This window comes from Chlorocebus sabaeus, chromosome 16 (genome assembly GCF_047675955.1).
Source record: "Chlorocebus sabaeus isolate Y175 chromosome 16, mChlSab1.0.hap1, whole genome shotgun sequence".
In the NCBI taxonomy this organism is placed as follows: domain Eukaryota; kingdom Metazoa; phylum Chordata; class Mammalia; order Primates; family Cercopithecidae; genus Chlorocebus; species Chlorocebus sabaeus.
Genome location: NC_132919.1, coordinates 51,943,423 through 52,223,389, shown reverse-complemented (window position 1 = coordinate 52,223,389; position 279,967 = coordinate 51,943,423). Strand labels below are relative to the sequence as shown.

Sequence of the window (279,967 nt, the reverse complement as noted above, 5' to 3'; positions counted from 1 at the left end):
GGTTTCCAAAATGAGAGGGCATTCAGTGGTCACTAGTATGGTGCATGAACAGGCCACTGTGTTGGGCAGTTGGAGCCCTCAGGAGAACTTTGTCAGAGGGGTGACAACAAATGAAATACTGCCGGGGAATTAAGGAACAAATGGATATGAGAATTTGACAATTTAGGGGCCGAGGATAAAAGCTCTTGGTCGGTCCCCAGGGAGGTGCTGGAAGCCCTTGGTGGTGCCCAGGGAGGGACGATCTGGACGTTGCATTCTGTCTTCCAGGGTGTTTCTTGATCTATGGTCCTGAAGCTGTGTGGGGCACAGAATGGGACTCACTGACAGTGCAGTGTGATTATGACCAATGCTGGGAAACCTACAGCAAGTGGTGCCGCGGAAACAAAATCCTCGTTACAATCACAGGATCAGAGCAAACAGCAGGGAGAGACCGAGGGTCCATCAGGGACAATCGGAAACACCGTGTGTTCACCATAATCATGAAGATGCTCCGGAGATCCAACACTGACACCTACTGGTGTGGGATCGAGAGGATGGGCACTGACCTTGGGGTCCAAGTTGCAATGACCGTTTACCCAGGTAGGAGCGCCTCCCTCCTGTACTGAGCTCTGGTGCTGACCCAGGAGGATTCGGTGATGCTGTCTTGACATCGCCCTGGGACACCCGTGTGCATGTGCCTATGCGTGCCTGTGTGTGCCTGTGTATGCGTGCCTAGGCTTGCCTGTGTCTATGTGTGTGCTGTGCATAGATGCATGTGTACAAATGGGCCAGTGTGTGTCCGTGTGTACATGTCTGTGTTTGCTTGTGTGCCTGTGTGCCTGTGCCTGTGTGTGTGCATGTGCACGTGTGTGTGTTGGGGGAGGGGTTACACCAAGATTCTGGAGAGACTGGAAGACAGAGCAAGCCTCAGCGTCTCTGTACGTCTCCATCTGCTATGATCAGAGGGAGCCAAGCAGAACCGTCTCAGCTTGGGCAGGCTCAGTGCAGGGTGAGAAAGAAGGCGGGTTCTCTTCTGCAAGTCACTTGGGGGCAACCCCTGCCCCCTCAGAGCAGCCCCAGCCTGATGGGAGGACTTGTCAGGTGTACAGGGAGGGGAATGCAAGAAAATCGCAACCCCAGAGGTCTCAGCTGCAGGACAAGCATGTAGTGACCAAGAGCCCATTGGTGACCCTCTCCTTGGAGCCACCTCTCTCTCTTCCTCTCCCTCCTCTGGTGACATATGGACAAACGAGGGCATGGGAGACTCTGATCCATTCCTGAAAGAGGGAAAAACAGAGCCCAGCATAGTGCAGAGCCTTCCCACGGGCCTCCTCTGGCTGCCCTGAGTCTTTGAGGAGCCTGAGAACTTAGAACGGGGGGCTCCCAGAAAGAGAGTCAGGCTGTCACCCTCACTCCACAGCCCAGCCCCCAGAGACATCAGTGTCATCTCCACCACAGGCACCAGGGAAACTGTCAGCTCCCCGTGCACACACACAGATGCTATAGCTCAATCATATATCTGTTACTTGTGGGCCCATTTACAAAGCAGGGAAAAGTCATTTTCAGCTTAGTATATGCAGATGTGGTGTGCCTGTGTGCGTGTGCAGTGGGGAAGTGTGCTGGTTTTAGAATGTTTCAGAAATTGACTTAAAAAGAGAACAAAGGCATGAGTGGAAGGAAAGGAAGAGCTGGGGGAGAGTCCCTCCAAGCCTAGTGAAATAAGGAAGCTTTTGGGAGGCAGGAAAACCTCAGCTGGAAACAGATGCTCTGCCCAGCTGCAGGGGGAAGGAGTCCTGAGTTCCCATGCAGGGCCCAGGGCGGGGCAGCTGGCTCTTAGGGTCACTTCGCTACACAGCAGGCAACAAAGAGCCTGCTTGAACCCAGGATGAGACTCAAGAGAAGATCTGTTTGGCTCTGATGTAGAACTTCAAGAAAACAGAGTGTGATTCTCAATGCTCAGCTGTGCAACGCAGGACTCTGGGACTAAGCTGAGTATTTGTCAATTGCCTAAGCTGAGTATTTGTCAATTGCCTACCTAGCCTCTCACCACAAGTCCTTCATGGGTGGTACAGTGGTGTGTGTTTGTAAATGAAATAATGTTACATTTTAGATAAGATACCAAAAAGATACAAAACAAAACAACTGTGTCTGACCTGTAGTGCTAAGACTAAATGCTTCACAGTCCTTGGAGGGGTAAGGGGTGACGTGAGCCATGGGGAAGCCGCCTAGGTTACCCTCAAAACTATCCTTCGTGTGTCCAGCAGCAAATCCAAGAAAATCATCTGAACCTACGACAACAGACGCAGCTGCACCTGGGACAGAAGACACAGCTGGGTCTGGGACAATGGACACAGCGTTACCTAGAAAAGCAGAAACAGCTGTGCCTGGGAAAAGGAACACAGCTGTGCCTGGGACAGCAGACACAGCTTCACCTGGGACAGCAGACACAGCAGAACCTCTGAGAACAACCATTCCAACAGTTCTGGCCTCCTGGCCTTCTCTCACCCAGAGCACCAACAGCACCCAGCCCACGGCTCTTACCAGCCCCTCACCAGGTGAGCAGAGCTGGGCTCCCACAGACTTTTCCCTAGGCTACCCCACGACCACTCCTTCAGGGGCTCTCGCCAGAGACCCTCATGTGGCGCTGGTCAGGCGAGAGACAGTGAAGTGTGTAGTGGGCCTTCCCCTCCCGTCTACACCTGAGCACTGCAGGAGATTCTCCTCAAGGAGCTGCAACAGGCTGAGCTCCAGAGAGCAGGCTCTGGGCTCCATGCTCCGCCAAGTCCCTCAAGCCCCAGGAGGCAAAAGCAAGTTGAAGCTTTGGGTGTTCTGGAAGGGCAGCTCTCTGTGTGGTTTTCCTGTGGCTGCTGTAACTGATCGTTACAAACTTGGTGGCTTAAAACAACACAATCTCGTGATCATACAGCTGTGGAGACCGGAAGTCTGAAATGGGTCTCACCGGGCTGAAATCAAGGTGTTAAGAGGGCTCATTCCTTCTAGAGGCTCCAGGGGAGGACCTGTTCCCTTGCCTTTTCCAGCTTCTAGAGGCCACCTACATTCCTTGGCTCATGGCCCCTTCCTACTGAAAGCCAACAAAGGTCAGTGGAGCCTCCCACAGTGCATCGCTCCACTGACTCTCCTGCCTCCTACTTTCATTTATAAGGACGCTGGTGATTCCACTGGGCTCAGCCAGATGATCTAGGATAATCCACCCTGGGTCAGCTGATGAGCAGTATCAAATTGACCCACTGCCTTAACTCCCCCTTGCATGTAATCAAATATATTAACAGGCTCTGGGGTTAGGAAATCGTTGGTGGTGTTCACTATTCTGCCTACCACAGTCACAGGCAGGGGTGTGCCCATCGCTGCAACTCCCCAGCCAAGGCTAGGGAAGGGCAGGGCGAGAGAGCAGGAAGCTGGGCCCCTTGCTTTTCTTTCACATTCCCAGCATGGTAGAGGGACATGGACATCAACCCGAAGCCCACCTCCCTTTGACAGATCAATAGGATGTCTCGTCACAGCGCAAACGCAGCTGCCCCTGTTTAACCCCAACACAGCCCTGGTGCTTCAAGATCCCTCAAAGTCCAGGGTCAAAGCCCATTCTCTCCCTGGATCCTGCCTTCCGTGCTCCACTGGCTCCCTTCCCTTCTCCAGTCCAACTCCCTTCCTTTCAAAGGGTCTCATTCCCTGGAGCCTGCCAGCACCGAGCCTGTGTTCCCTAGGAGTCCGGAAGAGGCGAGGCGCTGGGGATGCTTCCTGACCTGGCTTTCGTCCCGCTCCACTGTTTGCAGAGTGGTTGTTCTGCTGAGCGGAGATGGCAGTGCCAGGACTTCTAGCGAGACAGGAGAGGCACAAGGGGAAACTTGGCAGGGAGAGACCAAGGGTGCAGTGGAACTTGCAAGACCACGGGGAGTGGAACTTACAAGAAGAGCACAGTGGTTTAAAGGGTATTTTTAGGATGTGCAATATGGCAGGCCTGCTCTCGCTCAAGAAAACCCTGAGCGAAATTCATATGACTCATCACTGCTTCTTTGCCTGGGCTGGAGGCCAGCTTCAGGGAGAGAACAGGGGTGGCCTGCGGGGAGGGGCCCTGGCACCGGGTGTTGGGGAGTGGATGAGGAATAAGATTGGGAAATCAGACTCTTAAACACTGATGGGGACTCCCCAGAACCCACTAATTTAACTAGACCAAGTATTAAACATGTGGGCGATATGAGGCAGCAGGTCTCAGATCTGCGGTCATAAAGTGGGTCCCCAAGCAGGAAGAAACGCCTCACGGGAGAACCAAGTAGATAAATAGCCAGGTTGATGGAAGTGGGGGAATATCTTCCTCTGCTTCAAAGGGGTAATAATAACTAGATTTGAGCTTGAAAGATGGGCAGAAGTTACAAAGGGAGACACAGGCAGAGAGAGGAACAGAAGCAGGAAGACAGGACACAGCAGACCCTCGAGCTTGGCGGGACACAGGTGAGCAGCAAGGACTGTGGGACAGAAGACCAAAGGCAGGCCTGGCTGGGCGCAGTGGTTCACGCCTGTCATCTCGGCACTTTGGGAGGCCAAAGCAGGAGGATGACTTGAGCTCAGCAGTTCAAAACCAGCCTGGGGGATATAGTGAGACACCATCTCTGCAAATAAATTTAAAGGCAGGGCAGTCACAGCCAAGGGCAGCGAAGGGGCCGGGCCTCAAACTGAGCCTATGGGGAAGCCCCTGGAGGCTCAGTCTCCGGGTGGCATGACTTTGTCCCTTGCAGGGGGCTTCCCTGTTTGGGGACCAGGCAGCTGAGCAGGGTGGCAGGTGTTGGTTGGGGAAGAGGCGGCTCACTCTTGGTATCTTGACCGCTTTGTCCAGGATCCTGCTCTGCAACATCCACTTCCTGCTCCCGATCTCCCTGAAGGGGCTGCTGCTCCTGGACCTGCTCTGCACTGCGCTACGAGTGAGCAATGCTAAGGGGGCCTCTGGGGGGAAACAAAGTCACAGCCTGAGCCAGGGAACCGCAGCTCCCACACCATCGACACCCTTGGAGGAAACAAGTAGAACCTGTGGCCTCCTATCGGGTAATAAGCAGCAATTATAGTTCCCCAGGAGACAAGGATCCCTGCAGAGAGGAAGCATCCCTCATCCTGGCCTCAGGAATGCGATCCCACTCCCGGCCAGCGCTACACAACACAGGGATGCCAAGGGGGCCTCTCTGCCTTCCGCCACCTCTGCCTCGGGAGCAGATAAAAGAAAGGACAACCCCTCTTACACACTGATTCCTTGGAGGCATCTGCCTCTCACCTTCATGGATCCTCCCTCAGTCCTCCTTTCCTTGTGGCTCCAGGATGACCCTGTCAGAGATAATGGACTATAGTTCAGTTGCAGAGGCCCCAGGGCCCGTCTGGACTTTTCCATCCCAAAAGGGGCTTGGCTCTAACCCCTTTGTGCCTATGACACTCTCCATCCTCCACCTGGCTCAGAACTGGCACAGCCACCACCACCCACTCCTGATTCAACCCAAGCTTGGCCCCTTCCACCTCTCGAGCTGTGCGACAGCAAATGCAGGATGCTCAACCCTCATGTTTCAGTCCCCCCAATTCACTCGTAATTAAATAACAACACACCTCTTTTTCTAACTTTCAAACGTGTATATATTTCCTCTCAATAAAGTTGTTGGGATTATTATTCTCTTCCACTTACATTCTTCCTGAGCTCTGTCTGCTCATTTTTTCCTCCATATTTTACTTTAAATACTTTTTTTAAAATTACTATATTTCTTTTCTTAGCTCCTTTTTTTGGAGAGATCTTGTTGTCTGTAATTTCTCTAAGGAGGGGAATTTTCCATCTGAACTCTTCCTCTATTGCCTTGAGCACTTCCTTTCCTGAGATGGATTCTTCAACTGCCATTTGCTAGTGTTCATTTCTTCTCCTTGACCTCATCAGCTGTAAACAGCTGCTGGTTTGCTTTATAACTTTTCTTTGAATGAGGTTGAAGATTTGCCAAGAGTAGTGTCAGGAGCCATGGAGGGCAGAGCGTGGAGGGCAGACCGTGGAGGGCAAAGCGTGGAGGGCAGAGCATGGAGGGCACAGCATGGAGGGAAAAGTGTGGAGGGCAGAGCATGGAGGGCAGAGCATGGAGGGCAGAGCCATGGAGGGCAGAGCACGGAAGGCAGAGCATGGAGGGTAGAGCATGGAGGGTAGAGCATGGAGGGCAGAGCACGGAAGGCAGAGCATGGAGGGTAGAGCATGGAGGGCAGAGCATGGAGGGCAGAGCATGGAGGGTAGAGCATGGAAGGCAGAGCATGGAGGGTAGAGCATGGAGGGTAGAGCATGGAAGGCAGAGCATGGAGGGCAGAGAGTGGAGGGCAGAGCGTGGAGAGCAGAGCATGGAGGGCTATTGACACAGTGGAAAGTTTGTTTTTGGGAACACTCACCACTTGCCACATCTTGACTGACTGTGTCCATATGGTTCATGTGTGAGAAAGGGCAAGACCTCAGGCTCCAGCAGCCTGCGCGCTGCTAAGCATGGGAGAACAGCCTGAGTTGTAGCAATGTGTGAACCCTGGCCACACAGGCTGGTTGCTATTGTCATCTGGAGGCTTCTTCACCCATGAGTCTGGAGCATGGGCTGGGGTGATCCAAGACAGCTCTGCTGGGACTGTTGCCCAGAGGCCCTACATGTGGCCTTTCTGTGACAGCTGGGTTCTAAAAGGGAATATCCACAGACCATCCAGAGGGCAAGTGTTTCAAGAGACTAAGGAGGGAGCTGCAGGGTTTCTTCTGACCTAGCCTTGGAAGCCATACAGAGGCCCTCTTGCATGCATTCCCCATAGGGGCAAATATTGGTTCTTGCAGGGTGAAAAAATATTTTTACTCTTTTTGATATAAAACGCAGATATAGATGGATGGATGGATGGATGGATGGATAGATGGATGGATGGATGGATGGATGGATGGATGGATGGATGGGTGGGTGGATGGGTGGATGGATGGATGGATGGGTGGATGGGTGGATGGGTGGATGGGTGGATGGATGGATGGATGGATGGATAGATGTACAATACGTCTTTGGTATTAATGTTTCATGAGGGGAGATATTTAGGGATATTCCTTTTTAGGGATTTTTTTTTTAGGGATATTGTTTTCCTAGGATAACAATGAAAAAACCGTTGAGAAACACTGTTCTAGTCCACTGGTTGAAACAGTCACAACTCACCCAGACCCAAGGGGAAGTGACATAAGCCCCAACTCTTAATGGAAGTAGTGTCAAGAAATTTGCAGCCGTGTTTTTAAACTGCCTCATGGAAGAATCATCATTTAGTACCTTCATGTCACATATAAGAATAGCAGCACCTGAAGGGGTGAAGCCACCTGGTCCCCAGTCACAAGGCCAGAGAGCAGAGTTGGTTCTGCCTCTGAATGGCAGCCTGGAGCTGGCCCACACAGCATCCCTGCAGGCCCATCTGTGCGCTTTAGAAGGTCACTTCCCAAGCCTGCTGGGGGCACCATATGGTCCCAAGCATAAAAATGAGGCTCTGAAACACGTATCCTTTACTCAAAGGTCACAGTCCAGCAGCCATTACTTGCATAGACATGTCTTGCTTGGGTTCAGTGGGTGAATGGTTAAACAAATTATTGTACACTCACGCAGTGGAATCCGGCTGAGCAATAGGAAGGAATCAACTATTGGTTGTGGTAAGTGCAACAACTTGTATGAATCTCAAGGTTCAGTGAATAAAAAAGTCAATCTCAAAATATTACATACTGCATAATTTCATTTGTCCTCAAAAGTACAACACTGTAGACATGGAGAACAGATTAGTGGTTTCCAGGGGACAGGAATGGGATAGGTGTGCAAATACAAGGGACAGCATGAGGGAGATCCTTGTGATGATGAATTGTTTCTGTATTTTGACTGGGGTGGTAGTTACCTGGATCTATAAAATTGCATGCAGCTCTACACAAACACATCCATAAACCAATGCATGCTAAAAATGGTGAAAACTGAAAAAAGTCTGCAGTCCAGTTAACAGTATTGTAACAATGCCAGTTTCCTGGTTTGGGTATTGTCCTACAGTTATATAATATGTCGCCATTGAAGGACACTGGATGAAGGATTCACAGGTCTCTATGTTATATTAGCAATGTTAAGTCTATAATTTTTTCAAAATAAAAGTTTCAAAAATTAAAACCTCCAGGGGCTCTCTGTGGTCTCTAGAACTCAATCCAAACCCCTTGGTCTGCCATGCAGCCCTTTCATAACGAGGCTCCAGCCCCATATCTCATTTCTCCCTCACGTGCACTCTGCACACATGGTAACGGTAATGTGGTTCCTGAAGGTCCTGGTTTCCAGCATGCTCTATGACTCTCCCCTACCATTGTCTGGGAAAATCATCCCCCAGTCTTCTGCCTTATTTTTATAAATCAAGCCCTCAATTTTCCTTCTCCGCCTCACTTCTGTGTCCGCGCAGAGCACTGTGCAGACCCCTGACACAAATTCTAACACGCTGCATCGCTATTGTTAGTCTACATCTTAATCTTCCCTTCTAAAGGAGTAGGGACTCTGCATAGTTTAAGTCCTTATCTGTAACGCCCAGAACAGTGCACCATAGACACACAATAAAAGTTTATTGAATGAATGAGTAAATAAAGGGAAAAAAGAATGGAAAAATAGAGGGAAAAAAGGGAGTAAGGGAGAATGGAAAATTCAAAGCATGGAGAAGCCACTGTTTCTTTCTCCTGCACCTGCTGTCTGCCATCTGTCTACTCTTTCTTAACTCTTCCCTTCTGGCTTCTGCTCACATTGCTCTGTTGATACGCTCTTCTGAACTTCGTTAGTGACCTTATGAATGATAAGTTCAATAGCCGCCTCTCAATCGCGGTCCTCCTCCACCTCTCCAGCTCTGCTTTCCTCCTTGAAACATTCATGGCCCTTGACTTCTCATCTTCCACCTGTTTGTTTCTGCTCCAGCTCCTTGTTCAATGTCTCTTCCTCCTACCCTTTGTCTTTAAATGTAGGTGCCCCAGGGGCTCTGTCCTTGGTTCTGACCTCTTCTCCCCATGCTTTCACTTTTTCCTGGCCTCCAATTAATCTTTCTACACACATTCCTCTCCAGCGCTCCACACTCTGCTAACCCAGATCTCTAGCTATCTGCTAGACCTCTCTGCCAGATAATTCCAAACACCCAGAAAACTAAGCTCTGCATCAACCAAACCTGCTCTTGACTTTCCTACTTCTGTCAATGACGCCCCATTTCTCTGGTTTTCCAGGCTTGAGACTCTGGACTCCCAGATTCTTCCTTTCAGACTTTGCTACATCTGCTAGGCAAGTCATCCTACAACACATCTGCAATCCCATCTTGTTCTGCTCAAATCCATCCCACCATAGCTAATCAAAGTTTAAGTAAGAGTTGAGTCCTAAGCCTCCTGAACCTACCACCACCTGAGTTCTTCTAGGTTAGTTCCATGTGGCTTGCCACAGAAAAACTTCACTCCATTGGAATCTTAGACACATCCTCCCATGAGCATCTGTATGTGAACAGTACAGTCCATTTGCTGATAGGTCTTCTATGAGTGATTCTTGTTACGAAGATTATTTCCTGCCTCTCTGCTTTCACTTATGCAGTTTCTCTGTCCTCTCTCTCTCTCTGTTGCTCCATCCCTGCCCCACTGAAACCCTATACCTCCTTCAACATCACACACGAATGTCACCTTCTTTCTCTGACCTGGCCAATTTGACATGATATTCTCCTCACCAACCTCCTGACATCAGGAAGCATCTTCTGTGCCTCTAGAGTTCTTCCTATGCTGTAATGACTTGGGAGCTTATCCTTCTCATAAAATGAATCATAAGCTCCTTTCTTGCTCATCGTCATATTTCCTGGGTTAATATAATTATTATGGGCCTTATTAGATTGAATTTCTCTTTCAGCACGAGTCCTGGGCCAGCCCCATCTTTCCCAGAGTCACCATGCATGACAGAGCTGGGAGCCCCACCAGAGCTCAAGTTCAGAGTACGGCAGCTCTGCCTGAGCACTCAGCACTCATAGGGGTGCTCCATATGCTCTGGACACTGGCATCACTAGCTGAGGATGAGGTCGGGCCTGGGGGCAGAGGGAGAGCACTGGTCCAGATGCAGGTAGCAAGTGGAGATGGTGATGCTTGCTTGTGGCAGATTGTGGGAGTCCTCCCCACAAACTTTAGGGAGACGGAGTAATTGACAAACATTCAAAAAACCAACCGAGCTTGTTCCTGAGCCAGGGGTCCCCAGTAGTGATGATGACACTATGCACTTCAAGTGTGAACAAGTATCCTTCACCTCTGTGTCCTCCATCCTGTCTTTGAAAAACGATGTCTGCTCTGCCTGTGGAAAAGGTTAATTGCTAACAGGTGGTCTCAGCCAGACTTCTAAAGTGGACAGAGCTGACTCTGTTGACCCTGTGCACAGGACACCCCCAGGTGGGGGAATTCCAGGAGTGATATCAGGGGCACCCACCAGTTTTTTCTCCCATTACTGTTTCAACTCGCCCCAGAACTTTAACCTGGAGCTGCTCATCCATGGCTCACCCAGGCAGAGATGTTCTGAGCCCAGCCACACACTGCCTGGTTACAGGGAGAGAAGGAGCCTTAAAGCCAGGGAGACCCAAGGGGCGACAGAAGAAGAGGGGAGCCCTGAGCATGTGGAACACTGGGAACTGCATGAGCAAGCTCTGCCGGGACCAAGCTCCCTGGGGGTTGTCCCAGAGAAAGAATGGAGCCCTGTGAGCCCAAAGGCTGGGACTGTGAGGGACGTGTCCTCAGGGAGCCTCCTGTCTGCAGGAAGGAGGTAGTTATTGCCCTGGGGGAAACTGGCCTGGGAAGCATTTATGCCAAGGAGAAGAATCAAGGGCCAGACTCCTCCAGAAAAATTTTTCCCTCCCTTCCTCCCTCCTTTACTCTCTCTCTCTCTCTCTCTCTCTCTCTCTCTCTCTCTTTGAGACAGGGTCTCTCTATGTTGCCCAGGCTGGCCTGGAACTCTTGGGTTCAAGTGATCCCCCTGCCTCAGCCTCCTGAGCTGGGATTACAGGCACTCACTATGGTGCCCGGCCAACTTCCAGGGAATTCTTGCCCTTGGGAAGTGGGCATGAGGGCAGGGAGGCAGGGGACTGGGGAGGAGAAAGGAGGACCCTCAAGCTCCACACTGAGGCCTCCAAAGGAATGTCCTCTAAGAGACAGGACCCTCCTTTGAGGCACAGGAACAATAAATCCCTCCAGAGTCCACAGATCTCTTGCATCCAGTCTGAAAGGCTGACTCCCTGCACAGGGCACTCCTGGGGACAGGGCTCTGCAGGGCTTCAGGTCAGCCTGGCTCTATCTCCCAGCAGGAGCCCGCTGAGGCCTGTTCACCCAGAAGACAGCACCCAGCATGCTCAGGAGCAGGGGCAGCTTCAGAAGGACCACGAGCAGGAAGTGAGGGCTGCTGAGCCGGAACCTGTGGGGGACACGGTGAAAATGAGTCACTTCTCTGGGAGAACCCCCAGGACCCTTCTCTCCCCACCTCTCCCCGTGCTCTGACTCTGGAGGCCAAATAACCCAGGAGCAGCCGAGGAAAGGACCTACACCAGGGCAGCCCCTTCTGTGGCCCCCATCCCTCCTTGTCCCTCCATCAAGGACTGCCTGGGGGGTCTCATCAAGGAGAGGTGATGGAGTGAAGAGAGAAGAAGGACCCACTTCCAGGAGCACACGCCACAGCACCCTCTCTATCCCTGTCCCACTCGCAGCCTCCACTTTATCAACTGACTTCTTAAAACCAGTCCCATCTCTCACTTTTTTTATTTTCTGAGACAGCGTCTCACTCTGTCACCCAGGCTGAAGTGCAGTGGCGCAATCATGGCTCACTGCAGCCTTGACTTCCTGGGCTCCACTGATTCTCCCACCTCAGCCTCCTGAGTAGCTGGGACTACAGGCGCGCCACCACGCCTGGCTAATTTTGTGTGTTTTAGTAGAGACGGGGTTTCATCATGTTGCCCACGCTGGTCTCAATCTCCTGGACTCAAGTGATCCACCCTTCTCGGCTTCCCAAAGTGTTGGGATTGCAGGCGTGAGCCACCGCGCCTGGCCGCCACTCTCCCTGTTTCGCTGCAGCTCCTTGTTCCCTCCCCTCAGGGTCTGGCAGCAATATCACAGCCCTTCCTTGGTATCTTTGGGAGAGGAAGGAGAACAGACTCAAACCACAGCCTGGAGCAGGCCCATCACCCCACAGATCCCACAGACAGCTCCTGGTGGCAAAATTCCCAGCTGAGCAAATACCTTTAAAAGGGGCCACAGAACCGGGACCCCAAGTCCAGAGCTGGATGGGGAAGGAGACAGAAAGGGGTGGGGAGGGGACGAGGGCTGCACATGCACCTGAACTCAACCTTCGACCTGAGTCCCAGTAGTTGCCCCGTAGGGAAAGGTGTTCACAGCACAAGTGATATTTCTCACTCAGCATCCACATGCAGACTCAGAGTATGAGAATCAGGACCAGAGATGGAGAGAAACAGCAGCCAGTGATGATCTCAGGTCACGGTGCGCCACCACCACCAGCTTCCACCCCAGGGTTGCTCCCTCCACGGCCTCCAGGCCCTGGGCGCTTACCCTGAATTTTTGGTCAACACCTCCCCGGTGCTGAGGTTTCGCCCAGAGTTCACCATCAGGAAGATGGGAGTTGTGGCTGGACGTGTGGTCCTCCTTGGGGTTTTGGTTGCTGTTAGAGATGAAAATGATGCATCAGGCCGTGCCTGGGCTCCCAGCCATGCAAGGAACACCAGTAAGCAAGTCACACAGAATCACCCACTCACAGAAGAGGCTGGAGAGACCTCTGAAGCCAGATCCAGGGCACCTCCTGGGTGAAACCCCCCAGGGACAAAAGGAGCCTTTACCAGAACCAGCCATGAGAGTTCCCTCCAATAAGTGCCAGGTCTTTCTCTGCATCTCAGAGAAAGACTCTTACCACTCTGCCCGCTCTGCCTTCATCCCGCTCTGCCTGGGGTGAGGGCAGGGGTCTCTCTGGGTTTCTGCAGCCTGATGTGGAGTTCCAGGAGGAGGAGGGGCAGGAGGAGTCTAAAGGAAGATGGCTCAGCCTGTGGCCCAAGAAGCCTTGTAGAGACCATGAGAGGGGGGCTCCAAGCACCCTTCAGGTGGATGCTCTTTTTTTTTTTTTTTTTTTTTTTTTGAGATGGAGTTTCATTCTTGTCATCCAGGCTGGAATGTAATGGCGCGATCTCAGCTCACTGCAACCTCTACCTCCAGGGTTCAAGTGATTCTCCTGCCTCAGCCTCCCAAGTAGCTGGGATTACAGTCATATGCCACCACGCTTGGCTAATTTTGTGTTTTTAGTAGAGACGGGGTTTCTCCATGTTGATCAGGCTAGTCTCGAACTCCTGACCTCAGGTGATCTGCCTGCCTTGGCCTCCCAAATTGCTGGGATTACAGGCGTGATGTGGAAAGGCCCTTTCCATGTGGAAAGGCCACTGTAGGCCACCCCTAGAGAGGGGATAGGTTGTCACTCGGCTCCTCCTGGGGACTTCAGGTGACCACCAGACTATTGACATAGTCTATTCCCTCATTGCCACTGGACCCCCAGCTCATGATCTCCCTAAAGCAGTTGTCCTGGAGGTTCGGCCCTTCACCGAGGGCCCGCCACAGGCTTGGTGTGATCCGATCAGCAGCCTTCGACCGCTCTGTTGCTGGAGATTTGCTGAGGGATGTGACCTGAGCCCCACCCCGTTGGAGGGGCAGAGACACATAAACAGAGGGACTCACTTCAGCCGGAAGCAGCCTTGGGAAGGAGCCCCAGCAGGTGCAACAGGAGCACAGGGGAGGAGCCTGATCCACCCTCAGGCCAGCAGGAAGGAGGGAAACATGGGCAGCACCTAGCAGAGGCAAATGCCAGACCATGGGATGATTTTGGAAAGTGAGAGACGTGAGCGTGGTGATAGAGTCTGAGTCTGAGGACAGGAGATGGCGTGGATGGCTAAGGGGCAGGGGGCAGGGAAATTTGGTTCAAGAGGGATGGGGAGGCAGAGAACCACAGGACAAGGAGCCAGCCCCAGGAGGATCACCCTTGGACAGGATGGGGAAGCCTGTCCTCAACCTGAAAGGGAAGGGGGAAGAATGAGCGTAGATTGCATGGAAATTTGCAAGTGGGGAAGGAAATAAACTGATGTCCTGTGTGTTCTCAGGAAGGTAGATGTACAGGAGGTAACGTTGGAAACTCTGAACTTCTACTGGCAGCCACAGGCACCATTTTCTTACTTTTTTTTTCCCCCAGCAGTGCTAGAGCAGGTGGATTTTAGACAGGGTGACCAACTTTCCCAGGACTTTTCTAGCCTTAGCACTGAAAATCCCACATTCAGGAAACTCCTTAGTCCTGGGCAAACTGGGATGATTAGTGGCCTTCATTTTAGGATTGATCCAGGGATGAGGGTTTTGTCAGGTAGATAAGGAAATTGAATATGGGAGTTATGGGTGCTGCTAAGAGAAGAAAATGTCAGGCTGGGCGTAGTATCTCACACCTATAGTCCCAGCACTTTGGGAGGCCGAGGCAGGTGGATGGCTTGAGGTCAGGAGTTTGAGACCTGTCTAGGCAATGTGGCAAGACTCTGTCTCTACTAAAAATCACAAAATTAGCCACGCATGGTAGAGCACACCTGTAGTCCCAACAACTCAGGTGGCTGAGGTGGGAGGATCACTTGAGCCCAGGAGGCAGAGGTTGCAGTGAGCTGAGATCCCTCCACGGCATTCCAGCCTGGGCAACAGAGTGAGACCATATCTCAAAAAAGAGAGAAAAAAGAAAATGTGATATATTTCAGGGGCTCAAAGTGGCCTAGGAAGGAAGTGAGGTCAGAACAGGAGTGACGGGGACAATAAATTGGGGGAAATGGAGGGAAAAGTCGGAAGACAGAAGGTCACTACAAGGTTGAGAATAGGGACAGTGGCATTAGGATGGGGGAGAGCTGATGGATGAAAAGTTGTCAAAAAATAGAATGTATGAGTGTAAGACTCTGGGCAGCGACCAGGTTGGGTGAAGACAAGCTCTGAGATGTTTCCTTGGGGTGCGATTCTGAAGAGAGTGGAAAATAAAGGACACCAAGGTTGAGAATGTCAAGGAACCCAAGGCAGGATTGCCAAGTTATTCATTAAAACCTGCCAAGATAATGGCAGAGGTTGAGGTGGAGGCACTGGCAGGTCCCCGCTGAATGAGGGGGAGCAACCTGGAAGCTGATGGACAGTCTTGTCGAGCACAGGTAGAAGGTGTGTGTGACCATCTGGCACAACATCTAAAGGAAGCAGGTGGAAAGTCACAGGGCGGAAGTTCTGATGGAGGCAGGAAGAATTGAGGCACGGCTCCACGGCCCTCTAGCATATGGGGAGTAAGAGAAAGAGTAGCTTCCACTCAAGAAGCTACTAAACAGGAAGGACTTCCCAAGCAAGACATATTTCAAAACAGCATGGTAGGGGGATGTTCTGTGAGGAGGCTGCAAATGTACAGGAGTGTTTCTTCTTTGGTACAGGCTTCCCAAAGGGCACGGTGGAAACAGCTTCGGCTTAGCATGAAGGGGCTTCCTCCATGCTGGGTAATGGGGTGAGGCCCGGGCCCCATGGGAGTGACGGCACCTGAGCTGTGCACTCCCCAGCCCACCTAAGGCTGAAGGATCAGCCGCCTCTCTCCGTGCCCATGCCATGGGCTCCTCCCAACACCACTGTGACTGAGGACAAGACAAGACTTGGAGGCACACTTCAGTATGCCACCCACCCTTGTTCCCTTATCCAGTCACACCCCAAAGCCCTGCTGCCAAAGTGAGGGGAGCTCTTACCTGGGGAAACATACACCCTAACCAGGTCCGAGGGATCGCGTGACCACGAATCCAGGATCCACACTGTCTGAATTTTGCACCAGTAAGACCCAGCATCATCTTCATTGAGGTTCTGCATGGTCACAGTGAAGGCGAGAGCCTCTGGATGGTCTCTGATGGACACGCGGCCATTCCTCTCTACCTTCTCTTCTCCCTTGGTCTCCACAACGCTCTCACATGACGTGTCATACTGTCCTCGGCACCAGTATTTGTTATATCCCTTGTACGTGCTCTCATACTGACACCACACTGTCAGAGAGCCCCCCACGGTGCCAGTCACAGAGCCAGGGCCCATCAGAGACAAACAGCCTGAAAAACACAAGCCCGAGTCCCAGGTTTCCATCCAGATGGCCCTATCAGCAGCCGTCTGTCTGAAGCTTGAGGGGAAGGTTGCCAGGGAGACCTGGGTGCTTCCTGGGATGGGGACCTGGAGGAATACCTGAGCTTAGGACTAAGCCAAAGAATCCCTGTGAGAGAAGAAACCTGTCCCCTGTGAGAGCAGAGACACCAAGTCACAGCGCAGGGGCCCCAGCACGTGGAGACCAAAGCTGGAGGTAGGAGCAGAGAGTAGCTGTCCCGACTTGTCCCGGGCCCTGCAGCCTCTGCCAGGCATGAGATTTGGTCATATACAAGATCACTTCCCTTTAGAGTGAGACCCATGTATTCTGGGGTCTTCCTCAACTCAGGCTTATTCTTTAAAAGCACAACGTGTGGTTTCCTCCACTCTCAGAGAGTTCTTGTGGGAGGGAAAATAACTCTCCCACTCTGATCTTAACCACTCTCCGGGAAGAATCAACATGGCCCTGGGAAGAGGGGTTGTGTCCAAAGGAAGCCCTGATAAGCTTCTTTACATGAATTTGGGACACAAGATCACCTTCCCCCATAATAGTCCCCAGGTCTTGGGTATCAGAGGTCACCACGCAGAGGAAAGAGGGAAGCTGCTCTCTGTAACCGAGTGAGGTGCTTTGGGTCCTGGGGGGAAAGTGGGGCTTAGAATCTGGGAGGCAAAGTGCGAGAAGTTGATACGGAAGGAAAGAGAAGGGAAAAGAAAGGCTGTAGGTAGGCAGAAGTTCAGGCATTATGGGATGTGATGCTCAGCAGAGGCCCCAATATCTTGAGCAAGTGCTGACAAACTTACAAGAGGCTTTGACTGAACTTGAGTGCATGTGCACGTGCACGTGTGTGTGGGTGTGAGAGAGGGGGAGAGAAAGACAGTCACGAGGCTGAGCTTTGCATCCCCCAAAGTAACCTGAGTTAGCAATAAGAGGATGAACACACACAGGGGCCACGGAAGCTTAAGCTGTTGGAATGAGCAGAAAGTGTGAAACGGCCTCTGGTATCTGTGAGTCCTACGACTATCTGGGCTCCCGAGCTAATTACATCTAGATCCGAGGTGACTGAGAATGGAGGAGTCCCTGACTTCTGGCTTCATTCATTTCTCTCCCCTCCTCCCACCACCTGCCTTTCCTCCCCACTCTGTCCCCAGCTGGCTCTGTCTGTCATATGCCTTGGCAGATGTGTGAGCCGCCACCATGCACACCTTCCTCACCCCACCAGCCATGCTTGGTCTGAGACAATCTCACTGTCACTATCTCTTCCCACCCTCCTGGCCCCTCCCACACTCAGTAGCACCTGTCACCCCCACCCTGACCCCTTCCCAGTCCCTACCCCAAACCCTGCTCCAAACCTGTGTTCTCCCATTCTGTGCTCCCTTGACTGCAGCAAAGTGGCTCCTGACCCCGCAACTTCTGAGCGCTCCCCATTTCTCTGTTGTCCTAATTCTCATAAGAACCTTCCTTGCCCCGGATGCTGTACCTTCAGGAATCTTCCCATTCCCAAATCCCTGCTCCCCACCTACGTTCTCCCCTAAGAACCTGTTGCCCACAGCTGCACACCCCTCCTGAGATTGCAGAGCCGGTCCTCACCTCCTCCCTTCCACCTGCCCCCAGCCTCCTCCTAGAGGTGGCACATCCCAGCAGCACCTCCTTCCAGGTTCTGGACAGAGCTCAGGACTGCATTTCTCACAGTGGGAGTTTGACAGGGTACAAAGGGCTCATCACAGCCAAGAGTCTGGTGGTGGAACCAAGGCCTGCTTGTGCTGCTTCCGAAAGGGATCATTCCTGGAGAGCTTGGGGTTCTTCTTCTGCCAGGATCAGAGCCAGCCCCTTCAGAGCTGAATGTGTCCTAGAATTCCTGCCACTTCAATCAATAAGATGCTAGCTTCAGACGGGAAGTCAGACTCAAGAGAGCTTTCCAGGTTCCTTCCAGCCCAAAAAGTCTTTAATTCCTCAATTGCATAAAAACTGCCCTGGCCTTCTGCCCCTGGCCTCTGGAAAGAGGCTTTCTCCTCTGGAATCTGTCCTCCACATTCCTGATTACAACCTGGACTCTTTCAGCCCTGCTAGGAAGCAAATGTTTCACCTTCCTGTCAGTCACACACATACACACACACACACACACACACACACACACACAGGGGAGAGCACAGCTGAGAGAGGAAACCATGGGACCATTTCGTCCCTTCCAGCGCCCAGAACCACTTACTTTTAGCTCCTCTGGACTGAACTGTTTCCTTTCCCAGGTCTCTGTTAGGTAAACCTCCAGGTTTAGGGGTCTTTCTGGCTCACAAACTTTACAACTTTTCAAGCCATTCTAAGTCAAGCAAATAGCAGTCCCTTTGCAGAGTCAGAATCTCATCCTGAAAAGCCTAAAAGTGCTATGGGGAACCCCAAACCTAGCAAATCTGGAAGGTCACCCTAGAAAAGAAAGGGCCTTCTGCATTCATGATGGCTATTTCCTCCAGTTGGCAACCTTCTCATTGAAATGAAACCAATGCAAATGAATCTTCTGAAAAGACAAAAGATGGTTCTTAAAATGTGGAAGTCATGGCTGGGCGCTGTGGCTCACACCTGTAATCCCAGCACTTTAGGAGGCGGAGGCGGGCAGATCACAAGGTCAAGAGATCGAGACCATCCTGGCCAACGTGGTGAAATCTCGTCTCTACTAAAAACACAAAAATTGGCCGGGCGCAGTGGCTCAAGCCTGTAATCCCAGCACTTTGGGAGGCCAAGGCGGGCGGATCACCAGAGGTAAGGAGTTTGAAACCAGCCTGGCTAACATGGTAAAATGCTGTCTCTATTAAAAATACAAAAATTAGCCAGGCATACTGGCAGGCGCCTGTAATCCCAGCTACTTGGGAGGCTGAAGGGGAGAATCACTTGAACCTGGGAGGCGGAGGTTGCAGTGAGCCTAGATCATGCCATGCACTCTAGGCTGGGCGACAGAGTGAGGCTCCATTTAAAATAATAATAATAATACAAAAATTAGCCAGGCATGGTGGTATGCACCTGTAGTCCCAGCTACTCAGGAGTCTGAGGCAGGAGAATCGCTTGAACCTGGGAGGCGGAGGTTTCAGTGAGCCAAGATTGTGCCATTGCACTCCAGCCTGGCAACAAAGCAAGACTCCAGCTCAAAAAAAAAAAAAAAAAAAAAAAAAAAGTGGAAGTCACTCGTAAAGACTTATATTTCAGAGGCACGACAGGAGTGTGGATAAGGGTACTATCTAAAGCCCAGTAAGCAAAGCCACCTCCAAAATGGAGGTAAAGCAAGGCAACTTGCAGAGGGGAGAGCCTGGATAGGTGAGCTTAAAGAAAAAGATAAAGTCCAAGGCAGGCGGATGACTGGAGGTGAGACCAGCCTGGCCAACATGGTGAAACCTTGTCTCTACCAAAAATACAAAACTGAGCCAAGTGTGGTGCCACATGCCTGTAATCCCAGCTACTCAGGAGACCGAGGCACGAGAATTGCTTGAACCTGATCAGCAGAGGTTGCAGTGAGCCAAGATCACCCCGCTGCACTCCAGCCTGGGTGACAGAGCCAGACTCCTTCTCCAAAAAAAAAAAAAAAAGAAGAAGAAGAAGAGGAAAAAAAAGATGAGATGAAGGCTGTGGCTGATTAAATCACAGACCCTCAGATGTAGATCGTGGCTTCTAGTTGCTTAGCCCAATTTTCTACTTAATATAAAAATATAACAAAAGCAACTTTTCATGCAAAGTATTGGCAAATGACACCAAATTACTGTTGTTTGAACGAAGAACCAGGATTGGATTGGGAAGGAGTGGGGAGATCTTTGTTGTTGATAACATTCTAGTTCACGGATTGGCCAGTGAGTTCACAGACGTTTAAGTTACATATAATTAAAATAAAAGAGGGTCTTGAATGGACCAGTGATAAGAGAGTGTTCCATGACCCATGATATAATCCTGGGCACCTGAAGTTAAGGAAAAAGAAGGTTATGCTAATTCCAAGATACTTTCCTCTGTCCTGCTAGAGTGTTACCTGAATGTAAGATTAGCAGGTGTCAAGGAAATCCAGCATGTTCCTGGAAATGATTGATGGAATTATAAAAAAGCGTCTGTGCCTTTTTTGAAATATGTGCTTGCTGGTTGCTTGAGGTTAATGGGAGCTAGTAAATATTGGACAGCAATCAGTTCAGAATGGAAATACCAGATGACGTTGCAGAGAGATCAGCTATTTCGTGACTATTACTCGGTTAGCCTTATTCTTGACACCTCTATGGCCAATGGAAAGAGCTCTGTGGAGGACACAGATCTGGACTTCATTTCCAGCTTGTCTATTTAGTTCTTATGTCATCAGATATCCCATCATCAACTTACTTATAAAGTGGAGTCAATGCTATTTGCCCTGCCTAGGTCACAAAATTGCTCAGAGGGTTAAATTCTATCATCTGTTTGGAAGTGTTTGTAGGCTATAAAAATGCATAATAAATAGAATTCTAGTTTTGCTCTTTCTTTATTTTTTACTATTTTGTAGAGACGGGGCCTTGCTATGTTGCCCAGGCTGATCTCAGACTCCTGGGCTCAAGCATTCCTCCTACCTTGACCTCCCAAAGCACTGGGATTACAGGTGTTAGCCGCTACACTCAACCAACGTTTGCTTATTTTGTATTTGAATTTGCTTCCTTCCTCTTTGTCATTTATCCTCCATGCTAGAATTGCCCCTTTCCATCTCTCTTTCCCAGTTAAGGTTTTCAGAGGGACCTGTGAAGGTCACATTGTGAGCCTGAGGATGGGGAATGAGATAGGAATGGAAAGAGAGATGCAAAGGGCAAAGAAAAAGGAAGCAAATTCAAATACAAAATGAGCAAACATTGGTTGAGTGTAGTGTCCCATGCCTGTAATCCCATCACTTTGGGAGGTCAAGGGAGGAGGATTGCTTGAGCCCAGGAGTTTGAGTCAGTGTCATCTACCTGGTCTTCTTCCCTTAAATCTCTGTCATTTTCACTCACCCTTCTAGAAAGAACCTTGTCATTACATTGAGAGGTTTCTATGTTTTATGAGGGAAATCAACCATAAAATTCATTCTGCAAACATGAAGAATGTCCTCTAATTTTTAGCCTAAACTTATTTCCCCACAGACAAATGTGTTTTCCTGCATTTTGCATTTTGAATGTCTATTAATAAAAGTTTCTCTTCTGAAAGTCCAACCTTTGCAGGACAGTTTCATTTACTTGTTTACACCACACCTTGTTCCAGGAAGAATTTAAGGTAGATGTTGAGGATGGCATTTTAGACCCTTGGTTAATTCTTTTTTTTTTTTTTTTTTTTTTTTTGAGAGAGGGTCTCACTGTGTCACCCAGGCTGGAGTGCAGTTGTGCAATCTCAGCTCACTTCAACCTCCACCTCCCAGGTTCAAGCGACCCTCCTGCCTCAGCCTCCCAAGTAGCTGGGACTACATGCGTACATCACCACGCCCAGCTAATTTTTGTATTTTTAGTAGAGACAGGGTTTCACCTTATTGGCCAGGCTGTTCTCGAACTCCTGACCTCAGGTGATCCACCTGCCTTGGCCTCCCAAAGTGTTGGGCTTACAAGTGTGAGCCACTGCATCTGGCCCATTAATTCTTTCTCACAAACCATTCCAACCCCTTTACACTAAGCTTTGTCAAAACAGAACTATTGTTAATTCTTGAACTCTCCATAGTCTTTAATATCCTCACACTTGTCCATAAGATATTCCTTTCCCACTCAGCCAACTCATTCATCCTTCAGGATGAACTTCCAGTGAAGCCTCAGTGACATCTCCCACCCTTCAAAGAACAAAGTGAGGGGTCCCTGTTGCATACTCTCATCACCACATGAATGAGTCTCTACAACAGTAACTTCCACATTGTATTGTAGTTAGTTGATTCCCTCAATTCAGAAATTACTCTTAATTACAGCACCCAGAACAGTCCTGGCACATGTCTAGTGCTTAGTAAGTGTTTATAGGATCCATGGATGAATGATTGAATGTACAGAAGGATGCACAGGTGAATGAATGGATGTATCTTTCCCTTTTCTGTGGACACTTTACCTCTGGCTTGAACCCAGGATAGCTCTTCTACCTACTGTCCTGCCCTCTGCAAAACCAAGTCCCCAAAGCCACAGCCCCACTCACCTGAGAAGCAGAGAAGGAGTAGAGCTGGGAGCAGCCACATGGTCCTGTCTCCCTGGCTGCCGTCCTCAGCAAATCTAGGTCCCAGTTGGAATCCAAGTATGTGTAACAGAGCCTGGGTCATCCACTTTCTACTTGTCCAAGTCTCCTTTGTGTTCTCTCTCATCTGTTTCCTTTTTTGCCTTTTAAAGGATGCTTCCTAATTTTAAGCCTTACTTAGCAGAAGGGGAAGGGTGGCAAGAGACGCTTCTGAGAATGGACTAAGCACAAAGAAGAAAATCTGTTGACCTTCCTTTAATGTGAATATAATGGTTGGGTCACCCCCTGAGATTTCATGACTCGGGACTTCATGAAAGTCAATCCCAGTTTTCGAAACCTCTCCAGCAGAGGAGACTCTGTTCCCTGCCTCTTTCACTCTTCTTCCAATCTGATTACTTTATCGATCTAAGTAGCTTCCCTTCTCTATGGCTGCCTACTTTTGAATCATAAAACACCCTCTGCTTAAGGAGCTGTAGTGAGCACTCCCCATGTCTTTCTCAACCGTTATCTCCATGCGGATGACTTCATCTCTACTAAACCCTATCTCTACTGAAAACACAAAATTAGCAGGGCATGGTGGTGGGTGCCTGTAATCCCAGCTACTCAGGAGGCTGAGGCACAAGAGTCACTAGAACCCGGGAGGTGGAGGTTGCAGTGAGCCAAGAACATGCTACCATACTCCAGCCTGGGTGACAGTGAGACACTGACTTAAAAAAAAAAAAAAAAATTCATGACATCAGTTATGTGTGAGCATTTTACTTCAATCGGGAATAAAGAACAAGGAAACTCTCCCACCACCCTCCGTCTCTTGGTGCCCAGAATCTCCATCAAGCACGTTCTGGTCCAGAAAAAAGAGGGGGCCCTGCAGTAGCCCACCCTATGTCTTGGTCCATTCAGCCTGCTGTAACTAAAATACTACAAACGGCAGCTTAAGCAGTCATTTATTTATCACAGTTATAGACGCTGGACATCGAAGATCAGGGTGTCAGCCTGGTCAGGCTCTGGCGAAGTCCTCTTCTGGGTTGCAGACGACTGCCTTCTCTTTCCATCTTCACATGGCAGAGAGAGAGGTCTACAAAGCTCTCTGGGGTCTCTTTTATAAGGGCACTCATCCCCTTTATGAGGGGTCCAGTTTCAAGACCTAATCACTTCCCAAACCCCCAATACCATCAGCTTCATGGTCAGGATTTCAACAGATGAATCTTTGGTGGGGGAAGAAGGGGGACACAAACTTTCAGTCCATCACCCCTGGAGCAGGCAGATAATATCAGCATTTTCATCAGTGTAATGGACTTGGCATTATGCAAAAGCAGTGTCTATCAGGAACGTGAAACAAGAAGGTTTTTGTGGTTATGACCGAAACAATCTGCTCACATCAGCCCATTTGTGGTTTTTATTTCTTTTTTTAATTCTCAATGTGAGCAGAGAGCAGGCTGAGAAAGGAGTGCTGGCATCAGGAACTGGCAGCGTTGGAAGCACCTGTGCAGAGGGACAAAAGCCCCAAAGTGAGCGACCACTGGGCTTCAAGCCCCAGTGCCGCCCACCTCACCATGCCCGTGACTCCTGCATCTTCCCCCGCGACCCACCCTGGGCAGCTGACTCGCTTGCCTTTGTCCATGCAAATAACTTCCCCATGGGTCTCCTTTTTTATTTGCTTCTCTCCCCTTTATTTCAGGCTACTAAGGGATACAATGCTGACGGTGCTAAGCAAAGCCTAGAACAGGAGAGAGGGCTCTCCAGAAAAGACCTGGAATGTTAGAGATGAGCAATGCCACTGTTAGGAGCCCATAGGTCCCGCCCCAAGCCTCTGGGGCCTATCCTTCACCTTCATATCCACACCAGACAGGACTGGTGAACGAATTCTGGGGGATTCAAGGCGAGAGAGAGGCCCCTGTGTTCTCAGCTTTGGGCGGTTGAGGTCACAGATACCCTTGAGATTGTAACAAAAGCTATAGACCCATGCGGCAGGAAAACATACACACTCTGAGTTTCACATCTACATTAAAGGAAGCTCCAGAGTCCTTCTATGTATTCCTGGTGAAGAACCCCCACCCTGGCCGGGCGCGGTGACTCACCCCTGTAATCCCAGCACTGAGAGACCGAGGCGGGTAGATCACATGAGGCCAAGAGTTGGAGACCAGCCTAGTCAACATGGTGAAACCCTGTCTCTAGTAAAAATACAAAAATTAGCTGAGTATGGTGATGGGCACCTGTAATCCCAGCTACTCGGGAGGCTGAGGCAGGAGAATCGCTTGAACCCGGGAGGAGGAGGTTGCAGTGAGCCGAGATTGTGCCATTGCACTCCAGCCTGGGCGACAAGAGCAAAACTCCACCTCAAAAAAAAGAAAAAAAAAAAGAAACAGATGAGAGAGATATGACTCTGATACTAGAACAGAGGAGGAGCCTGCAGAATGTGTGCAAGCACACATGTGTGCTTGTGCACACACACACCAGCCCTCAGACACAATCTGTGCTCTTTGGGAAGGCGGGTGGGGGTTACAGGACACTCCCACATGACAAAACAGCAATCATCTCATGTCCCATGGGTGCATGAAAACGTCTCTCTTTGCACACCAGCACACAGCCACATCTTCCTTGCTGGGGTTCTCTGTGGTCAGTGTGAAAAAGCATGTGCCAGGGCTGTCTTGATGGTGCATGGCGCTCCTCTCCTGACCTCAGGTGATCCACCCGCCTCAGCCTCCCAAAGCGCTGGGATTATAGGCGTGAGCCACCGCACCTGACCCAGCCCCTGCTTTCCTTTCCACACTTGGCTTCTCTAATGTTCAGAGCAACTCGAATCCATTTGTGTAGTCTGCTGCCACATACGGAGGCCCTGTTAAGTGTGAGACCTACTTTGTGTTTCCAGCTGCAGACCTCATGCTGAGCAAGACTTTGCCTGGCCCTGGAGGGGTTCCCCACTACACCCTGGGTTGCCTCTGTGCCTTCTGGACTACCAGGCCTGGCTTGGTGGCTTTCCTTGGGCCGCTGGTTGTTATCAGCAGAGACTACCCATCTGAGGCTGGACCCTGAAACTCTAGTCATCCCTCTGATTCCCTCATCCTCTCCCCAGTGCCCCCCAGCCCCACCCACCTCCCCTTCCGCAGCCACCAGGCCTGCTGCTCGTCATGCTGCCACCAGCCACCCCCTGCCCCCTTCCCCGGACCCAGGATGTCAGGAGGGGCAGAAGTGTCACTGTGTCTCTTTGCTCTCTCTGCCTCATCTGCCAACATTTGGGGAGCTTCTGTCAGCTGGACTGAAACCAGCTTTCATGTTTCTTACTACTCCCTTGCGTCTCTCTTTTCTATACCTCAGTTTTGTTTGTTTTCCCATTGCATCAACGTTTAAATATAGAGCTGTTCAGAAAAAGCAGAAACTGGAGACAGGAAAATTGCTAATAACAACAGAAACTTTGTGGCTTTAATTCTCATAATAATTAGCGTCACAGGGCACCCAGTTTCTCAAGAGCCTACAACTTCCAAAAACAGACAAGTCACATTTTTATGTATCATTGTGTCTTCAAATATACTGATCCAGCAGATTTATCTGACATCAGAACCGGAAGTTGGATGTTCGGAGGGCAAATCTTACCCAAAAATTGCTGACACAGCCCCTAACATGTTACATTATTACTAATTGGGCAGTCATTTACTGGGCGTCTACTAAGTAAAGGCGGCCGTGTATACAGAGGAGAGATCATGATTCCGTCAGGATCCTGGGAGTGGACCAATGGCAGGCTCAGTTGGTATAACAGGATAATCCAATGCAGGGGAAATTTACAAAGAGAAGGAAAGAGTTAAGTGAAATCAACAAGAGATAGAGAAAAAACACAGGACTAGCAACAGCAGCGGGGCCACTATACCTCTAAGTCTAAGGCAGGGAGAGGTGTCAAGAATAACCAGAACCCACAGGAACTGTAGGACAGGACCATGCCACAGGGCCTGTGGCCCTCAAAGGAGGAAAACAGACACTCCAGCCCAGCAGGGTGGCACCTGGGCAGGAGAAACGCTCACCTTCCTTTCTTCCTGCCTTCCTTTCTCCTGTTGGTGCTGCCCATTGCCATTCCTTGAAAGGAAAATAAATCCTGGGACCCCAAACTCACTAAGCCAAAGGAAAAAAATCAAGCGGGGAACTGAGTCATGCAAACCTACCCCCCATGTTGGTTCCTAAATGAGATGGTGACAAGGATGACAGGCTACCAACCTCCCTCACATTGTGATCTTTACCCTAAAGCGTTACTGTTAACTTTCACCATGTCAATGTAAACTGAGAGCTTATCTTCGCAGATGCGAGACACAGGACAGAACTCAAAGTCATCCCTCTGCCCATCTGAGACAAACGCGTATCTGACTGTTTCCTCTGCCCTGTTGTTTACGTGATCTTAGGTAAAAACGCAGATTCACTGAGCCAGACAAAGGCATGAATGGCTATTTTCCCCAATTCCCCTCTCACAAGAAAATTGTGTGTTTCTCAATATCCCGCCCTTTCCCCTTTAAATATTGAAGCCCCCAAAATCGTCTTCAGAGAAAGATATAGACCTGTCTCCCAAGCACGTTTCCTTAACTTTGGCAAATAAACCTCCTAAAATGATTGAGACTTGCCTCAGTCATTTTCCTCCATTGACAACCTGAGCCCAACCAGAAGCCAGAGTGAGGTTATCTATGTTCCCCTCTCCAATAAGAACAGAAACCCCACTCCAGAGCAGGCGCAGTGTCTGACTCATCTTCATATCCCAGCAGTGAGTACAGTGACCAGCTCAGAGCAGGTGCTCAGTAAATGCGGGCTATGTGAAGAGACAAATGAGCGAATGTCCGTCCACTGGGCAACCAGAAGCAGGGATCAGCATTCAGCTGATAATGGCCTTCCAAAAGCTTGTGAGATGGTGTAGCAGCCCCCAGGCATGCCTATGGAACTAGGTCGAGACACTAGTTGTGCTACAGTAATAGGTGGTTCTGACATTCGTCCCTGGACCACTACTTAATACAAAAGTACCAGAGATCCCAGCTCAGACTGTCCAGGGCTGGGGTTCATACATATCCGGTCATGTCTGATGAACCAGGAAGCAGGCCAACTCCAAGTGTCCATTTACACGGGGAAAAGGAGCCTGGAGACCGCCAGAGGTCGAAGTTCCTGCTCCCGGGATAGGGCCTGAGCCAGAGGAAAGATGGCTACAGGCAGCAGCTGATAGAGCCTGTTTCACAGTGGGCAGGTCTGTGCAAATCTATCCCAAAGTCTGAGGAAGCTGAAAGGCCAAAGAAAGCCAACATATCCTGTTCCTTAGAAAGAAACATTTAATAGTGAAACTGTCAGAGGTGTTGAAACCAGAACAACTCCACGTTGGGTGAGGGCTAGCAAAATGAGGCCAGGACTTGCTACGCTGCATTCCTGGAAAGAAAGGCATTCCTAGCCTCCAGATGTTTACGGTTAAGAGAACAGATTGATAACGTTTGCTGAAGTGACCCAGACTTGGAGTCAAGTCCTTGAGAACAGAAGCATTCCTAATTGTGCTTAGAGTCTTCGAGCCTCACTCTCTTACCCAGGCTGGAGTGCAGTGGTGCCATCTCGGCTCACTGCAACCTCCGTCTCCCAGGTTCAAGCAATTCTTGTGCCTCAGCCTCCCGAGTAGCTGGAAGTACAGGCGCGCCACCACGCCCAGCTAATTTTTGTATTGTTAGTAGAGACAGGGTTTTACCACGTTGGCTAGGCTGGCTGGTCTCAAACTCCCAACCTCAGGTGATCCACCTGCCTCAGTCTTCCAAAGTGCTGTGATAACAGGCGTGAGTCACTGCACCTGGCCTATGCGTCTACTTTCTTAATAAACTTTCTTTCACTTTACTCTATAGACTCACTCTGAAGTCTTTCTTGCACAGGATCCAATAACCCTCTCTTGGGGTCTGGATCGGGATCCCTTTCCAGTAACAAAACTGCCATTGCGAAATCATAACTGGAACAGTGAAAGAGAGCTGACCTAACCAGCTCCAAGCTGTCCTTGTTCATTCCTGGGCATAGGCTGAACTAACTTTGGGAGGAACTTAGTTTATAGCTTAGAACAAAGATGATAATAGGCCTTTCCCAAAACAAACCCCCTTCTTGCCTGAGGGCTGGGCTGCCTTCACAGGACTAACAAATTAGCCAAAAGATTAGAAATTACCGTTTAGGAGATTCCGGTTTACAAGAGATTCATGGTTTACAAGTTTCTGATCCTCCCGGAATTGATGCTGGAGATAACATCACTATTGTAAACCAAAGATCAGTGCTGGAGACATTTTGCAGACCCTGCACTCAGTGGATCAGCTGGCATCACTCAAATCCATAAACTGGTTCATCTGAGCTTGTGGCCCCCACCTAGGAACTGACTCAATGCAAGACAGCTTCAACTACCTATGATTTCATCCCTGACCCAACCAGCCAACACTCCCGACTCACTGGCTGTTCCTCACCCACCAAATGATTCTTAAAAACTCTGATCCCCAAATGGGAAACTGATTGAGTAACAATAAAACTCCGGTCTCCCACACAGCCGGCTCTTTGTAAATTACTCTTTCTCCATTGCAATTCTCTTGTCTAGATACGTGGGCTCCATCTAGGCAGCGGGCAAGGTGAACCCGTTGGATGGTTACAATAGGGACTTACAAACAGAAGCCATGTCTGTGTCTTTGGTGGTGGTGAGACAAGACAGTGGATTCTTGCACCATTACTCTTCAGACTCCTGCTTCAGAGGGAATGGATAGGAATTTGCCGTAAGGGCAGGACTCTTACTCAAGAAACAATAGACAAACTGGAAATCTCAGAGGCATCCCGGAAGTGGAGTTGATCAGAAGCGACCATGCTGGATTAGCAACTAAGGTAGAGTTTCTTCAGCCTAGACAGAGCCATCCTCACCAGCTCTCCCTCTCTCTCGTTCTAGAGGCACAAGCAACTCAGCCTCAGGGCCCAGGGACAAAACATAATTCCAGAGGGGAGGAAGGACACAGTGTTGCCCCTCTGGACCTCAGGGACCCGGGCTCGCTTGGAGATCACACCCCTGGCACAGACAGATGTTTGGGCATCCCAGCAACCATGGCCATGGGGTTCACTCAGGCAACTTCGAGGACAGTGGGCACTGGCAAGCAGGCCTGAGCGGGAGCAGAACTCAGCCAAGGCTGTGCTCACCATCCCAAGAGGACTGAGTGAGCCTTAACGGGGATGGAAGCCTAGTGCCAAAAATGAAATATGGAGGAGCCTCACTGCTCCTGCCAGGCTAATTTTTGTATTTTTAGCAGAGACAGGGTTTCACCATGTTGGCCAGGCTGGTCTCGACCTCCTGACCTCAGGTGATCCACCTGCCTCTGCCTCCCAAAGTGCTGGGATTAGGCATGAGCCACTGTGCTCAGCCGAAAGGCACAATTATTATCCCAGTTTTGCAGATGAGGAAACTGAGGCTTAGAGAAGACAAGTAACTTATCTGAGACCAAAAATCAGCAAGTGGCAAAATCAGAGTTCAAGCTCCAATCATTCTGCTCCCAAACACCCTGCTTTTTTTTTTTTTTTTTTTTTTGAGGCGGAGTTTCGCTCTGTCGCCCAGGCTGGAGTGCAGTGGCCGGATCTCAGCTCACTGCAAGCTCCGCCTCCCGGGTTCACGCCATTCTCCTGCCTCAGCCTCCCGAGTAGCTGGGACTACAGGCGCCCGCCACCTCGCCCGGCTAGATTTTTGTATTTTTTAGTAGAGACGGGGTTTCACCAGGTTAGCCAGGATGGGCTTGATCTCCTGACCTCGTGATCCGCCCGTCTCGGCCTCCCAAAGTGCTGGGATTACAGGCTTGAGCCACCGCGCCCGGCCCACCCTGCTTTTAAGCAGTTTACTCTCTGATTCTATTGGTTGAATGAGGCCCACAAAGATAAAAGAACAGACTTTCTCCCTCCCCATGCTTTCTTTCTGTGCTCTGAATCCAAGGTTCTTTCAACAAGTCCCCTGTGCATTCTTCTCCTTTCTGGAAATTCCAGAACGCATCGGAGATGAGACTCAGAAGATCACAAAGGGGTTCTGCATATCTCCCGGCAAGTGTGCAAGACCTACCTGCAGATGCCAATTTCCTAGTTGGTGAACCCTATAGACGAGCATATACAAATGCTCACCATCAAACGCAAAGACCTTCTGCACATTCGTTCACACACACATACTCAGCTGGTCCACAACAGAACAACAGAAAACAAGCTTCTAATTTAGGAACCACAAAGAACTGTACTGCAGTCACTCATAGGAACGGCCCAAACTTGCACAGTTCCTCCTAAATCCAGCCTGCAGTTTCGATCCCACAGACGTTTCAGTGTGAGCTCATGTATGCTCGGGATGGGGAAGGGGTGGGTCATGGGATGGAAGTTCATGCTCAGATGCAGCCACCAGGGCAGCCCCAGGCTTTCTGTGGCCTCTGGTTAGGAGGTTTTGAGATGGAAGTTCATGCTCAGATGCAGCCCCCAGGGCAGCCCCAGACTTTCTGTGGCCTCTGGTTAGGAAGTTTTGAGTTGAAGAGCTCGTTGTTCCCCTAAATCGTCTTCCCCTAAATCTATGGGTAAAATTAAACAAAGACCAATGGAATTGTACAGAGAGTCCAGAAATAGATTCACATAAATGTGGTCGATTAATTAATGTGTCAGTTAACCAGGACAGTCCTTGTTTGAGCATATTGCCCCAGAGTCATGCTTTTAAGTTCCCTTTTCACTTTTAAGAAAATGTGTGTGTGTTCTACTATAGAACTCACCGACTGGACTATGCAGTAAACTATACAGTCATCCTAGCCCCAGGGGGTTCTTATGCACCCAACAGTTTGAGAACCATGCACCTAGATAACGAGGTTCCAGGTTCACAAGCCAGTTCCTGTCTCTCCTTGCATTCCACCATGTATCAGTGTAAACCTTCTCAACCACGCTAAACCACCTACAGCTTCTAAAAGGGCAACCTCTGTGCCTTTGCCCATGCATTTTCCACTGCCTTGTGCACACTCCTTCCCAAGCCCTTTCTTCTCAAGCTGCAAGATCATCTCAAGTGTCACCTCCTCAATGGAGTTCCCTTGACCCCTTGGGTGAATTAGGGGTGTGGTTGCTGGGCCTTAATAGCACCCAGTACACACTTTCTTGACCTCCATTGTAACACTTGGAGGCATTTTGTACTTGTTGAGTTTTCTATTCTGTCTCCCCAGTAGACTCAAACCTTTGGAGGGCCCTGATTACGTTTTACTCACCTCTATATCTCCAGCACCCAGTGGGGTGCCTCACAGTAGCAAGTACTCCAAGAATGTTTAATACATGACCAAGGCCATGATCTTCCACGGACCAGCTTCCCAATTCAGCCAAGTTATTTACCCATATAGGCCTCCATGGCCTTGTCTGAAAAATTGGGGGATTCTTACCTCATTACTGTAAGAATCTTGTCCTGTGACCTCCTACTTTGTAAAACTAATGACTAAAGGAATCCCCACCCAAGAAATGGAGCCCACAGCTCATGATCCCAGGCCATGATTTGTTCACGGTTTATGAAGTTCAGTTGGCTTCTGAAATACGATCAGGAAGTAACTAGCATAAAGCAGATATAACTTGGAGAAAGACGAAGAAAGAAGGAATGGCTGTAATGTTGACTGAACCCCTGCACGAGGACTGTCCTGGGTTTTTTTGTTTGTTTGTTTGTTTGTTTGTTTGTTTGTAATCTCAGCCCTATGATGTTATCCTCCTTTTACTTAATCTTCTTACACTGGACTTCAGATGCATAGAATTGAATTAATCATAAACCTCAGCTTGTGACTTTTAGCACCACACATAAATCCTCTTTTGCTTTTTTATTTTTACTTTGTTTGTTTATCTTCTGTTCTCCTAACCCCAATCCCGTTCTTTTCCCCTTAGAAATACCCACTCTCGCATATTTATTTTACGTAAAATTCAAATCAATCAGCATCCCATCCAGGTTCTTGGTTCAACTGAACAGCAAAGTTCTGAGATCCTCCCAAGAAGCTGAAAGTCCTTCCTCTGATTGCTATGGACTTTTTCACCATTTCCAGACCCCACATTTTATCAGTCCTTTCCCCATTCATACAATTTCTGATGGGTTTCCAACCCAATCCATGTTGGGGTGATCCACGTACTCATCGCCCTGTGTAGCCGTAGGCAAGCCCACTCCACGAATTTCCTTGGGAATAGCCTCAGTCCCAGTTATAGAAGAAGAATTGTAAGTTACATGGTTTTGCATGTGTTACAAGGAGTGGCAGGGTCAAGACTCACATGCTGGACCACCAGATTCCAGAACCTTTATGAGTCCCACCCCCAGGCACTGTATCTGAGCCATGAGGCTGAAGATGGCAGGACGGGCACGTCTAACTACCAGGAAAGACTCAAGAAATAACTGGGAGTAACGAGTGTTCATGTTTCTCAAGCAGAAAGTGACAGCCTGTTATTGAGGCACACGTAACACACAATGAAATACACAGAAGACTGAATTAGCTCAATCCAGGCAACCCTGGACAGGATCTATTCCTGGCGACTAGTTCTTTTTTTTTTTTTTTTCCCAAGTGATGTTCAGAATGAGCATTTAGTCTCCTGAACAGATCTTCCACCTGGTAGGTGAAAATAACTAATTATCATGCCAGGAATATCTCTTATTGCAAACCAACAAGTTGGAAATCTGGTTTATAAATTTGTCTTGGAGAATTTGGATGAGGTGACAATGAACTCCTCTGGTTGTGAAAGTAAATTTTACGGGCCAGGCAAGGTGGCTCATGCCTATAATCCTAGCACTTTGGGAGGCTGAGGTTCAGGAGTTTGAGATCAGTTTGGGCAACGTGGTGAAACCCTATCTCTACTAAAAAATACAAAAAATTAGCCAGGAGTGGCAGCGTGCGCCTATAGTCCCACCTATTTGGGAGGCTGAGGCAGGAGAATCGCTTGAACCTAGGAGGCGGAAGTTGTGATGAGCCAAGATTACGCCATTGCACTCCAGCCTAGGCGACAGAGCAAGACTCTGTCTCAAAAAAACAAAAAGTAAAATTTTCTCCCTTTTCTCTAGTACAGGACCTGAGACTTGGGGAGGTAAATGTTTGCTGAAATGGAAAACACAGTTGAGTTCTCAACCCTCAAAGCCAACTTCCACTCTGAGGTATAGCAACGCCCACTGAACTGAAACCACCCACCAAGCCCAGCCCCAAAGAGGTGACCATTCTTGGCCATGATCTGCTACCACTGAGCACCCTTCTCTGTGCATGCCCCCTTGGAGATGCTTCCTCACCACCCACTAACCTCCACCCTGGTCCCTTGGCTTCCCTCAATTGCCCCTGGCCTCAGACAGTTGGGAAGAACAGTGAACTGGAAGTCAGGGCCCCTGAACTCTAGTCTCAGCTCTGCTGATCACTTTTTAGATGACCTTGAGCAGGTCAGATAACCACTGAACCTCAGTTTTCTCATCTACAGAAATAGGCCCAAAAAATGTCTACTTTGCCTTACCTCCACAGAGTTGCTGTGCAAGTTAAATAAGCTGATGAATAGAAAGTTCCTTACAGGCCAGGAGAGGTGGCTCATGCCTGTAATCCCAGCACTTTGGGAGGCCGAGGCAGGCAGAAACCCCATCTCTACTAAAAACACAAAAATTAGCCAGGCGTGGTGGTGCATGCCTGTAGTACCAGCTACTCGGGAGGCTGAGGCAGAAGAATCGCTTGAACCTGGGAGGCAGAGGTTGCAGTGAGCCGAGGTCGTGCCACTGCACTCTAGCCTGGGCAACAGAGCAAGTCTCCATCTCAGAAAAATAAAAAAATAAATAAAAATAATAAGAAGAAAGAAAGTTCCTTGCAGCCAGGTGCGGTGGCTCACGTCTGTAATCCTAACACTTTGGGAGGCCAAGGCGTGTGGATCACTTGAGACCAGGAGTTTGAGACCAGCCTGGCCAATATGGTGAAACCCTTCTCTACTAAAAATACAAAAATTAGCCAGGTGTGGTCGTGCATGCCTGTAATCCCAGCTACTTGAGAGGCTTGAACCCAGGAGACAGAGGTTGCAGTAAGCCAAGATTGTGCCACTGCACTCCAACCTGGGTGACAGAGCAAGACTCTGTCTCAAAAAAAAAGAGAGAAAGAAAGAAAGAAAAGAAGTTTCTTGCAAACTATAAGATACTAAATTATCTAAAATTATTTCAAAATATAAAAGGAGTTTTTGATGCTATATGCAGGTAAGAAGGATTGGAATTAACAATCTCTGGAATAACGCACATGATTTTCTCAACTCCTGTACTAAGCACATATACATGGCTCCAGAAATAAGCAGAAAGTCTTTGCCATTTCAACTGTCCCCCCCAATACTTACTATGTTAACCCACTTCTCCATCAACACTTCTGCCTCAGGCAACTAGAAGAGATAGAAGGAGGGTGGTGAAAAGCAGCTTCATGGTTCTACCTACTGAACTCCTTTCTCCCCTCCATACAGCCCAGTCCTCCTAGATTCTGGGCTGACCATGCTGCAGAGAGCAAGGGCTGCATGCTCTGCCTTCTGCTTTGGTGTCTCCCCATTTCTCCTTATGGTGGTCTCCATTCACACCTGCAATCATTGTTTATTCTACTGCTTTTTTTTTTCTTTTAAGGAAGAAACAGAGATGATAAGCAGCAACTACTTGACAAGCAAGTGTTGGAACACAGTGCTATGGCAATCTCCTTAACATGCTTGAAATAAATGAAAAGATAGAAAAATCTCAGCAAAGAAATAGACACAAAGAAGCAGCAAGTGGACATTTTACAAATGAAAAATATGATAACTAAATTTTTAAAATTCAGCTGATGGGGTCAACATCAGGAGGGAGAGGACAGAGGAAAGAATCAGTGAACTTGAACACAGAACAATAGAAATTGTCCAATCTGAACAAAAGAGAGAAAATAGACTTTAAAAGATGAACAGAGCCTTAGGGAGCTGTGGGACTGTAATAAAACAGCAAACATTCATGTCACTGAAGTTCCAGAAGGAGAAAAAAAAGTGGAGTTGAAAAAAGGTATCTGAAAACATAATGGCTAAAATTTTCCCAGTTTCAGCAAGACATAAACCTACAGATCCCAAAGATAACTATCCTCAAAGTCAGTCAGAGCCTGGGTCTAAAAACAATTTTGAGCAGATTCCTGGAAAACTCAATCTCCAGTCCAAGCATCCTTCTAACCTCAGAACTCTTTGCCATTCGTCTCCTTGATATCTGCACTTGGGCCATCTCAAAGATGCGTCCAACTCAACAAGTCCAAAGTAAATTCACAATTATGCCCTCTAGAAAGGAGTCCCATCACCTTACACTGTTTCCTAGTCTTCATTCCTGACCCCTCTGTCTCTTCATTCCCACACTCTGTCCTGTCTGGAGCCCATTCAATGTTGCCTCCTGTTAAAGCTTTCAGATTTGTCCATCTCTCTATCTCCTTCTCTGCCAACCTAGCCCAAGCTACCATCATCTGTCAACAGCCTCCCAGTTGGTCTGCCCATGTTAACTGTTAGTTTTTCGCCACCATGCAGCCAGAATGGTCTTTTTGCAAACAAATCTGATCTTGTCACTCCCCTGTAAGAAACATTCAACAGCCTCCCAGGGCTCTTACAACTCCTCTACTGGACCTCAGTTTGGCCCCTGCTGACCTCCAAAGCCTCAGCCCATAATAAGCTCCCACTTAATCCCCAAGCGGCCACCACAAAGATTTGGTTCCTCAGACAGAACACATTCCCTTGATTATAGTGACTTTTCACACACTGTTTCCTGGGCCTAAAATGCTCCCTCTCTTCCTCTCTTTGCTTGGTTAACTCATACTCTTCCTCCAAATCTCAAATAAATTATCATTCATTCAACTCAACAAATATTTACTCAACACCTACTACATGCCAAATACTGTGCTAGGTGCTGGAATGTAGCAACAAATAAATCAAGCTCCTATCCTCAAGAAGCTTACATTCTCCTAGGGGGAGGGGGAGAGGAGAAAATAAACAAATATAAAATGTACCAAGTGGTCATAAGTGCCCCAAAGACAAAAAGGGTAGAGGGAGTGAGGAGAGGCAAATGCTATTATATTAATATCTTTAGGGAAGGTATCTATGATAAGATGTTATTTTAACAAAGACCAGAAAGAAGGGAGGGAGCCACACTACCAACTGTGGGTAAAAAGTGCAAGGTAGAGGGGGCTGCTGTTCAAAAGTCCTGGGGTGGGAGCAGAGAGGCCAGCATGGCTCAGGGAGAGGGAATGAGGGCAAGAGTGGAATGAGATGAGATCAGAGAGGAAACAGAGTCATCATTTAAGGGCCCATAGGCCTTAACAGGGAGTTGGATTTTACTCTCAATGATGCAGGGAGCCATTGGAGAATGACATGATCTGGCTTACTTTAAAAGGATCACACTGGCTGCTGTGAGGAAAAAACAATAGACAGAGGTAAGGCAGGAAACTGGGAGACTATGAAGAAGCAATTGCAGCCTTCCAAGTGTGAGACAACGGTGGGCTAGGCCAGATGGGGGACGTGGGTGGGGTGAGACATAGCTGGAGCCCAGATGAGTTAATACCCCTGATGGAAGTTCCCAGAGCACCTCCTTCTTCTACGGTGGTTGTAATGGGACATTTATTGGTGCACATTTGATTAATGTCTGTCTCCCCCTACTGGGCTATAAGCCTCAAGAAGGCAAGAAATGGATTTTCTTTGCTCACCATTGCATTTCCAACTTCCAGTCCCCATAATATATGCTCTATATAGTTTTCTTGAATGAATGAATCAATGAATGAATGAATGAATGAATGAATGAATGAACAAATACCCAAAAAACAAAAGCACGAACACACACAATCTGTTAAGTCTGCCTGGGAAGCCCAGCCTTCCCTGCTCTCTTGAGGCTCTGCAAGAAGCAGTTATGCAACGTTCACTCCGTGCCCAGCACCTTCCAGGCACAAATATAGTGAAATAGGAAAGTATTGTCACCAGAATATTCACAATAAGATAATGAAGTTGTGGCGATACTTGTTTTCTCTCTTCCAGATCTTGCAAAATTTCTATGGTCAATGTATGTTACATTTAAATCAGGAAACAAAAAAATAAATTAATTAATTAAAGTTATTCTCTTTCTTAAGCTGGGTGGGGGCACATAGGTGCACATTTTATTATTCTTTATAACTTATTTATAGGTCGTATATACTCTTTGTAGAAAATATTTAGTACTCTAGTTTTTTGGTTGCAGAACCTCTTGTTGAAATAAAATGTAATCTGGAGGCCTGGCACAGTGGCTCATGCCTATAATCCCAGCACTTTGGGAGGCCGAGGCGTGTGTTTCACTTGAGGCCAGGAGTTCAAAACTAGCCTGGTCAACGTGGCGAAGCCCCATCTCTGCTAAAAATAAAATAATCTGGAAGTTGCATTAAGTGATGTGGGGGAGGTCCTGGGGGCCAGCTCCCTGGTTCGCCCCCTCCAACGCCCAGAGACAACCCTATGCACAGCCAGGACCTCAGGTGAGAACAGTAATGTCTGGCATGACCTTCTGCAGGTGGGAACACTCAGGTCCCAGGTGAGTGGTGAGCTGGGACTAGAATCCGGTCCTTCTAACATCTTGCCCAGCTTCTCCCCCATTCATTGTCTCTCTTCACTCACATTTCCTTCTTGATTTTTCCCTCTTTAAACTCATCAATGCTCAAAGCCTAAGGGATAAAACTAATGCTATATTTCTCTTCCCCGAGGTTCTGTATTCGCTCATTTTCTAGGATTTGTGCTTAAAATTTGAGTTTTTGTTTTGGTAGATGGCGAATGGCAGGAAAGGAGGAGGAAGGGGGTGATGGAGAAGTGAGGAGAGAGGGCTGGGGGCTGCCTGCAGCTTCAGCCTGGTGGCTTGGTTGCCTGGTGGCTGCAAGGGTGGGTTATTGGATCAAGCGTGGTGACGTTTTCTGGCTGCGGCTGGGTCAGATGGGAGCCAACTGTTCCCAGAGGCTAAAACCACAAACAGGACAGTCCGTGGAGGCTCCGTGCCCCTTAGGGACCTGGAACCCTGCCGGGTCTAGTTGAGGGCTCTTGGCATGGCTGGCCAGGAAGAGGGAACTTGTTTCTGATTCTCAGCAGGCAAAGTCCTGTGGAGGAAGTTATTCTGTTTCTATCGAGACAAGCTCTGGAGCAGCTCAGTTCTGGAGCAGCGAAAGCCTGATGCACGTACCCCAACCCTCACTTCCCTCTCTCATCAGCCGTGACTCTTCACTCAGTACTCAGTGGCTGTGATAGCCCAGGAAGCCCAGGCTCAGACCCCACCCTTCTCAACTCACTTTTCCAGGCGCACCTCCAACTGATTGGAGGGGAAAAAAGTAGATTTTTCCATCCCTAGGAAATGCAACGTGCCAGGTGATATCACCCACTGGATGCTGGGTTTCGGCTTCAGCGAAGCAGTGGAAGCCCTCCTCAACTGCTACCCTCCCCTACCCCCCCTCCCCCTCCTTCCCCGTGGGATCTGCAGGGTCCGCAGCTCTCAGACACACCAGCCTCAGGGTGCGGCTGCTGTGCACTGGGTGACTGTATGCTGCCTCTCCTGTCACTGAGAGTCCTGGCATCTTAGTTCTCAAACATGCAGTTGAGTCAAGAAGAATGATGGCCATTGCTTCATCTCCTGACTTTTAGGATCTGGGCTAACCCAGGACACAAAGCAGGCTCAGAAATGAGGCTTTGGCTCCTGGCACCCACAGCTCTGGATTTGATAAGACACGGATAAGACACGGATAAGGACAGATAAGACACGGATCCTGCCCCGGAACTCTTTCAGCCAGCTTCCCCACAGACAGTAGTTTGAGCTGCTGGGCCAGGCTTTGCTGAGTCCGTTTAGCCTGGGGCATCTGAGAGGGAACGGTGGTGTCCTTTATCTCCAGGACTCACACAGAGCCAGTGGACTCTGTAGCTGGACTCTGGGTACCTTGTGGCTGTCCTTGGGAGGCTGCCACTTGGCCAAGGGAAGGAGATGGAGAGATAGCCTGAGATTTGGGATGTGTAGAAGCTTCTCCCACTGATTGCCCTGAATTTAGGTGAGATTTCAGTGGCATTGGAAATCTAAACTTAGGTTTGGAAATGAGTTCCAGGCCAGGTGCAGTGGCTCATGTGTGTAATCCTAGCAGTTTGGGAGTCCAAGGCAGGCTAATCACTTGAGATCAAGAGTTCGAGACCAGCCTGGCCAACATGGCGAAACTACCTCTCTACTAAAAATACTAAAAAAAAAAAAAAAAAATCAACTGGGCATGGTTGTGGGCACCTGTAATCCCAGCTACTTGGGAGGCTGAGGCAGGAGAATCGCTTGAACCTGGGAGGTGGAGATCGCAGTAAGCTGAGATTGCACCACTACACTCCAGCCTGGGTGACAGAGTGAGACTCTATCTCTGAAAAATAGAAAAGAAAGGAGTTTCAGAGTGTGGTGGCCCTCCTAGGAGGTACCAGAAATGTGTGATTGTGCCATATAGTTTATGCATCTGGATAATAATAATACATACTTTATTTGACTTGCATGGGATTTAAGCAAAGTAATAACAGAAAGCAACTAAAGTGGTCTCTGAAACAAAGTAAACTTAGTAATTGTTAGCAATTATTATGTCTCTGGCCATGGCTGGCAGACCCTGGACCTGAACCTGGGTGGCAAATGTCACACTGCCCTGCTCTTCTTCTTCTTTTTTTGACGGAGTCTCTCTCTGTCACCCAGGCTGGAGTGCAGTGGTGTGATCTCGGCTCACTGCAACTGCCACCTCCCGGGTTCATGCAATTCTCCTGCCTTAGCCTTCTAAGTAGCTGGGACTACAGGTGTCCTCCACCATGCCCAGCTAATTTTTGTATTTTTAGTAGAGACAGGGTTTCACCATATTGGCCAGGCTGGTCTCAAACTCCTGACCTTGTGATCCACCCAACTCGGCCTCCCAAAGTGCTGGGATTACAGGTATGAGCCACCATGCCTGGCCCCTGCACTTCTTTAATATTGTGCCTAGAAGGTGCTGGGTACGGAGTGGACATTGCATAACTGCTTCTTGCAGAGCCTCAAGAGAGCAGGGAAGGCTGGGCTTCCCAGGCAGACTTAACAGATTGTGTGTGTTCGTGCTTTTGTTTTTTTGGGTATTTGTTCATTCATTCATTCATTCATTCATTCATTCAAGAAAACTATTTATCCTGGGTATGTATCTTGTTTCTGAAATTGAGATCCTATTATACAAATTGTCCCCTTTTTTCCATCATGGTCATCTTCCTTGAATCAGCTAATTTCTTGGCACCCTTTCACCTCCAAGATTTCAAGTTAAAAACCCCCGGATTTTTTGTGGGGGTGGGATTCAGAGTTGATTTTCCAAAAAGAAGCAGTAGCAGAAATTGATAGATTGGGGAAAATTTGTCCTGTCTGGCTTCTACCTAAAATATACACTAAATTAAGAGGTTGATAAAATGCATCCTGTCGTATCTGGCCCAGGGCGGTATCTCAGGATTAATGTTGATTGATGTTTGTATCTCATGAGGCTTAAAGCATGAGGCATCTCTGGAGATAAGAAGGAAAACGAAAGCCAGTGCTTTCGGGATTTTTTAAAAAATGCCTTAGAAGGCTTCTTTGCAGCTTCAGGCCAAGCACCGGGGCCTATGGCAGATTCTCAGCACACTCTGAGTGCTTGTGTCTCGTCACTGTGCCTGTTCAGTCACCATTTATCCAGAGGACAAGGCACGGATCTATGAACCTACCTAGAACACACTTAGGCAAAAGGGAACATACATTAGAGGAATACAAGGCTATCGCCCATCATTCAAAGAAAATCCCTGGGAAAGGCAAGGATCCTGTTGGGTGTCGGGGTCAACTGGAACCAGGCAATCAAACAGCCCCTAGATTCTCTCTTCCTTGTCCTCTCTGGGCTCTATTCTCTCACCCTGGAGACAGCTTTCTCCAAGAGGAGGGAAATATGGCCGCTGACATCTCTCACGTTTTCCATCTTAGGAGTTTTATTCCCAGAGAAAGCCTTACTCCCTTCCTTAGCCTCAGTTAAAAGAAAAAAGAAACCCTGCCTGGGAAGAACTGAGACTGGCCTGACTTTCATCAAGTGCCTGGACCATTCCATTGTGTCCAGGGTCAGTGAAAGTGGCAGCACGCCCCCTGCATTGCAGCCATGCCGTTGGGGGATATCTGAGCCTAGGAGCAGTCACTGATCCTAAGCAGGAGTTGAAATCATGAAAGTGGCTGCAACCACCCGGTGAGTGTATAGAAGGAAAAGAAGAAAGCAGGGCAGAACGCTGGGCGTAAACACAATTTAAAGAATGAAAAGAAGAGAAGAAATCCAGGAAGAAAAGAGGAAATGGCTAAAAATCATATAGGTGGAAAATCCAAAAAGCGCAGAGCCACAGGAGCCAAGAAGGCTGGAGTTTGAAGGAGGAGGGAGTACCCACCAGCATCGAAGTCCAGGAAAACATGCGAAGGAGAATGGCCCTGGGGTCTGGAAGCAGGAGGGGCAATGGTGGTCTCTGCAAATGCCATTTCCGTGGAGGGTAGGAGTGGAAGCCAGGTGAAGACTAGCAAATGCAACCTGAGGGTAGGTGAAGAAACTTCAAGAAGTTTCTTTCTTGAAGAAAGTAGTTAGGGAGGGTGGGAAAGTGGTGGAAGAGGAAACAGGAGAGGCAAAGGGGACAGTCCCTTCCACCTTAACCACATGGGTTTATAGATCAGACCTCCCTTGACACTAAACCCTTTGCATGCAGTCCCCTGTTACTCAATCCAATGTCACATTAAATGTCCATGCTATACACTATAAGAAACTATTTCTAATAATAATAGCTAATACTTATAATATATCACACAGGCCTGACTCAAGCTCACGTTCTCACCCATTCTTTCTGCTCCTTCCCCACTGGTCCACTAAAGTAAAGAAGTACACTTTTTTTTTTTTTTTTTTTTTTTTTTGAGTCGGAGTCTCGCTCTGTCGCCCAGGCTAGAGTGTGATGGCATGATCTTCAGCTCACTGCAACTTCTGCCTTCCGAGTTCAAGCAATTCTCCTGTCTCACCCTCCCAAGTAGCTAGGATTACAGGCACCTGCCACCATGCCCAGCTAACTTTTGTATTTTTAGTAGATATGGAGTTTCACCATATTGGTCAGGCTTGTCTCTTGGCCAAGCTGGTCTCGAGCTCCTGATGTTGTGATCTGCCGGCCTCAACCTCCCAAAGGGCTGGGATTACAAGCATGAGCCACCGCACCTGGCCAGTAATGGAGTAATTTATCCAGAGGGAGATGATAGAGCAACAGAGGTCAGCTCCTCCCAGACTTACAGCCTTCCCTGAAGAAAAATGAGTGCTCTCTCCTTCTATTTCTACCAATCACCTACCTCCATTCTACCAACACTCTCTCCCAGCTCTCTGAAGGAAATAAAGCCCCATCTCAGTTATGTTTACAGGCATAACCACTAGTTTTGGATCAAACAGCAATTCTAGATAATTGCAACGTTCAGGGTGTCTGCTCCCTACCCGATGGCCCCTCTCTGGAGTCCAAATCTCCCTTTCTCTGCTTCACGTTGTAGCAAACTGCAGGACTGACAATGAGGTTATGAAATGCCTGGGTGTGTAAAAGACAGACAGTGCTAGACTCCGGGAGACTAGTTGAGGCTGACTGTATTTAGTGTGTCTCACAGCCACTAATTACCAGGCAGATCCTGATGCCATAGCTGATAGAGCAGCACAGGGCAGCTAGGACACCGCGATGTGGCCTTCTGGAAATGGGACCAAAAGCCCATTCTCGTAACTTGTCTTAAAAGTAGGTTCCCCTCTGGTTCAGCCACATCCATTGCTGGTGACCTCACTTCAAACCCGGCTGTGCTGCACTGGGGCTGCTGAGACACACCTGACTATCACAAGGCACTGTCCTTTGTCACATTCTTCCTGTTGAGTGCAATATTTTTCTCCCTGCCTATGGCCTAATTTTTAGGGCAGGAAGATGAAAATAAGATCTTCCATCTGTTCCCACCTCTAAAATATTAGGTGTAAAGAAATATTCTCTCTGAATTAAAAACTTACCACATTGAACCACTAACTTGAAGGTTACTTTTTACTTTTTTCTTTCCCCTTTCCCCTCTTCCTTTCTTCTCCTTTGATTCCTCTTTGCTGAAATCCATCCCCATCCTCTCCTCTCTCTTCACATAACCCTATCCCTCTTCTTCAGTTCCTGTCCCTCTACTGCTCATCTTCTCTCCTTTCCATGGTCCAGACCACAGCAAGGCAAGAGAGGCACCTAGGGCACAAAATCTAAGGAGGCTTCCCTAGGTGCAGGCATGACCCTGAGAGTGACTGTCCGTAGACACCTCTGTCACCTCACCCTAGATCAGCCCTGTTCCCTCCTTCCCTATGTCTCTTACTTTACATCATTCAAATAAGGATTTGTCTTCCATCTCTCCCTATTCCTTTGCTCTTTTGGCCACCCGGTAGAACATTTATTCCTTATACATGTAACAACTCTATTATCTAGAATACTCATTCATCTACTGTATTGAAAGCCTACTTATGTAGGGCATACACAAGATAGGAATCTATTTATTTTCCCTCCAACATTCGGGGGTAAGCAGTCTAAGGCTGATATGGCAGTTCCACAGCCTCAGGGTTCTTCCAACCCATGGCTCTACCATCCAGCACCAGACTTCCATCTCAGTGTCGGATGGCTGCTCCAGCACCCACCACCACTCCTACATCCCACCCAGAGGAAGGGAAGAGAGGAAGAGGAGCCTGTGCTCCAATATCTCTCTGGGCTTGACTTCTGCTCTCACATCCCATTGGCCAGAATTCAGTTATGTCACCACACTTCCCTGCAAAAGAGGCTGAGAAATGTTTTTAAATTTTGTGCCCAGCCAAAACTTCCATTACTGAACAGGGGAGAGTTGGAGGATAACCAGCAATATTTTCCATGTTTTTACTGTACTGAGAAATTGCATCTTTTCTTACTCGAAATATTAGGGAGAGGAAAACAATAGCTATCCCTCTCCTATTCTTTTACTTAATAGTGCTGCTTGCATTTTAGATGAAGCGCATTTAGATGCACTTCTATAATAAGTGGAATTTATGGCAGAATAGTGACGATGATGATGATGAAGACAAAGACAAAGATGAAGGCAATAGTCAACACCTATATATCACTGTCTAAGTGTAGACGCTATTCTAAGCCTTTTTATGAAGCCCTCCATATTAACCCACTTTACCCTTAAAACAACCTGAGATATACATTATTATTTTCCCTATTTTACAGATGAGTTAATTGACACAAAGAGAAGTTGTAGTGACAGAGTCAGAAAGGGATGAATCTAGATTCAAACCTAAGCAGTCTGGCTCTAGAAGGAAACACTGTAAACAATATAAATAGATGTTTTCCTGGTGTTAACACTGGAATATGTTGCACAGTTTTAGGAGACCCCATGGCAGATGGCACCATGCTGTGCTCTGCAGGTGACGCTGGGGTCATTAACACCGTCTTCTACATGAACGTGCAATGTGGTGGTCTAGGTCATGTCCTTCCTCCTCCCCTAATAAGTCTAGGTTCTCTTCTTAATTCTGTCCACTGCTCTTCTCCCGCTCAACTAAAGTTCTTCTTCATCTCTCTTGGGAAACTAAAGCCCTTTCTGAATGGTTTTGGGGCACATTGGTTGATGCCATCAGTTCAGGAGTTCCTGAACTTGTCTTCATGTCAGAGTCACTCTTAGAACCTTAAAACAATGCAAACCCCCAAGCCTCACCCCAGGATATTCTGAATAAGAAAGTCTGGGCCAGGCGCGGTGGCTCACACCTGTAATTCCAGCACTTTGGGAGGCCAAGGCAGGCGGATCACTTGAGGTCAAGAGATCGAGACCATCCTGGACTACACAGTGAAACCCCATCTCTACTAAAAATACAAAAACTTAGTTGGGTGTGGTGGTGGGCACCTATAGTCCCAGCTACTCGGGAGGCTGAGACAGGAGGATGGCGTGAACCTGGGAGGTGGAGGTTGCAGTGAGCCAAGATCGCGCCACTGCACTCCAGCCTGGTGACAGAGCAAGACTCTGTCTCAAAGAAAAAAAGAAAGTCTGTGGAAATCTGTATTTTTTATACCTGATATTTGAAGTCTGTAAAGGGAAATAGTAGTATGTTCCTTATTATGTTAAATAATACTAATATGCTGAATCTGATATTGAATCTCCTCTGCAGTGTCCCACCCTGGTGACACTCAGTCTGTGTACAGAGTGCATGCTAGTCCCAGGTCTGCAACAGCCGCTCACATTGACTAAGTATCCCAGGCACCAGGACAAGGATGGATGGATGATCTCATCAAAGCCACCCAAAAGCCCTCAGAGCTCAGTGCAATTACCACCGACCAGAGGGAAACAGACTCCAAACGTTAAGTGTGTGCCTCAGGTCATAAGCTAGTAAGTGAAGTGCTCTGGTGCATGTGAGCCTGGTGTGCTGACTTTAAAGTAGGCATGCTTACCTGCTGTGCAGGCCTGCTCCTGGGCTGCAGTGCCTCCTCCCAGCTGTGCTTTGACTTCTCCTCGTTTCATGTACCTTATTCTTTTTTATTTTTCCGACAAAGTCTCACTCTGTCTACCAGGCTGGGGTGCAGTTTTGCAATCTCAGCTCACTACAACCTCCACCTCCCGAGCTCAAGCGATTCTCCTGCCTCAGCCTCCCCAGTAGCTGGGACTCCAGGTGCGTGCCACCACGCCTGGCTAATTTTTGTATTTTTAGTAGAGACAGGGTTTTACCATAGTGGCCAGGCTAGTCTCGAACTCCTGACCTCAGGTGAGCTGCCTGTCTCGGCCTCCCAAAGCGTTGAGATTACAGGCATGAGCCACCATGCCCAGACTCCATTTTTAAAATATGAAAACTGCAACTCAAAGGAGTCAAGAAAGTGGTCCAAGTCAAATAACTTAAAAGTAGCTCAGGTAGACCTTGAAACACATTCGTCTAAGCCAAAATCCCAGGTTCCTCTCCGTATGTCACATGGTTTTCCTGCAGAGCCCCACAGCCCCACCACCCAGGCATGTGTGACCTGAGCATAGGCAACACATGCAGCCGACCTGAAGTAGATGCTTCTGGCTGGACGCGGTGGCTCACACCTGTATCCTAGCACTATGGGAGGCAGAGGCAAGCGGACTGCCTGAGCTCAGGAGGTTGAGACCAGCCTGGGCAATGGAAAAAACCCCGACTCTACTAAAAATACAAAAAATTGGCTGGGCATGGTGGTGCACACCTGTAGTTCTAGCTACTTGGGAGGCTGAGGTGGGAAGATTGCTTGAACCTAGGAGGTGGTGGTGGTTGCAGTGAGCTGAGATCACACCACTGCACTCCAGCCTGGGCAACAGAGCGAGACTCTGTCTCTAAATAAATAAATTAACTAATGCTTCTCACATGGGAAAATGGAGAGAAAATCTTGCACACAGATGACGAGACATGTATGTGAAAGTTCCCTGCAGTGCTGGTCACAGCAGATAAAAACCCGGCACAGCCCACATGCCCTTCAGTGGAAGAACAGATTAAAGAAATGTGGGCTATTCACTCCACAGAACATTATGCAGCAGTCAAAACAACAAACATGCCACACAATACAGAAGAATCTAAGCAATGTAATCTTAAATCAAAAAAGCAACCAGCCAGGCACACTGGCTCACACCTGTAATCCCAGCATTTAGGGAGGCAGAGGCAGGAGGATGGCTTGAGCCCAGGAGTTCAAGACCATCCTGGGCAACATAGTAAGATCCCATCTCTACAAAAAGAAAGAAAAAGCCTGGTGCAGTGGCTCACACTCGTAATCCTAACACTTTGGGAGGCCAAGGCAGGTGGATTACCTGAGGTCAGGAGTTCAAGACCAGCCTGGCCAACATGGTGAAACCTCATCTCTACTAAAAATATAAAAATTAGCCAGGCATGGTGGCACATGCCTGCAGTCCCAGCTTCTCAGGAGGCTGAGGCAGAAGCATCGCTTGAACCCGGGTGGCAGAGGTTGCAGTGAGCTAAGATCGCACCACTGTACTCCAGCCTGGGCAACACAGCGAGACTCCATCTGAAAAAAAAAAAAAAGAAAGAAAAAACTAAAATTTTTAAAATGCATCTTTAGGAATGCATATAGATGCAATAAAACTACCTAAAAATGAAAACAAAGGATTGATGGACAGAGGAATCAGAATGATTCCCAATTTGGGGAGTGGAGTGGGAGGAGGATATGGTTAAACGTAGGTTATTGCCAAGGCCCTAGCTTTTGCTTTGGGTTTACAGGGCCTTATTACATTGGAATAAACGAATGAATGAAAGTGGACTGTCCGTGGGTGAATGATGAGTGTGTCAGAATTCCATTATGATGATTAACCCAATTCTGTGCATCCTGAGGTCCAATTTAAAGAAAAGCTAGGTTAACAGATGAAGAAATGACGTGGCATGATGTATTATCAGCTCTTGGAAGGAGGGATTGAATTCTTTTCCCAGTTTTGATCCTCAGCTGCGTGCCTTGAAGAAAACAATCCCAAACAACAGCACAAAGTAGCCCAGAGAGAATACATGAACTTGAACCCACTGATCACTGCAAGCAGGGCAGGTTAGTTAAGAGGGGATTCCTTGGCCAAGTGAAGTGTGACTTCAGCAAAGGCTCTCAAAACTATGATGCCTCCCACACAGAGAGCACACACGCATGCATGCATACACATCTGCTACTGCTATGGGAAAAAAAACAAAAAACAAAAAACAAAAAAAAACACCTGTAACACCCACAGTCCAGGAGAAAACCTGAAATGCAAATGCTTCCCCAAAGGTGACATGTGCATTTAAAATCACAGTACAATGTCAATGACGTATCTTCTCTCCTAGAAGTATATTTCTCACATGGAAAGAGGGCTATACCACATGAGAGAGAAGGAACAGAGCAGCAAGAGTGGCTGAGAGAAGTCCAGATAAATTTTCCTGGCTTTTTTAAATTTCTACTGGCTCCCTCTGAAGACTGGGCAGTAGAAGTTCCTCCTCCCTGGGGATGTTGAGTTTATCAATTCTCCCATGACACAGTCACCAAGTTCTGAGACCCTGCTGGAGACAAATGTCCACAAGGAGGAGGCAGCGAGCTGCAAAGAGCCTGGCACTCAGTGAAGGAGCCTGCCTGGATGCGCAGCTTCCCCCACAGCCTGTAGCTGCTGTGCTCTGTGCTACAGGAGAGCACTACCACGCTGATGACCACTGGAAGGACCACAGGCTGAAATCCCAGCTACTTGGAAGGCTAAGGTGGGAGGATCGCTTGAGTCTAAGATGTCGAGGCTGCAGTGAGCTGTGATCACTCCACTGCACACCAGCCTGAGCAACAGAGACAGACTCAATCTCAAAAACACGAAAACAAAAACCAAGAAGGACCACAAGCTCCTGGAATCTAGTCCATGGGGACAGTCTCTCTCTCTTTTTCTTTCTTTTTTTTTTTTTTTTTTTTTTTGAGATTGAGTCTTGCTCTGTCACTCAGGCTGGAGTGCAGTGACTGGATCTCAGCTCACTGCAACCTCCACCTCCCAGGTTCAAGCGATTCTCCTGCCTCAGCCTCCAGAGTAGCTGGAATTAAAGGTACCCACCACCATGCCCCGTTAATTTTTTGTATTTTTAGTAGAGGTGAGGTTTAACCATGATGGCCAGGCTGGTCTCAAACTCCTGACCTCAGGTGATCCACCCACCTCAGCCTCCCGAAGTGCTGGGATTACAGGCATGAGTCACCTCGACCAGCCCCATGGGGGTGGTCTTAATGCCACAGGTTCCAGGTAAGAGTGGCTATTGTATGTCCCAGGAATTAGGGTGTTGGGGCAGATATGGCAATGTCACCGAGCACTTTCTGTACACTTCTGGAGAGACAGACCCCCTTGGCGTCTCCTCCTCTTGATCCTGACTGAGTGGCAGGATAGGCTGGAACTTAGTGTCAACAAAGTTCTGTGTGCCAGAGAGTTTTTCCAACTATGGAGCTAAAAGCACCAAACAAACCTCCACAGTCCCCTCCTGAGCCACAGCTCTTGGCTGATGATTCTCCAAGCAGAAGGCAGCTGCAGAATGGCGGAAAGTGTATCAACATGGGGCCAGACCACTAGGGACTGAATCTTGGCTCTGTCTGCCATCTGCAGGATCCTGGTGATTAACTTACTGTCCCAGAGGCTCACTTTCATAATCTATAAAATGGGAAGAATTATAGCCTCCTCCAGGGGAGAACTGGATAAGATTAAGTAGATAATGCTTGCAAGAATCTATGACATCATGTGACACATTGATGTCACAATAAAGGTTCACTTGTTCGTCATGCATCCTTGTATCTCCCAGAAAGCACCCAATGGTGCAAACGACATGGCAGCAGAAAACTGGCATCATGGGCAGGGCCTGGGCAGCCTTATAGAGGCTCTCTCATTAGAGGCTGCTTTTCAATGGTCAAAAATGTGGCTCCTTGGGGTGCTGGGACAGGAGAAGGTATCACTGGGGGACTTTTCTAGGGAAGGAAATGTTGGTGCCTAGCGGCCACTTCCTGGGTGAAGCCCTCCCCAAGTCCCACCTTCCTCCTCACCTCCAGGCAAAGCAAGCGGTCATCCTCTCCTCCAGACTTCTGGCACGCTCAGCCCATATTATTCACAATGACAGCTCCTATTTTGAGCACTCAGTATATACTAGGCACTTACTGTGCCCTCTTTTTTTTTTTTTTTTTTTCTTTTTTTAGAGACAGGTCTCGCTCTGTCTCCCAGGCTGGAGTGCAGTGGCACGATCTCGGCTCACTACAACCTCCACCTCCCAGGTTCAAGCGATTTTCCTGCCCCAGCCTCCCAAGTAGTTACAATTAGAGGCACACTCCACCACACTTGGTTAATTTTTGTATTTTTAGTAGAGACAGGGTTTCACCATGTTGGCCAGGCTGGTCTGGAACTCCTGACCTCAAGTGATCTGCCCGCCTCAGCCTCCCAAAGTGCTGGGATTAGGCATGAGCCACCGCACCTGGGCAACAAAAATATAATTCTTGGAAACTGAAAAGAATTTTGCTAAAAAGTAATGCATTGTAAGGATTTTAAAGATGAGAGTAACAAAATATCCTCGTACATAGCGCAAAAAAAGACAAAGAGATGGAAAATGATAATATCTGACTACTTGGGAACTTCAGAAAATAGTAGTAACAACTAAGGGGAGAAAAAAATTAAAGGAAGAGAATTTCCCAGAGAGGAAAGGAGACACATATCTTCAAATTGAAAGGGTAGACTGAGTACCCAGCACAATAGATGTAAATAGGCATATGGTTATATAAATTCATGCAGAATATCAGAAAACCATAGATTAAGAAAAGATTTTAGAGGCCAGGAGCAGTGGCTCATGCCTGTAATACGAGAACTTTGGGAGGCTGAGGCGAGTGGATCACCTGAGGTCAGGAGTTCAAGACCATCCTGGCTAACATGGTGAAACCCCATCTCTACTAAAAATACAAAAATTAGCCAGGCATAGTGGCATGCGTCTGTAATCCCAGCTACTTGGGAGGCTGAGGCAGGAGAATCATTTGAACCTGGGAGGCGGAGGTTGCAGTGAGCCGAGGTCATACCACTGCACTCCGGCAAAGAGAGAGAAGAAGGAAAGAAAGAAAAAGAGAGAAAGAGAGAGAGAGAGAGGGAGGGAGGGAGGGAGGGACTGAGGGAGGAAAGAAGGAAAGAAGGAAGGAAGGAAGGAAGGAAGGAAGGAAGGAAGGAAGGAAGGAAGGAAGGAAAGAAAGAAAAGAAAAGAAAAGAGAAAAGAATAGAAAAGCAAAGCTTCCAAAACAAAAAAATAAATACTAAAATAGACTATCCCCAAAAGCAGAGGAATTAATCTGGCAAAAGACTTTCTGTGAGCAGCGCTTCAATCAGCAATGTTAGCTCCTAAGAGTACCCAGGAAGACAATGCAGCGATGTCTTCAAACCCTCAAGAAGGAGCCTTCAACCTGGAATTCCAAATCCAGCCAAAATTGAGTAGGAGCAGAGCAAACACATTTTCAGATATGTAAAGAGTCAGGAAGTTCACCTCCCATGCTCCCTTTCTTAAGCAATTATTTACGTAAATTCTTAAGTCACTTCTTTGAATACTTATTCATGAGGAATAAAGCAAGAAAAGTAAACCAAGTTCATGAGAGAGTAGACCAATAAAGCAGAATAAATGAGCCACAGAAATACTGAATCTGTGTAAGAATAGCACTAAAGGAAAATGTCAGAGCTATAGCTACGCAGCAGGCCCGGAAAACAACCAGTTCTCAGAATAAACAGATAGAACACTGTGTCAGAGAGGTCTGTGAGATGATGTAGATGAGAGCTTAGAAAATGAGCCTTGAGCATCTGTTGAAGTCCCTGAATTCAATGTTTAAAAACAAATTAGAGCCAGGAACAGTGGCTCATGCCTGTAATCTCAGCACTTTGGGAGGCCAAAGCAAGGTGATTGCTTGAGCTCAAGTGTTCAAGACCAGCCTGGGCAACATGGTGAAACTCCATTTCTACAAAAAAATTAGCTGGGCGTGGTGGCTCATGTCTGTGGTCCCAGGTATTCAGGAGGCTGAGGTCGGAGAATCTCTTGAGCCTGGGAGGTCAAGGGTGCAGTAAGCCATGTTCGCGCCATTGTACTCCAGCCTTGATGACAAGGTGAGACCCTATCTCAAAAAATAAAAACAAAAATAAAAAATTTGAAAAGTAAATTAGAAACTCAGGGGGAAGAAGTAAAACAAAGTCATTATCTAAATACAAAGAAGCCAATCCATATCAGAACATGAAGTCACTGAGATTCAAGAAAATAATGGAATGCATACCAAAGAGTGGAAAGCTGGAAGATATGAGGAACATAATAAAGAAGACATGCATTTTCTTTCTCAACAAGCAAAAAGAGAGGCAATCATAAACTTAAGAGAAAACAGTAAGTATATATAAAAAAAGTGCAGATTAAAACAATGCCATGATTTTGAGCAATGGGTATATTATTAAAAAAGAGTGAGTGTAATGTGATACCTTAAATTAGATCCTGGATCAGAATTAGGACATTGGGTAAAAACTAAGGAAAGGCAAGGGAAAAATAGACTTCCGTAATAGCGTATCAGTATTGGTTCATAGCTGTGACAAAGACACCATAATAATGTAAGATGTTCCTAGCAGGAGAAACTGGGTGTGGGATACACAGGAGCTCTCTGTACTAACTTTGCAACTCTTCTACAAACAAAATAATTCTAAACTTTAAAAAAAATATGAAAAAGCCAGGCACGATGGCTCATGCCTGTAATCCCAGCACTTTGGCAAGCCGAGATGGGCAGATACCTGAGTTCAGGAGTTCAAGACTGGCCAACATAGTGAAACCCTGTCTCTACTCAAAATACAAAAATTAGCCAGGTGTGGTAGTGGGTGCCTATAATCCCAGCTACTCGGGAGGCTGAGGCAGGAGAATCGTTTGAACCCGGGAGGTGGAGGTGGCAGTGAGCTGAGATCGTGCCACTGTACTCCAGCCTGGGCGACAAGAGTGAGACATTGTCTCAAAAATAAATTAATTAATTAATTAATTTAATTAAATCTTGGGTTTTAAAAAAAGTGTATCTGAAAGAGGTTGGGAAATGACAGGGGAAAGAAGTGAAAAGAAGGATAGGAATGCTAATGCTTCATCTTAGACCTTGGCAACTCCAAAAATATAATCTACGGTTCACAAAGCAAGGAATGGAGGTTGGAGTCTGTTGTATGAAATTGCAGAGTCGACTGGTGGAAGAACAGAAAACGATGGCATAACTATATTGAAAAGAATGTGCAGAGGAAATATAAGGGTACTAGTCAACAGATGTTTGTAACTGGTAGACAAAAAAAATGGTGTTATAGGAACTAAAAACAGACAGAGCTTAAAAAAAAAAAAAAAAGGAGGGGGGGCAGGGGGAAGTTTCCTTGGAGGAGAAGGACTGGGAGTAGGGATAAGAGAGATGTCTAAGACCTTCCACACCATTTAAATTTTTGACAATATGCATTTGTTACTTTGATTAAAATTTTCGAAATGAAACAAACAAAAAATTTTACCTATCTAGTTTACATCATGACAGATATGGAAACAGAATCCATCATAGTGATGATAATTCTCAAAGGGCTGAAAGCTTCTGTATTAACATGTAAAGGAGCACTCTTGGCAGGCACAGTAGCACATGCCCGTAATCCCAGCACCTTGGATCACCTGAGGTCAGGAGTTCAAGACTAGCCTGGCCAACATGGTGAAACCCCTGTCTCAACTAAAAGTACAAAAACTAGCTGAGCATAGTGGCATATGCCTATAGTCCCAGCTACTCAGGAGGCTGAGGCAGGAGAATTACTTGAACCGGGAGGCAGAGGTTGCTGAGTCGAGATTGCACCATTGCACTGCAACCTGGGCAAAAATAATGAAACTCCATGTCAAAAAAAAAAAAAAAAAAAAAGAAAGAAAGAAAAAGAAAAAGAAAGAAAGGAAAAGAAAAGAAAAGAAAAAAGGAGCACTATTGAGAATCTCACATATCAGGGAGATACTGATAGAGACTAATTTATCAGGGAGGGCAAAAACTACTATTAAAATAGAAATGTGGACTATAAACCACAAATGTAAGAAGGAAACTGTCAACTGAACCATGTAACTCCAAACTGCTGATCCCTGGGCTGCAGTTATGCAGGAATGGAGCATACAAATAAAGAAGGGGAGGCCAGGTGTGGTGATTCACACCTGTAATCCCAGCATTTTGGGAGGCCAAGGCGGGCGAATCACGAGGTCAGGAGTTTGAGACCAGCCTGGCCAACATGGTGAAACCCCGTCTCTACTAAAAATACAAAAAATTAGCTGGGCATGGTGGTGGGCACCTGTAATACCAGCTACTCTGGAGGCTGAGGCAAGAGAATGGCTTAAACCCGGGAGGCAGAGGTTGCAGTGAGCCAAGATCATGCCACTGCACTCCAGCCCAGGCGACAGTGTGAGACTCTGTCTCAAAAAACAAACAAACAAAGAAGAGGAACTGAACACAGGAAAGTCAATATTCACACCCTGATAACTAGGACTGGAAGAGGAAACTTAGAGACACACCTTAGGACTCCATATGCAGAAACATCTCCCAGGCAGAGGGAGCTGAGGCAAGAGGCAGCTACAGGAGAGGGGAGTTAACAGCTGGCAAGAAAGCTGCCCCTCCCTGTTTGGGGAAACATGCATGAGACAGTCCTTATCCGTACAAATGACCTCCCTAGCACATGGAGACAGGATTAGAAAATGTCACTTCTAAAGCTTTTAGATCAGAAGCCCTGCAGAATGAGCCACGCATCCTGAGAGATGGTCTGCATATGTACTTACCAGTGACACTTGAACGGCCCCAAATCTCAGAAAGATATCAATCCAAAATGTAATTACTATGAGAATAACTTGAATTTTAAAATTATTGTGTTAATTTAGAATGTCGCAAAAAAAAGGTCCAAAGGACATGAAGCAAAAAAAAAAAAAAAAAAAAAAAAAATGATTAGAGCTTGAAAAAATTTTGGTATTTTTTCCCAGGAAAGATAATACTCTAATCCGAATGAAGGACTTTTAGTTTTAGCTTTGACAGATGAAGAGCTAGAGGTCATCACCCTCACTCCTTACAATAGGAAAAAGCTGAACAAGCTCAAAATCAATGACTTTTCTTGGACCATCAGAGAACTGAGTTTGCAGGGAAACTTGCTCCTCTGAAATCTGGAGAGACAGGTGAATCCAGAAAGTCACAGCTGAGATCTACTTACCTGGAGCAGAAGCCACTGGAACCATGAGCTGGTAGGAACACTTATACAGTAATTTTGAGGAACTGTTGGAGGCTGAGTGTGGACTAATTTGAAAGTGAGAAATTCCTGGGGGTCGGTCTTAGGTGGGTACCCACATTTTCGTGGACTTTATCTCCAGGAACCCCACCAGGTTCTCATGGTGATGACTAGGAAAATCAAAGACAGAGAAAAATCTTGAAAGAACCCTAAGGAGGAAAAAGCAGTCTTCCTGTAGAGGGGCTAGAATGAAAATTATAGTAAACTGCCGGGCACGGTGGCTCACGCCTGTAATCCCAGCACTTTGAGAAGCCGAGGCGGGCGGATCACCTGAGGTTGGGAGTTCGAGACCAGCCTGACCAACATGGAGAAATCCCATCCCTACTGAAAATACAAAGTTAGCCAGGTGTGGTGGCACATGCCTGTAATCCCAGCTACTCAGGAGGCTGAGGAGGAGAATCGCTTGAACCTGGGAGACAAGGTTGCAGTGGGCCGAGATTGCACCATTGCACTCCATCCTGGGAAACAAGAACGAAACTCCATATCAAATTAAAAAGAAAATTATAGTAAACTTCTCCTCCAAAAGTATGCAAGCATTGGTAGCAAAACAGGATGACTATAGTTAACAATAATTGAATTTATATTTCAAAATAACTACAGGAGTGAAATTGGAATGTTCCTAACACAAAGAAATCATAAATGTTTAAGGTGACGGATAGCCCAGCTACCCTGATTTGCTCATTCACACTGTACACTTACATAAAAATATAGCATGTACCCCATGAATACGTGCAACTAGTATGTATCCATAAAAATTTTAAATTAGAAAAAAATAATTTAAAAAAGAAAGTATGCAAGTAAAAACACAGTAGTATAAAATATTTAAAGTGTTAGTGGGAAAAACCATCAACCTAGGATTCTATATCCAGGGAAATTATCCTTCAAAAATGAAGAAGCACTGGGCATGGTAGTGTGTGCCTGTAGTGTTAGCCCTTTGGGAAGCTGAGGCAGGAGGATCCTTTGAAGCCAGAAGTTCGAGATGAGCTTAGGCAACATAGCAAGAGTTCATGTCTAGGAAAAAATTAAAACATTATCCAGGTATGGTACTATGCACTGGTAGTCCCAGCTACTTGAGAAGCTGAGGCAGAAGGATCACGTGAGCTCAGGAATTTGGGGTTGCAGTGTACTATAATTCTACCTGTGAATAGCCACTTCACTCCAGCCTGGACAACATAGCAAGATCCCATCTCTTTAAAAAAAATGAAGAACAAAATATAGCCGGGCGAAGTGGCGGGCGCCTGTAGTCCCTGCGACTCAGGAGGCTGAGGCAGGAGAATGGCGCAAACCCGGGAGGCGGAGCTTGCAGTGAGCTGAGATCCGGCCACTGCACTCCAGCCTGGGCGACAGCGTGAGACTCCATCTCAAAAAAAAAAAAAAAAAAGAGGAAGAAATAGATACTATAAGACAAACAACTGAGGAATTTGTCATCTGCTGACTTCCCTTGCAAGAAATGTTAAAAAAAATTTTTTCAAGCAGGATAGTAACACATATCAGAAACTTGGATCTATATGAAGCAAAGAAGGGTGTCAGAGAAGGTGTGAATGAAGGTCAAATAAAAATCTTATTTTTCCTATTCTTAATTGATCTGAAAGATAACTGCTTAAAGTAACAATAGTAGTCAGTATTTAATGATTATAGCATGTGGATAAATGACATAAATGATAGCAATGTCAGAAGGCTGGAAGGGAGGACTCAGGAATACTGTTTTTAAGGCACCTGCACTACACATGAAGCAGAAATAGTGTTATTTGAAGGTAGATTTAGTTTAGTTTTGAGAATATCCCGTAAACTCTAAAGAGAACTGCTTAAATTTTTTTTCAGATGAAGTTTCACTCTTGTTGCCCAGGCTGGAGTACAATGAAGCAATCTTGGCTCACTGCAACCTCTGCCTCCCAGGTTCAAGTGATTCTCCTGCCTCAGCCTCCTGAGTAGCTGGGATTATAGGCACGCACCACCACACCCAGCTAATTTTTTTTTTTTTTTTTTTTTTTTTAGTAGAGACAGGGTTTCACTATGTTGGCCAGGCTGGTCTCAAACTCCTGACCTCAGGTGATCTACCCACCTTGGCCTCCCAAAGTGCTAGGATTACAGGTGTGAGCTACTGTGCCTAGCCTAAAATTTTTTAAGAAGAATTTTTTACTGATATTCTGAGAGAAGATAGAATTTTTAAAAATCATATAAACTGCTCAGAGTGCAGAAGCAGTAGCATCTGTAAATGAATAAAAAGCAGTTACAAACATGGTCAATATTAATCCAAATATAGTAACAATCACTTTAAATATGAATAGCTTAATACACTAATTAAAGGACAGAGATTGTCAGAGGGTATAAAAGAAGAAGATCCAATTATATGCTGCCTACCAGAAATATACTTTAAATATAAAGACTCCAAAGTTTAAAAATAAAGGGATGGAAGAAGTTATACAATGCACTGAGCAAAAGAAAACTGGAGTGGCGATGTTAATTTCAGACAAAGAAGACTTAGAACAGGGAAAATTGTTAGGAATAAACAGGAACCCTACCTAACAACAAAGGGAATTAGTTCTCCAAGCAATGTACATGCACCTGATAACAGAGTGTCAAAATACATGAGGCAAAAACAAATAGAAATAAAAAGAGAAAAAGACAAATCCACTGTAGAGATGGAGAATTCAAAACCCTCTGTCAGTAACTGATAGATCTAGCAGGAACAAAATACATAAAGGATATAGTTGACTTGAAGAACACTATCAATCAACTCAATCTGATTGGTATTTATAGAATACTCTACCCCATAATAACAAATACACATTCTTCTCAGCCTCACCTAGAATGCTCACCAAGATAAGACCTCAAAACACATCTTAACAAATTTAAAAGAATAGGAACACACAACATATGTAATTCTAAATTAATAGTATTGTTATATAACAGACACATTCTCTAAAGAATACCTACTTTCCTTCACTTTTATTGTTTGCTCATGTGAAAGGAAAAATGAATCTTGGGACCCCAAAACCACTAAGCTAAAGGGAAAAGTCAAGCTGGGAACTGCTTAGGGCAAACCTGCTTCCCATTCTATTCAAAGTCATCCCTCTGCTCACTGAGATAGACACATGTCTGATTGCTTCATTTGGAAAGACTAATCAGAAACTCAAAAGAATGCAAACATTTTTCTCTTATCTACCTTTGACCAAAAAGCCCCCTCCCCACTTTGAGTTGCCCTACCTTTCTGGACCAGTGTACATCTTACATATATTGATTGATGTCTCATGTCTCCCTAAAATATTTAAAACCAAGCTGCCCCCAAACCACTTTGAGCATGCCATCAGGACCTCCTGAGGCTGTGTCATGGTGTGTGTTCCTAACTTTGGCAAAATAAACTTCCTAAATTGACTGAGAGCTGTCTCAGATATTTGGGGTTCACACACAACAATATGCCTTCTTCTGATCTCTTCTGCCTAACTAATGCCTGCTCATACTCAGCCCAAACTTAAAGATTAACAACTTTAATACAGTATAATAAAAGCATAAACAAAGTTAATCATTGAAAAGTAATCTACAGCCGGGTGCAGTGGCTCACGCCTGTAATCCCACCAATTTGGGAGGCTGAAGCAGGCAGATTGTTTAAGCCCAGGAGTTCAAGCCTGGGCAATGTGGCAAAACCCTGTCTCTAAAAAAGATAGAAAAATTAGCCAGGCATGGTGGCACACACCTGTTGTCCCAGCTGGTGAGAGGGTTTAGGCAAGAGGATTGCCTGAGCCTGGGAGGTCGAGACTGCAGTGAGCTTTAATTGAGCCACTGCACTCTAGCCTGGGTGATAGAGTGAGACCATGTCTCAAAAAAAAACAAGAAAGAAAAGAAAAGAAATCTATGGAAAATAATGCAATATTTATGACATAAATGATTAATGCCCATAATATAAAAATCGATTTTATAAATCAATAAAAGAGCACATTCATTCTTGACTTAACTCATTCTCTATACAGTAGCCAAAGTAGTGTCTTTAAAACCCAAATCTAGCCATGCCATTTCCCTACTTGAAGTCCTTCAATGGTTTCACATTGATCTTAGAATGAAGTTCAAAAGCCTTAACAAGATCCATATGATCTGGTCCTTATCTATCTCCAGACTGGTCTCCCATTACCCTTCTCCTGTCTTTCTCAGGACTCTAGCCACACTGGTCTTTTCTCAGCTCTTCACACATTAAAACCTTTGCATATACTGATTGCTTTGCCTGGCAGCACCTCACCACCACCACCCTCTTCGACTAATGCCCACTTTTCCTTCAGATCTCAGCTTAAACATCATTTCTCATGAAAGTCTTCCGTCATCAATTCTGGATTGGTTCAGATCCTCTGCTATTTGCTCTATAAACCTGAACAAACAGAATAATGTTTCTGAACCTTCAGAACTCCAAACAAGACCCTGAGAAGTGAACCTTCCAAGGAATGTGAGGTTCCAGACAAAGCCTCTAGAATCTTCTTATCTATAGTAGTCAGGGTTGTTGAGGAAGCTCAGGAGAAAGTTAAGATGAGCAAGTCTAAGCTATTCATTCTGTACTTTTTTTTTTAGTGTAAACAACGTTGAGAACTTAATAAAATCTATGGGATTCATTTCTTCTTCTGGAGATTTCTCCTCCCCCAGAAAAAGGCACAGAAGCAAAACTTTGTGTAACGTTATCAATGTTGCAAAGTTCCCCTAACATACATTCATCCATTTATTCACCTCACATTAAGAACTCCAACCATCGGATGGTATGTATTTGTCACAGGCTGAAAAAAAAATCAGCCCAGTGAGAATCTCATAAAACAAGCACATTGTTTCCCTAGCTTTGTTCATTTAATCAATATTCATTGAGTATCTACAGTATAGTGATTCCAGCAATAATAAAGCTTTATAAATGAAATTTGCTTTACAATTTAAAAGAAAATAAAGACTTTTCATATGCATTGTCTCACTCTTCCCCCAAACCCAATAAAGTGGGCATAGATTACTTTACCTATTTTGCAAATGAGAAAACATAAGTAATCCCAGGGAACACGAGTGATCTGGCTCACGCAACTCAGCCAAAAAGGAGTGAAACCCAGGAGTAAAATGTACTCTTTTAACCCTAAGCCTGGCTCTTTCCTTTCATGTTGATACTGACTCCAAGGGCCGGTGGGTGGTACTAGGACTTGTCCTTAGTAATCTGATAATAATCCCAGGGGCCACAGTCTCAGCCTCCAGTTCCCATGGTGGTCAGCCTCACGCTCTCATATTACAGGTGATGATGCAATTTTGCCAATCAATGGTCACAGCAGCAGGACTCCCCTAATGTTTAGGGGAAGTAGCCAGAGCTCTTCCTTCCCTTTCCGGAGAGCGTAGTAGCTCACATTTATTGAGTTCTTAGTACGTGCCGGGCACTGTTCTAGGCTTTTTACATGAATTAACTCATTAAATCCTCAGAACAAAACCATGAGGCAGGTACTATTATAATATTATCTCCATTTTGTGGACACTTAGGAGAGATTAATTTGCCCGAGGTTACACAACTAATAATTTTCAGAGTCAAGATTTGAATCCTGGAGCCTGTGCTCCTAACCAAACCACCATCTGCCTCTCCTGGGCCCATTGTTCTTAACTTCTCGGGGTCAAGTATACTGGAGAGAATGTGATTAAAGCCCTGGACCTTCTCCCTAGGAAAATGCAGGTAAGCAGAATTTAGCATATTTCAGGGACTTTGGGGACACCTAAGACCCATCGTCTGTCGACCTCAGGCTTAGAATCTCTATTTATCTCATACATCCTGGAGAGAATCGTCCAGGGACAAAAACAGAAGCGCCGCCAGCGCCGCAGGACTTCGCCCCTGCAAACGTGTGAGGAGAGCTGCGCTGCGCTAAGCTGCGTGGTGACGGAGATGCCTGTTCGCTCGGAATCAGGACCGGTGAGCTCCCGGGACTGCAATGCCCTGAGAACGCAGCCGGGTCGCTGAGCCTCCGGAGTCCGGTAGCTGAATGAAATACGCAGGGATCACCAGCCGGACCCAAATCTTGCGTCCCTGCCAGCATCCTGGAGTCCTAAGAGGCAGGGATTGGAGCTGACAGGATCTCAGAACTCTGGTCCCAGGCGCACAACGGCGGAGTCGCTGTTCCTGGTGCTGAAACACTCCGTCCTGGAAGAGCGTGGCCGCCTGCCCGCCTGGTACCGCGCCGCGGCGCTGCGGGGAACTGTCCAGTGCTGAAAACGGATGCGGCCCGGCCCGCAGGGCTCAGACCCGAGCCTGCCGCACCCAGCGGAACTCGGACCAAGCTCCTGGAAGCACTGACGCAGAGCGCAGGGAGAGTCGGAGTGGCGAGCTCCAAGTCGGGCATGGACCTGCAGAGACCCGATTCCTACCAGGGAGGAGCCGGCCCTGACTTCAACGAGCACGTCCTACATAAGGTAAATATCTCCCGTATTTCCCAACCTAACCGTTGGAACAGGCGCCAGCACCAGGAGTTTTCTCCACTCCCCTGACTTTGCTTTGGGACTTAATGAGAAACTAGCTTGTATCTATGAGTCTGGGGAGCCCTTTCTGTCTGATCCTGTTTCCTGCTCAAAATAGAGATGGGTGAGCTTTTGGGGAAGGGCTGCCTCCAGAGGCTCAGATGGTCAGAAGCTTCATTCATTCACTTAAATCATCTGTGTTCCTTTTTCACCCCTCCTTCTCCTTGCCTATTTATGCCCCTGTATGCCCCCTGGCACCTTTGCTATCCTAACCCTTGTAGGAGACTGCATTTGTCCCTGTTACGTCTGCTAGCAGTGGCCAAACACCTGAATTTCTGGCCAATTTGTCTGAAATTAGAGAAATGGTCTGTAGCAGAGATGAACTGCTGTTTTCAAACCAGACTCCCTCATGGCTCCAGAAAGCTTCCCTCCAGCCATGACTCACTCACAGCCCCTGTAAGCATTTGCTTATTTCAAAGCACTAACACATCCATTGCTTCCTTCATTCAAGTTTCTTATGCAACTCAGTTTTCAGTAAAGCAGGTCTCCCCCTAAGACAGTTGGAGGGGAAAATAGTAGCCTCTCTCAGGATAACAATTTTAATTCAAAATCCATCACTCTGAAAGAATCAAAGCCTTATATTTGCCATGATAAGTTATGGCTCACCTTCCCTTTCTCTGACTTTCCCATGCCCTCCTACTCCAGCCCTTATAATTTCTGCTTTGATAACGCCAGTTCACCTGTTAGTCCCTTGGAAGGCTGTATGTGATCCTGTAGGTGGAGTTTTTTAATCAAAACATCACTTTGAAGAGACTATGAATGCAAGCTTTGAAATAACCTAACCCAACCTCCTCCTCTATCACACAGCTTTTATTTGAGGAAACTAAAACCCAGAGAGGCAAAATGACTTGTCCAAGAAAGCAAGCTGGTAAATGGCAGGGCTGATACTAAAAGCCAGAAATTACTACTCCATATGTAGTATTCTTTCCTCTATATCCTTACTAAACTTCTCATCAAAGTGTTCAGTCCATGGACCAGCAGCATTGGCATTACCTGGGAACTTATTACAGTAGAAAGCAGAATCTCAACCCTGACCCTAGAGTGGCTGAATCTGAATCTGCATTTTAACAAGATCTCTAGGAATAAATATGCACAATAAAGTTTTAGGTGCATGGCTCTGTGCCATGCTGCCTGTTTCTGACACAAATGAAAGAAAATCAGCTACTGAAGGAAGCAGGTCTGTAGATCTGACAGTCTATGTATATTCTCCCTCCAGGTCTCTGAATTACTAGGACACAGGGAAGGATAAAAAATGTATAACCACTACCCCAGTCTAGAAATTTTAAAGCCATCACAGTTTGAAGTAAACTAGAAGTTCTGTGCTATTTGATGTTGTAAAGTTAGCCCAGTAAAAAGTGCATGTGAGGCCAGGCATGGTGGCTCACACCTGTAATCTCAGCACTTTGGGAGGTTGAGGCTCACTTTGGATCACTTGAGGTCAAGGGTTCGAGACCAGCCTGGCCAACATGGTGAAACCCATCTCTCCTAAAAATACAAAAATTAGCTGGGCATGGTGGTATGCACATCTGATCCCAGCTACTCAGGAGGCTAAGGCAGGAGAATTGCTTGAGCCTGGGAGGCAGAGGCTGCAGTGAGCCAAAATCATGCCCCTGCACTCCACTCTAGCCTGGGCAACAAAGCAAGACTTTGTCTCAAAAAAAAAAAAAAAAAGTTTATGCAAGCAGAGGAACATAATTACAAATCAATTACAAAATTGTCTTGGCAACTAGATAAGTGAGTCTCTCCAAGTTTATACCATCCTATAAACATATAAATATTCATTTTGAAAGCTTTAAGATTGGGAGCTCAGATTATTCAAAATATTGATCAGATGTGGTATTTTCCATTTCAATTACCCACACATGAGATGTAGGATGTAGTCCATGAAAACTTTTACTTCCTTTGAGTTTATTGATCACCAAATTGAGAGTGGGAACCCATTCCAACAAGTTCCAATATATTTAGAGGCAAGTGTCTATTTACTACTAGTAAAGGCTCAGTGTCATCAGCTTGGCTGTGTGAGCACCCTGAGAGTGGAAGCCAGCCTTAAGCCTTCTGTGATGCCCAGCAGAGTGACATATGTATGTAAGGAAAGTTTTCCTTCCTATATAGTGCTGACAACCTCCTCCTAATACCACTTTATGATTGTGCATGATGTTTTATTGTGATCCACTTAAAACGCTTTTTGTAAAGGGGCAGGGCATCAACTTATTTGTATTATTTTAAAAATTACTATGTAGTAGAGTCCAAGGAGTTCCCACTGATTAATTAGTGTCTATTGTCCATGAGAAGCAGGGCTCCCCTCCAACATTAATTGCTAGGATAAATTTTTTTTTGAAGTGGGGTCTCACTCTGTCTCCCAGGCTGGAATGCAGCGGTGTGATCTCAGCTCACTGCAACCTCTGCCTCCCAGGCTCAAGTGATCCTCCCACCTCAGCCTCCTCAGTAGCTGGAACTACAGGCATGTGCCACCATGCCTGGCTAATTTTTTGGTTGTTATTGTTTCGTAGAGACAGAGTTTCATGATGTTGGTCAGGCTGGTCTTGAACTCCTGGCCTCAAGAGATCCACTCACTCAGCCTCCCAAAGTGCTGGCATTATGGGTATGAGCCACCATGCCCAGTATGGAGAAATGATTTTTTAAATAGACTTGTTATTGACACATAACAAACACCACTTTGGGAAGCTGAGTCAGGCAGATCACCTGAGGTCAGGAGTTCAAGACCAGCCTGGCCAACATGGTGAAACTTTGTCTCTACTATAAATACAAAAATCAACCAGGTGTGGTAACACACTCCTGTAATCTCAGCAACTAGGGAGGCTGAGACAGGAGAATCACTTGAACCCAGGAGGTGGAGACTGCAGTGAGCCAAGATCATGCCACTGCACTCCAGCTTCAGCAACAGAGCAAGACTCCATCTCAAAAAACAAAAACAAAAACAAAAAAAAGAAAAGAAAAATGACAAACACCAAGCAATCCTGAATCTTATGTGTCTACCTTGGTGAATCATCACAAAGTGAACATACCTGTGTAACCACTATCAAGAGAAACAAACAGAGCCTTGTCAGCTTCCCAAGAGCCCCCCTCCCACATTCTGCTTGCCACACACCCTCCCCCGGAGATTATCATTATAGAGGAAGAAGTATCATCTTGCACTGTGACAGCGCAGCAGATGTTATGTAGGGTAGTCCTAGAAACTTGCCAGAGAGGAGACATTGTTGTATGATGAAACGAAACTCCAGGCTTGGAATAAGCCAAACCTTGATGTGACTTTGAGCAACATCTGTGAGTCTTACTTTTCTTAGCTATAAAATAGGAATGATAATACCTGCCTTATTATTTTTGAGCAAGGATGTTAGATAATATAATGTAAAGCATATATATAAAATATCTGGAATATAGGAAGCATTCAGTAAAAGTGGTTGTACTAGCTGGGCACGGTGGCTCCCAGCACTTTGGGAGGCCGAGGAGGGAGAATCATGAGGTCAGGAAATCGAGACCATCCTGGCCAACATGGTGAAACCCCGTTTCTACTAAAAATACAAAAATTAGTGGGTGTGGTGGCACGCACCTATAGTCCCAGCTACAGCTACTCGGGAGGCTAAGGCAGGAGAATCACTTGAACCCGGGAAGCAGAGGTTGCAGTGAACCAAGATCACACCACCACACTCCAGCCTGGTGACAGAGTGAGACTCTGTCTTAAATTTAAAAAGAAAAAAAAGAAAAAAAAGTATTAGGGCATGCATCTTGGGCTCCAAAGCGGCTTCAATGGGTGTCACATTCAGTCTCACCTAAAATGATGAGCTTTGTGAGAAGAGCAGCAGCTTCATACACAGAGAACCTCAGAAACACACACACCGCATATTTCACAGGCAGAAGTCCGAAGTCCATGGAAACAAACTCACACAACCCGCCTATACAAAAAGCGTGACTTCTATGCAAACATCCCAGTTCTGACTTCCTAAGTTGAATATCTTTTTTCTCTTGAAGGCAATGTATGGGACATGATGAAATTCATTTATATGAAAAATGTACGCCAAATATCATCACAGGCATTGTGTAGCTCTTGCACTTTAGCTGGTCCCGGTAGTTGGCGGCTAACCCAGGCAAGCCCAGGTAACTCTTAGAAGATTCCCGGAGGATGGGCTGGAAACTGGGAACTGACTGAAAACACTGAGCTCATCCATCATGTGCCCGGAGTTTTTAAATAGAGTTGTTGCCACAAATCTGAATATTTGATGCGACTAAATAATTTAAAACAAATGAGCAACCTGGTTGCTCTTTTCCTCAGAGAACTCTCAGTTCTCTCTTGCCACCAGCTTCGAGAGCCATCCAGGGCAATGGTACGGGGTAGGGGCCCTACTGTGCCACGGTCTGACCTTGAGTTCTGGGAAAATGAAAAGATTTTCATTTCATTTTCACAGAGAGGGCAAGCTTTTGCCCCAGATACCAGTGAATTTGGACAAAAGGGCTTCAGTTCAAGCACTTACTTCCTAATTCCCCATCACCAGGGCTCTAAGGAACACCCACATACCAGTCTAACTTCCAGAGGGACAAAGAGTTCCTAGGACAAAGTCAGCCTCAGAAAGACCGGGGGCAGGGGGCAGAAAAATGCAAGCTGCTCATCCATTCATCCAGGGCTTGGTTCTCGTTGGGTACAAGGGATTACCAGGTCTCTGTCTTCCAAAGTATTTCCATTTCCTCCGACCGCTCTAATACCTCTTCTGGGTGAAAGGAAAAGGCAAGCAGGTAATATCTGCCACTCTCCCCCATCTCTTGCACTTGTTCTTCACTTCCTTCTACTACCCATCTCATCATTTCTGTGTCCCTCAAAAGTCCACATGCCTCATCGATTCATTTAGCAAACATGCATTGGACATTTCCAAAGCGTAAAGAACTAGGCTGGTCATTATCGAGAACATAGATGCATATGATTCCCATCTTCACTAAGCTTATGGCCTAGAAGGCATGCACACAAATGGCTATACTTCTATATAATCCCAGAAGTGTCCTAAGATAGATACGGGTACCTGCAGGAGAATGACCCAGGAAGCAAAGGTCATGTCTGACTCAGTTTGAAATGTCCTCTCTTATTTATGGCTTCTGATTAAAGTTAGCATCCAGGCTTGGTATGGTGGCTCGCACCTGTAATCCCAGCACTTTGGGATGCTGAGGTGGGTGGATCATGTGGTCAGGAATTCGAGACCAGCTTGGCCAACATGGTGAAACCCTGTCTCTACTAAAAATACAAAAATTAGTCAGGCATGGTGATGCACACCTGCAATCCCAGTCACTCAGGAGGCTGAGGCAGGAGAATTGCTTGAACCCAGGAAGCAGAGGTTGCAGTGAGCCGAGATCACACCATTGCACTCCAGCCTGGGCAACAGAGCGAGACTCTGTCCCCTCCCACACACACACACAAAAATTAAAATTAAAAAATGAAAAATAAAGTTAACATCCAGGAGATACAGAGTTCCACAAACGAACTAGCTCCCTCCCCATGGGACTGTCACCCATTAATCCTAGGGAAAGGTCTGGATACAACAGCATTGTCCTTCCCTGCCAGAAAATTGTACAAGGGAAAGACAAATAAAACAACAAAAGACCATACTCGCCATTCTGTGTTCCTCTCCCATTCTCTATCCCACAGGTGCTTCTTTTTTTTTTTTCAATGAAACAATGATAATGGTATGCAAATTTGTCCTCAAAGAATCCAAATCCACAGAAAAATCCATGCCCTGTAAGTGAAGACATTTTGTTTTCAAAGTGCACTAGCTCCTGTTCTCGAAAGATTTCTATTGTCAGCTCAGGAACAAACAAGAAAGGCAAGAAAAGCTAGCTGCTCCCTGTATAATATTTCCACTGGCATGTTTTCCTCTCTTGCTTGCTCTGAAGGCTTACAGATAAACAAATGAAGTGTATATTACATCACTGGCAATCTGGGACCGTCTGGGACTCCTTTGGCTAATAGGTCGGTCCCGCCCAGATCCCAGAGCAGGCAGCTGGTGTGGGGAGTGGTGCCTGCTAGTTCTCTTAGGATAACCTCAGCAGGAAATGATGGTGACTCAGTTCAATGCCTCAAAGTCGTTTTCCAAACTCTTCAGGCTTTCCTCTCCTAAGCATCCTTCCCTTTAATTTGTGGTCCCTGGGGCCTTTTGTGAGAAAATGTCTAAGACTCACTCGTGTTGCTGCCCTAATGTTTCCTCTTATAAGCTGTTCTGGGGAGGGACTTCCTTCAGTTTCAGGGCAGGAAACTCCACCTGGCTGGGTAGAAGTAAACAGCCAGAGGTGAGCACCAGGCTGGAGAATTGTTGAACTGGGCATTTGAAGTGGATCTAAACTTATCCCAATACGCTTCTTGCTTCCTTCCTCCTCTTCTCAGGCAAGAGAAACAGTCCCTAGAGACTGCGAGTGGGAATGGAGATCACAGCTCCTTGTTAACTCACTCAGGCAATGCAGTTCCCAGCTGGGAGTGGCCCTGGACATCCTCCCATCCCTTAACCAGAGGAGGTTTTTCCGGGGCCAAGACAGTTCCAAGCAAACAGATCTGGAAAATCTTAACCCCTAACTGATGACACCAGCCCTCACCCTGCTCCTAAAGGGAGCAAGGCCTTGAGTGGTACAGTGAAAATAACTTGAGACATGCAGGGTTCAAGAATTCCCCTAGCACATGGTTCCTGACCTTGATGCCAAAGTCAACTCCCTCCCTTCTCATTTGCTTATTAGCAGACAGTTTCTACCCATCAACATGAGGATGTTCTTTAATCATTTGTGCTTCTGCAAACGCACATGCTTTTAGGTATCTTAAACCAAGCTGTGTTTAAGTTCAAATTTTCTCTTGCTTGCTAGCCTTCTGCCCCTGGCCGCCGCCACCACACACACACACACACACACACACACACACACGCACACACACACATGCATACATACGCACCCTTCCTCTCATGAGCTGCGGGCAGGGCCAGTGATCATCTGTTTTTGTTCTCTGTCTCCTCTTATCTTTTGTTATGAACCTTTTAAAAGCAAAGCAGGGCCGGGCGCGGTGGCTCAAGCCTGTAATCCCAGCACTTTGGGAGGCCGAGGCGGGCGGATCACGAGGTCAGGAGATCGAGACCATCCTGGCTAACAGGGTGAAACCCCGTCTCTACTAAAAAATACAAAAAACTAGCCGGGCGAGGTGGCGGGCGCCTGTAGTCCCAGCTACTCGGGAGGCTGAGGCAGGAGAATGACCGGAACCCGGGAGGCGGAGCTTGCAGTGAGCTGAGATCCGACCACTGCGCTCCAGCCTGGGCGACAGAGCGAGACTCCGTCTCAAAAAAAAAAAAAAAAAAAAAAAGCAAAGCAGGCTGGGTGCGGTGGCTCAGGCCTGTAATCCCGGAACTTTGGGAGGCCAAGGCGGGCAGATCACCTGAGGTCAGGAGTTCGAGATCAGCCTGGCCAGCATGGGGAAGCTCTGTCTCTAGTAAAAATACAAAAATTACCTGGGCATGGTGGCAGGAGCCTGTAACCCCAGCTACTTGGAAGGCTGAGGCAGGAGAATCTCTTGAACCCAGGAGGCTGAGGTTGCAGTGAGGTTGCAGTGAGCCGAGGTTGCATGACTGCACTCCAGCCTGGGCAACAAAGCAAGACTCTGTCTCAAAAAAAAGACAAGACAAAGCAAACATTTATCCTCCTCTTCTTCCTCCCTCTCCTGTTTGATTTTTGCATTCATACCATCTCCCAGCAACTCTGTTTATTAAAAATCGGAACTGTCGTTTATTAGAACAATAGCCATAGGAGAGAGTCGGGAACTGGTAACACCTTCCCCAAGTTCACGTTAAGAAGCCGTGTAAGCTTCGGAAGGGAATAAAGTCTGGTACCCAGTCCACATGAGGCAGACACTCGCTTTCAGCCCCTGGAATCTCCCTCCTCACCTCCCCCCTTGCCTTTACCCAGATTCTTCCTCCTTCTCTGGGTCTCACCTCAGGTTTCATTCAGTCATCAGGTGAGAAATGTTAAAAATCATCTCTGCACTATAATCTACAGGGACCCAGTAAGACTAATAATTGTTCCCAATACATTATCCAAATAAGCATATGGTTTATTTGTGCAGCATTTACCATTTACAAAACACTTTAATATATGCCAAAATATTTTATACTTAACATATGCTTTTTCCAGATGTTACTGTTAATTCCATATTAATAGGACGGGGAAACAAAGGCCAGATGGCCAGGCATGGTGGCTCACACCTGCAATCCCAGCACTTTGGGAGGCTGAGACGGGCAGACCACGAGGTCAGTAGTTTGAGACCAGTCTGGCCAATGTGTTGAAACCCTGTCTCTACTGAAAATACAAAAATTAGCCAGGTGTGGTGGCACATGCCTATAATCCCAGCTACTCAGGAGGCTGAGGCAGGAGAATTGCTTGAACCCAGGAGGCAGAGGTTGCAGTGAGCTGAGATTTCGACCCTGCACTCCAGCCTGGGTGACACAGCAAGACTCTGTCTCAAAAAAAAAAAAACAAAAGAAAGAAAGAAAAAAAAGACTTGCTCAAGGTCACAGCTGGCATTGTGGAAGCCGGAATCATCACAGCAGATCCTTAGACAGCACTTGCATGCCAAGTAATATTCTAAGCACTTAGCATCTCTTAACTCACTTAATCCTACAACAATCCTATTTTAATCTCATTTTACAGATGAGTAAACTGAGGCGCGGAAACATTAATAAATTTGTCTATAGTCGAATCCAAGCAAGGTAGACAGGCAGAGGGATAGAGTCAGGAGAGGACAAGGGGCTTCACCAAGAGGGTCACAGACGGTCACTACTTTAGGGCATTGACCGCAGTCCATTGTGTGGCCTTCACTATGTAGAGCCGGTTTTGCTCACTCACCCAAGAGTGGCTCCATCTCTCCAGTCAGGCTGATGTTAATCAGACTCACAAGACATGTATTGCCCTAGATGCCAAGCCACATTATAATCAGGAGATTGTTTGCTAAGCATGAAATCCAGGGGGAAAAATGGAACTTGGAGGATTCAAATGTTTAATTCTATCAGGCTGACATGATTTGGTAACTGGCTACACTATAGGGACAGCCTCAATCTACGACCCCACCGGCCCCTTCTACCCTTAGGTCCTCTCCCCGACCCCTTGCCCCATCTCTGCCTCCCTCAGCTGTATATATTTAACTGCCTTGGGCTGGGCAGTCATTCTGTTCTCTCCAGGTCTGTATTTCCTGCAATCCTTTAAGAACCCGTTGCCTTTGAGCTTGAGAATTCCCTGGACTTGACCTGGTTATGATAAGGGAAAAGGAAGGGATGTTCCATCTTCGGAAACCTCTGTCAGTCATCGCCAGAAGTTGTCATTTCATACTTCTTCTTGCATCTCACTCAAGGTCTGTGTCAGAGTCTTATGGACTTGGGTTTCAGGGGCAAGAACCATGAAAGAGTAGAAAGGTGATTGGGGTCATTTCCTTGTATCCCACCACCACCCATGTCCACGTGCTCCCCTTGAAATCTGATATTTTTGCCTGAGAATCCTGAGGATCAATTCACCAAACATTTACTGGGCACCACATGCCAGTCCCCAGGAACAAAACCCACTCTTCATTCCCCAAGGAGCTGAGTCCAGCAGGCTGGGTGGATCAGAGGGATGGCATAGAGAGAGATGGCTAAGGCCACATCTGACTGCAGCCCAATGTGCCACATGGACTTTGGTGCCCATGAAGGTCAAAGACCTCTAGTCTCATATGATGGGAAGCTGGGCCCTTGGGGACCAGGTCAAATGCTTGCTGATCTAGCCAAGACCAACTTCTGGTTCCTGGCTGATTGACTGATCTGAAGGGCTATAAAGCCCAAAGTCACAGGATGGGATCTCACCTCTGAAGGTCAGAGGGCTCTGAGCCCCCAACACATGGATCCCTTCAAGCCCATGTCCAAGAAAGGAAGAGACTCCTGGTGCACTTCTGAGAAGTGCCCAGTGCAAAGACCCCTGTCCAAGCATGGCAGAGTCCAACACATAGAAACAAAGCTGGATCCCTTCCATGAACATCTCCAAAGACAGAAGCTGAAAAGCACTCAACCACACCCAAAACACCAGGATCCTAGCCCTTGGGATGGCAGCGTGGCACACAAAGAGAGGCTTGGGAAAGACAGAGGGAGAGGCCAGGTGAGCTCTGCAGGCATGTCCTCCAGGACCCACACTCTCCTTTCCCTGAAACCAGGTATCCTCCAGACAGCAGACACATGAGAACCAGGATAGCATAGGCCCTGGCCATCATCTGTCCTGACCACCACCTGTGCTGTCTACCACCTGTCCTGTTCACCACTGGTTCCATCCACCACCTGACCTGCCCCATCCATCACTTGTTCTGTCCACCACCTGTCCTGTGTACTGCCTTCCCTCTTCACCCTCATCCTGTTCACCACCTGCCCTGTCCACCACCTGTCCTGACCACCTTCTGCCCTGCTCACTGATTTTCTTAGAGTAGGAGGCAGCTCATTAGCAGAGAAAGAGAACTGGGCTTTCAGTACCAAAGAACCAAGCTTGAGCCCTGTCCCTGCTGTTAGCTAACTCTGCATCCTAGGTCATTCCATTCCAACAGCACTTTCCAACTTGCAGAAAACTTGCACATAAATCATCCCAGTTGATTTCCCCAGCACTGTGTGTAAAGAGAACAGGCATTATTCTTGACTGCAAAAGGGGAAATCTTATGATCAGGACACTTGATTTCCAGTGACAAAACCCAACTCAAATCAGCTTAAGCCGAAAAGAGAATTCACTGGTTCCTGTACCAGAGAAACCTGGAAAGTGCAGCTGGCATCGAGCTCAGCTGGACCCAGGGACTCTCAGTGACTTCAGCCTCACTCTCTGTCTCTCTCTCTCATTTTTCTCTCTGACTTGGCTCCATTCACAGGCAGGCTTCTCCTCATGGGGCCCCATCATTGACAGCAGCCCCAGGATCACATCCTCACAGCTCCCAGTTCCAACCAAAGTCCTAGATCCAACACTCGCTGGAGACTGAAATTGCCACATGCCCACCCCCGAACCAATAGAATAGCCAGAGGGTAGAACACAATGGACAGCTTAAGCCCAGGTCACATGCCCACCCCTGAACCAATACTATAGCCAGAGGGTAGAACACGATGGACAGCTTAAGCCTGGGTCACATGTCCACCCCGAAGGTGGAGTCAATCCCACCCAATCTTGTGGATCAAGAGTGGAATAAAGTGGGCCAGGTGTGGTGGATCATGCCTATAATCCCAGCACTTTGGGAGGTCAAGGTGGGTTGATCACCTGAGGTCAGGAGTTCGAGACCAGCCTGACCAACATGGGGAAACCCTTTCTCTACTAAAAATACAGAATTAGCCAGGTGTGGTGGCACATGCCTATAATCCCAGCTACTCGGGAAGCTGAGGCAGGAGAATCACTTGAAGCCGGGAGGCGGAGGTTGCGGTGAGCCTAGGTCACGCCATTGCACTCCAGCCTGGGCAACAAGAGCGAAACTCCGTCTCGGAAAAAAAAAAAAAAAACGGTGGAAGAAAATAGTTTCCAGGGAAAATGGGATGGTGTCATCTGGAGGCTAGCCATGCAAAAACAACAGATGTCCCATGGTAATCCCGGGCAAGGCTGGGTCCCAGCATTTTTAAATCTTTAATGAGAAGTGACTGAAAAGAAATGAACTGGACTTGTCACAGTCCCACCTGAACTGGGCTCTCGCTGCCTCCCACGTAGTGTCATTTAAGACTGAATAACTGGATTTGGATTATTAATGACTGGACTTGGGAAATAAATTGCTGTCACCCTATGAAGCGATCGACTTATTGGGGCTGCAAAGCCAGACCTCCCTCTATGGGTGGGAGTAGAATTTTCTCTGAAGGAAATAGATGATCCAGCAGTGGACCATCCTGGGAAGAGGCTGATTGGAGAAGGGAATGAGGATTCAGGAAGCGGAGCTCAGACAGGAATGAGGGGAAGTTCTTCCACCTCTCTTAAGGACCATGGTTAGCTGCTATGGAGACGCCTGAATTTTTCCATTGCTGGGTAGGGCGTGTCAGCCCAAGGCTACATGAACACAGATGAGAAGTGAGGCAGAAAAGCACCAAACAAGGCCAGCTTTATGGGTATGCCACCTACAAAGTCACATAAGGCCCTGCACTTAGAAGGACCCTGCATTTGGCTTAACACTTTGCATTCGCCATCTTTAAAGTCTTAATAATATTTGTACAACGATCCCTGTATTTTTATTTTATGTAGCCATTCTTGCTGTCAAACAAAAACCCCTGCTGCAACGTCTGAGCCTGGCTCTGTGCCGTAGTTTTGAGCTATTCCCTGGGGCATCTCTGCCTTCTGATGGCCTCACACCACGCCTGGTTTTGGATGTGCCCCAAGTCACCAGGGAAGAGTCATCTTATGCTCTGGGTCAGATGGCAAAGGAATAGGCAGCACCACAGTGGCATTCACTGTCGAGGGGTGGCTGCATCCCCAGGACAGCATCTGCGAGGGTCACGGGCAGCAGGAAGTGTGGCCTGGAAGGCAGATCAGACAGTCGGAGGGTGGATGGGCGGGCAAGTCCTCAGGGGTAAGTGGCTGTGATAGAGGCAGGGGAAGAAGCAGACAGGGGTCATGTTTGTGATCTGAGCATTGTGCTGAACAAACAATAAGGTTGTATTGGTGGCTGTTAGTGAATAATGAGAGTCATTATTTTACTTATTTATTTATTTATTTATTGAGACGAGTCCCTGTCACCCTGGAGCGCAGTGGCATGCACTCTGCCTCCTCACTGCAACCTCTTCCTCCCAGGTTCAAGGGATCCTCCCACTTCAGCCTCCCGAGTAGCTAGGATCACAGGTGTGTGCCATGAAGCCCTGCTAAATTTTTTCTTTTTCTTTTTCTTTTTCTTTTTTTTTTGTATTTTTAGTAGAGATGGTATTGACCAGGCTGGTCATGAACTCCTGACCTCAAGTGATCCACCTGCCTCAGCCTCCCAAACTGCTAGGATTATAGGCGTGAGCCACCACACCCAGTCAAGAGAGTCATTATTATTAATATATTTAATTGCAAAATTAAAAACATGAAAAACAAAGAAAAAATTTCCTGAGAATGCCACTGTTTCAAAATACATATCTTAAAAATAAAGATGGGCTGGGCATGGTGGCTCACACCTATAATCCCAGCACTTTCAGAGGCCGAGGTGGGTGGATCACTTGAGGTCAGGAGTTTGAGAACAGCCTGACCAACATGATGAAACCCCATCTCTGCTAAAAATACTAAAAAGTTAGTCGGGCATGGTGGTGGGTGCCTGCAACCCCAACTACTCAGGAGGCTGAGGAAGGAGAATCACTTGAACCTGGGAGGCAGAGGTTGCAGTGAGCCAAGATTTTGCCACTGCACTCGGGCCTGGGTGACAGAGCAAGATTCTGTCTCAGAAAAAAAGAAAATGAAATTGCTGTGTAAAAAAATATATATGTGTTTATTTATACATACCTGTGAGATAGATAGATAGATAGATAGATAGATAGATAGATAGATAGATAGACAGACAGATAGATCCATCATAGGAATTTTGTTACACACATTCTTACCTTCATTCTTTTTCATCACTACATAGCATTCCATTGTATAGATAAATGAAAATTCATGGTTTGTTGTGAAATTTTGAAACTTCATAGAAAGGTACAAAGACTAGAAGAACAAAAAGAAAATGACACATGTACCTACCATCTACATTTACTAAATGCTAACATTTTGCCTCAAAAACAATAAAAAACAAAGGAGCCTCCTACAGGTAGCTGAGATCCACTTTGCGAGATAGCCATGGGACAGAAGGTTAATTTGGTTACTTTGTTTTTGTTTTGATATGGAGTCTTGCTCTGTCGCCCAGGCTAGAGTGCAGTGGCACGATCTCAGCTCACAGCAACCTCCGCCTCCCAGGTTCAAGCGATTCTCCCACCTCAGCATCCTAAGTAGCTGGGATTACAAGTGTACACCACCACAACCAGCTAATTTTTTTGTGTTTTTAGTAGAGACTGGGTTTCACCATGTTGACCAGGCTGGTCTCGATCTCCTGACCTCAAGTGATCAGCCTGCCTCAGCCTCCCACAGTTATGAGATTACAGGCTGGAGCCACTGCGCCCTGCCCTAGTTTGGCTACTTTGAAATCACAGCCTGGTGGGTCTGTGGCACTTTTTTAGTTATACTTCATTTTGTAGAAGAGAAAAGAGATCTGAGAGATATTCAGTGGTTGTTCAAGGGCACTCGGCAGGGAATAAAAGAGAAACCCCAACCCAAGCTTCAACTTCTGCTTATCCCTTCCTAGATTCCCAGGGTCCTTAGGCAAGGGAAGGCTTGGACTGGGAGCTCCCCCAAACACCTTTATCACTGACCTCCAGAAATGCTAGTGAAGCCCAGGTGACAATCTCAGCCTGGCCCAGGATAAACACCAAAGCAAAATCAATGCCAATGGCAGACATTCATTCACAAAGTGGATTCAAGACCCTGCAGGCAGAGGTGCTCAGATGAAGCAGGCCCAAATGCAGTTAGTCACTGTTAATTGGGTCTTAGGTGTGGAAGAGCCAAATAACAGCATCCCCTGGGGATTTGCCTCCATCAACCCAACTGCAGGGTAAGAAGCCCAGGAAGGCAAGCCAAGCCTTGCAAGCACCAGCACTGCTCCTGGATGGACTCTCCTTCACTCTACCTCCACGTCTTCCACGTACTCTCCCATCTACCCTCATATCTTATTATTATTATTATTTTTTCTTGAGACAAAGTCTCACTCTGTCACCCAGGCTGGAGTGCATTAGCACCATTTCGGCTCACCGCAACCTCTGCTTCCAGGTTCAAGCAATTCTCCTACCTCAGCATTTTGGGTAGCTGGGATTACAGGCACATGCCACCATGCCTAGCTAATTTTTTGTATTTTTAGTAGAGATGGGTTTCACCATGTTGGCCAGGCTGGTCTTGAACTCCTGAGCTCAGGCAACCCACACTCCTCAGCCTCCTAAAGTGCTGGGATTACAGGTGTGGGACACCACGTCCAGCCTATTATTATTATTTTTGAGACAGAGTCTCGCTCTGTTGCCCAGGTTGGAGTACGGTGGCAACATCTCAGCTCACTGCAACCTCCACCTCCCGGGTTCAAGTGATTCTCCTGCCTCAGCCTCCCGAGTAGCTGGAACTATAGGCACACACCACTACACCTAGCTAACTTTTGCATTTTTTTTTTTTTTAGTAGAGATGAGGTTTTGCCATGTTAGCCAGGCTGGTCTCTAACTCCTGACCTCAAATGACCCACCCGCCTAGGCCTCCCAAAGTGCTGGGATTACAGGCATGAGCCACACAACCAGCCTCTTATTATATTTTAAACTGACATACTGTACCTACTTCTCCACTGGTTCTTTCCCTTGCCACCTGCCAGACAGCTGGATGTTACAGTGCAAGGATGCAAGATCTCTGGGGAACAGTCCTTCTTTGCTTATCATTAATTTCGCACAGGCTGTGTGAGGTTTTGAAATGAGTGCACCGTCTGAATTTCGCAACTCTTTCCACTGAACCGAGGGCAGGCACTGGGAAGTATAGCTGAGATCAGGGTCTGTGACCTGTTGCTTCTCTGTCGTGGAAACCCTCCATGTCATTGATAGAGGGCAGCATTCTGCATGTAAACGCCAACAAGTGCCAGTGCTCTGCTCTGCTCATAGCAGATTTCTACTATGCAAGGGTGCAGAATGTCGCTTCTGTATTTCTGACCTTGGGGGACAGTCTTCCCCCTCCCTTAATTCTGAGCCCCTCCTCAGAGGTATCTCCAGGAAAACAAATGAGTTTATTTTATTTATTTGTTTATTTTATTTATTTATTTATTTATTTATTTATTTTGAGATGGACTTTTGCTCTGTCTCCCAGGTTGGAGTGCAGTAGTGCAATCTTGGCTCACTGCAACTTTCATCCCCCAGGTTCAAGTGATTCTCCTGCCTCAGCCTCCCAAGTAGTTGGGATTACAGGCATGTGCCACCACACCTGGCTAATTTTTGTATTTTTAGTAGAGATGGGGTTTCGCCATGTTGGCCAGGCTGGTCTCGAACTCCTGACCTCAGGCGATCCGCCTGCCTCGGCCTCCCGAAGTGCTGGAATTACAGGCGTGAGCCACCACACCCAGCCAACACACCCTTTCTTGATGCAAGAGTTGCAGACCCTCAGGACAGGACCATGTGAGGATGTGGTCACAGTGGACTACTTTGGGGAAGGGGCTTGTGCTGGGGCAGGAGGAATCTGATTGCTTCAAGGGGCCCTTTCACAACTAATGAAGAGCTCTACAGCCCTCATGAGTGATAACTTTCATCAGCCTCCAAACAAAGAGGGTCACTAGAGGCCCTCAGGGGAAGACTCACTACACCAGCGGACAGAGACATGGTGGAGAGGATCCATGCCTGGAGAACAGTGTGAACCAGATCCATGGCTGCCAATTCTGAGTCCATACCTAAGTACCAACCCCTGACCAAGTACCAGTTGATGGGTAGGAAATGATACACACACACCAGTAGATGTTACCAACTGTCCTTTCTTAGGAAATATGATCATCCCGAGACTTAGGGTGCTCAAAGGTCCTTTCTTTTATGAAGTTATGGTGACAATGGATTGTTGAGTAGAAACTTTAAGCAACCCCTCGCTTAACCAACTTATTAGGTCAACCGATACCTTCAATCTCTTACTGGAGCACACTGATTAAGCCTGAGACTGAGTGCTCACAGCTGGCGGGCTCTTCTCTGCTCTGATGGTTGCGGTACCTGGTTAACAAGAATGCGTTTGGGCCCATACTTGCTTATGTTGGTCGTACGTGTTAACTAGAATGATGTACTTGAATCAATTCACCCATAAACAAAGGAATTGGCCGGGCGTGGTGGCTCATGCCTATAATCCCAGCACTTTGGGAGGCCAAAGCAGGGGGATTACCTGAGGTCAGGAGTTCGAGACCAGCCTGGCCAACATGGTGAAATCCCATCTCTACTAAAAATACAAAAAAATTAGCCGAACATGGTGGCAGGTGCCTGTAATCGCAGTTACTTGGGAGGCTAAGGCAGGAGAATTGCTTGAACCTGGGAGGCTGAGGTTGCAGTGAGCTAAGATCGCGCCATTGTACTCCAGCCTGGGTGACAGAGTGAGACTATGCTTCAAAAAATAAATAAATAAATAAATAAAATAAAAAATAAAAGGAAAAGAAAAAACAAAGGAATTTAAACAGAAAGACTATTGACCAATAAAATAAGAGTAAAAAAAAGAGAACTGTTATCTCTACAAAAACTAAACTGAGTGCTTTGGAAAGACTGTAAAAGCCTGTCACTTTTTAAAATACTATCAAATTAGGAATGAATGAGAGAACTGTAAAATATTGGAAAGAAATGCACAAAAATGAAGAAAGATTTTGCAATCAGGTGGCTTCCTAAGTTTCTAGAATTTATTGCTTCATTTTAAAGAAACTGGAACTGAAACCCCAGGACCATGAGTGTGTGGTTTGTGCAAGAAAGGCAATGGGCCCCACTTTTCAGCAGACTTGTAAGCAAAGCAAAGGCTTTAGGTCTACATCAAAATACTTGCTAATAACTACACATTTAGATATTTTAAGTCAAAATAAAACATGTAGAGGAAAAATAGGCTGGGCACAGTGGCTCACACCTGTAATCCCGGCACTTTAGGAGGCTGGGGCAGGTGGATCACTTGAGGTCAGTTCAAGGCCAGCCTGGTCAACATGGTGAAATCCTGTCTCTACTAAAAATACAAAATTAGCCAGGTGTGGGCCGAGCATGGTGGCTGACTCACATCTGTAATCCTAGCACTTTGGGAGGCCGAGGCGGGCAGATCACCTGAGGTCAGAAGTCCAAGACCAGCCTGACCAACATAGTGAAACCCCATCTCTACTAAAAATACACAAATTAGCCAGGCATGGTAGCACATGCCTGTAATTCCAGCTACTTGGGAGGCTGAGGCAAGAGAAACGCTTGAAGCCGGGAAGCAGAGGTTGTGGTGAGCCAAGATTGTGCCACTGCACTCTAGCTGGGATGACAGAGCAAGACTGTGTCTGAAAAAAAAAAAGAAAAGAAAACATACAGTATATCTCTTTTATGAGTTCCGGGTTTGACAAACTTTTTCAATGAACTGGTCAATTACCAATTCCAGTGAAGTAAAATTGAATAAGAATTTACCTACTTGGTTCAGACATATTTGACTTTGGCAAAGAAAACTAAAAAGCAAAAAATAAAAAATAAAAATGTGCCTACTTGGTAGAATAAAAGGCTGATCACTGTATCTGTCCTTGCCAATCTAAAAATTTATTGGTACATGAAATCAATCAATTCCAGCAGTCTGCGCTTTCCAAGGCTAAGCAGTTGTGAGCTCTATTTTTTTAAGATGTCAAGCAAAGGTAGCCTTTCACTTCACTTCAGTGCAAATTTATCTTACCCATGGATTTTGGAGGTTGCCAACTCAGTGTTTTTTTTTCTCCCTCGATTGACTCTCAAACAGTGCTGTCTTCTGAAAGCCAATGATATGCACATAGTTCTCAAAAGGAGGCTGTCCAAACCTTACAGGCTTATCAAGAGGAATACTTTTTGAGACAAGGCCTCACTCTGTCCCCGAGGCTGGCGTGCAGCGGTATGATATCCGCTCACTTGCAGCCTCACCTTCCTATGTTCAAGCGATCCTACCCCTCAGCCTCTGGAGTAGCTGGAACCACAGTCGTGCACAACCACGCCCAGCTGATTTTTTTATTTTTGGTGGAGATATCCTTTCTGCAGGCCTCCCTATGCTGCTCAGGCTGGTCTCAAACTCCTGGGCTCAATCTATCACCCACCTTGGCCTCCCAAAGTGCTGAGATTAGAGGCGTGAGCCACAATGCCTGGCCTGGAATCTTTAAATATTAATAATTCAAAAACCAGGAAGGGAAGCCCCAGCAACTTTAGATGGCTATAAATAATTAGGCACTCAATCAGGATTGAGTGCTTAGAAATCTTGGAGTTTGTTTTAACAGAATGTGCTTTCCTGGAAATCATACAGCAAGATAGTAAATGCTACCCTCACTCAGACCTGAGGAACCATATTTAAGTTCTCTCTTTTGCAATAAACGTGCTAGCCAGCCACCCGAACTCTGCCTTAGCAAAGTCATGACGGGGCGCAGGAATACGACGGAGACTACACCCAGATACAAATCTGTAGACATTATGAAACAATTTCCTTTCCTGACTCTTGTGTATATCTGCCTCCCTCCTCTCGCCCCAGCTACTTCTCTAGCGCGCTAAACTCTAGCTCAGGCTTGAGCAAACCGGGCTGGATTAGCAGCTGACTCCTACAGTCATAGCACTGCACAGAGAGAACCCAGACACTTCCTGTCAGGACCACAAGGCAGAGATCTGCTCTGTCCAACTCTGGAATTGACTGGACTGGCTCATGACTATCAACCCATTTCTGAGAATATGAAAAGGTCCCTTTCAGACTGCCACCCATTCAGAGGGCTAAAACTTTAGATAAAAACAGTATATCCAGGGCCGGGCGCAGTGGCTCAAGCCTGTAATCCCAGCACTTTGGGAGGCCGAGATGGGTGGATCACGAGGTCAGGAGCTCGAGACCATCCTGGCTAACACGGTGAAACCCTGTCTCTACTAAAAACTACAAAAAACTAGCCGGGCGAGGTGGCGGGCGCCTGTAGTCCTAGCTACTCGGGAGGCTGAGGCAGGAGAATGGCATGAACCCGGGAGGCGGAGCTTGCAGTGAGTTGAGATCCGGCCACTGCACTCCAGCCTCGGCGACAGAGTGAGACTCCGTCTCAAAAAAAAAAAAAACAAAAAAACAGTATATCCAGTAATCTATTCTCTCTTGTAGACACTTCCTTGTTTTCTTGAGAGAGGGTCTTGTTCTGTCACCCAAGCTGAAGTACAGTGGCATGATCACAGCTCACTGTCGCCTAGAACTCCTGGGCTCAACTGATCCACCTGCCTCAGCCTCCCAAGTAACTGGTACCACAGGCGCCTGGCTAATTTTTGTTTTGTTTTGTTTTTTTGTAGAGATAGAAATCCTCAAGCAATCCTCCCACCTCAGCCTCTCGAGTAGCTGGGACTACAGGCATGCACCACCACACCCAGCTAATTAATTAATTATTGTATGTCTCCCTATGTTGCCCAGGCTGCTCTCGAACTCCTGGGCTCAATCAATCACCTGCCTTGGCCTCCCAAAGCACTGGGATTATAGATGTGAGCCACCATGCCCAACCTGTAGACACCTTTTTCCAAAGTTTGACTAAGGCAACTAAAATGGATCAGAATGGATCAGTCTTCCCATGCTGTTTCAAAACTCTTCAGCTCAGCCAGGTCACAACCTTCCTCCCAGCCCATGTCCACCATCCAGATGAAGGTAGAAGCAGCCCAATTCCTCCAACCAAGCCAAATTGAGCTAAATTCTAGTCTTCCCTGTGTGTCTAGCTTAATGTCAGAAGTTTCATGGCAATAATCTTTGCTGGGATCTATGATTGTATATTACCAGAAAAGATGAATTCCTTTCTATCCAACATAAGCATGTACTTATACATTCTGGGTAGTGCTGGCTGCTTGAAATAAACTCTGAAATAAATCCACTTTATGCACAATCGTTGAAATGGCACAGTGATGCTCTGGCCCAAGGTCTTATATTATTACTTTTATTCTTATACCTTGACTTACTCTAATTCGGCTCTGTTTTGAGCTTTTCCATTTTAAGATCTCTCTGTGGGCGCTTCTTGCTCTGTAAATTTAAAACAGTCTATGTCAAAAACAGTCTCACTCTGACCTGACCAGCTTAGATGACTAGCTCAAGAATAGTTAAGCTTGCTTGGGCTCTGTGAAGTCCCCCAGGACAGAAAAGCCCTGGAGATTCCAGGGAATCATTTTTGAGGTCATGGGAGCAGGATCTCTCCACCAAGGTCACCAATGCCAGATGTGTCCATAGCTATGAGGTGTCCATAGCTATGAGAAGTCAGGCAAACCCCAGGACACATTGATATGGACTGCTAAACATGCCCACAGCCTCCTACCCACTGGGTCACCAGCCTGTGGCGCTCAGGCACAGCTCGTCATCTCTTCCCAAGCCATGATGCCTTTCCCTGACACTTTATCCCCAACCCCTCCCTACAATCCACCCGTCCAACAAAATCAACCGAGGTGAAGTGATAGACCTCTGTCCTCCAGCCAGGGAACATCATAGTCCCTTATGTCTCCCCAGTTCTCAGGAGGGGAAAAAGGAGTCTTTCCGCTTCCCACTTCTGGGCAGTCAATCCTGAAATTCCTTAGGCTGTTTGGCCCAGGACTTCCCTCCCAGAATGGTGAACACCGCTGCCTTTGCTCTGAGAGCTTGCCTTCTGCTCCAAATGCACTGCTTATTCATTGAGTCAATCAACAAACATTTGAGAACCCACCATGTGCCAGACAGTAACTAGGCACGGGAGATACGGGAGTGAATGAGACAAAGTCCCCACTTAAGGCAGCACACTGCCTAGTGGAGATGGGGAAAATGATAAACATAGACCCCACTAAGTAAGTCACTTCACCCAAGGAAATAAAGCAGAGCAACAAGACAGACAGAAACTGGAGGTGGGCTGCAGGGACCACTGCCCCTTAAGTGGCCAAGGAAGGCCTCTTCTAAGAGGTAACATTTAAGCTGAGATGTGATGATAAAAAGGAGCTAACTATTCGCCAATCTGCGGGAAGAGCATTCTGGAAAGGAGGAATAGCAAGTGCCAAGGCCCTAAGAAGGGAGCAAGCCTTATCTTGTTAGAAGGACAGAATAAAAGCTGGTGTGCATGGAGCAGAGCCTGTGAGAGGCAGGGTGGATGGAGATGGGGGTGAAGGGGCAGCCAGCAGCCCATGGATCCCCTGAGAACTTGCAGGCTGGGAGAGAAACCATCAGAAGGCTATAAGCAGGGAGTAATCACATCTGTGTTTGGAAAAGATCACTCTGGTTGCTGGGAGGAGAATGGACTCCACTGCAGAGAGTGAAAGAGGAAGACCAGGCAGGGAATGGTTGCTTGGGCTAGGCTGGTAACCACAGAAATGATGAGACATAGTGGGGTTCAGGGTACTTTCTGGAAGGAAGACTGTCAGGTTGCTAGAATAAAGATAGTAAGTCCAGCCAGGTGTGGTGGCTCACACCTGTAATCCCAGCACTTTGGGAGGTCGAGATAGGCAGATCACTTGAGGCCAGGAGTTCGAGACCAGCCTGGCCAACATGGTGAAACCTCATCTCTACTAAAAACACGAAAATTAGCCAGGCATAATGGCAGGTGCCTGTAGTTTCAGCTACCTGAGAGACTGAAGCAGGAGAATTGCTTGAACCTAGGAAGTGAAGGTTGCAGTGAGCTGAGATCTCACCACTGCACTCCAGCCTGGGGGACAGAATGAGACTCCATCTCAAAAAAAAAAAAAAAAAGAAGATAGTAAGTCCAGCATCTGTAAATGCTCATGATCCCATGTACATACACACACACACACACACACATACACACAAGTGCACATATACACTATCCTTCTTATACAAACAGTGCAGACTCCAGGCTCTGGTGTCAAATGTGCTCAAATTCCAACTCACCTGCTTATTTGCCATTAAACTTGGTTCAAGTCACTGAACCTCTCCATCCCTAGGGTTCCTCGTCTGTAAAAAGGGGACAATAATAGAAGTGCCTCATGGTTGTCGTGAGGATTAAATTAGTTACTACATGGGAAGCATCTAGGGAAGGGCACCTGCCATGTGCCGTATGAGTTTCCTGTTGCTGCTGTAACAAATTAGCACCAATTTCATGGCTTATTAAAAACAACACAAATTTATTCTCCTGCAATTCTGGAGGCCAGAAGCTCAAGATTGGTTTCACTGGGCTCAAGTCAAGGCATGGGCAGGGCTGGTTTCTTTTGGAGGCTCCAGGCAGGGGAATCCGTTCCTTGCCTTTTCTGAAGGCTGCAGCATTCGTAGCCCCTGCTCACATCACATCCATATCCACTTCCATCATCACATTGTCTCTTCCTCTTTGACCTTCTGGCCTCCTTCTTATGCGGACCCTTGTGGTGATATTTTGGGCCCACCCAAATCAGCAAGAATAACCTTCCTATCTCAAAGTCTTTAACTTACATACATTTGCACAGTCCCTTTCTGCCACAGAAGGTAACAGTCACAGGTTCTAAGGATTAGGACACAGATATCTTTGGGGGCCATTATTCAGCCCATGACACGTGGTAGGCAATAAATAAAGGTTCATTGCATTATGATAATGATACTTTATGATAATAATGATAAAATAATGATCACATTTTTAATCATTATCATCTTTATCATTTCCATGAAAGCCCCAGAGAATATCCCTAGTCCCCTCCTCAGTTATGTAGGAGAGGAGGGGATGTTTAGAGAACCCCAACTCCTAGAAGCCCCCTGAGACTTGGCCCCAAGCCCAAGCCAGAGCTGGGGGCAATGCTGGCTGATCAGGCAGAGGCACCAGTCCCCGGGGTTGGTCCTGATAAGGGGAGCAGGGCACAGATGGTCGATGAGGCAGGAGTGTGCTCACAGCCTGGGATCCAAGAAGGAGCCTGGAGTGCAGGCTAAGGCCTCCTAATGATGCTGTATTCCGTGGGATCCTCAGGGCCTCCACTGGGGATGTGGCTACTGAGGGGGCCCATGTTGCAGTAGGTTGGCTCCTGATCCTCAGCAGCCAAGGTCAGAGATGCATAGGAAATGTCCTCCTTTGGGAAGGGAGCCTGCAGCAAAGGCGGGCGCCAGGTCAGAGAGGACAGCAGGAAGTGACAGTCACGGGGCAGAGGAGGCTAGTTGGGGTGGACCTTTCAGGGCTTCTGATCCCTCTCAAGCCCTCCAGCTTCCCCCCGACTCTGCCAAGCACCCTGAGCTTCAACCACAACAGAACAGATTGTCCCCTAACGCTGCACCAGGGCAGCACATTTCCTGTGGAATCCCAAGTCATTCGGCCTGTCTGGGACTCTGCTGCCCAGCATGGGGACCATGTTTAGCCAGTCCCTGGGTCCCTGGGGCCAAGACTTGCCTGGGGGAGCTTCTAGGCGAGTCCTGCAGTGACTGACTTTGCCCCACACCCACCTCCTCTATGCCCACGTGAGCGGGAGAAAGCCCACCCTCCAATGGGGCACAATAGCAGGCCTGTGCCCCCCTGCCCCAGCCTCACAGCAGCCCCCACGGAGGACGCACCATGGCGACATATTCCACTTCCACCTGGTCAGCCTGGGCAGAGAAGGAGAGCTTCGTGGTAGCCTTTTGTGGGGAGGTTCTGGTCAGCTGCACGGTTAGGTCTGCATAGCAGAGGTCGCCCTCCAGGGGCTGTAGTACCTGGGACAGGGAACACAGGCTGGGGAGTCACAAGATCTGTCTGTGGACACAGGTTCCTTTTCCGTGGTGGGACAAGAGCCTCTCTACTTCCCTGGGTGCCCCTCTCCCAGTTCCTTCTGTGTCCCCACTTCTCAGGCTCCCGTACCCCTCAGCCCTCGTCCCCCTGACTGCTTCCAGGCCCTCAGCCCCCAGACCCTGCAGGGGGCCATGAGGACGGGATACTTTGGCACAGGACTTATCTGATATTTTGGACCTTCTGGGAGATGGAAAATGAGGAAGGGGAAAGAAGCTGCCTGGTCTCTCTGGTCCAACCTTGGGGAGTATCTTACCTGCTCTGGGGACATCCCAACCGCTAAAAGACAAACAACAATGAACAATTAGAAAGCCCATTCCCCAGACTCACAAGAACCCCCAGGTCTAGCCAAGAGAAATATGGAAGAAAAGAGGTGAATTAGGTCCAGGCTCAAAGACAGGGACCTGGTTCTAATTCTGACTCTTCAGGTGACACACTCTGTGACATTGGTCACGTCACCTCTCTGACCTTTCCCTTCTCCACCTGAAAAAGAAGGACATCCCAGCCCCCTGCTCCCCACATCATAGAACTGTGCACTCAGCTGATCAGGTGGCCCTGCCAGTCATCGGTCCCCAGGGAGTGAGTTTGCTTCTGCAGAATCCCGACTTGGCCTGGAATTCCACCGTGTCTCTCTACCCGATTCATCCTTCAGGGGTCAATTCAAAGCCATGCCTGCCTTCCGCAGCTACCCAGCCTGTCTAATCCCCCTCCCGGGCCCCCAAGTGGGCATGTGCTTTATGTCTGTCTCATCATCTTTATCCCACTGAATTCTAGTTAGTCCTCAGGTGGGCTGTGAGCTGCAGGATGGCCGGGCCTGTCCCTTCCTTACAACCTGGGTGCTTGGCTGTGCTGGGCAGGTGGTGTTCCATCAGTAAAAGTTGTCTGCAGAGACAGGCTTGCACCAAGCTGCCCCCCAACCCCAAGTAGACTGTACGAGCTGGGTCGGCACAATAGGGACGGATTTTGTTTGGTTTGGTTTGGTTTGGTTTGGTTTTGAGATGGAGTTTCTCTCTTGTCACCCATGCTGGAGTGCAATGGCACGATGTTGGCTCACTGCAACCTCCACCTTCTGGGTTCAAGCGATTCTCCTGCCTGAGCCTCACGAGTAGCTGGAACTACAGGCACATGCCACCACATCTGGCCAATTTTTTGTATTTTTAGTACAGAAGGAGTTTCACCACGTTGGCCAGGCTGGTCTCTAACTCCTGATCTCAAGTGATCCACCCGCCTCGGCCTCCCTAAGTTCTGGGATTATAGGCATGAGCCACTGCATCCAGCAATTGGATTGGATTGTTTTTCCACTGGGATCGATTTTCAGGTGGTTGCTGGTCACTATCTTCTTTCTCCCCTCCCGGGCCACCGCCCCCACATCCCTGCTCTAGGGACAACAAAGAAGTAGGGGGTTTTCCCCTGGTTTCAAAAGTCTAGATGCTGAAGAACACAGAAAGCACTTAGACCTTAGGTCATGGGAGAAAAAGTGATGAATAAGAGTCAGGCTCTAATTTTTAAAAAGTGTCACAGAAAACAAACTAACTAACAGAGAGTCAGGCTCCCCTCTTCCCAGGCCAAAGATTTCCCAGGCTGTGGGGAGGGAGAAGTGTTGGAGAGAACCCCATGAGAGCCAAGACCCAGCTGTTCTAGAAGGGAAAGAGGTACAATTGTGTGAGAATGTGGAAGTGAAGCCAGACACAAAAGGGTTTAGTTGAGGCCAGGCCTCATGATCTGTGAGTGCAGGCTCCTGCGCCAAGAGGTTCCTCCCTAAAGGGCAAGTTCACACAGGGCAAGTTCACACTGGGAAAGTCCAGTGGGCAGGGGAGGGACAGGAGGAAAGGCCATTCCAATTTCCTGATCAGACTTGGAGGGCTCTGTGTGTGTGCGCATGCGTGTAATGTGAGGAGTGCACATGCACTGTGGGATCCATGCAGTGTGCGTGCCTGTGATCGGGCATGTGTGTGTGCATGCACTGGTGTGTTTGTGTCTGTTTCTCCCTCCCCATTCCATGTCAGCTCAGTACCTCCTTGACAACCACACAGACCCGACTCTAGCATCTAGTCTAGACACTCCAGACTGGACCACCCACCTAAGACCATCGACACTTCTGCCACCAAGAGCCAATCCAGGAAAGAGAGAGGGAGGTGGATCAGAGAGAAGAGAAGGGGAAGGACAGAGGTGCAGGGCAGGCGGCAAATGCCAAAACCTCCTGGGGCTCCCCTACAAGCTCCAGAGTGCCCCCCGGTCGCCTCGCACTGCCAGCTGCTGAGGGCCTTTGGGATAGCACCCTTTCCAGATTGTGCGGGTAATTCGCTTGGACCAGATAGCTCCCAGAGCACACCCCCAGCCACCTGGCCCAGTCTCAGCCCAGCCTCACCCAGGTCCTCTCACCTTTCTGCTGGCACTTCATTATCCTCCAAGCCAAGAGCGAGGCGGCCACCAAAAGCAGCAGCAATATGGTGAAGATGAGGGGCAGGAGGACGCTGAGCTTCAGGAGGTTGTGCCTAGAAACAATGGCAAGTGTCCCCTGCACCCCAGGCTCACTGTCTGCCTCTCAGCCCAATCCCTCCCACCCAGCAGCAGGGGAGGGCCACACACCTGATGAGCTGCAGGCCTGTGGTTTGCAGCCCAGGAACCCTCACTCCTGGGGACCCTCAAAGATGGGTTTACAATGAGTACACACAGACACAAAGAAGGGAACGGAACAAGAGACACCAGGGCCTACTTGAAGATGGAAGATGAGAGGAAGGAGAGAATCAAAAAACTACAAACTACCTGTTGGATACTATACCTATTACCTGGGTGACAAAATAATCTGTACACAAAATCCCAGTGTCATGCAGTTTACCTATATAACAAACCTGTACATGTACCCCTAAAGCTAAAACAAAAGTTTAAAAATTTAAGAATTTTAGCAAAAGATAGTTGTTTTTGTTTTTTGTTTGTTTTTGAGACAGAGTCTCACTCTGTCACCCAGGCTGAAGTGCAGTGGCACGATCTCAGCTCACTGCAACTTCCACCTCCCAGGTTCAAGAGATTCTCCTGCCTCAGCCTCCCAAGAAGCTGGGATTACAGGTGCCCACCACCATGCCTGGCTAATTTTTGTATTGTTAGTAGAGACAGGATTTCACCATGTAGACCAGGCTGGTCTCGAACTCCTGACCTCAAGTGATCCACCCGCCTCAGCCTCCCAAAGTGCTGGAATTACAGCCGTGAGCGTCCGGCCTTAACAAAAGATAGTTTTTAAAAAGAGAAACGGGTTCCATGAGTGGTTTTAATGTGTCTAGAAGCCTAACAGAAAGTGTAGGGCAGCAGACTCCTGAAACACCTCCTGCTTCTACACCTGCCCTCTCTACTGGGTTGAATAGCGTCCTCTTCCCCTCCAAATTCACATCCACTCAGACCCGTGAATGTGACCTATTTGTGGATGTAATCAAGTTAAGATGAGGTCATACTTGATTAGCATGGGCCCTGAGCCAGCGACTGGTGTCCTTACAAGAGGGAAATTTGGACACATAAACACACAGGAAGAAGACCATGAGACGACAGAGACAGGGATCAGAGTGATGCCACCACAAGCCCGGAGGATCGCAGGCGCCCACCAGCAGCTGGAACAGAGGCATGAGACAGACGCTCCCTTTGAGCCCCAGGGTGGAAATGACCCTGGCGACACCTTGATTTCCAATTCCTGCCTCCTTAGCTGTGAGAGAACGTATTTATTTTGCTTTGAGCCACTCGTAACGGCAGCCACAGGACACTGACAGGCCCTACTGTAGTGGATCATCGCCACAGCATCTCGGGGGGGGGAGGCCTGTGAACCCAATGTCAGCACACGCCCTTCCCTTGCTCAAAATTCTGCAACAGGCCAGGCACGGTGGCTCATACCTGTAATCCCAGCACCTTAGAAGGCTGAAGTAGGCAGATCACTTGAGGTCAGGAGTTCGAGACCAGCCTGACCAACATGGTGAAACTCCATCTCTACCAAAAAATACAAAAATTATCCGGGTGGGGTGGCATGCGTCTGTAGTCCCAGCTACTTGGGAGGCTGAGGTGGGAGAATTGCTTGAACCCAGGAGGCGGAGGTTGCAGTGAGCTGAGATCACGCCACTGCACTCCAGGCTGGTCGACAGAGCAAGACCGTGTCTCAAAAAACAAATAAACAAATAAATTAAATTAAATTAAATTAAATTATTAAATCCCATAACAGCCCCATTTCAGCCCATGAAAATGGCCAGGGCTGACAATGGCCTCCACTCCTGCCTACGTCTCACCCCTGTCTGCTTCACTCCAGCCTCACTTCCTGCTGCTCCTCAAATACTCCAGGCACACACCCACCTTAAGGACCTTATTCCAGTTGCATTTTTCTCCAGGAACATGCTCCCTCCAGAGCTCTGCTTGGCTCATTCTCTCACCTCTTCCAGTCTTTGCTCAAGAATCACTCTCTCGACCACACGCAGTGGCTCACACCTGTATTTCCAGCAATTTGGGAGGCCGAGGCGGGCAGATCACATGAGGCTGGGAGTTCGAGACCAGCCTGGCCAACATGGCAAAACCCCGTCTCTACTAAAAATACAAAATATTAGCCGGGCATGGTGGTGCGCATCTATAATCCCAGCTACTCCCAGCTGCTTGGGAGGCTGAGGCAGGAGAATCGCTTGAACCCAGGAGGCAGAGGGTGCAGTGAGCCGAGATCCTGACACTGCACTCCAGCATGGGTGACAAAGTGAGACTCCATCTCAAAACAAACAAACAACGACAAAAAAAAACTGTTGTGGGCTGGGCTGGATTGTACACCACCACCCCCAACCCCAATCCATATGTTGAAGTCCCACCCTCTAGTATCTCAGAATGTGATTGTATTTGAAAACAGGATCTTTAAAGAGGTGATTGAGGTTAAATGAGGTCACTGAGGTGGGCCCTAATCCATTATGACTGGTGTCATTAGAAGAGATCAGGACACAGATACACGCAGAGGGACGACCACGTGAAGACATCGGAAGAAGACAGCCATCTACAAGCTGAGAGGGCTCAGAAGAAACCAACCTCGTGGACACCTTGATCTCAGACTTTTAGCCTCCAGAATTGTGAGAAAATAAATGTTTGTGATTTAAGCCCCCATTCTGTGGTATTTTGTTAGGGGCAACCCAAGCAAACTAATACAAGGACTGTCTCCTTCATCACTGGATGTGTAGAAATTTGAAGAAGAGGCCGGGCACGGTGGCTTAAGCCTGTAATCCCAGCACTTTGGGAGGCCGAGACGGGCAGATCACGAGGTCAGGAGATCGAGACTATCCTGGCGAACACGGTGAAACCCCGTCTCTACTAAAAAATACAAAAAAACTAGCCGGGCGAGGTGACGGGCGCCTGTAGTCCCAGCTACTCGGGAGGCTGAGGCAGGAGAATGGCGTGAACCCGGAAGGTGGAGCTTGCAGTGAGCTGAGATCCGGCCACTGCACTCCAGCCTGGGCGACAGAGGGAGACTCCGTCTCAAAAAAAACAAAAAAAAGAAATTTGAAGAAGAAACTCATCAATCAATTAATTGTGTCAACCCTATGTGGTTACACTAATTAGCTCTAGATTGTAAGTACCTCGAGGGCAGGCATTTTGATTATTTGGTCCATTCTTGTACCGTTTTTAATTCCCTTAAACAGTGACAGGCTAGAGTGAGTGCTCAAGAGTTATGTGTTCAATAAATGAGTGAACAAACCATGTCATGCTAATCAAAGGCCCTCATTGGGTACTTACATATGACTTCAATTCATAAAATAATTTTTTTTAAAACCTTATCTATTACTTATTCGAAGCAGTTTGGTAGAAAATAAACTTTCAAATCAGAGAGCATCCTGTATTGATTTGCTTAGGAAAAAGAAAAATAGGGACAAAGCGAGGTGGCTCATGCTTGTAATCTCAGCACTTTGGGAGGCTGAGGTGGGCATATCACTTGAGGACAGGAGTTAGAGACCAGCTTGGCCAACATAGCAAAACCCTATCGCTACTAAAAATTGGCTGGGCATGGTGGCTCACACCTGTAGTCCCAGCTACTCGGGAAGCTGAGGCACGAGAATCACATGAACCCGGGAGGCAGAGGTTGCAGTGAGCTGAGATCATACTACTGCATTCCAGCCTCGGCAACAGAGTGAAAATCAGTCTTAAAAAAAACCAATTAGGTGGACGAGGTGGCAGGCGACTGTAGTCTCCCAGCTACTCAGGAGACTGAGGCATGAGAATCGCTTGAATATGAGAGGCAGAGGTTGCAGTGAGCCAAGATGGCACCATGCACTCATCTGAGCTACAAAGCAAGACTCTGTCTAAAAAGAAAAAAGAAAAAGAAAACCTTAAAAAGTTTAATTAAAATAAAAAAAGAAAAAAACAGAAGGCAATGGGAGAGGGGGAGTAGAAGGGTCTCGGGTGGTCAGAATAGCAGGGACCTCCCACAGGGATTTTGTGGCAAGGTCCCAGCAATAGGAGACCTTGACACTTGGTGGGCCTAAAAACAAAGTCAAGAGGGCGAGGGAAAGTGAAAGGAGGAAATGAAAGGGGACGTTCCACTTCTAGAAAGCCCAGCTGACTGCAAGTGGTTGGCCAGGGCACTAAGAGGCGTGACCCGAGCTATGGTGTAGAGCCCAGAGACTTCCATCCAAGTGCCAGTGCCACCCTTCACTGAGGAAAGGACTGAGGCTCAGTTCCTTCTTCTGTAGAATGGGAACATTTATATCTGCCCCTTCTTCCACATGAGGTGGGTAGGAAAGGTCAAAGAAAACAAAATAATGCACAAGAAAGCCTTTTGTGAACTGCCAGGTGCTCCAGAGATGTGAGAAACTATCAGCATCACCGTTCTTGCCATAACAGTTATCAGAGGAAAATTAAGGGAAACAGGACTTCCCCAAGCCCTGCTTTCCTTGTCCTCCCAGAAGTTGGACCCAAGAGCCATCCCTGCAGCTCCATGACCCCATGGCCCACTCACATGAGCCACACCGTCCTCACTGACTGCCAACTCATCCGTCCCCCACACTAAGCTCTGCGCTCCACGGGGACAGTCCATGTCTGGGTCCCCTGAGCTCAGCACGGTGCAGCCAGGTCGAAGTTATTATAACACAGTAAAAGTGGGGTGAATGAATGAATGAACCTACAAACAGCACTGAGCTGCAGAATGAAGGATGTGTGGAGACTGAAAGGACACCATGTGGCCTGACAGCAAGTGGGAAGGGCTCCCAGCTTCCTCATCCTCACCAAGGAGCATGCAGGTCCCAGACAAACTCAGGCTGGAAACTGGGACTTCGAAGAGTTCTCCATTGGAGGAGTTTGGGCCAAGTAGTCCACAGGGGAACCAGAGTTGGTTTACCTCTTGTCCAAGTGGTGGCCAGTCAGAGTTGGGGAGTTGCTGGTTTCTTCCGGGGTGACTGGTGCTGTGAATGTAGTGGAGGTAGACGTGGTGGGGGCAGCAGTTGACGCTGTAGTTGATGCTTGGTGTATAGACCAGATCACAGAAGACCCTGCCCATGAGCCCACCCACAGCCCTGCATGCGGCTCTGAGCCTGGGCGGGGGTCTGGACTGCTACTATGGGAAGGGGCTGCAGCCTGGACTGCTCATGTCTCCCTGGCTTCTAGGAGACTCCAGAGGCTCCTGGGGCTGGGCAGGGTCCAGGGAGGATGCTGAGCAGGCCCTGGGAGGGTTAGAGGGGGTTGGGAAGAGCCTAAGGGCAGCTGAAGATCAGCTGAACTTGAGCAACCCTGCTGCTTAGGACAGCGCCTTGGCCAATCTCCACCCCAGCCCTGTTTATCCATCAACAACAGGAGCAGAGTGGGAACTTGCACAGTGACCCTAAGTTTGTGACATCAAAGATCAGGACTAGCCCTGAAAGAAATCATAATATTCAGGAAGAACTTTGACTTTGGGCAAGTTACAAAGCTTCAGTGATGGCGATGCCCCCTTCTGAGGGGTATTGTTAGGACTCATTGAGACAATGCACGTTCAGCACTTTGCAAACTAAAACATGCCCCAGAGGCTCCAGGTGCAGCATGGGGCCCTGAGGACTGTGGTGCTCCCTCCATGCCACAAGGGCCCTCGAGCAGGTGCTGCTCATCTTCTGAGGGACAGCAGAATAAGCCCAACAAGTAAACGCATGCAAACCAAGGCACTGGGAACCCTGAGCCGACCCTCCCGGGAGTGTCTGCATTCTAGAAGGAAATAGGAAGAGAACATCATTAAGTCTACATGCACAAATGGCTCATGGTGAGATGTCAGGGACCAGAAATGCAGCTGTTTGACTGTGAAGACCTTTCTGGACTTGGGAATTAGACGCCAGCACCCCAACTATGCTGAGCCTCTTTTTCCCCCAAGTTAAATGTGGAATGGGAGGTGGCAACAGTATCTGTGAAGCCCCAGCCCAGAACTCCACCAAAAGCAGGACACACCTGGGCACCAGGGGTCTCCAAAAAGCAGTGGCAAGGATTGGGGTCACTGGGTACCATGGGAAGGCATCCCTTTGGCCCATGGGCTGAAACTGGGACCATCACCTTGTCCTCAGGCACTGAGCTGGGCAGAGGTAAAAAATTGTGCCTAGAAAGTCTTAATTCCCATCGTGGAGGGAGCCCTGGGAGCCATGGGGGCATTGAAAAGAGGCCCTGCTCCCCCAATCCCAGGTGGTCAGTTAGGGTTCTATGAGAATCAGGACTCAAGTGATAGATCACTCAGTGACAATTAAGTCACTTGAGTAGGACCTCAGAGACCAGGACAGAGCAGGCCCTGAGAGACACACACAGATATACACTCCCTCTTACCTGGGTCAATGATCACTTGAACTTTGACCCCAAGGTCAGTTCCAGTTCTCTCAATTCCACACCAGTAAGTGTCAGCATCAGTTTGCATGAGATCCTCCATGGTCACAGTGAATGTGTGGTTTTTCTGATTGTCCTTGATGGACACCCGGTCCCTCTTCACCTCCTGCTCCGATCTTGTGGTTTTAACAAGGATCTTGCAGTCATGCCAAATAGCTCCACGACACCACCACTTCAAGTAGGTCTCCCAGCCTGAGTTGTAAATACACTGCACCATCAACGAGCCCCGCTCCGGGCCATTCACTGTCATTGGACCGCTGATGTCAGTGGCAATGGAGTAGCCTGGAAAACACAAATTCATGTGCTGTCACCTCCACCCCAAGGGCAGGGCCACAGCTTTCTGTTTAGGGAATAGTTCCCAAATCCAAAGTTTCACAGGTTAAATAACAGTCAAGGAAGAAATACACCTTCCACAGACAAAACTTTTGTCCTTCAGTTTTCCACTGGGTCAAAGTCACCAGGAAAATCACTGAATAGCACAACAACAGATCCCAAAAAAAATAAAAATATTGGCACTAAGCAATAATAGCTTCCTGCAGTTCACCCTCTCTCCACCCTATGGCCAAGGTAATCTGTATATTTCAAGGAATATCCTTTTGCAGCCATCTTTGTGTTAGACCGGTCTGGTGGAGGGGAAATACCAAAAGACCCATTTCCACAGGGTCTTACCTTGACTCTTAGCACTGATGACCCTCATGAGGTCGAGCTGAGGCAGCCACATCAAATGGCTGTGGAGAGGCTGTCCCGGTGGTCCTAATGATTTCTAGTGGTTTTGGAATAAACCAACCTGGATGAATGCCTTTGAAGTTGACCAGAACAGCAATGGCAACTGGTCTCCATGTGCTATGGGAGCCATACAACACAGATCCCACTTTCTTCAATGAATTGCTTTGACCCCTTTGTCAAATTGCAAATGTATGGATTTCCCATTCTGTTCCATTGATCTATTTGCCTACCTTTCTGTCAATCCTACACTCTCCTGATTACTATCACCTTGTAGAAAGGCAAGTATTATAGACAGTAAAGCAGTGTTTGCTTTCTTTTTTTTTTTTTTTTTTTTTTTTTTTTGAGACAGGCTCTCACTGTATCGCCCAGGCTGGAGTGTAGTGGCACAGTCATGGCTCAATTATGGCTCACTGAAGCCTTCACCTCCCAGGCTTAATTGATCCTCCCACTTCAGCCTCCCGAGTAGCTGGGACTACAGACACATGGCTCCACGCCTGGCTAATTTTTGTAGTTTTAGTAGAAACAGGATTTTGCCATGTTGTCTAGGCTGGTCTCGAACTCCTGGGCTCAAGCGATCCACCCACCTCAGCCTCACAAAGTGCTGGGATTACAGGCAGGAGCCACAATACCTGGCCTGCATTTTCTTAAAATATATGTTTTCCTTCAAAATCATGTCCTTTGCAGCAACATGGATGCGGCTGGAGGCCATTATCCTAAGTGAATTAACGCAGAAACAGAAAACCAAATACCACATGTCCTCACTTAGAAGTGGGAGCAAAACATTGGTTACACATGGACATAAAGATGGGAACAACAGACAGAGGAGGGAAGCAGGCAAGAACAAAACAGAGGAGGGAAGGGAGCAAGCACTGGAAAAAACTATCGATTGGGTACTGTGTTCACTATCTGGGTGACAGGTTTGATTGAGGCTTAAACCTCAGCATCATGCAATAAATCCAAACCTGCACAGATACCCCCTGAACCTAAAATTTAAAAATTTTTTAAAGAAAAAAAAAAAAAAAAAAAAAAATATATATATATATATATATATATATATATATGTTCTTTTTGTTCTTTCTCTCATATTCTCACCTTTGAAAGATTCCAGATACAGGGAAATATTTCTTTACTTTAAAAAAAAAAAAAAAAAAAGACCCAGCTGGGTGGCTCACACCTGTAATCCCTGCACTTTGGAAAGCAGGCAGATTACCTGAGGTTGGGAGTTCGAGACCAGCCTGACCAACATGGAGAAACGCCGTCTCTACTAAACATACAAAAATTAGCCAAGCGTGGGTGGTGCATGCCTGTAATCCCAGCTACTCGGGAGGCTGAGGCAAGAGAATTGCTTGAACCCAGGAGGTGGAGGTTGTAGTGAGCCAAGATGGCGCCATTGCACTCCAGCCTGGGCAACAAGAGCAAAACTCTGTCTCAAAAAAATAATAAATAAATAAAACTAAACAAAACTAAACTAAACAAAAACCCAGCACTTCAAGCACAACAACAAATGGCGCAGACATAGGGCCTCAGTGTCAGAGAGACCCTGGGAAGGGGTGAGGACCACGGCAGCCTGGACTGGAGAGCAGGGGATCCATGTGAAGGCACAGCCCTCCTTCCACTCCAGCCTGGGTCCTGGGGAAAGAAGTGGGCTCTGTGACAAGAACACACAATGGGGAAAGGACAGTCTCTTCAATAAATGGTGCTGGGAAAACTGGAGATCCACGTGCAGAAGAATGAAGCCAGACCTTTATCTCACAACATATACAAAAACCAACTCACAATAGAGAAGACGTAAATGTAAGACCTGAAACTTAAAGCTCTCAGAAGACCTAAGGGAAAAGCTCCACAACACTGGTCTGGGCAATGATGTCTTGGAGAGGACGCCAAAAGAACGGGCAACAAAAGCAAAACTAGACAAATGGGATTCACAAAACCAAAGAGCTTCTGCACAGCAAAGGAAACAATCAAGAGAATGAAGTAACAGCCTACAGACTGAGAGAAAAGATTTGCAAAACATACATCTGATGAAGAGCTAATATCCAAAATACATAAGGAACTCAAACAAATCAATAACAAGAAAACAAATAATCTAATTAAAAACTGGGCGAGGAATCTGACAAGATATTTCTCAAAAGAAGAGCTATAAATGGGCAACAGATCTATTTTTAAATACTCATCTCTAATCACCAGAAAAATGCAAATTAAAACCAAAAGAGGGTCAGGCACAGTACTCACACCTGTAATTCCAGCACTTTGGGAGGCCAAGGTGGGTGGATCATCTGAAGTCAGGAGTTTGAGACCAGCCTAGGCAACATGGTGAAATGCTGTCTCTACTAAAAATACAAAAATTAACCAGGCGTGGTGGCGTCCACCTGTAATCCCAGCTACTCGGGAGGCTGAGGCGGGAGAATCACCTGAGAATCACCTGAACCTGGGAGGCAGAGGTTGCAGTGAGCCAAGATCGTGCCACTGCACTCCAGCCTGGGCAACAGAGCGACACTCCATCTCAGAAAAAGAAAAACAAAAAAAGAATTAAAAGGGGTATGTGACTGTATATCCTGCACATATTAAAAAGTTAATAAACCATGAATAAGATAAAAGGATATAATAATAAAAGGATAGTTAAACAATGTTATGCCAATAACTTTACAATTTTAGATGGAATAAACAAATTCCTAGAAAAAAATTATACAAGCCAGGCACTGTGAGAGGCCGAGGCAGGTGGATCAACTGAAGTCAGGAGTTCAAGACCAGCCTGGCCAACATGGTGAAACTCTGTCTCTACTAAAAATACAAAAATTAGCCTGGCGTGGTGGCACACACCTGTAGCCCCAGATACTTGGGAGGCTGAGGCAGGAGAATTGCTTGAACCCAGGAGGTGGAGGTTGCAGTGAGTCAAGATCGCACCACTGCACTCCAGCCTGAGCAACAGAACAAGACTCCATCTCAAAAAAAAGAAAAGAGAAAGAAAGAAAAAAAATACAATATGCTAAAATCAGCACAAAAGAAATAGAAAACCTGAATAATTCCACAGCTATTATATTTAAATAAATCAAATCCCTTGTTTAAAACTTCTGCCAAAATAAAACTCCAGACCTATACAGCTTCAATGGAAATATTTACCAAACACGTAAGGAAGAAGTGATGTCTATTTTATAGATAATTTTGCAGAGCACAGAAAAAGAAGATGAAATCCTAAATCCATTTCAAGAGACTAACATAATCTTGATGCCAAAACCTGACAAGGGCAGAGCAAGAAAGTATCGTAGGTAAATATCACTCATTAACATAAATGCAAAAGCCTGAAACAAAAAAAACAGCATACGGAATCTGGTGATACATAAACAGGATAAAACATTATCACCAAGTTGGGTTTATGCCAAACACCCAAAATGGTTTTTAACATTAGAAAATCAATAAGGAGGCAAGCGCGGTGGCTCATGCCTGTAATCCCAGCACTTCGGGAAGCCGAGGTGGGCAGATCATAGGTCAGGAGATCAAGACCATCCTGGCTAACACGGTGAAACGCCGTCTCTACTAAAAATACAAAAAAAATTAGCTAGGCGTGGTGGCAGGTGCCTGTAGTCCCAGCTACTCGGGAGGCTGAGGCAGGAGAATGGCGTGAACCCAGGAGGCAGAGCTTGCAGTGAGCTGAGATCGTGCCACTGCACTCCAGCCTGGGCAACAGAGAGAGACTCCATCTCAAAAAAAAAAAAAAAGAAAAGAAAAAAGAAAATCAATACGGAGGCTGGGCACAGTGGCTCACACCTGCAATCCCAGCACTTTGGGAGTCTGAGGAGGGCAGATCACGAGGCCAAGAGATCGAGACCATCCTGGCTAATGTGGTGAAACCCCGTCTCTACTAAAAGTACATAAAATTAGCTGGGCGTAGTGTCATGCCCCTGTAGTCCTAGCTACTCGGGAGGCTGAGGCAAGAGAATCGCTTGAACCCAGGAGGTAGAGGTTGCAGTGAACCAAGATCACACCACTGCACTCCAGCCTGGAGACAGAGCAAGACTCCGTCTCAAATAAAAAAAAAAAAAGAAAAAAGAAAAAAATCAATAAGGATAATATGCCGTATTAACAGAGTCAAGGAGAAAAATCGTGTGATCATCTTAGTAGATGCAGAGAGAAGTACCTGATAGGAATCGACACTCATTCAGGATTTTTAAAAAACTCTTAGCAAACTGAGAGAACTGCCTTTATCTGATAAAAATTGTCTATCAAAAACCTCAGCAAGCACCACACTTAGTGCGAGACATTCATATGTACTTTATCATAATTTGTTAACATGGATATTGATGTTTTATGCACTTTTTTGTACATTTGATTTTCCACAATTAAAAAGACTTTTAGGTCACCATAAGCCAAGAGCCAAATTATTCTTTTTTTTTTTTTTTTTTTTTGAGATGGAGTCTTGCTTTGTCACCCATCACCCAGGCTGGAGTACAGTGGTACGAACATGGGTCACTGCAGCCTCAACCTCCTGGGCTCAAGTGATCCTCTTGCTATAACCTCTTCTGTAGCTGGGACGACAGGACCACAGGCATGTACCACCATACCAGGTTATTTATTTTTTTTTTTGGAGAGACAAGGTCTCACTTTGTTGTCCAGGCTGGTTTCAAACTCCTGGACTCAACCGTTCTGCCTGCCTCAGACTCACAAAGTGCTGGGATTACAGGCGTGAACCATCATGCACCACCAGCCAAATTATTCTTAACAGTGAAATACTACAGGCATTCCTATTGAAATCATAAACAAAACACGAATTCCCAATATATATAATAACATGATTCCAGAAGTTCTTTTTTGTTTGTTTGTTTTTTTGAGATGGAGTCTCGCTCTGTCGCCCAGGCTGGAGTGCAGTAGTGCAATCTCAGCTCACTGCAAGCTCCGCCTCCTGGGTTCACACCATTCTCCTGCCTCAGCCTCCTGAGTAGCTGGGGCTACAGGCACCTACCACTACGCCCGGCTAATTTTTTGTACTTTTGGTAGAGACGGGGTTTCACCATAGCCAGGATGGTTCGATCTCCTGACCTTGTGATCCACCTGCCTCAGCCTCCCAAAGTGCTGGGATTACAGGCGTAAGCCACCACGCCCTGCCTGAAAGTTATAATCAATATAGGAAGATAAAGAAAAACATAACATTTATAATTATCAAAAGGGAAATGAAAAGTTAGAGAAAATTTTTAAATTTTAAATGAAAAAGTATTTTAATTCATAATTGAATTTAATGCAGTGGCTAAATAAACTATAAACATGTAAAAATCAATGGCTTTCCTGTAAACCAGTAAGAAATAATTGGAAAGTAGAAAAGTTCTCATTTACATTAGCAATAAAAGTGTATTAAATTCCTAGGAATAACTTTAACAGAAACAATAAAGACTTGTAGGAAAAAAGCACAATGAGGCCAGGTGCAGTGGCTCATGTCTGTAATCCCAACACTTTGGGAGGCCTAGGCGGGTGGATCACTTGAGGTCATGAGTTCGAGGCCAGCCTGATCAACATGGTAAAACCCCATCTCTACTAAAAATACAAAAAAAAAAAAAAAAATTAGCCAGGCATGGTGGTACACCTGTAATCTCAGCTACCTGGGAGACTGAGGCAGAAGAATCACTTGAATCCAGGAGGCAGAGGTTGCAGTGAGCCGAGATCACGCCACTGCACTCCAGCCTGGGTGACAGAGTGAGAGTCTGTCTCAAAAAAAAAAAAAAAAAAAAAAATCTCTTCCTTGCCAGGCACGGTGGCCCATGCCTTTAATCCCAGCAACTCAGGAGGCCGAGGCAGGAGGATCACTTGAGCCCAGGAGTTGAGGCTGCAGTGAGCTATGATCATGCCACCATACTCCAGCATAGGCAACAGACTGAGACCGCAACTCAAAAAAACAAAAACAACAAAAACGAAAACAAACCTTCTTTTCTCACAGAAAACGAACTTCCTGATGGGTATTTTTTTTTCTTGGGTGTTTTAAAACAATGAATTATTTAGAAGAGGTAAGCAGGGTAAGCGCACTTGCTAATTGTAGGTGGAAGTTCTGCGGGAGAGGCTGGCAAGAGCTGATGCACGAAGGCTCACAGCGGTATCTGGGCTCCGTGTTGGCGCCCACAGCTCAGTCTGCTGGCTTTTCTGCCCACTTCAGACAGGTCCCAAACCACTCCTGCCCCCAACACGACTCTCACATCTGCTCGCTACCAAATTCTCCCATTTCCAGATGTCAGAAAAAAAGCAGCCACACCTGTCCTGGTCACTGTGCCAATGCATTTCATAACATCTCACCCAAAGTCTGCCTTCTCCACTTACATGCTGAGACTTGGGGTCAAGTGTCGATGAGCCACTCCCTGCTCTGCCTTTACCAGTCTAGCTGTCCTGGACAAGTCACTTTCTTCCCCAAGACCTTTTCTCCAGTCTGCCCCACCAGGCTCTTCCGAAGCATGTGGCCAAGCCATGCTGACCTCCCTCTTCCTCAGACATGCCCAGGCCAAGCTCATTCCCACACAAGAGCCCTCGTATCTGCTGTTCCCTGTGCCTGGAAAACTGGTCCCGATCCTGTGTCTGATCCTTCTCCTCCTTCTTTTTCCAAGGTCTCGGCTCGGACAGACATCTGGGACCCTCTTCAGGGGGGTTGTTTCAACCTACCTGACTTAAAGATCCCCCCACCTGGGTCCCACTGTAACAAATCATCTTGTTCTGTTTTCCTCACAGTACTTATCACTTCTCACTTCTTGAAATTATTTTTTTGTTTTCTTCCTTTCTTTTTTTTTTTTTTTTTTTGAGACAGAGTCTCGCTTTGTCACCCAGGCTGGAAGGCAGTGGCGTGATTACAGCTCACTGCAACCTCCAACTCCTGGGTTCAAGTGATCCTCATGCCCCAGCCTCCGGCCTCCCAAGTAGCTGGGACCACAGGCATATGCCACCATGCCCGACTAACTTTTGTACTTTTTGTAGAGACAGGGTTTCGCCGTGTTACCCAAGCAGGTCTAGCATCCCTGAGCTCAAGCAATCAGCCTCCCAAAGTGCTGGGATTACAGGTATGAGCCTCCTTGCCTGGCCTCCTTTCATTTTTAATCAAAATTCTACGCACCAACTTCAGGTGTCTCCCACCCTCTGGCTCTGCCCACATCTCTGTCCCTCCTCTCCTCTACTTCCCTGCCTGGCTTATCTCCTCTCAACCTTTCCCGTCCCTCAGCAACTTCTACTATTTCCTTCTGCCCCAAATGCCTAGAACCACCACTCCCTCTCTGCCCGACAAACTCCCTCTTCCCTCCTTTCAGAGCCCTCCAGCCTCACCTCTTCCCTGACGCCTGCCCTTGCTCAGAACACCGCCATGCAGGTGACCGACCACCCAGTCCAGGATCAGGTACTTGCCTGCTCTCCTGAGCAGCCTGTGTTCCTCCTCTGCTTTTCCCTGGCCAGCAGGGCCTACGGTCTGTCCATTTCACACAATCAGCCCCTGGGGGTCAGGAATTCTGCCTTACACAGGCTTCATTATGAAGGACATGCCCTGTATTCCTGCCTTGGCAACAGAAACGCTGGCTGAGTGGGTACGTGGATGAGACGCACAAGGCTCATGCCATTAAGAACACCTTCTGGTCGGGTCCCTTCTTCCCTCTATCAGCCACCTCCTCCTGCTGGCTAAGCTTCTCCCAAGAGGACAGACCCAGGCCCACTCACCTGAGAGCCAGAAAAGGAGGGGGTAAAGCATCAGCAGGGGCATCTTCTCTTCAGACGGGTCCCCCTTCCCCTCAGTGGAGCCTGGCAGCAGGAACAAGCTACAGACTGTGCTCCATCTCCCAGCCTTCTGCTGGCGTTCACTCTCGCCCTTGAACTTCCTCCTTCAGTCACTTCCCATGGGTAAATGAGACTAAAAGAGGAAGGAGGTGGTTGGTCGGGCACGGCGGCTCAGGCCTGTAATCCCAGCACTTTGGGAGGCCAAGGCGGGCGGATCACAAGGTAAGGAATTCAAGATCAGCCTGGTCACCATAGTGAAATCCCATCTCTACTAAAACTACAAAAATTAGCCAGGTGTGGTGGCACACACCTGTAGTCCCAGCTACTCGGGAGGCTGAGGCAGAAGAATCGCTTGAATCTGGGAGATGGAGGTTGCAGTGAGCCAAGATCATGCCACTGCACTCCAGCCTGGGCGACAGAGCAAGACTCTGTCTCAAAAAAAAAAAAAAAAAAAAAAGAGGAAGGAGGTGGAAACTGAAATTTCGAGACAGTTGGCAATGCAAGGTGTCATAGCGATCATAAGCTTCTGAGAAATACCTCTCTGTCCACAGCCCCATGGGTTCTCTAAGAAGAGAATTTGGTGGCTCCTCTGTCACGTGGAAACCTGCAGACATAGACCACTGGGTCTGGCCAGCCCTTATCTAATCCTCCAAACCTGGTGGGTTGGCTGGGGGCAGGGGCACGCGGCTCTACCAGAGAGCCACGGCTGATAGATACAATGTCCTAAACCTGGAGCTTCAAGTGTAGCCAGATGCTTGGGAGCCCAGAAGGCCAGAAGTTCAAGAGGATTGAGGGGCACTTGGGGCCAAAGTCAGAAAGCCAGAGGAGAGATTCCAGACCAAAGGTTGGAAGGCAGGTATGAGGAGACTGATTGGGTGTCCAACCTTAGACTACAAGGCCAGGTGTGGTGGCTCACACCTGTAATCTCAGCACTTTAGGAGGCTGAGACTGGAAGATCACTTGAGGCTGGGAGTTCAAGACCAGCCTGGCCAACGTGGCAAGGCTTCATCTACACACACACACACACACATACACACACACAAATGGCCAGGTGTGGTGGCTCATGCCTGTAATCCCAACACTTTGAGAGGCCAAGGTAGGCAGATCACTCCAAGTCAGGAATTAGAGACCAGCCTGGCTAACATGGTGAAACCCTATCTCTACTAAAAAATACAAAAATTAGCTGGGCATGGTGGGACACACCCGTAATCCCAGTGACTCGGGAAGCTGAGGCAGGAGAATCACTAGAATCCAGGAGGCAGAGATTGCAGTGAACCAAGATCACACCACTGCACTCCAGCCTAGGCAACAGAACAAGACTCTGTCTCAGTAATAATAATAATAATTAGTTCTGCATAGTAACATAAGCCTGTAGTCCAAGCAGTCTGGGAGGCTAAGGCCTGAGGATCACTTGAGCCCAAGAGGTCGAAGCTGCAGTGAGCTATGATTGAGCCACTGTCCACTGTACTCCAGCCTGGGCCAGGGATACCTACATCTGCTGGAATCTTCCAGAAACCTGTCCATTGTACCAGGGGTTCTACCTGAGGAAACCAGTTCATTGCTCAGGACTATTACCCACTCGCTCTACCCCCCACCTTATAACTATTTGTTGAAGGAAGGAAGGAAGGAAGGAAGGAAGGAAGGAAGGAAGGAAGGAAGGAAGGAAGGAAGGACCAGTTCTGTCCCTCACTCTCCTCCTTCTGACAATCATGCCCATCCGCCATCTCTCCTTTCCCAACAAGATCCCAGCAGGTCACTAGGGTGGGGACTGGGGATATAAAAGGATTAGGAAGGGCCAGGCTCAGTGGCTCACACTTGTAATCTCAGCACTTTAGGAGGCCGAGGCAGGTGGATCACCTGAGGTTAGGAGTTCGAGATCAGCCAACATGGCGAAACCCCGCCTCTACTAAAAATACAAAAATTAGCCGGTCGTGGTGGTGGGTACCTGTAATCCCAGCTACTCAGGAGGCTGAAGCAGGAGAATCACTGAACACAGGAGGTAGAAGTTGCAATGAGCTGGGATCGTGCCACTGCACTACAGCCTGGGCAACAAGAGTGAAACTCCGTCTCAAAATAAAGAAATAAATAAAAATTAAAAAAAGGATTAGACCTTTCTCACCTTCTGCACCTGAAGCCACTTTTGCCGTGTGTCACATACACCCTGTGACATCTTGACAAGGGAGTGAGTCTCAAAGAGGGACGCAACCCCCTCACACCCTAATCAGGAATGAGTGGGTGTACAGGAGGGTTATTTGCACAGAAAACCACAACAGCTGATAAACCATGACTTTTCCAGGACGTGGCCAGAGATGGCCTCTCGCTTTACATATCTGCAGACTATAAAGTAGGTCAAGAATTCGGGGTGAGGGCTCGGCCAGCACTTTGGTCCCTGCTGCATGTCAATAGGTCCTCTGCCTGGGGCACCATGCAGATATACAGAGAGCAATCAGCCCTCCGCAGTAGGGAAGCCATTGGCTTCCAGGAAAAAAGACCAGGAATTAAGCAGAATGGGGGAAGCCCTGAAAAACAAGGAGCAGATGTATCGAGGGTTGTGGGGTAAGCTTTCCTCTCTTGGGCATGGGCAACAAGGAGGGAACAGCACTGTCTGTTAGAACTGCCTGTGGCCAGACCCTCTGATCCTGGCCTCTCCCAGACCTGGCCTCCCCAAGGAGGATTCCCCTTTGAATCAAAAACAGAGAATTCAGGCCAGGCACAGTGGCTGACGCCTGTAATCCCAATCCCAACTCTTTGGGAGGCAGGAGGATCACCTGAGGTCAGGAGTTCAGGACCAGCCTGGCCAACATGTCAAAACCCCATCTCTACTAAAAAATACGAAAAATTAGACAGGCATAGTGGTGGATGCCTGTAATTCCAGCTACTGAGGAGGCTGAGGCAAGAGAATTGCTTGAACCCGAGAGGCGGAGGTTGCAGTGAGCTGAGATCACAGCACTGCACTCCTCCAGCCTGGGTGACTGAGCAAGACTCTGTTTCAAAAAGAAAAAGCAGAGAATTCGCCAAGTGGTTCTGAGTAGCTGTTCCTCTAACCAAGTGCCTATGGAGAATACAGGAGAATCGGCTCTTTCGGAGGCCTTGTGTCCTCAAAAACTCATTTGAGCCCGTAATCCTGGTTTGGTCATTGACCTATACACAAGCCGTCATCTCCCTGGGCTTCCCTGTCCCCATATGTGAAAGAAGGGATTAGACAGGTCATCTGAGATTCTCCCTGTAAAGCACCTAGGTATGTATGTGTGTGTGTGTGCATGTATGTACGTGAATGCTTGTGTATGTACATGCATGTATGCACACGTGTGTTATGGATGCTCATGTTTGTGAGGGGGAGTTGTGTGTATACATGTGTTCATTGCACATGTGTGTGCTACTGGGGTGTGTGTGAACGTGTGTTGTGTGGGCATGTGTATATTTGCATGCTGCAGTCCATGTGTGAACGTGTGTGCGTCTTGATGCCTTCATTGGGTTCTCCCAGTTACAAAGACAGAAATGTGCTGATGCAACTTCTCTTGGTCACTTTGGACTTGAAAACTGTAGACAATCTTTTCGGAACCCACCCTGTCCAGGTGGAAGAGCTTCTGGGTTGCAAGGGTCAGTTCCGCTGGGTCTCTCCCACTCTGCAACAGAAGTTCACAAGAAGTTTGTTGCAAGGCCCACTTGAGAATTAGAAAAACCAAATGTCTGAACCAGGTAGAACTAAAAAAGTCCAGAGAACTAAGCCTCTCAGTAGAGGAAGTAACTGGAGGCTCACGCCTGTAATCCCAGCACTTTGGGAGGCTGAGGCTGGTGGATCACCTGAGGTCAGGAGTTCAAGACCAACCTGGCCAACATGGTGAAACCCTGTCTCTACCAAAAATACAAAAATTAGCCAGGCATAGTGGTGGGTACCTGTAATCCCAGTTACTTGGGAGGCTGAGGCAGGAGAATCACTTGAACCTGGGAGGCAGAAATTACAGTGAACTGAGATCACGCCATTGCACTCCAGCGTGGGCAACAAGAGCGAAACTCCATCTCAAAAAAAAAAAAAAAAAGAAAGAGAAAGAAAAGCAACAGGAAACAGCATTTAGCCAGACTTCATAGGAACCCAAGCAGAAAGTGGCTCAGACCGCAGGGCCAGAGGGGCATGACTGAGGGGCTCTGCCACTGGAATGATTGTGGCTGGGCTGTGCTCCTCTTCTCAGCTCCACTCAGAGGGGCTTGTAGGGATTGCCAGGAAGCCAATGGAGGCTAACCGTCTGAATCCCCAACTTCATCAGGCTCCTTTCAAGATCTTATACCCATTTTGTACTTCTAATTTAGACATCCTTTTTCTTCATAAGGACCTCTAGGATTGCATAAGCTTTGGGCTATGGTGGCTGGATGCAGGGTGCCTCCTTGCATATACACCGCTTGACCTCAGAGTTCTTTTTTTTTTTTTCCTCTTGAAACGGAGTCTCGCTCTGTAGCCCAGTGGAGTGCAGTGGTGTGATCTCGGTTCACTGCAACCTCCGCCTCCTGGGTTCCAGCGATTCTCCTGCCTCAGCCTCCCGGGTTGCTGGGAATACAAGCATGCACCACCACACCCAGCTAATTTTGTATTTTTAGTAGAGACGGGATTTCACCATGTTGGCCAGGCTAGTCTCGAACTCCTGACCTCAGGTGATCCGCCCACCTCGGCCTCCCAAAGTGCTAGGATTACAGGCTTGAGCCACTATGCCCAACTGACCTCACAGTTCTTCTTGCTACAGAGACGAGTCTATTACCCAATCCCCTTGAGTCTGGGCCTGACCGATGACCTGGTTTGCTCAATAAAATACAGCAGAAGTGATGATGTGCCAGTCCAAACCCCAGCTGCAGGGTCTCCTGCGTTTCCTCTCTCTCTCATACCTCCACTTCTGCCACCCAGGCTGGCCTGCTGGAGAGAAGCCAGAGACATGGGACACAGTCAAGCTGCCCAGCCCATGGCCAGCGGATCCCAGATGCAAAAGGGGGCCCAGCTGAGACCAGAATGGCCACCCAGACTAAACTGCTGACCCACAATGTTGTGTGCCACCGGGCTTTGGGTAGCATTATTATGGTGATAGAAAATGAAAAGAAAAACCCGCAAAACCTAGACCCAACCCAGGGCAGCTGCTTCACCCTCCACTCTGCACAGTGGTGACTGCCAGGTGGCTTCCACTCCCTTCCGTCTGTCCCTCGAAGCTCTTCACGATGGCCTGTCCTGCCTATCCTGCTCCAACCCCCATCCTCACAGGTGGCTCCCTCTGATGCTGTCAGATCATAGCAGGCCTTGGACCTAGAGAGTCATTTGCAGCTTGTGATTGAAAATAACAAGTATGGGCCAGTGCGGTGGCTCACACCTGTGATCTCAGCACTGTAGGAGGCAGATCCCTTGAGGTCGGGAGTTCGAGACCAGCCTGGCCAACACGGTAAAACCCCATCTCTACTATAAATACAAAATTTAGCTGGGCATGGTGGTGCATGCCTGTAATCCCAGCTACTTGGGAGGCTGAGGCAGAAGAATTGCTTGAGCCTGGAAGGCAGAGGTTGCAGCGAGACGAGATCGCGCCACACACTCTAGCCTGTGTGATGCAGAGAGTCTCTGTCTCAAAAACAATAATAATAATGTTTGTCTGACTTACAAAAGTGACATGTGTTCATTTTAGGAAAATAAATTGTGACATACAGACAAGGTTGTTTTTGGGGGATTCTTTGGTGGTGGTTGTTTGTTTTGAGACAGGGTCTTACTCATGTGTGAGTTTACCAATTGGACTACTACCTTTATTAGGGCATTTTAATACAGGAAAAATATAAAAACAAAGCATGGCAGTGGAGGGTGTTGATAATGGGGAAGGTTATATATGCATGGGGGAAAAGGGTCTGTGGGAAATCCCTGTATCTTCTGCCCAATGTTAATGTGAACTTAGAAATTCTCTAAAAATTAAATCCTACTTTTTAAAAAAGAGAGACATGGCCAATAATGCCAGCTCCGAAATACCTCCAGTTAACACTTTCTTTAAAAAGGTAAAATGCAGGCCAAGTGTGGTGGCTCACACCTGTAATCTCAGCACTTTGAGAGGCCAAGGTGGGTAGATTACTTGAGCCCAAGAGTTCGAGACCAGCCTGGGAAACATGGTGAAACCCCATATCTACAAAAAATACAAAAAATTAACTGGGTACAGTGGCATGTGCCTGTAGTTCCAGTTACTTGGGAGGCTGAGGTGGAAGAATTACCCGAGCCCAGAGAGGTCGAGGCTGCGGTGAGCCATCATCGTGAGCCACAGCACTCCAGACTGGACAACACAGCACAAATTCATCTTAAAATAAAATAAAATAAAATAAAATAATTTGCTCACAGTTGCTTTTCTTTTTCTTTTTCTTTTGAGATAGGTTCTCACTGTGTTACCAATGCTAGAGTGCAGTGGTGCAATTACAGTTCACTGCAGCTGTAATTCTGGAAAAACTCCTGGGCTCAAGTGATCCACCTGCCTCAGCCTCCCTAATAGCTGGGAATACAGGCATGCACCACCATGCCCAGCTTATTGTTTTATTTATTGTAGAGATAGGGGCTTCCTATGTTTTCAGGCTGGTTTTGAACTCCTGGGCTCAAGTGATCCTCCTGCCTTTGGCCTCCCCAAGCACTGGGATTACAAGCGTGAGCCACTGGACCTGGCCAAGCAAAGTATTTAAATAATTTTTTTAAAACATAGAAAAATATTAAATGAAAAGTAAAAGTCTTATCTCCATTTCCCACTTACCAGCCCCTGAACCTCAAAGGCAATCCTGTTGGCCTCTATTGCCTCCCTGAGAAAAGTTAATCATACTCCAGCAGATAAACCTAAGTAACATACACACACTCATCATACTATATACATCACTCTGCCCCTTGCTTTTGCTTAATAATGAACTTTCTCCCAAACAGTGAGACAGGAGAGTTCCCTTGACCCTTTTGCAGGTAGGAACTGGAGGGCACCAGCTCTGGGTCCAGTCGGCCACTTAGGCACCAGCAGGGATGAACTTTACTTGCTGGAACCCACTGGGTTCAGCCCATCATGAGAGGGAGCACACAGGCAAGTGGGTGCTGGGGCTGGGACGAGTACTTTTGGGCTCTGGCCCCACAGCAGCATGGAAGGGTGTGTTACAATTAAGGTTCTTTTAGGCCAGGCATGGTGGCTCACGCCTGTAATCCCAGGACTTTGGGAGGCCGAAGTGGGTGGATCACCTGAGGCCAAGAGTTCAAGACCAACCTGGCCAACATGGTGAAACCCTATCTCTACTAAAAAAAAATACCAAAAGTTAGCAGGGTGTGGTGGCAGGTGCCTGTAATCCCAGCTACTTGGGAGGCTGAAGCAGGAGAATTGCTTGAACCCAGGAGGCGGAGGTTGCAGTGAGCCAAGATCCCGCCATTACACTCCAGCCTGTGTGACAGAGTGAGCCTCTATCAAGAAGAAAGAAAGAAAGAAAGAAAGAGAGAGAGAGAGGGAGGGAGGGAGGGAGGGAGGGAGGGAAGGAAGGAAGGAAGGAAGGAAGGAAGGAAGGAAGGAAGGAAGGAAGGAAGGAAGGAGAAGAGAAGAGAAGAGAAGAGAAAAGAAAAGAAAAACGCAATTAATGTTCTTTTAGCAGTTGCCATCCACAGACAGCTAAGTTTTAACCAGCTCAGCGGAGAGTCAAGGTGACAGTCTTTTCACACCCTGCCCTCTTGGTACAGAGTTAAGTGTTAACCAGCTCAGTGGACAGTCAGGGTGACAGCCATTTACACCCTGCTCTCTTGGCACCCGGGTTCTTGTTGGGTGTCCGGGAAGAATCAGGTCACATAGACTTGAAGGATGGTGAATGCAGAGATTTTATTAAGCAGAGGAAGTGGCTCTCAATGGTAGAGGAGCTGGGAAGGGGATGGTGTGGGAAGAAGGTGATCTTTCCCTGAAGCCTGGCCAGAGATAACCGAGTTCCTCTCTGAAGTTGTGCAATCTGAAATTAAGCCGTGTCTATCCATATGCTGAATGCTCAGTTGCTTCTTCTCTCGACGTTCAGCTGCTTGTCTCTTCTCTCCTTCTCAGCCACACCTCTCTGGTCCTCTGCCAGTGGAGCTTGGGCTTTTTATGGGTACAGGGCTGGGGACATGGTGGGCTAGGGTGGTTTTGGAAAAGGCAACATTCAGGCAGGAAAACAGGAATGCATGTTCTCATTTAGGGCCACAGGTCCAGGCTTGAAGGTGGAGCCATCGCCAAGACCTCGCCCTCTTTTACCCAGTATCTCCCTGCCGCCTGTCTGTATCAACAGTACATACATATCTTCCTCATCCTTTTACTGTTTTCACAGTACTGCACTGTATGTATATTCTAGAGTTTACTTCACCAGTCTCTACTGCTGAATTATTTGTTCTTGCAAACACTACAATGAGCATCCTTACACACACATATCTTGGTTTACTTTTTTTTTGGATGGAGTCTTGTTCTGTCACCCAGGCTGTAGTGCAATGGTGTGATCTTGGCTCACTGTAACCTCTACCTCCCGGGTTCAAGTGATTCTCCTGCCTCAGCTTCCTGAGTAGCTGGTATTACAGGTGCACATCACCATGCCCTGCTATTTTTGTATTTTCAGTAGAGACAGGATTTCCCTATGTTGGCCAGGCTGGTCTCAGACTCCCAACCTCAGGTGATCTGCCTCAGCCTCCCAAAGTGCTGGGATTACAGGCGTGAGCCACCAAGCCTGGCCTTCTTGGTTTACTTTTGCAAGGAAAGCCATAGAGTTGCTGAGTCAAAGGAGTTTGTACTTGAAACCTTGATAGATATTGTCAATTGCTCTCCAAAATGGTTGCTCAATGTATACTCCCACTAATAGTGTATGTATGAGTGCCTGTTTACCCAAATCTAAACCAGTACTGACCATTACCAAACTTTTATCAAGCCACTATACATTATATTGTCATTGTATCAGTTAGGGTTCTCCAGAGAAACAGAAACAGCAGGCTATATATATGCAGAGAAAGAGAGATTTGTCCAAGAAATTGGCTTACATGACTGTGGTGGCTGGCAAGTCCAAAATCTGTAGGGCTGGCTCAAAGCCTGCAAATTTTCAGGCAAGAGTTGCGGCTACAAACACGAAGCAGAATTTCTGCTTCCTCAGGGAAACCTCAGTGTTGCTCTTAAAGTCTTTCAATTAATCAGGGGACACTCACCCAAATTACTGAAAACTTAAAAATCAGCTGCTTAGAGATGTTGACCACATCAACAAAGTACCTTCACAGCCACCTCTAGATTCATGTTTAATTGAATAAGTAGGACTATAGCGCAGCCAAGCTGACACATAAAACTAACCATATGTACACACAAAAAATATATCAACCTATTCACATCCTTTGTTCACTTTTCTATTGAAGTTGTCTTCTGAGAACTCTCCTTATATGAGGGATATTACCATTTGTCATATGTCTTGAAAATATCTTCCCTGTACCATTTCTCATTCGACTTTGTTTCTGGAATCTTCTGTCAACCAAAACATTTTTATTGAAGCAAATCTATTGATCTTTTCTTTATGGCATCTGAATTTCCTGTCTTGTTAAGAAGGTCACTCAGAGCCACTTTAGGAGCCATGGTAACCACCCCATTTATTAGGTTTTCTAAAAGCTGTCTCTGAATAATAAAGTCACAAAAAAGCAGCAATAGTGTACTTAGACAGCATTAGCCTGGCTCCCATCGAGAGGCCTGAATAAAGTATGATTTAACGTTATGCCCTGGGTTTATCAACAGTCGATACGGTGGCTTTAGAAAAAGCTTTGCATCTTCCGCAAAATTGCAATTGCCCATTTTGTTATTCAGGACCCCTTGCAGAAGGATCCACTTAACAGATTCCTTATAGCAGTGTATACCAGGAGAAAATACTCAATGGAAAGGACTCAGGCATACAATGTCAGACAAGTACCATACACCCCACCTGGTTTTCCACTTTGCCTTGACTGTTGGGAAACCTATAACCAAACACAATGCTCAAACGCAGTAACAACCCAACCTCACTCTGGGGTGGAAGATTAGACCCAACCCACCCCACCCCTATACACACACCCCTATTCTTTGTATATTTTTTGAGACACTTTCTTGAACTGCCTTCTCATACTTGTGGGTTTGTTTGAAACCACCTATCCCCATTGGAAGTGAATGAGGTGCAAATACAGATATAAACAAAATGACTCAAGAAGAGAGAACAAAGACACATGTCTGAATGGTGGCAAACTTGACCCAGAGGTTTCTATCTGAACCACAATTAATTAACTTTTTTTTTTGAGAGGGAGTCTCGCTCTGTCGCCCAGGCTGGAGTGCAGTGGTGTGGCCTCAGCTCACCACAACCTCCGCCTCCCGGATTCAAGTGATTCTCCTGCCTCAGCCCTCCCGAGTAACTGGGACTACAGGCACGCGCCACAATGCCTGGCTAATTTTTGTATTTTTAGTAGAGTCAGGGTTTCACTATGTTGGCCCGGCTGGTCTCGAACTCCTGACCTTATGATCCACTTGCCTTTGTCTCCCAAAGTGCTGGGATTACAGGCATCAGCCACCGCACCCAGCCATAACATTTTCATAAATGCTAAGAGAAGCACAAAGAGGGAAGGCATGGTGAAAAATCTGAACCCAAAGTTGACATTCAGCTTCTCCAAGCAGTGAAACTGGGAACCAACCTGGAGAAATGTAAGGAATTTTCAGCAACTGTTGATTGGCGAGAGAAGCTCTGCTGTGTTATCTGTGAAATCAGAAAATCTGAGACAGGTCTCAGTTAATTTAGAAAGTTTATTTTGCCGAGGTTGAGGACATGCCCATGACACAGCCTTAGGAAGTCCTGATGATATGTGCCCAAGGTGGTCAGGGCACAGCTAGGCTTTATACATTTTAGGGAGACATGAGACATCAATCAAAATATGTAAGAAGTGCATTGGTTTGTTCTGGAAAGGTGGGACAACTCAGAAGCAAAGGCAGAAGACTAGAAACACAGAGAGAGCTTCCAGGTCACAGATAGTTGCATTCTTTTGAGTTTCTAATGAGCCTTTCCAAAGGAGGCAATCAGATATGCATCTATCTCAGTGAGCAGATGGGTGATTTTGAATAGATGGGAGGTAGGTTTGCCCTAAGCAGTTTCCAGCTTGAGCTTTCCTTAGTGATTTTGGGGGCCTAAGATATTTTCCTTTCACATATCTGTCTCACGTGTCCATGTGAAGAGACCACCAAACAGGCTTTGTGTGAGCAACAAGGCTGTTTATTTCACCTGAGTGCAGGCGGGCTGAGTCCAAAAAGACAGTCAGCAAAGGGAGGTGGGATTATCATTAGTTCTTACAGGTTTTGGGATAGGCGATGGAGTTAGGAGCAATGTTTTGCGGGCAGGGGGTGGATCTCACAAAGGACATTCTCAAGGGTGGGGAGAATCACAAAGAACCTTCTTAAGGGTGGGGGAGATTACAAGGTACCTTGATCAGTTAGGGTGGGGCAGAAACAAATCACAATGGTGGAATGTCATCAGTTATGGTTATTTTCACTGCTTTTGTGGATCTTCAGTTGCTTCAGGCCATCTGGATGTATACATGCAGGTCACAAGGGATATGATGGCTTAGCTTGGGCTCAGAGGCCTGACAATATCTAACGTAATGGATTTAGGCAGCTCCACTCCTAATATTTGGGGGCCAGAGCTAGAATACAAATGGAGGCCCACAGACTGTGTGTCTCAGTATCTTAACATTCTAAAGCAAGCTCAAAAAGCCAACAGATCAAGTGTGTCTAATCTTCCCTCCTGAACAAAATACCTTCTTACCAACCTGGAAGCCAGGTTAGCATGTAAGATTCTCAGAAGTTCCACACTAAAATATGGCAGCCTAGGGACAATTAACCTCCTGTCCCCAGCCCCCACCCACGAGCTCCTCTCCCTGTCCTCCCACCCTTGCACACCCAACCCCAAAGTCTCTCAGAAGAATGCACGAGGCTCCACGTCCAAGCTCTGTCCGCAGCCCCTGCAAACAGTCACCCCTTGACCATGCCACAGACCTAGGGGTGCCACAGTAACAGTGACCTTGGGGCAAGGTGCAGTTAGTCTACAGGAGGAACAGGAGCCTTTGGCCATGTGGACACCTCACTTCATGGGGAGGAGCACAGAGGAGGAGCAGGCCTAAGCAGGCCCAGCCATTGTCAATAGATTTCTGAAGCTGATAAAAAGACCTGGCAGGGCACGGTGGCTCACACCTGTAATCCCAGCACTTTGGGAGGCCGAGACTGGTGGATCACAAGGTTAGGAGATCGAGACCATCCTGGCTAACACGGTGAAACCCCATCTCTACTAAAAATACAAAAATTAGCCAGGTGTGGTGGCGGGCGCCTGTAGTCCCAGCTACTTGGGAGGCTGAGGCAGAAGAATCGCTTGAACCCGGGAGGCAGAGGTTGTTTTGAGCCGAGATTGTGCCACTGCATTCCAGCCTGGGCGACAGAGCAAGACTCTGTCTCAAAAAAACAAAACAAAACAAAACAAAGACCGTGATTTTTGTTTTATGAGAGGATCATCCTGCCCCGCCCCGAGGCAAGGTTCAGCTGAATCTGACCTCGGTGAGCCGGAAAAGGTCCCGAGAAGACAGGACTGCTTCCTATGATGAACCTGTATGCACCCCTAGACCTCGATGAGCCAGAAAAGGTCCTGAGAAGACAGGACTATTTCCTGTGATGAAAATTGATGGAAACTCCTTACACTGGAAAGGAAAAGGATAAAAGCGAAAATAATTAGAATCTGTCATGTTCTTTAGGACGCGAATGAAGGGAACATAGATGGACTACCCCTCACATTCTGGAATATGCTCTCTAGGAAGCACTTCTTAAAGCCTGAGGAAGTTAGATTCTAGATGTAAATTGTTAAAACCACTGCATATAACAAGCAAATGAGTTCTCTAACCCAGGAGGAAATAAAAGCTGGAGAGGTTCAGGAGGTGGGTGGGGGCACAGTCAGGGGACATCTAAAGTCAATGCCATGGACAACCTCATTTTCAGCAGACACTGATATGCATTCCCTTCCTTGCCATTGCCAGAGTTGAACAGTCACTGGGCCCGACTCAAGGAGGCCCAGCCAATCTCTATGCTTTTATGGTTTTGTTGTTTTAATGTCTTTATGCTTTTACAAGTCCAGCTAAAGTTTGCACCTCCTAGTCCTTTCAAACAGCCTTGATTCTTGTCATTGGAAGGAGGCCACTGTCCACATCCACTCACCAATTCATTCATCCATTCATTGAGGGTACCAGCCTCTGGGTGCATGTAGAGTTCTTCTCTTTTGTTTATGATTTTCTTTCAAACATTTCATCTGAACTTCCAAGCTAATTATCACCCCTACTCCCTCCCAGTTCAGACCTCCCAGAGGAAGGCGGTCTTCTCCCTCGTTTCCCAGAATCTGCTTCTCTTTGAAATGTTGTCTGCTCCTTGTTCTAAGGCCAAGTGTGCAAAGCACATTCCAGCCATCTGATTTTGTTTTATTCTGTAGACTGGTTTTTTGGGGCTCTCCCACACAGGAGATCTATGGACATCGTGTTAGTCCTGGTCTTCCAAAGAAGAGATGTGAAAAGGGAATTAAATGTGCAAGGGTTTTACTGGGGGAAATGCCTATGAAAGAAATAGAGTAGGTGCCAGCAAGGCCAGGGGAGCCTTCAGACCATGATGCAGGCTGGATCCCCGTGAAGGAAAGAGGGCAGAAAGGTTGTGTGGAAGCATCCCAGACCACCTTGCAGTATCTGGAGGGTTGTGCAAGGCCATGAGGGAGTCCTTGAGCTAACTCAACTGTTAGAGGGTCCTGTGTCTCCCAGGAACAGGCTTGCCGTGCTCCACCTTTGGCTGGTAATTGCCCATAGGAAGCATGACCTCAATGAAAACACGACGACGGCTTTCAAAGCATGGCAGTGGGGACCCTCGGTCATTGATGCGCCTGTGGTTGGAAGTCTGAGAGACATATTCACATGGTCACTTCAGATGCTTATTAACTTGGGTTGGAGGGAGATCTCCTCTGTGCCTTCACACCCCTTCCAGTGACTTCAATAGAAAATCAAGACTTTAGTGTGTTTGTGTGTCTAAGTGTATGTGTGGGTGTCTGTGTGCGTGTGTATGTGTTTGTATGTATGTGCGTGTCTGTGTCTGTGTTTGTTTATGTTTGTGTGTATATTTGTGCATGTGTGCATATTTGCGTGTATGCTACATGTCTGTGAATGTGTGTGTCTGTGTGTTGGTGCCTGTGCATACGTGTCTGTGTGTATGTGTGTAAGTGCATATGTATGTGTATATATGTGTTTGTGTTATACATGTTTCTGTGTGTGCATGTCTGTGTATGCATGTCTGTGTGTTTCTGAGTTCATGTGTGCATGTGTGTCTGTGTCTCTGTGTATGTCTGTGTATATGTTTCTGTGTGTATGTGTGTGTGCACATGTGTCTATGTCTGTGTATATGCATGTCTGTGTGAATGTGTGTTTCTGTGTTACTGTGTGTTTGCATGTGTGCTTGTGTCTGTATATGAGTGCACATGTTGGTGTACATGTGTTTCCGCATGTGTCTGTGTGCACGTGTGCGTTCTCTGTGTATGTACATGTGTGTTTATGTGTATTGTGTGTATGTGTGTTTCCGTGTGTAGATGTGTTTTTGTGTGTCTGTGTATGTGTATCTGTGTGCATGTGTGAGTTCTATGTGTGTGCATGTATGTTCTGTATGTATGTGTTGTACAAGTGTGTCTGTGCCTGTGGATGTGGATGTGTGCGTGTATTTCTGTGTGTACACATGTTTTTCTGCCTGTGTGTGTGCATGTGCGTTTCTCTATGTGTGCATGTATTTGTGTGTGTGCATGTATGTTTCTGTGTCATGTGTGTTCTGTGTGTGTGTTGTACATGTATGCATGTGTATGTGTGTGTGCTTCTGTATGCATGTTTGTGTGTGCTCTGCCAGTGCAAATGTTTGTGTGTGCATGTGTGTTCTGTGTGTGTACATGTGTTTTCTGTATGTACGTGTCTTGTGCATGTGTTTCTGTGTGTCTGCATGTGTGCGCATATGTTTGTGTGTGCATGTGTGTTCTGTGTATGTGCGTACATGTGTTTTTCTGTATCTGCATCTGTATGTGTCTTGTGCTTCTGTGTTTCATATGCATGTGCATGTGTGTGCATATGTTTGTGTGCATGTGTGTTCTGTATGTGTGTCCATGTTTTTCTGTATCTGTGTCTTTGCATGTATGTTTCTGTGTCATGTGTGTTCTGTGTGTATGTGTTGTACTTGTATATGTTTGTGCTTCTGTATGCATGTGTTTCTGTGTGCATGTGTGTACTTGTGTGTGCATATATGTGTGTGCATGTGTGTTCTGTGTATGTGTGTACATGTGTTTTTCTGTGTCTGCATCTGTATGTGGGTCTTGTGCTTCTGTGTTTCTGTGTATGCATGTGCATGTGTGTGCATATGTTTGTGTGCTTGTGTGTTCTGTATGTATGTCCATGTTTTTCTGTATCTGTATGTGTCTTTGCATGTATATTTCTGTGTCATGTGTGTTCTGTGTGTATGTGTTGTACTTGTATATGTTTGTGCTTCTGTATGCATGTGTTTCTGTATGCATGCATGTACTTGTGTGTGCATATATGTGTGTGCATGTGTGTACTTGTGTGTGCATATATGTTTGTGTGTGCGTATGTGTTCTGTGTACGTGTGTACATGCTTTTCTGTGTCTGTATGTGTGTGTCAGTGTCTTGTGCATGTGTGTTTGTGTGTGTATGCATGTTGTGCACATTCGTGCTTAGAAAGAACCCACTCCCACAGCCACAAGGACACCTCTGAGGCCAACTCACGTCACAGGCCCTCACCCCTCTCTCTGTTGCTCCCTTCTAGACCATCCTGGTGGGCGACAGTGGTGTGGGAAAGACGTCTCTGCTGGTTCAGTTCGATCAAGGCAAGTTCATCCCCGGCTCCTTCTCGGCCACTGTGGGCATCGGATTCACGGTAAGCACTGGCCGACACTGCCAGCTCTGGGCCTGGGCTCAGGACTCCAGCGTGTTTTTGTTGAGTGCCAGCAGGAAACAGGTGGACACTCGCATTGGATCATTCAAGGAGGATTAAGGAGAAGACTGTTCCCCAAGGTGTAGGAGGGTGTTGGGTGACCAGGAGGGAGGGTGCACTGCCCCTGGGTAGTCCAGGAACTCCACCCACCTCTAACCTCAAGCGGGAAGGGAAGGCACCCTCACCAGAACCCAGGGACAAAGCGGGCTGCTGGGTGAGCTGCCTGGCAGGAGCTGTGTGGGACCTACAGTGGAGGGACACAGCGGCCCATGGGAGCCCCCCAGGGAGGCAGCCAGGAGAACAATCCCCTGTCCCACCTTGCTCTCCTCCTGCTCCCCATCTCCTTCTGGGGCTCCACACTGGATGAACGCAAGTGGAAGCCAGAAAGCAAAAAATATTTTAATATGGGATAGCTCAGGTCAGCCCTCCAAGGCAAGAAGAATCTGGAGGGACAGAGGGACGACAAAGTTTTCAGCACAGTCCAAACTTAGCATTGTCACACGAGTCTCAGGGAGCTGGCAGGCCAAGGTTACAGTTCCGTGTTTACCCCTCAGTAAAATGGTAAAAGGGCAGTTTGGGTTAAGGAATCCCAGCACCCTTGGCTTTTTCTGCCCACAGCCCCTCTGCGGGACAAGAGATCCCTCCTCTCTACCATACATCCCATCTCCCCGCATTGTCCCGTGCCTGCGGCTGCAGCTGCCCTTGAATTCCTGGGAAGACCTTGGGAGAGGGTTCCACTCCTCTCTTGGACTGTGGCAGGAGGAGCAGGGCCCTCCCTTGGGACCCCAGAATCGTAGCATCTTGAGATGGGGAAGAGCAAACATCTCTTCTTGGACAACGCGGATGTTTGGGAGCCTCTGGGACCAGAGCACAGGGCCTGCGAGGTCACATTCAGGGTCAGTACGCAGCAGTGCCACGCTGATGGGAAGAGACAGAGGAAAACCCAGAAAAATGGGCTTTCCCACTGGGTCACAGCCAGGAAGGCAGGGGTTCAGAACGGACATGGCTTCTGGGTGACCTTCCAGGAGGCAAAGCGGAAGTGAGTGCCTGGCTCGGGTGTGTTCTCCGGCCTAGAATCGACCCTGAAACACCAGTGCCCGGGGCTCTCCCCTGCGATGGGACCAGCTGGGCTCTGGTAGTGCTAAATAGAGCAGGGCTGAGACCCAGGAGGTCAAGGCTGCCTGGCAATCCCTGAGGTCTTGGACCAGGCTGCCATGAAGCAAACCAGGATGACCTGGTGCCAGGCGTCACCCACCTCAGCCCAGGCCCAGTCTGCCCTCAGCAGCCAGGGCACACCCTGCCCTCAGGGTCACACCTGCGTCTCTTCACCCACCCTTCTGCCTGTCTGGTGAGGAAGGAAAGAGAGTGGGGTGGATGTGGCTGTGGACATGCAACGTCTGATTCACATTCCACAGACCACGGAGGTGAGATCTCCGAATTTTGCTGCTAGCTTGGCAAGAAAATTGGGGCCAATTTCCTGTGAAGGAAAAAGAAAGTGCGTGGTCAAACTGTGTGCTCAAAGCTGCCTGAGATGGGACAAGCTGGGCTTTCCCACTGACCTCAGGCTAGGGTGGGCCTCCTAGAGCCTGGGCTGCCTGCTTGGCACCACCAGCACCCAGTGTCCTGGTGCATCTCAGGACAAACCTGTTGGTTGCTTACGCTGAGTGAGGGTCTGAGCCCCTGGCCAGAAACTCAGCCTGGGGACACCTGAGCAAAGAACTGGAGGACATCGGGGTCTCCTCCAGATATCAGCGGTCTGGGGGTCCCCGGAGAGCCAGGTTACCAGACACTTGTTCACCCATCTGTCCTTCGCACTGAGGTTTGAGATATGACATGGATAAGGGCCCTGCCGCTGGCCAGGCTGTAGCCTGGAACTCCTGTGTGATGGGAAGGGAGGCAGAAGCTCCCACTGGCTCCGCTCAGGAGGCTGAGTGCCGCCCAGGTGGCAGGGGAGGGATGGAGCCCGTGGTCTCCCACTTTGGAGGAGCCAGAGGTGAGCAGGGTGACTACTCCAGGCGTGCCTTCACCCATAAACTACCAGGCCCATTGCCTTCTGGAAGTGGGACCTGCCCAGGTCCTGTGTAGATGCCTCTCAGTCAAGACCTTCCCTAAATTCTCCACCACCAGCTTCATCCAGCTGGCTGCGGGGGTCCTGCTGATGGGGTTATGGGGTACTGACGTCGATGGGGTTCACACAGGGGTCTTTCCAGTCAGCCCCTCCCACCACAGTTCAGGTCCTCCTTGTTACCTCTCTCCTCAGTTTCCCCCAAATTCCCTAGTCTTGCCTAAATACTGATGCAAAATTCCTCTTTCAAAACCCTTACTCAGGCCAGCCGTGGTGGCTCACACCTGTAATCCCAGCACTTTGGGAGGCTGAGGCAGGCGGATCACTGGAGGCCAGGAGTTCAAGACCGGCCTGGCCAACAGGGCAAAACCCTATCTCTACTAAAAATACAAAAAAAATTGCCAGGCGTGGTGGCACACGTCTGTAATCCCAGCTACTTGGGAGGCTGAGGCAAGAGGATCACTTGAACCTGGGAGGCAGAGGTTGCAGTGAGCCGAGATCACGCCATTGCACTCCAGTCTGGGCAACAGAGTGAGACTCCATCTCAAAACAACAACAACTGCAACAAAACCTCACTCTGCTCATCCCCCACCTGAACATTCATGGTTCACTATTGCCTTCCAAATAAAGTCTGAATCTCTCATCTGCTGGTCAAACTGTTGCACAGTTTAGACCAGTGGTTTTCAAACACTCCTTCAGCATGCAAAAAAGCCTCCAGGGAGAAGTTCATCTGAAACGCAAAGTCTAAGCTCCCTCATAGACATGCTGCTTCAGTAAAACCACGTGGGGGCCCCAGAATCTGGGAGCTCTGACTCAGGGGGTCCACGCGCCATGTTTTGCAAAACATGAGCTGAGGCCTTGTCCCTCCAGTCTCTGCCCGGGTCTCCTTCCCACATCCCGACCCTGTGCTCTTTGGCTGTGCTGTTCCCCAGCTCTGGAGTTTTCTGCCATCCACCTGGGTAGCAGGGAGGCCCTTGCCCCTGCCCCCCAGAGCTCCAGGGCTGCACACAAGAGCCCCCCGTCTCTCAACAAGCACGAGGGCCTGTCTCACTGACACTTGGTACCTCCACTATCAGCAGGGCTGCATGACTATGAGGGTGTGATCTGTGAACAGGAGGGCAGGGGTATCTATTTGGGGGTATTGGGGGGGCGTGCGTTTCAGATCTGGAGGCAGTAAGAGGTGTTGGCGGTAATTCACATTTGGTGATGGTGTGAGGCATGGGGTCCATTGGAGACACAGGTGCTTGCAGAGTGATGTGGCATAGGTGTCGATGGTGTGAAATAAACTATGCCTGGAGTTGCATTATGGTGACAGGAGTTGCATTATGCACAGGTGAAATAAACTGTGCCTGGAGTTGCATTATGTGTTTGGAGTGAAATGAGGTATGTGTGTCTGGGGAGAGACACAGGCTACCACAGCACATGCACAGCCTCAGAGTGAACGTTAGGAGGCCCAGATTTCCTCCCCAGAGACCACACGGATCCCTTAGTGAGTGCCTGTTCTGCACAGCCCCTGTTCCCTGTTCTGAACATCCTCGACCCCAACCTGCTTCTGACTCACCCAAGGCTGCCCTTGAACACCCTACAGGACATTACAGTGGCCCTGGGGACAGTGTACACACCCTCCAAGTATAGCATTACCCACATACCACAAACCCAGCAGGCCAGACAGGGACCGCCTGGAGGAGAGCCCAGAGCCCCTCTCCCCGTGTTCGAAGACTTCTTCCCTAGCTCAGATTCCTCCATCCAGACTAGCGCAGCAACGCAGCAAGGAAATGCTTCAGGTCACTGCTCCTTCTGGATGATTCGAGCTAATGTTCAACCTTCTGTATTCCAAACTCACCATAGGACAAAGAGGGCCTTGGAGCCAACAACACAAACCACAGCTGGAGGCTAGAAATCTGAACTCAGGGTACCAGCAGGGCCACACTCCCTCTGGAGGCTCCAGGGAAGAGTCATTCCTTCTCTTCCATGGCCCTGGTGGCTCCCAGGAGACCTTGGCATTCCTTGGCTTGCAGCTGCACCGTTCCCATCTCACCTCTGTCTTCACCTGGATGTCTTTTCCCTGTGTCTCTTTCTTCTTATGACACCAGTCATACGGAATTAATGGCCTGCCCTATGCCAGTGTAACCTCATCTTAATGAGTGATGTCTGCAATGACCACATTTCCAAGTAAGGGCACGATCTGAAGTACTGGTGGCTCACACCTCAACCTTTCTTTGGGGAGACACAATTCAATCCATAACAGCATGGTTTAGATAGAAGGTGAGCATGAGGCATGCCCCTTCCCGTCTCTCATTCTTCCTCCACCATTTCCCTCCTGCAATGAAAACCTGCATCCTGGCTGGGCAAAGTGGCTCACATCTGTAATCCCAACACTTTGGGAGGCTAAGCCAGGCGGATCGCCTGAGGTCAGCAGTTCGAGACCAGAATGCCCAACATGGTGAAGCTTCATCTCTACTAAGAATACAAAAATTAGCCAGGTATGATGGGGTGCACCTGTAGTCCCAGCTGCTCCAGAGGCTGAGGCAGGAGACTTGCTTGAACCTGGGAGGCAGAGGCTGCAATGAGCTGAGATCCCACCACTGCACTCCAGCTTGGGCGACAAAGTGAGACTTCATCTCCAGGAGCCCACGGCATTGAGCAGACCTCGGCACTATTTGCAGCAAGAGCCTCTGGCATCCAAATAGCAACCAACACCACACCTCTGTAGTGTGCTGCACAGCCTCCACCCTCCAATCTGTGGCTCCCTGTTTGAGTCCCGCCCTATGCCCAGCTGAGGTTATAGCATGCTCACCTCCAGAAGAGGTAACCCAAGCTCTTTACTCTACTGGAGATCACCTCTGTCCCCACTCTGAGCGCTTCTCCCAGCTGACAGAAAATACCTCCAGCTAATATCAAAAAATACAGGACTGGAGGCTGGCATACAAAGTCAGTCCCCACAGGCCAATGGTGGCCCATAAGCCATGTCTACCCCTGCCCCTCACCTCCACACCTAAGTTAAGAATTGCAGGCCGGGCGCAGTGGCCCTAGCCTGTAATCCCAGCGCTTTGGGAGGCCCAGGCGGGCGGATTGCCTGAGGTCAGGAACTTGAGACCAACTTGGCCAGCATGGGGAAACCCCAGGTCTATTAAAAATACAAAAAGAAAAAATAGCCGTGCATAGTGTTGCGCACCTGTAATCCCAATTACTCTGGGAGACTGAGGCAGGAGTATCGCTTGAACCCGGGAAGCAAAGGCTGCAGTGAGGCAAAATCGCACCACTGCACTCCAGACTGGGCTACAGAGCGAGACTGTCTCAAAAAAAAAAAAAAAAAAGGTGCGGGTACCCCTCTCCAGGTACCCCTCTCCAGCTCTCCCCTCCCTACACACCCCTCAAACAGTCCCTCTATAAAGCACCCGTCCTGTTTCTTGGTAACCTGAAGCTGCTTATAGAATGTGGAGATGGGGGTAATTGAAAGGTCGGCCCAGGCCACAGAGTCCCTAAGCTCTGCTACAGGCAACCCCAGATGCACTCCCCACCTTCTGTCACCAAGAGCTGCCGGGTGCCTGGGATATCCTGGCAGCTCTGCTCAAAATGATCCACGACTTCATGAATTTATTTGGCTCCTCCTCGGGGCCAGGGTGAGTGTCATGGGTAAATAAGGCCGTCCCCGCCTTCAGGAGCGGTCCACTAGGAGACGTGTGCTGCGCAGCCCTCTTGCGAAAGCTCTACCCTGGTGGGACATTCTGGGCACAGCCCAACAGGCCGGGGGAAACGAGAGGTGATCCATACTAAAGGGTCAAAGTCCCAGCACCAGACAGAGGTCCCAGAACACCGCAGCGCACATGTGCTGCAAGGCGAGTATGGGTTGGTAAACAAAACTATATTCAGATGAGCTCGGGCCGGGTGCCTTAGCAGAAGCGGATCTGTCTCGGCGCCATCCGCGGAGGCGCAGCCCAGGGGTCCCCAGCTCTCCGCCTCGCCACCTGGGGACCGCCCACGGCCCGGGGCTCGGGCGCCGCCTGCTGTCGCGCCGCGCAGCGATTACGGAAACTTTTCCCCAGCAGACGGGGTCTCCGCGGCCTGCTCCCCCGGGGGCAACTAAGCGACCACAGGGGACCGGTCCCGGGGCTGGATGTGGCCCACGCCCTAAGCGCACGGAGCCGGGCCGGGGTTGCTCAGGGAGGCTGCCCGCCCCTTGGCGCGGACTCTGCGGCTGTCCGCGCCCTCAGGGAACAGCAAGCTCCGAGCCGGTGTCGTCGAGGGGGCGGCGGGACGGAGGGAGGAGCCTGTGGGGTCCGGGTCGAGGGAGGGGGAGTGGGCGGGGCCGGGGCGGATCGGTTCCTGAGCTCTCCTTCGCCTGCGGGCCGGCAGTGCTCACCTCTCGTCCAGGGACATGACGGGCACGCCAGGCGCCGCTGCCACCCGGGATGGCGAGGCCCCCGAGCGCTCCCCGCCCTGCAGTCCGAGCTTCGACCTCACGGGCAAGGTGGGTGGGCCTCTTCCGTGAGACCCCCGCCCTCCTCGGCGCTAGCCCCTTCCTGGCTGCGTCTGGGTTGGACTCAGCCCTTTCCCTCCTGCAGCTGGGTCTCCCAGAGGAGGGAGGGAGGGAGGGTCAGGACACAGCCTCTGGGGCCGTCCCAAGCTCCAGGGGTCTCTGCTGGCTCGGTGTGGGCAGGTCGCAGAAGATCGCAAAGACTGAGTCATCCCCGCGCCGGCCCCAACTCAGTTCTCTTCTGCCACACTGTGGCAAATATAAGTCCCCGGGAGCCCATGCTTCTTGGTGAGGGTTAAGCGCGCAACTCTGGGGACTCAGGCTGGGAAGTGCTGGGAGATGGGGACCGCCCGGAGACTCGGAGAGGACGTCCTCTGCTGGCGGAGAAACTGGCGTTAATGCCATTTTCCGAGCTAAGCTCTCAGTTGAGATCTGACGTCCCAGTTTAAGGCCTGAGGTCCCCCAGCTGCTCCCCTCCCATTCCACTTTCCTCCCGGCAGTCGGAAGCCCCTCCTCCCAGAAGGATGTTGCGAACTGGCCTGCAGGCCACCTGGGAATTTTTCAAACCTGAAAAAGATCTCAGTGGTTGGTCTTTCGCATCCCGCACTGGAGAGAAATCCAGGGCTGTTCTCTGGGGCTTGCCCCCTCTACAGGGGTGTCCTGTATGGAAACAGGTAGAGGCAGCAGTGGACTGGTCTGTCGCCTTCCATCTGTGTGCTTGGAGTGAGCGGGTACCAGAAACTGACAGAATTGCTGAGGGAGCCTAAAGCTTCCACTCTTCCTCTGCAGGGCTGGGAATGGAATGAGGGCTGTCCTGGATTCCACTGCATGGCCATGAAGGAGACCTGCCTCTTTCTGGGCCTCGGTTTCCTCCCCGACACCAGGGCTCACCCATGCTGGGAGCCTCAGCCTCCACCCCCGTGTTTCGGGGGGAGCCACCCTGCAAGTCATCCGCCCAGAGCCGTTGAGATAGGCGTCCTGTGTGGGCTTGCGGCAGGAAATGGGCCCCTGCACCCTCGGAGAGGGGGAGCTGCTGTTGGCCAGGCCCCAGGCTGAGGGGGACTGCCTGACCTTGTTGCCCTGCAAACCAGCAGGGTTGTTTGCCTAGGAGGTGGCCAGGCTAGGCAGCTGTTTGTGTTTGGTGGAATCACCGAGCTGGGTGGGTAGCTGGCATTGTTTGCTCAAGGCAGCTGTGATCTGTAAAGTACACAAAGACTGGCCCTCTCTCCCTCCTTCCTACTCTGGGGCTGGGACCCAGGAGCCAGGAAGGAGTGCAGGCTCCAGAGAGCTCCTATCCCCCACCCCTTCATGTGTTCCCTGGCCAAGCGACATTGGCAGGAGAGTTGGTCCCCAGCCTCCCCGGGCCTGTCCCAGGGGACTGAGTCCAGGACCCTCTGAGAAAAGCCTGGCAGGAACTCCTTGGACCAGACTAGGGGTGACGGGGCCCACAGGCAGACAGTTTCCACCCCTGGGCCACTCTTCCCTGGGTCTTAGGTGATTCACCACGATGATTGGCCCTAGCCATTAACAGACTCTAGAAAGACCTCAAAGAAATTATCCCTCCTCCTTCTACCCACTATGGGAACCATGGCACAGAAAGGTTAAGGAATCTTCCTAAAGTCACAGTAGGCCATTGACAAACCAAGACCCATCCTTCATACCCCTTCTGCTCCGCCAACCCTGCCTCTCTACCAGAGTTAACCAATCCCAGTACCCCATGCCACAGCAGGAATGCCTTTGGGCTCCACTGTCAAGTTCAGAACCTCGAAAATAACTAAAACCTAGTCCCCACTCAACCCATTAAGCCATCTAACCAGTAGTTAGGAAAATTCCAGCATTGGATCTAGACCCCTGTTCTCCAAGACTGGAGAAGACGGGACAAAGTGCTCCTCTCCACCATTCCTGCATGTCCCTGGGAAAGATGAGCAGAGCAGAGCCAGACTGTAAAGGAGAGGGCCACACCCCCTTCATAGGTTCCCTCCTTGGTACTCCTGCTACCCACAGCAACCCCAGGATGCCAATCTGCAGCCACGCGTCCCATGTGGGAGGTTTCTGCTGAAAGAACTTCCGACTACATCTCCCCACTTTAGTATAAATTTCAACCTTCCCTAATTCATGCAACCTTTTTTTTTTTTTTTGAGACAGAATCTCGCTCTGTCACCCAGGCTGGAGTGCAGTGACGCAATCTCAGCTCCTGGGTTCAAGCTACTCTCCTGTCTCAGCCTCCCGAGTAACTGGGATACAGGTGTGTGCCCCCACTCCCGGCTGGTTTTTTGTATTTTTAGTAGAGATGGGATTTCTCCATGTTGGCCAGGCTGGTCTTAAACTCCCGACCTCCCACTCCCGGCTGGTTTTTTGTATTTTTAGTAGAGATGGGATTTCTCCATGTTGGCCAGGCTGGTCTCAAACTCCCGACCTCAGGTGATCCGCCTACCTTGGGCTCCCGAAGTGCTGGAATTACACACATGAGCCACCGCGCCCGGCCTCATGCAACCTTTTAATAAACATAAAATGTCATTAGAAACTTCCGGTTGGGCGGGGTGTCTCATGCCTGTAATCCCAGCACTTTGGGAGGCTGAGGCAGGCGGATCAGCTGAGGTCGGGAGTTCAAGACCAGCCTAACCAACATGGAGAAACCCCATCTCTACTAAAAATACAAAATTAGCAAGGCGAGTGGCGCACACCTCTAATCCCAGCTACTCAGGAGGCTGAGGCAGGCAAATCATTTGAACCTGGGAGGCAGAGGTTGTGGTGAGCCAAGATCTCGCCATTGCACTCCAGCTTGGGCAACAAGAGCAAAACGAAGGAAGGGAGGAAGGGATGAAAGAAAGAAATTTTGTGATCCCCCCCAAGAAAACACCAAACAGTAGTCATTATAGAGTATGCAAATGACCATGCCCCACCCCCAGTAGATTTTGATAGACTCCTTTGGGTGGGATTCCTTGTCCAAGATATTGACACTTCCCTCTCCTGTCAGTGTAGCCCAGCCCATGCGTGTACTCACGAGTGCACAAGGGATGACACGAGTACACAGAGGGACGGAATCCCTGCATGGTGTGGCTATGAGCAAATGTGGCCAGTGTCTAGATTGTGCAAATGTGATGGTTCTCTGGGGCCACGGAGCACACTTGGGGACCTGTTCATGGTGAGGTCTCAATTCGGGCCTCTAGGAACTTGAATGAGGACAGGAGGGTCTAGAGGGAGAGCCTAGGAGGCTGAGCCAAGGAGCACAGAGAGGAAAGGCAGGGTGAAGGCGCCGGCAGGCTTTCTGGAAGCAGGTGCCCCTTGGTGCGGTCAGCATTCATGTCAGCCCCCTCTTCTTCTCTGATCCTCTCCATGTGTCTCTCCTGAAATCCCAGAAGCTGCCCCTGACTCCCCATTAACTGCCTCTGCCCCTACCCCCTAGGTGATGCTTCTGGGAGACTCAGGAGTCGGCAAAACATGTTTCCTGATCCGATTCAAAGACGGGGCCTTCCTGTCCGGAGCCTTCATAGCCACCGTCGGCATAGACTTCAGGGTGAGGTGGCTGCAGGAGCCTGCTTCCAGCAGCGAGCCAGGGCTGTGGCTCAGGCACAGGGCGGTTGTCCCCCCTCCCTTGCTCACCCTGGCTCCCAGGGACTCCCGAAGCTCATGCCTGAAGGGCACACAACTCGCTCCCCCAGGACCACAGAGGTGGCTGGGTCAAAGTAGACTGGGCAAGGTTGGCTCCTTGCCCAACTATAGGATGCAAAAAAATTAGACTGAGTCTTCGTTTCCACCTCCATTCCTGGGGAACTTCTCCCAAGCAAGGCAGCCGCAGGCATGGCATAAGCTGAATGTCTTGGCCCACAGAGGCCCTGCTCATTACCCTCCTACCTGGGCCCCTTTGGCAAGACCTCAAAAGTCAATTAGCCTTTCTGGAGTTCCCGGGAAGCATAGCCCTGCACTGGGTTTAAGAGCTGGGCTTCGGTCGGGTGCGGTGGCTCACGCCTGTAATCCCAGCACTTTGGGAGGCCGAGGCGGGTGGATCACAAGGTCAGGAGTTCAAGACCAGCCTGGCCAACATGGTGAAACCCCATCTCTACTAAAAATACAAAAATTAGCCAGGTGTAGTGGCACGCTCCTGTAGTCCCAGCTACTTGGGAGGCTGAGGCAGGAGAATCATTTGAACCCAGGTGGTGGAGGTTGCAGTGAGCTGAGATCGTGCCACTGCACTCCAGCCTGGGCGACAGAGCGAGACTCTGTCTCAAAAATAAAAGAAAAGAAGAAAAAAAAAGCTGGGCTTGACCGAGCACAGTGGCTCACACCTATAATCCAAACACTTCGGGAGGTCGAAGCAGGAGGATCACCTGAGCTCAGGAGTTCGAGACCAGCCTGGTCAACATGGTGAAACCCTGTCTCTACCAAAAATACAAAAAAATTTGCCAGGCGTGATGGCGCATGCCTGTAATACCAGCTACTGGGGAGGCTGAGGCAGGAGAATCTCTTGAACCTGGGAGGCAGAGGTTGCAGTGAGTCGAGATGGTGCCACTGCACTCCAGCCTGGGCAACAAGAGGAGAAACTCTGTCTCAAAAAAAAAAAGGGCTGGGCTGGCCATGTGGGGAGACAGCAGCTCACCAGGGACCCTCCCTCTCACCTTGACGGCTCCATCTCACAAATCCGTGTCAGGGATGCTGGGCGCTGCACACCCAAAATGTTCAACAGAGGAAAGTTCTCACCCTGGCAGGTGGGGCTCTACAGCTCCAAACAGGCAGAAAGCAAATGCTTCCTTCACCAGATAATTAGTGGGCAGCTAAAGAAAAGATGCTGCTGCAGATGTAGCCTCAGGTCCCCAGGATGCAGGCAAGCACCCCATCTCCAGGGGCTTGGTCATAATCCCAGGACCAGGCTCCAGGAGATGGAGACTAAAGTGGGGAAAAGGCAGGGCCTCCAGTAGCACCCAGCCCTCCAGCCCTGGGCTGCCTGATCCCTGGAGAGAGCCAGGAAACTTCTCAGACTCCTCTTGGCCTGCTGTTGTGAGAAGGGCAGATACAGTCCCCAGAAGAGACGACTCCACAGTGGAGGTGTCTGCAGATGGCATTCCTGCTGCCCCGATGGTATGATGTGGCTGGAGGCAGTTCTGGGGCTCGCTGCACCCACTCTAGGCCTGGAGAGGGAGAAGACAGGTTGTCTGCAGGGCTGAGGAGCCACGCGACTCCCGCCCTCCCATCCTCTGCCTTTTTCTGTTTCAGAACAAGGTGGTGACCGTGGATGGCATGAGAGTGAAGCTGCAGGTGAGACCAGAGGCTGGAGTTGGGGAGGGAGGATGGAGGACCTGCCCTTCCTTCTCACCCTGAACCACAGGAGGCCTGCAGCCCTGCCCTCTGCCTGGGGCAATTTCCTGTGGGGCCCATGAGAGGAAATGGCTTTTGTTTATTTGATGTCTGCAGAAAAAGCAGTTCCCAGGCACCCTCTCATCTGTGAAAAGGTAGCTCCAAATGCCTTCAGACAAGCTTAGCCTCCAACCATCTCCTCCCCAGCTGCCTGGGCTTTATCTGCTCTTAGGAGATTGGACATCCCCAACCCCTGGGCTAGGGGAGAGGAGAAGATTCCCTTTTTTTTTTTTTTTGAGATGGAGTCTCACTCTGTCGCCCAGGCTGGAGTGCAGTGGCACAATCTTGGCTCACTGCAACCTCTGCCTCCTGCATTCACGCCATTCTCCTGCCTCAGCCTCCTGAGTAGCTGGGACTACAGGGTACAGGAGCCCGCCACCACACCTGGCTAATTTTTTGTATTTTTAGTAGAGACGGGTTTTCACCATGTTAGCCAGGATGGTCTCGATCTCCTGATCTCGTGATCCGCCCGCCTCGGCCTCCCACAGTGCTGGGAATACTGGTGTGAGCCGCCACGCTTGGCTGAGGAGATGATTCTGAAGGAGCTTGAGAACTCAGTAACTGCTACTGTCCAGGTCATTGGATGCTCAAGAGCTCATGAGAATTTAAAGAAGGAAACAGCCCCACCTTCCCACAGATATCTCATACCACAAAGCAGGCCCTCTCCAACCAGTACATTCCTTGCACCTGCCTCCTTCTGACCCCATCCCCTTCTCCATCCCATCCCCTCCCAGATCTGGGACACCGCTGGGCAGGAACGGTTCCGAAGCGTCACCCATGCTTATTACAGAGACGCCCAGGGTAAGTCCCTCGCACCCTCCAGCCCCTACCCCAGCCCCTTGGTAGCTCTCGTGCTGCTGCCTAAGTCCCCTCTGTGATCCTCTCCCCCTCCAGCCTTGCTTCTGCTGTACGACATCACCAGCAAATCTTCTTTCGACAGTATCAGGGTAGGTCCTCCCTTCCCCTGGCCCCTACCCATAAGCAGCCAAGGTAAGGTCTGTGCAGGCTGAGGTTGCTTCCTGCCCTGTGGAAAGGGGGTGGAGCGTGGAATCCTGCTGCCTTCTGAAAAACGCCTACTTGTGACTCAGAAGTCATATCTTCTGCCTTGTATTTGGTGGCCACGTGGGCATGAAGGCCAAGCAGACTGTTGTGACCCCATGCCACCTTCTCAGCTCTCACTGTGATTCATGAGTGTGTTTTGTGACAAAGTGTTCAGAATGGCCCCCACTCCACCCTAGATAATTATCCACAGAGACCAAGGGAAAAACACAACCAGAAAAGTCCACACATACATCCAGGGCAAGTTGCAAGAAAGTGACTCAGTCAGACAGAGTGAGTGGCTATATCCTCACAACAAAACTATTATGGAGACAAAAATTTGATAAATTCAAGCACCCGTTCTGTGCACAACATTGTATAGGTTTCATGAATTCCCTGACCTCAAGGACAGTTTGCTGACAAGCAAAGTAGGAGAATAAAACATTTATATAGAAAAAATATGGAAAATCCATGGTACTCATACTCCCACCTCCTACCCCATGCTCATGGCAGACATCACTAATCACTCACAGTACTTTTGATCACTGAAACCCTTATGTGGTCTTAGAATCTTCAACAGGGCACTCCAAGAAATCACTGGTGACAACCAACTGTTTTGTGAGATAAGGTCTCCATGCGTCTGGATCTTCCATAGAACTGATAGTTGAACAGCATAAAATGGGGAGGGTGGGGCCACTGTGGTTCGAGCCACCAAGGAAGGCCACCCAGGCCTGGATGGGCCAGAACAAAGGTACAGATGAGAGAATGCACAGGGCATCGTATTCAAGGTAGTGAGTAGCTGAGGACAGTCAAACCGAGCGGAAGAAAGGGGCAGCAGGAGGAGGAGAATGCCAGTCTCAGCACACCCTTTCCCACAGGCCTGGCTCACTGAGATTCATGAGTATGCCCAGAGGGACGTGGTGATCATGCTGCTAGGCAATAAGGTGAGTGGCTCCGGCGCAGGGTCAGCCCAGCCCTGCACTTCCTCAGCCCTAGCCAGCCCCATAACCACCCAAGAACAGTTATCTAGGCATCCTTCCTGAAAAGGACTCTGCAGCCTCCAGCTCAGGAGTCAGACGTATCTGGAGGCTTCTGCCCATCCCACGTGCCCCTTCCAAGGAAAAATCCAAGCTGTTGCCTGAGAAATCAAGGGGTGCCCAGTGCTCAGCCCCCATTAGAGCAGAGTGAACAGGGTCCCAGGTCAGGGGCTAAAACTGCAAAGGGTTAGCCCCAACTGCTGTCCCCTTCCAAGACTGAGTCATCACACCCTTTACCAAAGGTGAGATCCCAGGACTAGGAGCTACACTGGGCAGAAATCCTGGCCCCAGGCCAATCACACCTGCTCGCAGTCCCTTGGGCCACCAGCAGAGGGCAGGCAGTGCCTGCTTCTGGGGCAAAATATGGGCCTGCGGGGGCGGAGGCCTCCTTCCCCAGAGTGACCCATTTGGGCTTGACAGGCGGATATGAGCAGCGAAAGAGTGATCCGTTCCGAAGACGGAGAGACCCTGGCCAGGGTAAGTGATTTCTGTGGGACAGGGTGAAGGGTGGGGGCAGCCCGAGGCTGGCCCTGAGGACACTCTCTCCCGGGCAGGAGTACGGCGTTCCCTTCCTGGAGACCAGCGCCAAGACGGGCATGAATGTAGAGTTAGCCTTTCTGGCCATCGCCAAGTGAGAGCTGGACAGGGAAGGGAAGTGTGCGGGGCGGGGCGGCACCCTCCAGGAATCCAGTAGGGCCTGGCCCCTGGCCCAGCCCCTGGACACACCTGCATTCTGCAGGTTGAGGTCCATTTGCTCTGGGCCACTGGGAGGTGGGAGGGGACTGCTCAGCTCCTCACCCCAGCCCACCTCAGCCCAGCCCATTGCCTCTTCTTCAAGGGAGCTGAAATACCGGGCCGGGCAGCAGGCAAATAAGCCCAGCTTCCAGATCCGAGACTATGTGGAGTCCCAGAAGAAGCGCTCCAGCTGCTGCTCCTTCATGTGAATCCCAAGGGGCAGAGAGGAGGCTCTGGAGGCCCACGGGATGCAGCTGTCCCCCCAGGCCTGGCTTATTCCAAGCGGCTGAGCCAATGGGGAGAAAGATGGAGGACCCAGTGCACAGCCTCTTCCTACTAGGGAGCTGTACTCCAGCTCCTACTTGAGTTCCTGCGGTCTCCCCACATCCACGGGGAGGGTAAAACACTTAGCTTTTATTTTAATAGTACATAATTTAATACCAACAAAAAAGGCACCTGGATGCCCAAAAAACCGAGGCTGGGCCCTAGTAACCCTTTTGCTTTCTAGGACTTGGGGGGCTGGCCCTCCCTCCTAAACATAACAAAGGTGGTGTTGCTCCAGCTCAGCCCCAGGGGACACAGATGCACTTTGGGGGTGAGGGCAGGTAATGACTCCATCGCACCCTCAGTTCAGCTGGAGAGAGTCTGAGCTGACCCCAGCCTTCACTGTCTCCTGCTCTCCAGGAGCTTATCTTCACCACCCCATCCCCCAAATAAGTGGGCCCTTGTGCTGTGAGGGAGACCAAAGCCTCAGGGAAGATAAGAGATATGGAGATGGGAGGTGGAGGACATGGGGCAGAGAGTAGGGTCGGGCTGGCTATCTCTGGCCTTACTAACAGCCCCTTGGAGGCATGCCCCTTTTCTCCAGCACACAAGCACATTGGGGCACCTGGAAATATTGGTTCCAGGCTCCTGTTCTCTGGACCTCAGATCCTGGGGGAGACCCTCCCCACGGAATCCCTGGCTTAGCTACCTTCCTGCCTGTGCACCTAAAAACCTCAGGTGAGAACCAGGAAAATAGTTTTGTTTTTTATTTTTTTGAGATGGAGTCTTGCTCTGTTGCCCAGGCTGGGGTGCAGTGGTGCAATCTCCGCTTACTGCAACCTCCACCCCCTGGGGCTCAAGCGATCCTCCCACCTCAGCCCCCCAAGTAGCTGGGACTACAGGTGTGCACCACCACACCTGGCTAATTTTTGTATTTTTTGTAGACACAGGGTTTCGCCATGTTACCCAGGCTGGTCTTAAACTCCTGAGCTCAAGCGACCTGCCGGCCTTGGCCTCCCAAAGTACTGGGATTACAGGCAGGAGGCACCACGCCCAGCCGAGATGTGTCTTATCCCAATCCTTTGGCAGGCATGCAGCTCCACAGGCAATTTCTTCAAGCAGCTGAAGTGTTTAGCTCTCCGGGGTTAAGAGCCAGATAAGGAGAAATCCCTTTCCTAGGTTTGGAATGTGTTGTGAAAAAGAAATCCCTGGCTCCTGGAGCTGGTGGGAGACAAGATTAAGCAAACCTCCCCCCACGTGTCTCCCTTTGACCCCAAGCTCTGCCTCCTCCCTGACCACCCATGCCCTTTCCTTTAACTTCTCAAATAGATACCAGGGCCTAAACTGCTTTACCTCCCCACCTACTCCGTCAGGTTAGGGGGTGGGAGGTCACCCATTTCTGAATTAAACCAATGCAATGTGAGTAAAACAAGGTCATGTGGTATGTCGGGGGTAGAGAGAGGGGTAGCAAGTTCATGTGGCCTCTTTGGTCACATGTCTCCCAAAGCTCTGACCCCTGCCATTGGAACTGGACAGGAGACATGAGGTCATAACCTGCAGGCACCTTTACTGCAGCTCTGCAGGCCTGGGTGGGGATGGGGGGGAGGAAGAGGCATGCGCTGCACATTTCTGAGCCTACAGCATTTGCTTTCAAGGCAGAAATCTTGCTCTGAGCAGTCAGCGGCTCCAGTTTGGGCCCGATAAGGAAGTTCTCCGTGGCCTCTCCCAGGCAGAGCACCGAAGAGGCTGACGTTGCCAGTCTCTTCTGGGGCCCAAGGCAGGTTGCAGGAGCTCCAATCCTGTAGACAGCTCTGGGCCTCTTGCATTTGAGTTTTTCAGAATTAAACTGCAGTATTTTGGAAAGCACATCCTGTCCACTGTTTCTTTGAAGTGAGCATGGCAGGGGGGGTCCTGTTGAAGGAATTGTCATTCACTGCCAAAATCATTCCATCCTTCCTCAGTGTCTGTCCTCAGATGGCCAGCTACCCTCCTAAGAGATTGTCTCCCCGCCTCTGTGACCAGCCTCTCTTTGGCAAGAGTGAGCTAGAAGGCTTTACAGTCCTAATCATTTTTCTCTGTTGAAAAAAAAAAAAACCAAGGCTCCTTTCCCTGTGGAGTGTACCCAGAGGTTGATTACCTGAGTCTGTCCTGCCTCTCCCCACCCCACCTCCCTAGTCAAACGCTGCGCCAGAGCCCACGCCATTGGCCTAGATGGCCTGTCTTCAGTGGGCTGCCCCTCGGGGTCCCAGGCTCTCCTTCCCTGAGTCCTCATCTTCCCAGCAGGGATCAGAACCTGCACTCCTCTATGCAAGTCCTGGGACAGCACAAAGTGGATTAGGGTTAGGGTTCCCACAAACGGAAAAATGTTATTCAAACAACTCTGTAGGTTCCCAGGAGGCCCTCCGTCTTAATTCTCGAGACCGCTAGGCCCTCGCTGCCCCGAGCGGGAGTGGTTGCCACGGCAACAGCCTCTCCCTCTCAATTGGAGCTGCAACCCAGGCTTTGGCTAAAGGCTGTTAAAACGTTGGCCAGGTGCGGTGGCTCACGCCTGTAATCCCAGGGCGGATCATCTGAAGTCAGAAGTTTGAAATCATCCTGGCCAACATGGCGAAATTCCGTCTCTACTAAAAATACAAAAATTAGCCGGGCGTGGTGGTGTGCGCCTGTAATCCCAGCTACTCGGGAGGCTGAGGCAGGAGAATCGCTTGAACCCGGGAGGCGGAGGTTGCAGTGATCCGAGATCGCGCCACCGTACTCTAGCCTGGGCGACAGAGCGAAACTCCGTCTCAAAAACAAAAAAAAAGTTAGAGCCCTTTATCCGAGGGCCAGCTCTCCTCACTCCCGCCCACAGGTAGGCGAAACCAGGCCTGAGCCAGCGGGCCCCACCGCCCAGAACCGGGAACTCGGCGGGCCACGCCCCTGCCACCCCAGCGCCGGCCGCTCGGTAACAAACACTTCCACTTCCTGAGCGCGCTGTCTTCGCCTGCTGCGGGGCGCAGTGCCGAGCACAGGCCCCGCCCCGCGCGTTCCCATTGGCAGGCGCCGTTCACCCGGACGGAGCGCCCCGGCCCGCAGCACCCTATTGGCCCGCGGAGGTCCCCACCCTCAGCGCGGCCCCGCCCCCAGGGTAAGGAGCTGGGGCGGGCTCTGGGACGCTCAGACGCCGCGCGGGGCGGGGATTGGTCTGTGCAGTTCTCTCGGCTCCTCGCAGCCCGCGGCGGCCGGCGGTTCCTGGGACACCTGCTCGCTTCGCCCGTCCAGCGGCTCAGGGCTTCGCCGCTGCGCTCCCGGTTCGCTGGACGGGAAGAAGGGCTGGGCCGTCTCGTCCCATCCCCAACGGAACCCCAAGTCGCGCCGCTGACCCGTCGCAGGGCGAGATGAGCGCGGACGCGGCGGCCGGGGCGCCCCTGCCCCGGCTCTGCTGCCTGGAGAAGGGTCCGAACGGCTACGGCTTCCACCTGCACGGGGAGAAGGGCAAGTTGGGCCAGTACATCCGGCTGGTGGAGCCCGGCTCGCCGGCCGAGAAGGCGGGGCTGCTGGCGGGGGACCGGCTGGTGGAGGTGAACGGCGAAAATGTGGAGAAGGAGACCCACCAGCAGGTGGTGAGCCGCATCCGCGCGGCACTCAACGCCGTGCGCCTGCTGGTGGTCGACCCCGAGACGGACGAGCAGCTGCAGAAGCTTGGCGTCCAGGTCCGAGAGGAGCTGCTGCGCGCCCAGGAAACGCCGGGGCAGGCCGAGCCGCCGGCCGCCGCCGAGGCGCAGGGGGCTGGCAATGAAAATGAGCCTCGCGAGGCCGACAAGAGCCACCCGGAGCAGGTAAGCTGGGCCCCGGCCCTGCAGGCTGGAATGGAGTGGGAGGGGGATCCAGAGAGACCCAGGTGCCCCGGCCGTCCAACCCCGCGCCGGCCGTCGTTTTTCTGAAACTCGAGCTGCGAGGGGGAGACCGCTTCCGCCCGCCTACCAGGCGCTCTGGCACATCCTAGGCAGGCCTGGGGCTGCGTCCCGCGACCTCCTCTCCTTCCCAGGCTGTGCTGGGAGCCTGAGAGCCTTTGCCACCTGCACCTCTTGTTCCCTGGCCTTTGGGAGGGCGGCGCAGGGGAACCCAGCCCCCCTTCCCTCGGGTCTGCGGGTGTCTGCTCCCCTTCCTCGGAATCCCCCAATCCTGCCCGTCCCCTGGCGCCCTCTCCTCGTTCACCCCAGTCCGCAGATGGGCCAGGGAGGAAGGGCTCTCCCCCCGAGAGGTGCCAACTTCCCCCGCCACTCCTGCGTCAAAAGCTAGAGAAATAGCATTACTCCTGTGCGGAGCCCCGGCGCGAGGAGGCCCTCCCCGCAGCCGCCGGTGCGTGAACTTCAGTCCTGCAGGACTTCATCCTCCCAGAGTCCTGTGTGACTTCTAAGGGAGAGGAAGCCCCACCATCTCAGGGCGGTGTGGGGGTTGCCTGGCGGGGAGGAGGAGCCAAGGCATCTCGGAGTGGTGGTTCTGCCACCTCAGAGGATTTACGATTCTCAGGAATGTGAGGAGTAAGCGCCTAGAGCTGTATCTGGGAGGGGAGGGGGAAGACCTTAGAAGAAGAGAAAGATGGCTAGGGGGAGGGGAATGAGCTCCTGGGGCTCACGGCTCTGTGTGCGCCAGCGGAGCTCACGGTGAGCCGGTGGTCTTGCCCTGGCCTTGCCACGGTCACTCTGGTGCCCACACAGCCAGCAGGCCGGTTGCTTTTTGCCCATGTTTGGTGTTTGCCCATAGGATCCCAGTTTGGATCAGCTGCAGGAGGGGCAGCTGGCAAAACAGGAGTTGTGCTGAGCCTCCTATCCCCAGAGAGTGGAGTGGTGTTCTGTGTAGGGCAGGGCGTGAGCCTCCCAGGGCCCCTTCAGCTTGCACCAGCTCGCCCTGGTGGCAGTGTCTGATGGGAGTGTCCATGGGGACCAGGAGGATCCTTCTGGTCAGAGAAAGGGTACATTTTGGCATTAAGGGAGAAGGCAAAGCCCTAGAGGATCAACTGGTTTGGTGGAAGTGAGGTCACCAGAAGCCCTGTCCAGCCAGAGGTGGGTGCTGGGAATGCCAGGGCCACCAGGCTCCCACTTCCTGCCCCTGCCAACCTGGCATTGGCAAGGGGAGGGGGAAGGGACCTGAGCACCCGTAGCAAGGGGGTTGACACCAGGGAGTTGGGGCTGATGATCTCCAGTCCCAGGCAGAAATCCAGTGTGAACTTTGTGCTGAGTCCATCGATTGATTTGACATTTTTTTTTTTTTTTTTGGACTTTGGAACCCACACAAATACTCACCCACCCCCACCCCCAAGTTACAGTCTCATTCAGCTCCTCCCTTTGCCCTTTTGGTTATGCTGCTGGGTGCCAGAGGGCCTGGGAGACTAATGTGGAGGCCTGGCATAGCACATGCGCCCAAAGGCAGCAGCTTTGAGCTTCCTGGGTGAGCACAGAATCAGATTCCTGCATGCTTTGGAGGGACATCTACATTTGTGTGTACTTTGTTAGGCCAAGAGATGAGAGAAGAGCCACCAGCAAATCCTGGGGACACCATCACCAGCCAAGTCCCAGGACTTCTGAGCTTTGGTTCTCCCACTGTGAGATGGAGGCATTGGGCGATGTGATGCCTGCCTTCTCTAGAATTGTAGAAATGACGTGAAGTACCTGAGCCTCTTATTAAAGTTTTAAATGCTGAACCGCACTCCTTCATGCCCGGCGTTTGAATCCCAGATCCTTAAACTGACTCCTAGTCAACACCATTGAGTCCCTCTAGCAGAAAATCCCCGCAATCCTGTGTGTTGAGCATACAGATGGCCCGTGAGGTTATTGCAAAAAATGTTAACAGACATTGTAAGAGTTCTTTTTTCGGCCGGGCGCGGTGGCTCAAGCCTGTAATCCCAGCACTTTGGGAGGCCGAGACAGGCGGATCACGAGGTCAGGAGATCAAGACCATCCTGGCTAACACGGCGAAACCCCGTCTCTACTAAAAAATACAAAAAAACTAGCCGGGCGTGGTGGCGGGCGCCTGTAGTCCCAGCTACTCGGGAGGCTGAGGCAGGAGAAAGGCGTAAACCCGGGAGGCGGAGCTTGCAGTGAGCTGAGATCCGGCCACTGCACTCCAGCCTGGGCGACAGAGCCAGACTCCGTCTCAAAAAAAAAAAAAAAAAAAAAAAAAGAGTTCTTTTTTCTAAAACACACCCCTTTACTACTAAAGCATCAAATGGAGGTTTGCCAGTTCGTTTTAGTCTGAATTTGTGTGCAAGGTGGGGCTGTTTCCTTATCTTCATTAGCCCTCCACTTACTAAGTGAGGATCTCAGTGGAAAAGTGTGGCACAGAGAGTGGTTAACTGGGTGGCCTCTGGCTGGGAAGACCAGCCATGTCCAGAACCACTCAGGGCAGAGGCTGATGGGTGCCTGTAACACTGGCCGTCCCCGCTGGGATGTCTAGGCCTAAGGAGGGTAGAAGTGGCTCTCCAGCTCTGCCCACCGGCTTTGCTTTGTGGATGGCCTTCCCCTCATCCCCCATGGGGACAGAGGGGCAGCAGCACCCACCCTGCTGCTCCCCTGCTTAAAACCCTCCTCCCCCGATTCACTACCAGTCACAGGATGAGGCCTAAACCCTTGAGTTTGGGTTCAGAGTGCTGGCTGCGCAGAGCTGAGCCAGCTCAGCTGTACTAGCCAGGCTGTGCGGAGCCAAGTTACTTCACCTCTGTAAGCCTCCATTTCCTCTTGTGTAAGTTGTTGGGGGTGATGGCAGCTACCTCGGAATTGCACGAGGCTGTGTGTAAAGCAGGTAGCTCAGTGCCTGGCACTGAGTCCAGGCTCATCCAGCCTTTTGCAGTTGGTATTGGAATGAATACGTATTTCACAGTGATCATTGCACATCTATCATGGGGCAGCTAGCGCTGGGTCAGCCTCTGCCTAGTTGGGCAAGTGCCACTGTGGCCAAGCCTGGCACCCAGTCAGTGCCCGATCAATGGTCACTGTGGGTTAAGAATGATATATTGTGGCCAGGTGTGGTGGCTCACACCTGTAATCCCAGCACTTTGGGAGGCCAAAGTGGGAGGATCGCCTGAGCCCAGGAGTTCGAGACCAGCCTGGGCAACGTGACAAGATCCTGTCTCTATTAAATTTTTGTTTCTTTTTTTTTAAAAGAGTGATATGCTGTTCCATGGCCCTTCTCCATCTGTCATCCTGTTCTCACCACTACCTCCCTATCCCCAAAACCACACCCAGGGTCCGAATTCGTCTCTAGCCTCTGAGCCTTCATACCCTGACCGTTCTGTCCCTTTCCAGGGAGCCTGTCCTTAATCCAGTAGGCAGAGTTAGCATTTCCTTTCCTTCATTTTTTTTTTTGAGACAGATTCCACCCAGGCTGGAGTGGTGTCGCAACCTCGCCTCACTGCAGCCTCGACCTCCAGGGCTCAACCTATCCTCCCACCTCATTCTCCCTAGTAGCTGGGACTACAGGCATGCACCCCTACGCCCAGCTAATTTTAAAATTCTTTGTAGAGCTGGGGTTTCGCCATGTTGCCCAGGCTGGTCTTGAACTTCTGGGCTCAGGCGATCTGCCTGCCTCGGCCTCCACCTCCTCTTTGTCCTCACATCTTTTATCGCTCTGAACACACAATATTTTAATCATCTATTTGTGACCTTTTTCTCCACTACATGGTAAGCCCAAGGGCATCAACTGTGGCCTATTTGTGTTTCTATCCCCAGCGCAGTCCTTGGCACACGGCAGGGAGGCTCTCAAAAACAGTTTTTGAATTAATGAATGAATATATAACAACAGTCAGGGACCTTTGTCCTCATTTAGCTCATCCCGCCCCACCCAGAGATTGGAATTCCAGATAGAACCTACCAACTCCTCTTTCTTGCCTGCTAGCAGCTTCCATTTGAAAACTAGAAAGCCAAAAGTCCAGGCTTTGGGGTCAGCCAGATCAATGTTGAATCCCAGCTCTGCTGTGTGCTGGCTCTGGGATCCTGGGAGTTCATTTTTCCCTGCAACCCTCAGCCTCCACCTCTGTGAAAGGCACTGCCCGCAGGGTTATTGGGAAGATTTGGTGACATGACAGGTGTGTAAATGAAAGTGCCCAACTTGGGGTGTTTCCGGCCAGCCCTGACCCTGATCCCAGAGGCAGAGAGTGCAGGCACCCCAGGGAGCAAGGTGGGTGGTGGGGCACAGTTAGCTGGAGGACCATCAACTTCTTTGCCAGGGCGGGCAGGCCGTTTTACACCAACCAAGTTGGAGCTCTGGTAGGGGCAGAACAGAGTTCGAGCTGCTGGGTGTTTGGATTTCAAATGGACAGGGTATGTGATTGTGTGTTTGGATCTTTGCTGGCAAAACAGCATAGCCCTAGTTCTTACCTTCAGGCTCCTGTTAACTCAGTAATTCTGGAGATGATTCTCTTGGAGATAGAGGGGGGCTTCCTGGCTGGACGCAGTGACTTGTGCCTGTAATCTCAGCACTTCGGGAGGCTGAGGCAGGAGGATTGCTTGAGCCCAGGAGTTTGAGACCAGCCTGGGCAGCACAGTGAGACCTCGTCTCTACCAAAAAAAAAAGAGGGGCGGGGGTGAATGGGGGCTTCCTTCTCAAGGAACTCCGTATGTCTAGATGAGGTCCTTCTCCCCTTTCCCAGATTTCCCATCTCAGTGGTCTCTGGGAAAGTGGGGTGGGGAATTAAATAAGAAACTCAGGCTGGGCACGGTGGCTCACGCCCGTAATCCCAGCACTTTGGGAGGCTGAGGTGGGCAAATCAGTTGAGGTCAGGAGTTCACGATCAGCCTGACCAACATGGTAAAACCCCATCTCTACTAAAATACAAAAATTAGCCAGGCGTGGTAATAGGCTCCTGTAGTCCCAGCTACTTGGGAGACTGAGGCAGGAGAATGGCTTGAACCTGGAAGGTGGAGGTTGCAGTGAGTCGACATGGCGCCACTGCACTCCACCCTGGGTGACAGAGTGGGACTCGTCTCCAAAAATAAGACGAAATTCAGCCGAGGTCTTGTTGATGCTGCAGCGCTCTTTATAAGGAGAAACCAGAGCTCTAGACTCCAATAACAAGTGTTCCTCTGCTTTCGTTGCTCTAAGATAGAGTGGCCCTACCTGGAAGGAAACTTAGGTTTGTAATGTGCCTTTAGGCGCTCTACCTATGACATAAAGATGTTGATATGCATTTCTTTCTTTCTTTCTTTTTTTTTTTCCCTGAGACAGAGGCTTGTTCTGTCACCCAGGCTGGAGTGCAGTGGTGTGGTGTCAGCTCACTGCAACCTCCATCTCCCAGGTTCAAGCAATTCTCCTGCCTCAGCCTCCCATGTAGCTGGGATTACAGGCACCTGCCACCACACTGTGCTAATTTTTGTATTTTTAGTAGAGACAGGGTTTCACTACGTTGGCCAGGTTGGGTGGCACCTGCCACCACACCCTGCTAATTTTTGTATTTTTAGTAGAGACGGGGTTTCACCACGTTGGCCAGCTGGTTTCAAACTCCTAACCTCAGGTAATCTACCTGCCTTGGCTCCCAAAGTGCTGGGATTATAGGCGTGAGCCACCGCGCCCAGCCGATATGCATTTCATTGTGCCCCAGACAAATTAGCTATTGTTTTCTCCATTTTGTAGGTTGACGGTAAGTGTTCAATACATAGTAGCTACTATTTGTGTTAGCAGTGTACTAAGTACTAACCCTCCCTGTCTCATTTAATCCATATGACCACCAGTGAGGCAGATATTGGCCCCATTCTCTGCCTATGGAGGCTGAGACTTGATCAGTTAAGGTGGCCATGGTGGGTCCCAGGACTCTCAGCTAGCAACTCCTCCCACACAGCGCAGGGGTGCGTCTGGGAACCCAGCCCTCTGACTCCAGTGCCTGCACAGCCATTTGGCCACACGAGTAGTCTGTGCTTGATGCCTGACTCTGCCAGGTGTTTCTGCCCATCATATTCTGAGCCACAGCTGGACTTATGTTCCACACATGGCTGGCATTATATGTCTACTGGACAGTGCTACTCTGGATCCGAGCTGAAATCCTGCCTTCGCCCATCAGCCATGTGTACATGAGCAATTGACTCCAGCTTTTTGAAGCTGAGTTTCCTTTTCTGTGAAATGCTTGCAATGATACTTTCCTTGTAGGACTATAATTGGCTCCTAAGAAAATACACGTAAAGAGCTCGGTGCCTAACATATAGTAGGTGTTCAGTAACCAGCGGCTCCTATTTGTTACTTCAGTGTTGAGCCTCAATTTCACAAGCTCCTTGAAGGTTCTTAATAGCCCCTTAGGACAGCCCCTGGGGGTTAAATCCAGAGACTTCTGGGAGGAGGGTGAGGGATGAGGAGGGAGGCAGAAGGGAAGGCACGGGGCGGCCAGCCCTGGATGGTATCCAGCCGGGCTGCAGCCCAGGTACCAGCCTGCTCCATCCCAGGCTTGCCCAGCCCTGGGGAGACCTGAGCCAGACTCTGCCCCCTCCCGCCCCTGTGGGTCTCCACGGCTGGCACAGGAAGAAGAGGTTACTAGCCAGAAGGAGAACCTGGTTCAGACCTCTGAGTTCTGGGGGTATCTGTCAGACCAGCAGCCCTCACTTTAGTTTATGACTCCCTCCTGGTTCCCACCCTACCAGACTCCAGGGAAAGCTCTTCCCACTGAGAAATAGGAGGGAGGAGATCGAGGGCTAGGAGCAGTGAGTGACCTTTTTTGCAAATGGAGGCATCCAACATTCCCCCGCTGCCTGCACAGACCTGGAGGGATGTGGAGGGTGGAAGGAGGTCCTGTAGGGTAAAATGAGGTGACATCAGGGCCACTCGGCAGGGCCAGTGACAGCCAAGCCGCCTGTACCTCACCTAGGGCAAGGAGAAGACACCTTCTGCCTAGAGGTGTGGACACTGGCTGAGTGTCTGGAGCCCTTGGTCACTTCCCAATGCCCCCAGGCTGCCTGTCACGCAGCCCTCCAGGCAAGGCCAGCTGTCTCCATCCTGGCTTCCTTGAAGAGCCAGCACCAGAGACCCAGGCCTCTCTCCAGAATCTGGGGAACAAACTGAGCTGCCTCCCAGAGCAAACATGGCCCTTACCCGCAACATACTCTTGACACACACACCCCAGCCCCGCCGAGAACAGCCAGGGCTCCCTCCTGCCCCCTTCCATCCTCTTGTTGGGGCTGATTTTCCTGTATTGGGCATCGCGGCACTGGTCTTCTTTGCATAAACAAGAGCCCTGGGCTGGGGGAGGTGCAGTCTTGAAGTGGGGTTACCTCTGTTGTTCCCCTAGACACCCAAGTGGTCTTCCTACTCCTCCAGCCGCTTTCCTCTGGGGTCCTGAGCTGGCTGGCTCGAAGGAAGCGGGCTGGCTATTTCTGTAGGGCCCATCACTATGGCATCAGCCAGGGAGGGGCTGGGCCCAATGGGGCGTTGGCCTCAGGCTCCCGCAGCCTTCCCCGAAGGGAGGAAGGAGGAGCAGGGAGCGGCCCTGGGCCTGCTCCCCAGAGACGGTCACTGGGATTAGGGTATCGACTTTCCCCAGCTTTCCAGGTGACTGCTGGTGGCGCCTATTGAATTCCGTGCCCGCCATCCGCTCTCTGGACTGCGTGGGTGGAGGTGATGGGGTGGGTGGAGGTGATGGGGCGGCCACTTGGGGTGGGGTGAAGCTCCCTGGGGGAAAGGACAGATGAAGGGAGGCAGCCTGAGGGTGGAGGTGGTCCTGGGAGAAGGGTGTGGGGTCAGCTCTCCCTGCAGGGTCTTTTCTGGAAAGCCAGCCAGCATTGTGTGAAAGTGAGAGTCTCCAGCCTGTCCATCCCTGGGTCACCCCGGCCCAGCTGCGCTGCCCATCGGCTGCGTGGCCTCATGTTCCCTCCTGTCAATTCTGGCTCTCTGCCAGTCTCCTCTCTGAGCAGATCCTGATTTTGTCTTGAACTTGGGTCTCCTGGGCTGTCGTCATCACTGGAGATCCACTTTGCCCTCTGGAACTCACTGGGACTATGTTCCTTTTTACGTTCCTCCTCCCACTATGCTTTGGGCTCCTCTGTAGCTGGCTCCTCCTAAGCTCCTGGGGGCCACACACCAAGCCCAGCATGCCTGGATGTCACTCCCATTTGCCCCCTTCCCCAGAGGCAGAACCCAACCCTGCCCCAGCTTGGGGGTGAGGGTCCAAGAGCAATGGTGGCTGAGCTCGGTCAAGTACCCCACACCTCCCCATCTTCTCTCAGTGCTGGGCCTGGAGACCACAGGCCAGGCCCCACGGATCCCCAGGGGGGCTGCCCCAAGGGACTCCCCCTGCCAGCCCCAGCCTCCACCCAGGCTGGGATGGGCTGGCTTGATGGGCTGACTCAGCAGCTGGCACTGACACCTCCTGGAGACAGCTGGGAGGCTCCTGCTGGGGGAGGGGTGAGGAGGAACAAGGCTGGTCTCCCTTGGAGAGTGGGAACCCCCTTCCCATGTGAGGGGAGGCAGTCTCTAGGGACTTGGGGAGGAGGCTCTACAGGTGCATTGGAGCTGTCTAAATGCCGGTGGGGCCTACCTGGGGCTTCCCATCTCCTTGTCCAGCCACCCCCTCAGGTCCTAGAGCCACCACAGAGCCATGTCTAGACAGAACAGTGAGCAGTCCCAGTGCAGAGGAAGGGAACAGAGGGCACCTGAGCCCCTCAGTCTGGGTCCCCTGTTTCCCCTTGAACTGCATGACTTGGTGCTGGCAGAGCGGAGCAAGGCTCAAAGGAGGCCCTGGAGCTTTGGCACCATATGTCACTAGGCGAGGGGCACTGGGGTGAAGATCAGTGAGGGAAGCCCACAGCACAGAGACCAGGGCCAGAGGATGGGCATCCCAAAGGCAGTGAGCGCAGCCCTGCCCTGCCAGCCGGGGGAGCGCCCAGAGCCACCTGCCCCCAGTCCAGCCATGCCCCTGTCCCATCACCCACGCCAGGCTTCATCCCCCAGCTCAGGCCGTAGCTCCAGCTACGAGAGGCCCTGAGCACCTGGAAGGAAGGCTGTGGTTTCTTCAGCTCCCAGCCCACCTCCAGCAGAGGCTGCAGCCTATGCCCTGGAGAGAGCTGCTGTCTGCCTTCCACTGCCTGACTCCTGTTGGGACCTCACCTCCCAGTGGATTGCCCCATTCTGGACTTGGATCCTTAAGGAGCACCCTGCAGTGTGGTGGAAGGAGGACAGGTTCCAAGTCAGAGACCAGGGTTGGAGTTCTGGCTGTGTGATGTCAGGCAGTGGGCTCAACACCTCTGAGCCTCAGGTTCCCCATCTCAAAAACAGCTGACAAGCCCCAGCCAGGTTGTTATGGGAAGGTTTTTGGGAGCGCGGGGACTGTGGAGGGAGGTTGGAGGAGGTCACTAGAGCTGCCCCTGGCCTGTCCTGAGATTTCACCCTCCCCACTTTCTCAGGGTGTCGGCCAGGTCCTGCAGCTCGGTCTGGCTGAAGCAGAAAGCTGCGCCTGTCCTGGTGACAGCAACTGGTCAGACTTGTTTCTACTCACCTAGGGCCTGGGGGAGGGCCTGGCTGGGAGCTTTGTGGAGGGATTAGCTCTAGGGGAGAAGAGCCTCACTTACTCCCGGAACAAGATCCCGTAGGGCTGTGGGAGTGCCGGTGGTGAGCCTGGGGCAGGTGACAGCTGAACAAGCGGGGAGTGGGCCCTGCAGTGAGGCAGGGGATGGGCCAGGGAGAACAAGGCGAGAGGCTTCATTCAGGGTTCCTAAGCCTTTGTGAGCCCCTCACTTTTTTACCACTCACTTAACTGTCTTTGTTGTTGGGGTGAGGGGCCCTCGAGCCTGGATTTGGGTATGAAACACAGGAAGAAAGACCTGCCCGAGCCTTTAAAGGAATGCAAAGTCATCCTCTAGCCACCCCCAGAGACCGAAAGGCTGGGGATTGAGTCTGCTGCAGATGGTGGCAGCCTCCCGGGGCTGGCAAGTTGGGACAGAGGCCCATACACCCTCCTGGGCACGCCTTCCCACTCCTCTCGGCCCTCTCCACTCCCAGCTGGGGATTTGGGTTTCAGAGCAGCCTGGCACACACACCCCCACCCCACGAGAATCTCACTCCCAGCTTCCTATGACTCTTCATTAGTATTCACAACAATGGGAAAGTCTGGGTGTGCACAGGGATTTTTTACAGTTAGAAAGTGTTTAAGGCAATGACCTCACTGGGCCTCAGCCACCCTGGCAGGCAGATGGCAGTCCGAATGATCCATAAATGACCTGCCCCAGGTCACACAGCTCCTAAACAGGGGAGCTGGAACCTGGCTCGGAGCCTTGACTATCCACTGCTCATTGCCTGATGTGCTGAGTGATAACGCAGGGCCAGCAGGTTGGACAGCAGCCAGTGGCTCTGCACCAGGCCTGGAGGAGGGGGAGAGGGACAGGGACTCAGGCGTAGTCCTTGGGCACAGGCTTCAGCCGCCCACACCCATATTCCCTCCATCATACTGTGTGTCCAGGCCTGCAGCTTCTAAGCTGAGCTGCTTACTTTGGACCAAGCATGTTGGAAACTGTTTTCAGCTGAGTCCGAGCACTCAAAAGAAATCTGCGTGTGCCCTTTTAGTAGGTCACACCCTCCAGGCCACAGCCACACTGGGCTTCCTTTAGCCCAGCCCTGCTTTTCCCAGTCCCCTCCCCATTCAGGCTCCTTGGTTTCTGGGGTCTCTGTGCTTCCGTTGCCACCTCTGCCCTCAGGCAGCAGTGTAGGGGGAGGAGGTCCTGGAACGCCTGAGGATGGCCCCCTGTCTTATCCAGGTCCCTTGCTGTGCCGCACAATAGGTTTTTGGTTATCTGCTCCTTCTGGCTCCCTTTTGGCTGGGCCATTTGGCTTGGTGGGGATGAGAGAGAGTTCGAGTATATGGAGGAAGGCTTTACTGTAAACACACTGACCAGCTTTCAGTAAACACCTGCCTTTTCCTCCCCTGCTGCAGAGAACAGGGTACAAAGGGGCTGGGGGTCCTCAGCCATATGCCCCAGGTCCCCAGCCAGGCTGACAGGGGTGCCACACTCTGCCCCCTCTCCAGGAGGGCCAGACTGAGCCACCAATGGGGAGGGATAGGGGCCCGATCAACACAGCATGCGATTCACCTTAGACTGTTAGAAGGGACAGGCATGTGAGAGCTAACCTGGTCCCACCCTTCATTTCCCAGAAGAGGAAACTGAGGCTTGGACAGAGCAGTGTTTTACCCACATCACCTGAGCAGTTTGCTGCAGTGCTGGGTGTCCACACAAGTATTTTGAGTCCTGGGCCAGAACCCTCTCAAATTGCTGTGTAGGGATCTAAGCAAATTTTGCGTCCTCCCAAACCTTCCTTGTTTGGGGAGATGGGGCCAGGCAGAGGACAGGGAAGGCAGAACCTAGGGCATTGTGGAATAGCCATGGACCCTCCCCTGTCCCTGCAGCGCAAGCTTCGGCCTCGGCTCTGTACCATGAAGAAGGGCCCCAGTGGCTATGGCTTCAACCTGCACAGCGACAAGTCCAAGCCAGGCCAGTTCATCCGGTCAGTGGACCCAGACTCCCCAGCTGAAGCTTCAGGTCTCCGGGCCCAGGATCGCATTGTGGAGGTGATGCTTCTTGCCCTCTTCCTATCTGACTGCCCCGCTCCCTGCAGATCAGCAGCACCTGGGGCAACCATCATACCTTCCTGGGCTTGATTAGCCCATGGGCATAGCCAGCCTGGAGCGGCTGGATGGATGGGTGGATGGGAGGGAGACAGGGAAGGGTGGTGGATGGATAGATGGAAGGATAGATGAACTGACTGACTGTCGATTCCTTTCTTACCTCTACTCTCCCCTGAACTCCTCCTTGCCAAGCAGATATACTGGGCAGCCTGTGATTCACCCATCGATCAGGCAGATGTCTGGGGACATCTCCAGAGCTTCCCTGCTGCCAGGCACACAGAGGCGGGTGGCAGTAACAAAACCCCTCTCCTGAGTTAGCCTTTTATTTATATATATATATGTGTGTGTATATATATATATATATTTTTTTTTTGGAGATGGAGTCTTGCTTTGTTGCCCAGGCTGGGCTGGAGTGCAGTGGCACAATCTCAGCTCACTACAACCTCTGCCCCCCGGGTTCAAGCGATTCTCCTGCCTCAACCTCCTGAGTAGCTGGGATTACAGTTGGTCAGGCTGGTCTCAAACTCCTGACCTCAAGTGATCCTCCTGCCTCAGCCTCCCAAAGTGCTGGGATTCCAGGCGGGAGCCACCTCGCCCAGCCCCGAGTTAGGCTTTTAGACTCGCTCATTCGGTGCTCTGGCTCTGGTGTATGCTCCTGGGAGGTGAAACGTGAACCAAATGCTCAGGCAGGTCCCAGAATCACAGTCTTAGAACCTTAGAGCTAGAGATCAGCTCTCCCAAGACTTCTCATTTTACACGTGAGAAAACCAAGGTCCAGAGAGGGAAGTTGGACAGCAAGTCCTTACCCAGGCTGGGCCCCACCCCGGCCTCCCAGCTCGCTCCCATCCCATCTCTCCCAGCTGTGTTTGTTTAGTCTCGTCTGGATATTTTCGTTGGCCCTTCCCATGTATCCTGCCTCCCCAGCTGACTGTCCACGGGAGGACCCCTGGCCTAGTTCAGGACTCTGCAGAAATGGGGGTCAGTATCCCCAAGTTGTGAACTGCAAACTGGCTGAGAACCAAGGTGGCCGCCCCCGCCCCCAGCCCTCCTCCACCTACCTGCCCCAGAACCAAGGCCTGTGCCCGTAACGCCTCCCCAACCCCGCCCTGCAGGTGAACGGGGTCTGCATGGAGGGGAAGCAGCATGGGGACGTGGTGTCCGCCATCAGGGCTGGCGGGGACGAGACCAAGCTGCTTGTGGTGGACAGGGAAACTGACGAGTTCTTCAAGAAATGCAAAGTGACCCCATCTCAGGAGCACCTGAATGGTAAGCCGGGTGGGGCCGCTGGCCGTCCTGGGGCTGGAGGCCCCCAAGTCAGGAATGTGAGCCAGGGCTAAGACTTTGCTGGGTCCCAGGCGAGGGGTGGGCAGCTTTCCGGCGTGGGTGCTCCCTCCTTCTCCTTCATGGGAGGCCCAGAGGTGTGGGCTGGGGGAGTGGGGGCCTAGCGTAGGGAGTGGCAGTGGGTTTCCGAGGACGGCTTGTGATGGGGTCAGCTGGCATGAGGTCGCTGAGAGAAATGGACAGATCTTCTGACTCCCGGCCAAAGCTGCAGCCCCAAAGGAGGCCTGAGCCCCCAGTCCTGTCCCCACCAGCAAACTTTCAGGGCAGTGTCGACGTGAGGAAAGGGTTAACTCCGGGGAGGCCTCCAGCCTTTGCTTGGTCAGATCAGAGTCCAGTGGCGGGGCCCAGTGCCTCCCCTCCCTCCGCTCAGGTTGTCTTGGAAACTCAGCCTTGCTGGCTCTAGAGAGTAGTGGGTCCTCCTTCAAGCCCTGGGCCCCTGCCCTCCCCATCCCCCAGCATCACCCTGCCAAGCCTGGCGCCTCCCCCTGCCCAGGCCCGAGCCAAACAGGGCAGGGCTGCTGCACTGGGGCAGGGAGGGGTTAAGCAGTGCTCTGCTCCTTGGTCTGGACTTTCTCCCTGGGAAGATGGCTCCCTGGAGCGGGCAGGGGTGCTCACTGGGCCACACTGAGGGTGGAACCTCTTAGGACTTTGCAGTGGGTGGGGCCTCCTGGAGACTCAAGGTTGTATGTGTAAAAAGGGATTCACACAAAGGTCTTGCTGCAGACTCCCATCCCCAGTTGGAAGGGACAACTGGGGAGGCCCTGTCCCCTTCTGGCGCAATCCAAGGCCTGGAGGCTCCTAGAAAAGAGGATGGCCCCTGGAAGTCCCTAGCTGGCTCTGGGCATGGGAGATGGGGTACCACCTTACCCTTATCTCCCAAGTTCATGGAAACCAGGTAACTCAGATAATCCCCTTCTCCACTGATTGGGAGACTAAGGCCCAGAGAAGCCCCAGCCTTCCTCCTAGGGATCTGATATGAGGAAGACACAGCTGGAATCTGGATTCCACTCAGCTCCTGGGATAGTCCCCTGCTTCCCCCACCCCTTCGCCCTGCAGGTAATTGGCTCCCTCAGACATTCCTGCCTCTTCTGCCTGTCTCTCGGGCTAGAGGGGCTGCAGCCTCTGGCCAAAGGACCTGAAGAGGGAGAGGCCTGGGGACAGTCTCCTCCCCGGAGTCCCTCCAGGATGGCATCCTCACTCTTTCCATAGAGAGGAATGCCCCCCTGTCCGGCAGCCAGGGTTTCACTCTGACCACTGTGAGCTGATGGGGAGGGGACAGTGAGTGTCCCTGGTGTCCCAGCAAGGCTGTAGGTGTCAGAGGGGAGGAGAAGATGAGAGTCAGGTATCTCTGGCTGTGTCCTGGACTGGGGACAGGGAAAAGATGACCAGGAATTTTAAGCTAAGAGTTCAGAAGAAGCCCGCCTATGCTGACCAGTCCCTGGAGATGGCACAGCCACCCCTGAAGCCATGTGGGACCCCTACTCTGAGCCCAGTGAAGGTGACCCCAGACCTGTCTTCTCTCCCTCTGACCCCTCCAGGTTTCCCACTGGCTTGGGGAGGGGATACCCAGGACACACCCCTTGAGCCTTCTTGTCCCCCCTCATTTCCTGATTGGCAAATAGGAGTTGGGATAATTTTCTCTTTTTTTTTTCTTTTGTTTTGAGACAGAGTCTTGCTCTGTCACCCAGGCTGGAGTGCGGTGGTGCAATCTCAGCTGACTGCAACATCTGCCTCCTAGGTTCAAGTCATTCTCCTGCCTCAGTCTCCTGAGGAGCTGGGACTACAGGCACGCGGCACCATGCCCAGCAAATTTTTATATTTTTAGTAGAGACAGGGTTTCACTATATGGCCAGGATGGTCTCAATTTCTTGACCTTGTGATCCACCTACCTCGGCCTCCCAAAGTGCTGGGATTATAGGTGTGAGCCACTGTGCCTGGCCTTTTTTTTTTTTTCTTCTTTCAGACACAGTCTCACTCTGTCGCCCAGGCTAGAGTGCGGTGGCACAATCTCGGCTCACTGCAACCTCCGCCTCCTGGGTTCAAGCAATTCTCCTGCCTCAACCTCCTGAGTAGCTGGGATTACAGGCGCACGCCACCACACCCGGCTAATTTTTGTATTGTTAGTAGGGATAGGGTTTCACCATGTTAGCCAAGCTGGTCTCGAACTCCTGACTTCAGGTGATCCACCTGCCTCGGCCTCCCAAAGTGCTGGGATGACAGGCATGAGCCACCGAGCCCGGACTATTTTCTCTTTCAGTTGAGGCAGATACTAACTGTAGTCTGGGGTGTGGTTCCAATTTCGGTGTCATCATCATCACCTGGGAAGCGTTTGGAAAATGCTGATTCCTAGGCCTGCCCACTAAACCAGAATCGGTGCTGCCAAGGTCCAGGAATCTATACTTTAACAAGCTTCCCATGTAGGAGTTCCCAGATAGGAATTAGGCAGCCATCCTGGAATTTCATCTCCATCCGGGACAATGCATTTTTTAAACACCTTGTGACCCACCAGTGCCTCATAAGATCATTTTGGTAGATAGAGACCAGCAGGGTTTGTTTGTTTGTTTTGCCGGAGTCTTGCTATGTTGCCCAGGTTGGAGTGTAGTGGCACGATCTTGGTTCACTGCAACCTCCACCTTCTGGGTTCAAACGATTCTCCTGCTTCAGCCTCCCAAGTAGCTAGGATTACAGGCGTGTGCCACCATGCCCAGCTAATTTTCTTTTTGTCTTTTTTAGTAGAGGCAGGGTTTTTACCATGTTGGCCAGGCCGGTCTCGAACTCCTGACCTCAAGTGATCCAGCTGCCTCAGCCTCCCAAATTGCTGGGATTACTGGTGTGAGCAACTACACTTGGCCCAGAAATTTTTTTGTTTTTTTTAATGACATGAAATTAAAAATATCAAAGAACACTGTAGTAAGGGTATTGCTTTGTGAAACTTTTGTTACACAAAATTTTTGTGTGTGCTGAGTCATCAAAATGCAAACATAGGCCAGACATTTGCTCACACCTGTAATCTCAATACTTCGGGAGGCCGAGGTGAGAGGATTGCTTGAGGCTAGGAGTTTGAGACCAGCCTGCACAACATGGCAAGGCCCCATCTCTATAAAAAAAAAATTTTAAATAAATAACAAGGCAAATGTACTCATGGTGGGTGGACATCAGAAAAGTTTGAGATGTTGACCCAGGGAACAAGATCTAATGATCTGCCCAACCCCAACTCCCGCCTCCTCTCCACGCTCTATTCCATCGCCATTCCGGACTCACCTCTGCTCTCTCCTTCGCCTAGGTCCCCTGCCTGAGCCCTTCACCAATGGCGAGATACAGAAGGTAAGGGTGGGTCCCCTGTTTCTCTGGATTTCAATCCTGGGGGTGCGGGAGACAGGTCAGAAGGTGCTATGGTTGGTAGGATAGCCATCTGGCTAAGGCCAAAACCTCAGGGTCCCCAGTTCCAGCTCCTTCTTCGGCTCCAAGCTATAGAACTGCCAGAACCCTCTTGGCCTCTGCCTGGGGCCAAAGCTGTTGGGAGGGAGAGGGCTGGCTGGGCCCCTCTGCAGCCCGCCATCCTGGGTGACAAGCCCCCGCCTCCAACTCCCCACCATACAGAAGGGGCCATTCTTCCCCCCAAGAACAGAGCTTCAGTGTCTGGCCACGGGCAGCCGGGCCCCTGCTACTTCCAGTCTGGGTTGGAAGAACAAAGCCCCTCCTCCCCCCTTCCCTGGGCAGAAGGGAAAGGGGGTGAGGCTGGGGAAGAGATGGTGGGGCTGGGCGCCAGCTGAAGCCATGGAAGAACCCAGGAAGGGGCTGGGTGCCAAGCTGACGCCCCAGCCAAAGCCTTCGCTCTGGGACAGGCTGACTCAGTCAGGCCACAGAGTAGGAACTTTCTGCAGGGTCTGCTCAAAGGTTCCCCTTCCCTAGGAGCTCCTGCCAGGGTACTTGACAAGGGGGAGGGTCCTTGGACCCAGGCCTAAACCTTCTGTCACCTCATCTTTGGATCTAGAACGTTCCATCTACTTTCTTCCTTCAAGGCCCTCCTTTGCTGCTTCAGGGTTAGGGTTTCAGGATTCCTGGGGTTAAATCCAGGCAAACAGTCAGGTGGACCACAGGAGATTCAGGGAGCACCACATAGGTTCCCCATGCCAAGCAAAGAGGCCTTCAGTGTCCCCACATTCCAAGAAGCCCCTCCCTGGTCACTGGCTCAAAAGGCAAGTCAGTATCTAAAAGCCACATTGGAGCAGCCCAGGGGGAGGGAGCGCTAATCCCATGATATCTGTACCCCTCCCATCCCTCCAGCCTGAGCAGAACCAGCCTGCCCTCTGATCCTCGAAGGAATGTAAAAAGGAGCCCCAGCAGGCTCCGGCGGTGGCAACCCAGGGTGGGCGGCCAGGGCATCAGCGCTACCTCTTCTCAGTCTGGGGCCCCTACTTCCCCAGGAGCTCCCTCCTGCCTCAGGTCTCCCTCACCCCATCCTGTGACAACCCACACCCCTCTTCTCTCTGCCAGGAGAACAGTCGTGAAGCCTTGGCAGAGGCAGCCTCAGAAAGCCCCAGGCCAACCCTGGTGAGATCCGCCTCCAGTGACACCAGTGAGGAGGTAGGCCAGCCATGCAGGGGGTAGCAACTGGGTTACAGGAAGCCGATTCCCAGGCCCCACTTGTTCCTGGCACACCAGCCTGCCTTTGAGGTCACATGCTGAGCTGCATTCTGTTCTTGTGACCTGGCTTCCCTGGGCACGGCCCCAAGGGAGCCACCTCACTGAGGCTGAGGACCAGGGAGCCTAATGAGGGACTGACTCCCAACTTCCTGCCCCCACTTCTCTTTACAGCTGAATTCCCAAGACAGCCCCCCAAAACAGGACTCCACAGCACCCTCGTCTACCTCCTCCTCCGACCCCATCCTGGACTTCAACATCTCCCTGGCCATGGCCAAAGAGAGGGCCCACCAGAAGCGCAGCAGCAAACGGGCCCCGCAGATGGACTGGAGCAAGAAAAACGAACTCTTCAGCAACCTCTGAGCGCCCTGCTGCCAGCCACCCAGTGACTGGCAGGGCCGAGCCAGCCTTCCACCCCACCTTTTTCCTTCTCCCCAGTTACTCCCCTGAATCAACGTACAAATCAGCACCCACATGCCCTTTCCTGACAAATGATTTTTCTAGAGAACTATGTTCTTCCCTTACCTTAGGGAAGGTGAATGTGTTCCCGTCATCCTGCAATTAGAAAGGAGACTCTGCCTCCCTCCTCCTCACTGAGTGCCTCATCCTACCAGGTGTCCCTTTGCCACTCTGCCTGGGATATCGCTGGGACCTGCACCATGCCAGGATCGTGGGACCAGGCGAGAGGGCACCTTTCCTTCCTCCCCCGTGTGATAACTGGGTCCAGGGCTGATCACTGACTGCAGAACTGCCGCTCTCAGTGGACAGGGCATCCGTTATCCTGAGAGCTGTGGCAGACACATCTTGCTTTCATTTGATTTTTGTTGTTGTTAAGAGTGCAGTATTGCAGAGTCTAGAGGAATTTTTGTTTCCTTGATTAACATGATTTTCCTGGTTGTTGCATCCAGGGCATGGCAGTGGCCTCAGCCTTAAACTTTTGTTCCTACTCCCACCCTCAGAGAACTGGGCAGCACGGGGAGGGTTTGGCTACCCCTGCCCATCCCTGAGCCAGGTACCACCATTGTAAGGAAACACTTCAGAAATTCAGCTGGTTCCTCCAAACCCTCCAGCCTCTGTGTCTTCCTTGGGAGTTTTGTCCTCTGGCCTTGGACCCCTTATAGGTAGAAAGTGAGAAATGGTATGCCAGGGTGGTCTTTGGCTGGGAGGGTGGCGTACACTGGAGGGAGGGCCATCTAGGGCTCCCTGTGACCCCAAGCCTGAGTAGCTTTAGCTAGAGGGCCTAGCTGCGGAAGTCCTGTGGGAAGGAGGATGCATGTACCCAGCCGGGTGTTCAGCTTGGTGGTCAGTGTGCCTGTGTCCCAGGCTGTAAGCACTGATGTGGGCTAGGGACCCCTTGACTAATAGGGACATTTACCAGAGGAAGTGGGAGCTCAGACATGCTCAGAGGACTCTGGGAGGTTCCTGTAATTCCAGAAGCGTGGAAAGTGTGTCCCAGGATGGAGCTGGGTTTGGAATGTAAGGACTTGGCTTTACTCTTTCTGCCTACAGCCAGTGGGGTGCAGGATTCCCAGGGGCAGGCTGGGCTGGTGCCAGATCCTCTATCTTATCTGGCCATTGTGACCTGATTGGAGGGCAAGTGTCCAGTGCCAGGGGAAAACAAACCGGTCCACTGAGCCCTGGGACATGCTGTGTGGCTAGGTGGGGTGGAAGGGACTTTTCAAGGGCGAAATGCCCTATCCCCAACAAAAGACCCAAGTCCCTGATACCTTTGGCACCCGAAGCCTGATGTGGAGGTCTGGGAAGGTGGCCTGCAAGAGCTAGGCTGCAGGGCCGAGAAGTTCCAGGCAGGTGCTCAGAAGGAAGGTGCCCCCAGGCTAGTCTCCACCCAACCCAAAGGACACCTCTCAGAAGACAGGCTCCGGGCAGAGGGGAATGAGTAAAGCAGGAAGATCTGGAATCAGGGAGTGGGCCGTGTCCGTGTCCGCAGACCAGTCACTATCTGGCCATCTGTTCCTTGTTAGAGGAACCATCCAAAACCCTTATCACAACAGCGCCCTGTTCAGCTGACCTGTCCCCACCCCACCCTTGCTTCTACCCTTTGACCCCTGACAGATTCCCTTGCTTCTACCCTTTGGCCCCTGACAGATTCCCCGACAGGGGTTGTGGAGGGGCCCCTCCCTACCTCATCTGCCAGATGGGGAAGCCCTGGGGGACCTTTGACTCTTCATTAACCTGAAGACTGGTGGAAGGAATGGGTGGCCTCGAGGGAACTCCCATTGCTGAGGTACACGTGGAACGAAGGGAGCCACGGCAAACAACACGTTCATTTTATGATGTTCGTTTTATACTGAGGCACGTTTTCAGTTTCAGTTTTTCACATGCAGTCTGGTGTGAGACTCCAGGATCAAGGGGGTTCGGAGGCCTTAGGCAAGTCACCTTACTTATCTAAGACTGTTTCCCCGCCTGGAAAATACCCTGCAAGCCTCCTGTGGTTGTGTTATGAAAGCATGCCCGGCCTTTCTTGACAGCCACCCCAGATGATGGCAGGCATGGAAGACTGTTAGGAGTCAGAGTGCTCCCCTCAGGTAGAGGGAGACTGGGCCAGCTCTACTTTGTAAGCCGTGGGTGCCAGGTAGCCCGGCCACCCTGAGCCTGTGCCTCCACTGCCCCCGCGTGGCCAGTCAGGTGCAGCTGCTCCTAGAGGTGCAGGGTGAAGAGCGGATGTGAGAGCACCAGAGGGACATAGCTGATGGCCTGACGCTGTCTTCAGGAGGGCACCCCGAGGGGCCTCTGCTTCCTCAGTGCACCCTGAGCTTCATCAACAGAGGGGTGTTCTCCGGCCACAAGGAGCTGTAAGGAGCTGTATCCAACACTAATGCCTTTAAACTCAAGACTGGCTCCAGGAGAGAGGAGGAGGGACGCTAGGTTAAGGGGCCAGGCCACACTCTCTCTGGACCACCTGTTGTTCCCGGGTCAAGCTCCCAGGGTCACAGCAGCCTGCTTCTGCAGGACAAGAGGACCCAGCTGCCCTTGAGTAGACACGGAGGCTGGGCCTCCTGGTAGCTCTAGATACAGACTAAATGGGAAAACTAGGAAAGCTGACCATGCCTGGAGCTTCACTCCCAGCCAGGGCAGCACCTTTGGCCTCCAGGGAGAAAGGTCTCTCCACTCCCATCCATGCTCCAGGTACCCCTGCACCTCCAGCTCCCACCTTCATCCCAACATCTCCCATGGATTCCTGCCCTCCATTCCAGTTTCCTAGAGTCTGGGTCTGGCTTTGGCCAGGAGGGGAGAAGGGAACTGGCCCTGGCCCTGGCCCTGGAGTCTGCTCAGCCACACCACCAGCTGGAGGGAGGCCACAGCAAGCCCCGCCACAGTCTGAAGGGCCCCGAAAGGTGATTCCCAGCCTGGGGCTGGGCCAGGACCACTCTCCCAGTGCAGGGCTCTGGTCTTTGGAGTGCGTGGGCCCAACACCCTGCTCACACAGGGTGGCTGCCCACAAGGCCCAGCCATCAGCAGGGCTCTGCTGACTCATCTCTGTAAGGCTTCTCTTCCACGTGGCTGGTCTGCTTCAGAAGCCACTGATGCTCGGACTCACTCACTGTCAGTCGGAGGGTCACCTCCTGAAAAACGCTGCTCGCAGCTACCTACGTGAGCCAGAGAGAACAAAGCCTGCTAAGTTACAGTATTAACACCACCAGGCCCACCACCGAGGTCTAGGCCCCACTCCGCCCAAGGACATCCTTACCTGCTCAAAGTGAAGTTTCTGGAACATCCGGATGCTTGGTTCATTTTCTTGCCCAATTTTAGCCTCAAACTTGGTCAGACCTAGTCTGGTCACTCCTCGCAGAGATGAGAGAGGGGCAAGTAAGGAGGCGCCTACCCCCACCCCTCCTGTCCCAAGCTGCAGAGGAGGAACCTTCACCTGCCCCCAACCCTCAGACCTGAACAAAGTTCATGTGGGGCCTGGCCACTTCCCGCATTGTCTGCTCACACTTTCTTACCGTAAGACAGCATCGCGAGAACGGCCTCAGTGCCAAGGCCCTTACCCCTGCAGCTGGGTTCTAGGAGAAACAACAGGAGTGGCACTGATGCCATGTGCCAGGCCCCAGTGTGGGCACTTGACAGACACCATCTCATTTAATTCTCAATAACTCTGAAGTTGCTACTATCATTACCATTCTGCAGACAAGGAAACAAGCACAGAGAAGTGCGAAAGGCCTCACAGCTTGCAACCCAGCAATTTGACTTCAAAGCTGACTCCTTTACCTCATGGAGTCAGTATGCTGCTTCACGGGGATAGTCAGTAGCCACTTGGGGGAAACTGAGGACCAAGAAGGAGCAGAAACAGGAGAGCCTCCCCCTGTAATATGACAAGATGCTCCAGAGAAGACCATTTATTTTCTGAGGGTCCCCAGCCCACCCCAAGTATGGGACTGACCATCCTTGAATGTACCCCACACCAAGGGTTAAGTTCACGCCTAAGCACAAGGAGTAAAGTGATGTGCCTGAGGGTGTACCACCAGGCTGAGGGGGGCTAGGTGGGCAGGCTGCCCAGCCAGGCCCTGGGCTCACCAACATGGAGCCTCCCAGTGAGCCCTGTGAGTGTCCACCCTACGTGGCCTCTGCAGGCTCAGAGTCAGCATATCTGACAGCCAAGAGTCGGGGGAAGGCAGGGCTAGGTGAAACAAACCTGCAATCATGACCTCGATCTCCCCCAAGGTGGGGTCTTCTAGATCTGTGAGGAAGAGGTTCACATCTCCCACCATGCAACTCTCTTCGGTGGCGCCTGGCTGGGCCTGCCACTTCTCGGCATCCAGCACAATGAAGGTACACTCTGAGGAGGAGGTGACAGGGCTATCACACACACTTCCCAGGGGAGAGAAGAGAGGATGGTATTCCTACCCAAACCAGAGCACTGCAGAACACCAGCATCTCTGAGTCTGCCAGGAGAAGAGGGGGTCCCAGAGCTTCCTTCAGCTCATTACAAAAGTCCAAATCTGCCTCCTACAGAAAAAGCCTCTCCAACCAGCAACCAAATTCTAAGACAGCAGGGAAGACAGAGGAGCATGGTCACCACACTAGGCTGTGGTGAGGGATGTGAGGGGCAGGGTGGAAATTTACAGCCAGAGCCCCAGATGCTCTACTTTCTCTAAATCCTTCCAAGCCCAACGCAGTGTGTGGGGAAGAGGACAGAAGGGTCAGCCACAGGGACAGGCTTCAGCGGCATGAGAATACAGGAGTTCCAGCACCTTTCAGGCTTTTCACAAAACTTCTGTAGCCGGGACTGGGAAAGGGAGGGAACCTGGAGACTGACTGTGGATCAGCCCTCCTAGTACCAGGGCTAGGGGGAGTGGGGGGCACTCCTCACTGTCTGCATCTTCCTGCCAGCTGCGCTGCATGGCATACTCCTGCTCCAGGGTCAGCGGCTCTGAGGCTGTCAAACGCTGCAGCTCCTCTGATTTCATCCACTCGTGATACCTGCTGGGACACAGGGGTGACCTTAGACATGAAGGACTCATTCAGAGGCATATGTCTGACACCTTATAATGTGAGGGTCCAGAACCCCACAGGGCTAACATAGGGCTCAAAGAAGACCCAAACGGTTATGACTGCTCCTAAGGCAGGGGCCACGGGCACAAGACCCAGAAGCAAGCTAGTCTTACACGAGAACAGCAGGAGGAGTCAGTTCTATCTGTCCAACTTCCTATCCCGTCTCGGATCAGTGCGGAGGAGCAGTCTGAAACCAAACATTCTTCAAATTCCAGAAGGGGAAGTATATGGCAAGCTGACCTCAACAAAGGCAGCTGGACAGATCCCCACAAAGTTAGGGCACCAGGAACCCTCAAACCGAACACTACAAGTGGAGAATACCCAGCTACAGTACCCCTATCCCAACCTACCAGCCATGTGCCAATTGCCCCCACAGGAATCCCACCAGGACTCGGTCCTGGCCTTTCGAATGGTATATATCACAACTCATCAGCTCAGAGTTTAAGGACAAGCTAACGTTAAGTCTCCAAGAACTGAACATAATCCCTGGCACCAGGGAAACATCACTAATTTATGATTAGGCGAAAAGACAATTCCTTTTTCTTATACATTTTAGTTTACATAAAGCAATTCCTTGCTGAAAGGCCAAAAAGAAAGCTGAGAGAAAGAAAAGGAAGAGGATGGGCAGCTCCTTCCAAGGAAGTCACAGTCCCCAGCTTCTGCTATTTTTTTTTTTTGAGACGGAGTCTCGCTCTGTCACCCAGGCTGGAGTGCAGTGGCCAGATCTCAGCTCACTGCAAGCTCCGCCTCCCGGGTTCACGCCATTCTCCTGCCTCAGCCTCCCGAGTAGCTGGGACTACAGGCGCCGCCACCACGCCCGGCTAGATTTTTGTATTTTTTAGTAGAGACGGGGTTTCACCGTGTTAGCCAGGATGGTCTCGATCTCTTGACCTCGTGATCCGCCCGTCTCGGCCTCCCAAAGTGCTGGGATTACAGGCTTGAGCCACCGCTGCTATTTTTTTTTTTTCCTTTTTTTTTAAATTTTTTTTTTCTCTTTTTTGAGACGGAGTTTCACTCTTGTTGCCCAGGCTGGGATTACAGGCATGTGCCACCACACCCAGCTAATGTTTTTGTATTTTTAGTAGAGACGGGGTTTCTCCATGTTGGTCAGGCTGGTCTCTTTTTTTTTTTTTTTTTTCCTGAGATGGAGTCTCTATTACCCAGGCTGGAGTGCAGTGGCGCGATCTTGGCTCACTGCAAGCTCCGCCTCCTGGGTTCACGCCATTCTCCTGCCTCAGCCTCCCAAGTATTAGGGACTACAGGTGCCCGCCACCATGCCCAGCTAATTTTTTTGTATTTTTAGTAGAGACGTGGTTTCACCATATTAGCCAGGATGGTCTCGATCTCCTGACCTTGTGATCTGCCCGCCTCAGCCTCTCGTGCTGGGATTACAGGCCTGAACCACTGCGCCCAGCCTTTTTTCTTTTCTTTTTTTTTGAGACAGAGTCTTGCTCTGTTATCCAGGCTGGAGTGCAGTGGTGTGATCTCGGCTCACCGCAACCTCCCCCTCCCTGATTCAAGCGATTCTCCTGCCTCACCCTCCCAAGTAGCTGGGATTACAGGTGCCTGCCACCAAGCCCAGCTAATTTTTTTGTTTTCTTAAAGACAGGGTTTCATCATGTTGGCCAGGCTGATCTCAAACTCCTGACCTCGTGATCCAACTGCCTCAGCCTCCCAAAGTGCTGAGATTACAGGAGTGAGACCCCCGGCCTTTTTTTTTTTTTTTTTTTTTTGAGACGCAGTCTCGCTCTGTTGCCCAGACTGGAGTGCAGCAGTGTGATCTTGGCTCACTGCAACCTCCGACTCCCTGGTTCAAGCGATTCTCCTGCCTCAGCCTCCCAAGTAGCTGGGATTACAGGTGCCTGCCACCAAGTCTTGCTAATTTTTTGTATTTTTAATAGAGACGGCATTTCATCATGTTGACCAGGCTAGTCTCGAACTCCTGGCCTCATAATCCGCCCGCCTCAGCCTCCCAAAGTGCTGGGGTTACAGGTGCCAGCCACCGTGCCGGCTTTTTTTTTTTTTTTTTTTTTGAGACAGGTTCTTGCTCTGTCACTCAGGCTGGAGTACAGTGGTGCAATCACAGCTCACTGCAGTCTTCAGCTCCTGGGCTCAGGCAATCCTCCCACCTCAGCCTCCTTAGTAGCTGGGACTACAGCTGTGCACCACCATGCCTGACTAATTTTTATATTTTTTGTAGAGACGAGGTCTCGCTACGTTACCCAAGCTGATCTCGAACTCCTGGGCTCAAGCGATCCTCCTGCCACAGCCTCCCAAAGTCCTGGGATTACAGGCGTGAGCCACGGCACCCAGCCTTTTTTTTCCCCCCTCATATGTAGTTATTTCTCGCAACCAATGTTTCTTCTTAGGGGAAACAGCCCTGAGACTGGGGCTGTACCTTACACAGCTCTGGATGCTGCCACGCACCCTATGTCAAGCAGGAAAGATACCTGGGCACATGCTCCGAGGTGTAGGGTACAAGTACCACCTTCTTCCCCAGCAGCATGGTGTTCTGATTCAACCTCATGGTAGCAGCCTGCATGCAGATAGGGAGAGCAAAGACTTCAGGACCCTGAATTTCCTCCAACTTTGGGTGGGAGCTCCGGCTTTCCTGCTGGGGCTAAGTTGACTTACGTCATTCTTTCCTTCTAGACACTCCAGAGAATACAGACTCCAAAAATTCTTGCAAGAAAGAGAACCGGGCTGGTTAAGGATAATTAAACAATCTTTGACTCCCACCCCAGGGGGCCAAGCCTGGGCTCCGTTTCTGCCGGTTCCTTCCGTCCACTCCCCAGAACTTCGATTCCTCAAACCCAAGCACCAAGTACCAAGCCTTATCTCCAGAGCTCCCATTACTTGCCCCAGTCCAGGGATTCCAACCCAGAGTCAACTTTCAGCCCTGCCTTAAACCTGCTTCCAACCTCACCGTGGCGACCACCCCACGGGGCTCTGCCCACTCCCTCCTCCCCGCCCCCGACCACTTCAGGGTAAGGCGGGCTTAGTCTCAGGCCCTCCCCTTTAAGTGGCGTTCTAGACCACTCTCCTCGACCCTCCAACCACGCGGACCCAGGTACTGCCAAGCTCACACCCACCCACCACCGACGAAGTCGTTCACTGCAGAAGGGGTGATCCACCTCCTCCAACCAGCCACGCTCCCCGGCCCGACCGGCTGCCGCCCCTCCCGCATGCGCGTGACAGCGCTCCCCGCCCACTTCCGCCATGCTGACGGCAGCCGCCTTGCCCCAATCCCGGTCCCGCCCCCGCCTGGCGCCCAATCAGCGCGCCCGAAGAAGGTGGGCTTCGGGGCGGGCGCATGCGCGCCGCGGACGCTGGTGAGGGACAGCTGGCGCCGGCAGCAGCTTACCGGCGGGAGGTGGTGGCTTCGGAGCTGGCTGTGCTGCAGGTGTCGGGTGGGGGTCGGGTCGGGTCGGGACGGGCGGGAGAGGGCTGGACGGAATGGGATAGGTTGGGGCGGGGCGGGGCTGCATCAGACTCGGGACTCCTCCAGGAGGCAGAGAGAGGGAGAGGCTGGGAGTGGGGCTCTTGAGAAAAGAGGGAGCTTTGAGGGTGGGGAACCCTAAGAGAGTAGATTGGGCCAGGGAGTGGAGGCCCCGTTAAGAAAAGAAGGCCTTAGGGCCTTAAGTGGGGTTGGAGGGGTAATGTAGGAAAGCCCCCAGCTCCCTGCCCTAAGCAGAGGCGGCAGACAGTTCCTTGGGCTCCCCTGTGTGGTACTGAGCTCCTGGTTCCTGGAATTAAATGGGGATAACCACCCCAGAGCGTGGAAAGGGGGCTCTTGTGGTGAGTGAGACTTAGTGGCTTTAGAGGCCCCTTCAATCACTTGCACTCCGAGCTGCATTGAAAACATCCGTGCTGGGCACAGAGCAGTGCCATGCACAGCAAGGGAAAAGTTAGAAGAAATCGTCCAGATTTCTGTCATCCGGGGTGACCCCTCCCTCGGGGTTGAGTCTTGTGACAGATACTGAGGCCCTAAGTGTCTGTGATAAAAGAACCAGAGGTGGTGGGGGAAGTCTACAAGCCTCATCCCACCCCTATCTCAGTCCATCCGATAGGTGAACTCCGCTCTTCTGTTTTAAGGAGCTGCAGCAGCCGCCGCCCCTGCACCTAAGGAACCTCGGCTGCCAGCCCTTCCTCACTTTTGGAAATGGCGGGTGAAATTACAGAGACCGGGGAACTCTATTCTTCCTACGTAAGTGTGACTTATAGAACCTTTTGCTCACTGAAGTGTTCCTGGCTTCTAGAAAAGCACCCTGCTTCCTGGGGATGGGACTAGTGAGTGCTGCTGCTTGAGCAAACAGTGGTGGAAGCAGGATGGGGGAGTTCCATGGGGCAGCGGCTACATGGCTACTCTGGTGGCTCAGAATGTAAGTCAGATTTATTCTCTTTTTAAGGTGTTTGTCAGAGTGGTCAAACCAAACAAAATCGCTGTGCTGTTTGTAATGTTAATCCTGGGCGAGGCGCGGTGGCTCACACCTGTAATCCCAGCACTTTTTGAGGCCCAGGTGGGCAGATGTCCTGAGGTCTGGAGTTCAAGACCAGCCTGGCCAACATGGTAAAACCCTGTCTCTACTAAAAATACAAAATTAGCCAGGCATAGTGGCATGTGCCTGTAATCCCAGCTACTCGGGAGGCTGAGGCAGGAGAATCACGTGAACTCGGGAGGCGGAGGTTGCAGTGAGCTGAGATCGGGCCATTGCACTCCAGCCTGGGCAAAAAGAGCGAAACTCTGTCTCAAAAATAAATAATGTTCATCTCCAGACTACCACTTGCCTGCAGTGCTGCCCTTAAGATGAACAGTGATTGACAGCTGTTGACTCTGGGTTTTGCTCATCTCAGTAGTTGGAAACCGCTTTGATCTTTACTGAATTTTAAATTGCACAACTTTTATAGTCTTGGATGGCGTAAGAAGCAGCGAAAGCATACAAAGACTTCTAATTACAGTTTGGTGGACTCTGCAATTAGAACAGCTAGCATGATTGATTTCACTGTCTTAGGTCTATGTTACCTCTCACTGCCCCCAACGCATACTCAATTTATCTTCTCTATGTAACGTATGATTGGTCATAGTTGTTATACATCACAGGGCCATCTTCTCTGGATAAGTAGCCAGAGGGTTGGAATAATCAGATGGTTGACTCAGGTTGTTACCAACTATCCCAGGCAAAAGCAACACTGCCCTAAGTAGCAAGAGTCTTCTCTCTAGAACTTGACCTGCCTTCAACAGCTGCCCTGCCTTGTGCATAGCTTCCTAGCCTGGGGATCCCTGGTCTTTTTCTGCTAGCTTCACAGACTAGCATTGTGGTGTGATGGACAAGGAAGTGTCTCCACAAGGAAGTGTCTTAGAGATACTTCCTTCACAGCTGGAAGAAAGCCTTCCTGATTCCAGAGTCTTCCTATTGGGCCTGTGCCATTCATGTGTGGCAGTAAAGGAGCCTTCTTCACCCTTCACCTCTGTAATTTTTCAGGGGAAGTGTTTTTTTTTTTTTTTTTTAAGACAGAGTTTCACTCTGGTTGCCCAGGCTAGAGTGCAATGGCGCAATCTCGGCTCACTGCCTCCGCCTCCTGTGTTCAAGCGATTCTCCTGCCCCAGCCTCTCAAGTAGCTGGGACTACAGGCATGCACCACCACGCCTGGCTAACTTTTTGTATTTAGTAGAGACAGGGTTTCATCATGTTGGTCATGCTGGTCTTGAATTCCTGACCTCAGGTGATCCACCTGCCTCATCCTCCCAAAGTGCTAGGATTACAACTGTGCGCCACTGCACCCGGCCTCTCAGGGGAAGTCTTTCATGAACCCTGGAATGGAATGAATAGTGTCCGTCTCATTTGTGGAATTATGTAACAACTCTCAGCCTCCTGCTGTCAGCGATGAAATCTCCATGCTGTCTATTAATATGAAAGTCACCACGGTTCCTGCTTTTTCTTACAACATCTGTAAACTTAAAGATAAGGAAATGAGTCATCCCTGTAACTAAGTTTTGTAAGGAAAACACTTTGATATGTCCCCATTTCTTGTGTGTCCAGTTGTTTAAGGGGTCCTTTCACAGGTCACGTGCCCACAGGAAATCAGGAAGTTAGGCCCGCAAGCTTCAGTGCCCTCTGCCCCTTTTTGTTCTCCATCTCCTATGTGTTTTATTTCGTTCAGGGTCTTTGGTGCCCAGAGGGCCAGCTCTGGGCATTGGCCATAAACAAGTGCTTGTGTTCTTTTATCCTGCTGGTGAAGAGAGATGTAGGGAGGAGGTGGGGTAGGGTGGGGATGATGTGGCATCAAACAGGAGGTATAGTGGTCAGTGTTCTGAGGGGAGAAGACGCCTGCTTCCTAAGGGTTCCTTCACTCCCCCATCCTGGAACAATTCTTGGTCCTCTGTAAGACCAGAAGAGTTTGTTGTCACTGAGCTCAGATAAGCTGTGGAACTAACTTGCTGCTGATGCTGCTCTGACTACCCCTGCAAGCCCCAGCTCAAGACAATGTGAACAGAACTCCGCTCTGGCTGCCTTGGGAAACCAAGAAACGGGGCATGTAATTCATACATGTGCTTCAGCCCATGGTCATTTACAAGACAAAGCCTCTCCTTAGTTCTTTATTGCCCCATTCATTTTGAGTTCTTTTCCCCTTCAGAAGTTCCAAGGATGTTCGCTTTAGCTTGAATTATTCTGCCTAAAATATTTGTAACAAGTAGATGAGCCGCCTAGGTGGCTCAGATGTCCCACTCTCTCAAGGATAGTGCTGAACACAGGAACATGGTTCAGACAGGTACATGTCCCCGTAAGGGATCTCAGGACAGGCATGTCTGTTTCTCCATTTATGAGGACCAGGAGTGACACAGAACTGAAGTGGTTGTCGTGTGATCAAAATACAGGATGCCGTAGGTCACGCCCGACAGAAGGGTCAGCCACCGAGGGTGCCTCTGCCTGCTGGTTCCTGCTCAAGATTGTTGTGGTTGCTTTCGAAGGAGAGAGTGCTTGTTTCACACCCTGAAATCCTAGTCATTGCTTCCGCATCTTTGCTGCCTTCTGTTTCCTTTGACAACTGTCAGAGGGGAAGCTGTTGAAAGATACTGGTGACGTCTGCCCCATGCAGGTCATGAGTGAGGCTGCTGGGTGGAGGTGAGGCATGTGGGATGCTGCACTGAGTTCTCTAGAGCATAGGAGAGCAGGCCAGCAGTCCCAAGGAGCGGTGCCTATGCCTCCTCCAGTGCAGCCACAGAGGAAGAGGTGAGAATTGGAGGTAACTCAGTTTAGGACGCATGCATTGGTCTTCATTATCGAGACTGCAGTAGAGCCTGTTCCTCAGCTTTCTGCCACTACTTCCCAGAGTCTGGCCCACAGAACCGTCCCACGACCAACAGAAGAGAAGGTCTCCCTTCTCTTCCTTCTCCACAACCCCTCCTGACCCAGCCAGTGGCTCAGCCCAGATTTGCTTCCTGCCTCTATGTCTGCTCCTTGTGATTGGCCCTCACTGATTACCTTTACAGAAGGTAAAGAGGATTGAATGCTTACCAGGACTGCCGCAGTCCTCAGAAAGCAGAGAAGTCCTACATTACCCTGTAGGATTCCCTGAGCGCCCACTAAACACACAGGGCTTGCTTTGGAACTGAAAAAATTGCAACAAAGCAAGACAACTGCAATTACCCATTTCTGCTCTCAGCTGTAGTTTCTCTCTTCATTCATTTCTTTGTAAAGTTCTTAAAGGTCCATAAGTTTCTTTTGGGAGCATGCTTATTTCGTTGTACCTCTCTCTACAGCAGTGGTTGTCAACTAGTGGTGATTCTGCCCCTCAGAGGACAGTAGGCAGTGTCTAGAGGCATTTTTGATCGTCAGGACACTAATGGTTGGAAAGAGGTTGTTACTGGCACCTAGTGGGCAAAGGCCAGGGATGTCACTAAACATCCTACAATGCACAGGACAGGCCCCCATCATGAAAAAAGACCTGGCCCCCAAATTTCCACAGGGCCTAAGCTGAGAAACCCTGATCCACAAGAGACCTTTGACTTTTACATCCCAAGACCTTTAAGCTTCCCTGAATTTACAAATGCCTCTTCTACTGTTTAGTTTCCCCATAAAACTTTTGCCCAAGAACCATTACTTTCTTTCTTTTTCTTAAGACAGGGTCTCACTCTGTCACCCAGTGAGCAATTACAGCTCACTGCAGCCTTGACTTCTGGGCTCAGGCGATTTTCCCATCTCAGTCTTCCAAGTAGCTGGGACTACAGGCGCTTGCCACCGTCCCTGGCTAATATTTTTTATTTTTTGTAGAGACAGAGTCTTGCTACATTTCCTAGGCTGGTCTCAAACTGCTGGACTCAAGCCATCCTCCCACCTCAGGAGTGCTGGGATCACAGGCATGAGCCACCAAACCTAGCCTAGAACTATCACTTTCTTATGCCTCTTTGCTTTCTCTTTGCTTCCATTATGGGAAATCTTTCTCCATAAAGAAATAAGGTTTTCATCGCTTCGTAGGTATTACTGCTTACCGAAGTGATAAGCAGAGCACAGAGCTGCAGGGAGGGCAGATGTTAGGTTGTCTGCTGGGGTCTGTTCTGTTAGTGCCCTGCTGCAAATGCTCCAAAACATCCAACCCCCTGTCCCATCCAAAAGGGCTCTGCGCAGTCTGACTGCAGCCTCTTCCAGCCCCGCCCCTGCCCAGCTTACTGTGCTTCAGCCACACAGGCCTTCTGAAAGCTCCTCGAGCCTACCTGCCTCTTTCCCACTGTAGGCCTCTGGACCGGGAAGTCTCTCCCTCGTCTGTTGCCTGGGCAGCACCTTCTCATCCTCCAGCTCCCTTCCTGGGGTATCCACTGTTTCCAGTGCTTTCCCCCTGTGTCTTCTCACAGCGCCCTGATTCTTTGCTTCATAACGCCTCTCTCAAGCTGAAACCGTAGTTGTTTTCTTCCCAGGCTGGAGTGCAGTGGCATGATCTCAGCTCACTACAACCTCTGCCTCCCGGGTTCAAGTGATTCTCATGCCTCAGCCTCCCGAGTAGCTGGGATTACAGGCGTGCACCATCATGCCCGGCTAATTTTTTGTATTTTAGTAGAGATGGAGTTTTGCCATGTTGCCCAGGCTAGTATTGAACTCCTCAGCTGAGGCAATATGCCCACCTCAGAGTGCTAGGATCACAGGTGTGAGCCACCGCACCTGGCCTGTAGTTGTTTTCTTGTTGTCTGTCTCCTCCTTAGAATGTAGCCCCATGAGTTCAAGGGCCATATCTGTCTGGTTTATTATCATATCCTCAGTTCCAAGCACAGGGTCCAGTCTGTAGAAGGCTCTTGTTGGTTGTTGAATAAGTGAACAGAACTGAACTAGCTAGATGACCCATTCCCACCCTTGTACACAATGAAAGTGCCAGTGATTGAAACTAACCTCAGCAAAAGTAAACATGAGTTAGTTATAGACATTCACAGTTACTGTGAAAAGCCAGAACTTCCCATTCAGAAGACCAGCAGTGGGCTGTGTGTTCCCTGTCTCGCCCAGCTTCTGCCCTCAAAATTATTCTAGCAGCACCACTCTGAGCCAGGACTCCCAGAGGGGAATCATATCATGATGATGTTGTGATCCAAGCAAGGCAGTAGGAAGATGATTCAAACTTGTTTTCATCCTTCTGGGATTTGTCTGTGGGATCAAATTGAGATTGCGGACTGGGCGCAGTGGCTCACTCCTGTAATCCCAGCACTTTGGGAAGCCAAGGCGGGTGGATCACCTGAGGTCGGGGGTTAGAGACCAGCCCCGCCAACATGGCGAAACGCTGTCTCTACTAAAATTACAAAACTTAGCCAGACATGGTGGTGGGTACCTGTAATCCCAGCTACTCCAGGCTGAGGCAGGAGAATCGCTTGAATCTGGGAGGCGGAGGTTGCAGTGAGCCAAGATCACACCACTGCACTCCAACCTGGGTAACAGAGCAAGACTCCGTCTCAAAAAATAAAAATTGAGATTGTGATGTCCAGAACTGGATGATGAAGACTCTCAGCCTCATGTCAGAGATAACCCAAGCAGGGTCCAGTGCAATCAGCTGGGTGTTCCCATCTCCAGCCTGTGTGCCAGGCACCCTGAGAAATGCAGAAAGAAGTGAGACACAGCCCACAGTCACAGTGAGCTTCATGTTTAGTAACACGGAAAAGAGAAATATGCCAATATCTGAAACCCAAGAGAGGCCAAAGAAGTGTTATTGCCACAAGGATTCAAAGGCGGGAGGCAGGACAACTTTGGGAGCCTGGGAAGGACTTTGTGGTAGAAGTTGCATTAGAAGCCAGGCGCGGTGGCTCACGCCTGTAATCCCAGCACTTTGGGAAGCCGAGGCGGGTGGATCATGAGGTCAGGAGATCGAGACCATCCTGGCTAACACAGTGAAACCCCATCTCTACTAAAAATACAAAAAATTAGCCGGGCGTGGTGGCAGGCGCCTGTAGTCCCAGCTACTCGGGAGGCTGAGGCAGGAGAATGGCGTGAACCCAGGAGGCGGAGCTTGCAGTGAGCACTCCAGCCTGGGCGACAGAGCGAGACTCAGTCTCAAAAAAAAAAAAAAAGTTGCATTGGAATGGGCCCTGAAGGCTGGGTAGGAGTTGAGGGGCTGGGGAGATGGCACGAGAGGGCTTTGGTCCTGTGCCAGGTATTCACGTACTGCAGGCAGAGAGCTTTCCTCTCCACAGGGTGGCCTCCCTTGTGTCCTGCTCTCAAATGTCCAGTTAGCACCTGCTGGGAAGCCTGTCTTTTCTAACCACTGCCCAGCCCCTCCTTCCCCCAGCCAATAGCCCCAAGGCGGGAGTTGGCCATCTCTATTTCTTCATGCGTTTTTTTTTTTTTTTTTTTTGAGATAGAGTCTCACTCTGTCGTCGCCCAGTCTGGAGTGCAGCGGCGCGATCTTGGCTCACTGCAACCTCCACCTCCCAGGTACAAGCAATTCTCCTGCCTCAGCCTCCTGAGTAGCTGGGATTACAGGCACACGCCACAGCCCGGCTAATTTTTGTATTTTCAGTAGAGACAGGGTTTCACCATGTTGGATAGGCTGGTCTCAAACTCCTGACCTTGTGATCCACCCGCCTCAGCCTCCCAAAGTGCTGGGATTACAGGAGTGAGCCACTGCACCCGTCCTCTTCATGCTTTAAAAAAAAAACATAATTGACTGAGTCTGGGATAATGGGCACCAATTTGTGTGTTTCTGATCACAAATTCAGCATGTGGCTATCTTAGAAAACTTTTAAAATAAAGAAAAGCGCATCTTTCTAAGAACAGGGAGAGAAAATGAGAAACGGGTAAGCATTCCCAGAGATGGGATGTTTGTCTTTTTTAATGATCAGAAACAGGTGGTAAAGCATACGGTAAGTCGCCCAATTTAGCAGAGTACAGGAAGACCAGTTAGGAGTCTACTGCACCAGTCCAGGCCAGAAAGACTCATTTGAATTGTAAATAAGGATAGGAGCCAGAGTTAGCCACAAAAGAAGTTTCAGAAATAAAGTCACTAGGACTGTGATCTGGGGGGGAAGGAAGGAGGATGGGGCTACTAATGGGGTGTCTAGGTGTAGGTGACTAGCAGGCAGCTGGACTTGAGGTCTGCAGAAAGGTTGATACTGAGAGAAATACATGAGGAAAGGAGGCGTGTGCTTGGTGGAGCCTGCTGATTGCACCAGTAAAGGAAGCAGATGATGCCAAAATAAGGGTGGGCTTCTGGGAGGGAGGATTGGCAGGGGAGGAGGCTGGGGGATTGGAGAGCATCACAGAAGGGTAGGGGCTTGGGTCAGACAGGAAGTTCACGGTTCAGATCTTGGAAAGGGAATCATTGTAAACTGTGGGTTGGTTTAAAAACCTGAAGTCAGTGATCTGAGAAATCACCCTGAAGTTGGGTGGGCAAGTGGGAAGGGAAGAATGGGGAGTGGCTGCTAATGGAAATGGGTTTTTTTGGGGGGTGATAAAATGAAATTAGCTGGTGGTGCTGGTCACACAACCTTGTGAATATTACTAAAACCCACTGATGTATGTACTTTAAATGGGTGGATTTTATGGTATGTGAATTATATCTCAAATTTATTAAAGAAAACCTGAAGTTGATATGGGGAGGGGGTGGAGAAAGGGAAGCATGAATATCCATGTCCCAAAAGACAATGGCGAGGACCTTGAGCCCACATGCTCAGTGGTCTTGGAAAAGTGGGTGTTTCTTTGAGGTCAGCATTATGCGCTCACCTTCGTGCCAGGTACCCTGCCTATGGTGCTCTGACCCCGGGAAGCCTACAGCCTGGTTGAGCAGAGTGCTAGCGTCTGCGATGCAGCTTTAGGAGGGGACAGCAGTGATGACAGTAGGAATAGAGATGAAACTGAACCCCAGGGCTTGAATCATCCACGTATTCATGTTTGGTTAACAGGCTCTGTGGTTGCAAGGCCTGGCTCCTTAGACCCCAGTTGTAATTCTCCTGTCCTGCCTCCTTCCCTGTCTAAAGTCTGGCCTTCTGGCTTCCACAGCGGTGCCATCACTAGGGTCGTTCCTTGGGAGCTGTTAAGGGGAGATGTTGATTAAATTCTGGGCTTGAATGTCGCCTCTGTCGCTTCCAGGTTGGGCTGGTGTACATGTTTAACCTCATCGTGGGCACGGGCGCGCTCACCATGCCCAAGGCCTTCGCTACCGCCGGGTGGCTTGTCAGCCTCGTCCTGCTGGTGTTCCTGGGCTTCATGAGGTGAGAGGCAGTGGGGGCTTTCCCACAGGGGCCAGGAGTGGAGCAGGAGGCAGTCGGCCCAGGAAGCCCGAACATGAGGGCACTGAGGGGTGGGAAGACCTGTCTACCCCATCTCTAGCTCAGTGAGTCCCTGCCAGGGTAGTCAGAGAGGAGACAGTAGTCACAGAGGCCTCCTGGTGGCTTGTGTTAGTGGAGCGGTTACACAGCCCTGGTCAGATAAAAACCTGGACATCCACTAGGCTTTGAAATGTTTCACGTGATGCTGGCCTATTTGTTCCCTGGCAGATTTACCTCCCCTGCTATTAAATGTATGCTTTATTAACATTACCATCAAGTTTTGCCATCTGAGAAAATACCACCCAGCCACAGAAAAAGGATCTAACAAACATTTAAGGTGATATGGGAAATCAGTTTGGAATTTAGAATTTACTTAAGGTAATTCACGAATTGGGTGATAAACAGACGCCTGGGTGCATGATCAAGCGTGGCACTCGCCTGTCGTGTACCTCCCCAGGTCTTTAGGGACGCCTACTCCCTGAGCCAGGTGTGTGGGCCTCACCAGCCGGTGCTTCAGGGAGGGTGGGTTCCACCTGAGGCTCTTCTCGGGATTCCCACACACGTGGGGACGGGACGGGTCTGAAGTCGTCAGCAAGTGCCCCAGGCCAGGAAGGGGTTTAGGACTAGGCACTTCCATCCTCAACCAGGTAGGAATCCACAAGCTGCAAAAAAGAGATGGGAAGGAGCACCTGGAAATACCTCCCCTGAGAGAGGCGACCCCCGATCTGTGCACCAAGCACCCTTCGGGGTACTGAGGGAGCCTCACCAACAACGATCTCTGCCTGTGCAGACTTGACTTTATTTTGTGGGGAGACAGACAGTGAGCAGTGAGGATAATAAATGGGTAAATTGAAGAGTGAGCTGGAAGGCAGTGAGTGCTGTGGAAAGAGGAAGGCATAGCAGGGCGAGGGGACTAGGATGCCGGGTGAAGCAGGGTTAGGGAGGGCTGTATCTAAGTGAGGATCTGAATGGGGAGGGGGTAGGTGCTGGTGGAAGGATGAGACGGAGCTTCGTAGTTGGAGCAAACTAAGACGTACGAGAAGCTGAATGGGATAGGAAAGCACCCATGGTTTTCAGTTTCTTCATGCATTTCTTTTGGGGAGTTTTAAGAGTGAATCTTGGGGCACTATTGGTTCATTATCTACTGTGAGCCCTGGCAGCCAAGAGCTCTAGAAGTCTTTGTCCTTACATAACTCTGCTGTCCCCTTTAAAGGACCTTCAGCACAGGCAGCCATGGAATGGGAAGTGTTCATTAGGGGCTCCCAGGCAGGGGGTGCCACACCCCGCTCCTTGCTCAACCCATTTGTGTTTGAACGTGATCAATGAGTTGGCCTTCCGCAACCATGAGAAGTCTCTTTATGCCTTAATTAAGATTGATTTTAATTTCACTTCCAAAAAGAAGGGTAAATCCAAAGCCCTTAAAATGGTCACTTAGGCAAGATAATGAGAAACCTTTCTTGGAGATGCTGAGGCAGTTGGAATGGGGGTTTCAAAGCTGGCTGCTCCCCCAGAGTGGGAGTGAGTGTGGGTTTAACTGATGTGGGGCCAAGCGACTCCTCCGCCTCCTGCCACCTGACCTCGGGGCGAGCAGTCAGCCCCCCATCCCTTGTCAATACTCAGGGAGGGGCAGGGGTGAGTCTGATGGCAGAGCTGTCCTGGCCTCAAGAAAGCAGGAGATGAGTGTTCGTCCCACGCTGTTCCATGGCAGAGATGGATTCATACCTCAGGTTTTATTAGCAGGAAGGCAGCCCACTTCTGTATTCTCCATTAACAAAAGCATTCATACATTCCAGCTGTCATCTAGGTCTCAAGTTTCTTTGAGAGGAAAAGAAAAGATGATTTTTCCAATCTAGTCTGACTTCTCGGCAAGCATCTGATGCCACCTCCCAATCTCCCTTTCGAATTGGTCCGTAGAAGTGCAAGCTTATTTTAATATTAGCCAGATTATTTGGAAAGTAAAAAGTACTGCCAAAGAAAAAAGGGATGGATTCCGGAGCCAAGTGCCCATTTCCAATTATCCATGCCTGTGCTCCTTCCATTAGTGTATGTAATTGGGAGGTGACCATTTGCCTGTGTCCTTGCAAGGTGAGGTGAAAGCTGCCTGCTGTCCTTCCAGAAGCTGGGGGGGCCCTTTGTGAAGCAGCCTCCCCTCACTGAGAGCATCCTTTGGCATCTGTCCCCCACAGCCCCTCCTGGGTGTGCAGCACAGCTTGTCCCAGCATCGCTTCTGCCCCCAGCTCCCTCTCTCCTTTGGGTAGTTTCCCTCCCATCACTCAGTTCACGCCCCTCTCTCTCGTGCACCGGAAATACGTTCTCACCTTAGACAGCAACATCAAAGCACGCACACCTTTTTACCAGGTAAAGCCCATCTCTAGGGAACAGCTCTCAGAAAAGAAAATGATCCGGGCTGGTGGGTCTGGTCGGTTCTTACAATGGTGTGTCCCTTCTCTCTGTCTCCTCCAACCTCCTGTCTGCCTTTGGCGCTGGGCACTCGGACCCCTCAGCTTCGTGACCACCACCTTTGTGATAGAGGCCATGGCCGCAGCCAACGCGCAGCTCCGCTGGAAGAGGATGGAGAATCTCAAGGTGTGTGTGTCTCTGGGCTATGCCTCTGTTCCACCAGCTGCCCAACAGGCGGTCTCAGCAGCCCATTTTTTTCCTCTCAGTGCACGGCGGGCTCTGTCCACGGCACTGCTCCCGGACCCCAGGCCCAGAGCTGAAGCTTAATAGCCACCTAAAGCTTAAAGCACAGATGGAGCCTCTGCCACTTTCCCGTCTCAGCCTTAGGCCTTCCTACCCCCACCCACACCCAGCTCAGCTGTTTGAAACCTTTGTACCCAGGAACTGTGCTGTTTCTTCTTCCCGAGTGAGTCTCCACCACCTCTAATGGGGCAGCATAGCTGTGCTGAGAGCTTCCTAATCAGATACAGATACCCTGCAGAAAGAACACGGGGACCAGTGCGGTGGCTTACACCTGTAATCCCAGCACTTTGGGAGGCCGAGGCAGACGGATCACTTGAAGTCAGGAGTTCAAGATCAGCCTGGCCAACATGGTGAAACCTCATCTCTACTAAAAATACAAAAGTTAGCCAGACGTGATGATGTGTGCCTGTAATCCCAGCTACTCAGGAGGCTGAGGCACAAGAATTGCATGAATTGGGAGATGAAGGTTGCGGTGAGCTGAGATCGCGCCACTGCTTTCCATCCTGGGCGACAGAGTGAGACGGTATGGAGTGGCAAGTGTCTGAAAAAGAAAAAAAAAAAAAAAAAAGGCCAGGCACAGTGGCTCATGCCTGTAATCCCAGCACTTTGGGAGGCCGAGGTAGGTGGATCACCCAAGGTCAGGAATTCAAGACCAGCCTGACCAACACGGTGAAACCCCGTCTCTACTAAAAATACAAAAATTAGCTGGCCGTGGTGGCAAGTGCTTGTAATCCCAGCTACTCAGGAGTCTAAGGCTGGAGAACCGCTTGAACCTGGGAGGCAGAGGTTGCAGTGAGTTGAGATCGTGCCATTGCACTCCAGCCTGGGCGACAAGAGCAAAACTTCGTCTCAAAAGAAAAAAAAAAAAAAGAACAAATGAAGCAGGTTCACCATTGTCCCAGGGCTTTTCTGTAGAGTTCTGTGCTCTTTTTTTTTCTTTTTCTCTTTTTTTTTTTTTTTTTGAGACAGGATGTTCGCTCTGTCACCCAGCCTGGAGTGTAGTGTTGCAATCACGGCTCACTGCAGCCTCAATCTCATAGGCTCAGGTGATCCTCCCATCTCAGCCTCCCAGGTAGCTGGGACTACAGGCACATGACACCACACCTGGCTAACATTTTATATTTTTTTGATGTGCTCTTTTGTTTTCCTTTGTTTTTCTCCCTCCTCCTCGTCCATCCTACCGCCTCCCAGGAGGAGGAAGATGATGACTCCTCCACAGCCTCAGACAGCGATGTTCTCATCCGGGACAACTACGAGCGGGCAGAGAAGCGGCCCATCCTGTCTGTGCGTAAGTCTTGGGGTCCTCACAGGCCCGCTCTTCCCTCTGGGCCACAGGGTTCCCTTTCTTCGTGGAGAGGCCCTGGGGAGTCTCCTCGCAGACTCTGGCATTTCCTGCCCCCGGTTTCTGATGCCGGCCCTGTAGTAGACTCAAAAGATCACAGGGTTTCAGTCCTGGGCACAGGCCTGGCCCCTGCTGGCTTAGCCACTACTCAGATTTGCCGCTTGGTGAGTTCCTTGACCTCTGCACCTCAGTTTCCCCCCATCCCCCTTCCTGTTGCTGAGATGATTAAATGCCTGGTTCCTTGCCTGGTGCACCCTGGAAGCTTGAGTAAATGTCGTTCTGTGGCGTCTCTTCTTCCTCCTGCCCCATGCCCTCATACGCCCCTGCCTTGCTGTCTCCTCCCTGGTCGGCTGGGTTGGGCTCCGATGCCTGCTCTCCCTTTCACCCCAGCAGGAGCATCTCTGAATTCCCTTTTAAAAAAAAAAAAAAAGACTGTGTTAAACCATGTCAAGCAGGAAACATCAGGAAAAGTTTTCTCGAGTTTGGACACTTGGGGATTTCATGGTTTAGATAATTCAGTGAGGTCCACACCACCCTCTGAAGCTCTCCCCGTGAAGAACCACTTCCTCTTTGTTGTTCTTTTGGCTCCGCAGAGAAACGTGGATCTCCCAACCCATTTGAAATCACAGACCGGGTGGAAATGGGACAAATGGCCTCCATGTTCTTCAATAAAGGTAGAAGTTCTTTTGGGGGTGGGGTGTGGGGAAATGGGGAGCTGGTGCTTCCCTGCAGACCTGCGCCCTTGTAATAAGGGCTCCACCCTGACAGCCAGACCATGGGGCGGAGCAGGTGGTAGAGCTGCTCCCTCAGCACCTGGAAGCCACCTTGCTGACCTGTTTTCCTCGATTCCTCCCTCTCTGTGGGCATTAAAAACAAAGAGGCAGCTTCTTTAGCGGAAATGAGGAACCCAAGGAAGCTACTCCAGCAGAGGTCAGGAGCCCCTGGCCGCTGCTCCAGCGGAGGTCAGGAGCCCCAGGCCGCTGCTCCAGTGGAGGTCAGGAACCTGAGGCAGCTACAAAAGAAGCTTTTTCCTTTTCCTGCAAAGGAAAGTGATGGAGGCCACTGATGGTTTTGCACCTCCTGCTTGATTGCCTCTGACCTTGCCCTCTTCTGGCCGATTCTGTCTAGAATAACACCTTCTGACAGCGATGGGATCTGCTACACGCACGCCTGGGTCTGGTTTCCTAGTGGCCGGCAGAGGGCGCCAGGAGCCCACACCCAGGCTTGCCAAGTGAGACCGGAGCCCTAAAGTGTGCTGGTAAATCTGCTCCTTCCTGGGATCTGGCTACAACCATAAGGGAGCCACCCAACTCGGGGGTTGAGTTGTTGGGTGTTCCAGCGACATCTTATGTCTCATGGCAAATCTGGTTCTTTTGGAATATGAGCTATTTAAGAGTTTAGTGGCCGGGCACGGTGGCTTATGCCTATAATCCCAGCACTTTGGGAGGCGGGCGGATCACTTGAGACCAGGAGTTGGAGACCAGCCTGGCCAACATGGTGAAACCCCATCTCAAGTGAAAATATGAAAGTTAGCTGGGCGTCGTGGTGCACACCTGTGGTCCCAGCCACGCCGGAGGCTGAGGCACAAGAATCACTTGAACCCAGGAGGCGGAGATGGCAGTGAACCAAGATCACACCACTGCACTCCAGCCTGGGCTGCAGAGTAAGACCTTGTCTCAAAAAAAAAAAAAAAAAAAAAACAGAAAAGAAAAAGGAGTTTAGTTTTCAATGCCCAGACCTGTTTATTTCCATTTCATTGAGAGTCACATTCTCAGTTCATCCTTCCCCTTGCAACTGTCTTGGAAGATTTTCTGCCCGTTTGTCAAAGCCCCATTTGTCGAGTGGGCTGCCCTACCAGTTCTTTCTAGTCTTAAATGTGGCTGCACTTAACTTAGAGCCGGGGGGGACTGTAGGAACTGGAATCTCCTTGACTGCTTTTAGGACATTAAGCATTTAGTTTGTCATTGGCAGGGCAATGTGATTATCAGCCAAAGGCAGCCGTAGGGCCTGCTTCACCCTCCCTGCTGGACCGACCTCACAGAGGGTTTTCAGAATTCAGCAAAACCAACTGGTCAGGTTCAGCCCACATCTGTGCTTCTCCTTTGTTCCATTTCTATCCCTCCCGTCTCACCAGCCTGAGCAAGCATAAGCGTTTCCTCCTGGCAGCCACGCAAAGTCCCCTTCCAAATGCAAGCTTTAAAATAAAGTGCACATTGGAAGGAAGACGCATGCCTTTTAAACCTCCTTTCTCATTTTCGGGTTCTGCAATCTGCCCTGATTTCTGTAAGAATTCTAGGAACCAGCAGTTTTGCCTTTTTCCCTCCCCACCACAGACTAGACTCTTAATTTGCCCAAATCTAATGGAAAATAAAGACGTTTGTCTGAGACCAGCCTCACACTTAGAGGGAGTCTCCTTCTCTACCCCAGAGTTTCTCCAGCTCAGTCCTGTTGATGTTTGGGCTGGGGAATGCCTCGCTGTGGGCCTGTTCTGTGCGTGGTAGGGTGCTGAGCAGCATCCCTGGCCTCTGCCTGCTAGTTGCCAGCAGCACCTCCTACTTATGACAGTCAAAACTGTCCTCAGACATTGTCACATGTTCCCAGTAGGGTCTGGGAGGCCAAATCACCCCAGCTGAAAGCCTCTGCTCTGCTCCGTTCCTGATTCACAGGCCGCCAGACTGTCATCTTCTCCCTTGGTGGGGCTGCCTCCTCTATAGGAGGCTCCCTTAGAGTCCCAGCTCATTTCTTGTCATCAGAAATGCCGGCCTGGCCATTGATGTCTTCTCAGGAAGTTCTTTGATCCCTTATTTTGTGTCTAGTAATGAAGTTTATTGACCAGGGAGGGCCAATGGCAGTTTGTAAACAGAGCCAGAGTCCATTGGCAGGTGGAGGAAAGGCTGGGAGTGGGGTGGGGGACAATGTGTCCCCTCAGAGCAAAAAGCAAGCTGGAGTGCAGGCTGTACCTGGAGCCCGGGCCTGAGTGACAGGCCAACCCCAGAGGCCACTAAGCTTGGACGTCAGGCTATCTCTGACATGTCAGGGAAGGACATGCCATATTCAAGAAGTGGGTGCTGAGGCCTCCTGGGTCCCCTTGAGGATCATGTTTTCTTAGTCTTTTCCCCACCAGACTCCTAGGAACAGAGCTGACCTCACATGGCCCAGGAGTAACATGTCCTAGGCTTTCCCTTGGGGACCCTGCAGGCTCTTCTGAGCCACCAGGATTAAAAAGGAGCTGTCACTTCATTTTTCTTTATGTTCTCAGAGAAACCAGCAGCATGGCCGGGCGCGGTGGCTCAAGCCTGTAATCCCAGCACTTTGGGAGGCCGAGACGGGCGGATCACGAGGTCAGGAGATCGAGACCATCCTGGCTAACACGGTGAAACCCCGTCTCTACTAAAAAGATACAAAAAACTAGCTGGGCGCGGTGGCGGGCGCCTGTAGTCCCAGCTACTCGGGAGGCTGAGGCAGGAGAATGGCATAAACCCGGGAGGCAGAGCTTGCACTGAACTGAGATCTGGCCACTGCACTCCAGCCTGGGCGACAGAGCGAGACTCTGTCTCAAAAAAAAAAAAAAAAAAGAAACCAGCAGCTTGAGACCAGTGACGTCAAAAACGTGAGCCTCAGTCTGAGCAAGGGTGGAGACTGGTTGTCTGGGCAGTAACCCTTAGGTCGTAGGGCTCTGCCACTGTTTTCAGAGCCATTGCACCTGGCCTTTCTATCTGGAATCATTTATGGAAGATGACCCAGGTGGGATTCTTCTCACCCTCACCAGTTAGGAGACGTTCATGGACTTGCCAGGGTCCTGAAACAAGTCTGATGGGATTAGGACTAGAGCCCTGTGTTCCCAGCTTCTCGTTCAGCCTCCTGCTGGAGTGGGAGGGGACAAATGTCGCCTCTGCAGTGGGTGTGTCAGTGTCACGCACTATCACCGCTGTCCCTTGGGAGTGCTTCCCGTAAGAAGGAAATGGGCCTGTCTTGAGCACCATCTCCCCAGCACACCAGACCACCATGTGCTTGGGATCAGTCAGATTCAGAATGAGGCACTTGGCCTTTGGAAATCCAGGGCTTTTTGCCCTTTGGATCCCAGCTTCAGAGAGCTGGGCTATTTTCTGTCAATTTCTCTTTGCTTCAACTCTTTTAGTAGCAATCTCTTGTCTTAGAGCCCGGTGTTGGCTGACACCAGAGGGGGCCACCAGCCCTGATGCACCCCGGGGGTCAGGCTCCTGACTCCGGGCATCTCTCCTCCCTCCTCACTCCCTGGCCACACCAAGCCTCACACTCACCGTGCACCTATCTGGCTTCAAAATCTCTCTGAGCCTCCCAGCCTCGTTGAATCCTCTCAGGTGAGAGTCATGAGCCGATCTGTCTCTTGTCAGCCTCACAGTGTAGCCAGCCAGAAAAAGAAATAGGACTTTGGGGTCATTTTTCCACTTTTTGTAGAAAGTTAACAGCTCAGAGAACTGAAAGCTATGAAAGAGGTAGAGATTTAGTCAAAAAAAAAAAAAACCAACAAACATGCAGACATCTCTTTGTAGCTGCCTGACTGATGGCTGTGTTCCTTTCAGTGGGGGTCAACTTGTTCTATTTCTGCATCATCGTTTACCTGTATGGGGACCTTGCCATCTATGCTGCTGCCGTGCCCTTCTCCCTCATGCAGGTGACCTGGTGAGTACCCTCCTGACCCCCAGGCTGGCAGTAGCCAAAGGGGCTTCCTCGGCCAGTCGGGGCAGAGCGTCCAGGGGAGAAGCACCATGCCAAGTGAGTTCATTGCATCTAGGGAATGCAGATGCCCAGGCCCTTTTCTGCACAGACCACAGCCAGCCATGCTGTCTGTCCTTAGCTCATGTCACTGTCCCCTTCCCTGCCCCACTAGGTTCCCACCAAGGGCTCCTGAGTCATTGGGAAATGGTGCTGCAGGAACAAGGAGGGCGCGTCCTCAGAGATGCATCCGCAAAGTGCTTTGTGAAGTCTGATTGTTGGTGCTCAGGCAGCTGTGCAGGGAGTGGCTTCTGTCTCCCCCAGCCCAGCCAGGCGGCCTCGCTGAGCCTGGGCCTGCTGTCATTCTTTTTATCAGCAGCGCCGCTGGCAATGACTCCTGCGGTGTGGAAGCAGACACCAAATACAATGACACCGACCGGTGCTGGGGGCCCCTGCGCCGAGTGGACGCCTACCGCATCTACTTGGTGAGTGTCTGTGCCTCTGGGGCCCCTGCCCCCGCCCGGCCTGGGCAGCTGAGGGCATCTGAAGTGCCTTTACTTCCAGGTAGAATCGCTTCCCCAGAGAGGAGGGTCTACCCTTCTCCACACTCTGGCTAAGCACTGGGGCCTTGGCCCCAAGCAGAAATGGATCGCGTCACTAAGAGTCTAGCCCGCAAGGTTCCTGGCAGCAGGCCTGAAAGTCAAGCATGGTTTGGAGTAGGCACTCAGGTCATAGCCAGATTCAGGACCGTGACTGTTGTAAACTGAGCTCAGGCTCTAGGACCACCCTCAGCAGAGTTCTCCAAGAGTGCCACATCTCATTTTTTCCAGAAACTTTCCATATTTTGACCTTACTCCTGGCCAGCTCAAGAGCATATGGTTCGATGCTGGGTTTGGCTGTAAACATCCTCTCCAGATAGGGAAGGGTCAGCCCACTCTCTTCCTATCTTCCCTCCTCTCATCCTCCCAGCGGACAAGAGAAGACGATGAATCTCCAGGCTCGTTCTTGATTGCTTTGTGCTGTTGGCGGGGGGCAGGGAGCTGAATAATATGCCAGACAGGTCCTGGATAATAAGATACAAAACCAGAGACAGTTATTTATCTCTGCCTACTTTAGGGGCAGGACTCAGAAATGTTTTTCTTCAACTGTTGCAGTATCTGTTAATATTCTCTGCTTCCTCTTGGTCCTCCTCAGCCCTGACATAAATTTAGGTGTGCTAGGTGACACACAGTGTGACACGTGGTCACTTGGCTGATCTGGAGCAGGGAGGCAGGGACCAAGAGACAGCCAAGCTTTTCAGGGAGCTGGCCTCCCGACTTCATTATCCCTATCTGAGGAAAGGTTTCCGCAGGCCCTGCAGGCTATTTGGGGTTGGATTTGTTAACCCCAAGGGGACACTGAATGGTTTTTCTTGCCCTCCTAGTCCCACTCTACAGCCGTGCTGCAGGAGCCCTACGGCCTGGGCCGTGGAGAGGTTGCTTTTCCTCTCTGCATCTCTGGAGCAGTCAGCTAATGGTCGGTGTTTCTTCTGCACTTTCATCTGTGGCTAGCAGTTTGTCTTTTAGTAGAGCTGCGTCCCTCATTCCTCCGTTGCAGGTCTGGTGGGAATTTGGTAGCAGGTTAATTGTCTGGCACCCTTCTCTACCTCCCCCAGCCTTGGGGCGGGAAAAGGCACCAGCATGGCAGCTGGAGGGGTGAGCCCAGGCACTAGCAGCACAGCTGAGGCTCGTTAGCCTCTTCGCACTCAACAAACCATGATTGATAAAATTAGCAGAGGTATTAGTAAGTGAAAGGCCCCATCTGGATCTCTAGCAGGGTGGATGGGCAGAAGGAGGGGATGGAGGACGGGGTTTGAGTGGCTCAGACAGACACGGTGGCCAATGTTCAGGGCAGAGCAGCCACAGCAGAGCCAGTCTGGTGAGTCTTTGCTGAGGAGGCTGCTGGAATCTAAAGACTGTGCCAGGCAAACTCCCCGCCCACCAGCAAAACGGATACTGCGCGCTGGGAATATTGGCTGCTGCTATTTGCCTGATAAATTATTTAGAAGCATTATTCTTGCCTTGTTAAATGCTACCCTCACTTATTCCTATAAACCTTCTACATGATGGAAGCCTCCCTCCCTGGATCTCAATAACTCTCTGACCGAACAGAAGGAACCCTTCAGGAAAACAGACGGGCATTAATTACTGCCTTCATCTCCAAGATATTGCACTTATAACTCATAGAGCTAATTGTCATCAGAGTCTGCAAAAGCCACGAAAACAGGAAGCAGAGGCCGCAGAACAGGAGTGGAGACCCTGACTGCCCATGAGAGCTTTTTTTTTCTGGGCCAGTGACAGTATCCTTCCCCCATAGCCCAGTCCCCTGCTGGGGGCTTCTGTTTGCTCAGAGGCTTTTGGTTTGCATGGGCTCTTCTACCCAGTTTGGAGAAATCAAGGCAGATGGGCCTTGGCATTGTCTCAGGAGTCACTTCACAGTTTTGCATGTGGCTCCCAGGGTGTGAGGTTCTGCAGAACAGTAGCCTGCTGTTCCCCTGACCCCAAACTCTGGTGCTTTCTTTGCTCTGCAGGCCCTTCCCCTCCCTCAGTGAGTTGGAAGGGGCAGAGTGACTGGCGGAAGAGGTTGGCAAAGATGTGGGTATCCTCCCTCAGTCCTGAGCTCTCCTGCAAGTGATGATGGCATCTTCCCCTCCCAAGTCTGACCTGCAGGGCTTATCCCTGTGTGTCTTTGTAAAGGTCAGGGGAGTTAGATTCCATCAGCTGGCCCCTTGGGCCCCAGAGGAGGAGGGCTGTCCTTACCCGCTGCCCCCTGGTCGTTCTGTTTCAGAAGATTGTCCATCCCTTCTAGGGACGCCACGCTGCCTTTTACCATGAGCTGTTTCTGATTTTGCTGCCAGCCAGACTTCACTCAAAGTGTTCAGCAAGGCAGCGAGTAGGTCAGCGGAGGATTGAAAACTCCTCCCTACTCTGCACACAGATCTTGTTTGTCTCAGGTAAATGAAGCCCCTACCCAGCCTGCATTTTTAAAAGGGCCTACTGATAACCTCTTCTTCATTGCCGTTCTGCAACAGTGGTTCTGGGGGACAGAGATACAGACTTCTATATTGTGGTCTAACTTTCAGAAAGTCGTCTGGAGGCGATTCTTCTGTGTCTTCCCAGGAATGCTCCTGAGATGTACACGCACAGTGAGAATCCTTGCTGTAGTAACTGTCTCCAGGGCTGGCCTGTGTGTAGCATTGTGATTACTTACAAAAAGGGAGATGCCTCTACCAGCAGCTCCCAGTGACCTCCCAAAGCCCTTGACCTTCACCAGTGGAAAATTCCAACCCTACTCCCTGCGCCTGACGACCCTTGTCCGTATCCTGTGCTTCCTGGCGCAGCTGATATGAGTCACTTTCTCCCTCTCCTTCCCTGGAGGAGCCACAGAGCAGGGTGTCATGGGCGCAGGTCCCCTGAATTACTGGCTGCTTCAGTGGGCTCCTGGGGTGTCCCAGCAGGCCACTGCAGCTGGAGCCAGTGGTGACCTCGGCCCTGTTATTAGAGCCCATGGAGATTATCATCAGGATCCACTGTCAGCTGACCTTGGATTCTCAGGCCCCCACCCACCCAACCCTCCTGCTCTTTTGAAAAATCAAATGGGAATGTGTGAGATGCTCCAGCTCTTTCAAACGGGTAACCTTGCCTCCAGGCTAGGGAATGTCTCAGGATTCTTTCTGCAGTTTCTCCGACTTTGGTAGGCAGCACAGTCAGAAGTTGGCATTTCATTCCTTCCTCCACAGCATGAAGGGGCCAGAGGCCCCTGGTGAGGTGATAGGATTGCGTATGAACCAGTTCTGTTCTGGACTCAGACCGTCCCAAGTGTCTGGGATGCAGGCGTGTGTCACTCTCCCCTGGGATCAGGGGCACTGCCCAGCGCCTTTATTGCACTTCCTCACTCCTGCATCACCTCGCAGCCGATATTCCTGTCCCCTGCCTGGACCCATCGCTCCTATAGAGAGTCAGAGGGCAGCAGTGTCAGAGGGGACAGTGGAGACTCCCAGGTGCTGAAAGCCTCTCACCGTTAGGAATAACAAGCAGCATCCACCGCTCACAGGTGGACAGATGCTGCTGGGTCACAGGTGGCCCGGCAGGCCCCGGCCGAACAGAGCCGGGAGCGCAGATGGCAGAGTGGAGCTTATGCCTGGCTGGAGACCCGGCCGCAAACTGGCTGTGTTGAGCAGGGGGCCCCTCGTTGGCTGCTCTGGGACAGGACAAGGTCACCCTGGCCTGCTATCCTGCCTTGAACACAGGAGCTGTGAGATCCACCTCCAGGGCACAGGTGACTCAAGAGAGGGATACAGCCTGCAAGTGCCTGGCCAGTACCTGCCACCCCTTGTGACAGAGAGAGTCTTCCCAAGCTCCCTCCAGACACCCCCTTGAAGAAGTGGAGGGCCAGGGGGATTTCTGTCTGCTAGCCTCTCTTCCTAGAGGGTGAGATCAGTCTCAGATTCAGGCTCACGTTGACACCGGAAGGGTCAAGAGTCCTTCCAGGCCTTCGCTACAGCCCTGTTTTCTCTCGCTCTGCCAGGATTCCATCTTAGCTCCCTCTCACATGGCAACACTGGCCTTTGTCCGTTTGCAACACTTAAAATGGTGTGCAGTCCCCATTTCAAAACCAAATGGCTTCCTCCTAAAATAGTACCACTCAAGGAGAAAATATCCTTTTCATGAGGGTGGAGAGGGAGTGATGTGCCCGCCTGGCAGTGCCATGCGTGCCGTGAGTGCCCCACCCTCCCACAGTTTACCTTCCATCGGTGTAGCACATACCAGTGACTTTTGACTCCCAGCCACACGGTAAAGTGCACAGTGTCATCCCATTTCACAGCAGGGAAACTGACTCAGACGGGAGCTTCCTGGGATCCCGGAGCTGAAGCAGACAGACAACAGCTCAGCTCTTTGGCCTCTCAGCTCTGTCCTGCCCTGGTGACACAGGCTTGCTCCACTTGCCCAAGACTCAGTTCCATAGGCTCCGCTTTGGGGGTGGCTCCCACTGCCATGTGCAGGCTGGGGCACAGGGCACCTGTTATCAGCCCTGGGAGCCTGACGTTTTCAGGCAGTTGGGGTGACACAGCTGAGCATGTTCCCTAGTGAGTGAGCGCCTTTGCACGTCTGCCCATCATTGTCACCGACTTGATTGATGCCCCGTCTGCCTTGGTGCCCCCACTCCTAGATAGCAAGGCCAGCTTTTCCTGGGCACTCAAGTAGTGTTGGAATTAAGTGCCTCTTCCCAAGGACACTTCCTTCCCCTGCCATGGTCTCTGTTCTTCTAGCGTCAGCCACTGTGCCCTGGGGCTGTGGCATCTGCTAATAAGTGGGTCAATGCTGCCTTCACTTGAATATTTATTCTTACCAGTGCTGGGGCAGGAGGTGGCTTTGAGGCCTTCAGGACCAGTGAGGAAGGAAAATTAGAGAAGCAACAAGGTTTAGGAGCAGCAGGGACTTCACCGGACTTGGAGACTCTGGGGACACTGTGCCGCCTGCCTCCCAGGCACCACTCCTGTTGCTTTCAACATGAGTGGTGCCCCCAGAGCACAACTCCAGTAGAACACAGGTGAACACTGCCCCCAGGTTTGTGCAGCGTTGAGCCGGGGATTGGAGTGAAGCGCAGTCAGACAGCAAAGGTGACCCGGGTAGGGCCCGGCAAGAACGTGGACAGGATAAGCGAGCTGTCTCTGGGAGGAGTCTAGTGGGTTGGCCCATCTAGAAACAGAATGCAGGACCCTCAGCCCAGAAGGCAGACAGCCTGTCAAGAGTGTCCCTTCCTGGGCGACATCCACCCTCGTCTGGTTCATGTGAGTTAGGACTCAGCCTCACACCAAACCAAGATGAGTCAGGAGGAGACTCCAGGATACCTGGAGGGGAAAGGGTGTTGTTTCCAGGGTCAGGGACATCCAGGTGCCTCCTTAATAGGATGGTGACCATGTCGGGGCTCACTGGAGTGACCTTCGAAGTCCATCTTCTTTCCTTTCCTTTTCTTTCTTCTCCCTCCCAACGCACCTCTTGTCGGTTCCTCCTCATTCAGTTCTGGAGACTCTAGAAAGGTCGGGTTTGTTTTGCCTTTCACCCTTTCCTCCCCTCTCACCTGTGGAGAGATGCCCGTCACACCTGGTGGCACTGCATGTGCGCTGAGTGCAGTCGTTCTAACCCGTGCCCACCACCGCCAGGAGCTGGACTCGGTGAGCCTTCAAGGTGTCTTCAGCCAGCTTTGGTGTGGGGTTGTGAGCCCCTAAGATGCGTGTCCCGGGTCCTGTGTGTCCCGTACATGCTGAGCTTTCTGCAGTCATCCCATGAGACTGGGTTTCAAGGAAGAATGCATTTCTTCCCCACACCCCAAAAATGTACGTGCCCATACCCGCTACCCAAGCAGAGCTGGGAGTCTAATGCTGGGTGAACTCTTAACTTCAGGCAGTGACCGTGCTCAGACTGAAATGGTGACCTCAGAGGATTAGCTTGTCTCTTTCTTTTTCAAGGAAATCAATAATACAGGGACAGGCCTGTGTTGTTCTTGCTTGCTTGCTTTTTTTCCTGAGGAGCTGTCTATATATCTTAGACTAGGAATGGCTTCTTGTCCTTCCATGTGCTTTCCATCCCCCTACCCCAGCCCTCCCTAAATGAAATTCAGGTTGCCTGTCACTCACTCCCACACTGCAGCTTGTCTCTCTAACTCCTAGCCAGGGACAGCGTGAGCCCCCACCACCCCACCCATTCCTCCGCCACTGCTGCTCCTGTCTGAGCAAGACCCCCGTCCCTCCTTTCTTCCCCGAGTTGCCCCAGCCCATCCCCTCACCTTGCTGAGGACACCTGGGTGACACCTCCCTGAGTTACTCTGTGGCTGCCTCCTTCACCCTCACCCCAGTGCCCATGCTCTCTCCTCCTGCTCAGTGAGAGGGTTGCTGTGTTTGTTTTTTTTTTTGAGACGGAGTCTTGCTCTGTCGCCCAGGCTGGGGTGCAGTGGCTGGATCTCAGCCCACTGCAAGCTCCTCCTCCTGGGTTTATGCCATTCTCCTGCCTCAGCCTCCCGAGTAGCTGGAACCACAGGCGCCCACCACCTCGTCCGGCTAACTGTTTTTAATGTCACTCTCAGGGACGTGGGTTCGGTTGACTGGCATTATGCCCACCATCCATCACGCCCCATGACCTGTCCCCGCCTTGGCCAATACCTGTGTGCCAGTTGAGAGGACGATGCCTAGTCCCCTGTGCCACTGCCTCCATGGTCTCAGTACAGGTGCCAGACTGGGGGACTCGGGGTCACAAGACAGCAGGCATTGGCTTCTTCCCCCTACCACTCCCTTCCCCAGCTCAGAAGCTGCTCATGGGCCTCCGTCGAGGTCCTGAGGGGTGATGGGATCTTATGTTCTTGCTTCTGAGCTGGCGACTGACATAGCCCCTTCACAGGATGTCAGTGGGTTGTCTCTGGCCCTGGTAGAATGTGCAGGTTGGGTATCCCTTCCCCAAAATATTTGGAACGAGAAGTGTTTCTGATTTCAGATTTTCTTCAGATTTTAGAATGTCTGCATTATGCTTACAGTAGAGCATCTCAAATCCAAAATTCCAAAATGTTCCAATGAGCATTTCCTTTGAGGATCGTGTCGGTGCTCAAAAAGTTTCAGATTTTGGAGCATTTCAGATGTTGGATTTTTGGGTTTGGGGTGCTTAGCCTAAACCATATTATTTCTTTTTTTTTTTTTTTTTTTTTTTTGAGACAGAGTCTCGCTCTGTCGCCCAGGCTGGAGTGCAGTGGCACAATCTTGGCTCACTGCAAGCTCCGCCTCCCGGGTTCTCGCCGTTCTTCTGCCTCAGCCTCCCGAGTAGCTGGGACTACAGGCACCTGCCACCACACCCAGCTTATTTTTTTTTTTTTTTGTATTTTTAGTAGAGACGGGGTTTCACCATGTTAGCCAGGATGGTCTAGATCTCCTGACCTCGTGATCCGCCCACCTCGGCCTCCCAAAGTGCTGGGATTACAGGTGTGAGCCACCGCACCCAGCCTAAACCATATTTCTTTACCCCTATCTCCATTGTCTGTAAAATAATGAGTACAGCCTTGCAAAGACCACCTGCCCACAGCAACCCAGTTTTACTCCCAGGCACGTGGGGAAAACGGCATTGTAACTTACCTGGTTGCTCATCCCTCACCCACTCCCATTCACCAGTTTACCCAGGAAGTGAATGGAGATGGGAAATGATCTGTTGCCATGACCTTGACCCCCACACACCCACCATTCTTAACTCCTAGGAACCCCATTATATGAAAATCCAAAGGTATAAAATAAATTGGGAGGGTAGTTACTTGTTACAAAGTGATTCCTTACAGAAGGATTTGCTTCAGATTTCTCTTAAGTAGTTAGTTTCCCTAGTGTATTTAAAATGTTATTCTGTGAAAATTAAGCATTTATAAAACAACTTTAGGATCCCTTCTCTTGTGTAAAGGGAGGTCTCCGTGTATTCATATGCAAAGGTGCAGAACCCCAAAGCCCAGTTCATGTTGCTGGAGAAACAGGCAGACAGGGCTTAGGGTGGATATCATAGGCAGCCCACCTGAAAGAAGTAACCAGTGATGCCCCTTCCCCTCTCCCCATCCACATCCCTGAGCTGGGAGAGCTCCGTGGAGCCTGATAAGTGTATACCCGAGCCCCACACCTGTGCACAGGCCAATTTGGTTGGGAAGCTTCCAAGTAGGGCTCCGTGGGGGAGTATCCATTCCTGCTGGGGACCTTCTGCGCTGAGCTTTTTCAGGACTGTTTCTTTGCAGGTCTCATACTGATCCCAGTCAGACCCTGAGCTCAAGGCTTGAGCCCTCCTTGTTTGTGAGTGGTGCAGTCAGGGATAAAAACCCAGTGTGCCTTGCTTCCCAGGCTACCTGGGCTGATCCTGGCCACTGACTCATGTGTGCACACACATTTCCCGTCATTCCCCTGGAGAAACTGAGCCCCGGGCAGACTCCCAAAGCTCAACAGCCCAGTCCGTCCCACACTCTGCACCCCCTCTGCTTCCAGAACTCCCATTTCTGGGCAAAGAACTAAAAATAATTTTATTATATTTGTTAAGGGTACATCCCAGTTGTTGATTTCACATCTCTCCCTGCCACCTTTTTTTATTTTTTATTTTTTTCTTCATTTCACAAAAAAAAGTGCCAAAAAACCTCCATAGTCTGTGGAATCTAGCAACCTCCCAGTATTTTGAGAGTAACATGGAATGTTCTTAAATATTTTGTGCTAACTAAAATGAAAACTGTATATACCACACTGTTTTTCTTCTGCTCCGTGTCTGTCTGCTCCTTTTATCCTGTAGATCAGTCTATGGCATTTGTGGTGGCCCTGCCAAGTTTTGTGAGGCTGTGCTATTCCCTGAATGATGCTTACTCTGTTACAGGGTGCATATCATAAGCAGAACCTGATGTCTTTCTAAATAGCGCTCCAGGGCCCTAGCAGTAATTGTTTAATTAAATAAAGCACTCACTCTAAAGTAATAGCCATGATCCTCCGTGTGGCCGGTATCGCAGCCAGCAGTGCTGGCCCTGCACACTGGCTCAAAAGCAACACCTGTGTGCGGAGAAGAAATAGCTGAGTGTGCGCTCTGCAGTGCACCCTGGCCTTGAGGAGAGAAGCCACAGAACCCCAGAGGGTTTACAGCCAGCAGAGAGGTGCGAGGGACTCAGCTGGGACGGCCCTTACACAGAGCTGAACGGTTAGGGTGCACGTTAATGATGATATCGGATGAATTAGCATGAGCGCAGATGTCTTGTGGATTCACTGACAGTGGACCAAGGAACATTTTCATAAGCCTCAGGCACAAAGGAGGCACTGGGGTTGTGGCAGCAGATACCCCACGTAAGTGTGACTAGAACAGTCATGCGCCTCCGCAGGGCATGTGTAGTTTGGCTGTGGCAAGAACTTCCTTCAACCATGGACTGAGACATTTTCTGAACACCTTGATGGGAAGAGAATGCAGGGCCCTGTATCGGGTATTGGGCGCTGGCTGAGGCCGGGAGGTCTCTGCGGTCTATGATGTCCAAGCAGTTGTGGCACCTTCTCCCACACTTCTGCAGGGAGGCTGTGCTTCACCTGAGAGGCAGGTGAACGGTCTCTGGGAACACTTCCCAGCTGGTCCCCTTCCCCTGGATCAGGAAAGTGTTTCTCAAGATCTGGTTGCCCGACCACTGGCACAAGAATGCCTTCGGACTCTTAATAAAAATGGAGATTCTTGGGTCCTGCGCCAGGCCTGATGCAGCATATTCTAAGGCCACGGGGCCCAGGAATCTGCATTTCCAACCAGTTCTGAGGAGAATTCTGTGTGCTCTTCCCTTTGAGAAATCCTGCTGGTGCAGACCTCTCGAAGTGATAAAAGGTTTCCCTGGGAGAGGCCCACTCTGGTCTTCCTTCAAGAACTGCTTCCCACAGCGCTGGTGGAGACAGCTGTCAGGGTCTTCCCGTGCCAGCCTCTTGCAGGGAAAGGAGAGGGGCTAGGCCATCCACAGGTCTATGGCCTGGTGCTGCCACATCCTGGAGTCCACACCTAAGGCGCTGCTAGAGAGAAGAGGGGCTCTGCATGCCCACTGGCTCGGGGCTGCTTTGTCACCTGCGGCTGATGGGTACCTCCCATGTCCCTAGTGGGTGATGCTCTAGGCTTCCCCTGTCGCTTCCTCTGAAGCTGCTGGTTGGGGGCTCTGTACCCCACAGCGTGCCAGCTCCCCGGAGAGGGCATCTCACTGACCCCCGAGGAGAAAGGAAGCTGGGGGCTTGCTGATGTCACTTCTCAAACCCACTTCAACACAGCTTGTTAATCAGCCAGCTTGATGTGCCGTCTCCCCTCCGTCCCGCCTCCAAGGTTACTCAGTTCCTGGTCTATTTCGAGGCCAGACGTCAGCAGAGAAGGGGTGGAGCCAGCTGGGCCTGTGCAGCCCTCTCTGCAGGGCACCCGTGTTCTGGGCACCTGACTTCCTTCCCTCCCTCGCTTCCTCCAGCTCCTGCTGGAGCGTTCCCACTGCCATTGCTCTTCCTGCGCCGAGAGCATGGACTGAGGAAGGGAAGATGCTGAGGGCATTTCAAACGATCACCTGGCACCTCTTCTTGAGTGACGCACAAGCTCCGGGCAGCAGAGGGCGACGGCACTGCCTCCTCCTGTTCCCAGGGCAGGGCAGGGGATTGACAGCAAGACTCTGGGCACCAAAAGCCATCAGATGCCAGCTGGTTACTGGAGACACAAGCGGCCTTGGGTTCCAAGGCCCGTGGGGACACGCATTGCCACCACTGAATGTTCTGAACAGTTCAATTCCTGACAGAATCAGGTGGTTGGAGGTGTGGGTGTTTTTTCCCAAGGGAGCTAAGGGGCTAGACTGATGGCCCGGAGGGTCCCCCATCCTCCGTCACTCACGGCACAGCCCACCTGTTCCTCTCACGCCCTCTTGTTCTTAGGACCTGTGAGGACCAAGTTGACCCCTAGCCTGGCCCCAGCAGTGGTAGCCCAGCCCCCAGCAGTTATGTGGCCAAGCAAGGATTGCCCCAGCCTTCTCACTGGTATAAGATAGTGGTATACTGGCCGGGCGCGGTGGCTCAAGCCTGTAATCCCAGCACTTTGGGAGACCGAGACGGGCGGATCACGAGGTCAGGAGATCGATACCATCCTGGCTAACACAGTGAAACCCCGCCTCTACTAAAAAAAAATACAAAAAACTAGCCGGGCGAGGTGGCAGGCGCCTGTAGTCCCAGCTACTCGGGAGGCTGAGGCAGGAGAATGGCGTAAACCTGGGAGGCGGAGCTTGCAGTGAGCTGAGATCTGGCCACTGCACTCCAGCCTGGGCGACAGAGCGAGACTCCGTCTCAAAAAAAAAAAAAAAAAAAAAAGATAGTGATATACTGTGACCCAGGCTAACCTAGGCCCAGCCTCTCCAGGCACAGCCGTCAGGGAGAATAACACCGTGTACCCATCCCCTCCCTCCTCCTTGATGTCCTGCATAAATACTAAAAGAGCTGTTTTTGTAGAGAGATCTCAAAAGCTAAAACATGATAGCCAGTAAACCATGCCCGTAGTGCCCAGAGAAGTTTTGGTCCTTGCATCTGTTAACTCGACCGAGGAGAGCCCAGAAGAGACGTTATCATGCTCTTCAGAACTGCCAAACCGTCTAGAAGAGCCCTGTCTTTCCTCACAGTTCCCATTTTCCTCCTGCCATGAGGAAGAAAGGCTTCTCTAGAGCCTGCCCTGAAAAGTGGGCATCCCTTGCTCTGTCTCCCATCAGGTTCCCTGGGAGGGCCTAGGATGGCCTTTTCACTCCTCTGTCCCAATAGGATGGGAATGAACTTCCCTGATCTCTGCCTCTCCCTGTCTATACTCCTAGTTCAAAGGATCAAAGTCCCTTTTGAAAACCTCATCATGTTAGGAGGGGTATCCGGCCCCAGGGCTCCATGACAAGGGACAGCCTGTCACAGCCCCCACCCTGGTGTGCAGACCCAGCCCCTCACAGCAGAACTGCCCCAGGCTCATGAAGGTTTCCTGTGTCAAGCCTGATTCTAGGTCAGTCTGATTGCCGTCTCCCTGCTTAAAACCCTGTAGAAGCTCCTCTCCAGAAAGCAAAGTCTAAACTCCCTCACATGGCATGGTCTGCCCCAGTCTCATTCTGGAGCCTTCTGTCTCCCCCAGATACCCACCACCCCGCCACCAGTGTCATCCCCAGACATCAAGTGCTCTCACGTTCTGGCCCACCACGTGCCTGTGCCTTGCTTTGGAGTCAGAGGAGTGTTCCCCTAGTCCACACTGAGCTCAGGGCCCCTCTTCCCCCACCCCTTGCCATGGCGTTATTTGGGCTTTTATGATTATTCCGTTCCTTGACCTCATTGTGAGCTCCTCTAGGGCACGGGCCACATTTCGTTCACCTTTCCATCTAGAGCCAGCGTGGCCCATCACAGTGCGGTTGCTCCCCGAAGGTTGGAATAAGGGAAACTGCTTACAGGTGGACGCCACTGCCGGGCCTGTGGTGGGGCATTGGCACACATCCCTCCCCTGGGCCTTGGCCTGCTGATGGCCAGAGCCCACCACAGCTAGTGGCTGCTGCTCCGGTGAGACAGACTCCATGCACAGCCAGCCCCTCCTTTCCCAGTGGGCGGGTCATCCTCTGGTCCTCGCTGCCAGGACAAGCTTCCCCTCCGCAGGGGCCAGGGCACCCCATCTTTGGGGAGCAGAAGTAGAAGGGAGCAGCTGGAATCTGTCCACTGCCATAAAGTCACAGACAGCTCGCCACCCATCTCTTTCTCCACCACCACCAATTTGCATCTGAAATTTGGACAGTGACAGATTAGAGTAGGCGCCAGCTCCAGAGACAAGTCTGTTCCTCACGTCCCACAGCCTTGCGTACATGCACCCTCTGCCCCACCCCAGCTCCTCACGTAACATCTGTGAAGCTCTCCTAGGTCAAGGTCAGAACCCATGATCTTTTCACCTGGACGTGCAGGTGCTGGATTCCGTGGCCTTCCGTCAGGCTTGTGAGGAGCCGGGCTGTCCTCTATAAACCCTGATGGCTCATAATCATTAGGCAAATGACTGTGTGGGTTTTCCACAATATTTATCTTCCCCTCCCCCCCAAACCACAAAGGTTGCAGCTCTGGCATCAAATACTTGGAACTCTGCCCACCATCGGGTACCATCTGGCTTTTCAGCCGAGAAAGAGCCCACACAGGCAGGCAACTTGTCCTCCAGTGAGAGGGTGAGGGAAGCACCAGCCAGGCCAGGCCAAGGCCACTGGGCCAGCCCAGTTCTCCTGCCCTGAAGGCGCCAGTCTTGAGGCCAGCCTTGAGGGGGCCACAGAGTGGATGGCAGAGGAGACAGCCCTTCCATCAGGGTGCAAGCAAAGGAGGCAGTTGAATGCTCTCAAGAGGGACCAGGCTTTGACTGAAGATAGCCTGGTTCAAATCCCTGCTGCATCCAAGTAGTGTGAGGTTTGGGACAAATGAATCCCTCTCAACCTCAGTTTTCTAAAGTGGAAGCAGTCACCAAGGCACAGGTGTCTGCAGGGAGGAGCTCGCCTTGGAAGATGCCATCCTGCCTGGGTACTCTGGTCGTGCCTGGCAGTGCCAGTCCACTTGCTGGTTCAGAGCCTAGTCTTCCCTGCCCCGGGGCAGAGCCTTCTCTAGAATGATAGACATCAGTCTCAAGTTTCTTGGGAAGCTTGGAGAGCTTGGGAAGGTAGAGAAAGGTGTCACGTTCAGGGGCTGGGCTCTTGCCACCAGCATCCCCTCAGTGTGAGCCTAATACCAGCTCCCAGCTGGAAGCTTGGAGACAATAGGCAGGGTATTACCAGGTGTGTGGACTCCTCGTGGTTCCAAAGTTGGGTGGAGTCTGCTGCCTGGGGGCCACAGCATGTGTTCTGGGCAGACACAGGCTCATTCCTGCAGCGGCCACAGTTTCCTGGCAAGTCACAGCCAGGCTGCCCACCCAATGCAGCAGGAGCCCCCAGTGGGTCATGGCAGTAGGCTCCCTCCCAGGTGACGCCTTCCCCCACATGCTTCCCACACACGGGCTCCTATGAGCCACGCTCTGCCTGATAGGAAGCTTCCTGATGTTCCTTTTTTACCATCAAGGGGTTAGAGAGAAGATGCTCATTTTGTTGCCTCCCAGAGCTCCAGTAAAGATAGGTTACAAACCTCAGGTCTCTAACTAAGAAATTCAGCATGTCATTTAAGTAGGGGAACGGAGTGTTCAGAGGTGGTTCAGAAAAGGAAGTGATGTGGGTTTTTCTTGAGTCTGTTTCCACTTGCCTTAAAAAGGGGGAAGCAGAGGTTTGAGGAAGGGACCTGGGAAGGTTTTTGGCTGTCAAACATTCAAAGGCGGCTCTTCAGCCAGTGTTCGGGGAGTAACAGCAAACCCAAGAACTGCCTTCCAGATGCCTCTGGTGGTCTCCTTGCTGACAGGGCTGAGCCTCAGAGCAGACTCCCCCAGGCTCCTCAGGAGTCGTGAGCGATGCCCCAGTGGCTCTGGACTGTCCTGTGCAGTCCAGCTCTCCCTGTCTTTCTTGGAGCCAGCACAGGGGAGTCCAAGGAGCTCTCATCCCATGCAGCCTGCGTCACAGCTGCCATGGGATGGCCAGGCTCCCAGAGCGGGTGCTGCTTCAGTTCTGTGCGGGAAGCTCTCACACATCCCCTTCATGCTGCCTCCTTCCCAGCCACAAACAGGCTAGCATTGCATCCTGGGAGGTGGTGTTCTGGACCTGCAACAGCTCGGGCAGGCGGTGCATCAGGGCTGCTTGAGAACCCTGGCCCCCAGGTCCAAGGGGGGAACATTGCATAAAAGAGACCATCCATCCACCTTTCCCCTGGTTTATTTCTCCCTGAAATCATTCTTCCAGGCTCCCCAGCATCAGAGTCAAATAACATTTGCACAAGTATCTGAGCGGAGGTAGCACAGGCGCCCCACTGTTGGCCAGTCTGTACCTGTACCGAGAAGGTGCCCAGAGTTCATCCTTATCTCCGCTAGCCGGACAGAGAGACAGGTCTTTCCTCCCGACCAGCCTCTGGTTGCTGAGCTCCTGCTGCGTGGATTTGGTTTCTTTTCTCTGCTTTGTAGCTTGGTGGCCGCTTTAGAACACCCTGCTGGGACCTTCATTTTTGGCTCATGATTGACTCTGCCTGGAGGCTCAGTGTCCTCCCACCTTTGGGAAGAGCTATAGATCTTCCGTCTCTCCACTCACTCATTCAGAACGAGGCTACCAGCTTGGCGTGAGCAGCCATGGTTTTCTACTGAAGAAGGTGGTGACCCAATGACAAGATGCATAGAGCTGACCTCTAATGCACAAGGGGCACCTACTTCTTCCAAGTCATCTGGGCATCAGCCATCAATTCTATCTTCAGTCATCACCTGAATCTTTCAAACTTGGAGTCTATTCAGCAGGCATATCCCAAGGACCTTCTAGTTGAAGGGTTTGGGAAGATCAGGGGGAGTCAGGGACAAGGGACCATGGTAACTTGTTCAAACAGTGCCTTATGGCAGATGTTGGGCTGACACTAATCACTGCTGCAGAGAGGGACGTGCGCTGAGGGAGGCAGCCGGCCTCCACCTGTCCTCATTACTTACTCTGCATCAGGTACACAGTATCTGAGAACTGGCGGGGGAAAGATTGGCACTGTCTGTCATGCTTGGGTTGGTGTCTAGAACCCAACAGCCTGTCCTGGCACAAATCCCATCCCCTCCCAGGCTCTGGATCAGCCCATTCTTGGGCTGGTCTTCAGGAGGGGCGCTGCTCACCCCCTGCCCTGTTGAGAACACTTTAGGAAGCTCATCCTTATATAGCTCCCTGTGAAAGTGCAGTCATCTGCAGAATTCGGACAACCTCCTCTAGATGGCATGGTGCCTCTCGTCACAGAGTTTTGGCAAATAAGCCGTGACAGTGGTTTGTGGGATTTGGTGCACACAGGCTGCCAACATGGTTTCTGACATGGCTCCTGCTCTCTTTCTCTGGCAGACATCTTCTGCACGGTGAATGATCCTTTGTGTTTGGTCGGAAGAACTTGGACTGTCGTAATGAGCATTTGTACTGTACTTGAACTTGGGCGGAGGTCATGGAAGTCAAATGAGAATAGTACTAGGGCTGGGCACCATGACTTAAGCCTGGAATCCTAGCACTTTGAGAGGCCAAGGAAGGCAGATTGCTTGAGCTCAGGAGTTTGAAACCAGCCTGGGAAACATGGTGAGACCCTGTCTCTACAAAAAATACAAAAATTAGCCAGGCATGGTGGCACATGCCTATAGTCTTAGCTATTCAAAAGGCTGAGGTGGGAGGATTGCTTGAGCCTAGGAGGTCAAGGCTGCAGTGAGTCATGATCACACCACTGCACTACAGCTTGGGCAACAGAGTGAGACCTTGTCTCAAAAAACCAAAAAACAAACGAACAAACAAAAAAAAGCATTTGGACCGTAGCTGAACTTGGGTGGACCTCATGGAAGTCAAATAAGAATAGTAGAATAATATCGGGGGCCAGGCATGGTGGCTCAGGCCTGTAATCCCAGCATTTTGGGAGGCCGAGACAGGCAGATCACTTGAGGTCAGGAGTTCATGACTAGCCTGGCCAACATGGGTGAAATCTTGTCTCTACTAAAAATACAAAAATTAGCAAAGCGTGGTGGCACACGCAGCTGAGGCAGGACAATCGATTGAGCCTGGGAGGTGGAGGTTGCTATGAGCCAAGATCACACCACTGCACTTCAGCCTGGGCAGCAGAGTGAGACTACCTCAAAAAAAAGAAAAAGGAAAAGAATAGTATTGGGGCTAGGCATGGTGGCTCATGTCTATAATCTTAGCATTTTGGGACGCCGAGGCAGGATAATCACTTGAGGCCAGCAGTTTGAGACGAGCCTGGACAATATAATGAGACCCCCATCTCTGAAGAAAAAAAAAAAAAAAATTAGCAGGATGTGGTGGCATGCATCTGTAGTCCCAGCTACTCGGGAGGCTTAGGCGGGCAGATCGCTTGAGCCAAGGAGTTCAGGGCTACAGTGAGCTATGATCGCACCACTGCACTCCAGCCTGTGTGACAGTGCCTCAAAAACAAACGAACAAAAAAAAAAAAAAAAAGAAGAATAGTATTGACAACATTCTTACGTTCTTTGGATGGAGCTCCTTGCTTGGCTTCAGGAGTGCTGCGTTCCCCATGGAGATGTTTGGACGGGAGTGATGATCTGGTGTGTGCTGACACAGGGGGTCAGGAAGCTGCGCTCATGTCTGTTGAATGTCTTCTGTGCACACGCTGCATGCTTTGAGGGGTTCAGGAACTTGAAGGGTCTCGCAGTTAGCAGCGACATCAGGACGCAAATCCCACCCTAGCCACATGACCCTGAAGCCTGTGGTCCTTCCACTGACCCACACTGCCTCAGAACTCACCTTCCTGTGGGTAAATCCCCAGATACCGTAATTCAAGTTGAGAAAATAAAAACTTCCAAACCAAAACGTTCACAGCCACTTGAGAAATAAAAATAGAATCCTTGAACATTTCTTCACTACACTTCAAGGACGTGTTGAAAGTTCACTTCCCATTTAGGGATGGGTTCATGCTGAGTTGCCATTAACCCCAATTAACTCTTAACCCCTTGTACCCACCAAGAGCAGCCCTGGAGTCTGGGGGATCCTTTCTTCTATCGCTTGAAATAACCTCCAGGATTAGGGAGCTCGGCTGTGCGGTTTGTGTGCTCCCCCTCCGCCCAGATGAGCCTTCCTGCGCCCTCCTCACTCCAAGCCCGAGTGCTCCGTGGTCAGCCCCCACAGGTCCCTGTGCGTTTAGCGTAGCCCTTTTCAACCTTTCAAGGCTTGCTGCTGTGTGAGAAGTGCCTCTGTCACCCCTGCTACCTTAACAGAAATCCCCATCAGCCCCAGCCCTGGAGTGAGAAGGCTCAGGGTGGACCTGCTGGCCTCCCATGTTGAAACTCTGGGAGCTGACAGCTGGAGTGAAGAGAAAGCTGCTGGTGCCCGAATTCTTGGCTCTAGAAACTCCATCTCACTACACTGTGGAAGCCAAAACCAAAAAAGCCTCATATTTTTAGAGGGAAAGAAATAAGCACACATTTAGAGAACTGCCCACGTGGTAACCAACTAGTCCACTGCCTCAGTAGTGTTCATGGAAGCCAGCGGGTCACAGTGTTACTCCCCTGCCCCGCCCCACTTCGGTTCCAAGCCTTCTTGCTGCTCCAGGATGAGAACGAAAGCATCGCCTGCGTGCTTCCCTGGTCACTGCTGGCTGCCTCGGCCCCTGGCATTTGTCTCCATGGGACACTGCCCACTTTTCAAGTCTCACTCAGGAGGCAGGGCTGGGAGGGACCCTCTCCTGGGAATCAGCAGTCAGCTGACGGCTGCCCTTCCAGGTGCTTTCTCTGTCACTTGGTGCAGAGGGCAGCTGTGTGTCACTCTCTGTCTGTCCCATGGGTTAGTTTTGGTGTCGCGTTGCTCAGAAAGTTCTTAGGACGTTTGTCCTTTGTTGCAGCCCTCTTCAGCCCCTCATTCTCCTGTCTCCCTTTTCTTGTGGGTGTTTTGTTTTGTTTTGTTTTGTTGAGACAGGATCTCGCTCTGTCACCCAGGCTGGAATGCAATGGCGCGATCTCAGCTTACCACAACCTCACTACAACCTCTGCCTCCTGGGTTCAAGCCATTCTCCTGCCTCAGCCTCCTGAGTAGCTGGGATTACAGGTGCACACCACCACGCCTGCCTCATTTTTGTATTTTTAGTAGAGACGGGATTTGGCCATGTTGGCCAGGCTGGTCTTGAACTCCTGACCTCAGGTGATCTGCCCACCTTGGCCTCCCAAAGTGTTGGGATTACAGGTGTGAGCTACCATGCCCGGCCTCCTGTCTCCCCTTTCTACCAGGGAAGCAACCCCTTTGTCTTCTTTCCCCTTTTTTGAGGGAACTGAGATGGAACTGTGAGTGTTGTTGAATTTCATCAAAGTCTAAGTTCCAGTTGGAATCTGCAGCCCACTCCATCTCCTTCCAGCCAGAGGGAAGATGATGACCAGCAGCACTTGGGGTTTTAGTTTTGTCTTGTAATCATTTTGGTGGGTGGCGGTGGGTGACTATTAGGGACACTGACTCCACTGTCTCCAGAAAGCAGGGGTGGGAAGGATCACTCCTTTGAAGAACTTGAGCTTCTTTACTTTAGGTGAAGATGTCTTGTAAGACACCACCCCTCTGGGAACCGAGCAGACTGAGAGTGGTCACAGTTCACCGGGGTCCGATCCCCTTCCTGTGGGGATCTTGGAGATGCTGGTGATCGTGGGAAGCCAGATACCCCAGACCACCTTCCTGTGGAGATCTTGGAGATGCTGGTGATGGTGGGGAGCTGGGCACCCCAGGCTCTTCTCGGGTGCACTCTCTCCTTCATGGAGGGATGGATATCATTCTCCTTGAAGCCAGTGGGTAAACGCAGAGCCATGCTGTTTTGATTTGATGTATGTTTCCTAAAATCCTAACATGTCGATTCCTCAGCTGTGTTGGGAAGAGTTATTCCCTGGCTGTGTGCCGTTTTCAGGCAGAGCAGATGACTCTTGCCCACGTGCTGCTGGCTTTGTCGGGTCAGGCACTGCCCCCTGCAGGAGGCATGGAAAACGTGTACAAGGCAGGTTGGCAAGACTGGGGCTGCCTCTTCACCCACTCTACCAGGCACTCCCCCCACCAAATGCAGCGCATTTTACAAAGCTTTTGTGAGCATCCCACGTTTGAGAGCCTTCCTAGGTGCTGCGACAAACAAGAATGCAGTCCTTGCCCTCAAAGGGCTTACACTCTGCTGGGGACACAGATCAACCCAAGAGAAAGCAGCGGTTCAGAGCCCACCAGAACGAAGTCAGGTGGTATCAACTGTGTGTTGGTAATTCAGTCAAGAGCCCCCAGGGACGATTAAAATAGCTTGCAGAGGAGATTGGCACTTGAACAGGGCTCAGAAGGGGGTAGGAGTGAGGAAGGTCACAGGGGAAGATTCTTTGCCAGCAGGAGGGTGAAGGCATGAGGTTGAAAATGTGGGGATAGGGTGCCAGAGAGGGGGACCTTCCCTTCTCCTTCTGGCACTTTCTGGCTGTGTCACTGAACCTCTCCAGCCCCCACAGTTTCCTCATCAGTAAGATGAGGGCATCATCACCTGCACCAGTGACCTTGCAGGGGGTCATGAGCATGAAATGAAACTGTGTGTGTTAGCACTTGGCAGAGTGTGGAGGGGCTGCAGCTTGGGTAGCAGTGTCATCACAGGGCAGCTTTGATAGCACAGGGCAGGGCCGATCAAAGGACCAGTGGCTGGGAAGATGCGGCCTTGGGATTGGCTCTGACAGATCTGCAGGCAGAGGGTAGGACCCAGAGATGGTACAGCATGTTAAACAGCGTGTTTAATTTGAGATTGGCACCAAGTTTAAAATTTCATTTTGTTTCTCTGACCAGCTAAATAGGCAGAGAAATTTGGGGATGGGGAGGTAAGTGTCTACTCGCTTTACTTCTGTGCTCTGATGTTGACACCCTCACTCACACGCTCCTGTGTGGTGCAGTTAAACAAAGGGCATAACACGTTGCCAGTCCTGGGCTCCTTTTGTATATGACACAGAAGTGGGCTGAGTCGGAGCCTTTCTTCTGTAAGTGCCGTGTGCTATAGGGTTAGAACTGGAGAGGAGGGAGGCAGGTGGTGGACACGGCTCAGGCTCAGCAGGCGTGAGTTGAGCATTCTTGATTTAATGATCCATTCTCAGAAGTAGCACAACATTTGTTTCTCCCATTCCATAGCTGGGCAGCTGACTCTTCAGTCTGTTCCAAACCACTCTAAGAGGAAAGTGGAGGCTCCAGTTAGTGACTGAGCCTTTGGTACCCAGATGCCAGGCTGCTCAAGCAGGCACAAGTGTCCGTACTTCCGGGTCCTCAGCAAAGCCACGTCCTGTCCAGGGAATCTCCAGGCACAGCCCACAACAGGGCCCCATGAGGCTGCAGGGTCCCTTCCCCACATCTTTGAGTCACTGATTCTGTCCAGGGGACAGAAGGCTGGAGTTGAGATTAGGTGCTCTCTTTACTCCCTGCTTTGTGCTTAAATCTCATTTCTGGTGGCATCTGGAGAAACGGCTCCTCCTTGTCAGCCCCATCTTTAATGCGTATTTAGATCTGGGCTCTGTCCTGTGGGGGGTGCTACTGGGAGCCTTGCCTTGCAAGAGGGCACTTCCGGCCTGGGAGAGAACACGTATCTGTGGTTTGAAGTCCCCCAGTTTGTGGTCATCTGTAATAGCAGCCCCAGGAACCTAATGTAGAAAGCAAGGAAGGAGTCAGAAATTGCTGGAACTCTGGAGCCTGGGCAACTGGAGGTGGGCAGTGCATGTAAGGGACACAGGAGGACAGGTAGCCCTGTTGAGCTGTAGACTCCAGAATGTTCTGAAAGAGCTGTGGCTGAGCATTGCCTGCATTGCCCTGGGAATGTGAGCCGCCTCGTCTCCATCAAGACTTCAGCAAGGCTGCTGTGGGGCCTCTGGTGTCATCTAAACTCACTGACCCAAAAAGAAAGAGGATCTGAACGGACCCATTTGTACCCTCCTGGGTCCATCCGGACTTTATTTCCCATGACCAGTTTGAAGATTTTATTAGAAATCAGAGTTTTCTTTTTTCTTTTCTTTTCTTTTCTTTTTTTTTTTTTAGAAATGTGCTTGGCTGCAGCGACTCGTGTCTCTGCCTCCTGTAATGAGTTGGGTTACAAGAGTCCTTGAGCAGAGACTGAGTTTGAACTGATCAATGGCATTTGGGGGTTGGAAAATTGCTCAGGAGCCAGCTAATTTATAATGTCATATGGGCTAGACTGGAAGACCCAAGAGAGTAGGCTGTCTCTTTTGGCTTTTTATGTCTCCTTTTTCAAAAAGGAAAGAAAACATGAAGTACCACACTTGGCTGTTGTGCATTCAGAGATGGACACTGCCCCAGCTAGACCATCTGGAGACAGGGGCTGTGCCTTCTCCCGCCCCCCTCCCTCCGCAAGACCTCAGCGGCCACACCGTGGCATGGCAGCGTGTGCCACTGCCTCTGTCCTCATCCTTTGTCACTCCGGATGCCTGCTCCTGCAGTTGCTGAGTTCTGGCTCTAAGTAATTTGCAGAGGACACCTGTTCCTTAATTAGCCCCAGCTCGCAGTCTGTGTCTTCATCTGGGTGCTCTCTGATGCGTGAGCTCGCAGGCCCATGGAAGGGCTGCTGTTTGGCAGTCTGTGCATGTTTGCTGTGACTAAGTGGGCCCTGAGCCTTCCCAAGTGTTATGGTCGGTCTGTACTCCTGAGCATTAAAAGAAAAAGAAGCCACATTCCAACCATCATCCATCTATGGACGTTGCAGCCATTGGCCAGATCTTCCATAAGAGTCCTTCACTGCTAGTTCCCATGCTGAGGACAGACCTGCTGTCCTCAGGACTGGGTCTGAGAACACTAAGCAGGTGTGAACCCTCATTTCGACTCCTCTAGATTCATATTCCTGGTCACTCAAGTGGCACCTCACTTATACCACTTACAATACCTTTCAGAGGTGCGTCTGATTAAATAGAGGGATGCTCTCAGCGGGCTGGGATTCATCCATACAGGGTTTTACAGAATGAGACCTTTTGTGTCCTAGGATCTTAACAAGCATCTGCCGAGGACAAGGACAGACATGGACAGGGCCCCTGGAGGACAGGACCCAGGCAGCCTGCAGGAGCATTCTCTGCCTGCCTTTGGGGGTGGTTCTGCTGCCCCTCTATTTTTATGGTGTAGAACCTTCTAAAAACCAGTCTTTAGGTTTCTGAGATGAGATTTGACCTCCCATGTAAGCCACCCCCAAGATCTCCAGCCCCCACAGCTGGAGGACCATGATTTCAGTGGGAAGTCAGAGGCGAACTGTCCAAACACCCGGGCACACCAGGAGTCCAGTTTCCGGCAGACCACAGTTACTTGGAAACATTTGTGGCAGGTGGCTTTGTGTTTATGCGTTCTTCTACCTGACATCTCCCTCTTCATCCTTCAAAAGAGAAATTCATCAGTGGAAAGTTTCCCTGAAGTGGTAATTTTCCTAAATGACTTACTGATGGTGCTGCGTACAGACCTGCTCTGCCAGAGTTAACGTTCTGCATGCGTTACCGTGTCCCCAGCTCCTCTCCCTGGGCTGAGGGGACAGCGGAGGCTCTCCATTGCTTTTGCAAGGAGAGCCCTTTCCTCTGCCTTCCCCTGCCCCACCCCGCTCCCCAAGCCTAATAGAAAGACTTCTTTCCCCTCTCCTGAGTGGAAGCAGGGCCAGTTCTGAGGCCCCCAGCAGAAAGCTCTTCTTTCCAAAGTCCTTCGCGCCTGATGACTGCCAGGTCGCCTTCTCCAGCCCAGCTAATTAGAGCCTTTCCTTAAGCGGCACTTCACTCCTCCGTGTCACTCATCCTCTCAGTGATAATGGACTTGGATAAGGGGTCACAGCTTCTCCCACATCCTGCCCTCCTTATGGCCAGAGGTTCGGGGGGGCGGTGCAGGCCGGGCTCAGTCCCCCTTCTATGGGGTTCCCGCCTGCCAGCCACAGGGGCTGGCCGAGGGCTGATTCACCCGGATGACAGGCTAGAGCCCGACTCCCTGAGTGGGCCCTCTCCCCACATTCATTCAGGCTTCCGAGCTGCCTGCCGCATCTCTGGTGAGCGTCATTAGCATTAACGTGATAAAATGGCACTGTGTAAATGTTAATAAGGTCTGATGCCTCACACTGCTTCCGAGTGGCAGATTGGAAATGGTACCATCATCTTAACTGCAATGAGCAGCTCTTAATTCCTCTACTCCCTGAGCAAGCAATTTGGCATGGAAATCCTAACCTTCCCCACACCCCAGTTTCTGCTCTGTCACGTTTACCCCCATTTTCCTTTGCAAAGAAGGTTCCCATTTCCCACAGACCAGTTTTCTGAGACAGAGTTTGACTTTCATTTTTTAAGTCAACACTTTCCCCTGTTCTCCAAAGAGAAACGAGAGGATCCGTGCCAATCAGCACCCCCTTCTCTGCCTGGGTCCCGTTCTCAGCCCAGGACTTCTTTGCCCTGGTTTTCCTAGATGCACCTCCCTTCTTTGGTCATCCTGGGTACTTCCAAGGGGCCTGCCCTGAAAGCCAGGGGCTCTCGTTCTCCAGGCTTCTCCTCTCGAAGCCAAAAACGTGGCCCATGCACATCCCAATCACTCCTCTCCAAGCGCTTCAGAAGAAGTGTCCTCTCCTGTGGCGCCCCTCCCCACTGTGTCCTTTCTTCCCAGTAAACTGAGAGCCAGAGACGCGGTTGGTGCTTCTTTTGGATCCTTCTTGCCATTCCGTCTCTAGCCCATGCTCATGGGCAGTTCGAGGGTGGGCACGTCGTGGATCTTCAATCTGTGTTTGCTGAAGAGAGCAGGATGTTCCATCCCTGGAACAACACCTGGGCCTTGCCGAGGAGGCACAACATTGTCGGCACAGTCCACGTGAGCAGCAGCAGGGAAGCGTGGCTCTGGAGCTCTTGTTCCACCCCTGGCGCTGGCACTTACCCAAGGTGACCCCAGGGAGCCTCTGCCAGTCCAGGTGTGCCCAGTCAGGCCCCGCCTTAGCAGCGGGCAGAGGCCACATGAGCAGCAGCGTCTTCCGCGTGCAGACGGTCTGCGAGTGCAGCCTGCATCCCCCTTACTCTTGTTTCCATCCCCCAGGCAATCTTCACTCTCCTCCTCGGACCCTTCACCTTCTTTGACGTCCAGAAGACCAAGTACCTGCAGATCCTGACCTCTCTGATGAGATGGATCGGTGAGTCCGAGAAACAGCTCCAGTCTCTGCGCTTTCTCCTCTCGTCCCTTCCCTCTCCTTTCGCGAGAGGCCGTGCAGGGCCCCCAGCTGTAGCTGGAGAGTGGTTGTGGTTTCCATTGACTCAGGCCTGTCTGGTCCTCCCACCTTTCCAAAGGACAAGGAGGGGCAGATACTCAGCTTGCCTTTTACTGCTGGGGAAATTTAGCACCAAAAAAAGATGATTTTTTCGAGGTCACATAGTGTGGATGGAGCTGAGGCTAGAGCCAGGATTGTTGATTCTAGGGCCAGCTTCTTTCTCATACAACCATGCTGGGTGCCCACTGACCCACAGGCGGGCGGGGGGGCTCCCAAAAGCCTGGGTTGGGCTGTGCCCTGGAGGGTACGGGAGCGGCGTGGCTCTGCATTCTCGTGAGTATGCTATGCGGCGTAACCATAAAAGCCAGCGGGCTGTGGCAGCAGCCACTCTCTGCCCCTGGGTCTCTGGCCACCAGGGCGTGAAAAGACACCCCCTCTACAGCATCTTCTAACCGCCGGACACCCTGCTGCGCATGAGCGCCATTGTCCTCAGCTGCGGTCTGGGGAGTCTGTTCCCCCAGACAGGTTGGTGGTTGGGGGCTGGTCCACTTCTGCCACACCATCCTGCCAGCCACCTCAGGGAAAGGGCCGGCTGCCGATCCACCTGGACGGAGGACAGGAGCAGGTGGGGCCTCTGTGGCCAGCACGGCTTTGGGCATCCGTTGGACCCCTCTTCTGCTCAATCTAAAAGCTAAGAAGGCTGCTGCTGTTGTGATAGAGGGCCCTGGACAGAGTGGGTGTGTCCAGGCTCTAGGAGCTCGCCTGCCTCTCAGCACAGAGGCACTTGGCTCTAGAGGAGCCAAGGTTGGGGCTCCTCCTTCCTGACCACCTTCCCCAGCCCCCTTTCCCGCTGCGCTTGCCCATTCTACCCTCATCCAGACTCTGGGGGTGGACGCTGATCCTGATTCCATGCCAGGACTCAGCAGTGGGTCATGGTCGCCGAGGACACTTTCTGGTCTAAATGACTTCCAGCAGCTTGACATCTGCAATTCCCCTGGTTCCCCAGACTCGGGATTACAAGATGTCAGTGTAAGGAGCCTCTGTACACAGCAGTCTTGGCATCTTTAGTTGGAAGGGGCCACAGCAGTCAGGTAGCCCTGCCTCGCCCCTCCGGGAGCAGGCTGTACAGCACAGGGCACAGGGTGGCCTTCGGGGCCCAGAGCTCATGACTGCGTGAGGCTCGCACTCCGCTCTGAGGGGTGTATGTCAGTGCTGGGAAGGTTTTCCTTGTCTTGAGCCATGCTCACCAGCCTGTAACTTCTTTGCCCTCTTGGTTTGTCCTTGCAAGGAGATGAGAGCAGGATGGAGATGAGTTGTGAGGCCCCCACAGGGGCACATCATCTGGGCCGAGCCCGTCCTTGGCCATCCAGCTGACACAAGGGAGCGGGAGGACACCTGTCCATCCCTGGACAGGCCGGAAGCCTGCATCTGCTCCATTCAGTCTGTCTGGTCACGTACTCACCAGTGAGTGCTGTTCCCAAATTGCACTCACAAGTTCCAAGCCCCAGGTTAAATTAACATGACTACCTGGGGGAAGATGGGAATTGTTACTTAGAACCTGGGGATCCCACCAGCTCCAAGTGTAGAATGGCACCTCCCTGGGTGCCAGGAGGGATTGTGTCCAGAAGTCAGAGTCAGCAGGGGTCAGAAACACCAGGGCTCAGCTGTCCACCCTTCCTGTTTCTCTGCTTATATGAAGTATTTTGAGAGCTCTGGGTAAGGCTGAGTGGGTAAAACCTGGTGGTCTCAGAAGAATGAGTTTTCTCAGTAAAGCAGGATTTGGAGAAAACTGTTCTCCCTCCTCGCCTTCCTGGCCTAAGTCTGGTGCTCCAGCTCCTGTGGCTCCCGGCAGCCACATCTGTAGCCCCAAGGTCTGGTCCCTACCCTACGTGGGACTGGCTGCACTTTACCTGCCCCTCAGCACTGGGGACGGGGAAAGGGCCCCTTGGGCACTGGCATGGAGAAAGCTGAGCTGATTTCTGTCTCCTTCCCCTCGTCCAGGAGGACAGGAGCAGGGTGGGGAGAGGTGGAGGGGACACTCCTGCTTTAGCCAGCATGACAGCCCAAGAGGGGATGACACCCAGGATAGTGACAGTTAATGGCTTCCGAAGACCCCTGCACTTGTTTAGGGTGACAGATTCCTCCCTGTGTCTGGGGAGCAATACATTTGTTAAAAGGGAGAAGACTGAAAAGGAGAAGAGGAGGCTGAGGGCACATAAAGAGCAATTGTCTCAGAGCAGGAGACCAGCTGTACCCCTGCATCGGTCGGAGGAGGAGCTGAGTTCTGTGGCCAGCAGGGCCCGGGGGTCCTGGAAGGCGGCTGGGGACAGCCTGGGCCCCTTGCCATTGTGCTGTTGGAGACGCTACTTCCCCAGAGTCAGGCTCACAGTAGACTTGGCAGTTGCTTTAGAAAATCGACTCCTGTTTCCCCCAGCCCCTTCCCACCCCCAGGTCTCCCACCCTGAGGCTCCCGGGGCCCTGCAGTGCTGCGGAGCAGGTGACAGTGGCCTCAGGAGAGGCTCTTGGCAGCCTCAGGAGCTCGAGGTGGAGACCAGCTCGTGAAGGTCGACAGCACTTGTTTTTTTGGTGGTGACATTGTTGTCTTGACATTGTTGTCTTAGCAAGTCATCTGCCTCTCTTTTCCCTTTGATCCAAGAGATAATCAAATGTCAGGAGCCTCTCAGGCAAACCTTTTCTCCAGAGTACTGCTGGGGGCGACAGCAGAGGCAGTGATTTTTCTCCATGAGAGACTCAGACCTCTGGGCTTAACAAGCAAACCTTTCTGTGACACAGCCCTCTTACCAGAAGAAAAATTGCCCAGTTAGGTAAACTCTGAAGCGCAGCTGGGTCTAGGGTTCCATCCCCAGCAGCCAGCACTGGAGCCAGTGGGGCATTTTTCTTCCTAGCGTTTATTCCTAGGGAAGGTGTGTTCCCCTCTCAGCCCTGGGCCGCAGCGGGGCTCAGGAGGGGAAGAAGGGGATGGAGGTCTCCCTGGAGCCACCAAACAAAAAACAAAACTGGCAGCCCCTCCATGGGGGAGGGACCCCACGAGGGTTTCTCGCCTCTGGGCCAAGCTCACCCCAGGCAGTTTTTCGAGAACCACCCTAAAGGCAGTGACCTCAAAGGCCTATTTGTCCTCTCAAGTCTGTGCCAAGTTGTCAGTTCGCCACAAACTCCCTTTTCATTCTGTCTTAAAAGCAGCTGTGTGACCGAGTCCCACACACCCCTCCCTCCTTCCCACACACCCCTCCCTCCTTCCCACACTCCCGCCGCACCCCTTCCTCTCCTCTCTCCCCAGATGAGGCCATGCTTTCCCAATAACCAAGTGGGGAGCTCGGGGTTAGAAATAAGCTGGCTTGGGTTCCAGGAAGACAAAGGGGAAGAATGAGCACCAAAGGGACCGGAAAATCATAAATAAATGTGCTGAGCCGGAAACTTTCTTGGGCTTAATTAGGAATTAGTTCTGCCATCTGTTGAAACGAGGCCGGAGGAGACTGCAGGCCCCGGAGCTGTGCTGAGGAGCCTTCGGGCCAGCTCCTCTGAGGGGCTCTGCTCTGTCCTCCTCCCCCTTAGTAGCCTCGGAAACCCCCTTGTTCTGCCAGAATGGCACTGAAAGGGTTAAATGGCCTTTGTAAATAACCACTTGTCCAGGAAAACTCAAAGCATGGATGACATGTGATAGTGTCTGTTCATTTCTTGTGCTCCCCAAATAAGTTTGGGGAGATGGGATTGGTCAGTGTGGGATGCCTGGGTGGCAGATACTTCTGAATCCACATGGGGAAGGAGGGTCTTGGTGTGCTGTCCCCAGCAGTGAGGCTGTTGTTCTGGCCCTGGCAGACCTGGCTGGCTCACCCCCAGGTGGCCACCGCAGATTCCTGAGCAATCAGGTCTCCGGTGGCTGCTCTGCGCCAGGTGGCGCACCTACTGGAGGTCACACTGGACCTCCTTGCCTTGTTCCCTGCCCCGTGTGGGACAGTTGGCGTTTACTCCCAATGTGTGCAGATGGATCGAGGCTTCTCCGCCAGGTTCCTTGTCTGTGCAGTGGCAGCGAGGCCTCGATTGGGACCTTGTTGTTGGCACAGCACCTGCGCAGTGTGCAGAGGGGAGCCACAGTGAGCGTGACCATCTTCAGCATCATCTTGGTCAGCCGTCGCATCCCAAGAGTGGCCTCAAAATGAGCCTCTCTGGGGGCTGGCCATAAGACCGGGGACATGACCTCAGCTACCTCAAGAGAGCATGGCACTGGGTGTCCACACGGGTTTCACAGTGAGATCTAGAAGCATCCAGATTGGCTCTGGGCAACCTCCCCTGTGCCACATCCCAGCTATGGTGCCTGGAGAGGAGCCCTCTCTGCTCCGCCGCCCCCAGCATCTACTCGCACACACTTTGAAGAAGCTCTGAGCTGGGAGAATGAAAGGCAGGCCCATCTCACAGAGAGGCAGGGGCTCTAGCCTCTGCCAGCCACAGGTAGACCAGGGATGCTGAGGGGAGACGCAGCACAGAGGATGTTCTTTGTGCTCACAGGCCCAGCGCAGGGACTTCAGAGCCCAAGCCTGAGCACCTAAGCCGATGGCTAGAGGCTGCCCCCACCTCACCACGTGGAGCTCTCGAACTGGAAGGGGCCATGGCAGCTTCATTACTTCAGTTCCATTACCAACTTTCCCAGCAGATGCCTGCAGGCGTCTCCCATGAACAGCTGGCTTGGCACGGGGCGCCCCATTTGGGGATGTTAAAAACCCGATCCTTTCTAATAAAGGCTGCTCTGGAGCACCACAGCCCTCCTCGGGCCTGGGCTGCCGTGGACCGCAGGGTTCCCTTCCCTCTGATTGTGTATGCAGAACAGACGCCACACACTCTCTTTTTGCATCTGTGTTCCCCTCAAAGTGGGTCAGACACTGTCCTCTCCAGGCGTTTGTGGATGAACTTGAGCCTGCCTCATGAAGTTCTCGGCCCCGCTCTCTCTACTTCCCTCAGCAACTGCCCCAGATTTGTTTTCCAAGCCGACAGGGAAAGGTGGGACGTGGTGGTAGTGGCAGGTGAGGCCCCCAAGAGGAAGTCATCACCTGGGGACATGAGGCTTTCTGGTGTTTACCTGTCCCCAAACCCATGACTGATCCCTGCAGACTGCCTCCCAGTGGGACTGCGCTGATCTGTCACCACCGGCAGCCAGGGGTCTTGTGTCTGGGCCATCTGGTGCCCACTGCTGCCAGGTTGGCATTGGAATTCCTCCACAGCCACTCAACTAGTGCCTCTCAGAGGTCCCAGAAGGACCCCCCAAAATGCCCCCTGTGCATCCATCCAGACAGCCTCATGTGCCAGCACCACGCCACCCCGCTGTCAGCAGCCCAGCACGACCCGGGTCTTTGCGGCAGCCCTGCCCACCCTCCAACTGGGCCACTGTCCAGGGCTCTCCTGGGCTGTTCCGTGTCCAGCCATGACTGGTTACACTCCCAGTGCAGGGAATCTTGAAAAACCTTTTGTGTATGTTTCATTTTGGTCTTCATTTTATTCTTGGTTTTCTAGAAGTTCTTTTGGCAAATGCACAGAGGCCCATTTATAGGAGAGGAACCCAGTGTTTGTTTTAAGGTAAAGTAGGCAACTAATGAACACTTGCTGGTGAACAGCCAGCCATGTGCCGCCAAATTACTCCCTTCCTTAGCATCAGTCAGAACTGACCTGAGAGTTCACTTGGCCCCGAGCAAAGGTTGTTGCCCTTTCGTCCCTACCTGTCCTCTAAGCAGCCTTTGTTATCAGCTCTGATCCGTGTACAGCCGAGATGGGCAGATCCAGCTATCAGACAAAGACTCCTACAATGCCCAGGAGGTTGGTGGCCCAGCTGTCCGGCACTGACAAGGCAAGGAAACTAAGTCCCAGATCACTCGTGGCCATGGGTCGAGTCTGACCCGACGATGGTGACGGGCATGGCCTCTGTGCAGAACTGGGCTTCATGTGGGAGGGTGAGTCTTAACCTTGCAGCAAGTCGGGCTGTCATATACATCTGCAGGGCTGACACGGCCCACGGCAACCCTGGCGCTCCAAAGTTACGTTCAGACCCAGGAGGGGCCACCCATCCTTGCTCGGTACCCGCCTCTCCTCATCTTCCTCACTCTCTCCTTCCTGTCTCTCTTGGCATCTAGCTGGCTGCTGGAGAGGAAAGGGCTGAGCAGCCTGCAGGAAAGGTGGCAGCGCCTGAAATTTTATGTTTCCAATCTCCAGGAAGGAGATTAGTCAGCCAGCAGCCAGAGGCCCTGCCTTCCCAATGATTGCACACTGAGCTTGCTCTGACAACTTAAGAATGAAAAATTGAGACCCTGCCCTCCCAGGCACCACCTGCCAGGCGCTGAGGGTGTGGGGAAGTGGAAGGATGAAAGGCCAGAGCCCGTGATTTCCGACAGAAGGCTTGATTGCTCCAGAGGCTCAGACACTTGCCCTTCACCAGGCTGCCGCCGCCTCCTACCACCCTGGGGAGAGGGGGACTCTGCTGTCAGTCCTTTGGGCTAAATAATTTAGCCGCAGGATAGAACCTAGTCCTATAAAGCTGGTTGTTTCAGCGCTCCTCTCTTCTCCCAGGGTGAGGAGTGAACAAAGCTAGAATCCTCCAGAAAACACAGGAGCTGGCCCACATGGGAAGATCAGCTGTCTTTAGATTCCCTCCTTTCAGCAGAAACCCGAGTGAGTGGTGGGTGAGTTGCTAGGCAAAGCTGGCATATGCTGCATGCCCTACAGGTCTGAAATGAAAACCAGACCCAGGGCCAAGATGCTTTTGGTGCCTGGCATATCCATGTGGGGGCTTCCCATAGTCCCCAAAGGGAGCTCCTCCCAGGCAAAGCCTTCATCCGCACCACAGTCCAAGCACAGGTAGATGCCACCCCAGGAAGGATGGACCAGCTCGGGCTCCAAAGACCCTGTGTCCTTTAGCCCCTCCCGGAGAGGGCACACACCCGGAGGCCCCAGAGGTGGGATGGTGGGGATTGCTTGGCCTTGAGGGGCCTTAAAGATGCTGGCGGTGGTGGGGGTGGACAGGGGCATAAGAGGAGGAACTGAGGGTCGCTCTGGTTGGCAGAGCAGGGGTGAGCAGCCTGTTGGGGTCCTCCTTGCCCCCCTCCCCATCCCTGACCCCCAGAGCCCCAAAGGTTAGCTGAGGCCAGTGATGGGGTATTCCTGGGAACTGTTCTGACAGCAGCTTGACCTGGCCAGGAAGGCGGGGTCACTAGTATCATCCAGTTCCCCTCCTTAGAGCACAAGGGGAGCTAGATGAGAACTCAGCACTGACACGGTTTTTCCTGCTTGCCTGGGAACTGGGCTTTCACAGGGGCAATGGGTTTCTGCAATGATAGATGGCACGTGCAGCTTCCTGAGTGACTGGTGCGAGCCAGGCTTTACCAACGCGGCACTGCCCTATCTCACTCCAACCCTTCAGCCTTCCTACTATCATCTCCTTTTTTTTTTTCTTTTTTTTTTTTTTTTTTTTAAGACAGAGTCTTGCTCTGTCATCCAGGCTGGAGTGCAGTGGCACAGTCTTGGCTCACTGCAACCTCCGCCTCCTAGGCTCAAGTGATTCTCCTTCCTCGGCTTTCCGAGTAGCTGGGATTACGGGCATGGGCCACCACGCCCAGCTAATTTTTGTATTTTTGGTAGAGATGGGTTTTCTCCATGTTGGCCAGGCTGGTCTTGACCTCAGGTGATCCACCCACCTCGGCCTCCCAAAGTGCTGGGATTACAGGCATCAACCACCATGCCCGGCCTTATCTGTATTTTTAAAAGTGATGGAACAGTTTGCCCCAAAATTACACAGTTAAGTGGCAGATTCAGGAGCTGTGTCCAGTGTAACTTGGCCATTTCCAAGCCAGGATTGTGTCCTGTTGTCGCTCACACCTCCAGGCTGCAGGATCCTTGGGCTCTTCCACCTCCAGCCTGCAAATGTGGGTCTCCTTTTGCCATGGTTGGTCTGGTTATTTAAGGAACAAATACCCAACCACCTCCCCCTGTTTTAGGGCCAAGAGGCTGGTCTCCAGTGGTTCTCTGCTCAGGCTGGTGTTGCTCACCCACCCCTTCCAACGGCCCAGCTAAAGCCAGAGACCCCTGCAGCCCGGCGCCCTCAGAGGGCTAAGCGTTGGTGAAGGAGGGAGCTGGCGCCAAGTCCTCCCCTAGTCCTGTTCCCCCGCCTGGAGTGCCGGTGCCTGAGCTGGTGATGGGCACACAACTGGCCATTCGTTATCATTAGCCCTGGCATGTTGATTCTTTGCTTGGAAAAGAGTGTCATTCCCAGACAGCCACTGTGACGGATGGCCTCCACCTCCCAGTGTCAGAGCCAGAGCCACACATGGGGAGCAGGGAATGGCATGGAGCTTGGGGCGCCCTGGCCTCAGGGACATCTGGAGCCAGGTTCAGAGGTTAGAGACTTGTGGGGGCAGCTCTCCAGGAAGCAGCCCTGCCAAGGCACAGCTCAGCACTGGCACATGGGAAAGGCCTGGGGCCCATGCCTGGGGGAAGACCCTTCACCCTTGGCCCTCAGGGTCATGGCTCTGAGTATGTGTGCACAAGTCAGTATGTGGGCACCCAAAGGGATTAGGGAGGAGGAGTGTGCCGCGTGCAGTCTGGCCCTAGTGGATGCGTGTCCCCATACTCCTCATCCCTTCCAGGCCCTATAGAAGGGGATGAATGGGCTGAGGGTGGGGGCTTCTAGGCAGGGACCATTGGGCAGGGCCCTCCATGGCTCCTGAGAGCCTCTGTTCCAGCTCATGCCCTTATGGAGATGTCCCGCTGATGGTGGCCCAGGACCACAGGCCAGTTCCATAGCACTCCAGACCCAGCCAGTGCCTCCCTCGCCAGGTCAGGCTGCCGTGGGGGTCACAGCCCGAGGGCACTCAGAGCCCATTTGTCCTTGGGCTTTTCCAGAAGGATTGGTGCAGCGTCGCAGCTCCACCCTAGGTCTTCAGTGTCCCCATGCAAGTCAGGGCAGGTGACAGGGTTAGAGTGAGGAGTCCTGGACCGAAGTTGGTGGCAGAAGGGGGAAATCTTTCAAATCCTCAGCATTTCAGGTGCTTCCCAGGTGTGCACAGCCCACAGACACCTAGCACAGGAAACCCCCACTGAGACGCCCATAGAAATACAATGCCAGCCACCTGGGGAAACTTTTAATTTTTAGCGACATCTTGAAGTTCAATTCATTTTGATAAAATACTTAACGTATCAAAAATATCTTTTAACACGTAATCATGAAAAAAATGACAAGTGGGATACTTTACGTTCCTTTTCCATGCTGTCTTTTTTTTTTTCTCCGAGACAGAGTCTCACTCTGTCACCCAGGCTGGAATGCAGTGGTGCAATCTCAGCTCACTGCAACTTCCACCTCCTGGGTTCAAGCGATTCTCCTGCCTCAGCCTCCCTAGTAGCTGGGACTACAGGCGCATGCCACCACGTCCAGCTAATTTTTGTACTTTTAGTAAGGACGGGGTTTTGCCATGTTGGCCAGGCTGATCTCAAACTCCTGGCCTCAAGTAATCCGCCCACCTCAGCACTGGGCCACACACCCAGTCTTTGAAACCCGGTGTGTTTTACGCTTGAGCACACCTCAGTTTGAGCCAGCCATGTTCCAGTGCTCAGTAGCCTCGGCCTTGTGTGGCCCTGGTGGTCAGCACAGCTCTAAATGCTTCTCGGTGCTTCTCCGTCAGAGCCCAGTGGGTTTGTTGCCACCTTCAGGGAGAGCATGGGCAGCATTCAGGCTGCCCAGAAGTAGCCCTTGCTTAACTCCAGAGCCAGCGACGGGGATGAGGAAAACAGGAAAGCCACCAAGATGGACTCAGTGCCTCAGCATCTCATGCTCATGGGGAACCTTCATGTGTGCCCCCAGAGTGGAGGTGGGGGCTCCTGGGAGGGCTCTTTCTGCTCCCCCCTCTCCCCAACCAGGCCTGGAGAGCTCTGGCCTCTGTGCCCCAACTCCAGTGGTGCCTGGGAAGGTCACCCAACTCTCTCCAGCCCACACAGACCCCAGCATTCTGTAAGGAAGGCAGAGTCCTGCCCAGGCCTCACATGGCTCAGAGACCAAGGCAGCGCTGCCTGGGAGGACCTGGAAGGAGCTCATCCCTCTCCACACCTCCTGCTCAGCCAGCCCTTATGTTGATGCCCAAGGGTGTGTGTTCAGCACAGGAAGGAAGGAGCTGGCTGCTGACCACTCTCATCTTTCTGTCCCTGCCCACAGAGACCCAAGAGAGGTGAACTGGGGTTGCTGGTAGGACTACCGGAACGTGAGCATCAGGGCCCTGGGCTCCAGACACCTACTCATCCCTGTCTGGCCCCAAGAATAAGTCACCTTCAACTGCTACAAGGGCTTGGCCCAGTCACGGCTTCATCCCCCCAATAAGGCCCCCTTCTTCCCCCAGCCCCCCAGGGTGAGGTTCAGGAGGGCAGGGATATTCCGGAAGGGATGGATTTGGGAGAGATGCGGGTGTTTGTTGACTTTCATCCCCTTATAAACCAGCGCCACCTTTGCCATTTGGCAGGTGTTCAGAGTGGGTGGGCTCACCTGTCCTCCTCCCTGCCAAGGAGAGAGGCCGTGAGGACAGATGTGGAGGCAGTGCCTGCAGGGACTTCCTATCTGGCTCTTGCCAGGCTGAGACTATCTGGGGAAAGGCTGCTTCTGTTCGCTTCTCTTCTGACTGCTTTAGGAGCCTGAGAACTCAGATGTTGTAAGAACATATCTTGATGTGAAATTGCACCTTGACTGCCACACTTGATGTTGCTGCAAAGCCGATATTAACATGAACCTTGGCTTGTCCAGATGCCCATACAGTGGATGTGCCTCCTGGCAGCTCAGTCCTTGTGTAAATTTTACTTCTAGCCTCCTCAGAAAGGGAAGGGAGGCGACTTCTCTGACTGGCCTGTGGCTGCTCAGCACTCATGCCTGTTTTATCTCAGCTCCAAGACAATGACTTGTGTGCCTTCACTCTGTCTTCCTCACTCCCGCCCCAGGTGTCAGTGTGCGAGGGAGGGGAGCAGCTGTGGCCCAGGTGATTCAATGTGGCGAGGCCCACGTGTGGAGCTGAGATCCACTATCAGGACAAGCCTGTGAGCAGCCAGCAGCCGTAGCAGGCGGCCTCACAGGGCCTTAATGAGGCTCTGCCTATGGGTGTCCTCGGGGGCTCCCCTCCTCGTCTCCACCCCACATTGAGCTGCTCCTCCTAAACCGTGAGGATTCACAGCAGCCATAGACCTATAGGGTTGGAACGGCCCCGAAAGGTCCTCCCTGTCCTGTCTGACACCTGCTTCCCTTTTGGGACCCCCACCACGTGGCCTCCTACCCTCAGGCTTGGCCGCCTGCCGCGACGGGGATCTCATCATGTACCCCACAGCTAGTGTGCCTGATAACTAGCCTGTTCTTTGGTTGTAATTTGTCCCCTGTACTTTCCACCTGGACTCTGGTCCTCCAGACTCTGGGCTCCAGAAGGACAGGGCCCCTGTCTCAGTGTGCTGTCCCCAGACAGCCAGCATAGTACCAGGGAACACTCAGTCCCTTGTTGTTGAAGGAATGAACAGTCCAGTTGGGCCCATGGGTGACACAAGACAAATGCGGTGGCTTTTGCGTTGGCTTTTACTCAGATATTAAGAGAGAAGTCTCTGGCCACCCCTTGTCATTTTGTAGCTGAGCCTTCCGAGGCCCAGCAGCCGCACGTGTGACCTATGTCAGCCTCCTCCTCTGTCCTCCCCTCTGCCTCCTCCCAGCTTCTCACTGCCGCTCTGCACCACTCAGCAGGACTCCTGGTGTAGAATTGTGGGTGGATGTGGACGCGAATGTTCTGGGCACTGCGTGTGATAGGCTCTTGGGGAACTGCAGACCCTGCTGGGGGCCGACCCCCCACACATCTGACTGTGAAGTCCTGGGTGTCTGGCCCTTAGCGTGCCTGGGGAGCACTTTCTGTTCTGTCCCGCCTCCACGCCCGTCTGCCCTCCCACGCAGCCTCCACGAGGTGGGCGCAGGCTGTCTCCGCTTCTGTGGCCGAGCCCTGGGCGTCAGTGTGGCTCTCGGAGCCCTGTTCCCCACCGCGCATCCTGGCAGGGTCTCCACAACCTGTCATCCTTGTTTCATCTTGATTTATGATCAGACCTAATGAGTTTTTGGAGCAGCTGTCTCCCAGGGATGCGGCGATCAATCTAGGAGATGGCTGTTGAACTCTGCTCCTCCCGCAGCCAGGGGAGGCAGGGAGGGGCCAGACAAAGGGGTGGGGTCACAGGGGCCTGGCCAGGTGCACAGTGGGGGTTAAGCCTCGTGCCATGGTCCCAGCAAGGTCAGGGCCCTGACCTCCCCTTCCTCCCTTCCTCCCTCCTTTCCTTCTTTTCTCCCTTCCCTCCCTTTCCTCCATCTCCCAGGGGAACTAGAGGTTCTAGATGGTGCTAGTTTCTTTTGAATTTGCTGGTTTGGAGACCAGGCTGGAGCAGTTCCCTTCACTCTCTACTCCCAGGGGACAGATCCCAGCCCCTGCCTTCATATCCTCATGGTGGTGGGGAACCAGAGGGCCCTGCCCCCTCCCCAGGTAGCTGGGTTTACCTTCTGCCCCGACTGGGGCCATTTGCACTGGGAAGCTGGTCCTCACCCCTGTTTTCGGGGCATGGCTCTTCTAGAGCCACCTGCCCTTCCCGCATGTGCTCCTCACCATGGCAGCCTGTCCCTTTCCTGGTGTGTGAACGCCCTGAGTGCAGGTCGGGATTCATGGGTGAATGACCCACCCCTGCTGAGTGTGCACTCGGTCTGCTCAGCCCCAGAGCTGCTGGCGTCTCCATGCAACCGAGCTGCCACACAGCTGGGTGAGCTTTTGACAGCAGTGCAGGGTGTGACCAAGGGGAGCTCACGAAGGCCCGCACGGCCCTGCAGCTGCACCTGCCCCATCAGGTGTTTATCCCATTTTCTAACACTCTGGAATCACCTCCCAAGAGCTTCTAGCATCTGCTTCTGACTCCCAAGCGGCAGCAAACATCCAGCCCATGAAGGTAGACTTGGTTTTTGCAAATAGACTTGTTTAAGACAATCAAAAGAACCAAATGGGTGACTAATCTAGGTAATCTAGGTAGTGGCATTAGGAGGTGAACCTAATTATGGCTAGAAGATCGTGAAATCATTTTTTTAATTACCCATAGCCGTGACTTTGTTCTTTTTGTTTATTTGCTTTGTTTTGTTTTGTTTTGTTTTTTGATAGTGGAGTCTCACTCTGTCGCCCAGGCTGGAGTGCAGTGGCACAATCTTGGCTCACTGCAACCTCTGCCTCCCGGGTTCAAGCAATTCTTCTGCCTTAGCCTTCCGAGTAGCTGGGATTATAGGTGCACACCACCAAACCCATCTAATTTTTAGTAGAGACAGGGTTTCACCATGTTGGCCAGGCTGGTCTCAAACTCCTGACCTCAGGTGATCCGCCTGCCTTGGCCTCCCAAGGTGCTGGGATTACAGGCGTGAGCCACCGCGCCCAGCTGCCGTGGTTTTGTTCTAGCTTAAGGTTCTAGAAGTTGTTCCACATCACTGTTGGTGTCAAAGGCACCTCTTCCCAAGACAGCTGCTCTGGAGGACGCCAATTAGAAGGTGTACATTTCGGGGGATGCGTGTGTGTGTACAACCGTCTCATTTCTTTGGAAACCTACTTTGTAAATTGGTTTATTTACCGTGAGGAAATCTCACAGGCAGGGCTGTAAGGAGAGCTGCCCTTCTTTGGAGATATGAGGCTGGGGAGTTAGAGGAGCAGAGAAGCATGAGCTGTGTTCAGGGCAGGAGGAAGCAGTGGCAGGGATGCTCACGTCCAGACAGCTGACCTCTTCCTGCCTTCTTGCCTGCTTGCTCACCAGACCCAGGGCCCAGGGCCGAGTGACAGACAGCTGGAGGAATTCTCCACTTGCCTTTTTCTTTTTTTTTTTTTTTTTTTTTTTTTTTTTTTTTTTTTTTGAGACGGAGTCTTGCTCTGTAGCCCGGGCTGGACTGCAGTGGCCGGATCTCAGCTCACTGCAAGCTCCGCCTCCCGGGTTTACGCCATTCTCCTGCCTCAGCCTCCGGAGTAGCTGGGACTACAGGCGCCCGCCACCTCGCCCGGCTCGTTTTTTGTATTTTTAGTAGAGACGGGGTTTCACCGTGTTAGCCAGGATGGTCTCGATCTCCTGACCTCGTGATCCACCCGTCTCGGCCTCCCAAAGTGCTGGGATTACAGGCTTGAGCCACCGCGCCCGGCCACTTGCCTTTTTCTAAGTTCATGCCACCCTTGGCCAGGGCCAAGTGCCAGGTCTCAAGGTGGTGCCTCGAGATGGCAGTGGCAGTGCAGGATTTGAATCTTGCCCTACAGCAGCTGCCCCCGTTGCCCTGACCCTCGTGCCCCACTTATGGTGGCAAAACAGTCTGCTGCAGCCTCCTGAATAACAAATCACCAGGTGCCCCTGGGCCCAGTCTGGCCTCTGTACCCCCACCCCATCCTGCTCAGCTCTGCTCTGTAGCCCTTTCTGGCTCACAGGGACTCCACCTCCAGCGTATCTGCTCTCTCCCCGGTACCCTCCCCCCCGCACATCCTGCCCTGGCACACCTCCTGTGGGGTGCATCTCTCGCATAGCACTGCTGGGCACACCCCCCTCTACCCAGCCTCAGAAATCTCTGGGGCGAGCAGATTGCTCGGGGTCCTGAGCTGTCCCACAGCTGTCCTGTGCCATCCATCCCCAGTGGGTAAAGCTGGAGGCAACTCCCTGGGCTGAGACTGGAAGGAGGAAGTAGGCCGCCGCTTCCCCTTGACTGACCAGGGTTGGGACAATTTGTGATGCCGAGGGAGGAGTCCCCAGGCCCTCAGAGTCAGGAGTGGCGGGGACTGGAGCGGGTGGTGAGAGGCAGAAACAAATCATCTTCTTTGCTGGCAATGTTCTCAGGCCGGTTTCAACGCTCCCTTCCTCCCCTCCTGTCCCCGACAGTGTCAGGCAGTTCTGATTAAAAGTAATAGATGAAGATTCCATCCCACTCCCAAGTGTCGTTGTGGGAAGACATTGCCTGGTTTCCTGTGGGTCCCATCAGAGCCACCTCTTCCTTCCAGGAGTCAGGGAGTGGGCCTGGCCCAAAGGGGACCATGAGGTCCCCAGCTTCCCACTTGCAGAAGAGCCCTGGGGCTCTGCGGGGGCCCCCAGACAGGAGCCACCGAGCTGCGATCTGGCCTCTTTGGCCACTGCCCCTTCACACTTGCCTGTGCTGCTCACCAAGAAATGTCACGTGTCCCCGTGGGCTTCACCTGAGGGGTGAGGGCACAGGCTAGAGAGGCTGTCAGATATGCTCTGAACAGAGAGAGCAGGGCTTGGTCAGCTTCCGAACAGACACGGACACCGGTGGTCTCCGTGTGAGTAGCTAACCGTGGTTCTGGGTAGCCCGGAGAGCAGAAGCCAGAGACAGAAAGACCTGAGTGCCATCTCCTCAGAGCGCTGGGAATGCACCCCCTTGTGCCTGGGGTGCACAGGCTGCCTCTGCGGAGCTCAGCCTGGAGGGTGTGCCGTGAGCCTGTCTCCAGTGGCAGCCCGGAAGGAGGACCACCATAAAAGGCTGCGAAGTGAGGCCAGCCTGGTCTCCATTAGCAATGCAAGCTGTTTGCTCTGAACAGATAGGCCATGGGCCCCCTTCCACTTCCACAGAGAGTCCCCTGTCCCCTAGCTGCGCTGCCAGGCCCAGGAAAACAGAGCCACATGCCACCTGCCTCCAGCCTCGGTGTCAGCAGCCCAGGACTTGGCAATCCGCAGCCTTGGTCCTTGGTGCTGTTTCTGCCCCGGCATGACCACTGGCAACTTCCTGCCTGCCCTCGGCCCCTACGTACCCACCTGTCTGCCCAGGGCTCCCAGCACTCCTGCCTTTTGGCTTCGGCTGTGTCTAGCAGATGCCCTCGGCCCAGGAGGACACCTTCTCCCAAACACTCCATGCCCTTCTGCGTCTACCCCCAGCTCCCCAGCCTCACATTCCTCAAACCAAGGGAGAGAGTGTGACCCTGTGTCCTGACCCAGCCTGCTCCCTGCCAGGAAGCTGGCAGAGCCCCTGAGAGCCCTGGGGGGCCGATGAGGGAGCCAGGCAGTGCCTGCGCCAGGATTCGCCCTCCTCTAAGAAGACAGAGTGCTACCTCTGCAAAGCCAGACCACCCTGCCCCTGGCCCCACTGCAACCCAGCCCCTTGCTCAGCAGGGAGAGGGGAGAACAGGACAGAGACGGATGCGGGACCTTCCTCTGAGGAGCAGCCGCTGTTGAGCCACCCAAGAATAGGGCTGCCTGAATGTGCATTGAATGACTCTTTCTCATGGGGCTATAGGCCCTGCAAAGGCACCCCCCAGACGAGAAACTCAGGGTAGGGCTGTGCCTGTCTGCACTGGCTGACTCCCCTCTCTCGTTTCCCAGCTTTCGCCGTCATGATTGTGCTGGCCCTGGTCCGCATCGGGCATGGACAAGGGGAGGGGCACCCGCCCCTGGCCGACTTCTCGGGGGTCCGGAACCTGTTTGGGGTGTGCGTCTACTCCTTCATGTGCCAGCACTCCCTGCCATCCCTCATTACCCCAGTCTCCTCCAAGCGCCACCTCACAAGGCTGGTGTTCCTGGACTACGTGCTGATCCTGGCCTTCTACGGCCTCCTCTCTTTCACCGCCATCTTCTGCTTCCGCGGCGACAGCCTCATGGACATGTACACCCTCAACTTCGCACGCTGTGACGTCGTGCGCCTGACCGCTGTGCGCTTCTTCCTGGGCCTCTTCCCCGTCTTCACCATTAGCACCAACTTCCCCATCATTGCCGTGACCCTGCGCAACAACTGGAAGACACTCTTCCACCGCGAGGGCGGCACGTACCCGTGGGTGGTGGACCGCGTCGTGTTTCCCACCATCACCCTGGTGCCGCCTGTGCTGGTGGCCTTCTGCACCCACGACCTGGAGTCGCTGGTGGGTATCACAGGGGCCTATGCGGGCACTGGCATCCAATACGTCATCCCCGCCTTCCTGGTGTACCACTGCCGCAGGGACACCCAGCTGGCCTTTGGCTGTGGGGTCAGCAACAAGCACAGGTCCCCTTTCCGCCACACCTTCTGGGTGGGCTTCGTGCTGCTCTGGGCTTTCTCCTGCTTCATCTTTGTCACGGCCAATATCGTCCTCAGCGAGACCAAGCTCTGATGGCAGGACAGGCAGGTCTAGTGATGGCAGGCATAGGGGCCCCAGCCCCACCCCTCGCCCGCAGAGCCCAGATTTAGTTGCTCCCGGGTCTTCATGGGGCAGGTGGGACTGCGGCTCTAGGGGAAACCCCCTTTCCAGCTGGGGGTCTTCTCCCCACCCCACCTTCCACCCAGTCCGCACCTGTCCTCACTCCCCCAGGCAGCTCTCCCACCAGGTCCTCCTGCCTGGGTGACACATGGCTGCTCCCAAGTTCTAGGACTCATTACTGGAATCACACCCCTCTCCTACATCTTCCAACATGTTCACCCCCCACCCCACCTCCACGGCGGGCTCCTCCCTGCACGGTGGGAGATGCAGTGCTGGCACTGCCATCATTTGTCCCAGACCCATGGCCCTCCCCTCTCCAGCCCTGTCCTGCGTCCTTGTCTAAGAAACCTCCACTAGCAACTGCTGCCTCTTCAGAGGCGAATCCCAGGCTGGAAGCATCCTAGCCAGGCCAACCTGTGACAGCAAGGCCCACCCTCCCACCAGGCCTGGGAGGCGCTAGGTGCCACCTCAGAGAGGGCCTGGCTGGCCCCATGACCAGAACAAGAAGTGCTAACTGGTACCAGAGTCCCCAGATAGAGCTGCGAGGGCTCTCGCTGTGGGCGTGAGCTCCGGAGTAGCAGGCTGGATGGAGTGTCCCTTCTATAGGGACACAGCCGCCTGCCAGCTGGGCCTAAAGTCTGGAGCTTGTCCCTGAAAGGGACCGTCTGCTGCCCTCGCTGCCCCGTTGGCGCCCTCAGGGCCTCTCGCAGTGCGGGTGGTCCTACTAGAGGGCAGCCATCCCCACCTGGCACCGCAGCGGCTTGGCAGTGACATGGCAGTGGGAGGGCTCTGAGGTTCCCACCCTGACCACGGTCAGGCTGCCCGTGCTCCCATTCCAACGCTAAAGGCAGCTCCCTTAGGGGCTGGGTGTGGGTGCTCAGTGTTCACACTATGTCCTTTGGGCAATGTGGGGTTGGATGGGGCCCCCACTGCCGTTCCCATGGAAGGAGACCAGGTCCCTAGCCACCTCCCACTTAGCCATGCACGCACTTGCTGGGCTGGCCTCCTAGGAAACACAGGTGACTCGAATGAACTCTGTATTTTCAACGTGCCTTCTACTGCTTCAGGACCTGGGGGTCCCCCTGACCCTCACTGGCTTGCCCCCAGCCCTGGGCCTGGTCCCGCCTGTCCTGGAGCCGCCTCTCTGGGGTGGGTCTCAGGCCCGACCCCTCCCTCTTTTGAGTTCAGTGCCTTGCTCAGCCCCTCCCCTGTATCTCAGCATCTTCAGACCTCTGACAGAGCGACGATGTAGGGTCTCCTGGGGCCCAGGGGTCTCAGGGTCAGGGGGATGTGGGATTTGCAGGGAACGCGGGGAGTCCACAGGCTGCGCCACCTCTGCCCTGGCAGCTGAAGCCTGGGAGAGTTCCTGTGCGGTGTAATTGGCCTCAGCCCACTTTCTCTCTGCCGACGCACCTCGGCGGTTCTCACAGCTTGTCCCCACGCGTCATTTTCCATCCACGGGAAAAAAAAAATGCCCCTTCTCCATCTGCCATTGCGGCTTCCTCCCAGGAGACCCCTCAGGATAGGTAGAGCAGGGGCCTGCAGTGGTCAGGCCAAGAGCAAGGAAGACCTGGCTGCACCCCTGTGGCTGAAAACTCAAAACATCTGGAATTACTGTTCTCCAGTTATGTTCCCTCTTGCTTAAAGACAAAGTTGATTAAATCATCCTGCCACCCCAGACTCCAAACCAAATCTTGGACGAAAATTCATGAGCTTCATAAAGCCCAGGTTAATTTATGTGACAGTCTGGAACCGCCCAGCCATGGAATCAGTGGCCATGTTCCCCGCCACCTCTGAGCTGGGGCAGCCCCGGCCCTGGAGGGAACTGGCCCACAGTGACCACATCACTGCTGCCAAGTGGGGACCCTCACCACTGCTGTTGTCTAGCTGCTTTGCTCCTCAGTGTCCTCCTGCTGTAAGTCAGATGAGGTCACCTTCCTCTCCATCAATGCCAGGCTTCTGCCGCTGACGGCCAATGGGGCTTGGGGCCAGGGGCAGAGAACCCCAACAGCAAGACAGCCCCGGGTGATGCTGGCTCTCCACGTGCATCAGGCACATTTCACTGCAGCCATCATCAACTTGGCAAAGTAGGCAAGTTCAGCTTGTGGTTTCCATATTGCAGATGGGCCCCCGAGGTCAGTGGTGGGGAGAGCAGAAGAGGATGCGAGCCCAGCCTGGCCCAGGAGCAGGTGTCGCTGTGGAGGAAAGCTTAAACTCAGCAGCCTCTACCCAACATCTGCCACCTGCATGGCCCCAGATGCCCCCAGGGCAGACCAGGTCAAGGTGGTAGTAAACTTTCTTTGCCTCCCTCCCCGCAGAAGCACCAGACCCACCTGAGCCCCAGAGCCTCGTGCCAGCAGCTCCTGGCTGTTCCTCACCTGAGGCTAGAGCAGCAGCTGCTGGCTTATAGATGGGGTGGATCGCAGGTGACAGACTGGGAGGCACTGCTGGGTGGTGGGGGTGGGCAGTGGCACCATGATGGGCCCTTAGCCACACAGCCGTCCTCACCACGGGGCCAGGAGTAGCCTTGGCAACAGGCAGAGGCCAGAGTCAGAGTGGTGGGGAGGACAAGGGCTGCTGCCCCGCTCCTGGAAAGCCACTGCGGAGGGGCAGTGGCTGGCAGTGCCAGGCCTGGGGGAAGTGGAAGCGTCCTGTGTGGGGCCATATTCCCAAGCAAGGGTGACCCATGGTTAAGGGCCACTGGAAAGTTGGAGAGAGCTTGGGATCTCTTCCACCTGGGGCCGATGGTGTTGATTGCGACTGGAGGGGTAACCTCCGCTGAGTGTCATTATATGCCAGGCATGGCATTGGGTACTTTCTGCGTGGACCAGGCAGCTGGGCCTGCCATTTGCAGGAGCGAGCCTCCGTGGTCTGTCCTTCCTCATTTGTAAAGTGGGGTAACAGCAGCTACGTCACTGGCCAGTTGTGGGGTTTAAAGTGCTGAGCTTAGTGCCCAGCACAAAATGCTCAATAAAGCTACTCAGTGACACCTGTTTCCCACATCACTCGCCAGACTAACTACTTGTAGCCAGGGACCCCCGACTCATTAGGACTCCTGACACCTACTTGGTTTATAGCCTCCTAATGAGTTGTCACTAGATTGCAATTCGGAAACAGAAGATTGGTCTGAATTATCTGGAGTCTATAGGGCTTTGGGGGTAGGGGTTGTCTCTCGTTCCCCAGTCCCCTAGGAAACTTGAGGACAGTCCTTCCCTTTCAAAGAGCAGGACAGGCTAGGCTGGAGGGTCCTGACTGAAGACATCAGCCTGCCCTTTTGCAAGCTCTGCCCTCCTCCCCTCCACACACCTGGCTCCCTGCAAAAAGCTGGCTTGGACCACAAGCCGCTCAGCTAGACACAAGGAAAAACAGCTACAGCAGCAACAGAAGGGACCCCAGTTAGTAAGATTTTCCTGCTCTGAGGCCAGCCACAAGGGCCTCTCTCTGTATCTCACCCAAAGAAAAAAAGTGGTATTTGAGCATGTGGGTCGCCAGGCCCTTGTTTATGACGCTTTCACATCTGTGGCCTTACTTACTCTCCTCTCCCCTGCCACACGTTCTTCCCTTCCTTTGGTGGTGCAGGAAGCCAGGCCAAACTAGTTCTGAACTCAGGATGTATCCTTCCTGCTACCTGTCCCCCAGGATTCATAGCCTCCTGCCCCCACCCCCAGATATATTCCTAGAGAAGGAACAAGGCAGCCAGCACCTGGCCCAGGAGCAGGAGCGGCCCTCAGAGCCAGCAGCAGGCTCAGTTCCACATTGGAGGCTCAGCTGTTAATGATCTTTCCAGTTCTTGGTTATTAATGATCTTGGGCAGAGAGCGGAGCAGCCCTGATCTCACAGCTCCTCCGGGCTGCCTCACCTGCCGCAGCCTTCCTCCCAGGGCCGAAGGCAGACCCTGACTCCGGGAGGAGGAGGGGCTCGGTTCCAGGGGCTGGTGGCCAACAGTTAACCCTCGCACCACTAGTGGCTGCGACCAAGGTCAAGCTCCCTTCCAGAGTGCTGGCCTCCAACACTCACCTAGACAAACTCCCGGCCTGCTGTCCTGAACCTGGATCCAGCCCATGAAAACCCATAGGGTAGAGAGCATGAAATTGTAATGGACAGGGCCACCCACTCTTGGGGTACTCTCCTACCAAGAATAGAGGTGTATCCCACCCTACCATTTCAGCTGCCTTCACCCCTAAAACTAACCCCCCAAAAAAATCCAGTTCTTATGGCCCCAACCCAAGCAATGGGGTCTTCAGAGGCTAAAGAGGCCATCCGGCTTCCTGGGAACCAGCAAGGAGCTCTGGGGGAGGGCACTGGCAGACAGCCAGCACCGCCCCTCGGGCTTCCTCTCTGTCACGTGGAATTAGCCTCTGGTCTGCCTCCACGCAACTTGTCAGGACAGCCAGGGCTTGGCCTTTACATCCTCAGCCGTTAGAAAAGGGTGTGACAGAATCAATAGTTCCACTGTTTGTGGAACGGATAGAAGAATGAAAGCCTGCTTGCTCCACAGTCATTGTAGGAGGGATAAGTGTAATTGCAGATGTGAAAACATTGAAAATGGTAAGCAAAAGCCATCTTTTCAGATGGGCCAGAGGCAAAGATGTGTGATAGAAAAAGGAAGTGGGCTAGAAGCCCCAGAGGGAGGACAGGATGAGACCTCAGGCAGATTCTCCCACCACAGGAGTCCTGGCACCAGTGAGGCCAAGCTGTGCCTGACCCTGCACCAGGGGGGTGCAGCCACCTGCACCAGGATTCCAGAGCCCAGGCAGTTCCGAGCCTCGCGTGTCAGAGACAACTCGGCCAGCCAGGGTTTAGTAAGCCTACAAGCTCCCTACCTTTCTCTGCCTCTGCCACCATGGCACTGTCAGGCTCCCCAGGGCGTCCCTGGCAGGGCGGGGCAGCCACCACCCCTGGCACAAGCCTCCCTTTTCAAGGAGACTGAGGGATGAATGCCATCCATCATCACCAGAGCCCCTGTGCTGAGCACACATGTTACATCCGGTGCCAGGATAGGTGGGAGCTGGCCCTGAATACCAAGTGGCTTCTGCTGTCCAGAGCCCCCTCTCAGCCTCACCTCCTTCCCACATCCCTCCCAGACGCTCCCAAGGTTCCGCCTCCCTGAGAGGGAGCTGCCCACCTGCTTTAGGCAAACACCCCACCTGGGATACTCCCATGATGCCCCTGTTGTCTATGGCCTGTGCTGTGCCCCTTCCAGAATGCAGAATGAAGCAACCAGGACCAGTGTGTTGTAAAAGGTTGGTTTAATGTCCCAGTGCTCTGATGAGAAGAAACTCCAGCCAGGTAGAGCAAGGATCAGCATGGCCCTGCCTCAACCACAAGTTCCAGTCTCCACACCCACAGCAGCCATGACCAGTAACTGGCTAGCCCCAGGGCAGGGAGAGCCTCAGGGGTCTGACCCCCACAGCACACCCTCCTGGCAGAACTCTGCATGATAAGAGGACAGCAGAAGCCCAACCCTCACCACGATTTGAGGCTACTGAGGTCACTGATGACCATGGAAGATATCTGTCACTGGGGTCCCATGGCCAGGATTTCATGGTAGAAGCGAGAAAAGCCCAATCCTCCCTGCCGCTTAATCCTGACAGTGCCAGGCAGAGAATCCAGCTGGCTGGAAGCCTGAGTGGCTGATAACTCACACTTCTGACTCCAGACTGGAGATCCGCCTCCAGGTGCAGGGTCCCGGGAAGCCTTGCGTCCCACAGGCTACCCTGCTGACCTCGTCCAGTCCCCCACTGTCCCTGTAGCTTGTGCCCAGCCCCAGAGTTCTGCCCCTGTGCCCCAGAGGCCCCCAGGCCCCAGAGAGCCAGGAGCCGTGGCTGGCACAGGATGGAAGGTGAGGACAGACAGCCCCCCAGCAAAACGGCAGGTGGGTGTGGGTGTGCAGGCAGACATGCTGTCTGTGCTGCCAGGCGGGGGCCCCTGCCTGCTCGCCCTCCTGGCAGGCCTCCCGGTAAGTCGGCAGGCACATTGACTGCGCCTGCGCCAAGCGCCTGCAGGCCGAGTGGCCGTCGGGGCGGGCGCAGGTGAGGCAGGTGCACCCAGCGGGCAGCGAGCTGGGCCGAGCGAAGGCCTCGGCCAGGGAACTGGGCAGGGAAGCGTGGCGCGGGCGCGAGCCCCGGGCCCAAGCTGCGTGCAGCAGGGCCTCCCGCCGGGCCAGCTGCTCCAGCCCGAGCAGCGGTAGGTCCTCCGGCTCCGGGGGCTCGGGGAAGAGCGGGAGGAAGGGGCGGCCGGATCGGTCGGCTCGAGGAAAGGAGCTGTAGTGACAGCGCGCGGGCGACAGGGGCCGCTCTGGGAGCGCGCGCCGCTCGGAGGCCGAGAGGTGCCTCCCGCAGTGCCCGGCCCGCACCGGCCACCGCGCCTCCCAGGCTGGGCGGTGCGACACTCGGGAGACGTCGGGCAGGGGCGGCCCCGGCGTCGGGGGACGGCCCGGGGGCTGCGGAGCCCTGCGCACAAGCGCCGCGCGACCCCCGCCTGGCTGTCCCCAGCCCCTGGGGCTCGGCTCTGGGGGCGAGCCAGGGGTGGGCAGGCATGGGCTGGGGCCAGACCGCGGGGTCGGGCAGGGGGGCGGTGGGGGCGCACGGCGGCCACCACCCCAGTTCTCGATGGTGCGAGTGGCGCGGTCCAGGGAGCTGCTCACGCCCGCCGTGGTCACCATGTCGCGGGCCGCCTGCAGCATCTTGAGCACGCTGGCCTGGGCCGAGCTGGCCGTGAGGTCCGGGCTGGGCTGCCGCGGTGGGCTGGCCAGGCTCTGCACCCCGCTGAAGCAGCTGTAGATGCCCTGGGCAGTAGGGAGACGACAGGCCGTGAGCAGCGCCCTCTGCTCAGGGACCCACCACGATTGTCCCCGCCTGGTCCCAAGGCATCATCAGCCTTCTCTAAGTCTCAGGAAGCAGCTAACTGGGAAGCATCTCCCATGTGCCAGCCACTGTGCTTTGCAGATGAATGAGTGGTCTGAGCGCCCAGGGTGACTCATTCTCCTAATCACTCTAGTTAGCACCTGGCACATGAAGGTTCCAACCTGGGCACACCTGTGGGGGGAGGGCTCTGCCCCTCTTCAACCCTGCCGCCCTGGTGAGCCATGCCACCTCTCAGGACTGTGGGTTTTTTTTTTTTTTTTAGACACAGGGTCTCACTCTGCTGCCCAGGCCAGAGTGCAGTGGTGCCATCTCGGTTCCCTGCAACCTCTGCCTCCTGGGCTCAAGTGATCATCCCAACTCAGCCTCCTGAGTAGCTGGGACTGCAGGCGCGCACCACCACGCCCAGCTCATTCTTTTATTTTCTGTAGAGATGGGGTTTTGCCATGTTGCCCAGGCTGGTCTCGAACTTCTGGACTCAAGGGATCCACTGGCCTAAGCCTCTCAAAGTGTTGAGATTACAGGCATGAGCCACGAGCCCGGCCAGAACCTTGGTTTTACCTCTGGAAATGGGCCATGGCCAGCCTGGACTTATCTGGGTAGGTGCCCTTAAAGCTTTGGCTTGTGTGGGAAGGGATGGGCACCCACCCTGCTGAAAGCCAGCAGGAAGTCCAGCTGGGATGTGTTGGGCACCGAGTGGCGCAGCTTCCAGTAGACCAGGTGCTCCCAGGCGAAGACCAGCAGGGCCAGCCCCATGGCCACCAGCAGCATGTAGAAGACACCTGCCATGTTATCGATGTCCAGCTTGCTGCTCATCACCTCGTTCTTCTCATTCTGGCAGATCCCCGAGAGCCACACTGTCTCCAGTTTCTGTGTCTCTCCTGGAGTTGAGTGGGGATACACATCTGGCTCAGGAAATCCCCCCATAAGCAACCCCCTCACAAAGCTCAACACAAGCCTGGAGTAAGAATGGATCTGGGGCCAGGGCGCCACCCACTTCTTCCTCAAGCGGACCACATGGGGATCTAGCCTGGCTGGGGCAGGGTGGTGGGGCGGGGAGTGGAGGGTCAGTGAGCAAGGAAATAGGAAAGCAGGGTGCAGACTGGAGTGGGCAATGCTGGCCTTTGGGTCCTCCCCCTGTGCACCCCCAGTAAAGGCTTGTTGATTGGGTAAATGTTAACATTATTCATTCACTCATCTTCATATACTTATTAACCATCTACATGCCACTCATGGAGCTGGGCACACAGAGACAAAAGGCCTAGGCTCCTAAGAGACACGCGTTCTGATCGCTATTATTATTATTATTATTATTATTATTATTATTATTATTGGGACAGTCATGCTCTGTCACCCAGGCTGGAGTGCAGTGGTGTGATCATGGCTCACTGCAGCCTGGATCTCCTAGGTTCAAGCGATCCTTCCACCTCAGCCCCCTGAGTAGCTGGGACTACAGGCACACCTCCACACCTGGCTAATTTTTGTATCTTTTGTAGAGAGAGGGTATCCCCATGTTGTCCAGGCTGATCCCAATCTCCTAGACTTAAGCAGTCCTCACACCTTGGCCTCCCAAAGTGCTGGGATTACAGGTATGGGCCACCTCACCTGGCCACTCTCATTATTATATGGTTTGAAAAATTAGATTTTTTTTTTTTTTTTTTTTTTTTTTTGAGACAGGGTCTCACTCTGTCACCCAGGCTGGAGTACAGTGGCACAATCATGGCTCACTGCAGCCTCAAACTCCTGAACTGAAGGGATCCTCCTGCCTCAGCCTCCCAAGTAGCTGGGATTATAGGTGTGTGCCTAATTTTTTAAAACTTTTATTTATAGAGACAGGATCTTGCTGTGTTGCCCAGGCTGATCTCAAACTCTTGACTTCAAGTGATCCTCCCGCCTCAGCCTCCCAAAGTGCTGGGGTTATAGCCATGAGCCACCACACCCAGTCTAGACCATGTCTTATCTAACAAGAATGGAACTCCTCTAAACGCAAAGCTCTCTCTGGGTTTGGGGGCAGGCTGGGCTGGACCAGCCACTCACACATGTGGGACTAAGCAGATCCATAATCTCAAGATGGCCATGGAGATACTATACCGAGCAAAGGAGGTGCTCATCTGGGAGAGATCATGGGAGGGGTCTTAGGGAAGAAGAAAGGAGTTCAGCCACTCCATCCATCCCCACCCCCACCGTGAGGCCTGAGCCCCTCCCTGTCTTCCTGCCTTTGAGGGAGTCTCTAGCCCAGTTCCTGCTCCCTCCCTGCACACCTATCCCTTCCTCAAGTCTCTCTCCAGTTGCTCCTATACCTGCCCCCCTCAACTGCCCCAACCTCTCACCCCCCAGAGACCTCTCCCTGCCCACAGGCCTTGGGAACTTTAGTGGTGGTGGAAATGCTGACAACCCTGGGCTCCACAGCCCACCCTGGGCATCCCAGCAGTGGCAGTACCCACCGTCCCCCAGGAACTGCAAGAGCGCCAGGTCTATGGCCCGCTTCCAGTGGGAGTCCTTCTGCATGGCGATGCCGTAGCCAGTGGTGGCAAAGACCTTGCCAGACCCAATGGTGACCAGCTTGCAGCCCTCGTCCTTGCCTGCCATGTAGTTGAGGACAGCAGCATCATAGATGAAGGCATCCAGCTTCCTGGGGACAGGCTGAGCCTCAGAGCTAGGGACCATATGGGAGGGTAGGGGACACCGAAACTGGGGCGTGACAGGGGTCTAAACAACATGAGCTTGCTGGGAGGGACCAATGGGCAGAGCCCTGTCTGGTTGTCTTGCGTCCTGGATGCAGTGAGGACCCCTCCCACCCTCCTCCGCAGAGTGGCCAGGGGACTGTGTTCCCAGAAGACACCACCCTTTCTGCCCACCCCCTCCATGCTCCTAAGGCTCAGAGGATGTCCCAGCCACCACCTCAGGCCGAGGCTGAACTTTGGTCGGCACCACAGCTGTGTTCTGAGACACATGGTGGCCTTCCATTTTTGCCTCAAGCTCCACTCTGTCCCAAGACCTCCTCCCTCCATCCCCCAGGAGTCCTGCAGGGCAGCTCAGTCCTACTGTCCCTACATTGAGAGCTAAGGCTGGTCACTGGGGAGACACGTGGATGGAGACAGCGGGTGCAGGGCTGGGGACCCACCCCATCTTGAGGCTGGTGAGAGCGTCCTCCACCGAGCGCTGGTTGAACTTGACCATGTGGGTGTGCATGTCACGGTAGTTACTGCGGATGTTCCGCTCTGTGCTGCCGTTGGGCACCGTGCCAAAGCGGAAAGGTGGGTACTGATCTTGAGGCCGCTGAAACTGCAGGTGGAGGGCAGCAGCCAGTCACAACCCTTCCTCCAGCCTTCCAGGCACCAAAGCCCCAAACCCACCCTAGAGTCCAGCCCCACAGTGTGGACTTGCATAGTCAGAGCAGAAGGTCTTAAAGGCTGTCCAGGCCACTCCTGTGTTTTCCAAATGGAGACTCTGAGGCCCAAGACAGGGAGAGACTTACCCAAGGCCTCTCAGTCGGTGACCCTGAGCCATCTCTTGCCCCAGCCCCCACCCCCTCCTCAGCAGGCCCTGAAGCTTCTTCCTGCCCCAGCCTCCAGCTCAAATTCCCCAGACTCTGACTGTCCTGGGTCTGCGCATTCACAGCCTGTCCCCACCCTCAGTGTCCCCCCACCCTGTGGCCCCACAACCTTCTTGTCACTGAGGCCCGACACAGTGTCGATGTATTGCTCCTGGATCATGAAGGCGGCCAGGTTGGCCGTGTAGCTGGCGAGGAAGATGACAGCAAAGAAGGCCCAGACCAGAACCATGATCTTGCTGGTGGTGCCCCGCGGGTTCTCGATCGGCACCGAGTTGTTGAAGACCAGCGCCCACAGCAACCACACCGACTTGCCGATGGTGAAAGATGGGCCCCCGGACTCTGGGGGCAAGAGGGGGCTGCTGGGGCTCCTCCTGCCCACTATGAAAGGGCTCAGGGCTCAGCCTGGCCTTGGGGGGCATCCGTCCCTGGCCATTCCCTTACCAAGTCAAGTGAGCTCGCCCATGTGTGTGTGTGTGTGTGTGTGTGTGTGATCTGACTGGCCCCCAGCATGTGTCATCCAAAGGCAAGGGACCTCCCAAAGGTATTCTCTGGAGGACCCATTGCCCCTGAGCCCAACCCTCAGGGTGCCCAGGCCCACCCCTCCTGCCAGGTCCAGGCGAGGCTTACTCTTGCCTCTAGTGAGGTTCTGGTTGTAGCTGACGGGGCTGAAGTACTCGAACATGAAGACGGTGACGGCCACCACAGTGAGGCACATGACAAACATCATCACCCATACCGCAGGGCTATATGGCTCTGGGGACAGAGGGAGGCAGTTCAGAGGCCTTGGCATGTTCCCTGTCCCTGCCCCCAGCCCAGAAGCACTGGGTGGAGACAGGTGGAGTCCACGTGGTCAAAGTAGGGGCCCACCAACTCTGCGGACCCAGCCAAGGGGGCCCCTGACTCACAGCAGCAGAGCCCCAGGAGAGGCCCCCAAAAGAGGTCAGGATCTCCAGCATCCTTGGTCTCCCCCATCCCCCACTTCCCTAGGACAGGTACAAGTCACCCACCCCAAGAAACGTTCTTTTGACTTCACAACCCCTGCCTGGCCCCAAGTGGATGATCTGGTGGTTCCGCCTGGAATCAGGGCCCCTGAGGCCAAATCTTACTCCTCATCCTACCAACATGGAAACCCGTGCCCAGGGAACTGGAGAGACCCACCCCAGGCCTCGGACAAGACTGTTTCTATCTCCTCGAGTAAGAAATCACTACTGCTGGCTGGGCTTGGTGGCTCTCGCCTGTAATCCCAGCACTTGGGGAGGACGAGGTGGGCAGATCACCTGAGATCAGGAGTTCAAGACCAGCCTGGCCAACATGGTGAAACCCCGTCTCTACCAAAAATACAAAAATTAGCCAGGCGTGGTGACACATGCCTGTAGTCCCAGCTACTCAGGAGGCTGAGGCAGGACAATCACTTGAACCCGGGAGGCGTCCGTTGCAGTGAGCCGAGATTGCACCACTGCACTCCAGCCTGGGCAACAGAGTGAGACTCAGTCTCAAAAAAAAGAAAAAAAATCACTACTGTTGGCCAGGTGCAGTGGCTCACACCTGTAATCCCAGCATTTTGGGAGGCTGAGGCAGGTGGACTGCTTGAGTCCAGGAGTTTGGAGACCAGCCTGGGCAACATAGTGAAAACCTGTCTCTATACAAAATACAAAAATTAGCCAGGTGTGGCGGCATGCACCTGTGGTCCCAGCTACTCAAGAGGCTGAGGTGGGAGGATCACTTGAGCCCAGGAGGTCCAGGCTGTAGTGAGCCGAGATGGCACCACTGCACTCCAGCCTGGGTGACAGAGGAAGACCCCATCTTAAAAAAAAAAAAAAAAAAAAAAAAAAAAAAAAAAAAAAAAGGAAAGAAGAAAGGAAGAGAGGGAAGGAGAGAGGGAGGAAGGGAGGAAGGGAAATCACTCCTGCCATGAGCCTTTGCTATGCTATGAAGTGGGTTTTGTTTTCTCTCTTCCGTGGCTGAGGAGCCTGCTCAGAGAGGTTCTGTGACTTGCCCAAGGCCACACAGTAGGACAGGGCAGAGCCGGGGTTTTCACTCCTGTTTGGCCAGCCTCAGGAGTGCCCCTTGCCCCTTGCCTGTGCTCACAGCTCTCTGCCACCTCATACTGCATGTCCCACGTGACCTCTGACTGGGCACTGTGGGAAAGCAAGGATTATGACTGTAGCCCCAGCACCCAGCATGGGACCTGGCTGCCCAACCAATGCTGGACTCCTCACTCAGGAAGCAACACACCTCTTCCCACACTACACTCATTCCTCAGCTCCCCACGGGCCTCCCCCACTTGTTCCACGGTCCTGGCCCATGGCCCTTCCTGAGGCCAGCCTGCCTGCCAAGTTTTCCTATCACTCACAGTGGCACCATGACCCATCCCACACCCCCAACCCCACCCTCACCTGGCAGCCATACCTAGAACCGAACACCGACCTCACTTCTCCCGTCTCCTTTCCACTCACCTCCAGCCAACCTCCAAGACCCAAGGCTGCTGTGCTTGGCCTCTGAGAGCCCACCCAACTCCCCATCTCCACCCAAGCTGTACACACCCTCCTTGTGGGCCCCTCTGGCCCCGAAGCCATCTCTGCCCACCCTGGGCCTCACCCAGGAAGGCCGAGGGGGAGACGGTGCCATTGCTGCGAGCCACCATCACACTGATGCCCGTCTCCACGAAGGGCACAGAGAAGTCTACGATCTCGGAGCGCTCCTCATTGATGGTGAGGGAGCCGATGGCCATGTCTGCCCGCTTGTAGTACACCTGGGGGCCAGACGCCACGGAGGTTTGGAAAAAGGGTTCCTGAGGGGTAGACACGCTTCACAGGCACCTCCAGGCACCCCTTCTAACACCCACTGGCTGAATCAGTCATTCCCTCTGGGGACCTCAGAGCTCAGCTTTCAGTACTGACCATCCCAGGAGTCATCACTGGTGACAGCCCATGCCCCCCTCTAGAGGGCATCTGAGAACCGCATGGGCCTGGGCAGGAGGCAGACAGGCAGGGCAGGTGAGGAGGGAGTGGGTTGGGGCCTACCTCCCCAATCATGCCGTTCCATACGCCGCGCACCCGCTTGCCATGCTTGCCGTTGGTCACAAGGTACAGGTCATAGGAGAATTTGACCACCCTGGCCAGCTTCTTGAGGATGTCGATGCAGAATCCCTTACAACAGAGCTTGGTGTAGGGGGCCACGTCCCCGCTGCTGCAGTCATGCCACCATGAGACCACCGGGAGTTAGAGAACGTCGTGGCCCAGCCCCTCCCCAGCCGCTCCTCCCAGCCTGGCACATGGACCCCTGCCCCACACCCAAGCATGAGACATACACGACACCTGACCATCACACAGCAGCACCCAGCTCACACCAGCCTCCCAGGGCACTCCGCAGACCTGAAGGTGTGGTTGCTCTGCCTGCGGCAGGGCACGGTGTTGGGGACGCAGCCTCCTGTGCCAGGGTCGGGGCTCTCCACGATGACAAAGGGCCTCTCTTCCAGCGTGGCCACCGTCAGGTGCCGACTGTCCACCACGGGCTGCAGAGAGGCACTGTAGCGAGGCCACACGGGGTACTTCATGTATAGGACGCCATGCTCCCAGCGCCCCACCTGTGGAGGGTGACAGTCTCAGCCTGGGGCCTCCAGCCCTACAGCCCCCACCCTCTAGGTGGAGCCTGCCAGGGCCAAGAATCCCCCTCTCTCACCTGGGGACGCTGGGGCAGGTCAGAGTAGGGCTGCTCCTGGCAGCCTTCCCCAGCCTCGGGTCCCTGTGTTCTCCAATCCAGCTCCACACTGACCCACAGCGTCTTCCTAAAGCCCAGACCTGACCCTGTCTCACTCACTGTACTGGTCCCCCCTGACTTTGACAGAAAGTCCTTAGCTGAGCACTCAAGGCCCTTCATGCTCAGGTCCAGTGTCCCCCCATCACTCCTACCTCCTCAGTCTGCACACCCCCAAACACACCCCTGCATCACTTAAAAATGCCCCAAACCCTTCTGCCTCTCTGTCTCTTCCAGGCTAACACCTCTTCCTGGTGGGCTCCTACTCAAACCTCCACAGCCCAGCTCAAATATCCCATCTTCTGTGACCTCTTCCCCAGTTTCTTCCTTTGAAGGCAGAACTAATTCCTGTTCCTCATCTCCAATCCCACAATCTTTTGCACACATCTACTCAAGCACTGATCTCTCCATATTGTTTACAAGCCCATCTGGCCAGCATGGTCATGAGTTACTCCTGCAGGGGCAGGACCAGGAGATAGGAGCTCTTGAAATGTTCTATAGTGGAGGGAAGCTGGGGTGTTATGGGAGCCCAGAGCAGGGCACCTCACCCACCCCGGGGCACCTGGAGGCTTCCCAATGGAGGAGATGTTTGTTTCAGCTGAGACCTGGAAGATGAGGGGTTGGATAAGGGACAGAGGGACTCAGCTGTGGGCACAAGAGGAGGCGGAGACAAAATGAGAGGACACTGAGGGCCCCTGGGCTCACCCCCTTCTCACCATCTCCCAGAGGCGGTGCCGGTTGAGGGCGATCACCACCATGGTGGGCTGGACCAGGTACCCACCAGGGCTGAAGGAGAAGTCTCGGCCCTCCCAGGTGACATTCAGTAGGTGCCTGCCAGAGGGGAGAGATGCCTGCAGCCCTGCCAAGGACCAGGCAACCCCTGCCTCTGCCTCACCACCACCACCGACAGCAGGTGGCCTTGATTGTGTTTATTGTTCAAAGTGCTTCCCTATATTGGCCCCACGATCCTTGCCACACCCTGACACCTGCTGTATTTTCAGATGAGGACACTAAGGCCCAGACAGGTGGGGTAATGTGGCCCCAGGCATGCAGCTAGTGGGAGGTGTAGCTGGCCAGCCCAAGTTCACTGCCACCCAGGTCCCCCGAAGTGCTCCCCACCTCCCTACCCCTATGCCCCGGGCAGGTGCCCACCTGTAGAAGGCCTCCCGGGCAGGGCTGACGGGCCCAGGGTGAGCGCGGCAGTCCCCGGCCGGGGCTGGCAGGGTTCCGTGCTGGCGCCGGTAGCCGTGGGCGCCCAGGGCCAGAATGGCCACGCCGTCGCGGACCTTCTGGCGCAGGCTGAGGCGCCAGCTCTCGGTGACGACGCTGATGAGGCCCACGGGAAAGGTGGCAGGGGGCGCATCGGTGCTGCCCAGCGCCAGGTTGGGCACCAGCCACACGTGGCCGGGCCCCACCAGGCCAGCCTGCGCCGCCTCGGCGAAGAGCACCTCGGCCTCCTCGCTCGAGCAGTAGGCCACGAACACGGGCGCGTCGAGCTGGCGCAGCAGGCGCTGGGTGCGCGCGCGCGGCCCTCCCGGGCCCAGCTCTAGCGTGACCACGTCCAGCAGCCGCCAGCTCAGGTGGCTGGCGTCGGCGACAGCGCGCACGCCCTCCAGGAAGAGCGCGTGGCCCGGGTGCAGGCTGGTGATAACCGCGAAGGCGCTCCAGTCGTACTCTTCCAGCACCTTGAACAACACCTGCAGCTGCTGCTCCAGGGACACGCCCAGCTGCAGGAAGGCGGAGCCCGGCTCCTGGGGGCGGGGCGGGGCCTGAGCCGGGGCGGGGCAGGCTGAGCCCCGCCTCGCGCCCCTTCCCCGACCTCGGCCCCTCCATCCGCTCCCAGGCGCCCTTGCGCCGGTGGATGCTCCGCATTCCGGGAGTCCCCTGGCCTGCGCCTCCCTCCCGCCCCAACGTGGTTCCCCGCTGCCCATTAGCATGGTCATGCCCGGCCCCCAGCCCACCACGCTGGCCCGCAGACCCGCAGCATCAGCACCACCGGGGAGTTTGTCAGAAATGCAGATTCTCAGGTCGCACCCCACACCGACTGGATCGGAGTCGCTGGGTATGGCGCCTGGCATCTGTATTCTAACAAGCCCTTCAGTGGACCCTTGAGCCCGCTAGACTGAGAAGCGCTGCCCCGGACCAACTGAATCTGAATTCCAGAGGTGCAAAGCCAGGTGTCTGTATTTCCTAAGAGCACGATGAGGGTCGAGAGCCAGTGTCCTGAGATCTTACGCCGGGGCCCCAAGAGGACTGGGAAACACCATCCTGGTCGGAGCCCTGAGGGTGGGAAAGCTCCTCTCCACCCCCTGCCACCACAAAAGCCCAAGGCACTGCCTGCTGGCACCGGGGTCAGCGCAGTCCCCTCCTAACTGGTCTCATTGCTGCCACTGTCCCAGTCTTTTAAAAAAGCAAATAAGGGAAAATTCAGAGGCCAAGCAATGCAGTTTCTTCAACAAACAAATTGCAAGGAAAAAAGAGGGAGAGACAGAGAAGGGGCCCAGAGGTTGAGAGAAACTTAGAAGCCACACCAACCAACCGGCACGTGTGGACCTGATTTGGCTCTTGATTCGAGCAAACAGGCTGCAAAATAAACATTTATGACAGTTATGAGACAATGGGGAAATTTGAACACTGCCTGGATATTTGAAGGAATTTTTATTATTTTTTAGATGTGATGATGTATGGTGGTTTTACTTTCTTAATCCCTTATCTGCCAGGGATACATACTGAAATATTTATGGATGGAATAAGAGGATGCCTGGGCTTCGCTTCAAATTAACACAGAAGAAGGGAAAGGGGGTGGTGGTGAGGCTGGGGTGGATGACCAGGGCGAATGGGGGATATATAAGCCTTCCTTATACTTTTTAATGTATACTCAAAATTCTTCATATAAAAATTAATGAAACAGGCAAATCAAATCAGTCTCTTCCCTCGACTCTCCTCTGCTCTTCCCTGAGTGGCTAGATCACCAGAGGCAGGTCTAGGAAGCTCACAGGGCTAAGGCGGGCACGGATCATGGCCACCATCACAGCCCGCTTGCCCTGCCCTGGCTGCCCACTTGCTTAGGGAAAAGCCCAAATGTCTTCTCAGATGGCCAGGCCCCCGCCTCCTTCTCCAGGCTTTTCCCTCTATTCCTCCAAAGCTCTGAGCTCCTTCCCCGCCTTGGGAACTTCATCCCAGCTGCTCCTCTGCCTGGGCCTCTCCCCCTCCCCACTGACTCACCCTTAGGCCCTCAGCCTAGACGTCATTTCTCCAGAGACCTTCCCTGGCCAACACCCTATGCATGAGCCATGCGTGAGCTGCCTCACAGCATCCTGTGTTTTTCCTTCAGAATGCTTGTCCCAGTTGTAACTGCGGATCGGTGTGTGTTTGGAACGTTCTCCCCCAGCCCTGCAAGGGCAGGGCCATTTCTGCCTCCCCCAGGGTTCCAGGGTTCCCTGGAGTGCTCACCCTACAGGTGAACTACCACTGCCCAAAGGGCGTGGCACCACCTCCATGCCCAGCTGGCCCTCGGGGTCTTCACCCTGACCTAGGAAGCTGAGGGCAGCAGACAGCAGGAGGGCTGGGGCCTGAGCCCCGCAGCCAGAGGTGGGCCTGCACCCTGCCTGCCCCTCATCCAGACACAATGTGAGGGCAGCCCAGAATGTCTCTCGTCTAGAACATGGGCTGTCATTTCCATAGCCATCTCCCCATCACCCACGTCATGCCCTCAGCCCCCACCTCCCTGCTGGTCCCGTCTAATCCCAGCTTCCCAGAACCTAAGCACCGCCCGCCCCAACCTGGCTCCAGGCCTGAGGCACGAGGGGACATGAGTTTGGACATGCACCTTGGGGGAGAGGACCACAGCGGAGCCTCCGCTGATGCTGAGGATGGGCACATGGGTCTGGGAGGAGATGAAGTCAAGGATCTGGGCCACCGCCTCGGTGCCCACGTTGTCCTCAAAGACAATGCCGTGGACGCGGGCAGCACCCAGGAGGCCGCAGATCTGGGTGAGGAGGCTGCTGGGGTTTGTGTTGTTGACCCCCACTGTGAGTGGCTGGATCTCCAGGGGCAGGTCCAGGAAGCTCTGGGGGGTGAGGCGGGCACGAACCTGGGCCTGGGGCGGCCCCGAGCTGCCAAACACCACGGCCACCGTCATGCCCTGCTCGCCCTGCCCCAGCCCCGCCCAGGCACCGAAGAGCGAGGTGAGCAACAGGGCCGGCCCCAGGGCCCCACCCATGTCCACTGGAGGGTCCTGCGGAGAGACCAGGACAAGCACAGATAGGGAAACAGAGGTTTGGAGAGAGGTAGATGGACAGACAGGAGGGACAGAGGGGCACACATACAGAAGATGAAAGAGAAGAAGGGAAAACCTCCCTCCCCGAAGAGAGGCAGAGAGAGAGGGAGACAGACAGACACAGACAAAGAGAAAGAGACAGAGGTTAGTTGAGCATCCCAAGGTCATCCCGGAAGAGCAAGGGCTGGGGAAGAAGAGGAGCCACAACCAGGACCCAGCCCTCCAGTCTACCAATGAACTGCACACTTGGCTGGAAAGGCAAGGCCTTCCGAAACTCAGCCACCGGGCTCTGCCCTAGAAAGTTATACTGAAAATGCTAGTCTGGGGTTCAAGTGCATGGATTTGAGTCAGACAGATCTGAGTTCATGTCCCAGTTCTGCCACTAACTGGCTGTGTGATCTTAGGGAAGTCACTTAGCCTCTCTGAGCCATGTTTTCTTGCCTGAAATCATCACAGCAGTGTGGGGACTTAGATGAGCTAACAGGCTATTTGCTGGGATTAGTGACCTTATCCTGCAGGTGACAGGCCCCCAGCCAGGTGAAGGAAGACAGCTCTTACATCACCCCCAACCCCCCGCCCCGCCGCCAGTCCTCTCTGTAGTCTAAATGGGATCTTCCATCTGTCTCTCATCAGGGCCTGTGCTACTGGTCCAGCGTGCCCTGCTTGCCATGGGGCCAGCCCCAAGGGCCCTGCTCTGCATGGCTCTGCCTGGCACAGAGCCCCCTCCTCCTCAGCACTGGACGTCACTACAGCCCTTCCTTCTGTGGCCTCGGCTAGCAGCAGCTCTTAGCAGCAGGGTGCAACAGCGCTGACTTGTTCAGAGCTCAGGGGTACCCAAAACCCCAAGCTGGTGAGCGGGGGTTTGGTCTCGTTTCACATGAGCTGGTGGGCTGGCCTCTCAGGCCATCACTGGCGTGCAGGATCTTTTTAATCCGATCCAGGGCCCTGACATGTATCCTTGCTAAATGTCATTATTTTGGATTGGGACCAAGAGCCACAGCAGTGAGGGTAACGCAAAGCCTGAGTGGAGTGGTGCCCACGGATGTCGCTCTCCCAGCTGGCCATCGGCCACGGCACTGCCACCTCTTCCATCTTCATCACATCCCCAACAAAACTTCTGAGCAGGGGAGAGCTAAAGGGTGGACAGGATGAGCCTGCCACTCTAGCCCTCCCGCCTCCCCCAGGATCTGCACATTTCTGCTACAGAAATGCTCACAAAAATCAAGAAGTTGCCAGAAACCGCGCCTCGGAAAGGCAGATGTCCTTCAGGGCTGGGGCCCGAGACAATGGCTGGGCAGGCTCCAGCTTTCTCACAGGGCCTTCCTTTTGCCTGCCGCCAAATTTCTCTCTCTTTTTTTAATCCAAAGCCTAATGTCTTACAGACATATGGGCCTTCTTGGGTCTCTAGTCTTCTCTAAGGAATCCAGAGAGCGGGGAAGTGCAAGAGGCTACCGGGAACATTCAGGAAAGTTCCTCTTCTCCCCAGGGTGGCACTGAAAGGATCCCTCCAGGGGAACCCACTAGACTGACTTTAGTGCAGAAACATAAATTGGCGCATGTGTACTGAGCCCCTTCCCTGCAGTCGGCACTGGACGGTGGAATGTCCCTGTGGGTGAGACATGGTCCCTCCCTCCAGGAACTTAGAGTCAAATCTGCAGAATGAGCATGCTGCTGTTAGCACCTCCAACCTCATTTTTTTCTAAATGTATTTCTCTTTCCACCCTTCCCTCCCTACTTCCCTCAAACTCCCCAGCCTCCCCCTTAAGACCTTCTCTTAGCTAAGGATCTAGAGCTTATTCACAGGAAGGTATAAGGGACTGATAATAGCTGAAAGGGTTCTCATTCCCAAGAGAGAGGTAGTTGAGCCTTAAGCTAAAGTGCCAGGTGGTAGAATTTCAGGCTAACAAGACAGGAGTTTTGGCAAGGAAGGGAATATTGTTCTCATGTTGGTGCCCTTGAAGTCTTCCCATGTGTATGGTTCCCTAGTACAGTGACACAGAAGTGACAGAATTGACAGCCCAGAGACATGTTTGAGTTTGGCATGGGATCGATCAATGCCATGCCATGCCTCAGCTACCACCACCAATCAGGGATGTCAAATCTCGACCACAAAGGACACTGACATGCTTGCCACTCCCCTTGTAAGGCCTCTGTCTGCCCACCTCTGCCCACACCTCCAGGTCCTAGAGGTTCCTTGCCCTCTGGGGAGCCCCAAACCTCCTACCACCACTGCCTCCCAGTGATAAGCTCTAGATCTGTGCTGCCCAGTATAGAAGCTCCCAGTCATCCATGACTATTGGGTACTGGAAACATCTCTCACCCAAATGGAGGTTGCTACCAGTATAAAATTTCATCCCACACTGCACACTGAAGACAATAGGGAAAAAGAATGTCAAAATCTCATAAACATTTGTATCTTAATTACATGTTGAAATAATAACATTGGGGTATGTTTAGTCAAGGAAAATATACTATTAAAATTAATGTTACCTGTTTCTATTTGTTTTTTTTTGTTTTGTTTTGTTTTTTTGAGACGGAGTCTCGCTGTATCGCCCAGGCTGGAGTGCAGTGGCCGGATCTCAGCTCACTGCAAGCTCCGCCTCGCGGGTTTTTACGCCATTCTCCTGCCTCAGCCTCCCGAGTAGCCAGGACTACAGGCGCCCGCCACCTCGCCCGGCTAGATTTTTGTATTTTTTAGTAGAGACGGGGTTTCACCGTGTTAGCCAGGATGGTCTCGAACTCCTGACCTCGTGATCCGCCCGTCTCGGCCTCCCAAAGTGCTGGGATTACAGGCTTGAGCCACCACGCCCAGCCTCTATTTGTTTTAATGTGGTTACTAGAAAATTTTAAATTGCACTTGTGGCTCCCATTTTATTTATTTATTTATTTTACTTCTCTGGACAGTGTTACCGTGGATGAAGGGCCCAGGCTCCTCAACTGCAAAGGGGCAGAATAAGCAGTCTGCCATGGGCGTCTCCAACCTCCTTCTTCTAAATGTATCTCTCTTTCCACCAATAGCCTGCCCTCCATACTCCCCTCAAGCTTCCGGCCTCCCCAATCAAGACCTTTTCTTAACCAAGGACCTAGAGCTCATTCACGTGCAGGAATAGGGTCTGATAACAGCTGAAATGTTCTCATTCCCGCTCTCTCCAATAGGAAGGCATCCTCCTGGGCTGGGGACACCAGAGACTCTCTCCAAAGGGAAGGTGTCCTCCCAGGCTAGGGGGTGGGGGAGTTGAGGCAGGTTGTATCTCTAACCAAGGGGCCTAAAATGGGGGAGGGATCCCAGAATACCTCCAGAGAAAGGGGCCAAAACTAGGTAAGTCTCTGGGCTCCCAATAGCAAGGGGCAGACTCAAGGAGCTTCTGACGTCTGTCTTATTACCCTGTCTAACCCCGCCGCCCTACAGAGGTAGGAGGGACAAACCCCGCTCTGCCTCACCACAATCTCCTGCCTTGCCTCCCCCTCCCCACCTCCCATCTACCCACCCCCACCAGCCCCACTGCACTGCTGAAGCCGCCCTCCAGCCACTGCTCCCTCCTCACACAGGACAGCTACTCCCTGGTGCCCACAAATGAAGTCCGGACAGCTTAGTCCCATAGACAGAGCCCTCTGCACCCTGACCACAACCAACCATCCTCCCATCCCTGGAGCCCACAGCTCTGCCAGTCTGCTGGCCCAACAGCCCCACTCTGCCTTCGTCTCCAGGCCTTGTTCCAGCATCCCCCAGGCTGGAACGTCCTCATCCCAACAGAAGTCTACTCTCCTTCAGGGCCCAGCTGAAATCCCTCTCCCACAGGCACCTGCCTTGATGCTTCAGGCTCCAGGTGCAGGGTCTGCGGCCAGGCTGAGGCAGCTGCCCTTCTTCCCTTTGCCCTGGCTTCCCCTCCTGGGTGGGAGCTCTGTGCAGTAGTCCCCTCCACCCCTCCATTCTGTCCTGCGGCAGGTGTGTGTGTGTGCACTCATGAACACCCTGCCCCACACTGGACTGCGAGCTCCTTGAGGGCAGACACATTGTCTCAGAGACCTCTGCCCACCCACCCACTCAGGGTCTCACCCCTTCCACAAACAGCCCTTAAACTAATGTTTGACAAACACAGAGATCCCCAAAGATCCCCAGAGAGGATGGCAGTGGTCAATCCTTCAGGACACAGCAGCATCTGGAAGGGTCTGAGCACCTTCCCAGGCTGGGGGCCTTCTTCCTGGGTCCCCACAGCTCAGCCAGATCCCCTGGCACAGACCTGCACGCACATGCACACTCCCGCACTCACACCGGCTCACATCGGAGATACCGATGGCTCCCTTTCTCCCAGGCTAGGAAACTTGGTCGCTGGAGTCCTCCCTGCCCACCAGCAGAACCCCGGACCCCCTGCCCTTCCGGTGAGCCGCCCTTCCTTTGCCGTCGGGTTTCCCTCCCTCCCTTTTGCCCGGCCAAAACCCGAACTGAGGCGCCAGGGGAGAGGACCGGCGTTCTAGCATGCCCCACTGCTGGGGGCACGGAGTTCTCGCTCCTCCAAGGCTACGGCCCCCAGTCTCCGCTGACCAAGCCCGGACTCCCCCCGGCCCCCGGGACGCCCCGCCCCCTCCCCTCCGCAGGAATCTCTTACACTCGGGCTGTGAAGTTCGGGGTATTTTTAGGCCGGCGATAAATAATTCATAGGGAACGTGGCATCAGGCTCCCCCCGCGGGAGGAGGGGGCGCGAGCAGCGAGAGCCACCGTCACCCGCGGCTCAAGGACACTCGCGATGCGGCGGCGGCGGCGGCGGCTCCGGGCGGGGACCCGCGCCACGCCTCCTGGCGGCGGAGCTGGGCACCACGCACCCGGCGCCCCCCGCCCCGCGCTGTCCCCCGCCGGCGTCCGCGGCTCCAGCGCCCCCACCCCCACTCCCCCAAGCTGGGTCGTGATCCTGAGCCCCGCAGTGGGGGGACCAAGCCAGTCTAGCAGGCGGCCCTGGTACCAGCCCAGGCCTGCCCCGGGGCCCTGGGCGAACCCAGGTGTCCTGGACCTGCCTACCTGCCTCTTGCACGCTCTTATTCTTCGGGAGTTTAGAAACAGGCTCAAAGTCACTAGCCCCGCCAAGACCTGGACGGGCTCCGAAATACAGCCAGCGGAATGGTACCCTCCCCAAATAAGTTTCTTTCCTCGATTTTCCTGTGGCCTGGGCTCAGGGACTGAACTAAGATGACGCCACCATCCGAGGGCTGGGGGACCGAGCCAGAAGTCCCCTTGGACTACCAGGACTGGGAAACCGAGTGGACGAATAGGGTGGGCATCGGGGCCTGGCGGGAATTTCTGTCTTGCTCACCCAGCAGCTCCTTGCAGGGTCGTGGGACGCACCTGGAGGTTCAGGTTGCCTGGTGCCTTTGCTCCGTGTGTCCCCGCCTTGCCCGCCTAGGCAGGAAACAGGAGGCTCGAGGCTTCCCCTCCCCGCCGTCGGGGATCCTGGGTGAAGCCCCCAGAGACTGGCGCAGGCGGCTGGTGCGCAGCCAGGGCCCAGCGCCAGGTCACGCTCGCCCAGCGCCCTCTCTGCCTACCCTTCCCTTCGCGCGCTGGAAGCCCGGGAGCCCGGCACGGGCCAGCATCTGCAAGATGCCACTACTCCGGAAGCCCACTCCGATTCTCCCCGGTCGCAGGAGGGAGAGACCTAGGCTGGGGCAGAGGAGATGGGGCAGAGCTGGAGGGGAAGAATCGGCACTCACGGCGGAGGAAGGGGTCTGGGCGCCGAGGCAAGTGTGCAGCAGGTGCCCAGCAGACCTAGGGAAACCGGGGCACTGGGCTGGGGAGCCGCACAGCCCCCTTTCGCCTTCTCGATTCCTTTCCAACCCCTCGCTCTGGTCGATCCCAGCCCTGGCCCCAGCTCCCTGACCTGTTCCCCGCCCTCCGCCCCGGTGGCTTCCAGCAGCAACAGTTGGGGTCCTCCGCGGCAGCCCAGACTCCCCCACTCCCGCGGTGCCGCCGCGCCAGGCGAAGGAGGAGGGGGGCTCGGCGACCCCGGGGAGCTGCACCCGCGTCCTTCTCTCACGTCCGCCGCGTGCCTGTCTCCTCGGCCTCTTCTTCACCTCCTCTCCGGCCGCCTGGGTCCAAACCCAAGGCCGGGTTCCCGAGGGTCCGGGTCCTCCAGCCGCCCCCTCCTCGCGCCCCGAGAGTCCTGCGCGGGCCCGGCTCCCCCCAGGTGTCCCGCCTCTGTCTCCGCCGTCCTTGCTTGCGCGCCGCGGGAACCCAGCCCCAAGTTGGCGGCGAAGTTGGCGCCCCCCGCCCGCCGCCTGCCACTCACCGAGAGGAAGGGGCGCTGCGTCCGCGCCGAGAGCCCACGCCGGCCGCCTCCCTCGCGGTGTCTGTCCCAGAGCCTCGGCCCCGGAGCGCTGGCGCGCTCAGTCTCAGCTCCGCGGGCGCCGGAGCCAGGGCGCGGCGGGGCGGGGGAGGGTGGCGCGGCCTGGCCGGCTGGCCCCGACCGGCCCCCGCGCCCCGCGACCCTCCCGAGGCTCACACGGCGCCCGGCTCCGTCCCGGGCTGGTCTGCGCGCCGAGCCTGCTGCTCCCAGGGCTCGCAGCCGACTGTGCAGGAGCTTTCACCGCCGCCCGCGAGGGCCCGCCCCGCCGGGGCCCGTCGCCTCCGCCCTGGCTCGGCCCGGCCAGTCGCCCCTCGATGCCCCTCCCGCCGCAGGCCCGGGTCCCTCTCTCCTCTCCGGGACCGCGTCCCCAGACCCGACACTCGGAGCAAGTGCGCCTCGGAGGAAACACCAGCCTGCCTGAAACCTAGGTTTGAGCCTGCAGCTCACAAGTGTGTGACCTTGGGTTAATTTCGAGGACCCCTCAGTTTATAAAGCGCAGCAGCATCTTGGGGGCTGCCATGAAAGGGAGTGACCACTCTCCGGACACTGCTAACTCCTAGGGAGATTGAGGCACTATTTTTAAAGGCCAGTGGGTCTGACTGGAAAGAGAGGCAGGAAGGTTTTGGGAGCCAAAGAATGGGCCCCGGGCTAGACTCGCCTGGGGCACCCAGAGGTACAGGGGACAAGCTGCTGCTCAGTCCCCCTGCTCCCATTTCTTCTCTTCTGTTTTGATTGTACTGAGATCTCACCAGGGAGGGGAGGTCCCGGTCCCAGGCAGCCCTAGTGTGGACAGAAGACAGGCAACCCGCAGCCACAGCATGGCCGAGCCGAGAAAGAATGTGTCTATGCCAGGCCTGGCTGCCGAGCCCCATCAAGCCCCCGAAAGGCCCCGGAGCAGGGAGCCGTCTCTGCAGCGCCACCTGGTGACGGTAGGGGAGCTACGGCCAGAAGGTGACCCCCGACCCCAACCCTTCCAAAAAAAGTCCCCAATTAACCATGGCTTTTGGTTGCAGCTGTTTTATTTCTAGCATGTTCCCAACCTGGTGACCCACCACAGTCCAGCAGTAGAGAGGTGGGTAAGGAGTTAGGTCGGCCGCACCTCCACCTGTCCCTAAGGTTACCTCGGTAGCTGAAAGCTAAACCCTTGGGCGCAAGGGCGACCTTCCCTAGGAGGGAGGAGACACTGGAATAGCAGCCAAGCCTCCAAGCCACAGCCGGCTGGGATCAGCAGAGGTTGCAAAGTCCCACTCAGACGGATGGAGCCCTTCCCCTCCCAGCATTCATCCCTTCCCTGCCAGGGGCAGGGGCTGAGGCTGGGTTCAGTGCCCCAGCAGGCGCAGCATCTCTTGAGGATCCACCAGCTTCTCCCTGGGCTTCCCTGTGCCCTGGCCCCGGGCCACCTCCTCAGCATCCAGCTTCTCCCAGTCTGAGAAAGAGACTGGCCGGACCCCTGAAGCAGAGGGGAGATTGTTAACACCTCCTCCTTCACCCCTCCCAGAACAACCCCCTCCCAAAGAGTGAGGCCCCAGAGAAGGACCACCCACCCCACCTCCCAAGACCTCAGCATCGGGGCCCAGACCTCGGCTGCTGAGCAGGGCCTGGATGGCGGCGTAGCCAGGCCTGGGGCCCGAGGGGAGCAGCCCAGCCTTCAGGTCCTGCAGCAACATCTGGCCAGTGAGGAAGCTGTCAGTCATGGTTGTGGCTATGACACCTGTAGGTCCTCTCTTTACCCAGCCGCTGCAGTAGAGGCCTAAGAGGGGGTAACAGAAGAGGAAGGAAGGGAGGTGGCTGGATACCACCCTGGCCATCCTGTGCCCACAATCTATACCATGTGCACGCACACAGACACCCCACGCCTCTCGGCAGACTGTCGGCTGAGCCTGCTGTGGCCACTGGTCCACTGCCCTGGATTCTTCTCGCCCTGTTTTTACCAGGCTGACCCCCTTACACCTCTGTGTCTCTATAGATGAGGGGATCCCTAAGCTTAGGAGCTGAAGCTTGCTCCCCTGCAGTTTCAGTAGGCCCTTGGTAAATGTTTACCAAGTGAATTAATCACTAGATAGGTATGTGGGCCCTTAGTAAAGCTGGAAGCTCCCTGAGGACACAGGTTGCCTTATTAATCTCCAATCCCAGCACTAAGCACAGGGCCTAGCCCAGAACAGACCTCAGTAAATGTCTGTTGAATGACTTCATGACCCGACAATGACCCATATGTCCTAGCTAGACTGGAACTTCTCTCAGGGCCAACAGGAGGGTGGTACTGGGTCCTGGAGAGGGCCTGCCCTACAGAAGCTTCTCCGTGCATGTTGCTAGATGAATGAACGTGTGGCCCCAGGAGATACTAGCTTCTCGGCCTCTCACCATAATTCAGCACCCAGCCTCCTCACCCTTCTCACCTGGCACATCCATAACCCGGCCCTCCACATTGGGGATGACCCCAAGCTCGGAGTCAAAGGGCACGCTTGGGTCGACAGGGCGGCTCTTATACCCAACGCTGCTGAGCACCAGCCCACAAGGGAGGTCTTCCATGTCGCCCGTGGGCACTGCACGGGTGGCCTCACCGACACCCTGTTGGGGAGAGTGTGGCCAACACCAGGCTGGGGTGGCAGAGGCCTGGGAACGGGGTGTCTTTGGGAAACGTGAGACTCACCTCCAGTCTAGTGACTGCCAGGCGGACACCTGCCGCCCGCCGCCCATCTGGTGAGGGCAGCACCTGCTGCGGGCTTCGGAAAAAGCGGAGGCCCCAGGCACGGGAGGCTGATGCCCGGCGGGCAGCCTCCTCCGGCCCTGGCTTCTCCGTGGCCGTTCGAAGCAGCAGTTCCGTCAGTCGCTTCCTTGGGCGGGGGACCTCTGTTGGCAACGTAGAATGTCTCCAGGTTGTCCCTGGGCCCCAGCCCTCTCCCTGCACACCCTTCCCCAGTCCCTGTCTGACCTAGGCCACCCTCCCCCTAGTATTTGGGGGGCCAGGCCAGGGTTCCTCACCCTTGATCTTGTCCTGGAGGCCCAAGAAATCCGCAGGATCCAAAATGGGCCTCGCTCCCGGTAACTGAATCATCTCCCGAAGCTCCTTGAAGATGGGGGCAGGGAAGGGGGAGGAGGTCAGGCCCGGGACACAGTCTACCTCAGCCCACCCCAGGGTCCAGCCCAGGCAGGAGAGACCTCCCCTCCTCCCTGAAGGCACAGGCCCCCGGGTCCCTGGCTGCTCCCCTTCTTCCATCCCAGGCAGCAGCTACTCCCAGGGGCTCTGCCCCACCCCTGCTCCTTAAGGAGAGGCCTCCTCCACTTGGAACCCTGGCTCCTCCCACTCTAGCCCCAGCACCTTAATGGTGAAGGCCACTTGCAGGGGTCCACGCCGGCCCACTAGCCACACTGTCTTCACTCGACTCTGCCTCAGGACACCCAGGGCTGCCTTCGTGATGTCCGTTCTCTGGCACAAAAGGAGGGCCTTGGAGTCATCAGACACTGACCCAGGAAAGGGCACTCTCCATTTGGTCATGTCCCCACCGTGGGCCAGAAGGCTGGAGGCCCAAAATTGCACCACTGCTCCCCCCTGGTGGCCAGATGGAGCATTGCTGCCAACTCTGCAAATGGCTCCAACTAATAGCACACCAGGCCCACACGGTCATTCAACAAGTATTCACTGGGCCTCTACCATGTGCTCCCTGCAATTCAAAGAGCTTGGAGGAGCAGGGGTGGTCAATGGTGAGCAAAAGAGACAAGGAGCAGGCCCTCACAGAGCTTCTGATCTGCTGGGGAGATAAATACTATAATACTCATCAATGTGTGTAAAATTGCCGTGGCGATAACAGGCTGTGAAACAGAAGCAGACGGGGCTATGGGAGGAGGCATGATGGGGGAGTGGACCAATTCAGGGACGTTCTGGTGGAAAGGACAACTGAGCCAAGATCTCAAAGGTGAACTTTAGCTGTTAACTGGTGGGAAGTGAGTGGGGATGATCCAAGCAGGGGATGGTGTGAGCAAGGGTCCTGTGGCGTACTGAAGAATAAGAGAAAAACACCACTTAGCTGGAGTGCAGAAAGTGAAGGGAAAATGGTAGAAGAGGAAGCGCATGGCACTGCCCTTCAGAGGGCCTCTGCCTGGGCACCACGGGGAAACAGAGGCACTGAGTCCAGCTTGGAGAGGTGAGGCCTGAACCCTGCAGACAAGGGCACTCTCTCCTCAGGGTGACTCCACCTCCACCCCCACCCAGCCCCGACCTAACACTCACCTCCAGGTGCTCAGGTGGGGTCAGTAGGATGCGGGCCACATCCAGAGCCACGTTCCCCTGCCCCAGAATCACGGCTGTGTCACAGCACAAGTCTGGCTCCAGCTGGAGGGGAAAGGTCTCGATAGGGTCCCCCGGCCTTGCTCCACTCAGCTCATCTCAGTCTGCAGGTGCCTCACGCCTGGTCCTCACTGTGCCCTGGGGCTTCCCCACACCAGTAAAGTCCACGACTCTGGTCCCTCCTCCTCCACCTGGACCCAGCTCTCCCCCAAGGTCCTCCACAGCTGGCCTCCCACCTCAGTCAGCATGAGGTCACATCTCGCCATTGAATGGCAGCTCCCTCCCTCTTTCCCCAGGGCTGGCATTAAAAGGCTGAGGGGCGGGGAGGAAGATGCAGCAGGCATGCTCCCCAAACTCACCTCCCGGTTCTCAGGAAGCCCGTTGTACCAGCCCACGAAGGCCCGGGCAGAACACACACCTGGCAGCTCCTCACCAGGAATTTCCAGGGCCCGATGGTCCTCTGCCCCGTAGCTCTGATGAAAGATGGCAGGCCCGAGACCCACAGCCCTCAACACCAGCACTGATGGGCCGGGCAGCCCCCCAGGCTCCCAGTAGCCTCCTTCCAGCTTCTCCTCAGCAGCTTGCATCCTGGCCTCACCCCTGCTGCCTTCCACCCCCAGCCACCGGTCCCCTTCTGCAGCCGCTGCCTCCCCGACCTAGGGCCTACCTAGCTGCACTCACCAGCACCACAGCATGGTAGGCCTCCCGCAGCTCCGGCACCGTCACGTCCCTGCCCACCTCCACGTTGCCCCAGAAGGCACAGCGGCCAGAGTGGGCCGTCTGGGTAAATGTGTTGATGACATTCTGCCAGGTCCCCCGGGAATGGGAGGGGTTAGAGGGTGAGGTAGCTCCAGGGTCCACGTCTGCACCACCCTCACCACTCTGTGTCCCCAGGATGAAAGCTGGGTGGCATCGGCACAGACAGCATGAAGTCCTGTCATCCAGCCAGGGAGCCTCGCTGCCCTCCTCATCTTGACCAAAGCCTCCAAACCCCAGCCTCCAGGCCCACAGAGACCCACCTTCACCTCGGGGTGATCAGGCGCCACGCCAAAGCGCACCAGGCCAAAGGGCACGGGCTGCTTCTCGTAGATGTCCACGTGGGCCTGGGGGTGCTGCTGGGAACAGGGTGGCAGCTGGTGGGGCTGAGAGAGAGGCTGGGACCCCCCAGGTCCTCCCCTTCCCCGACAGAGCAGGAGAGTTCAGGACTCTGGGCTGAGAACACAAGGTTTCCACCCTCTGCAAGGAAAAAGAGCCCTCACTCCTCGCGGCGGCTCGCGCCTGTCAGCCCAGCACTTTGGGAGGCTGAGGCGGGTGGATCACCTGAGGTCAGGAGTTTGAGACCAGCCTGACCAACATGGTGAAACCCCGTCTCTACTAAAAACACAAAAATTAGCTGGGCATGGTAGTAGGCACCTGTAATCCCAGCTACTCAGGAGGCTGAGGCAGGAGAATTGCTTGAACCCGGGAGGCAGAGTTTGCAGTGAGCCAAGATCGTGCAACTGTACTCCAGCCTGGGTGACAGAGCAAGACTCTGTCTCCAAAAAAAAAAAAGAAAAGAGAAAAGGAGACGGCCAGCCCTTGGAGATGGGGAGAAATGTGGCCAGCTGAGGCGGCTGTGGCTTTCCCCAGGTGGAATTGTATCAGGGCAGCTTCTTGATCTTCTCAGGTCAAGCGCAACCCACAGCCCTGGCCTCCAACCCTTCAACACTTGGGACCCTCACGTCCCAGCCAGTCTGAGGACCTGAGGGCCACCCTCCAAATTCACAGGTGCCTTAGCTCTCGTGCCCAGGACCACGCTCTGGGAAAAGGGGAGCAGCAGGACAGGGAGGGGCAGAGCTGGGGTTTCATGGGGAACAGAGGTGGAAACGGGCCTGCTCCCAGTCTTAGAAAGACAGTCTCAGGCAGTGGTTCTGCGCTGACCGCCTTCCCAGGGCACCTTGAGAGGCCATGTGGAAGGCACGGGGTCGGGGGTCCAGCAGGCAAGTCTGGTCTGGCTCTGCCACCAACCAGCCACATGATCCCAGCAAGTCCCAGGGCCTCCCCAGGTCTCAGTCTCCCCCTCTGCACACTAGGACGGATGACAGCTCCCTCTCACAGCTGCTGGGAAGCATCAGGTCAGGGTGGTGGGACTCTGGGCCACAGGCCAGTTAGCAGTAAAGCAGTTAGGGGTGCTACGGCTGACACGCCCAGCCCCCCATCCTATCATAGGTCCTCACTATGACACCTCCAGCTTCACTGGGACTCAAGGCAAATAAGCCCCTGCCCATCAGTCTCCCTACCCACAACTAAGGCTCCCACCCACCTCCTCACCTTTGCCCAAATCCCCTCTTCCCCTCCACTCCACTGCCTGCACCCTAGTCCACCCCCTCCCCCACCTCCTGCCTCTCTCCATCCCAGGCCAGCCACAGGGGGCTCCCCAAACCACCTCCCTCAAGGCCCACAATGTTGTACCCACAAAGCGCTCCCAGCTTGGAGTCAAACAGGTAGCCTTGGGTGCCAATCCCAGATCCAGCACTAGCTGGCTTATGGCCTGGGGAAAGTTTCTTCTCTGTCCAAAACAGGAGCCCTGCGACGTCCTGCTCAAGGTTAAATGAGTAATCAGGCAGCCCGGGGTGCAACCTACTCTGAGTGTTCAATCAAGCAGGGAGCTATCATTACTATTCTGTTGTTGTATGTCACTGCCTTGCTCAAAAATCTTCGCTGGGGCCCAGTGCCACAGCATAAAGTTCAAACTGCTCGGCCTGGAGGTCAACACCTCACCCAACCGACCTCTCTATCCTTATCTTCCATTCTTTCCTGTGACGGATCCTTCACTCTGGGTCACGTTGTCCTCTCCAGGGCCACCTCCAGAACACTAAGTCTGCCGGATATTCTTACCCCTTATCTCTCGTGGCTGACCTCATCTTCCAGGTTTCCTTCCTTCCTCCCTCCCTCCCTCCCTCCCTCTCGTCCCTCTCGCTGCTCCCCGCTAACAAGGACATTCTCTGAGGTTCTTCCGATGTGGCCCTCCTTCCTCCTCCCTGGGGATTTAACCCACTCCCTCCTGCAACCCCAAATTCCCTTTAACTTGCTGATGACTTTCTACTCTCTCTCTCTCCTGCCGAGACATCTTCCCAAGCTCCAAACCTGAGACCCCTGGATGTCCCACCCCAGACATCTCAAATCCATCCAGATTTAAGCCAAGTCCTCTTGCCCCAAACCGCTCCCCTTCTGCTCCTGTTCCCTCGGCCCCATCCACTCAGGGCCCAAGCTGGAACTTGGGGCTCCTCCCTGACCCCCCACCTGATCCCATCAATCCCCTATCCTCCCAGTCCTCTTCCTCACTACCACCCCAGCAGCTCCCCACTGCTCTCTGGCCACCAGCCCTGCCTGGACCTACCCTGCAGGCAGAGGGGCATCCTGAAGGAAATCAGCACCCTGAAAACTCTCCAGTGAAGCCAACCACCTACAGCAGTGGGCACAGGAATCCTTCAGGGTGTTCAACATTGCTGACTCTTGGGCCCAGCCACAGTTTGATTAGGTCCGAGCTAGGCCCAGAAATGTGTATTTTGATAAGATGTCCCAGGAGACTCTGATGGGGGAAGAGGAGGCAGCTGTGGACACCTCCCAGAGAAACCTGCCTCCAGAGCCTGGTCAGTGGCTTCCAACCCCCCAGGATCTGGGTCCTACCTACCTCTCAGCCTCGGCTCTCACCTCCTCATTCCTTACTGCACACACACACCTTCCAGAACTTGTCCTTTCCCCAGAGGGCCATTCTCTTCCTCTTTGTTCACACAGTTTTCTGTGCCTGGGACACTCCTGCCATTGTCCCCCAACCTGACATCTACTGTCCTTCAGACTGCAATTGGGACATCTCTTCCTCCAGACTGGGCATGGACCCCCTCCCCGCACCCCAGTCTCTGTGCTTACAGCCTTCAGAGCCCTAAAATACCTTGTAAATTATCCGCCTGTCCCCCTGACATTCAAATGTCAGGTCCTCGAGCACAGGGACGTCTGTCCTGCGCACCCTCATGTTCCCAGTGAAGCCTGTGCCCAGAACGTGTTACGTCCAGTAAATGGTTACTGAATGGACGAACATGGATGGCCTCGCATGGAGCTGCCTTCACTCAGACCCCAGTGCCGTCCCTGCTCCGCAGTGGAAGCTTGGACAACCTCACTCAGCCCTGGCATCCTTACCTGTGAAGCAAGAGGCATGACACCTGCTTTGCAGGTTGTCATGAGGATGCTACGAGATGCTGTGCTCAGTGCCTGACTCAAGCTAAGTGCCACTGTCCCAAACGTGCTGCACGTGGTCCTGTCTTAGGAGCACAGCCAGTAGCTTGGAGCTCCCTGTGGGCAAAGATCAGCCCAAGGATCAGAACAAGGGTTGTAACTGGCCTGAGCCCCTCCCCATCCCATTCCACAAGGAAAGTATGCACATGTCTGCCAGCTGAGTACAGTCGTGCCAAGAACACTGCCTGGCCGGGTGCAGGGACTCATGCTTGTAATCTCAGCACTTTGGGAGGCCAAGGTCAGGAGTTCAAAACCAGCCTGATCAACATGGTGAAACCCTGTCTCAACTAAAAATACAAAAATTAGCTGGATGTGGTGGTGTGCGCCTGTAACCCCGTTACTCAGGAGGCTGAGGCAGGAGAATCGCTTGAACCTGGGAGGTGGAGGTTGAAGTGAGCTGAGATTGTGCCACTGAACTCCAGCCTGGGTGACAGAGCCAGACTCCATCTCAAAAAAAAAAAAAAAAAAAAAAAAATAGCACTGCCTGGAAGGCTTACTCTCCCCGCTTCCAAAATTTCAGGCTCAGCTAACAAAATGTCCCTTATACGAAGCCCTCAGGGCCTCTCCAGCCCCTGTGTGCTCCCTGATTTCCATCCCAAAGCCCAGGCTGTCCTCCCTCCCACATGGCAGCATGCCCATGGCCTTGCATTCCAGGATGACTCCCCACATGTGGGAGGCCCTCGCCAAAGCCCTTGGTCTGCTTCAGTGCAGCTCAAATGCACTCTCTCTCTTTTTTTTTTTTTTTTTTTTTGAGACAGGGTCTTTCTCTGTCGCCCAGGCTGGAGGTGGCTCAATGTCACCTCCACCTCCTGGGTTCAAGCGATCCTCCAGACTCAGCCTCCTAAGTACCTGGGACTACACACATGTGCCACCACACATGGCCAAATTTTGTATTTTTAGTAGAGATGGGGGTTTCACCATGTTGGCCAGGCTTGTCTCAAACTCCTGACCTCACGTGATCCACCTGCCTCGGCCTCCCAAAGTGCTGGGATTACAGGCATGAGCCACCTGGGCTTCCGGCCCAGGAAACAGTTTCTGATTGACCCCACCTGCCTCAGCTCACGCTGCCCACACTACTGTAATTAGCTCTTTCAGCTGTGTTGCCTGGGAAGCATGCATGGGTCACTTTTCAGCAGAGTGATCAGCTCATCCTGGTTTCCCAAGAACCTTCAGCTAGCGCTGAAGTCCCTTGTCCTGGGCAATCCAGGTCAGTTGGTCACCCTACATTTCGTGTGTGTGTGTATAATTAAGATATTCATCCTTTCTCCTATCTCCACGGACACTCCAAGCCTCTCCAAAGCTAGGCAATTGTCTCGTGTCTCAGTTAACCTGGGTATCCCTTCTCTACTCTGTCCCAAAGTCTGATGTGCAGTCTCAAGTATAACCTGTAGACTTGGCTTGGGGCCCTTCCTGCCAAGGCGGACACTGAAAGGCTTGAGATCCTGGCCTTCACAGGGGAAGGGGGAGGGGCAGAGGGCAGGCTGAAAGAACAGAATGGCATGGAGGACTGGAGCTATGGGTGAGGAGGGCATCGCAAGGCAGGTAAAGTTACAGAAAGCAGAGGAGGTGGGTAGCCTCGAGATGCAGGATGTTTGGGACAGAGTGAAGACAGAGGAGAAAGGAGGGAAGATAAAGGAGAACAAAGTCATTTTGCAGGTCTACATAAACCCCCTGGAGTGCTTGGCCAGGGAGGCAAAGCTGACTACCTGCCACTGACCACTCACCACCAATATGTGTTTTATACCTCTCTCACACTGAGGACATGAGGGGAGGGGAGCCTCAGGTGTAGGTGAGGAAGCACGTGGGAAGTATCCAGGCCAGATGGCTGGGAGCCCCTTCCCCATCAGGCATCCAGGAGTGCTCTTAAAACCCAAAGAGGGTGAGCCTTGCCCTTAGGACTGGAGCAGCAGGTGAATGATGGACTATGAGTAAGTGGTTTACCTTTAGCAGGTGTTGGGCTGTGTAGAAGCCAGCAGGGCCACTGCCCACCACACAGATCTGAGGGGTCTTCTCCTGTGTGGATAAATGGTGGCGGAAGCCTGGGGCCAGGCAGAGGAGAGGGAAAAGGCCAAAATTAACTTCTCTCCCCAGTCCCAAACCAACCTGAATATCCAACAGAAGCTGGAACTTCCCAGGCTTCACCCTCACCTGCATCCTCCTTCTCTTGTTCCTCAAGGCTGTGGCATTTGAGGGTCTCTTATTTCATCTGAACCCCCAAAGGCTGTGTGTTCATCCAGAGCCTCACATCTCACCCATGAACCTACTACACCACTGCCAATGGCCTGCCCAATAACACTTAATTCCCTGTCCAATCCGCTGGAATCCCACATCCTTCCAACGGCCTCCACATCATCCCAATCTCGACCCCGTGGGTCTCCCCACAGTGTCCCTCCTCTAACCACTCTCTCTCCACAAAACGCTATATTGCCCATATAGACCCGTCTTATTCCTACAGATCCCTGTTTCGACTCAGACTTCGCCTCTCGCCCCACAGACCTCCGTATCACTCCCCATTCACCCCGTCTCACACCTGTGGATCTCAAAGTCTCTCCTTTTCACCTTTGTTGACCTCCGTCGCTCACCCTAGAAGCCTCACATCTCACGCACAGATCTCCGCCCACCCCCGTACACTACCGCGATCTCGCTAGCAGGAAGACACTCCTTCAGTCTCACCCCTCTCCAGCCCTTCCCCAGCTCGGCTCCGACCCCTACTCAGCGCTCGCAGGCCTCCCCGCCCTCCCATCCAGCCCCAAAGGCGCCCTGCTCCTACTCGGGGTGCTCCCGGCGGGAGGCGGCCGAGTCCGAGGCCACGCCGACCAGCCCCACCAGCGCCAGCAGCGCGAAGCCATGGCTGGGAACAGCAACCTGCAAGCGGATCTGGTCCTGGCTACTGCCCCGCAGTGCAAGCCCGCCCCTGCCCGGGCCCGCCCACAAGCGAGGCCCCGCCCCTAAACCCCGCCCCCCGCGCTCCGGGGAAGCACAGCGTTGCGGCTCCACCCCTACTCTCGAGAGAATCCCGCCCCCAAAAGAGAGACCCACCCTTAACTACGCCCCACCGTAGAAGCCCCGCCCCTCAGAGCATCCGGGGTATACGCGATTTAATACATTTCTCCCCAAGCCTCACCTTCCCCCCAAATCCCGGAAGCCTAAAAGAGAGCGAATCCCCATCGCTGTTTCAGTCTTTTCCCAAGGAAATAACCAATTAGAAAGGAGCCTATTTTACTTAGCCGCGCCCCTCTCGGGAGGCTCTCGTCGCTCGCTGATGACGCATACGCCCTTGCCATTTGATAACGAGTCCTCCCGCGTGACTTCGTTCCAGCCAATCATTAGTCCGGCTCCAAGCCAGCCTTCCCGCCTTTGGGAAATAATCCGAGTGCGGAAGTCTGGAACAAGGGAGCTGCCGCGCGGAGCCCAGCAGCTTCCTTCTTCGACCCCGGGTGTTGTGCCGAGGTAATCCCTCAAATCCCTGTCTTTGTCGGGCCAGGGAGAATATTAAACCCTGGAAAGCTCGTCCCACCTCACCTCCTTTCCCATTACATAGGTGAAGAAAAGGGCGGCGTGGCAGTGGCTTACCTATGGTACTAAGTACAGAGCCTCCGACCCCCGTGCAGCCGTGTCGGGACCAGGGTTGAGGTACTCCCCTCGGGTTCAGAATTTAAGGGGGCTCCAAAACACTCGGTAATCAAGATAAATATAATACTGCAACGTTTTAAAAGGTCAAAATTAATGCAACAAATCTATGACCAAAATATTTTTTAAAATAAGAACAGGACCCGTAGTCACAGCTGACCCAATAAACCTAATCCCTCTTCCTTTTCCCCATGGGCCTTCTTGTCAAACATTACTTCCTTGGAGAAGCCTTTTCTCTGACCCGTCCCCTCCCAAGTTCCAAGGAGTTAAAGCTTCTCATTCCACAGCATCCGACCTTTCCGCATCATGACTTACTACACTGTCGTTTTTAATGAGATTTTAAATTCAAGAATAACATACAGAAAAGTGCACAAATCATAAGTGTACCACTTGACAATATATCACAAGGTAACCATATAACCACCACCCAGATCAAGAAATAAAGCATGGCCAATATCCCAGTAGTCCTCTGTGCCCTTACTGTTCACTTCCCCTCTCGCCCACTGGTAAGTAAATACTGTAGTGCTTTCTAATAGGTCCAGTGTTTTATGCCTGTCCCACTAGACCAGGAGTAGGCAAACATATAGATTGCAGGCCAAATACTGTCCACCAACATGTTTTGAATGACCAACAAGAATGGCTTTTACTGTTTTTGGTTTTTTGAAGGTTTTGGGGTTTTTGGTTTTGGTTTTGGTTTTTGAGACAGGGTCCCACTCTGTCACCCAGGCTGGAGTGCAGTGGTGCCATCTCGGCTCACTGCAACCTCTGCTTCCTGGCTCAAGCAAGCCTCAGGCCTCAGCTTCCGGAGTAGCTGGGACCACAGGTGCCTGCCACCACGCCTGGTTCATTTTTGAATTTTTTGTGAAAAATGGGATTTTGCCATGTCGCCCAGGCTGGTCTCGAACTCCTGAGCTCAAAGTGATCCTCCCACCTCGGCCTTGCAAAGTGCCAGGATTACAGGAGTGAGCCACTGCACCCAGCTGGTTTTTACATTTTTAATGGTAAAAAATAAAATCGTGTGACATGTAAAAATTACATGAAATTCAGACTTCGGTTTGAATAAAACTTTTTATTGGAAGACATCCATGCTTCTTTACATATTGTCTATGGCTATATTTGTGCTTTGACGGCACAATTGAGTAGTTGTAACAGAGATCATATGGTTCGCAAAGCCCCAGATATTTACTATCTGGTCCTTTACAGAGTTTGACCACCCCTGCACTAGACTATAACTCCACGAAGATGGGGACCCAATCTCATTAGCTCTTACATCCCCAGGGCTTCACACACTGGCTGGCACATAATAGAAATTCATACAATCGAAAAGTGTATGTAGGGCTCCCCATCTAGAGGCAGTATATCTGGTGGTGAAGAGGATGGATTCTACAGTCAGACAACACTGGGTTTGAATCCCTCTTCCTCCACTTACTAGCTATATAACGTTGAGAAATTTAATCTCTCCAGGACTTTTTTTCACCATCTGTAACATTCGGGGGAAATATGAACAGCGGCAATTTGTTGTAGACATTAAAATCAGGTGATGTAGCTAAAGACAACTTCCATAAATGCTAGATAAACATTAGCTATTATCATCGTCAGCCATATGTATTATGACCGTCTCCCATATGTCTCTATAGATTAGACTTTAGGCCTCTGCAGAGACCTGGATATACTTCATTCACTCCTGTCACCTCCCTCACCTCTCAGGCCCCAGAAATTCCCAGCCCACATCCTAAGCGAAACAGAAAATGGAGCCTCAAAGCAATCGAGTGACTTGTTCCCAGGATACCCATGGTACAGCCAGATCTGGCACCAGGGCCTGCAGCTGCTGCCCATACCCCAGTCAAGTCCAGATCAATAACGGTGAGTCATTGGTTATGTATTTGGATGGTTTTCATTATGAGCCAGGACTGTGCAACTGGGGCCTTTTCTGCCACTGCATTTCTCAGATGGAGAATTAGCAGTTTGATTAATTACACCCCTAGACCTCAAGGCCATTTCTAAGCTGCTAATGCATTTCCAAGGAGCAGCAATAACATATAGCAAAGCGGCGGGCTGGGGAGCCGCCAAGCCTGCCTCGTGCCAAGAGGGCTGCCTGGATCCAAAATTCCAGTCTATCAGTCAGCCTTCTAGCAGGGAACAGATGGCACACTCAAAAGGGGTGATTGAGGACAGTTTAATGAAGGAATTTGTATACAAAGGTGTGAGCAGGGTGAAGGGAATGGAGAAGCACCCCAGGCTAGCAACAGCTGGAAGCCACTACTACCACAAGCCTGGAGGGAGCTGTTTCAGACTGTTTAGGAACTAGTGAGAGCCTGTAGCTATGGAAAAGGGCGTCTAAAGGAGCTGCGGTCTTTGGTAAAGGAAGGTGTGGTGGAGATGCGTGGGGAGTGCACCTAAAGGAATCAGTGGCTTCTCTGCAGCTGCCTAAGGCCACACCAAGAGGGGCTCTCCAACGGAACAGGGCTCAGGGAATGCCTGTGTCTGTAGCCACACCCCTCTGCCCATCCCACAGGCTCCCATTTGCCGGCAGTTTGTCTCCTTATCAGCAGGGTCAGCACGCCTTTCACCCCATCCAAGGCCACTGAAAAACGAGGCAATTACGTGCTCAGAGAATGACTTGCATGTTCTCGACTGGGTTGACTTGGCAATGTCTGGAGACATTTTTGATTGTCACAACTTGAGCTCCCAGCATCTAGTAGGTAGAAAGCAGTGATGCTGCTAAACATCCTATAATGCACAGGACAGCCCCCAACAACACAGAATTGGCCAGATAAAATGTCAGTAGTGACCGGGCACGGTGGCTCATGCCTATAATCCTAACACTTTGGGAGGTCGAGGTGGGCAGATTGCCTGAGCTCAGGAGTTCGAGACCAGCTTGGGCAACATGGTGAAACTCCGTCTCTACTAAAATAACAAAAAATTAGCCGGGCATGGCGGCAGGCACCTGTAGTCCCAGCTACTTGGGAGGCTGAGAATCGCTTGAACCCGGGAGGCAGAAGTTGCGGTGAACTGAGATCGCGCCACTGCACTCCAGCCTGTACAACATAACAAGACTTCGTCTCCATTAAAAAAAAAAAAAAACAGGTCAATGGTGCTGAGGTGAGAGACCCTGTTTTCAACTAATGAGTCTGGCCTCCTTCTCTGTCTCTCTGTCAGCCTCTACCTGGGCACTTCCTGGCACCCTCCCAGTCCAGCCCCCAGCTGGGGCAGCTCCTGGCCCTCTCAATACTACCCACTGTAGGCTGAATCTCAGTGGTGTCCCCCAGCACCTTGGCCTCTTCCTCTGCCTGGCATTGGCGGTTCTCTTATATTCCCATCTCATTCCCAGGCTGCAGACCATCCTTCCACAGCCCCGCCCAGCTCTGACTTCAGGCTCTTCTGTCTGCACCCCACCCTCCTCCCATTCCTCTCTGAGGCCATCTGTCCTCCAGACCCTGTTCCCAGAACCCCCTCCAACCCCAGCCCCCTCCTACAAATTCTTCTCTCTCCCAGTGGATGATCCCCAGGTTCACCACTTCTAAACATCACAGAACAAAGCAAACTGTTTGAACTAGCCAAGGTCACATTCAAAGCTATTTATTCTTTTTTTTTTTTTTTTTTTTTGAGATGCAGTCTCGCTCTGTCACCCAGGCTGGAGTGCAATGGTGCAGTCTTGGCTCACCGCAACCTCCACCTCCCAGGTTCAAGCGATTCTCCTGCCTCAGCCTCCCCAGTAGCTGGGACTACAGGTGCCCGCCACCACACCCAGCTAAATTTTTGTATTTTTAGTAGACACAAGGTTTCACCGTATTGGCCAGGCTGGTTTCGAACTCCTGACCTCGTGATCCGCCCGCCTCGGCCTCCCAAAGTGCTGGGATTACAGGTGTGAGCCACCTCCCCCAGCCTGCTATTTATACTCTTTCCCCGACTCTGTCCCTGAGGAACCTTCTCCCCTCACTTCCCCTGGAGTTCCCTCCCCACAAAACACACTCACTTTTATCTCACTGATACTGCGGCCTGGGGAACTGCTGAGCCAGTACCTTGCATAGGTTCCTTTGGCTGAGGATCGAGGAAGGCCTGCCAAAAGCAAGCTCACCCTGAGGTCCCCAGGGAGAGGGCACCTTGGTGCACGAAGCCTGAAGGAAACAGTGGCCAAGGCCGTGTGGGGCTGTCCCAATGCCAAGGAGGTCCCAGCCGAGGGAACTGACCCTGATCTCTGTGCCCCCTGCTGTCTCCCAGGTGGCCCCTGCACAGTATCCCTCCTCACTCACCTTGTCACCTCCCCTTAGTCCTACCAAGGATAGAGCAGGGGGAAGGACCCAGCTCTTTAGTCCTGAGATGAAGTTGCTGAGGTCCCGACTGACCAGAATGCACAGCCACCATTACCACCTCCCCTAGACACCCCTCAAAACCCAGAAAAGCATGCAAGGCAAGTGGACCCCGGACCCCAGGCCTGAGCTCCCCTGACCCCCTGCCTGCCTGGTGCCTCCACTCTCCAGGTCCGCCACCAGCCACTGAGCCACACCGCCTGGGCCAACAGCAGCAGGAGGGCCAGAGAGGGACGGGGTGGCTGCACTGGCCCGGCCTCATTGTAGCCCCACGAGCTCAGTGATAGGTGGGGCCTGCACCATGAATTCCTCATAGCAACGGAGAAACAGCCGGAAGCGAGCCAGGTACGAGTCCTCGTTGTACGGTAGCTGCTTCTCACGGAGGAACTGGGACACCACGGGCTTCACCTGGTGGAAAATGGGCAGGAGAGGGGCCTATGAGCTGGGGCTGTGGGCAGGCCCATCGTCCTATGGTGGGTGGCAGGGGGCATCATCTTCCCACCCGCAGCTCCTATCGGCCTTGTTCCAAGATTCTCCGGAGGAGTAGAACGCCTTAAGTCAGAGAATTCTTGTCCCCAACCCAGCAGAAGAAAGGAGTGGCTTCTCTCCAACATCCAGGGATCCTGACTGCGTGACAGCCCTCCTTGGCACAGGGGGATAAAAACCAGAGCTCCCTTTTACCAAGCCCCTACAGGCGCCCGCCACCTCGCCCAGCTAGTTTTTATGTATTTTTTAGTAGAGACGGGGTTTCACCGTGTTCGCCAGGATGGTCTTGATCTCCTGACCTCATGATCCGCCCATCTCGTCCTCCCAAAGTGCTGGGATTACAGGCTTGAGCCACCGCGCCCAGCCCCAAATCTATAATTATTTTCAAAATAAAAAGCTTTTTACAAAAGTATATTTTTGTACTGCAAATCTGAGTTTTCCCTCCAAATAAATATTAAAGATTAAAAAAATAAGAAGTCGGCCGGGCGCAGTGGCTCAAGCCTGTAATCCCAGCACTTTGGGAGGCCGAGACGGGCGGATCACGAGGTCAGGAGATCAAGACCATCCTGGCTAACCTGGTGAAACCCCGTCTCTACTAAAAAAAATACAAAAATCTAGCCGGGCGAGGTGGCGGGCGCCTGTAGTCCCAGCTACTCGGGAGTCTCGAGGCAGGAGAATGGCGTGAACCCGGGAGGCGGAGCTTGCAGTGAGCTGAGATCCGGCCACTGCACTCCAGCCTGGGCGGCAGAGCGAGACTCCGCCTCAAAAAAAAAAAAAAAAAAAAAAAAAAATGTCGTAGTTGAACTTAGGCAACTGTAAAGGTAAACTGAGGCTGGAGCCAAACCGGGAACAAAGACACAAGGCAGGCCGGGCGCGGTGGCTCAAGCCTGTAATCCCAGCACTTTGGGAGGCCGAGGCGGGCGGATCACGAGGTCAGGAGATCGAGACCATCCTGGCTAACAGGGTGAAACCCCGTCTCTACTAAAAAAAATACAAAAAACTAGCCGGGCGAGGTGGCGGGCGCCTGTAGTCCCAGCTACTCGGGAGGCTGAGGCAGGAGAATGACCGGAACCCGGGAGGCGGAGCTTGCAGTGAGCTGAGATCCGGCCACTGCACTCCAGCCTGGGCGACAGAGCGAGACTCGTCTCAAAAAAAAAAAAAAAAAAAAAAAAAAAAAAAAAAAAAAAAAAAAGACACAAGGCAAATGGCAGTGAGAATAGCCTTTTATTAGGACTAGCGGGCGAGGTTCCTCGGTCCAAAGGCGTGGGCGCTGAGGGAGGAGGGTAGGGGCTTCTTATAGCCCGAGAGGTAGGGAAGCTGGTTGTGCAAACAGGGCCTGGGGGGGTCTTGAAACTATTAGGGCAGGAGTTGAGTAAGGGTCATGAGGAAGGGGTCTTTGGAAACTGTCAACCAAAACTGCTGTTTACGAACTTGTGGAATGCAAGTGAGCTGCAGGTCATGGGGGAGTGTGGTTGCCCAGCCAGAACTCTGACGCATGTAAGTCTGCCGGTGTGCACAAGGGTGAAGGGAGTCTTTAACATAAGGCCTGCTACGCCGGGTAACGCCGCCATGTTGGGTCTAGATTCCTGCCTAACAGCAACAACCCTCGAGGTTTGCGTGGAAACAGGCAGAGAGAAGGTTGGAGAGACAGCTCAGAGGGTAATGACCACACTGAACTTCCGTGAGAAGAGAACGTTCCAGGATCACGACTTAGGTGGGGGGAGGGCGGTTCCTGACCCTGTTTCCACCCCCACAAGAGCCCCAAAGGAAGCCGATGGCATTCCCCTATGAGGCGCCCCTCCCCCAGGGCAGAGCTCCGGTCCAGCAGCTGTGGTTCCACCCCTGCAGCCCGAAGCCGACTTCACAAGGAGGATTTGAAGAGGAGACCCTGGAGCTTAGGAACTGGCAAGGTCTGTTCCCTCCCACTCAGGGGAGCATCTTGGATTGTGAGTGACATGCAGGAGAGTCCCTAAAGCCGTCTGATTTCAGGAGTTAATCTTTCCCAAGCTTCGGGGCTTAAATTACGGGGGCCTGCCCAGCCCACACTGCCCCCCACCTTCCCGTGGCCATCTGAGCACAGCACAGTGCCCCTCATTGGCAGTCCCCGAGAACACGCCCGGCAGTCCCCATGGTGATCCAGGACAGGGCTGGGCAGGCACTCTCGCTGGGGAAGGCCAGGGTTATCAGTGGCAGGAGAGAAGGTCAGCCTTAGGCTACCCGGAGGGATAGAACTTTCCTATGTGGAACACAAATGGGTCTTCGGAGGTTGGATACTTTAGGAGAGAAACAACAGCCTGGACTGGAAGCCTCCGCCTCCAACCTGTGTGCCCCTCCCCCAGATCCGATGGCCTAGCCTGGAGCTGATAAACCCTGAGACAAGCCCAGCAAAAGCTGGGCGCCCAGGAGAGCCAATGATACTCAGTTAATGCTTGAGGCTGCAGCATTTGCCAAACACCAAAAGGAGCCCAGGGCCTATGGCTGCATTATTCTGCAGTGATGATGTCTCCTGAGCGTCAAGGTTTGGGAAAAGCACAGAAACTCCACAAGGAAGGATCCTAACAGAGAAGGCACCAAGACATGGGAGGAGAGTCAGAGATCCAGGAAGGTTCCCGGGGCATCCTCTGAGGTCCCAGGCAGCAAGAACGTGTCCTCTGCGCCCGGCAGAGGCCCAGAGGACACAGCATCTAACCCCCCAACATATACACAGCCCCATTGAGATTTGCAACCTGGCAGTTAAACAAACAAACAAGAGGACACAGCATCTAACCCCCCAACATATACACAGCCCCATTGAGATTTGCAACCTGGCAGTTAAACAAACAAACAAACATGACAGGCCAGGCGCAGTGGCTCACGCCTGTAATCCCAGCACTTAGGGAGGCTGAGGCAGGTGGCTCACCTGAGGTCAGGAGTTCAAGACCAGCCTGGTCAACATAGTGAAATCCTGTCTCTACAAAAATACAAAAAAAAAAAAAAAAATTAGCTGGACATGATGGCGGGTGCCTATAATCCCAGCTACTAGGGAGGCTGAGGTGGGAGAATCACTTGAACCCTGGAGGTGGAGGTTGCAGTGAGCCGAGACCATGTCATTGCACTCCAGCCTGGGCAACAGAGCAAGACTCAGTCTCAAAAAAAAAAAAAAATGACAAATAAAGCAAACAACAACTGCTAACCCTTTCCTTGCAGCTGACCACGTCAACTCCAGAGAAAGAAAGTGAAGATCATACTGGTGGAGCGTGTCAGCACCAGGCCCTCTGTTAAGGTCTGCACTGTTTCGTTTAATTCACATGCTGGCCTCATGAGGGAGGTCATGTTATTTCTCCTGCTTATCAGGTGAGGAAACTGACACTTAGATGTTGAATTAAGTAACTTGCTCAAGGTCTGGGCAGCCAGTGGGGCTGGGATTCCAACCATGGCTTCAAAGGCTGGTCTTGAACTCCTGACCTCAGGTGATCCTCCCACCTCGGCCTCCCAAAGTGCTGGGAGTACAGGCATGAGCCCCAGACACTGCCACCCTGTGTGGCAGACAAGACCAGCACCCTCCAGCAGTGCACTTGCCTCACCAATGCCAGCCAGACTGGGGAGACAGGTACACCCCTTCCCCCACACTGGGAACTGGATCCTCCCCAGAGGGTAGCTGGAGGGCACCTGTGGGATGAAAAAATCAAGACGCATCTCACTCTCCCACGTAGGTTAGTCAGAGGCTTGAGTGATAAACAACTCTGGCCCTGTTCCTCAGCCCACTGCAGTCCACCAGACAGGGGTGATGACACGAGGCAGGAGCGAAGCCTTCCCTCCCCAGCTTCGAGGGGGCTGGCAGGCCTGAACCTGGTTCCCTGGACAACTGCAGGGTCATCTCAGCAAATACTGATGGAAGAATATTGCCAAGAGCTCAAGTCTGTGCCAGGAACTAAAGAGTCAAACAGGCACAGATGAAGTCACTGGGTTTACAGGGACAAGACAGCATTCACAAGCAGAATACAGCCCTGAGGCTACCGGGGTATCTCATGCGTGCTGGGTGTCGGTAGAGCACTCCAGTAGAGAAGCCCAGGAAGGCTTCTCAGAGGAGGTGTCCTTGGCCTCCTGCGTTCATTTGGCACACATGATAGCTACTGTGTGGGTGTAGCACTTTGGTGGGTATCAGATTCACCTGTAGAACTTGGTAAAAAACACAGTGGCCTGAGTCCTCTTCTCCAGCAAGCCTGGGTCTCCAGATCGTTCTGCTACACACCAAAGTTTGAGAAGCACCAGATCACCTCTGTGCAATAAATCCATAACAGCCAAGCAGTCCCAAAGCCTCAGTACCTGCTCCTCATTCTCAGCTGCCTCCAGGCTCCTGGTACTCAGTACAGCTTTTTTTTTTTTTTTTTTTTTTTGAGACACAGTCTCACTCTATCTCAGCCTCCCGAGTAACTAGGACTACAGGCGCCCGCCACCACGCCCGGCTAATTTTTTGTATTTTTAGTAGAGACGGAGTTTCATCATGTTAGCCAGGATGGTGTCGATCTCCTGACCTCATGATCTGCCCACCTCGGCCTCCCAAAGTGCTGGGATTATAGGCGTGAGCCACCACGCCTGGCCAATGTTTTGTTTCTTAAACTGAGTTCTAGTTAACCTTGAGTGTTCAGTTTGTAAAACTTCATCATGCTATACTGTTAGGGTAGATGCATTTTTCTGTCTAGGTGTTATATTTTAATTACAACAATTTTATATTTTCTTTTTTTTTTTTTTTTTTGAGACGGAGTCTCGCTCTGTCGCCCAGCCTGGAGTGCAGTGGCCGGATCCCAGCTCACTGCAAGCTCCGCCTACCGGGTTCACGCCATTCTCTTGCCTCAGCCTCCCGAGTAGCTGGGACTACAGGCGCCGCCACCTTGCCCGGCTAGTTTTTTGTATTTTTCAGTAGAGACGGGGTTTCACCAGGTTAGCCAGGATGGTCTTGATCTCCTGACCTCGTGATCCACCCATCTTGGCCTCCCAAAGTGCTGGGATTACAGGCTTGAGCCACCGCGCCTGGCCAACAATTTTATATTTTCAATTGGTAATCACTTTTTTTTTTTAATTTTATTTATTTATTTTGAGATGGAGGCTCATTCTGTTGCCCAGGCTGGAGTGCAGTGGTGCAATCTCGGCTCACTGCAACCTCTGTCTCCTGATTCTCCTGCCTCAGCCTCCCCCAGTAGCTGGGATTACAGGCATGTACCACCACGCCCAGCTAATTTTTTTGTGTGTTTTGTGTTTCTATTAGAGACGGGGTTTCACTATGTTGGCCAGGCTGGCTCGAACTCCTGACCTTAAATGATTCGCCCACCTCGGACTCCCAAAGTGGTGGGATTACAGGCATGAGCTACCTTGCCCAGTCGGTAATTGCCTTTTGTAGAGGTATAAATCAGAAGGTAAAATCACCCCTAAACCCAGCACAGTGGAGCATGGGAAGGCAGGGTGGGGCTGGCCTATGAGTTCCCTTGGCCATGGGATCGGCATGAGTGTGGGTGGGTGGCAGAGCAGCCAACCTACCCCTGCCAGCTGCCCCCAGAGTCTGAGTGACAGCCCCCAACTCCTCTCTATCCCTCTGTCATCTTGTCCTGACCTCTTAGCCATTGGTACCCCCATCCCTGCCTCGGGATCCTGCTCACAAAGTGAGGCTGAATTGTCAAGCCTGGGACGAGGCGCTTTGGACGGCAGGCCTGCACTCCCTGGGGCTCCCTGCTTCCGTGTTTCCCAACAGGCCCTGGAGGCCTAGTAAGCAGGCCTAGGCAGGCTCCTTAGCCTCTGCCCACAGTGGCAGAAACAGCCAGGGGCTGCCGACTCTCCCAGCTACCCTCCCCTAGACTTACCTTTACCCCCACCCAAGTCCTCATCTGTCTGCACAAGACTCAGCATATGTCAAGAGCACAGCGGGGTTTTGGAGTCAGGCACGCTTAGTAGCTGTGTGACCTTGCATGAGTTACTCAACCTCTCTGAGCCTTGGTAGCTTCATAGACACTAAAAAACAGACATTTAAAGAAGTGAGATAGGCCAGGCATGGTGGTTCACACCTGTAATCCCAGCACTTTGGGAGGCTGAGGTGGGCAGATCACAGGTCAGGAATTCGAGACCAGCCTGGTGAAACCCTGTCTCTACTAAACATATAACAACAACAAAATTAGCCAAGCGTGGTGGTGGGCACCTGTAATCCCAGCTACTCGGGAGGCTGAGGCAGGAGAACTGCTTGAACCTGGGAGGCAGAGGTTGCAGTGAGCTGAGATTGCGCCACTGCACTCCAGTCTGGGTAACAGAGCGAGACTCCATCTCTAAATAAATAAATAAATAAATAAATAAATAAATAAATAAATAAATGAATGAGATAAATGTGAATGGGAGTTTACCATTTTCTTCCTGTGCCCCAGTGGATTGATGTGAATACCCACACTGGAGACCACTCCAAACTTCTGACAATCATAAGGTCTTTTAGATCTTAGGCTATCAAAGTAAAGTAGTCTGGAGCCTAAGGTCTAAATTGCTCGGCTTGGCATTTGAAGGCCTCCAAGTTCCAGCTCCATGTCCAGATACCCTCCTGCTTGGGCTGGAGTGACTGCTCACTGATCTCTGACCCACGGATAAGTGCTGCCCTTTCTCTCCTCCAGGTCTTTCTTCCCAGGGTAACTGTCTCTACTCCTATCCCCCAAGCAAGCTCCACCCATCCTCTGGGTTTCTGGCAACATCAGCCGCCACTGCAAAGCTCTTCTAATATTTTCGTGTATTTCATTCATCCTATTTTACTGAGCACCTATTATGTACCAGGCACTCCACCTTTCACCGTTCATCCTTCCCCTCCTCTGACCTCATACCCACTACCAGCTAGTGGTATTTGTGGTATTGGTATAGATGTCACACATTACCTCACAATGAGCACTCCTGGACACTGTGATCCAGCCACAGGATTCAAGCTGTTCCCCTGCATGCACTGTCTGCTTGTATCAGTCAGGATAACCAACATTAGCTGTTATAACAAACAACCCCAACATCTCAGTGGCCAAACACAATACCGATTTATTCTTGCTCACATCACTGTCCAATTTCAGGTTCCTTACATCTGTGATGCCTCCTCCAACACAGGGCTGCCACAGGATTGCCAGGGGATGGGAAAGGAGAGCATGGGAAGGTAGTTTTAGGTCCAGGTCTGGAAATGGCACACATCACTTCCATCCACACTCCACTGGCCAGAATCCAGGTATATAGTCCCAGCCACAGGCCAGCTTGGAACTGTGGACTTTTTGTGTACCCAGGAAGAAGAAGTCACATAAAGGAGTGTATAGCCAGCCTCTTCCCCGTAACCAACTGCACTGTGAGCTTCCAAAAGGCAAGTATCCTTCCCACGCCTTCCTGATGTCTCCCTGAATCTCCTCCATAACTTCCAATCGGCCTGCTTCCCAGTGCATATCACCCACCCATCATGCCCAGCACACTGCCCTGTACCCAGCCGGTGCTTAGTATTTACCAGCTGATGGATAGACTAGTGTGAGTTGAAACAGGCTGACTGAAGGAGAAGAGCATAGGACTTGGTGGAGAGACAGGTCCTTCCTGTTCTTTGGACGACACAGCTTCCCAGACCTCACGCTGTGCTTGGCACATAGTAGGTGCTCAGTAAGTGTTTGCTGACTATGTGAATAGACAGACGCATGGAAGAACAGGCCCAAGAGAATGAAGAAGGCGGTAAAAAGTTGGAAAAAGTATTCAATGGTGGAAAAGACTCAGGTCCAAAGTCGACACAAACATGCCTTCCCAAACCTTACCTGGATGGGGAGGTGGTGCCCTCCTCCCCAGCCCCAACAGACTGGGGGCATCTGGGCCTACTCAGGCCACAACAGTGGGGCAGGATGTGGCAGATGAGCCAGGGCTTGGCCTTCCTGGGCCCTCTGGAGTTCCCCATCCTGGGGCAGTGATGATCCCTCCTTTCTGTGATTTGGATCTTTATTTGTTGGGGTTTACTGGGGTTAATTATTGTTGTGGTTGGGTAGGGTGGTGGGAAGGGTCCCACCCTGGCCCAGGGCCTGGAGGAGAATCCCAAGAGTTAGATGAGTCTGGAGACCTGGAGGGCTGGTACCAGGGCTCAGGGATAGCACTGGATGTCTTAAGAAGGTGTCTCCTGCCAGCAATTTAACCGTCTCTATGCCCCGAGCCTAGGTGGCTGAGTCTTTAACCCTTCCTTGTACCTCTTCCATTCATGCCGCCCTCCAAATCATCAAAGCCCGAGTGAGGCCCAGCTCCATAAAGCAACTGGCATTATTCACTGGGGTGGGTCTGGGCAAGCTGCAGGAGAAGTGGCCTGGCCGGTGGCTCAGATCCTGGCCAGCTGGGGGTGGGACCAGCACCCTGAGATACCCTGGCTCCAGTAGGGCAGGGCCACATCTGCTGCATCTCAGCATCAGCCACACCTCTTAGGACCCTTGGCCTTCTGCTGCGACCCCAAAGCCTGCATCTGGTGTTCCCAGGCAGCTGCTTTCCTGTGGGGACGAAGCCAGGTTAGTAGTGGCCCAGCGAGGCAGGGCAGGGGAGGGACAGGAGGGATGGAGCGAGCCAGCCTCTAGCTGGCAGGGGCTTGCTGAGGCGCCAAGGGCTGTCAGCCTCTCCTCACCTTGCAAGAAGGGAAACTGAGGACTGAGCCCCAGGGTTACTCTCCTAGCTGCATAGCAAGTTAGATCCTTGGCAACCCAGGGCTGGGGTTGTGAGCAGTGTAGACACTGTGCCACCTGGTCTCTCCTCTGCGTCAGATCAGCACCACAGGCCCTTGTGTGAGTGGCTTCGGGATGTAGATGAGCCCAAAGGATGTGTGTTGGGCCTGGTGGGACCAGTGCCAGAGCTGGGAGGGGAGTGAAGGCTGTGATTCCTGCACAGTGCGAAGGCACCCAAAACAGAGTCTAGAGCAGGACTCTGGATCAGACACGCCCAGGTTCTAGTCCTTGCTGTGTGACCTTCGGTAAGTCTTTTAACCTCTCTGAGCCTCGGTTTTCTGAGAGGGTGATTTGGAGTGGATGAGGGTGATGCTACCCACGTCATCGGATCACCGGGGAGAGCAATGACATCATTTCTGTACTGTGGATATCGTGGGCCACGGCAGGGCACGTGCTCATGGTAGATGTCACTATATCATAGTGTTATAAATATAACATGATTGTGATGATTGTGATACTGAGTTGTTTAATTTAAATCTAGCATATATTGCTACTGATAATAACAATGATAAATTGCTTTGGTTTCCAGCAGGAAAGGAGCCGGAACATGCACATGTTCTATTTCCTCTCCTCTTCGTCCATGTCTTCCCTCGAGAGCTGGGGGGCCAGGAGAATGGTGTTCCTCTTCAGCCCCGCGCTGTAATACTAAATAGGCTGCGCAAGGCTGTGGTGGGCGCAGAAAGGGGGGCTTGGAGGCAAACCAGTCTTTCAGTTCTCTCTCAAACCAGTCTTTCAGTTCTCTCTGACACCAGCTCAGGGCTTCCCAGGCCTGGCTGATGCCCACTGAGCCCTCCCCATCCCCAGATTCCCATCCACCAGGTCCCTGGGCTGCTCCTCCTCCCACTGGGCATTGAGCCCTGAGCTAAGCGCTTTACATTCATGCTCACAACTGGCCTACAATGCGGGGGAGGCGTTCAATCATCCCCACTCACAGATGGAAACACTGAGGTTTAGAAAGTTGAGCTGGCCTTTCCAGGAAGTAGCAGAGCTATGCACTCAAACTGGACACCCCTGCCGAGGGGGAGAGCCCACCCAGGCCCCTCAGCACCCTAGTGCCCCAAGAGGTAGACTTGCCTCTGCCCCATCCCATCAGTTCTTCTCCCACTACAGCCTACACTATCCCCCAGGGCTGGGACCCCCAACAAGCCAGTCACCCAGAGAGAGGGTGAGGGAATCTCTCTGTAGAAACCCCCAGTTCAGGGTGAGGGTGGGGCGAGGGAAAGTGGGGTGTCCAGGAACTTCAATCTTCCAGTCTAAAGGAACCGGGGCTCTAAAGATAGATACCAGGGAAGAGGAGGAATCTAAAAATAGACTCCAGATGAAAGCGATGGAGCCCTCTGTGGGCGCACACCCGCACACACGTGCACACACACACCCCTCTTCTGGGAAACTTGGAGGCACTGAATCAAAGACAAATGAGCAAAATCACAGACACACACTCAGCTCACAAATAAACACAACCAGCCAGCGCAGTGGCTCACGCCTGTAATCCCTACACTTTGGGAGGCCAAGGCAGGCAGATCACTTGAGGTCAGGAGTTTGAGACCAGCCTGGCCAACATGGTGAAACCCCATCTCTGTTAAAAAAAAAATAATACAAAAAGTTAGCTGGGCATGGTGGTGGGTGCCTGTAATCCCAGCTACTCAGGAGGCTGAGGCCGGAGAATCACTTGAACCTGGGAGGTGGAGGTTGCAGTGAGCCGAGATGGCGCCATTGCACTCTAGCCTGGGTGACAGAGCCAGACTTTGTCTCAAAATAAAAAATAAACACAACTTTCCAGGAAAGCTCTGACCCACTGCACCCACCCCATGCTCACAGAGATGAACATGTCCCCACCCGTGCCACACACACACACACACACACATAGGCTGCACAGGCACACATGTGCACACACGAGCATAGAGCCGCAGTGGTGTATCCAGAGGAGGGAGGTGCCCAGGGACAGAGGGAGAGGAGAGGCAGCGAGTCCTGCCCATCTCCCACCGCACCTCCCCATGTCCCACCAGTTGAGCCCGTGTCCCTGGCCTGTTCCTGGCAGCCCATGTGCCAGGTAAGAGCCTGGAGAGATGGTTTGGTGAATGGGGTGGGAGAAGGCTGGGGCTGCCATGGAAAGAGCCAGAGTTTGAGGTTCAAATCCCACAGCCCCAACATTCTGCACTCCAAGGTTCAGAGAAATGACTTACCCTGCCTTCGCGCAGTTTCCTTATCAGATAGGCAGGTCAATGAGACCGCTCTCATGGGCTTGCCATACCTGGTATGTAGAAGGTACTAGATACATGTTTTGAGAAGGCATCTAGCAGCCTGGAGCCATGTAGTTTGGACCAGACTGTACATCCCAGCCTATGCACCTCCTAGCGGGTCATTTGCCATCCCCCACCTGAACCTCAGTTGCCGAATATTTAAAATGGGGCTAGTCAGTGATGCCTCTACCTGGTCTATCTCGGACCACTGTAGTGAGGCTCGAAAAAATGACCCTGCGAGGAGTGGTTTGGTCCTGTGGGGGAGCCCCATGGGGCAGTGATGTTGGGGGCCAGGGAATCGCTGGCAACTACCGTTTCCCCCATCCTCTCTCCTCCATGAGAACACCCCTCCCCCACCCGCCAGGGCACCCACCAGCTATGGTATGGGGTCTAGTGGAGAAACTGCCCCAGGGCGTGCATTTTCACAGTAGGGAAAGGCTCCAGCCAGAGTGGTATTGGAGGCCGGAGCTGAGGGATGCATTTTCATATGGGGGTTGGAAGGACTGCTCCCTGGAACTGCCTAGGACCCATCTGCTGAGCAGCTCAGCCAACCACAAATGCAAAGAGCACCCCATGGCCAGTCTCAGACCAACAACAACCATGACCATTATTAACTGGTGCGTACTAAATACCAGGGCGTGTGCTGAGTGCTATCTGTGCATCATCATTTCACCCTCCTAATAACCGATGGGGTTCATGCTGTTATTATAATACCTATTTTTACATATGATGAAACAGACTCAGAGAGGCTGGGTAACTTACCCAAGGCCACACAGCTAGAAAAGGGTGGAGCCAGTTTTGCTGCCCAAATCTGGCTGTCCCCTGAGTCCTGCCACCTCCCATACAACCTGGGCCAATCTCAGAGAAGGTCACAGACAGAGCACACACTGGAGGGACGAGGTGCCATGCTGTTGGGGACTGGTCATAACATGGGGACAGAAGGTAGCGGGCACTATCAGGAGACCTAGTGCTGCTTTGCCCACTGGCGACTCAGTGACCTTTGGCCAGCCCCTTCCCCTCTGGGCCTCAGTCACCTGTCTGTAAAATGAGAGGGTTGGGCCACGTCCCTTGGAGGCCCTCTCTGCCTCTGATTCACTCCACCACCCCACCTCCAGCAAGTTGATCACCTCATGTCTCATGTAGGATGTGTTCATTTCACAGCTGTCTAACCAAGGCTTCTTAACCAATGGGGTCACCAGACCTCTCTCCATGAGCTACCTGGGGTATGAGCAAAATTGCATATGAGTGTGTGTGCACAATTTGCATTTTTCTAGGAAAAGTGTCCATATTTTCACCAGAGTCTAATCCCAAAAGGCTGAGAACCATTAATTATTCTAATCTTCTTATTTTATTTTATTTTTTGTTTTTGAGACTGAGTCTTGCTCCGATGCCCAGGCTGGAGTGCAGTGGCGCAATCTTGGTTCACTGCAGCCTCCGCCTCTCAGGTTCATGCGATTCTCGTTCCTCAGTCTTCCGAGTAGCTGGGATTACAGGTGCCTGCCACCATACCTGGCTAATTTTTGTGTTTTTTAGTAGAGATGGAGTGTCACCATGTTGGTCAGGCTAGTCTTGAACCTCCTGACCTCAAGTGATCCACCTGCCTCGGCCTCCCAAAGTGCTGGGATTATAGGCATGAGCCACCACGCCTGGCATTTTTTTTTTTTTTTTTTTTTTGGAGACAGGGTTTCATTCTGTTGCCCAGATTGGAGTACAATGGTGTGATCATAGCTCACTGCAGCCTTGACCTCCCCAGCTCAAGCAATCCTCCCACCTCAGCCTCTTGAGTAGCTGGGACCACAGGCGCACACCACCAACCAGGTTAATTTTTAAATGTTTTGTAGAGATAGGGTCGTGCCATGTTGCCCAGGCTGGTCTGGAACTTCTGGGTT

General features: G+C 51.9%; 8 protein-coding genes and 2 long non-coding RNA genes across 50 annotated transcripts in view; 5 read left to right on the top strand and 5 right to left on the bottom strand.

Moving 5' to 3' along the window:
• The window catches only part of LOC103243082 (uncharacterized), a 7,266-nt gene extending 1,723 nt beyond the window's left edge, over nt 1–5,543 (top strand). The window contains exons 2-3 of the long non-coding RNA XR_005238719.2: nt 2,244–4,446; nt 4,829–5,543. This is a non-coding gene — a long non-coding RNA (uncharacterized lncRNA). The remainder of the gene's footprint in view (nt 1–2,243; nt 4,447–4,828) is intronic.
• Nucleotides 5,544–8,252: 2,709 nt separating this feature from the next.
• CD300E (CD300e molecule) lies at nt 8,253–22,629 on the bottom strand. The gene is made up of 4 exons (XM_008011866.3): nt 22,290–22,629; nt 15,793–16,140; nt 12,572–12,680; nt 8,253–11,426 (listed from the first exon to the last, which is right to left on the bottom strand). The coding sequence occupies exons 1-4, from the start codon at nt 22,450–22,452 to the stop codon at nt 11,306–11,308; spliced, it is 741 nt and encodes a 246-aa protein (XP_008010057.1). The 5' UTR covers nt 22,453–22,629; the 3' UTR covers nt 8,253–11,305.
• A 38,378-nt stretch (nt 22,630–61,007) lies between these two features.
• Nucleotides 61,008–137,283, top strand: RAB37 (RAB37, member RAS oncogene family). 5 transcript variants are annotated; one of them, XM_008011862.3, is made up of 9 exons: nt 61,008–61,479; nt 119,113–119,223; nt 131,034–131,075; nt 131,909–131,975; nt 132,069–132,121; nt 133,091–133,156; nt 133,670–133,726; nt 133,804–133,880; nt 134,088–137,283. In XM_008011862.3, the coding sequence occupies exons 1-9, from the start codon at nt 61,408–61,410 to the stop codon at nt 134,191–134,193; spliced, it is 651 nt and encodes a 216-aa protein (XP_008010053.1). In that variant the 5' UTR covers nt 61,008–61,407; the 3' UTR covers nt 134,194–137,283. The 5 variants fall into 5 exon arrangements, with proteins under 5 accessions (XP_008010053.1, XP_072861163.1, XP_008010052.1 ...); XM_073005062.1 differs by lacking the exons at nt 61,008–61,479; nt 119,113–119,223 and adding exons at nt 125,565–125,582; nt 129,229–129,339 and having other exon boundaries at nt 134,088–137,281; XM_008011861.3 differs by lacking the exons at nt 61,008–61,479; nt 119,113–119,223 and adding exons at nt 125,683–125,816; nt 129,229–129,339 and having other exon boundaries at nt 134,088–137,280.
• CD300LF (CD300 molecule like family member f) lies at nt 84,859–103,643 on the bottom strand. Of its 4 annotated transcripts, none has more exons than XM_008011853.3 (7): nt 103,211–103,643; nt 94,760–95,098; nt 93,321–93,429; nt 88,370–88,482; nt 86,244–86,266; nt 85,777–85,914; nt 84,859–85,316 (listed from the first exon to the last, which is right to left on the bottom strand). In XM_008011853.3, the coding sequence occupies exons 1-7, from the start codon at nt 103,251–103,253 to the stop codon at nt 85,161–85,163; spliced, it is 921 nt and encodes a 306-aa protein (XP_008010044.1). In that variant the 5' UTR covers nt 103,254–103,643; the 3' UTR covers nt 84,859–85,160. The 4 variants fall into 4 exon arrangements, with proteins under 4 accessions (XP_008010044.1, XP_008010045.1, XP_072861161.1 ...); XM_008011854.3 differs by having other exon boundaries at nt 93,321–93,384; XM_073005060.1 differs by lacking the exon at nt 86,244–86,266.
• Nucleotides 137,284–137,397: 114 nt separating the features above from the next.
• Nucleotides 137,398–156,863, top strand: NHERF1 (NHERF family PDZ scaffold protein 1). The gene is made up of 6 exons (XM_008011851.3): nt 137,398–138,066; nt 149,598–149,759; nt 150,929–151,082; nt 154,441–154,481; nt 155,655–155,744; nt 155,976–156,863. The coding sequence occupies exons 1-6, from the start codon at nt 137,626–137,628 to the stop codon at nt 156,162–156,164; spliced, it is 1,077 nt and encodes a 358-aa protein (XP_008010042.1). The 5' UTR covers nt 137,398–137,625; the 3' UTR covers nt 156,165–156,863.
• A 1,221-nt stretch (nt 156,864–158,084) lies between these two features.
• NAT9 (N-acetyltransferase 9) lies at nt 158,085–164,521 on the bottom strand. Of its 15 annotated transcripts, none has more exons than XM_008011842.3 (8): nt 164,408–164,521; nt 163,950–163,997; nt 163,766–163,851; nt 161,134–161,246; nt 160,456–160,599; nt 159,767–159,826; nt 159,511–159,605; nt 158,085–159,409 (listed from the first exon to the last, which is right to left on the bottom strand). In XM_008011842.3, exons 3-8 carry the CDS (start codon nt 163,840–163,842, stop codon nt 159,275–159,277), a joined length of 624 nt encoding a protein of 207 aa, XP_008010033.2. In that variant the 5' UTR covers nt 163,843–163,851; nt 163,950–163,997; nt 164,408–164,521; the 3' UTR covers nt 158,085–159,274. The 15 variants fall into 15 exon arrangements, 14 of the variants coding, with proteins under 14 accessions (XP_008010033.2, XP_072861159.1, XP_008010041.2 ...); XM_073005058.1 differs by having other exon boundaries at nt 159,511–159,602; nt 161,134–161,243; XM_008011850.3 differs by having other exon boundaries at nt 164,412–164,484.
• An 81-nt stretch (nt 164,522–164,602) lies between these two features.
• TMEM104 (transmembrane protein 104) lies at nt 164,603–233,395 on the top strand. 6 transcript variants are annotated; one of them, XM_073005053.1, is made up of 11 exons: nt 164,603–164,718; nt 165,411–165,522; nt 173,876–173,997; nt 176,559–176,640; nt 177,949–178,045; nt 178,693–178,773; nt 182,662–182,761; nt 183,171–183,279; nt 207,965–208,058; nt 224,511–225,043; nt 233,063–233,395. In XM_073005053.1, exons 2-11 carry the CDS (start codon nt 165,478–165,480, stop codon nt 233,186–233,188), a joined length of 1,389 nt encoding a protein of 462 aa, XP_072861154.1. In that variant the 5' UTR covers nt 164,603–164,718; nt 165,411–165,477; the 3' UTR covers nt 233,189–233,395. The 6 variants fall into 6 exon arrangements, with proteins under 6 accessions (XP_072861154.1, XP_037848967.1, XP_008010017.1 ...); XM_073005052.1 differs by lacking the exon at nt 233,063–233,395 and adding an exon at nt 172,150–172,222 and having other exon boundaries at nt 164,620–164,718; nt 165,374–165,522; nt 224,511–228,345; XM_037993039.2 differs by lacking the exon at nt 233,063–233,395 and having other exon boundaries at nt 183,174–183,279; nt 224,511–228,345.
• On the bottom strand, nt 230,591–250,358 carry GRIN2C (glutamate ionotropic receptor NMDA type subunit 2C). 7 transcript variants are annotated; one of them, XM_008011829.3, is made up of 12 exons: nt 243,363–244,336; nt 240,686–241,284; nt 240,250–240,364; nt 239,152–239,363; nt 238,801–238,966; nt 238,376–238,529; nt 236,405–236,530; nt 235,887–236,116; nt 235,346–235,506; nt 234,666–234,853; nt 232,870–233,102; nt 230,591–232,145 (listed from the first exon to the last, which is right to left on the bottom strand). In XM_008011829.3, exons 1-12 carry the CDS (start codon nt 243,978–243,980, stop codon nt 231,000–231,002), a joined length of 3,948 nt encoding a protein of 1,315 aa, XP_008010020.2. In that variant the 5' UTR covers nt 243,981–244,336; the 3' UTR covers nt 230,591–230,999. The 7 variants fall into 7 exon arrangements, with proteins under 7 accessions (XP_008010020.2, XP_072861148.1, XP_072861149.1 ...); XM_073005047.1 differs by lacking the exon at nt 243,363–244,336 and adding an exon at nt 250,088–250,358 and having other exon boundaries at nt 230,892–232,145; XM_073005048.1 differs by lacking the exon at nt 243,363–244,336 and adding an exon at nt 249,680–249,854 and having other exon boundaries at nt 230,892–232,145.
• A 787-nt stretch (nt 250,359–251,145) lies between these two features.
• Nucleotides 251,146–261,601, bottom strand: FDXR (ferredoxin reductase). Of its 8 annotated transcripts, none has more exons than XM_008011815.3 (12): nt 261,472–261,601; nt 260,643–260,740; nt 255,449–255,541; nt 255,111–255,233; nt 254,789–254,902; nt 254,373–254,474; nt 253,464–253,589; nt 253,127–253,211; nt 252,795–252,994; nt 252,541–252,712; nt 251,724–251,894; nt 251,146–251,594 (listed from the first exon to the last, which is right to left on the bottom strand). In XM_008011815.3, the coding sequence occupies exons 1-12, from the start codon at nt 261,548–261,550 to the stop codon at nt 251,464–251,466; spliced, it is 1,494 nt and encodes a 497-aa protein (XP_008010006.2). In that variant the 5' UTR covers nt 261,551–261,601; the 3' UTR covers nt 251,146–251,463. The 8 variants fall into 8 exon arrangements, with proteins under 8 accessions (XP_008010006.2, XP_008010008.2, XP_008010004.2 ...); XM_008011817.3 differs by having other exon boundaries at nt 253,464–253,571; XM_008011813.3 differs by having other exon boundaries at nt 255,449–255,544; nt 261,472–261,600.
• Nucleotides 261,602–261,761: 160 nt separating this feature from the next.
• On the top strand, nt 261,762–267,539 carry LOC103243071 (uncharacterized). Of its 2 annotated transcripts, XR_500959.3 has the most exons (4): nt 261,762–262,151; nt 262,243–262,334; nt 264,039–264,194; nt 266,813–267,539. It is a non-coding gene; the product is annotated as an uncharacterized lncRNA (long non-coding RNA). The 2 variants fall into 2 exon arrangements; XR_500960.3 differs by lacking the exon at nt 262,243–262,334 and having other exon boundaries at nt 261,771–262,151.
• Nucleotides 267,540–279,967: the final 12,428 nt, after the last annotated feature.

Coding starts and splice junctions, on each gene's coding strand:
- CD300E (XM_008011866.3), bottom strand. CDS start 22,452: ATGAGAGAGAACACAAAGGAGACTTGGACAAGTAGAAAGTGGATGACC. Junction 12,681..15,792: donor TAGGGTGTATGTTTCCCCAG/GTAAGAGCTCCC, acceptor CATCTCTAACAG/CAACCAAAACCCCAAGGAGG. Junction 11,427..12,571: donor GTGTTGACCAAAAATTCAGG/GTAAGCGCCCAG, acceptor TGTCCCCCACAG/GTTCCGGCTCAGCAGCCCTC.
- CD300LF (XM_008011853.3), bottom strand. CDS start 103,253: ATGCCCCTGCTGATGCTTTACCCCCTCCTTTTCTGGCTCTCAG. Junction 93,430..94,759: donor TCAAGTGATCATTGACCCAG/GTAAGAGGGAGT, acceptor CATCAACTACAG/CGTCAACTGCTGCCCCCACC. Junction 85,317..85,776: donor AAGTGGAATATGTCGCCATG/GTGCGTCCTCCG, acceptor CCTTTGCTGCAG/GCTCCCTTCCCAAAGGAGGA.
- RAB37 (XM_008011861.3), top strand. CDS start 125,724: ATGACGGGCACGCCAGGCGCCGCTGCCACCCGGGATGGCGAGGCCCCC. Junction 131,976..132,068: donor TTATTACAGAGACGCCCAGG/GTAAGTCCCTCG, acceptor CTCCCCCTCCAG/CCTTGCTTCTGCTGTACGAC. Junction 133,881..134,087: donor GCCTTTCTGGCCATCGCCAA/GTGAGAGCTGGA, acceptor CTCTTCTTCAAG/GGAGCTGAAATACCGGGCCG.
- NHERF1 (XM_008011851.3), top strand. CDS start 137,626: ATGAGCGCGGACGCGGCGGCCGGGGCGCCCCTGCCCCGGCTCTGCTGC. Junction 151,083..154,440: donor ATCTCAGGAGCACCTGAATG/GTAAGCCGGGTG, acceptor TCCTTCGCCTAG/GTCCCCTGCCTGAGCCCTTC. Junction 154,482..155,654: donor CCAATGGCGAGATACAGAAG/GTAAGGGTGGGT, acceptor TCTCTCTGCCAG/GAGAACAGTCGTGAAGCCTT.
- NAT9 (XM_008011839.3), bottom strand. CDS start 164,168: ATGGGAGCTCTGGAGATAAGGCTTGGTACTTGGTGCTTGGGTTTGAGG. Junction 160,600..161,133: donor CTGGCAGGAAGATGCAGACA/GTGAGGAGTGCC, acceptor CCTCCTCCTCAG/AGTGTACCTTCATTGTGCTG. Junction 159,827..160,455: donor GATCGAGGTCATGATTGCAG/GTTTGTTTCACC, acceptor TGTTTCTCCTAG/AACCCAGCTGCAGGGGTAAG.
- TMEM104 (XM_008011826.3), top strand. CDS start 165,478: ATGGCGGGTGAAATTACAGAGACCGGGGAACTCTATTCTTCCTAC. Junction 173,998..176,558: donor GTGTTCCTGGGCTTCATGAG/GTGAGAGGCAGT, acceptor CGGACCCCTCAG/CTTCGTGACCACCACCTTTG. Junction 182,762..183,170: donor TCCCTCATGCAGGTGACCTG/GTGAGTACCCTC, acceptor TCTTTTTATCAG/CAGCGCCGCTGGCAATGACT.
- GRIN2C (XM_008011829.3), bottom strand. CDS start 243,980: ATGACCTTGGGATGCTCAACTAACCTCTGTCTCTTTCTCTTTGTCTGT. Junction 234,854..235,345: donor CTCACCAGCCTCAAGATGGG/GTGGGTCCCCAG, acceptor GCCTGTCCCCAG/GAAGCTGGATGCCTTCATCT. Junction 232,146..232,869: donor TCCTGCTGGCTTTCAGCAGG/GTGGGTGCCCAT, acceptor CCTACTGCCCAG/GGCATCTACAGCTGCTTCAG.
- FDXR (XM_008011813.3), bottom strand. CDS start 261,550: ATGGCTTCGCGCTGCTGGCGCTGGTGGGGCTGGTCGGCGTGGCCTCGG. Junction 255,234..255,448: donor CTGATCACCCCGAGGTGAAG/GTGGGTCTCTGT, acceptor GGGACCTGGCAG/AATGTCATCAACACATTTAC. Junction 253,212..253,463: donor AAGTGGCCTTCACCATTAAG/GTGCTGGGGCTA, acceptor CCCATCTTCAAG/GAGCTTCGGGAGATGATTCA.